This window comes from Marmota monax, unplaced genomic scaffold, assembly GCF_021218885.2.
Source record: "Marmota monax isolate L192 unplaced genomic scaffold, Marmota_monax_Labrador192_F-V1.1 WCK01_AAM20220418_F8-fsc00110, whole genome shotgun sequence".
NCBI lineage: Eukaryota > Metazoa > Chordata > Mammalia > Rodentia > Sciuridae > Marmota > Marmota monax.
The window spans coordinates 688,860-935,111 of NW_026694633.1; the positions used below are offsets into that span (position 1 = coordinate 688,860).

Here is a 246,252-nt window from a genome sequence, read left to right on the forward strand (position 1 = left end):
GAAGGTGAAAGGTTGGGAAAAATCATATCACTCATATGGACTTCGGAAACAAGCAGGAGTATCCATACTCATATCAAATAAAATAGATTTCAAGCCAAAGTTAATCAAAAGGGATAAAGACGGACACTACATACTGCTCAAGGGAACCATACACCAACAAGACATAACAATCATAAATATATATGCCCCAAACAGTGGTGCAGCTATGTTCATCAAACAAACTCTTCTCAAGTTCAAGAGTCTAACAGACCACCATACAATAATCATGGGAGACTTCAACACACCTCTATCACCACTGGACAGATCTTCCAAACAAAAGTTGAATAAGGAAACTATAGAACTCAATAACACAATTAATAACCTACACTTAATTGACGTATATAGAATATACCACCCAACATCAAGCAGTTACACCTTTTTCTCAGCAGCACATGGATCCTTTTCAAAAATAGATCATATATTATGTCACAGGGCAACTCTTAGACAATATAAAGGAGTAGAGATAATACCATGCATCCTATCTGATCATAATGAAATGGAACTGAAGATCAACGATAAAAGAAGGAAGGAAAAAGAATACATCACTTGGAGAATGAACAATAGGTTACTGAATGATCAATGGGTTATAGAAGACATCAAGGAGGAAATTAAAAAATTCTTAGAGATTAATGAAAACACAGACACAACATATCGGAATCTATGGGACACATTGAAAGCAGTTCTAAGAGGAAAATTCATTGCTTGGAGTTCATTCCTTAAAAAAAGAAAAAACCAACAAATAAATGATCTCATACTTCATTTCAAAATCCTAGAAAAAGAAGAGCAAAACAACAGCAAAAGAAGTAGAAGGCAAGAAATAATTAAAATCAGAGCTGAAATTAATGAAATCGAAACAAAAGAAACAATTGAAAAAATTGACAAAACTAAAAGTTGGTTCTTTGAAAAAATAAACAAAATCGACAGACCCTTAGCCATGCTAGCGAAGAGAAGAAGAGAGAGAACTCAAATTACTAACATACGGGATGAAAGAGGCAATATCACAACAGACACTTCAGAAATACAGAAGATAATCAAAAATTATTTTGAATCCTTATACTCCAATAAATTAGAAGATAGTGAAGGCATCGATAAATTTCTTAAGTCATATGATCTGCCCAGATTGAGTCAGGAGGATATAGACAACCTAAACCGACCAATATCAATTGAGGAAATAGAAGAAACCATCAAAAGACTACCAACTAAGAAAAGCCCAGGACCGGATGGGTATACAGCAGAGTTTTACAAAACCTTTAAAGAGGAACTAATACCAATACTTTTCAAGCTACTTCGGGAAATAGAAAAAGAGTGAGAATTTCCAAATTCATTCTACGAGGCCAACATCACCCTGATACCTAAACCAAAGACACTTCAAAGAAAGAAAACTACAGACCAATATCTCTAATGAACCTAGATGCAAAAATCCTCAATAAAATTCTGGCGAATCGGATACAAAAACATATCAAAAAAATTGTGCACCATGATCAAGTAGGATTCATCCCTGGGATGCAAGGCTGGTTCAATATACGGAAAGCAATAAATGTTATTCACCACATCAATAGCCTTAAAAATAAGAACCATATGATCATCTCGATAGATGCGGAAAAAGCATTCGACAAAGTACAGCATCCCTTTATGTTCAAAACTCTAGAAAAACTAGGGATAACAGGAACACACCTCAATATTGTAAAAGCAATCTATGCTAAGCCTCAGGCTAGCATCATTCTGAATGGAGAAAAATTGAAGGCATTCCCTCTAAAATCTGGAACAAGACAGGGATGCCCTCTCTCACCACTTCTGTTCAACATAGTTCTCGAAACACTGGCCAGAGCAATTAGACAGACGAAAGAAATTAAAGGCATCAAAATAGGAAAAGAAGAACTTAAATTATCACTATTTGCAGATGACATGATTCTATACCTAGCAGACCCAAAAGGGTCTACAAAGAAACTATTAGAGCTAATAAATGAATTCAGCAAAGTGGCAGGATATAAAATCAACATGCATAAATCAAAGGCATTCCTGTATATCAGCGACAAATGAAAGATCACTTCAACATTTGGTTTGTTTGTTTTTTATAACCTCTATCTCCCTGTATAGTTGATCTTTTGCTTCCTGGATTTGTTTATGTAATTCATTGTTGAAGTGATCTTTCATTGTCTGAGTTTGCTGTCTGATGTCTTCCTTGAGACTCCAGATCAGTATATCCTGAATTCTTTATCTGACATTCCATCTGCTGCAGCTATTACCTCTTCTAACGTTGAGTTGACCTGCATTGCTTGTGGTCCTTTCTTTCCTTGTCTCTTCATACTGTTCGAGTTCCTTTCTACTTGGTGAAACTGTTGTGCTATTGCATTTTCCCCCTATATATTTATATTGGTCTTGTATAGTTGCAAAGTCTCCCTCACAGGCGCGGGCGGCAGCTCTGCCCCTCCTCCAATTGGGGCAATGTGCCTACCATGCCGGCAGGCCACTGGGCCTGCTCTGCTGGTTGGTAGCAGGTCCGCCTACCTTGCAGGCGCGGGCAGCGGCTCTGTCCCTCTGCGGGCCGCTAGGTTTGTTCTGTCGGTGGTCGCAGTTCTGCCTACTTTGCAGGCGCAGGCAGCGGCACTGCCCCTCTGCAGGCCTCTGGGGCTGTTCTGCCTGTGGTTCTCGGGTCCGCCTACCTTGCAGGCGCGGGGGGGGGGGGCGGCTCTACCCTTCCTCAGGCCACTGGGCCTGTTCTGTCTGTCAGTTGCAGGTCTGGCCTGTTCTGATGGTGGTCACAGTTCCGTCTACCTTGCAGGCGCAGGGGGAGGGGGCGGCTCTGCCTCTCAGCCGGCCGCTGCTCCTCTTCTGCCGGTGGGTCGCAGGCCCGCCTACCTTGCAGGAGTGATTGGAAGCTGTGTCCCGCCGCGGGCCACTGGGCCTTTTCTGTCGGTGGTCACAGTTCCCCTACCTGGCAGGCGCGGGGGGTGTGGGGCGGCTCTGCCCCTCAGCAGGCCGCTGGGCCTGCTCTGTGCGTGGTCACAGTTCCCTCTACCTTGCCGGTGCAGGGGGAGGGGGCAGCTCTGCCTCTCAGCAGGCCGCTGCTCCTCTTCTGCCGGTGGGTCGCAGGCCCGCCTACCTTGCAGGAGTGATTGGAAGCTCTGTCCCGCCGCGGGCCACTGGGCCTTTTCTGTCGGTGGTCACAGTTCCCCCTACCTGGCAGGCGCGGGGGTTGGGGGGCGGCTCTGCCAATCAATCAACAAGTACATGAAAAAATGCTCACCATCTCTAGCAGTCAGAGAAATGCAAATCAAAACCACCCTAAGATACCATCTCACTCCAGTTAGATTGGCAGCCATCATGAAGTCAAACAACAACAAGTGCTGGCGAGGATGTGGGAAAAAGGGTACACTTGTACATTGCTGGTGGGACTGCAAATTGGTGCAGCCAATTTGGAAAGCAGTATGGAGATTTCTTGGAAAGCTGGGAATGGAGCCACCATTTGACCCAGCTATTCCCCTTCTGGGTCTATTCCCTAAAGACCTAAAAAGAGCATGCTACAGGGACACTGCTACATCGATGTTCATAGCAGCACAATTCACAATAGCAAGACTGTGGAACCAACCTAGATGCCCTTCAATGGATGAATGGATAAAAAAAATGTGGCATTTATACACAATGGAGTATTACTCTGCATTAAAAAATGACAAAATCATAGAATTTACAGGGAAATGGATGGCATTAGAGCAGATTATGCTAAGTGAAGCTAGCCAATCCCTAAAAAACAAATGCCAAATGTCTTCTTTGATATAAGGAGAGTAACTAAGAACAGAATAGGGTCGAAGAGCATGAGAAGAAGATTAACATTAAACAGGGATGAGAGGTGGGAGGGAAAGGGAGAGAGAAGGGAAATTGCATGGAAATGGAAGGAGACCCTCAGAGTTATACAAAAGTACATACAAGAGGAAGTGAGGGGAAAGGGAAAAATAATACAAGGGGGACAAATGAATGTCAGTAGAGGGGGCAGAGAGAGAAGAGGGGAGGGGAGGGGTGATAGTAGAGGATAGGAAAGGCAGCAGAACACAACAGACACTAGTATGGCAATATGTAAATCAATGGATGTGTAACTGATGTGATTCTGCAATCTGTATATGGGGTAAAAATGGGAGCTCATAACCCACTTGAATCAAAGTGTGAAATATGATATATCAAGAACTATGTAATGTTTTGAACAGCCAACAATAAAAAATTAAAAAAATAATAATGATTTCACAGAGTGAAAGCCATGTGTTTATCCCAAGTGTGGTCCTTCAGCTTGCAACATTCTTCTACTGAGTTTATAGAGCTTATACCTGGCATAAGAAATAAGGGTCAGGGAATGATCCAGACTGAAACCTAGTTCTGTCTTCAGTATCAAAGCAATGGACCCATGTGGTTACAGCTACGCAAAGGAACACCTATTTAAAATTCACATTTTAAAATCTTACAGCTCAGTAAAAGGTCCTGATTCTCTCCTTGCTCACCTGGCAATCACCTACTTACCATTAAAAATTACTTGGTTTTCCTGCCCAATCACCAACCTGGCCTTGTCCTCAGGCTCCTCACCCTGTACCCATCCTGGCTTTCTGTTTGAGTTAACTATCATTATGCCTTACCCAAGCCTCTTTTATGTAAGCCCTTGAAGTCAAGGAACCACTTGCTCTTTTTTTTCTCCCAAAGGCTTTTTTATTATTTTGTTTTTTATGCTTTTATCAGTGCATTGCAGTTTTTATATAATTATATATATAATTATGATTATGTCTTCTTGACATAATCATATATGCATGGAATTCATTTCAGCCCTCCTATTCCCTCCTATACTTCCTCCCCCTATTCTCCTTCCTATACTCTATGGGTCTTCTTTCCATTCATTTATTTTCTTTACTTGGTGCTTTATAGAAAAACGTAAATTTAGGTATATTCGTGCCTGTGGCCCACACAGGTGATGGAAGCTGGGTTCCCCTGTGTGGAGTGGGCTGGCTGAGAAAGACAGCAAAATATCACCCGACACAGAAAACAGTTTTAAAGAGTGGGTCAGGACAGCTCTTTGACCTAAAGGGTGGAGCTTTCATGCTGGAAAGAGAGAGCAGAGCCCACCTGAACTTCAAAGGCTTTCTACAGACTGTTCTTAGCCAATTAAGGTAGGAGGGGGGCTGTCCAGTTCCCAATGGGTCATGCCTACCTCCAGAGCTAGGAGATCAGTCTTCCTAGCCCAGCAGAGACAGAGGTCATGTGCACTGTACAATCTATTAAGTGGGAGGAGCCACAAAATAGCTTGCAATGCCAAACCAAAATCTCCTTGGCTCCAAGGCCCAGTGAAGATGCTCACATAGCTCAGGGGTGGCTCCCCACAGTATATTTATGCATGCACACAGTATAATTTTGTTAAATTCATATGGTATTTAGTCTTCTTTTCTGTCCGTCCCTCCTCCCTGCCCCTGAATTTCTTTCTTCTACTCTCTTAAAACTACTCCATTGATCTTCCCACTATCTTTATGTTATCTGACTGCCCACCTTTTCCCCCTTACTTTGCTCTTGCTTCCACATATGAGAGAAAACATTTGACCATTGAATTTCTATGTCTGGCTTATTTCACCTAGCTTGATGTTCTCCATTTCCTTCCATTTACTAGCAAATGCCATAATTTCACTCTTCTATATGACTGAGTAAAGCTCCATTGTGTTGATGTACTATGTTTTCTTAATCTATTCACTATTGATGGACAATTGGCTGGTTTCATAACTTCATTATGAGATGTGCTGCTTTAAATATTGGTGTGGTCATATCACTATAGCATGTTGATTTTAGTTCTTTGGATAAATACCAAAAAATGGGAAAGTTCATATGTTAGGTTCATTCCTAGAATTTAAGGAATCTTCATACTTCCAGAGTGATTGTGCTAATTTGCAATCACATCAACAATGTCGAAGTTTTCCATTTCACCTGCACTTATTATTATTTGTTTTCTTGAAAATTGCCATTCTGACTGGAGTGAGATGAAATCATAATGTAATTTTGATTTACATTTCTATGATTAATGAAGATGTTGAAGATTTTTTCATATATTTGTAGATCCTTTGCATTTTTTCTTCTGAGAAATGTCTGTTAAGTTCTTTTGCCCATTTATTGATTGTATTGTTTTTATGGTGTTAAGCTTTTTGGGTTCTTTATATATTCTGAATATTAATCCCCTGTTAGAGGAGTATCTGACAAAGATTTTCTCCCATTCTGTATACTCTCTTTTTATGTCCTTATCATTTCCTTTGCTATGCAAAAGGTTTCTGATTAGATGTCATCCCACTTACAGAGTCTTGGTTTTATTTCTTGAGTTTTAGGGGGCACATTAAGGAAGTCAGTTCCTGCACCAATATATGGAAGTGTTGACCCTATGTTTTCTTATAGCAGTTAAAAACTTCTTTTCTAATTCTTTTTTTTTAAAGCATAGTGGAACTTTTATCAAACACAACAAATGAGACATTTTAAAGGGGTTCAGGAATTAACTTCAAAGAGCTTCCAATAGCCAAAGCTGGGAAACATAAAGCTATAAATTTAAAGAATACAATTTGGGATTATATTCCAGATCAAAAAAAAAATAGTACAAGTCTATAATAAATAATGGTTGACTAAATAAATAAATGGGCAAGAAGAGACATGTTTTGTCTAGAAGTTCCCCAAATCTAAGACAAGTCCTTCCAGTACTTCTTTTTCTAGTTTTATCCCTTTAATTTCCTTCACCAGTCTGATTGCTCTAGCTAGAGTTTTCAATTATATTATTGAATAGTAATGGTGAGAGTAGACATCTTTGCCTTGTCCTGATTTTTGAGGAAATGATTTCAGGGCTTTTTCTGTTTAGTATGATGTTGCCTTTGGGTTTGTCACATAGAGCCTTCCATAAAACTATATTGTGCAGGAGTGGTAATTGAAAGTCATTGTCTTGTTCCTGATTTTAGAGGAAATGCTTTCCATTCCCCCCCCCCCCTCAGTAAAATGTTGGCTTTGGGTTTGTGGTAAATAGGCTTTATAATGTTCCAGTAAGTTTCTGCTATCCCAACTTCTTTCAATGTTTTTATCATAAATAGATGCTGGATTCTGTCAAAAGCTTTTTCTGCACCTATTGACATCATCATGTGATTCTTGTCCTTAAATGTATTTACATGGTGAATTACATTTATTGATTTGCACATGTTGAAACAAGTTTGCATCCCTGAAATGAAACCCACTTGGTCATGGTATACAATCTTTTTTATGTGTTTTCTAAAAAAAATTTTAATTTTTTCTAATTAGTTATATATGATAATAGAATGCATTTTGACACATTATACATAAATGGAGTACACTTCTCATTTTCTGGTTGTATGTGATGTAGGATTACAACAGCCATGTAATCATATATGCACATAGAGTAATAATGTCCAATTCATTCTACTATCATTCCTACATCCACACCCAGTCCCCTCCATTCACTTCCCTTTGTCTAATCCAAAGTTCCTCTATTCTTCCCTAGACTTCCCCTTATTGTGAATTAGCATCCAAATATCAGAGAAAACATTCAGCCTTTGGTTTTTTGGATTTGACTTATTTCACTTAGAATAATATTCTCTAGTTCCATCATTTACTGGCAAGTGCCATAATTTCATTCTTCTTTAAGGCTGAGTAATATTGCAATATATATATAACATTTTCATTATCCATTTATGTGTCGAAGGATACCTAGTTTGGTTCCATAGTACCAATGTGGCTGTGTCACTCTTATATGCTGATTTTAAGTCCTTTATGAATAAATGAAGGAGTGGGATAGCTGGGTCAAATGTTGTTCCATTCCAAGTTTTCTGAGGAATCCTCATATTGCTTTCCAGAGTGGTTGCTCCAATTAGTAGCCCCGCCAACAAAATATATGTGTACCTTTCCCCCACATCCTCACCAACACTTATTGTTGCTTGTATTCTTGATGATTGCCATTCTCACCAGAGTGAGATGGAATCTCAGTAGAGTTTTGATTTGTATTTTTCTAATTGCTAGAGATGTTGAACATTTTTTTTTATGTATTTGTTGATCAATTGTATTTTTCCATGAAGTATTTTTTGAGTTTCTTAGCCCATTTATTGACTGGATCATTTGTTTTTTGGGGTTTTTTTGATGTTAAAATTTTGAGTTCTTTATATATCTGGAGATTAATGCTCCTTCTTTTCTAATTCTTAAGTCTTTGGTTCACTTTGATTTGACTTAAGTGCAGAGTGAATAATAGGGCTCTAGTTTCATCCTTCTACATATGAATATACAGTTTTCCCAGCACTGTATATTCATATGTAGAAGGATGAATCTCTATTGTCATTTTAATAAAATAAATGACAGAAGAATGCATTACAATTCTTATTTCACATATACAGCACAATTTTTCATATCTCTGGTTGTATATAAAGTATGTTCACACCAATTCGTGTCTTCATACATGTACTTTGGATAATGATGTCCATCACATTCCACCATCCTTGCTAACCCCCTGCCCCCTCTCTTCCCCTCCCACCCCTCTGCCATATCTAGAGTTCATCTGTTCTTCCCATGCTTGCTCTCCATACCCCACTATGAATCAGCTTCCTTATATCAGAGAAAACATTTGGAATTTGTTTTTATGGGATTGGCTAACTTCGCTTAGCATTATCTTCTCCAATGTCATCCATTTACCTGCAAATGCCATGATTTTTTTCTACTTTATTGCTAAGTAAAATTCCATATATATTACACTTTTTTTTTTATCCATTCAGCTACTGAAGGGCATCTAGGTTGGTTCCACAGTTTAGCTATTTTGAATTGTACTGCTATAAACATTGATGTGGCTGTGTCCCTGTAATATGCTGTTTTTAAGTCCTTTGAGGATAGACCAAGCAGAGGGATAGCTGGGTCAAATGGTGGTTCCATTCCCGGTTTTCCAAAGAGTCTCCATACTGCTTTTCATATTGGCTGCACCAATTTGCAGTCCCACCAGCAATGTATGAGTGTACCTTTTTCCCCACATCCTCGTCAACACTTGTTGTTTGTCTTCATAATAGCTGTCATTCTGACTGGAGTGAGATGATATCTTAGAGTAGTTTTGATTTGCTTTTCTCTAACTGCTAGAGATTATTAACATTTTTTCATACATTTGTTGAGTGATTGTATATCCTCTTTTGAGAAGTGTCTGTTCAATTCCTTGGCCAATTTATTGATTAGGTTATTTGGGTTTTTGGAGCTTATCTTTTTGAGTTCTTTATGTACCCTAGAGATTAGTGTTCTATCTGATGTGTGAGGGGTAAAAATTTGCTTCAAGATGTAGGCTCTCTATTCACCTCACAGATTTTTTTTTCTGAGAAAAAACTTTTTAGTTTGAATCCATCCCATTTATTGATTCCTGGTTTTAATTCTTGTGCTATAGAATTCTTTATTAAGGAAGTTGGGACCTAATCCCATATGATGAAGATTAGCGCCTACTTTTTCTTCTTTTAGATGCAGAGTCTCTGGTTTAATTCCTAGGTCCTTGATCCACTTTGAGTTGAGTTTTGTGCAGTGGTGAGAGATAGGGGTTTAATTTCATTTTGTTGCATATGGATTTCCAGTTTCCTCAGCACCATTTGTTGAAAAGGCTATCTTTTCTCCAGTATATGTTTTTGGCACCTTTGTCTAATATAAAATAATTGTAATTTGGGGGGTTAGTCTCTGTGTTCTCTATTCTGTTCCATTGGTCTACCAGTCTGTTTTGGTGCCAATTCCATTCCCAGCACCATTTGTTTAAAAAGTGATCTTTTCTCCAACATACATTTTTGCCTCCTTTGTCAGGTATCAGTTAACTGTTAGCATGTGGGTTTGTTTCTGTATCTTCTATTCTATTTCAGTGTTATCCTGTTTATTTTGATGCCAGTACCATGCTGTTTTTGTTACTGTAGTTATGCAGTATAATTTGAGAACAGATATTGTGACACATCCAGCATCACTCTTCATGTCCAAGATTGCTTTGGCTATTCTGGATCTTTTATTCTTCCAGATGAATTTTGAGATAGTTTCTTCTAGTTCTGGGAAGAATGCCCTTAGTATTTTAATGGGGATTGATTTGAATTTATAGCACACTTTTGGTAATATGGCTAACTTAGTGATATTAACTCTGCCTATCCAAGAATTTGGGACGTCTTTCTACATTCAAAGTCTTCTTCAATTTCCTTCTTCAGTGTTCTTTAACTTGAATTGCACAGCTCTTTCACCTCTTTAATTATATTAATTCCCAAGTATTTTTTTTAACATTGTTGTAGAAGGGGTAGTTTTTCTAATTTCTTTCTCAGCAGACTCTCTATTGAAGTACAGAAAAGTTATTGATTTATAAATGTTGACCATATCTTGCTGCTTTGCTGAATTTATTTATCAGCTATAGAAGTCTTCTGGTGGAGTTCTTCATGTCTTCTAGATATAGAATCATGTCATCAGCAAATAGAAATAATTTGACTTTTTCTTTGCCTATTTCTATACCTTCAATTTCATTCTCTTGCCTGATTGCTCTGACTAGAATTTCAAGGACTATATTGAAAATGAGTAGGGAGAATGGGCATCCTTGTCTTTTTCCTGATTTTATAGGAAATGCTTTCAGTTTTTCTCCATACATTTGTTTTTTTGATATTTGCTTTGTGTTTGCCATATACAGCCTTTATAATGTTGAGGTAAATTCCTTCTATCCCATGAATGGGTCCTGAATTTTATCAAAGACCTTCCTAAATCTATTGAGATAATCATCTGATTCTTGTCCTTAATTCTATTTATGTAGTCAATTACATTTATTGATTTGCTTATGTTAAAACAAACTTGTATCCTTAGAAGGAAATCTACTTGATCATGTTGTGCTATCTTCTTGTATTTTTTAATGCAGTTTGTTAAGATTTTATTAAGGATTTTTGCAGCAGTGTTCATTAGGTATATCAGTCTCTATTTTCCTTTCTTTAATATTTTTGTATAGTTTGGGTATCAGAGTTATGCTAGTTTCATATGATGTATTGGGATGTGTTCTCTTTCTCTTAATTTCATGTAGTAATTTGAAGAAAACTAGGGGTAGGTCTTCTTGAAAGGTCTGGAAGAAGTCAGCTGAGAATCCATTCAGCCCTGGGCTTATTTTTGTTACAAGGCTTTTAATTGCTGTTTCAATTTCATTGTTTGATATTGATCAGTTTGGATTCTTTATATCTTCATGGTTCCATTTGGGTAAGTCGTATGTATCTAGAAATTTGTCAGTGTCTTTTGCTTTTCCATTTTACTGGAGCATGAATTTTCAAAATGTTTCCAATGATCCTCTGAATTTGAGTAGTGTCTGGTGATATCATCTTTTTCATCACTAATTGCATTAATTTGGGTCTTCTCTCTTCTTGTTTTGGTTAGTTTATCCAAGGATTCATTAATGTTATTTATCTTTTCAAAGGACTGTCTTTAATTGCTGTCTTTTAATTTTTTATTCTAAGTTTTATTAATTTCAGCTCTAATCTTAATTATTTCTTATCTTCTACTTATTTTGGTATTAGTTTGTTCTTCATTTTTTAAGGCCTTGATATGTAGCATTAGATTATATATTTGAGATCTTTCTAATTTTATTTTAATATACACACAAGGCTACAGACTTCTCTTTGAATTGTCTTTATGCTGTCCCAGAGATTTTGATATGTTGTTTCTCTTTTCTTATTTGTTTCTAAGAATTTCTTCTCTAAACTCTTTTATAATCCACTCTGCATTTAAAAGGATATTATTTATTCTCCACGTGCTTATGTGGTTTCTATAATTTATAGTTTCCTTCCATTATAATCTGATAGGATGCATAGAATTATATCTTTTTTTTTTTTTGTATTTGCTATGACTTCCTTTGTCAACTATAATTTGGTCTCTTTTGGAAAAGGTTCCAAGAACCTTTGAGAAGAAAGTGGATTCAGCTATTTTGGGTGGAATGTTCTGTAGATGTCTGTTAGGTCCATTTGATTAGTAGTATTATAGATGTCAGAAATATTTTTATTAATTTTATGTTTGGATCAATTGTCTATCGGTGAAAGGGATGTGTTGAAATTGCTCCATATTACTGTGTTGTGTTTTATCTGTGATTCAACGTCAAGAAGTATTTTTATTGGTTCTTTCTATTTACATATAAAACTAGAATTCTTTGGACTTAATTATAAGATTGTGGAATATAATTTAATCTAATTTCTTATCATCTATCCTTCTCTTCCTCCCTCCACCTTTCCCTTCCCTCTATTCTACTGATCTCTCTGCTTTTTACTCACAGTATTTTAAATTAGTGTCTTGTGAATATACATGATGGTAAGATTTGCTATGGTATACGCACATAAGAAAGTTAGATGAGACTCATGCCACTGTTCTTCCCTTTTCCTCTCCCCCCTCCCTCCTTTTCATTCCCTGTCATCTATTCCACTGATCTATTTTTGATGGAATCTCCTCTCCCATCTCCCCCCACACACCCCTTTATTCTGGATAGCTTGTGAATATCAAAGAAAACATTTAATCTTTTATTTGGGGGGCCTGAATTTTTTTAATTAGCATGATAGTCTCTATTTTCATTCATTTTCCAGGAGTATTTTTAAAATATAGTTACATGCACTGACATTTGGGTCATAGATATTATTGTTATATCTTCTTAGTAGACTGTTCCCTTTACCAGTATTTAATTATCTTGTTTTCTTTGATTAATTTTTTATTGAAATCTGCTTTTTCAGATAGAAAATATTAATTCCTGCTTGTTTTCAAATCCCATTTGTATAAAACAATTTTTCCATTCTTCTACTTTTTTTCTTTGAGTATGTTTGCCTATGAGATGAATCTCTTGAAAACAGCATATATGGTTGTATCTTGTTTTTTAGTCTATTCTGCCAACTGTGTCTTCAACTGAGGAACTGAGACAATTTTCACTCAGTATTATTATGGGTAGATGTGTATTGGTTCATGTCATTTTCATTTGTTTGCTATATTTAATTCTGTCTTGATTTTAATTTAGTTAGTTACTTTTCTAATGATCTTCATCTATTTGAAATCTTTGGGGTTTGTTTTATGAATTCTTCTCTGTATGGTATATCTTTAAGTTTTCTTGAAGTGCTAACTTAGTAGTCATGAATTCTTTTAGTTTATTATTATCACAGAATATTTTTTATTTCTGCATCAATTCTGAAAGATAGCTTTTCTGGATATAGCAATCTTGGCTGACAATTATTTTCTTTTAGGGCTTGAAATATCTCATTGCAGGCCCTCTTTAATGTTAGGGTCTGAGTTGACATGACAAAAGTGAGCTTTACTGATTTGCCTCTAAATGAGACCTGATATTAAATCTTGCAGATCTCAATATTCTTTTCTTAATTTCTAGGGTAGGCATCTTGATTATGATGTGTATAGGAGAAACTCTGTTTTGATCTTGTCTATTTGGGGTCCAATATGTATGCTGTATGTTGATGTCTATCTCATTTCCAAGGAGGAGAATTTTATATATAATATATGTGAGATATATTTATTTATTTACTTATTTATTTCTCCTCCTTGGGGGGGGATATATATAGTTGTAAGTGGACACAATACGTTTATTTTATTTTTATGTGGTTCTGAGGATCAAACCCAGTACCCCACACATGCTAGGCAAGCACTCAACCACTGAGCCACAACCCAGCCCTGTATTTGCTTTCTTAATAAAGTCCTTAGATTTTCTTTTAGTCCACTGAACATTTTAATAATCAGTCTTTTATTCTTTAGCTAGAATTTCATCTAATTCCATATTTGTGGGTTCATTGGGGAATTGTGAACACAAGGTGTGCCTATTTATTTATGTACCTAATTATTTATGTTTCATAAATAAATATGCATATATGGTTGTATCTTGTTTTTTAGTCTATTCAAAAAGGGACTACCTTTTTGCTCTCTGTAGATGACCAGGCATGGGACCTGAGCTCCTCCTGTAATTGTTACTACTTTGGGCCTGGTCATTGGTTTGGAAGTTTTATCTCCCCTATTCTATGTGTTGAAGTATTATTGGGGGCTTGAGTGTGGCTAGTTCATAGGTGGAGTGAGGTTTGCTGTTGCTTTGCCAAATTGTGAGTATTGTTAGACAGCAGGATTTCCACTCTGTAAACTTGAAGTGTACTGATCACTTCCCAGCTCCTTTTAGAGAAATGGGAAGCAATAATAGCAATAAGAATATCAACTGATGTACAGCCTTAAAATAAATGTCTGGTGTCTACTTTGATATCTGTAACATTAATGACCACCTGTAACTGAATGGCCAGATCAACATTTAAATAACTCTGAATTAGATCAGACATTAAACAACAGATGTCTACTATTTCATACACTGCGTTGATAATCAAAACAGGAAATGATATAGGTATTTCATAAACCATAAATTCTACCAGATAGTGAAATTACCATTTCTTAAGTGAAGATAAAAATAGGATAGGAAGGCAAAAGAAATTTTGAAACATTTTAAAAGTAAACAGAAGAGAAGGAAGAGATAGATAGCAGATGATGACTATAAAGAAGGAGGAGTAAAAAACAGCTAAAAGGAATAAAATAAAGAGAGAAAGAGGGAACAGAAAAAAAAAATGGTTATTAGTTGGGAAAGAGACTGAAAAAGGGTAATATAAGGAGCACACACCAAAAAACAACTCAATCCTGTGTAAAACTTTACAACACCAAACTTGAACCAAGGCTAAATAATAAATGAAGAAGATAGAAATTAAAATAAAAGAACAATTATTTGAATCTATCTGCACAATGAGAACACACACACAAAAAAATCATAAAGAATGGGAAAAAAAACAAAAAAAAGAGCAAAATTTAAAAGTTAAATTAAAATGTTTTAAATAGAAAAAAAGGCAGGGGAGCAATAGTTAAAAAATACTTAAAGAGAAATAAATAAAGGGATCTTTTCACTGAGTGTTCAAAACTGTTGGCACATATGGATTTTCATTAATTATCCTGTTGTGCCATTCTTCATATTTATTTTTGGACTCTGTGACACGTGGTTCAAGAGTTCAAAGTTGTTAAGGCCCACTTCTTTGTGTTTCCCACCAAGCTGCCAGCTGTTGTGGCCAGAAGCCAAAGCTGATTGTAGTAGCTTTTACTTCCCAATATGGGATGGAATAGACTTAGAAGTGCTAACAGACGATATTCTCCTCTGTGGGGATGGTGCAGAGTTCTAAATTGGAAGTTCCAGCAGTTGGAATTTAGTCTTGGGTGAACTTTGGAACTCTGTTGGTGACTATCTGAGATTTGATCCAAACCTCCTATTTCTGAGTAATGCCAACCTTTGGGAATATCTGGGTATAAAGGCCCTCCCCCAAATTCTACTTTTAGGGTGTGAAATCTAGTCCCCCACAGGCTTCACATACTCCACCACCATGGATGTGAATTATCTAGGATCAGACCTGAAGGGCAGACACTCCTGTCTGACAAGTTACTGATGTCTTCATAGTTGCTTGCATAAAACTCCATAGGGAGTCAAAAGGGACTCTCTTTCCCTGGTTTTCTAAGCCTGGATGACCCTAGCCATAGTACTTTCTGTTCCTATTTCAATTAGTATAGATCAGACACCCTCTGAACCCTGGGATAAACAATGGCTAGGTCAGGCTGACAACTTCTTTATGAGTTCTCAGTTTCATGTCTCTGCTCACTGCCATGTGGCCATTTAAGAATGGACCCTACCATGCCATCTCTGATTCCCATGGGACTCTCTGCCCCTCAGTTGAGTGATTTTGGATCTCTTTTCACTCAACAACTTCCCCCTCTGATCTCTGATCTCTGGATCAGCTAAGATCCATCTCCCTCTCTATTCCATAGGTTTCCCCCAAGCTAATTTATACACTGTGCTTTCCTTTGTCCTTGCCTGTGTTCTTCCAACCCTCAACCGTTGGCTGGCAGTACTGAAATCACCTCCAGTCAAGCTGGCACATCTCTAATTTATTATTTCTTACATTGTGTTCAACATTTCTGACTTCCTGTGTCCCTATGATTTTTTTACTGTCCATTGTTGAATTTCAGTGAATTTCCTTAGTCCTCTACCTGACTGAGAAGCAGTCTTCCCACTTTCTAAATCTTGAACTGGAGAGCTATTGGGGAGTGTGTCCTTCCTCTAATCCACCATATTCCCTCCTCATTTGCTCTTAAGTATAAAATCATTAGGACATGGTTAGAAACACAGTAGTTCCACTTGAAAAAAAAATCAGTAAAGGAATAAAGAGGTAAATATATTTTTCTTCAAAGAGACATTCTAGAAAACCATAAACCAAACATCCCCAGGAAAGATTTTGTGTGAAAATTCCACGAGTTGAAAATTAGTTTTAGCTCTGACTCCAGATCCATGACTTGGGCCAGTCACTTAATCTCCCTGGCCCTGTAGTTTCCTTTATAAAAATCATTAAGTTGGGTTAAATTGATCTTTCAAGAAAACTCTACCTCTTAACTTTCTATTAACTGTGTTTTCTCCTCTGTCAGAAGTATGATTAATGAACAAACAGCCCTTATGACCCATTAGTTAGCTTGAAAATTCAAGCAAAATTTCTGGCTTAAAACCATTATTTTGTTTTTTCTTGGTCCAAGTTCAAATATTTGCAGTCCTTGGGAATTCATAATTTCTTAGCTGTGTTCTTGCTACTTGTGTTCTTACCCAGCCCCCAAATCCAACTTGTATGTCCTTATTGCTTCAAATATAACCTGTGTGGTATCAAAAAAGAATGATTTCTCCATCATAGCTAGCTATTCCAACTTTTCCTTTTTGAAATATTTTTTTTAAAAATTAGCAATATATGAGAATGGAATGACTGGAGACTTCACTGCCTCAAGCACTTTAACCTTATCCAATAGCTCAGGTTGATCTGCTTGGCAGACATGCCAAGAGGAGAGAACATAGCAGGTGGGAAACAAGATATTAGTAGGCTCAAATGAATGGCAATTAGCAGTCCATTATCCCCACATCAGGGCTAGATTGGTTTCTGAATAAGCTTCTGAATTAACCAGCCATCACATTCCAATGCATATCAATTAAAGACATTTTACTGTTTGATTTTCAGAGCTCTTACAAGTAAATTGATTTATATTTGCTTAATTCCATGTATTTTTGATAAATTGACATGCTAAAGACTTTGTTGTTCTCCAGACATGATAGAAAGCCTTTCTGGATCATACCAAGCCACAAAAGAAAGCAGTATGAATTTCATATTAATCTAATTTCATAGTTAATAATAACAAGTTAAAATCATCATTCAAATGACGAGAGTAGGCAGATTTAACTCTGGCAAAAATATATTTTGGAAATATCTTGGCATAAATTAAAACATGGAATCATATGAAATATTTCTTTTCATGTTTGTCCCTTATCCCAGTCCTTAAATGGCTGCATCATCTCCCAGTTTGACATAAACCTTGAGTATCATCTTCCATATCCAAGTTGTTGTCAGCCCAATCTAATATCTTTTTTCTACCCACTGTCAGAGATATGATGTCCTCCACAAACTTGCCTCCCATTACTACACACTCCCCAAACAATCGTCATCCAAATGACAGCCTTCATGATGTGTCTGGTTTCAAGAAGACTCCTTGTGGAAAACAGCATGGTTCTTCCATAATTGCAAATGAGCAAGAAAAATAGAAGGAGTATATATTGATATGAAATAGACACAAAGAAACACAAGAGGCAGTAAACCCCAGGAAATTAGGGAAACTCTGGAATCTCATAAAAATAAGCCAAGTTTAACCAAGTATCAGAAGAAAAGGGGGTCCCAGTTTAAAGATAAGTTTTATGTTGGGATGTGATTACTGCTGCTCCCATTATTTCTTGCTTTCCTCTCTACTGCTTCTACCATAACTTCTTGATTTTTTTTTAATGCCTGATGCATTTTAAGTGATTTGCAAAGTGATATGGAAATAGTTTATCTTGTTTGCATCATCCTCACAAATGTTAGCAATAAATATTCCTATTTTGACATTAAAGAATATGAGACAAGAAAATGGCTCTAAAACATCCCTATGTCCAGCTCATACCCAGACCTTGAAGGCACTTGCTGATAGGCTCTTATTTGTTTTGTAGTCGATGAAATGCACAGACTAAGCCCTTCATAAATGGTGCACAGAACAGATATTAATCTGATTAGGACCAAAATCATTCTACTGGCCAGCAAGACTGTTTTACTAATGTAAGGAGGTACAGAATATCTGCCATGCATTTTCCTACTCAAACTACTGCCTCAGTTGAAAACCAGAGTCATCAAGGCCACTGATACCCTGAAAAGACTTAAAACCTATGCACATTTAGTCATTCTTTTATGCTACCATGGCATTCCTTCAGCTGGGATCTTTCTTAGGTGATTGAGGATGTAAAAAGCTATCGGAGATTGCATGAGTACAAGTTTTTTTTAGTTTTTTTATTACCAGTACTAGGTATTCTTCTTGTAGCCTGAATTCAGTGAACAAGTTCTCAGTTGTCTGTGGGACATTATTAAATTATAAGAAGATACCCAGGCAGATATAGAGCCTTCAAGAGGACATGTCAGTATACATGATGGATTTTCTCTCATATTTTTTTCCTCAGTCCAGGACAAACCACCCAACCAAAAATTGAGGATGTACTGGTAAACATAATGAAAAAGCAGCTGGAGGGGCTCAGCCCTATTAGATGTCAATAATGGTAATGGTAAAAGTCACAATGATATCATGGCTTTTTCATTCAGTCTCTCATTTACCTTTTAGGTTCCAAATGCCTAGGATGTCCCAGGTACCATGCTAGACACAGATAATCAATAATTAAGAAAATACTTTCCTGTTCTCAGAGATTTTGTAGTCCAGTGTGTGTGAGAGAGGGAAAGAGTGACAATAAAACTGAAATGATAAATATTTCAAATTTAGTTTTATTGTCCTCGGCAGATTTTTCTAATAATTTGTAGAGGGATTACAGTGGTACATGCTAGATCTGCCAAATTGTCTTTACTGGTAAACTATAAGAGCATTCCTCTCCAGCTCTCCTTGGATCTTATGGGTCTCAGAAGATGATCTTTAGCACAACTCTCCAGATTAACTACTCCTTACCTAATAATGAGGAAATGAGCATGATGTTATCATTTGATTATTCCCAAGAATCCATGATAATTCCATTATCATCTGTAAGTTTATATGTATGCTATATGTCCAGAACTAGGTTAGTTCCATTTGCTACTGCCATGTAAACCAGTCCATCCCAATACAATCTCAGAATCCTGCTTATTTCTTTTATATTTCTAACTACAATTACTATATTTTCCATAGTCAGACTACCCAACTAGAATGTAAGTTTCATGAGACGGACCCTGTATATGCCTGCACAGGGTCCAGTGATATTTTATATGATAAATAACATTTGATCAATGTAGGAATAAATCCAAGTCCTATACTAATATTGATTCTATTCCGTGGGAAGGAAGCCTGCAAATCCCCACTGATGAGGCTGGTTATGAAATATTTGTTAATTTCTCTACCTCTGGCTAGAGAGGGACCCCCCACCCCGAGAAAGGACAGAGAGCTACTTTTTTGCCTGATGTTCTCTACCTTTCCCAAAGCAGAGACCACTCTAACCCTATGGGTAGGCTGACTTATATACATATTCTGGGTCTCTCTTTGTCCCTCTTTGAGAAGACATTTACAATTCAGATATTCCTGAATCAAGTTCATCTTGGCCTTAATTCAATATCATCTTAGGTCTCATACAACAATTTTGAGATTTTATCATGTGTGGATTCCTTTAAAAGTCCGAACAAAGCCATGGCCTCTTTGCACAATACGAACTCACGTAAGTTTGGATTATCATGGGATTTATGAACTTCTTGATATTTATTCAGGGACTCATTTCTCCATATGTCAAATTCCTGGAGTTGAGAAATAGACATCAACCTAATTCTCTGTCAAAGCCTCCAGGTATCTCCTTGTTTCTGAGCCCTGTTTTGATACTCTGTACAGTACCTGATCTTATCTTAATGTGGCCTTACCTTGATCTTACCCTATTTACTGTCCTGATTAACTGGTGCATAGTAGGGGCTCTGGTAAGTCATCCTTACCATCTCTACTACAATATGTCACCTGTGGCCGCAGCACTTTCCTAGCCCATGACTGAATAACAACTCTGTCCCTGAGCCTTAGTGACTGATCCACTCAAGGGAATATGTTTTAGGTCTAGGTCCTAGGTACACTCACTCTGTACAGTTCCACCCCAAAAATATCTTCAAACACATACTCTAAAAATAGAAAAATTCTCTAGTATTTATAATTCTTAAAATAAAGACTTTGAAATCTCACTTGTTCAGCTTCTTATAGCTATGAGGGAATGAAAATAGATCGCAGAATCACTTCAAACCTCTATGTGCTTCCTCTTGAATTTCTTTTCATCAGAAATCGAAGAGTTAAGTGCTTTTTAAATTGGTAAAAATACAGCATCAGAACAATGACTCAGCTCTGAGTCAAGCAGAGTGTTCCCAGCACAAAGTGCTGTGCAGTCTGTATTAGGTGTTTGTCATGCTGCTACTCTGAGCATGTGCAGAGTTCTATTCCACTCAATTAAAACAGCAATCACAAGAAGGGCCTATCTCACATTATAGTGGACTGGGGTCAGTGCTGTTCAAAAAATTTAAATGACAAATCTTTACTGGAGAAAAATATGACACCAAGAGTAGCAGGCAAGAGATGAAAATGACATTTCTGACTGCAACTGGGGTAGAAGTTGAGAACCCTGCTCCTTGACTCCTTCCACCCTAAAGGACCTTCTTGAAACCAGAGCCCTGTGGAGCATATAGTTTGAAAAGCTTTGACAAAACGTTTTTCTCTGTATTGAATTCTAAACAGCATATGACAATGCAGTAGATAAATGTCTCAGATACTGTTCAGATAATGCTTCCTATCTTCTATAACATCAGAAAGGAGGACAGCACATGACCCCATCATTCATTTTGCTAGAGGTTCCTGGTGATGTTTTGTTCCCCAGGAATTGCAGAAAGCAAATAAGCTCATTGCTGTTGTTTTGAATGACGTCCCCCTGCCATGTGTAGCTGAATTCAGCTTGTCCCTGTATATCAATGGAAGTCCCCTTTGCTCTTTTTACATCCTGTCATCACTACCTAAAATATAACTTGAAAAATGGACCTTTTTTTCTTTCCTGCCCCATTTAAGACAGAATATCAAACCTCTAGAGTTTAGAAGGATATACTGATCCCTGATGGCAAATCTTAAGATAACCTTAGCACATGGAAATTCAGAATCTTTTCTCTTTGGGCTAAAAACCACCTGAATAACAACCAAATAATCATTAGTGAACTTGCAGATGAGAAAGAGCCAAAAGACAAGTGTCCCTGAACATTTGAGCTATTTCTGCCATGTAAGTTTTGACAGGAATGCTTTTCATCCCCACCCTACTATCTCAGTGGAGAAGACAAAATCCCATTCATTTTTAAGACCCACTTTGAACACTACTTCTCTGGTAAAGCTTTTCTTAACGCAAGTATCACAGAGATGAGGTCAATCTATATTCATTAGTGCATTTATCTATGTGACTACCCTCCCTATCAGACCACAAAGTCCTTGAGTCAGGATTCATATTTTATTCATTTATGCCCCAAAGCCTTCTTCAGGGCCTAGCACATAATGGATTGTCAAAAATGTTTATTAGGCAGCTAACAATGACTATTAGTATAAATGAAGTGTCTCATAAAATTATTGTGTGGGTAAGCATACTTAGGAAATCTGATAATCAAGTATTACCTGAGCCAACTGGAAGGACCCAAAGGCTGCAAGCTAGATTTAACCTTCTTAACAGCCACCTCTCAGCTGTCAACAAAACGATTCTTTCTTTTTTGGGGGGATAAAATGACCACCACAATGCTAACAGTGTAAAAATTATCACAAATCTAGATTCTGCTTTTGATAATTTAGGGAAACAAAATTTATTGGATACATACAAGGCTCAAGTCAATGTAAAAATTATTTTTATTTTTAATGAAATACATTTTAAAGAATAAGACTATGAATAACATTTAATAAAGCTCTATTCAGATATTTTATTAAGAAAACCCTAAGTTCATTCCTAGCACCTAAATTGAGTTCTACTCTTTAAATCAGTAGTAAATTTTGTTTTGAAAGCTCATTGCAGTGGGAAATAAACATCACACATGGACAAGTATAGAATCTGGAACCAGACTTCCTATATTTATAATCTACCATCTCTGCTTACTGACTTGGTAACATTGGAACATTATTTAACAATTTTCAGCCTCAATTTCTTCATATGTAATATGGGAACTAATAGTTGTATCTTTCTTTTTTTTTTTTTTTAATTTTTTATTGTGGGTTGTTCAAAACATTACAAATTTCTTGACATATCATATTCCACACTTTGATTCTAGTGGGTTATGAACTCCCACCTTCACCCCATACACAGATTGCAGATTCACATCAGTTACACATCCATTGATTTACAAATTGCCATACTAGTGTCTGTTGTGCTCCGCTGCCTTTCCCATCATCCACCCTCCCCCCTCCCCACCTCTCCCCTCCCCTCCCCTCCTCTCTCTCTACCCCCTCCACTGTATAACCCTAGTTGTATCTTTCTTATGGAGTTGTTGTGAGGTTCATGAGAAATGTTAACATGTTGTAGCTGCTTAGTATAGGTTATGAAGTTACTGAGGAAAGCTTGTCTGTAAACTTTTCTCTCTACAGATCTTTGCAAAGAAAAAAAATTTTCTTTATTAAGAGAATAGTTACTAAACATCTTCTCTGTGCCAGACACACACTGGTACATACTCATGAACAAGAAAGCCTGACCCATCAAGAACTTAATATTCACTGAGAATGTAGCTCAGGGGTCATGGACTTGCCTTGCATGCATGAGGTCTGGGATTCCATCCCCAGTACCGTAAAAGAAAAAGATTATATTCTAGTGGAGGACACTCATCCTACAGGAAATGTTTTCTGAAGTAATATGGTTAAAAAAATAACACAATACAGAGAAAAATGATTCCTTAATACATGGTGGCATGTGAAGAACTCTGAAAAATATTTAAGATCTGAACAATGTAAAGGAGAATCCATGCAAGGATCTAGGGGGACAATATTAAAGAAAGAAGAGTGAATATGAAGTTCCTGAAAATTAGAAACATCATAAATTTAAGCAACATAAACTAGACCATTGAGTTCAGAGAAGGGTGAGTTTAGATTAGAGAGGATGAGACCCCAGAGTTTGTAGGGACTTGATCATGTAGGACCTTGGTGGCCACTGGGAAAAAGTTAGCTTCAATTCTAAGAATAATGCAACGTTATTTCCCACTGCAATGAGCTTTCAAAAAAATTTACTACTGATTTAAGGAGTAGATCTAAATTTTGGTGCTAGGAATGAACTTAGGGTTTTCTTAATAAAATATCTGAATAGAGCTTTATTAGATGTTATTCATAGTCTTATTTTTAAAAATGTATTTCATTAAAAAATAAATAATTTTTACATTGCCTTGAGCCTTGTTAGCAGTAGGGAGGAATGTGAGCTAATGTTTAGTTGATAATTCGGGGTGTTTTATAAAGATGTTGGGTCAGGAATGAAATGATTTACATGGGAGTGATGGAGGCATATTTTAAGACTGAGTTAAAGACTCACTAATGCATGTGAGAAAATGAGATAATTCCTAGATTTCTTGGCCTGAACAATTATATGAATAACATTGTTATTTAACAAATGGGAACTCAAAGAGAAGCCAATTCGAGAATGAAAATCTCAATTGTTTTGAAAATCCAAAGTTCAGTAGTGATGTTTAAGGTAAAATTATGCATTTGGGGTTGGGTAGGAGCATCTAGAGAGAACTTAGATATATATAAAGGGCAAAGACTCTGCTGTAAGCATACCAAAATTCCAGGGCTGGTGAAATAAGAACTTTCAGACAACACTGTAAGGGAGCAATAAAGTGAGTGAAAAGGAAATCATGAGAACATAGTGCCCTAATGAAATATGAAGCACAGTTTCAAAGATAACAGGTCAATGAGATCAAATGATGCTGAGAGCCTTTGATGATGTCATAGAAATTTGGAGGTCATTGTTGACAGGAACATTATAATCAAGTGGTTGGAACAAGAGCCTAATTTGAATGGATCCAAGAGAACTCAGAAGATGAGAGAACAAAAACATGCAGAGTAATTTACTGAGGAATTTTACTAGTAAAGGAGAAGAAAAAAAAAAAGATTGTGAGAAGAACATAAAGAGGATGCGGATTCAGAAAAGCTATTTTGTGCGAGTTATGGCTGCATGCTGTCCCTTCTCTAAGAAGGATATTTTAGACTGAACATTAGTAGGAATTATGTTTGCTTTATAAATGAATCACCCCAAATCTGTGAGGCATATTCTAAAGTGTAGTCCTTCCAAGAAAGGATGTTTAACTTGAATTTAAACTTTGTACAGTTGAGATTCTTTAACAAAAAATTGTAAAACACTTTTCTTCTTCTGAGATAACACTTGTGACTGGTGTTGTAGAATAAAGTAAAATAACATCTCCTGATTTAATTTTAATAATAAAGGCATTTTCTACATTACAGATAAATACCATATAATGAAAAATTTGCCATGAGGTATAATTATAGTCTCTCGTTCTTCTTCATACAAGAAAATAAAATTTCATTCATTCAAAGTTGTTTCGGTGAATCAAATACTTTAAAGCATGAAATGATAGAATATATTTTTAGAAATATTGACAATTAAGTTGAAGACTGCCTTTTTACTAGTTTTATGTCAAAACTGTCTTTTATATAACAGTGCAATGAACTGTGTTTTACTAATACCAACTAAATGTGTTTTTAATGATGTTATAATAAACCTAAAATCTTGAAAGCAGTGATGCTGTCAAAGCATAATTGCTTCAAACTTGGAAAATAAAGCATTTATCCCCAGCACAATGTTTATTTGCAGATAAATGGCTTGTTTTCACCTTGGCATTTATCTGATAGCAGGAGGAGACACATCCTTGGTAAAAGTTCTACTATCATTATCTCTGACTTTAATCACAAGCATCTGCTTGGGGTTTAGTTCTTCCTCTATAAAGAAGAAAATGGGGCTATTTCAAGAATCAATAAAAGGGAACCTGTGTGAGACAGGCTTGAGCTCCCCCCAGAATCATCTGGCCCTGCATACCAGACTAGCTGAGGGAAGGCACCTGCTACATTTGTAATGTCACCTGGGAAAGTCTGCTGGGACCTCCACAGAGTACTGCCCAGAGGGCAATTCAGTGTGAAATTTCACTTCATAGCTTGTCAAGTAGATCAGTCCTGGAAATGAAGAAATGTCTATGATGAGGACATAGAGAACAAAATTAAAATGAAGCTTCAGGTTACTGATTTGCAGCTATGGCTCTTTGAGAATGGAGTGAAATTGACACCTGAATCCTGTGTGAGAAGTTGGCCTTGACCAGATCTATTAACACTGCCATCGTCTTAGGCTGATGAGATTACATTGAGACAAGAGGTACTATCTATACAATTATGACACAGACAGAATAAGACTGACTCGTTGCCATCATTTAATACCTGTTTCCCCATGACCCTCCTCCTTACATCCTCATGTTACTCAGAAATCTCTCCTGAAAACCTCCACCTTTGATATTGAATGACTTCCCAGAAAATCCTTTAAGAGACACTTATGGCTTATCAAAACCACTTCACTTTTTCAAGACTGTCTTAACTCATAATTCTCGGCTTTTTATGTTGTAGAGGCCATGTTTCTCCCCTCCCTCTGCCATGGTCTGGCAACAATTTGGATTTAACCAACTTTGGGTTCTTAGACTACCATATTGTCTTAGTTTGAAAACACCCAAGCCTCACCAATACAACTTCTCCCTTTGGATTACGAATTGAAAAACTGATTCAGCAGATTAAGTAGCTATCTTAGAGGAGCTATAGAGTGAGAGAACTGAATGTACCCAGATAAGTTAAATCCTTGAGCATGAGCAGAAAGCAAGAGTAAGTATAAGAAGCCTGTCAGTTGAGAAAAATACAGCTACCTGACCAAGAAAAGTGCTGGTGAGCATCTATGATCACCCCAAGGGAGAACTGACTCAGGTTCCAGCTTGAAACCAACTTTTTAATAGTTCTTATTCTTAGATTTTCAGAGACTTTTATTTATTGCTAAAATAAATTGATTTTACTCTCAATATCTTGAGTAATACACACACACACACACACACACATATTTGAAGAAAAAAATCTAACTTGAAGTCAGTGAAGTGATATAGGCACTTAGTGATATTTGAATGGATTTCAGTGAAGAACTATCTTCTACCCATGGTCCTCTAGAGTCTGGTTTTATAGCAGAAGGATATAAATTCAGCCGCATATCTTAAAACTTGTGACAACATAAATCCCAGATGATCACCATGAGATTGGGGCTCAGAGATCTTCAAAAAACTCTAACCATGGATCTCAAAATTTGGGATTCATAGTCTTTCTTCAATCTTACTTATAATTCTTTATATAAAATATATCCCAGCAAACACATATTTGTTGAACAATTTGGTTGTTCTTAATTATCCTCTCCAAATCAAGATAGCCTATCCCCCCCAGAACTCAGTTTGAACACAATCTTATTGTACATATATATTGAATGTAAAGGATTTAAATCTTGCTCCATGGGAACAAAGTAGTGAGACTTTTATCTGTGGGACCACCTCAAATCTTTGGCTCTAGTGTACTAAATTCCAACATAGGATTTTCTTTTACATATTATTTTAAATTGTGAAATTTATGATATCATAGTTTTCTGAACTCCTAATATTAGAACATTCATTTGAAACAATATTTCAGATCATAGCATTTTAGCACAGTGCATTGCAAATCTTTGCCAAAGCAGATTGGATTTGGGCATTAGCCCAAAGTCTGAACTTTAAAGAGATGTGGAATGTGTTTCAAGAAGTCCTAAGGTGAAAACTTGAAGCTGAATAATGATGAGCTCTCTGTTTGTGTATAGTATGCCTTTGTGGAGGCATAAAAACATGAACTATAGGTATGGATTACGTAAGAAATTGAATTATTTAAGTATTGTAGTGCCTCCAAATGTGACTTATTTAAATCTCCAAATATTGGTTTCTACCACTTATTACAAACATTAGCTACAAAATCCATATATGAAGAAAACAATCAACTGTAGGTCAGTAATGAGGATAATATTAGAGAATTTTTAAAAATTAAAAAAAAACACAGTTGCCTTCTGTGTTCTCTCTTCTCATCTTCCCTCTGAACACAACCCTAATTTTATCAGGGCAGCAATGTACCCACATATTCAACCACATTTCTGATTCTCTTGCATCTAAATATGGCTATGTTCTGGCTGAAATATGCAAGCAGAAATGTTAAGTAAGACTTGCAGGAAGAGAAGCCTCAGTGAGGAAGATGCCTAATTGGTTCTTTCATTTCTCCCTTCTAAAAGCTGGATCTCAGATTATGATGGCCAGACACCTCTAACCAACTGGGATGGTGAGGTGACCTTGAGGGTGGAACAGAATAGTTCCAGGTAGTTGCCTTAGTAGCCCCTGACTGCCTACCAGACTCCATTTCCATAAAAGGGAAATAAACTTATTTTATTACACTTTTACTGGGTGTTTTTAAATAAAATTAAACCAAATCCTACCTGATTCAATAGCCTAACCTAAGAGATATTCTTCTAGGCCTATGACATAGGTAGTCAGAGTAGAAAATAAATGCCCTGAATACTTCTAAAAAATAAAACCTGTATCTTCATCTCCTGCCTGTGTTTCCAGGTCTTCTTTTTAAAGTACAGATCTATTTGGGAACACCATTATCATTTGAGTGAACAACAAAATAGCATCTTATAAAAACAGACAAGTAAGTGAAAAAGGTGAAATTATATAAAAATTTACCGCAAAACATTTCTTTCACATTTATGTTGACTATATAAGGTTTAATTAATTGTAAAATAGGGATGAAGACTAATTCCTCCTTTGGAAATTGTTATAAACATTTGTATCTGGAATAAGTGTATTTTTTTCTGGATAGAAAGTAATACACATATTGCTTCCTTGTAGCAGAAGAGCAAAAAGACTCCTTTCAAAACTATGTCTCTATTACTGTTACTGTGTTCTATATGCATTTGAAGAAGAAACATTATCAATCAATTAATTCTTCACATTTTAAACATAACTGTCACCTTCTTATGGAGAATGCTGAGAATATCTTCTCCTTTGCCTTAAATATGGAAGGCACTTGTGTTAAAAGAGGAGGATCTTTATTTCCTGAGAGTTCATCTATGCCTGCTGGTTATTCCCCAGCTCAAATCATAATCTTGTTTGCAACATCATAATCATTTACCCAGTGAACAATCAGGGTGTCACTAACAAAGAATTATGACTTTAGGTAGGGGATAAACTACAGGCACAGATGAACTCAAAGGAAATAAACATTGTTTTCATGCAAATGTGGCTAGTAATAAATAACTAGGGATAAAAATTATGATGAAACAGAATATCCTATAAAAACAGATTTGGGAATGTATAAATAGTATGTTTTGACTTTTCTCTGGAAGTATGATGTAAAGAATGTTTATAAAGTGTTAGAAAAATTTTAGTATTTAAAAGCTTATAATATATACAGTAGAAGAAAGTTATGGGTGTATGTATCAATGTTTCAGAAATAATTTCAATAGAACAATTTTAAATATCTAGCTTTTAATGTAAACACTGGCATTATGCATCATTCAGTCTAATTATTCAGTTCACTGAGAGAGCACTTCCCATTTTTGATGTTCAGTGGGCTTTGTCCATTATTTATGTCTATGTGACCCTAAATTCACATACCAATCCACCCTTAATTCATCCATATACTCAAAAATTATGGCATAAACTCATGAAAAGTGATAATAATTAGCATGGCACAGCCTTTTCTGGCTCCAACGTGTTTTTGCATTCCTAACTTCATCTTATTCTCACAAAATCAATAGCAACCTGAGATAGATCCCACATTTCTCTCACTATATATATGATATTGTCTCCCTTGGCAAAGTTGGGGACTGAAAAGCCTTATCACTTGAATCCTGCAAATTCATTCACCTTCTAATCTGAGTTAGGCATTGGGTGGGGCTATGCACAGTGGTGAACTAAATGGACACAGTAGTGCTATATTGAAATTTTTAATGTAGTCATAATATCTTGAAAAGCACACAACTGTATTGATAAGTGATAAAGAAAGAATAAAAGGACAAGGGAAATCAGTTTGCATAGAGATTAGAGAAAGTTCTTTTACAAGGTATATTTTGAAACCTAAAAGATCAGAAATAGCAAGTGTCAAAACCTGGATGACATGAGCATTGTTTAAAATCTTTCCAAAAACTGAATCAGAGACAGAAGGAACTGCTTTTTCTGAATCAGTGCAGCGTTTAAAATATCTGAGTGTCTTATTACAGAGGTTAAGTCATTTTTAAACACTTATTCATTGAAGAATGCTGTCTGTGAACCTCACATATCTGGTACATTGTGAAACAATCTTAAGGGCATCAGGAAAAAACTGACCTGTGTTGCGTCCCCTAGAGTGCAGTAGACGTGAATGGCTTCAATGGATATCAAACACTATACTCAAACCACCAAATACAACATAATAACATTTGTCTCCATTGTATGGATATACATAGCTGTAAAATTATGGAATTTAATATGGCTAATAGAAAATTAGGAGAATCTGGGTTCAAACTTCCAAATATCAACATATTTATAAATTCATGTAGTTATATAATAGTTTTTACAGGTCCACTGTATTAACTACAGTATTAGAAATATGGTTAGCGTTCTTCTGGAATATCAATCTCTCTTTCAGTTCCATAGTCAGAGTTAGGTGTAGGCCTTTAACAGCAATTTTAAGCTCAAACTCCAAAATGAGAGAACACATCAAAGCTGCTTCAGGCAAAGGCTCTAATCTTATTTAGTTTTTAATTCCTCATTAGACTAATAGCAATGGAATTAAGGAACTTTCCTAAATGTGTGGTTATGGGAATCAAACAAAAGGAGAGGAAGTCTGCTCTCTTCTCTGCCATAGAGGACCCTCATGTATAATTTCAATATTGTATTGGAAGTTAAATTAGAAAGTCTGTATGGCACTTTTCTTACCTCAGATTTTGGCCAGAGATGCATTAATGCTGATTAATCATCAGCTTAATATTCATTTCAACATTCTTATATTGTAAAAGATAGTGACATCATATAAAATCTTCTGAGCCAGTTCATAAAAGATAGAAGCTGTGGCTGAATACATAGAAGGAATCATAGTGGTCCAGTTGTTCTCTAACAAAAATAAGACAACACTTCCTTCACATTGAGAAAAGCACTTGAGTTTTACAAATGGCATTTCAAGGAACAATTTGCTCCTTCTTGAGAAAAGAAACAAAGGTTGTCTCAGAGCAACCGAGAAGTCAAGAAATTTAAAACCTGAGCAGATACAGTAAAAGGAAAAAAAAAACACTTTTCCTATATTAAAAGATGAACATTCAACCCCCTTTAACCACAGATACTGAAACTCAGAGAGCCAGCAGCCTCGGGATGAGATGCCAGGAGGGCTTTTCATACAGGTGGTGAAGATTCAAGAGTGACTCACTGTTGTGTCTAGGGGATTGTGATAGAGGAAGTGTCATGAGGAAAGTAAAAGTTACTTTAGGAGTCACAGTCTTTCTGAAGACACTTGTTTTTTGCAACATTTTATTCTAACAATATGACTAGCTTGCTTTTGCTTATTATCCACTTATATCATGTTCAATAAAGGGGACTGTTATAGTAAAAGACATAGAAACAGCTGTAAGTCTCATCATTGTCTAACCTGTCAGTAAGTGATAGGTTCAGGTTCCAGTGCAATTTATTGATGCCACGAGAAAAGTATCAAAGATAAATTTTCATGAACGGTCATCTGTCTTGTATAATGGGTTACTGCTCAGAAACACATAGATGACAAAAAGAGTTTGAACCCTGAGACATGGCTGTTTTGGTGAAAGTACACAGCCAGCCTTCAGAATATTTTTTCTGATGTCAACAAATTTCACAAGGGAAAACTATCTTAAAATGGCCCAAGGTTACAACCACAAAATTATCCCACATGAATTCTCTTGTGCTTTTTTGTTCTTCCTTAAGTGAAACCTGAACCCCACCCTCTGCTACTCAGCATGACCAATAAAACGCTTCCGATGGGTTAATTTCCTTTGACTATGTTATGCTTTGCATAGGCGGTATACCCCCAAACTCCTACATTAATGCAGTTATATTCAGAAGTGAAATGATTGGATTGGGAGTGCTGTAATCTAATCAGGTTGCTCCAGTATGAACTGACTGACTGGTAGGTAACTGTAGGCAGATGAGGTCTGGCTGGAGGAGGTGGGTCACTAAGGACATGCCCTAGAAGACTGCATCTGCCCTGTACCCACTTCTCCCTCCCCTCTCTGCTTCTTGAACCTGCCATGAACTGAGCTGCTTTCCTCTGCTGGACCCTTCTGTAGTGATGTGCTGCCTCAGCTTGGACCCAGAGCAATGAAGCTGGCCATGTATGAACTGAGACTTCTGAAACCATGAGTCCTGAATAAGCTTTTCCTCCTCTAAATTTTTATGGTTGGATATTTTGCTTACAGTTATATAAAACCTGACTTCTGGAGGTCCTTCAAGCTGCCTAGATTAGCATTCTCCACACAAAGAACCTGCAGTGAATTTGTGTGGGTAAGGGGTATTATGGAGAAAGAGAGATCCATTCTAAGAAATTGGCTCACACAGTTAAGGCACTAGCAAGTCCAAAATTTGTAAGGCAGGATGTCAGGCTAAAGATCCAGAGGAGAAATGTTGTTGCATCTCTTTGCCCAAAGGCAAAGTGAAGGCAGAATTCCCTAAACTTCAGAGTATCTCAGGTGTTTCACATATTCATACAATGTTTGAATAAAGCTCATCCACATTGTGGAGAATAATCAGTTTTAATCAATGTCTACTTATATGTTAATCTCATCCAAAAAAAATCTTTACAGAAACATCTACGATAATGTTTGAACAAAAAAAAATAAAAAAATAATATATCCCATATATTAACTGGGCTAGTTTAGTACCATAAACTAGCCCAGTTAATATATGAAACTAACCATAACATTGGCCTTACCCAAATAAGATGCTTTAGGGTGTTTTCAGTGATTTACTAGGAAAAAAAAAAGTATGACAAATATGTCAGCTTTATTTTGTGTCTTTTTTTATCTCTATTTTTTTAAACTTTTTTCCCTCCTAGCATCAATTTTTGAAGCTACCAGACTTCTATAAATGTCAAAAATACTCAAGGGGGAAAAAAGGCACTGCAATTACAGGCTCAATTGATGATCTGGACTACTATGACATGATTATCAAATGTACTCTATTTTTAATGACAATTACTTAAAATTTAACTGAATATTTAAATATTACTTTAAATATAATAAAAATATTTAAATATTACCTTAAATATAAACCTATCTGTCATATGGTAAATTTTATAGACATAATTATCACTATTATTTCTTAAAATTTACCAAATTTTACTAATATAATCTGCAATAGAGATTGGTATTTGACATATATCATTTGGGAGTAAAAGATTTTAAAGTTAAAACTTCACTAAATTTTATTAGTTTACAATCCTTGAAACATCAAAGACATTAATAATCAAAATCTTCAGCACCAGGACAGGTAATCAGGTAATCACTTAGTTGCTTTTTTTTTTTTTTTTTTTAGTTGTGTGCTTTATTCTGGGTAACAAATGGAAAAGTAATGAACAAATGACCATTAAATACTCTTTGACCACGGTAGTGTGATGACATGTTGCTTGTCAAGGAAATCTTCCTCCTCATCTGTACTGCTCTCAGAAAGTGGCAGCAAAGATTGCATTTCAGTATCTTTTCCATAAGAGCTGGAAATACATTAAAAATCAATACACAATATACAGAACCTAGTTTCAACTTTCATTTATCTTCTGATCAATACTACATGTGTTGAAGTCATTGAAAGCAAGCAGATATGAGGGGATTGCATCAGATTGGGGCCATAATTTTCAATGTGCCCAATTTAGCAAGCCTTGCTTTAATGAGAAATTCTCATCAGTCTCCCTCTCCCAAGAAATAAAACCACAATGGAACCAAGGAGAGATAATTTTATGGTCTCTGGTTGTCTTTCATTGATGATTCAGAAAGCACCTCAGAAACTTGCAGAGCCTCAGGGCCATCATTAAGAACATTCATCATTACATTGGCTGCTTAATAGAATTCCAATGAATAGACTGCCAGATAAATCACCTCTTTTGTGTACAGTAAATTAGGACTATGTGGATAGCCAGTCAAGACATGCCGAAACCAAAATTAATGAAAGCAATTATATGTTAGTTTATTTGGTTGCATTTTATTGTGGGAGGGGCAGAGACTGACAGAAGCTTTAGCACATAGATGTATTAGGATTAGGATCAGCATATTGCATATATTTTGTTCCAAAGTTATCTAGATTTTCTCCTTATATATGCCTCCAAATAGGAAATACTTCCCCCTGTGATGGATACAACGGTTTTTATTATCATTATTATTATTTTCACGTCCAACACAGGCTAAACAGATCATAAACTCTGGCCAGTGAACCAGTACAGGAGCAACTGTGACAAAATGTTCACTTATCAAAGAAGAGAGAATATAAAGAAAAGGTAAAGACTTTTTCATAACATTCTTGATTCAAAGAACTGTGTTTTTATGGTCCCCTTGTATTGTTAGTATTAAATGCCGTTTCTTTTATGAAATGATGATGGGTGTACACATAGGTTTACTTTGCTTTAACGATCTTTTTAATGAAAAATAGTAACCTCAAATTGATCCTTTTATTTTAATGCAAGAGTGTAAAAAAATGCAAAAATCCAAGAACCAAGGTTCTTGATTTCCTCCTTGAGAAAGAGTAAACAACTTCGATAACCCTTTACTACAATTTTGAACTTCAAACCAATCAAAGGAGTTTTCAATTCAAAGGGACTTTTATTTTGTACTTATCTTAGTCTTTCTAAATGGAACAATGCTCCATTTCCAAAAATTCCAATATATCAATTATAGATTGATAAGGTAAACTTCTTTTATGAAGAATTTGTTAGTGTAAACTATAGTCCTTATAAACTTATCACCATCACTTTTATTTCCTTATATGAGGAAATAAAGAAAGGATACAAATAAAAACATCGTATCATTAATAATTTAGAATACATTTCAAGAAAGAAACTTAACAATGTTCTATTCTAAAAACTTTACTTCCATTAGGTAAGATTCTACTGATGCAAAATATTGAAATTTATGGAGTTAATTAACTTGGGTAGAACAATTTTTTTTTCAATATAAGAAATTGAAATGCTGAAGGATTACTAAATTCCAGATGTCTCTCCAATTTTATGATACACATTGTTCAGCAGAGAACTATCTTTTGACATGAAAGTAACAACTTTATAAGCCTTTTACTAAATCCTGATAAGAGCTCAGCAAAGGAAGCAAATATTTTACTAAGAATGGTCATATAAATTACACACATGAAGGCACTTTTTATTTATGAAGATAACAAGTTGGGGCTTGTCCAAATTTTACTACTTACTATATTTATATACAAATTGCAGTATTAACTTACCTTAATTCTTCAACTCCACAGGGATCCCACATCTGTGAGCTCTTTCCAAGGGATTCTGTGGAAGTCTGACTTATACTCAGAGAATGGTTGTTGAAGGCTGGTAACTCTTCTGAGGTTAGGCTGTAAAGCTTTTCTGAAGGATCTGAAATATTTTATTTCATGCATTGTCAACACATAAATTCAAGAAACAAATGCTCAGCATATGGTGCTGGAAGTTTACCCAGAATAAACTACAAGCAGAACAAAGAGGATCAGCACAGATTTTTAATCATCCCTCAGTTTTCTAATGTTTTTTAGCTGATGGAGTGTGAGGTAAGTTTAATCTGAGATTCCAAATCAGGGGATGTGGTTTTTGGGGGTGTGGCTCAGTGGCAGACCTTATTCTTAGAATGTGCCAGGCCTGGGTTCAATCCCTAGCACAAGTAACAAAGATAAAAAAGAAAAGAAAACCAAATAAATTAGGGCAGGAGTATCAAGTCATCTTAATCCTATTGATTTTTTAAATGTATATTATGCTTATGAAATGTGTCAAATGTCCTATGAATTCACAAAATTTCATAAGAAATGATCTATAAAGTTGGAATACCGTGCAGCTCCTTGACTTGCCTGCGTGTTAGACACTTCATTATGAATTCTTTTCTTCTAAGAAATAAAAGCTTCACTCCACCTTCTAAATAAAAGGTGAGCCTTGGCAAAGTTGCTCTTTTTTTTTTTTTTTTTTTTGCTTTTGTGCTTTGTTCGGATAAATAACTATTTATATTTGAAGGAGACAAAGCCTTTTTATCAAGCTGGCTTATGATTCAGCTGAAGTATGGACAAATAGTACAAATTAAATAAATAAAATGTTTAAGCAAATATACCTTATATAAATTATCATAAATTCAAACATAGACATAAATACCACTGCAATAAAAAGGCTTTAATACCTTTTCAACATTGATTAAGTTGTACAAGCCATCTAACTTGTACATAAAGTTTTACTAAGTTGGCTTTTGAAAGCTATCAAAATTGCTAGGTGTTATTATTTTTCCTTCACTCTTACCAAAGAGCCAAGTGTTCACCCCTGATCAGAAGCCCTAACACCAAGCTACACACTTTATACACTGGACTCAGCAGATTTTCTTCCTTCCTTCCTTCTTCTCTATCTTTTCTTCATTCTTTTTTTTTCTTTCTTTGTGGTAGGTAGTAACTCACAATTTTGAGCAAGCAGAGATTCTCCAAACTGAATGTAAATAAATTACATTGCTCTTGTTAAAAGACACATCTCCATACATTTACAGATGGAAGGGTCCTTAAAATTATTCACCCCTGTGACTTTCAAATTGTGATACATGTTTAAATTCAGTAGGTTTAGGATGATGAAGTTCCTATCTCCACCATTATAGAAACAATCAGGACCGCTTTATTTGATCTAGTTAAAATTCTATATAATAATAATATTTGGGAAAAAATCCAAAAGATTCTTGTACTAAACATTTTGAAACAACCTAACTACTCACATCCTTACTTAGAGATTAGGAAAGTGGGGGCCCACAGAAAAGTGATAACCTATTGAAAGTCACACATGCATAGAGGAAGAGTTGGAACTAGATCTGTATTCTTTTAGGTCACCAACATTGTAAATCACTGTGTTCTAGAATCTAAGCTTTCAGTTTCAAGGTATTGTTTTTCTCTCCTGTTTCCCACAAGGTGAAACAAGATAGTGCCCCAATGCATGTTTTTATTCTCCAATGAAGGGACTGCTCCCAAAAAAGAGCAATCGGTTTAGGTTTGGGAATAGGTAAAATTCTAAATCCCACAGTGAGGCTTGGTTCTAAGGAATTCCAGCACGACAGGTATTCAAACTCTATTAGATGTCTGAGTTCTAATTCAATGAGTATAGAGCTAATTCATATTGTGCAAATAGAAAGAGCCTGCCTTGTTGAATTATTAATTTTCAAAATTATGTTTTAGAATACCTTGTGAAGTTAGCAGGAACAAATTTGACATCACTTGATTTTAAGAAATGGAAAAATCAAGACAGAGAAAATTAAAACTGTTTACAAAAACCCTATTACAAGTTGGTGTTAAACATATAAGTCGACTATACAAAAATCTCAGTATCTTGATTGTTCTAATAGAGGGCCAACTAAGGCTGGATTGACATCTATACTGAAAAATTTACTTTAAGAATTCAGTTGATGGGGAATGGATTGACAGTAAACTTTTCCTATCTCTGATTCTTAGAAATCGCTTAATCACAATAATAAGCAACTAAACAAAAGAGGGAAATCTCAGTAAAGAGAATTCCAGGGTGCATTTCTGAAACTCATTTAAAACACATAAAACTATGTTCCATAGGTAAGCACACATTCATCTGAATTTTAAAAAAGGAACATATAAGGACAAAAGGATCGAAAACAACTAAAAATTTTGAAGAATGGAAAACAATCAGGCTATTTATTATCAAGGAACAAGAAAAAGAAGAAAAAATAACTCTCTTAAAATACTACACATCCCCATACCAATATTTACTAGGAGACAAGAACATGTGCCCTATTACCTGTGAGTCCCATTCCTAGTGTGTCAGCCCCCATCTCTCGCCTTCCCTGACTATGTCTTGCCTTTATCTCTCCTTTTCTTATGCTTTCCGTATTTTCACCCCTTCACTTTCACTCTGTCCACACCATTTCCCTCTAATGTGGTTACAACCTTAATTTGAAGAGAGGATTTCACATTATTTTGGATCACTGTCCTGTGACACAGGGACAGATTGGCTGGGTTTGTACCTTGCCTCTGCTGCAAATGCACGGGAGACAATGTAAAGCTACCACATTGCCCTGAGCCTCAGGTACTGAACCTGAAAGAGACAAATTAAGCACTTGCCTCAACTGCTTCATGGAGCAGCTATTAAAGAACAGGTGACACGTGTAACATATAAAATTCACTAGTGGTTATTATTACTCATCCATATTCCCTTTACCAATTTTTTAATATGCCGATTTTCACTTGTGTGTGCACTCAATTTCTTTTCTGTAATTTAAAAATCACCCTAAAGCAATAAGACTGCCATTGTAGCTCAGTATAATCTAGCTGTCTTCACAAGGGTTATCTGGCTTATTTGCTAACTAAAAATCTATTGGGTTTTACAGCTTAATATATTACTTGATGATCGACCTATGAATAGAGACCCCAGTGACTCAAAAAGCCATTGCTACCTTGCTTTATTTCATGGACAGAATGGCTACATCTGCTGATATCAGGTAGATTCTTTTTATGTCTTCTTTAGGAATAAGTACTTTCCTCTCTTTAATTACTTGGTTCAGTTAACTACCTGCAACTTAGACAAACATAAAATTGTTGTGGGAATATAAGGTCCACAAATACTTAAACCATAACTCAGAATGAGTTTGAAACAAATGAATCATTTTTAACTATTAAAGAAGTAAATGTTATGAAGTATATCATTACTGATCCTTTTTCATAATGCACATTTTCTTATATTTTCCAATTTTTTTCAGTCCATCAGGTCCAAAAATTAACAAGGTGCCTTAGTAAATAAATTATACTGATAAGTTGAGCTCATTAAGGAAGTGACCATAGTGTTATTTATACACTTGTGGAAGGGATAATAAATGGCATGAACTATACATTAACCATAATCCTCAAAGTAGCCCATAAGAAATCATAGTTTTTAAATGGAAACAGCTTTAAGAGTTGATTAAAATTTGTTGTATGGAGCAAGTACCACCTACTGGTTTCACCAGCTTTTTGAGAACTTACTGTGAATTAGGCACTGTGGAGATGGAGATACATTTTCCTAAACGTAATATTTCATATGTAATGTTGTTTGATCACCAATTTTTATTAAACACGACTTTTACACATATTTCATCCACTGAATCTGAGGTAAAGAGATAGTAAGAAAGCAATTTGCCCAATATCATGAAGCTAGCAAGTAATGGGATCAAGTCTGAAAACCAGATTTCCTGATCCTGAGCTGGGCTTTCAATCAACCTGGTTTACTGTCTCCAGTGTCTCGATTCATCAGGAAGTTGATCGGCAATGTGTAAGTATACACACACACACACACACACACACACACACACACACACCTATGCTTACCCTAGCTACTTCTGAAATGGCTCTCTGAGAGCCATAACAATCTGAATTAAAAGAAATAGAAATAGATTATTAAATGTAGTTATTTTCTGTCTTTTATTCTCCCAGCTCCTTGGCACAATTGTTATTTCATAGAGTTTAGAAAAAGGAAGCGGATGTGTCCTAGAGCTGACAGAAAACAAGTTAGAAGGGCTGCTGTTCACAACAATGCAGCATTCACAGGGATGGAAACACATTCACATTTGCAGAAGGGTCAAAATGCGTAGCTGGGTATGTGTGAAGCCAGATGTCCTAAGGAGTTCTCCTAGACTGCTTCCTGGGTAGCGAAATGAAGATGGAATTTTTCTGCACATTGATGCTAAACAGAGTACAAAGACCTTGTACAGAATCAGTGAATTTTCTAGAGTGAGGTTTCATCACACAGTAGCATCTGTCACCTCACTGAATGTTGGGTTGACTCAGCTAATGTGTCATCATTTCTTCCTCAGAGCTTCAGGTGAACCTCTTCAAAAACTGTGTGCTCATCCAAAGTCAACTCCCCAATGGAAAGAAAGCCAGCCCTGGGTTTAGGGTGTGAGTGTGCTTGTGTAATACTGCTGGATATTAAGAAAATCTCTGGTGGGGGGCCCAGGCTGCTCTGGGTGTGCTTGCTTTCATATATAAAAAGTTATGGGTTTTCAGTGAAAATATTACTGTTATTAGTATAAATGAGGGCCACAGGGAAAATAGTGTCGCACATCTGAACCAAAATAATAAGGAAAAAGGAAAATCTGGAATGGTAAAAAAAGAAGAATGCTGTTTGTCAACTAATGTATTTTATAAAGGAATTTATAAACTTATGAAACCAAAAAGCCCTTTAATTTCTGATTGAAACTATATGGTTATCCTTTTCAGTCCAGATTTGACATGCTTCAATTAAAAACTGGCATTTAATGTGAGATTTACCTCCCAGAATATTTATATTTATTTTTTAGTAACTTAGAGAAAGGCAAATAAATGAAGGTAAAGAAGGATCACGAATCTTTCTTCCATAAACCACTAGTTAAATCAATACAAAAAGCAAAAAATTCAAAATAAATTCATAAAATCAATCAAACAACAGCAGAAACATGGATACAAGTTCACATAATAAAGTATGAAAAGCGATAGTCAAGCAAATAAACAAGATTTACTGAGGTGTGGCTTAGTACTATTCCTATCCACTCTGTCTTTGCACCCAGTACAGAGACACCAAATTAAATAGGAAAGCACAAGTCATCAGAAAACTGAAAAGTCTCACCAATAACAGCCAATTCAGAGAAAAGTGAAGAGAAGTGAGGAGAAAATGTTTTAAATAGTTTTAAAGTCTCTGTAACACCCACCACAGGATCTTAGGAAAAGCAAGAAGAATTATAAACCTGCAAACATCCCCTTAGGGACAGAATATACTTGAAGCCAGGTCAAATGATATTTGACATTTAATAAAATTGAAGAAAAGCAAAGCCCAGATGCTCCAACAAAGGAGACTGAGCTTCCTGATCCTATCTTCTCCCCATGCTTTGAGCTGGCTGGATACAGAGAATAAAGCAAGACTCAACCCTAAACAGTAGCTCCAAGAAAGACTGATATCAGTACCAGGGCAGAGGATTTCAAGGGGGGATTTGTCTCATTGTTAACAGAAAAGATACAAGATGTGAGCAAAGCCATTGACGATAAGCATGGACAAGTAAGATACAAAGAAATGGCACAGCAACTACCTATGCCAATAAACTGAATCAAGAATCCAAAGCATGCAAAAGATGACTAAATAAAGACTAAGCTGGTAGAAAATGGAGATTAGGACCATAAGAAAACCCCTCCCAAGTCTTTTTGCTACAAAACAAGGACTGAAAATCAACCATCAACCTTTGAAAAAGAACAAAACTAATCCCAAATATCAAGCAATGAATGGTATACATCAAGCATCAAAAAGGAAATAATTAAATGGCTTTTATTCCTGGATTAAATCCTGTGCCAGAAAAAAAATTAAGCTGTAATAAACATCATCATTTAAAAAACTACACATACCACTAATAAAAAATCATGTTTTGTTAACTTTCCTTATTTTGATCATTGTACTATATAGTAAGTGGTTTTCTTGTTTAGGGTAAATACACACTGAAATCTTTTCTGATAGAGTCACACTGTTTAGTTCCTCTCAAATGGTTCCGAAGAATAAGTGTGTGTGCGTGTGTGTGTGTGTGTGTGTGTGTGTTTTGAAGAGGGTAAAGTAATATACATATATAAGAATTTCTTGTGTTATTCTTGTATTTTTGCAAATTTCCTATAAGCTTGAAATTATATCAAAATTAAAAGTTACCAAAAATGTCAAAAGAAAAAGTTAAAGCAACACTTTTAGAGAATAATTTTTTAAAAAAATCAAATGGTAAAGAATGAACTACAGTCAGGTGAAAAGTAAAGCCATAACATAGAACACAAGCTTAAGACAAATCACAGTAAATAAAAAAGGAAAATACAAACTAGCTGAAACAACTATACAATATATATAACAATATAATATATTGTTTAAAGAGGATCCAATATTAAAAAAACAAAACAGGTTTCTCAGCAGGAAAAAGCCAAATGGGACAGAAAAGCAATTCAAAGATACAAAAGCAGAAAATTTATCTGAAAAAAAATTATTCTGAAGATAGAAAGAGAAGGCTGCCATTTTAAGAAATGCTGAATTATTGACATTGAATCAGTCCTACTCCAGTTACTGAAGAAAATTCTGTGAACACTGAGGCAGGAAAGACATCTGTCACATTCAGGACAGAGGGTAGGTTAAAAAAGGGGGGAAAAAAAGTAAGTTGTCTGTAGATTACTTCACAGAAGAATTCAGAGTCAGAAAATGGTAAATGAGTATGCACAAGGTTTAAAATGGCCCAAGGCCACTACCCTTATCTGGTTCGCAATTCAAATATAAAGGTAGCAGGCATTTTCAAACAGGAAAATTTTAGGTAATAGAGCTACCAGCAACCCTACCTACAGAGAAAAAACTGATAGTTATATTTGCCCAAACAAACTTTAAAGGGGAAATACCTTGATTGAGAACGAATTAGGGCTGGGTGGGGTGGTACACATCTATAGTCCTAGATTCTCAGGCAGTTGAGGCAGGAGGATTGTGAGTTCAAAGCCAGCCTCAGCAACTGTAAGGCACTAAACAACTCAGTGAGACCCTGTCTCTAAATAAAAATTCAGCTGGGGATGTGGCTCAGTGGTTAAGTGCCCCTGAGCTCAATCCCCAGTACCAAAAAAAAAAAAAAAAAAACCTAATTAGCACCACACCCAGGGTCAGAAGATAGGGACTGTCTATCAAGTTCAAAGGAAAAGAAATTATGAGTCACTAAATAAATCTAGCTAACATGCCAATCAGCCATAAAGATAAAAGACAGACCTTATCAAGGATGCCAAATCAAGCCTTCCCAAGATGAATCAAAATAAAAGGCTCAAGATAGGGATGTCATGGAGAAAAAACTGCTGGTACTAAGCATTTAATCCATATGAAGTTTCCCTAAAAAAAAAAAAAAAAGTGAAAAGAAACCTTGATAACATAATAAACTATCACAGAGGTACATTCAATACCATCTAGATTAGAATGTGGTTTTAAATAAAGGAACAAACTAATGATTCTTCATCTTTTATTTTAGAGACTTAATAGTTACTATCAAAACTAAAACATAGTTAGGAAGTGGCTTGGGTGCTCACTGCTTCTTTTCACATATTTTCCTTAATGTTAAAGAAATATTGGCAAAAATTAAACTGAACTATAGAAAACTGTCAATATCCCAATCTTTTTTGTCTACAAAAGGGTAATTTTTGTACAGCTCAAATAATTTTCTTGTGATGAAAAAATACTTGTCTGAAGTTGAGGTAGGAGTTTAAGGACATCAAGATGGCAAAGACTAGGTGCAAGAAAAATGCCAGCCAGAGAACAAGACAGGGAGATGAGTCATCATGATTCTGTTTATGGTAAGTTTCATTACCATGTCAACTCCCACAATAGAGAGCTTATCACCATGCCACCTCCTGCCAAAGGTCTGTATAGTTCCATTGACATGCCAACTCCTTCCAAAAGTTCTATATTCCAATTAGATGAAAATAACCATTGGAAACAAATAGGGAAATGTCTTCAATCAGTTCTGCAAGGAGGAGACAGAGGCACAGCTCAGACTATAAAACAAGCCTGCCCAAACATGGGCCCTGATATTCTCTCTCACTGGGTCCCCTCTGCTCTATTTTACTATTACTTTCACGTTCAATAAATCAATGCTCTGTCTGTTACTTTTTTGTGTCTTGTTCAATTCTTTGTTTGGGATGCCTAGAACCTGGACTCCAACTGGGCACTCCACCCATATCAAAATGTTCAATTCCCTTTCCATTTTTTTTTCTATTCAATGACACATTTCATGGATTTAAAACATCATGTAGAGAAGCGTCTGTTTTTATAAAATTATCTTTTTTCCTTCAATCTATATTCATCCTTCTAAACATTTAATCTTTTTGTAGTTATAATGTACACATATTTAAAAGTTAATATTGGTTGCTTTAACAGTAGTAAGATGGAGAGAAGCACAAAATGGCAGAATAGAGGCACCTGGGTCCTCTACAGCTATTGCAGTCTTACTTTCCAAACTACATGCTGCTGATTAGATTGGAGGAGAGTATCACATAACAGGGGTTGTGATTTTGGCCCTACTTCTTGAGAAGCACTTAGAGCTATACCAGTGCATAATTAGAAAACAAGAGCTTCATGCCCATCACTACAAGTAGGGCATCTATTATCAGAATTGCCTTCAAGTGGGTTGAGGATAAGAATCAGAGATAGAGCACTTGCTTTAGCATGTGTAATGCTCTGTGTTTAATCATTAGTACTGCAAAACAAAAAAAATACAATGATTTTTAAAAATTAACTTTCAAGTAACAAAATCTGTATCAATAGTTGCCTGGGGAAACCTCCAACATATGATAGTGGCTACCTCTCCCATTTTTGGAGCGACTATTGAGAATGCAACCCATAATTACTTTTGCATACATAATACTTCCCTGAATTACCAGTTTCCTTACTCTTGCAAGACATGTAAAGAAAGTATGTCTCTCCAACTCTGACAAGAAAAATACTTTGTCAAAACCCATGAGTTGCAATTGAAGAAGTTACAGGGAGATTAACTAAGGTGTTTAGTTGAAAATAAATTCAATGAGTCAAACCCTAAGACATATCATCAATAGAAATCTGCATACCAAGAAGCTATTGCATAAAAATTAAAGAGAAATATATCCAAACAGTTGAACAAAACTCAACATAGAAACACATGAAGTATAAAAAGCAAGGTAATATGAAACTCATAATTCTCTGGAAAAGATTCCAAAGATATCAATAAGTGGATAAAGTGTCAGATAACAAATTCAAAAGATGATTTTAAAACACTTGGTAAAATCCAAGAGAATGCAAATACAGAATTGGATGATACAAGAAAGAGAATGTGGGGAATGAATGGGAACTTCAGTGAAGAGAAGGAGATTTTGTAAAGAACTAAAAAGAAATCTTGGAATGAAAATTTCAATAAGTCAGATAGAAATCTCAATTGAAATCCTCAAAAACATAATAGATCAAGGGAAGTTTGAAGAAAAGTCTTTTAAAATATTTTAATTAGACAGTAATAAATAAAAAATAACAAAGAATGAAAAGAGCCTGTGAGATCTCAGGACATCATTAAAAGATCAAAATTCTAGCTCATGGGCATATCTGTAGAAGAAGAATAACAGAGGCATAGAAAGTTAATCCAATAAAGAGAAAATTTCCCACAATTTGGGAAAGAAAAGAACATATAAGTTGGAATCCTAAATAGAAATGACTAGAAAAAGAACCTCTCCAAAACATATCATAATTAAATTGCCAATTGTACAGGACAAAGAAAAGCTAAAAGATAGAAACATCAAGTCATATGTAAAAATAAGCCCATTAAATTAACAGAAGTTTTCTTAGTAGGAACCTTAAAGGCTAGTAAAACAAGGAATAATGTATTTCATGTCCTGAAAGAAAATAACTGCAAACCAAAATGACTATTATACCCAGCAAGGCTATCCTTCAGAATTGAAGATGAAATAAAGACTTTCTGTGATAAACATAAACAAGTAGAATTCAAGACCACTAGACAAGAATTGCAAAAGATGCTTAAGGAAATCCTAAACCTAAAGAGACAAGAGAGATATTCACCAAGATAAGAACATGTTAAAAAATCAATCCCACTAAAGGGAATATATAGGAGGATGAGGATTGGGAAAAGGGAAGTACTAGGGACTAAACTAGAGCAAACTATATATCATGTTTTTCTTATTATGTCCAAATGACTATATATAATATATATGTATGTATGTATATATATATATACATATATATATACATATATAATATATAATATATATAACTATATAAACCATATATAACTAAAATAAATTAATAAAAAATAATTAATAAATTAATAAAAATGAATAATAAAAATGAATTTTAAAATGATATTTCTGGTAAACATAAATGCAATTGATCAAGGGATTAATTAATCAAGAAGATATAATAATTATAAATTTATTTATGCCAAAGTTTGGAGCACCACATTTTGTAAATTATAAATGCTATCAAGACATTAAAAGAAAAAATAGGTCTCAATACAATAATAACGGGTGAATTCAATAACTTTCTATGAGCAATGGATAGATCATCCAAACAAAAATCAACAAAGTAACAAGAATTAATTATACTATAAATAAAATGGACTTAACAGACATTTACAGAATATATCACTCAATGGCTAGAGAATACATATTCTTTTCATAGGAACACAGAAATTTTTCTAGAATAGGCCATATATTAAGGGACAAAGCAAGTTTTAACAACCTCCAAAAATATTGAAAAATATCCTGTGTTTTCTCTGATCACAATGAAATTAAAGTAGAAATCAAGAGCAACAGTAACTGTAGAAATTATACAAAAACATATTAAAATTGTACAACACACTTTTGAACAATGGGTCACTGAGGAAGTCAGAAGGGAAATTTAAAAATTCTTTGAATGAACTGACAATGGAAACACAACATACAAATATCTGTGGGATACAATATAAGCAGCTGCACCATATAAGCAGCTGCACCAAGTGGAAAGTTTATGACAATGAGTGTTTACATAAAAAAAAATATTTTGAGTACATAACCAAATGATGACTCTCAAAGTTTTTTGAAAAATAAGAAAAACAAAACCCCCATATCAGTAGAAGAAAAAAATTATAAAAATCAGAGCACAAATAAATGAAATGGAGACTAAGAGAACAATAAAAATGAAACTGAGTTAAATCTTTGAAAAGATAAAATTTATAAACTTTTAGCTAAACAAACAAAAAGAAAGAAAAAAATAGCCAAATAAATAAAATTAGAGGTGAAAAAATGAGACATTACTATGGATATCACTGAAATTCAAAGGATCAACAAGGAATATTTTGAAAAACTATATAGTAATAAATTGTAAAATAAAAAATATAGACAAATTTCTGGACATACATAACCCACTAAAATTGAGTGAAAAGAATATTTTAAAAGGCTAAATAAATAGACCACTAACAAGTAATGAGATAGAATCAGTAATAAAAAGTCCCCCAAACAAGATTGAATTTCTTCTTTGCTGAATATTACCAAACTTTTAAATAAAGAACAAATATCAATGCCCCTCAAACTACTACATTAAATAGGAAGGTAAGAAACCAAATTCAATGTTATAAAAGTATGACTCAAACCTGACAAGGCCAACAAAAGAAAGGAAGAAAGGAAGGGAAAGGAATTTTTTTTTTAAAAGGAATTAATTGTAAAATGATATTTCTAATAAACATAAATACAAAAATCATCAACAAAATATTTGTAAGTTGAATTCATAGCACATTAAAAAGACCATACACCATGATCAATTGTTTTCTATTCCAGGGCTACAAGGATGGTTTAATGCAAATCAATAAACTTAATGCAGCACATGAATTGAATTAATGATATATATCACCTCATTTTCCCAATAGATACAGAAAAAGCATTTGATAAAATTCAACATTTCTTCATGATAAAAGTCCTGAATGAATTAGCTATAGAAGGAAAATACCTCTGCATAATAAATGCTATGCATGATCATACTCAACAGGAAAAAACTGAAACCATTTCCACTAAAACCAGGAATGAGATAATGGTGTCCATTTTCAGCACTCTTATTCAATAGAGTACTAGAAATTTTAGCCAAAATAATCACTTAAAAGAAAGAAAAGAAGGCATACATACAGAGGAAGTTAAATTATCCCTGTTTGAGATAATGTGACTTTATATTAGGTTTTAGGAAAACCTAAATACTCTACACCAATACTCTCAGAAATGAGAAACAAATTGGTAAACTATCAGGATACAATAGCAACATACACAACCAATATCTTGCCTATATACCAATAATGAACTCACTGAGAAAGAAATCAGGAAAGCAATCATATTCAAAATAACCACAAATAAATAAATAAGCCAGGCATAGTGGTGCACACCTATAATCCTAGTGATTCATAAGGCTAACATTATCTATTATTAACATTATCTAACTGGAGGCTAGTCTCAGCAACGTAGTAAGACCTGGTCTCAAAATAAAAAATAAAAAGTGCTAATGGTGTAGCTCAATACTAGAGTACTCCTGGGGGTTCAATCTCTGCAAAATACACACACATATACACACACACACACTTCAGAATAAACCTGAGGATGTGAAAGACCTCTACAATGAAAATTTTTAAAATACTGAAGAAATGGAAGAAGATATTAAAAGACTGAAAACCTCCCATGTTCATGGGTTGAGAGAATTAATACTGTTAAAACATCCACACTACCCAAAGTGCTCTACAGATTCAATGCAATCCCTATCAAAATTCCAAAGGCATTTTTTGCAGAACTAGAAAAACACAATCATAAGTTCATACAGAAGTAGAAATAAATGAATAGCCAAAGTAATCTTTAGCAAAAATTGCAATGCTGGAAGTATCACAACACCTGATTTCACAATCCACAGTAACAAAAACAACATGATACTGGCACAAAAAGCAGATACATGGACCAATGGAACTCAGTAGAGAACTCAGAAATAAACTCACATATCAACAACCAACTAACTTAATCTTGACAAAGCTACTAAAAACATATAATAGAAAAAAGATCTCCAACCAATGGTATGGGGAAAACTGATACCCACATATAGAAGATTGAAAATTGACCTATGGGGTCAATCTCTCACCCTGTACAAAGATCAGTCAAAATGGATCAAAGGTAGTTCTGTAAGATCTGAGTTCTGAAACTTCTAGAGGAACATACTAGGGAATAAATTTCTAGATACTGGTTCAGGCTATTGTTTCCTGGCTAGAACTCCAAAAGCACAGTAAACAAAGGCAAAGGATGACAAATGGTATTACATCAAATTTTAAAACTACTGTATAGCAAAGGAAATAATCCACAGATTGAAGAGACAACCTACAGAATATGAGTAAATATTTGCCAGCTCTTTGTCTGGCAGAAGATTAATATCTATAATATATTAAGAACTGAAAATACTTAATATCAAAATCAAAAAAACAAGACAATCTCAAATGATATAGACACATCTCAAAAGAAGAGATACCAATGACAAATACATGAAAGGATGACTCAATATCTTTAGCCATCAGGGAAATGCAAATGGAACTACAATGAGATTCTATCTTACCCCAGTTAAAATGATTATTATATAAAAAAGTAACAAATAACAAATACTGGCCAGGATGTGAGGAAAAAGAATGCTTATACACACTGTTGGGATTGTAATTCATTACAGCCATTGCTAAAAACATATGAAGGTTTCTCAAAAAACTAAAAACAGAGCTACCATATATGATCCAGCTATTCCATTTCTGGATAGATATCCAAAGAAAAATGAAATCAGCACAAACAAAAATTCCCGAACAACCATGTTTATTATAGCACCATTCACAACAGCACCTAGGAATTACTCCATCATATGAAGAATGATATCTGGACATTTAAGTGGAAGAGGAAAAATAGCATGTTAAGCAAAAGAAGCCAGACACTGAAAGACAATTATTGCATGTTTTCTTTCATACACAGAAACAAATAAACAAAAAGTCCTAAAAGCAGAAGAGGTACTACAAGGTACTGGGAAGAGGGCTAAGGAAGTTGGGAAAGATGGTAAAATAGGAGTATAGGGAGGATAGAGGAACCTCGATGGGGTTCAATCAATGGGTACAATCGATGGGTGATATATGCATGTAAGGAAATATTATGACAGTAAATCCTATCAATTTGCACAACTAGTATGTATTAATTATAATAAAGAGTAGTGAGTTTTTTGGGTGTTTTAGCTTTCTTTTTGTATTTTTTATTGCTTACAGTTTTCAAATGCTGATATATCTTTTTCAGAAAAACAGCAAGGTTGTTTTTCAAAGGTAAGTAAGGAAAGAGATCATTAAATAGGATAAAACAAAAACAGAAACAAAGAGAAGAGCAAATGTAGAACACACAGGACCACAGAATATTTTAGCCTACCTTTTGGACCTGCGGTTGACTTCCTTCAAATTGTGTGAATGACCTTCTGATGAAAATAAGAGGATATTTTGATATTTTGTTATTCAACCAGACCTTTGCACATTCAAGAATGTGGTCACCATTGGCAAGACTATCCCCATTGAGGTTGCAAACAGAGAGCACAAGTAAAATTTCTCCTCAAATTGTGGTTTGCTAAAGAGCAAAATTGGCATCATCTGGGTACTTGTTAGATGTGAAAAATCTCAGGTCCCATCCCAGAAATGAGGACTCAATCAGAATCTGCATTTTAACAAGATCCCCTGGGGCATCTATGAATACTTTAAAGCTACAGAAGCACTGCTTTAAAAGTTCTAACAGGCTCAATTTTCAACAAGGGTATTGGACAACAGTTTTACTTAAAGCTAGAGTGATTAAAACTTCACTGGGTTTGTAGAAAGAGAAATATGTCTAGTATTGGTTTTGATTTTTCTGAATACACAGAGATCCTTATGCCACAATTTGGCTGTGCACTTGGTTTGCTAGGGGACCATCTCTGTTGTGACTGGGCAGCAATGCATTTTAGAACTTTTTCAGGGTGTTAGCAAGATGTATCCAAAGTTGATAGCTGAAGAAAGAAAGGAAAGACCTGTTTTGCTTGCTTCTTTTTAAGAATAAGGTGAAGAATGTAACAGAGGACAAAGTTAACATTATCTAGAGTGAAGAAAAAAAAAAAAAGCATTACCTGCATGATTTCTCAGCACATCTAATTCTTTTTCCAAACTCTCTAAAGTTTGTTGATCAGCTGTGTTATCTAAGAAAGGTTCATTCTGGCCAGTAATATCAATATATTCAATTTCTAAAATTTCCGAAGCAGCTCTAGATAATGATCGAACAGCTGCACTTCTTGGTCGAGGCTGAGAGGATGAAAGGCAGTTGGAGCTGTTTTTAACAGAGTTGGAAAGTGGTAAATTTGCTGTTGAAGGTCTCTGTGACTTCTGGCCTAAAACAAAAAGAAAAAGAATCCAATCAACTGTTTTTAAAATTTTGAGTATTTTGCAATATAAAATACCAGCTTCCTGAAGACAGAGCAGTGAATATAATGCAACAAATTTTATGAGAAAATCAGGCTCAGGATATAGCTCAATGGTAGAACACATACCTGGCATGAGGCAAGACCCTGGGCTCAAACCCAAGACCAAAACAAAATGAACAAACAAAAAATGGATTTCAAATATTATGCGAAAACTGACTGTTGATTTTCATCCCCTGTCACAAAGACCAAAAAAAAAAAAAAAAAAACCTTCTGAGTATTTTCCCTATTTTTTAATATTTAGAAGCAAATTGATTTCACTATCACTAAAGCAAAATATCTATAAAACAAGTCAACTTCAGACCAGCACAACACACAATCTTTTAGTCCATCCCAAATTCAAGTATGTATCTCACAAGAGAAAACAACCTCTACGATGAACATGAGGCCACTTCCTAGTGAATCAATTGTATTGACAGTGTGTAATCTATTCTTTTATTTAAAAATATGGAGATTAAACAGTCTAATATACAAAATCTGTGTGAAATTTTAGAAAAACACAGTTTTTAAACTAAGTGAGATCACATCTATAATTTTCCTATAAGAAGTCTGATCTGTTTGCTGTGTACTAAGTCTGACCTGTATCTCCGATGTGCTTTTTTCTCTGTATTCTGACAGTTCACTTTCCATTGCCTTATAGGGTACTTTAGTTTACAAATTCCAGAAGCACAGACCTAAGTCAGGTTACTACTTTATTCAACTAAGATGACCACTCTTTTATCTGTTCAAAAGTTTGGTTTAGTTGGTTACTTCAACACTAAGCATTTTTTGTTGATGTCATTTTGCTTTTGTTTTTAATAGTAGGGAAAAGAATCCTTTCAAATCCTATGCAACATAACTAATTTGTAATTTTGTATTTCTCACAAAATACTCTTTAATAAAGGCCAAGGGAATTTTCAAGAACAGATTTAAAAAATTCACAGCATCGGTAAATTTTTAAATGTACTAAATTATTTTTCTGATTTAGAAATATATTCATAGTAAACATAAATACATTTATTTATTAACATATTTATGGTAATCATTTTGCATTCTCTTAACACAAACTGGCTTTGTGTAAAATATTAGATTTTTTAAAGAAGTGCAATTGTCATTCTCATGAAAAACATGATTTGACTGAACATATGCTATGTAACATTACGCCCACTCTTGTTGATTCAAAGAAAAATGCAAAATTCAAAAAAGTGGCTACATTCAGTCATCCTATATAAAACATTTAATGACTATTGAGTTCATCTTCTTTTTCCTTAGCTGGAAAAACTTACTTTGAATGTAGATAACCTTAAGAAGCATTTGGTTGCAGTATGTAATTGTTTAAGCAATTAAAGCTGAGTGAGGTTAAGTTCCAAAGGGCACCAATTTTAATGAACATTGAAGAAATTAATTTTTAAAATATTTTTTGTGGGAATAAAATTAGGAATAAATTAAAATAAGCTTCTGGCCCTTTTGTGTGTGTTTGTGCTCAGAAACAATTCTGAAGAAAAATAACTAATAAAAAATATGTTTAAAATATATGTATGTATATAAATATTCTAAAGAATTATTTTAATGACTTGAATTTAGAAGTGGTTTCCTCTTTTATGTGCTATATTGCAAAGAATGGATATTTCGTTCACAGCCATCATGCAAGCTTGTCGCTCTTATATGGAAGCCAGTGGGTACCAGAGGAAATTTATACAGAACTCAGAGGACCTGGGAGTATGGGTAAACCACACTCTTCTCCTGTATTATAATATTTCTCAGTCAAGGTAAAACTTGAAGAAATTTAGTACTCTTATTAAAATAAAACAAACAAAAAGATGATACTATTAGTAAGAACTGGACTTCTTCCATCTCAGAAAAATATGAAGTTAGAATAATTTAAAATAATGTAGATGCCCTTCAGAAAACTCAGGAGAGCACAACACTTGCTGAATTCTTACAACAACATCTGGTTGCCACAGTATTTGAAGCTAATTGTTCCCAAAAGAGAGAAAAGGTACACAGGGGATGGGTCAGACTTATGCTTAACACACAGCAAATAGACAGACCATATTTCTTACTGGAAATATGTTCAAGGGTAATTTAAAGTAACCAAATCACAGGATGAGATAGAAGGAGTCCCAATTTGGTTGTTGATTTTGTTTACTTATTGTTCATTTAGGAAAACATGTCATTCTTTCTAGTATTTAATTTGCAAGCTTATTAATATTATTGCTATGGTTAAGGATTGACACATTGACTGGCATTAATGAAAAATGCCACTGTTGAGGCAATCATTCCATAATAAAAAATAGCCTACTTTGTAGATTACAAACATAAGAAATTACTTTTAGAGAAACTTGTGCCATCATGGGCAATATAATCTAAAAAATGATTCATGCCAATCTCAGCTAACCACAAATAAAACAAAATTAATTTTTCTCGGTGTTAGCTAAAGAATATATGTCCCATGATTACCAATTAAACTATGCTGAATATTGATGAGATGAAATACAGTGGTATTAGTTAATGGGCATAAAAATACAGATAGATATAAAATAGGAATCACTCCTTGAATAGTATTTAATACGGCACTTTATTATTGCAATTCTAAATATAACATTAGAACTTGATAAAACACATATCAACAGGCTTTTGGGGTAGCATTTTAGTAACAAATAATTATATGTTACTAAATATGCTACCAAAATATGTTACTAAATATGTCAAAGGACACATTATTTTAAGCCTGAATAAAGTTGGCAAAACATTGTCCATTGACATTCTTGTTCCATTATGTAAACTGCTGAGCGTTCATACATTAAAAAACAAACAAACAAACAAACAGAAATTCAATTTCTAAGAGTTCTAGAAAATATAAGGAAATTTTATTGAGTAGTATTGGCTTAGTTGAAAAAAAATGCTAAGCTAAGGAGCTAAGAACATCATTGTCACATCTCACTGAATTAGAAATCAGCTTATGACCTAGACACAGATAGTAATCCATATCACACCTATAAAATTAAGGAATAAAACAGTATAATGTCTTAAATCTCCTTAAACTCTGAGAACTTGTGAATTAATGCTCAGCCTGAGTCAATTATAAAATCGTTAATTAATTCTTTGAGTTAATTAATTCAGGGTATTCAAAGTGAATGAGACATTACCCCTACCCTCAAATTTCATTCCAAATGAATACTCATGCTTTCTATCCTATTTCCCTCTTTCAGAAATACACACTGAAGACTTACAAGGTTCTAGCCCCCATTCTACATTGAAGGCACACTAACAAGAAGACTAGCTAGTCCTTGCTTTTTTTCTAAGCAAGGTGGGGATAGCAGAAAACCCTACAAATAAGATAATGTCTGTGATATGTTCTATGAGAAAGAATAGAAGGACTCAAGAGACTAGAGTTAAATAGCGTACTGAAAGCCCTATCTAAGGAGGTAAAATCGGGACTAAGACTGGTGAAAGAACCAGTCATATGAAGAAAGGTCCAAGGATGGAGTGAAAGGTTGCAGCAGAGCATCCTGGACAAGCATATTTTAGAATATACTAAGAAAGGCATGACCTACCTAAGAACAGAGAGGATCCACTTGGCTACAGGGTAGAAAATATGCAGTTAGGAGAGAAGGGTAACCAACTCATATATTGCTGTGTGATGCGTAGAATGAATATAATTTTTTTCTACCTTTCTTGGGAAGTTTTGGAATACTTTTAGGCAGGAAAATCATGTGATGCTATTTAAGTTTTAAATTTATTGAAAGTATGTTTCACTTCCTACAAACTATAAATATAAATAATTTTATGACTGTAAGGATAAACAATTTACTCACTGACTACAAACAGTAGAATTTGATGAGAAGAAATCATAGTAAGATGGTTTGGGAAGGGGTAAAAATGAAATTGGGAGACAAGTGAGAGATGACAGGCAACTGGCTTGGGCTTATCTTGAGCAGTGAAGATGGAAGTGTTTAGGTTTGTGCTGGCTTTTGGAGCTGAAATCAGCAGGATTTGCCTATGAATAAGCTGCAGCCACTCAAGGTGACTCCTAGGTTTCAGGCCTGATCAAGGTTTGGGTGCCCTTGCTATATACAGAGACAGGAAGATGGGGTGGAAGAGGAGTAACTTTTAGCAGGGGGTGCAGAGTATCAATGTACTTGTTGCTAATCACGTAAGTATTACAATGTATATATAGTCACAAATTTTAAAATCTTAGAAAAATTGGAATCCCTTTCTATGCTGGCATCAGTTCAGAATATAAGATTTCTATAACTTGCAATATTTCCGGAACATTTTATTTTATTTCAGGCTACTACCTCTGTCCAGAAAGGCATTTTGCAACTCCCCTCACTGATAAATGTTATTACTTTTTAAAGACTTAACTAAAATGTCACATACTCTCTAACATCTTGCATATCTATATTTTCAGTGACAGTCATTATTCATCATCTCTATTCCTAAATAAAATGCAAATATATATTATTACTGACAGTATGTGCTATCATTAATTACCTATCAATTTCAAAAAATTACATTATTCATACTTTTTATAAATTTATCACTTATGCATTTACATATTTATACAACTGTTTCTCAAAATATAAATTTTGAAGTATCTATATCAGCATTACAATTAATTGTTGATAAATTCAAATTTGAGGGCCTTACCTCAGCCTAAATGAATCAGAATCACTAAGAGTGAGATACAGAAATCAGCATTACATCTGTTTCCCAGTTGATTATGCTCACTTTGAGGTTGGAGAATCTCAGGCCATAGAGACAAGGGTATCACCAGGATTTTCATAGCAAATTATTGACACACACTGATCTGCCCAAATTGATACTTAAATACTTATAAATACTTAAAAGTATTTGGCTATTTATTAAAAATTTGTCTTAGTAACAAATTTTTCATAGCATGCATTATGAATTTATTTTTATCAATATAGTGACTTAAAACAGTTCCTTCTGATTGCCTCAGATAGAAGTTACCAGAATTTTTGAAGCTTCTCTGGAATTTGATGTGAGAATAGGTACCTAATTATAGAGCCAAAATTTTTTTTATCATAACTGGATGGTTTTTCTTCTAAAAAACATTTATAACTGACAGATTCTCAACATAAATGCATATTGAAGGAATCTCAGCTAGCCAAGAGATTTAATCATAGGGTTTCGGGCAAGAGAGCCATATAAATCTTACATAAGTGAACAAATCATATGTAATTAAATATCAGGTTTTAAGAGAGTCTTTAAACCAAGGCAATTAGCTCACTGTGTCAAGGATTCCTCCTCAATTGTAAGCTCCCTAAGGTCTATCAGGAGGACTTAGGTATCCCTTAATTCCCAGGACCTAGCATAGTGTTCACATACTCAACACCAGTGCATTGAATTGCCTTAATTCATGAGTTATCTACTGCAACTTTATGCCAAGTACAGAGTAAAGCAAACATACTTTAAGCATGTGTAAATGAATAACAGAAATGACATAATAATGCTAGTGATGCACACATTAGGAAAATATTACAATGATCATTCGATATGTCAAAATTATCTTATGTAAAAACCATGAAATCATTTTGAAATCAAAATCCCATGGATAACACATACAGCAATTATTAGAACCAAACAACTTGCAAAACCAGTTCTAAGGAATAATCTTAATCTAGGACATTTGTTTTACATATGGCTAAATCCAATCAAGAGTACAAGAAATCTGGTATGAATATACTGCTTCCTGAGTGCATTATGAAATTCAGTGTGTATTTTATAAGGATCACTCAGGATAGACTATCTTAAGCTGCAAGTTGCAAATAGTGTTATCTAACACATTGTTGCAGAAAACAGCTAAGACTAGAATTCATGATTTTGAGAGAAATAATATGTATACTTACTTACTCAATGTTTTAGTTTGGTTTGGTTTGGTCTGGTTTGGTTTTTTTGGAAGAAAAATTCTAGGACATTTAGTTAAAATAATTATAATTGCAAAATCTAATATTCAGGTGCCTAGTAAACTGCTGAGAAAAAAAAATACTAAATAAAATGACCCACAGGGCTGGGGATGTGGCTCAAGTGGTAGCGCAATCGCCTGGCATGCGCACTGCCCGGGTTCGATCCTTAGCACCACATACAAACAAAGATGTTGTGTCCGCCGAGAACTGAAAAATAAATATTAAAAAACTAACTCTCTCTCTCTCTCTCTTTAAAAAAAATAAAAATAAAAAAAATAAAATAAAATGACCCACAAAGATGGCATCGCTACCTTGTATCCAGCCTTACCCTTTTTTTGCTTGTATACACTTGATGAAAGAGACTGGAAACTCTGCACAAGACCACAGGCAACTGCATTATTAGCATGTACACTTAAGCTACTTTCTGGGATCCATTCTCTATCTCCTGAAATGGAAAAATGGTTGAAATAATATAAAGTATAGAATTAGGCAAATCAATGTGATTGGTTTATTATATTATCTTACTGAACGATATTCATCTGAATTAAGGAATACATATTTAAAAAGATGTATTATGAAATAAAGAATCTCATAAAAACCATTAAATTCATAAATCTTGATTAAAAAGAAAAAGTAAACTAAAATTGCAAATATAATCATGCATATTGAAGAGAAATAAATATTTTTTGAAAGATAAAAAATACAACATAAGGTATAATACTTTACACATGAATACACATGTTTAAACACATAGAAAACGAAATAATATAAAAAACACCAAGATCCAGCTTTATAAACAAAATTACAAAATCAAGAAGTAAGGCCTGATGATAGACATCTGTAATTCCAGAAACTTAGGAAGCTGAGGCAGGAGAATTGCACAACTTGAGACAAGCCTGGGCAATTTAGCAAGACCATATCTCAAAATAAAAAATTAAAAAAGGCTGGGTGTGTGGGCTGAGGCTGTAGCTCAGTGGTAAAGTGCTTGCCTTGCATGTGTGAGACACTGGATTCAATCCTTAGCACAACATAAAAATAAATAAAGATACTGTGTACTGTGTGTTCATTTACAACCAAATAAATATATTTTTTAAAAATGGCTGGAAAAAACATAAAAAATAAAAAAATGGCTGAGTGTGTAGCTTAGTGGCAGAGCACTCATGTGTGAGGCCCTGAGTTCAATCCCTAGTACCAAAAAAAAGAAAGAAATGAGAAATTTGAATATATACATGCATATTGAGTCAGTAATTAAAAAAAAAAAAGTTTCTCACACACGAAAAAATCCCAGACCTAATGGCTTTATGGTGAGGTCAGACAAACATTTAAAGAAGAACAAATAACAATCCTTCTTAAATGTTTTCAAAGATCTATAATGCCAGCATTACCCTGACACCAAAGCCACACAAAGACACTACAAGAAAAGAAAGATTTAGACCAATATCTCTTACAAGCAGTGATGAAAGAAATCGTCCACAAAATACTAGCAAACAAAACTCAGCAGCACACTAAAAGGAATATACTACATGACCAGGATTTGTTCCTAGAATATAAGGAATGTTTAACATATGAACATCGATCACATTGATCAGTGTAATACACCAAACCTTAACTGAATAATTGATGTGTAAAATATACTTCACAAAATGCAATACCATCTTTCAATGAAAGCTCTCAGCAAAATAGCAAGAGTTAGAGATTACCACCACATAATCCATTCCATATGAAAACCCAAAGAAAGCATGATGTGTAATAGTGAAATACTGAAAGCTTTTATTTTTTTTTTCAAGCTCTGGAACAAGTAAAGGACAGCTGGCTTTCAACACTTCTATTCAATATAGTAAAATATATCCTGTGAAATTAGGCAAAAAAAAAAAAAAAGAAAAAGGCGGGGGGGGGGGGGTTGCACCCACATCAGAAACGAAGACATAAAATCATCTCTGTTCAAAAATACGATCTTATTTGTTAGAAAACCCTAGAATTTCCACACACACACACACACACACACACACACACACACACACACACAAATTTAAATAGAGATAATAAAGGAACTCAGCAAAATAGGCTAAAAAGTCAACTACATTTCTTTATACTAGCAATGAACACCCTAAAATAGAAATTAAGAAAATAATTTTGTTTATACTACCATAACAAGTAATAAAATATCTAGGACTCAACCAAGGAGATAAAACCTTTACACAATGAAAAATGAAAACATTGATGAAAAAAATAAAAGAAAACATAAATACATAGTCATGGGCATGACCTAGTAGTGCTAAGATGTCAAAAGTACCAAAAGCAATTTATAGACTAAATGCAATCCCTACCAAAAGCTCAATGATATTTTTTGCAGAAGTAGAAAAACCCATCCTACAATTCATATAGAATCACAAATGACCCTGAATAGTCAAAACAATCTTGAAACACAAGAACAAAGCTGAAAGATACCTCCTGATCTTATAATGTACTATAATGACACAGTAATCAAAACAGTGTTGTACTGACCAATGGAAGAGAATATAGAACCCAGAAGTAAACCCTCATGGCAAAATTATTGTTGTTAGTTGACAAAAATTGAATACATTTAGGGTACACAATATGATTCTTTGAAGTTGAATAAATTGTGAAATAGATAAAATTAAGCTAATTAACATATGCCTTACTTCACAATACATACCTTTTTTTTCCTAAACTGGGAATTGAAACCAGGGTCTCAAACATGCCAGGCAAGCACTTCATCATTAAGCAGCTAACATCCCTAACACAACCTGTACTTTTATGTCTGGTAAAAACACTTAAAATCTATTCTTTTAGTCAAATAATTTTTGACACCAATGTTTAGATCATTAAATGGAGAAAAAAACAGTCTATTCAACAAAAGGTGCTAAAAAACCTTAAATCCATATGCAAATGAGTGAATGTGGACTTTTATCTAATATCAACTATGAAAATTAACTAAAAATGGATGAAGATATAAATCTAAGAAATAAAACTATAGAACTCTTAGGAGAAAACAAGGACCAAAGTTTCAAAATATTGGATCTGGAAATGATTTCTTGGACTTGGTATAAAAGGCACATGAAACAAAAGAAAAAAAATAGACAAAAATAACATTAAGAAAAAAAAATTCTTCATCAAAAAATACTACCAGCTGGGCATGATGAAGCATATCCATAGTCCTAGGAACTCAGGAGACTGAGGTAGGAGTGGACAAGTTTGAAGCTACCCTCAGCAACTTAGCAAGGCCCTAAGGAACTTGGTGAGACCCTGTCTCAAAATAAAAACTAAAAAGGTTGGGGATGTAGCTCAGTGGATTAGCACCCTGAATTCAATCCCCAGTACTCCCCACCTCCTCAAAAAAAAAGCAAGTCACAGAATGACAGAGAAAATAACTTGCAAATAATATTACTATCCAGAATTCAAAAAAGAATTACTCAAAAAAACAAAACAAAAAACACCCAACCTGACCAAAAATATGAGCAAGGGATTTGAATAGATATCACCTCATAGATGCCATCCAAATGACTAATATGCATGTGGAAAGATGCTTAGTATCATGAATCATTTGGGAAATGTAAATCTAAACTACAAGTAACTACAAAGACACACCACCTAAGACTCAGGAAGATTACTATCATCCATAAAACCAAAAATAATACTAGTTGTCAAGGATATGGAACAATTAGAATTCTTGAACACTGTTGATGGAAATGTAAATAACTAAGAATCAATAAAATCAACAACATTAAGCTTATTTTCTACATAATTAAAATAGTACAGCCACTGTGGCAAATAGTATAGTAACTCCTCAAAAATCTAAAAATCAAATTACCATATGATCCAGCCATTCTACTTTTGGGTATATCCCCAAAAGAAATGAGAGCAGTATCTTAAGGAGATACCTGTACACATACATGTTCACAGCATCATTACTTACCACAGTGGAAGGCAGGAGCAGCACAAAGTACACTGATGGATGAATGGGTAAAAAAAGTGGTAAACTATACAATGGGATATTATCCAGCCATAAAACAGAATTTTTAAAAGTCTTTTTCTCTAAAAAGTGGCTTTCAAACTATGTCCCATAGAGTCTTGGAAGTTTGGAGGAATTAATAAAAAAGCTGGAATGAGAGAGCTTAATTCAGACCTTCTATCCTCACTTTTGTATATTTTATTTTATTTTTTTAAAGAAAGAAAACTCAGATACATGAAACAACATGCATGAAACTAGAGGATGTTATGCAAGGTGAAATAAGCCAATCACACACACATAAAAAAAAATACTGCATGATTCCACTTATGTGAATGAAGGATAATAATCAAAACAATAAAAGAATAATCAAAACAATAAAAACAGTAGAAGGATGATTGTCAAGGATTGAGGGAAGGAGAAGATGGGGAGTTATTGTTTAATGAGTGTAGAGTTTCAGCTTTACAAGAAGAAAAGGGTTCTGGAGATGGATGCTGATGAAGGTTGTAAAACATTATGAATGCATTTAGAACCAATGATCTGTAAGCTAAAAGATGATTAAGATGCTAAATTTTAAGTGATGTGTATTTTACCGAGATACAGAAGATTAAAGAAAAAAGGAAATTATAGCTATGTCTCAGTAATTTCACAGATCCTAAGATTTTAAGACTTGTTTTTAAGATTAAATTTAAGGATCTTCCTATAATACTTAGCTGATGAAGTAATTCAGAGGGTTTACATTATTTTATAATATAGTGAAGGCCACACTCTAAACTCTGAAAAGAATCTTTCCCCAATTTCATGATAGTCATGTTTTTTTTCCCCCAAATTTTGATAGCAGCATTAGGTGTAAACATACAGTAACTCACACTGAGCTAATTATTTTAGGGAGACAAAAAGGAAGTTATTTTATTCATTGCATAGAATTGTCCAGTATTTCCATCAATGACAACAGACTGTTTTTAAAAAGTGTGTTAGAGATTTGTTAGGTTGGTCCATACGTCATCTGATTTCATGTCCAAATTTACCTGCAAGTGTAATCCTAGTACTGGAATGGTTGCATTCTAAACTATAAGAAGGAATTAAGTTCAGTTTTTCATTTTTATCAAAAGTAAAGAATCTCTCAAGTCCTTGATATGGTTCAGTTATAGGTTTACTTCTGAGGGCTATTTCTTGTAATAACTAGGAAACAAAATATTCAACAAAATTAAGTTTATTTTCTTCTTTATTATAACAAAGAACTGCATTCATTCATCAAACATCTTACCATGTACTCTGTGGCATAAATTATTCTCTCATTAAGTTCTAACAGTGGAGACATAAATAACACAATATTAATAGATAATAAGTTCTGAAGAGTGTATAAACCACAATCATAGTAATTATCTGAATGCTGTCATCAATGCAAGGAGAATGAATATCATAAAATAAAATTAAAATTTCCTTTCTCCCTTCTTTACTTTCTTCTCTCCATGTCTTCATACCTAAATTGTCTGGAATACAGAGTTCCTTTCATATGTGGTGCGATTGACCTAGTATATTGACCTAGTATATTATACATACAATAATTTCAAAGATGCAAGTAAAATACCAGGGAAAATACGTCTGATCTGACAATGGTCAGGGATAAAATCCAAGTTAACAAAACACTCATCTTGAGGCAAATATACAAGCAAGAAAATGAGAAGTAATTAACAAAGTTTATGTAGCTATAAACTAGCAGAATTGGGCTTTGAACATGGGCCTTGCTAATTTGAAACCAAGGCTTATTCCATCACCATATTATTCTGTTTTTGTATATGTTCTTATTCTTGGATAGGATACAACTGTGATTGAATATAACACATGAATATAGTAGGAAGCATATTAGCAAATCAAAAGTGAGAGCTATAGATGGCTTAAGATATAATCACAGTGACTTTCCATATTTAAAAATTCCCTGATGAATCTAATTAATGCCCAAATATAGCCTATTTCAAGGGATTAAAGAATACAAAGCAAATGCTATAACTCTTTGCAAATTTACAAATCATATAAATGAGAAAATATAAAACGAAGCTAGTGACCAATAAAACATGCCATTCAAAGACAAATCTAAATCCATTCTTTTCAGAACATCTTTGTGACTCTCAGATATTGATCAGAACAGAATTCCTTCAGATCTATACGATTGCAAATCTGGAAGTTTTAAAAAGTCTTGCTTTACATATAGGGAAAGTTATACAAGGTTATGTTTTGTTTTGTCCAAACTCACAAAGCTAACTATTAATAGCCATGAATCCAGAACCAAGGACCTCTGACGGGTCCATGTTTTTCCCAAAGCTACCAGTAAGTCCTTCATTCCTCAGGAAAATTCTACCTCATGAAAATTGAAGAGGGAAATTAAGATCCTTACAACTCAATTTGGGTGTCAGGAAATGCTAATCAAGAACATGAATTTTCTTCTGGACACAATAGATACCTAAGTAATTTCTGCTTAGGGAATGGCCTCTCCTAGGATAAAAGGAGATTTTAAAAAAACACTCCAGGTCTCATCATTAAGGTTGAAAAGAAAGTGAATATATTCAAGGGCAAGAATTGGGTCTGCAAACTATGAAGTACCAATTTTTCTGATGTCAACTTTAGAAAGCTCTGCTTACTTTACAGCTCCCCTCTTGGTTGCTTTCTGTTTTGTATGTCTACAGCTTTGAGCTCTCTCTTGCTTTAACCCATTGTAGAAATCAGCCATCTCCTGGAAGATGCTCAACAGAATCTGGGCCACTCAGTCTGAATCCTATTAAGTGGAAGATAATTTCTATGAAACTATTTACACTTTTTTATTCCTCACTTAAAATTATGTTGGAGTGCGTTAAAATATTTTATTTATAGAAAAGCAATTATCAAGTTGCAGACCCTTAAATCTATTGAAGACTCCTTTACAATTCTTTGACAGATTCTTCCAACAAAGTATAAGTTTTTCAATCCAATATCCCCCATGAGAAAAAGTCAGGCTTTACATACAACTACTTTGCTACAGTCCAGAACTACATTCAGACTGACCTAATTGAAATAAACAAGCACCACGTAAGCCATTTTACCACAGTCGCTGTGCTTGATAATTTCAGCAGGTTCAAGCTGGTAAGAACTTTATGTATCCCAGATGTTTACATGCTTTTCTAGATTGTTAAGTGATCTAGGTTTTGTCAGAATATATTATGTTCTGAACAATTTAAAATGTTAAATGGAATAAAACTAGAATGTACCCAAACAATATATACCTTTTACTAAATATCTAAACTTAGTGATAAACCTTATAAACTGATGTTGTGGTTTAGATATGCGGTATCCCCAAAAAGCTCATGTGTGAGACAATTCAAGAACACTGAGAGATGAAATAATTAGATGGTTAGAGTTGTGACCTAATTGGTGGATTAATCCACTGATATGAATTAACTGGATGGTAACTGTAAGCAGGTAGGGTGTGGATGGAGGAGGTATCTTACAGGGAAGCAGCTTTCAGGGTATATATTTTATCACTGGTAAATGGAGTTCTTTCTCTCTCTGCTTTCTAGTTGCCAGGTCCTGAGCTGCTGTCCTTCAACATGCCCTTCCACCATGATGTTCTGACTCACCTTGGGCCCAGAACAATGGATTGGTTGACCATGGACTGAGACCTCTGAAACCATGAGCCCCAAATAAACTTTTCCTCCTCTACATTGATCTTCTCAGGTCTTTTGATCACAGAAATAAAAAAAAAAAAAACTAACTAAATCAATCAAATAGGATGGTATGCTCATATAAAAGAAGTAAAAGAACACTGCTGGGAATTGGGGATGCAATATAAGTCATAGCTTTTCTTGACAGACCATGATTAATTGCAGGAAGCGAAGATGAGATACAAGTTACTGGATTAACTACCTACTGGATTAGTAACCCACTTCCCTTGGAAACTGGATTGGAAAATGGGCAGGGCCTAATAGGCATGCATGTTTCCTTATTCCTGTTCTATTGAACAGAAAGGAATTAAAGGGAAAGCTTTTTACAGTGAATTTATCCAGGAAGACATGGATAACAGAAGCAGGGAAGGATAAGACACCATTGAGAACTTACTGGTAAAGAAGAGGTCAAAATAAAGGAGATTGCCATCTGAAACAGATGCAAATACCTACACAAAAGGAGACTGATATACATGTACAGAGAGAAGGAAATACCTTAGCAGAATAATGAGTTAAATTATTTTAAGGCAATATCCCTGTCCTGATGATATCAAACTCTAGTATCCCTAACCACTAAAGTTATTCTTTTTTCCATGGAGAGAACTGACTACAAGATTGGAGAAACTCACTGGCATGGTTCATTGGAAAACTGCAGTCTCCTTCAGGTGAAGCTTATTCTCTCCCCTTGGAAATATGAGGGCAAAGGAATATGTAGTCCTCTCCAAAACATCACCTGACTATTGATGACATGGACTTGGGACTGTCCTCACCTAAAATTGTGGGTAACTACTGTCTTCCTGAAAAATAGCTAAGGAACAAACATGTTGTACTAAGCCAAAATCAAGACAGTTAGGCTACACTGAATCATTTTAACAACCAGATGGATAATATTAAAAAATTCTCTTTAGGCTCTCAAATAAATCTGTTGAGGATGTTTTCATAAATTTCAATAATGACTTCCTGAATACTTACTATGTGTAAATCACTGTACTCAATTATGTAATCACTCACCACCTTAACAAAAAGCACATTTTTATAATAGTAATTTCAGGAATCAAACGACAGTTAGTAACACTGTAAAATTTTTGTTTTAATTGTGAAGTACTTTTAAAATGTAAATATATGACACATAATTTTGTCAAATTAATATGCTCCAGATATTTGTACCACAAAACCTTTTAGACTTTGTAGATATTTATGTTGACATTAACATATCCTATTCCAGTGCATGTTTCTGATTACTATCATTTCTGAGTGTATTCATAAAAGTTACAATTATCTTAAATGTTTGCAAAAACTGAGCTAGGTTCTCTGGCACTCCTATAATCCTAGCTACTCAGGAGGCTGAGACAAGAGGATCAGGATCGTTACTTCAAGGCCAGGTCAGCAATTTATTTAGACCCAGTCTAAACATAAAAAATTTTAAAAAGGGTTGAGGATGTAACTTAGTGTTAGTGTCCCTAGGTTCAACCCCAAGTATAGAAAGAAAAAATGTCACACTTACACTCTATGTATTTTTTTCACAGTTATATGTTTACATTATATTTTTGATCTGTATCCATGTGTATGATAGAAGTTCCCTTTCATACATTTTAACTGGTACATTGGTTTGCATTTTATATAGACTACCAATGATTATATTACCTGTGGTATTTGTAAAATGTCTTTTATTAGCATTATGGGACATGTACTTTACTAATTATTTGAATTTTTTTTAATTTATCAAAAGCTTTATCACATCCATTGAGCTACTGAATTTTTGAGAAAACGCTAATTGAGTTCCTTTTTCACATAAGTTACTGGATTTGGTTTGCTATTATTTTATGACATCTAAATTTGTATTTTGGAAAATAATCTTTTCCTAGTTTCTCTATTAATGTTATACTAGCCTCAGAAAATAATTGGGGAATTTTCTCTTCTTTTCTATTCTTCATAAGAGGTTGAATAATTTAAATTATCAATTCTTTAATGGCTTATTAAAATTTACCTCCAAAACTTAACCTATGTCTTACTTTTTTTTTAATTGTATTTTTTTTTTTATGAAAGGAAAGGAGTTAAGAAGACAATAGATGAATGTCTGCTAGTTGAAATGCTTTTATGGTGTCTAGTCCATTTTGTGTTACAACAATAGAATATCATAAAACATGAAAGTTTTAAAGAAAATAATTTTATTTCTTAAAATTGTGGAGGCTAGAAAGTCATCTAGTGAGAAATTTCACGTTGTATGATGACCTAACCACTTCAAATGTCCTACCTCCCCACTCCAGTCCTCTGAATATTGAGCTCCAAACTTGAGCACTTAAGTCATATTTATAAAACATCTAGCTTTTTTTCAAAATTTTTGAAAGTACTGTTTTAATGCTATAAGTAACTAACAATTTGAACATTATATCATTCACTGTTCTGACTTAACATATACTGTTTATTTGTAATTTCTTCAGTTTTTTTTTTTTGGGTCAACATGTCCAAACATAATATGTAGTCTTAATATGGTAGACTTTAGCCTTTTACAAAACAGCTTCTAATTGCACTGATACTATTTATCACTTTTTGTCTTAGTAATTTCTGTACTTAACATCATTATTTTTTTCTATATCTTTGAGTTTGGTTAATTATCATTGTTTTATTATTTATGAGTCAGGTTCATAACTCATTAATTTTCACTCTATATTTTCTTGCATTTATGGTTACATGTGCTTCATAAACTATAATAGTTACATCCCAAGAAACCCACCATTAAAATGAAAATATTATAAAGTTGAAAATGCATTTAATACATGTAACCTGACAAACATCATAGCTTAGCAACACATCACAATGTAAAGTAACTAACTTTGAGCTACAGCTCAAGGTCACTACCTAGTATTGTGAACAAATATCATATCAAATATCCAGAAAAAGGACAACATGCAAAAATTGAAGTATGGTTTCTGCTAATTATGTATCGTTTGGGGTCACATTTAATGTCAAATATTTAAAATTTATTTCTTAATCCAAACTTATTTGAATTGTGTTTAATTTTCTTACCATTTTGTTATCAATTTATAATTTATTTTACTGTGGTTGAAAAACACAGTGTCTGATATAATTTCTTTAGGATTTATTGAGACTTTCCTTGTAGCTTTGTTTTGGCAATGAGTTATAAAACTGTATTTTGTAAATGTTCTATGTTTCTGCAAAGAATACACATTCTCTAATTATTACAGGGTTAATACTTTGTCCTGTAAGCTGATTTACATTGTTCAAATTTTCTCTATTTTCACAAGTTAAAAAAAATCCTATTGGTTTGATGGGTCTGTCAGTGATATTATGTAGTTTTGTCCATTTTTGCTACAATATATCTGAGGTTATATTAATAGATACCTACAAGTTCAGATTTCATTTAATTTTCCTGACAAATAATTCATTTTACATACATTGTAATCCCCTTTGCTTTTATTTAAGATAATGCTTTTATTATCTTAAAGTTCTCATTATTTTTTTTAAGTTAGTGCTTTTCTTTACTCTCAAACTTTTCCTCATGTTTAATTTTAAATAAGTTTATGGTTTAAAACAACCATCTAGATTGTTTGTATATCCAAACTTAGAATCTGTATCTAACTTCAGATTATACAATTTAATCTGTTCACACTTTAATCTGTTCACAGCTATTCTAATTACTTATATGCTTAAATTTATTTCTGTCAACTTACTCTTTCTATTTGTCTTCAAGAACCGTGAAAGGTCTGAAATTTATCCTCTTTGCAAATCTTTACCCTATCTTCTGGCAAACGATACAAGACTTCTTGGTCAGAGACAAAGGAGATTATTATTCAGAGCTAAAGCAGTTGTCTAAGTATCACTAATTTGAAATTGGTATTCCAAGGACCCAATTTCCAGAACATTGTGACAACTTGGTAGGTTAGGCAGACTTACTATTCAGAACTAAAGAGTAGGCTCTGTATGCTAGGATGCTTTTCCTATAACCCAGCCCACCCCCACCCGTATGAGCAGGTTTTACCAAGTCACCTTCATAATACCCTGTGTGGTAATTGGAAAATTGGTTTTCTTCTGTTTTATTCGCTGAAATTCATGCAGTGATCATTTGTTTTCATTTGGAAATTGGGGATATAAGCTCTTCTAAGGTGGAACTTTATTTGGGGAATTCTATTGTTGGATAAACTATAGGAAGGTCTTTCTAGAAGACATTGGGATTTACTTCTATCAGATACATAAGTCTATTATTAATAGGAATGATTTGACAATGGCATTAATCTCTTAACTTGGAGATTTCAAATATATTGAATAGGTATATAAAGACCTACACTTTGTGATTCTGCAACCGGAACACTCAGAAAATGAGAAATTATACCCCATCTGATTCAAATGTTAAAAAAAAAAAGAATGGGATCCTAATTAGAAAAAAATTATACTCCATGTTTGTATAATATGTGAGAATACAATCTACTGTTATGTATATCTAAAAAGAACAAATAAAATTTTAAAATTATATAAACAAAGACCTATACTAAATGAATGCCTGAGATTTTCATTTTTCATGATAGAAGTTGTACTGATTGAACTACCCCAAATCTTATATATCAGTTTCCTTTCATCTTGTTATACATATGATTATTTCTTCTGATGCATTCCTTTAGGGATCTAAGCATTTTTTTATTAGAGCATTATAGTTATACATAAGTAGTTGGGTCCATTTTGACAAAATCATACACATGTGGAATTTTATTTCAATGGGATCTAAGTTTTTTCAGAGGTCTCAATTTTTCATTTTACAAAGAAACAACATAAGTTACAAAGTAGGCAGAGAAAGCCAATTGCCCAAGAAAAGTAACAGCAACCCAAATAGTCATTCTTCTGTACTTAGGGTTATTATTTCAGTTTAGGTTTCTGGAGATATATCTTAAATAATTATTAAAGATTATGAAAATGTTTGATAACCCAACTTCCAAAGAATTTACTATTAATAATCACAATTACTGAAAACGTCTACTATATATCATTAAGGAATAAATTTTAGTCTTAAAATCTGGCAACAATAAAATAATGAGCTACATTATGTTTATCTACTCTGAGAAGAAACAGACCAAAAAAAAAAAAATCCACCACCATTTCCTTATTAGTCCTAATTCTTAAAGAATTAATTTCTTTCCCTTATATTATACCACAGAAATTAGTTCTATCTATGTATCTACATTATTTCATTTTGACCAAGATATAACAAAACCTGTAGGATTTATTATATTATTTGTAAGAATGAATTTCATTTGTAAAAGCAATAGCACTCTTATATGAGGTGGGCCTTAAAATTCTGACCTGTAAGTCATTGAGTTTTATTCTTCACATGAGTTACTCTTCAGCCACCACATGATAATAAAAGGAAGTACATTTTAACTTCAATAGAAAATAGCATTTGAAAACATGTTATGTCAAAGTGACATTTTCCTATGAAAATTCCTTATACTAATGTTAATATAATAAACATAATAGAAATTTACCAGTGGTGATTCTGTAGTTTTAGAAGAGTTTGGTCTTTCATGAAGATTGCTAGATTCCAAGGATTCTTTGATGTGTTGAGATAATTTCTCCTCAACAGAAGGTTTATCTAAATCTATATTTGTCAAGGAATCCTTCCTCTCAAGAGATGTACAGGAATCATCAGACTTTTGGTTACTTTCTGTATCTATCTGTTTGTCTTTGAAATTTCCTTTAAAAGAGCTGTTTTCCCCTATTTTTCCGATGTTGAGATAATAAACATCAGGATCCATAACTTTGTCAAAATCTACATATGAAGTTCCTGCTGTTGAAAACACATATTTATAAAAAGTAAAGAGATTCAAATAAATTAATTAATTTAAATGTTAATAAAATAGAAATTTTGTGATAAAAATTTTACCAATAAAGCCTTCTTTTATCCAAATTTCTTTCCTGATTGGTTCAGCATGAAAATACTTTTACTATACTTATGTTCATAAATGGCAATCATAATTTATTTATACAGGCAAACATTAGTAATGGGACTAATAGAAGGAGGTAAGATGTTATTTTTGCAATGAAATCTTGAAATTAATGCAAAGTTTTATTTTGGTCTGCAGTTCAGTTCCCATTTCCCCATCTCTTCTCAGATTTTCCAACTGCAATTCATAAGAATTAATTCAAATGAAACCATTGTCCACTGTCGCTTTGTCCCGTCGACCTAAACACTCAGACCTTTCACCCACCCAGGGATGCCATTTGCAGGGCTGCGCGAAATAACCACACTAGAGACAGAAATACCTTTTTGTATGAGTGGGGGTGTGTGTGACTGCTCCTCTGACCTTAAGGGTCTGCAGAAAGAGACAGAGAGCACATGCTGACCCCTTTTATTGAGGAGAAGCTATTCAAATGAGGCAAGGGGTCAGGTTTCAAGGGGCTGAGTCTAGCTTCATGATGTCTGCTGTCAACAGGTTGATTGACATCTGGGTAGGCCACACCCAAGGGCACAGTAAGAGAAGGGAATACACAAAGGATGTTTCCATGGAACATTCTATCCCAAACCCGGCAAGAGGTAATATTACAAAGGAATAGGTGAGCATAGCTCCACCCAGCACCCTAAAAGATTGGGGCAATTTTCTGGGTTACCTAGGCAACCAGATCACAGAGTGACTTATGACGATGATGCCACACCAATTAGAAGGGGAGACAGACGCAGTCACGTGCTAGTCAGCCTCCCACAGTCCACGATTTACCTCCTTTTCCCTAGCATGCTTAGTGATAAGGAGAGGGCAAAGGGAAATCTACCCAGTGAAAGAACAGCAGCAGTTGGAGGCACAGAAAATGTGTAGCTGGGACACCTTCCTCTAGAAAGTTACAAAATGAGCGAGATCATATTAGTCACCCACCTCATTAAGTCTGTTTTAAATAAATCACTTGGTGTAGATAATTGGTTTTCAATCTACTGCACAATGGAATCATGTGAAGGTGCTCTTTAAAACTGACTGTGTATAGGCCTGACCCCAAACCAATTAAATCAGACACTGGAGGTGAAACTCAAGCGCTGGCCTTTTTTCCCCCCTTCCCCTACCAAATTCTTCTGGTGATTATAAAGCACAGCCAGAGTGGTGAAATACTGGTTAAGACTTTCTGAAGAATGACAATTCTTTAATGATTTTTGCATTCCTTTGTTTTTATTATAAATAAAAGTACATATGCTACTTTGGTATTGAATAGAGCTTTATCTGATTATCCCTTACTCTCTTTACAAAACAAATATCTCTATAAATAGACTACCTAAAATAGTAGAGGCTTTGACTAGACTTATCTCTCCAATAATGTGAATTCTGCTTTACATTCCAAAAGATTTCGTTGTTATGTTCAAATGTTTACATTCATGGTAATTACACATGGTATGTAGAACTTTCACTTCTGACTACAGCAGTTCTTAAATATCACAAAAATATTATGAGAAATAAATAATGTGTATATCAGAAAAATACTTTTATAAGAACATTATTAAGGCTTCTACAGTAGTACTATACTTCTCTGTTAAAATTATCTGATTTTTATAGAAATTATCTGATTTTTCATTAGAAAAAGAAGCCATTTCTTATGTTGAATTTTCTACAACTACCTTCAATAATATTTTAAGGTTGTAAAATTCTACTACAGTCATTGTCATTGAAAAAGTGAAAAAAATAGTCTTTTAATAATGTTTAAAATGCAATGTAAGAAGCCTTTTAAATATTTAACTTAGTCTATTCATGGAAAGCCTGGTGCAGTGGTGCATGCCTGCAATTCCAGCAGCTCTGGAATCTGAGGCAGCAGGATCGTGAGTTCTAAGCCAGCCTCAGCAACAGTAAGGTGCTAAGCAACTCAGTGAGACCCTGTCTCTAAATAAAGTATAAAAAAATAGGAATGGGATGTGACTCAGTGATCAAGTGCCCCGAGTTCAATTCTTGGTATCCCCCCACAAAAAAAGCCCTATTGTGTTATAAATATTATGTGTCTTAATTCAATACTCAACAACCAATTATTCTTATGAATCACTTGGGTTGAAGAAGAAAAATCATATGATCATAGTGAAGCATTCTGTTAAAAGCATTTGACAAAATCTAACCCCTATTCATGATAAAAACTCTCAGCCATCTGAAAAGAGAAGAGAATTTCCTTAATTTGATAAAGAACATCTCCAAATGTCTTAACCACTAACCTTATGCTTAATAGTAAGAAACAAGAGCTTTTCTGCTAAGATCAGGAATAAGAAAATAATATCCCTTCCTTCCATTCCTTTTCAACATTGTACCAGAATTCCTACTTAATCCAATAAGATGGGGAAAGGAAATGAAGGTACTAAATGATAAGGATGTCTGTCTTTATTCCCTGATGACTTGATTTTCTATGTAGAAAATTCTGAAAATATCACCATCACCCAAAATCAGGCTTGAACTTATAACCAATTATAGCAAGGATGTAGAATATGAGATTAAAGTATAAAAGTCTATCTCTTTCCTATAAACTAGTAATGAATAACTGGATTTAAAACTGAAAACTCAAGACCATTTATATTAGCAACCCCCTCCCCACACAAATAAAATACCTAGATATAAATCTAATAAAATATGTATAAGGTCTGTATGAAGAAAACTATAAGGTTCTGATGAAAGATATCAAATAACTAATTAGACAAATATTTCATGTTTCTGGATAAGAAGATTCAATATTTAAAGATGTCAATTCTTCCCAATTTGATATGTAGATTTCATGTCATCTCAATAAAATTCCTAGTTTAATTTGGTGACTATTGACAAACTCATTCTAAAGTTTTTATGAAGAGGAAAACAAACCCAAAGAGGCAACACAATATTAAGGAAAGAGCAGTTAGAGGACTGACACCATCCAACTTCAATAATTACTATAAATATATAATAATTATATGGCTTGGTATTAGTAAAAATAGATAAAAAGATCATTGGAAGACGACACAAGACCCAGAATATATAAATAAATAAAACTAAGTAATCTTTGAAAAAGGAGCAAAGACTGTCTATTGAAGAGAAGATTGTCTTTTCAACAAATGATGGTGGTGCACAAGAAAAACCACACAAGAAAAAAAATGAACACAGACACAGACTTTGCAACTTTCACAAAAGTGAACTCAAAATGGAGAATAGACCTATATATAAAATGCAAAACACAGAATAAGACATAGATGATCTTGCATATGGCAATAAATTTTGAGACACAATGCCAAAGAAATAATAAGATGAACTTCATTAAAATTAAAGACTTTCGCTCATGAAAAAATACTTTTAGGAGAATGGGATGATAATCCACAGACTGACAGAAGATATTTGTAAAAGACATGTTTGATAAAGGATTGTTATCCAAAATATACAAAGAACTCTTAAAATTGAAGAATAACAAAGCAACCAATTTAAAAATAGACAAAATTATAAACAGATACCTCAATGAAGAAGATATACAGAAGGCAAATAAGCACACCAAGAAAGTTCAACCTCACATGCCATTAATAAATTGAAAACAAAACAATGAGTTATTACTACACAATAATTACAATAGCAAAACTCTAAAACATTGAAAACCTCAAATATAGATTAGGATATAGGTCAATGGAAATTCTTGTTAAATACTCATGGAAATGTAAAACAGTATAGCCACTCTGGTAGACACAGTGGCAATTTCATACAGAACTAAACATACTCTTGCATGAGATCCAATAAACATCCTTCTTGGTATTTTCCCATGAGGTGAAAACTTATGTATAATGGGTTTTTACCCACATATGCATGTTAATGGAAGCTTTGTTAATAATACTCAAAGTTTGGAAGCAATCAAGACATCCTTCAATAGGTCAATGGATAAATAAGCATATACATGTACAACAGAATATTTTACAGTGCTACAAAGAAATGAGCTTTTTAGTGTGGAAGGTTGACAGTGAGGAAAGCTGTGCATATTTGGGGACAAAAGACATATAGCAACTCTCCCTAATTTCTGCTCGGGTTTGATGCAAACCAAAAATGGATCTCCATAATAAATTTTTAAAAATATCTTTAAAGAGATCTAAGATGAAAAAAAAAAAAAAAGAGAGAGAGATCTAAGATGACCAGCTAGAGGCAGGCTGCATTCTGTGTCACTCTATGACCTGAGATTTAAGTAGGAGAATGCTGCTTGTCTGTGAGTTATTAAAGGACACCCAACAGCTGCTCCCGCACAGGAATAACAGCCACTGTGCCTGCACAGGTCTTCAGGGCTCAGCATCAGTGCAGGACTCTCAGCTATTCACCCACACAGGACCTCCAGCAGCTGTGCCAGAGCAGGACCACTGGCATCAGCACCCACACAGGACTCCTGGCTGCCACCCTAGCAGGAATACTGGACGCCGCTCCCACACAGGACCTCCAGCCTCCACTCTGTGTGGACCCCCATCTACCAACATGGGGCTTCTCTGGTCGCCTCCATCTTGGAACACTGCAACCTCTGCCATAGTCCCCTACATGCGGTAGCCTGCACCTGGGGACACCATACAGGGTCTGGAGATAGCTGCCAGCCACAACACTGCACACCACAGACTGCATCTCTGAACACACCACCCAACACCACCACCGGCCCCAAGAGGTTGGTTCAATATATGGAAATCAATAAATGTAATTCATCACATCATAAACTTAAAGTTAAGAATCATATGATCATCTCATAGATGCAGCAAAAGCATTCGACAAAACACAGCACCCCTTCATGTTCAAAACACTAGAAAAATAGGGATAATACGAACATATCTCATCATCATAAAAGCCATCTATATGCTAAGCCCCAGGCCAACAACATTCTAAATGGAGAAAAATTGAAAGCATTCCCTCAAAAAACTGGAACAAGACAGTGATGTCCTCCTCTTTCACCACCTCTATTTAACATAGTCCTTGAAACACTGGCCAGAGCAATTAGACAGAAGAAAGAAATTAAAGGCATATGAATAGGAAAAGAATAACTCAAATTGGCACTATACCTCGAAGACCCAAGACATTCCACCAGAAAACTTCTAGAACTAGTAAATGCATTCAACAAAGTAGCAGGATACAAAATCAACACCCATAAATCAGAGGCAGTTCTGTATATCATGACAAATCCTTGGAAAGGGAACAAGGAAAACTACCCCATTTACAATAGCATAAAATAAAATAAAATACTTGGGAATCAACTTAATGAAAGAGGTGAAAGTCTTCTACAATGAAACTACAGAATGCTAAAGAAAGAAATTAGAGAACACCTTAGAAGATGAAAAGATTTACATTGTTCTTTGATAGACAGAATTAATATTGTCAAAATGACCACACTACCAAAAGCACTATACAGATTTAATGCAATTCCGATCAAAATCCCAATGATATTCCTCATAGAAAAAGAAAAAGCACTCATGAAATTCATATGGAAAAATAAGAGACTCAGAATAGCTAAAACAATCCTTAGCAGGAAGAGTGAAGCAGGTGGCATCACTATACCAGAACTTAAACTATACTACAGAGCAATAGTAACAAAAGCAGCATGGTATTGGCACCAAAACAGACTGGTAGACCAATGGTACAGAATAGAGGATACAAAGACTAACCCACATAATTACAGTTATCTTATATTTGACAAAGGCGCCAAAAATTCACATTGGAGAAAAGATAGCCTCTTCAATAAATGGTGCTGTGAAAATTGGAAATCCCAATGGAACAAAATGAAATTAAACCCCTATCTCTCACCATGCACAAAACTCAACTCAAAGTAGATCAAGGACCTAAAAATTAAACCAGAGACCCTGTGTCTAATAGAAGAAAAAGTAGGCCCAAATTCCCATTATGTCATATTAGGCCCCAACTTTCTTAATAAGATTCCTATATCCAAAGTACATCTATGAAGACACAAATTAGTATGAAACTACTTTGTATACAACCAGAGATATGAAAAATTGTGCTCTATATGTGTAATATGAATTGTAATGCATTCCTCTGTCACATATAATTTTTAAAAAATTAATTTAAAAAAACATATATCCATCAAAAGATTGTAAAACAACCTAAGTGTACATTAGTAGCAAGCTAGTTAAGCCAGTGAGGTACTTCCATAATGGAATACTACAGGCTATTGAAAAGAATGAATAGCTCTACATATATTAATATGGAAATATCTACAAAATACATTGCCAAGTGACAAGATGTAGAACTTTATGCACAGTATGCAGGGGTGGGGAGGAATATACAGTAATTGCATACATGTTTATTTATGTGAAGAGTATTTCCAGAAAGATACTTTTGAAATTAGAAACAATGACTGCCTCTGGAGAAGAAAACTTACTTTCACTATATTTCAATGATTTAACTGATGAATTTTGTACCATGTGCATGGACTGTCTATGAAAAACAAACTACTTTAAAAATTAAAAGAAAAAGACTGTTATAGCACAAGAATTAATATTAAGAATCAATAAATGGGATGGATTCAAACTAAAAAGCTTCTTCTCAGCAAAAGAAACAATCAGTGAGGTGAATAGAGAGCCTACTAATTGGAAACAAATCCTTACCACATGCACATCAGATATAGCACTAGTCTCTAGAATATATAAAGAACTCAAAAATCTTAACATCAAAAAGTCGAATAACCCAATCAATAAATGAGCCAAGGAACTGAATAGATAACTTCTCAGAAGAAGATATACAATCAATCAACAAATATATGAAAAAATGTTCAACATCTCTAGCAATTACAGAAATGTAAATCAAAACTACTCTAAGATTTCATCTCACTACAGTCAGAATGGTAGTTATTAAGAATACAAGCAACAATAAATGTTGGCAAGGATGTGGGTGAAAAAGCACACTCATACATTGCTGGTGGGACTGCAAATTGGTGCAGCCAATATGAAAAGCAGTATGGAGAATCTTGGAAAGCTGGGAATGGAACCACCATTTGACCCAGATATCCTACTCCTCAGTCTATACTCAAAGGACTTAAAAACAGCATATTACAGGGACACAGCCACATCAATGTTTATAGCAGCACAATTCACAATAACTAAACTGTGGAACCAACCTAGATGTACTTCAGTAGATGAATGGATAAAGAAAATGTGGTATATATACGCAATGGAATATTATTCAGCATTAAAAGAGAATAAAATTATGGCATTTGCAGGTAAATGGATGGAGTTGGAGAATATTATGTTAAATGAAATAAGCCAATCCAAAAACCCAAAGGCCAAATGTTTTCTCTGATATGTAGATGCTGACCCATAATAACAGGGAAGATGGGAGGACTGGAGGAACTTTAGATAGGTCAAGGGGTGGGAGGAGAAAGGAGTGAGGGCATGGGGGTAGGAAAGATGGTGTAATGAGATCGATATCATACCCTATGTTCATGTATGAAGACACAAATAGTGTGACTCTACACTTTGTGTACAACCAGAGACATGAAAAATTGTGCTCTATATATGTACTATGAATTGAAATGCATTCTGCTGTCATGTATAACAAATTAGAATAAATAAATACATAATTTAAAAAAAATCTTTAAAGTAACACTTATTCCAATTTTTATCTTCACTTTTTTCACAAAGGCAATTGAAACATCGTGCTATCTCAGTCAAATAACATTTATTTTCTGGACCAAATTTGGAGCCCTATAAATTTTAAGTTCCAAAGTAGATACAGTTTATACTCAGCCATAACTTTTCAGAGGCTTGGTAGTTGAAATAGTAAGACCAGTGAGATTGACATAAGTCTACTTCTGTTCTGTACACTTTCCTGCCAATTGGAAAGTAATCATTAGTTTTACAATAGTTACTTTAAATAATATCCTTCAGGATCTCTCAAAGATTTCATGTAAAATATATTCATTGTTTTTTTATGAAAATTCTATTTTTGGTAGATAAAATATAATGTTGAAAAGGAAACCTCAAAATTATCTGATTCTTACATTTTAGCTTAGAAAAGTGAAATCTAAGAAAGTGAATGATGGTTTCAAGGTGAAACCCTTATTTCCTATCTGGAAAGAAGATAGGAAAGCAAATTCTGACTCACAGGCTAGGATACTTTCCTATGATCCTCTAAATGATGATCTCACAATCAAAAAAGTGAATCCAGACACTTGCACACAGCATACTAGAATCCAAAGGAACTACTAGTAATAATAACACTGAAATATAAATAAGACGATTTGTTTAGGTTTATCTCTTACATAAAGTTTTACAGTAAATGAAAATATTGTGAGGATATATTTAATATGAGAACCACAGGGTGTCAATCAAGCTGTTGTCACTAAAGCATTTTTCATGTAATTTCTGAAATGTTAGTTCAGTCCAGAATAACTTTTAGAGAATCCTAAATTGGCTTATTTTTCTTATGAACACAAACACTGTTGTCCATTGTCTAAGAAGGCTTATATTTGCTAGAAAATTATATGTTTTCAACCAATTATCTTCTAAGTGCTAAATTTTCTGGTTTTAAAATAAACAGAATAATCAGCAAAACTTTTATATACTACAGTATCTTTGGTTTTATTAACATTCATTGTTAATAATATTAAGCAACAATAAAAAAATTACCTTTTAGGTTATCTTCACAATACATGGAGTTGTTTTTCAGACCAAGATTTAAGAGGTCTGTTTTCTCCTCGTTGAAAACATGATTTTGATGGATATCATTTTCATGTGGAAACCTATTCTGCTGATAATCATGAAACGTACAACTTTCATGTTTAGGGAGAAACACAAAAATAGAGGAAAAGAAAAGATATTTAAGAGCCCCAGTTTAGTAAAAATAAATATAGTAAAGCCTTAATGATACAGGATATTTATGTAAATTTAATATTGTTTTAGCCTTTATTTGGATATATTCTAAACTACCAGTTAACTACTGTTAAGTAGTTAACTGGATCAAATTCAATTTAATTAAAAATTTTTAATTGACATTTCCTGTTTCAAAACATTTTGAAATAATTTGATTTCTTACATTCTGTCTTCTAAAGATAAAGAGTTATCTTTCAAACTCATTGAAATCTGATGAAATCCAGGTTTTATTACTAGCTAACCATATTTTGGTATTTATAAGAGTTAAAAAGTAGTAAATGGTATTTAGGTTTTTAATTTTTGATAATGGTTACTATCTATAAACCTAATTATAATTTAAATAGCATTAACTATGACTTGAATAATACACTTAATAATACCTGATGTTTATGTAAGCTCTACATGTACCATCATAAAATTTGCAGATTACAAAAGATCCCCCCCCCCTTTTTGATCCCATTTTATCACTTAGGATCCCTAGGAGGGAGATAAAGTTAAGGTAATTTTATGAGCACCTTCAAACCAAAGCTGTAAAACTACCAAACCATGACCAGGAATCTTCTCCCCGCCTCTAATACTACACACAGGGTCAAAACAAAGACATGTGATAACATATATAAAATAATCAAATTAGAAAGCAGAAATACCATTCATTTCCTTAGCAACAAAGTAATGGACAGAAACCTCTTATCTAGTGACCAGAAAAGTTTTCTCCTACTAAAAGCATATTTATTCCTAGACATCTGGGTCTATATAGCTGAATAAGGAGCTTTCTGGGGGCAATGGGGGAAGGGGGGAATTCCTTAGCTATCTAGCAATTGTGAAACACTCTCAGGAGTCTTTAAGTTGATCTGAACAAAGAATAGCTATAGGAACTACTAAATAATAACATCATACTAAAGATAATACTTCATAGTAAAAATATGTGAAATCCTAAAGTTTCAACAGCAAAGGGGTAATTCTTTTGAATCTTTTTTTTTTAGTTATACATGACAGTGGAATGTATTTTAACATATCATATGTAAATAGAGTATAACTTCCAATTCTTGTAGTTATACATGATGTGGAATTACACTGGTCATATATTCACATATGAACATAGGAAAGTTATGTCTGATTCATTCTACTATCAACAGCAAAGGGAATTAAGGGTAATTTTTAACATTATTAATGAACAAAAGAAGATATTACTTTTCATTTGGAAGTGATAAAATTCTACAAAACAATTACTAAACCATTATACTTTATTAATTTATCATATTTTAAAGGCTTGTAGGAAATAGTTTACAGTATGGGAATTCTTTTAGACTCAATATAATACTTTACCTAACTTTTATTTAGTATTCATAGCACAATAAAATAAAGAAATCCAAAGAGTATCTTTGGAGAAAAGACTGTCTTACTTGAATTATATCAGGCTTGGTCTGATTTTGAATGATAACAATTCCTGAATTCAGAAAATTCTATTAAATAGTCCACATGTTAGGCAAGAGTGCAAACTCAACCCTTCAGACACTTTTCTACTGCTGAATGTTGATAAATATTAGCATTATTGTATAAAAATTTAAACATGGCTTCAGGAAAATTAACATTTATGTCATGTTTTATCACCACGCATTTCTCATCTAAAAAGATAGATTATTGTGTGTGTTTGGCTTTTAACAAGCACCCAAAGCAAATTATAGAGATCTTACCTTGGTTGACTGTCTGAATTAGCTAACTCAACTTTGTAAGGCACAATGTCTCCTGGTTCTTCAAGTTCCTCTTCATAAGTCTTAATAAATAATAATATTAATACAATATTAGTATGTTCAGTAATTTTATTTACACATTAGTCAGCTAAGTACAGGTTATATTTGGAGTATTGTTACTCTACAAATTATATACTTAACCCTCTAATTATATCCTGTATCTTGTGAATTTTAGGACTAAGCAAATTTAAATGTTTTTGTTTTGTTGTTGTTATTTGGGGTACCAAGGATTGAACTCGGGAGCACTCGACCACTGAGCCACATCTCCAGCCCTTTTTTATATTTTATTTAGAAACAGGGTCTTACTGAGTTGCTTAGCATCTTGCTTTTTGCTGAGGCTGACTTTGAACTCATGATCCTCCTGCCTCAGCCTCCCAAGCCTCTGAGATTATAGTCATGCACCAACAAGCCGCCTCAACTGTTTTTTATTAAGCTCATTTGAAGTGTCATTCACTTCAACCAACAATAACAACTATTTTTTTTATTATGCAACTAGCAACTTCTAAGTAGATTAGTGGCTAAGAGGTTTTTAGTTTTCTGACTGGCATGTCATAAGCTTATTGTGTACACCAACAATTTAGTAAATAGTATGTGTGTGTGTGTGTGTGTGTGTTTACAATATCTTAAACTTAGTCTGAGGAGAAATTAAAATAGTGTTAGGCAGGAAAGAAAATAATTTAAAAAATAAAACACAAAACTCTCATCCCACTGCCTAAAGAAGAAAGCAGTATTTAAAGAGGTAATGTTTCTTCATTCTATTCATTCATTTTCTGTGCCAACCATAGCAAGAAAATATGAAGAACAAGTGGTATACTCAGCTTCTGGATAACCAGAGATGCCATCATGTTCTAAACCTTCAGTCAGGAGCTATAGCTTTGACTAGCACTGGCTGTATTTGATTCTACTGGTGCATTCCTGAGGTTGTATGCAAGTTGTTATTATGATAAGCCCCTTAAAATTGAAAATAACTTTAAATGACTCTTTAGAAACTACATTTGAACTTAAATTTGGTTAAATACATGCCATGTAACAAAACTGATCTTTGTTTAAATGTCTAATAAACATAAAGAATTAAGCTAACCAAACACCAAACTCCATTATGTAAATTAACATAGTGAAATATTTTCTCACTCCCCATTCTGCAGGCTTAAAAAAAAAAGAAAGAAATGGCATTGCCAATTTAGCTCACAAACTAACTTTCTACATTGAAAACTATACTGTTTCATTTTTATCAGCAAGATTAAATTCAAACACATGTAAACGTCTTTATAAACTCTGCTATAAAAGAAATTTTTTAAAATAATAATGTCAATGTAACTTTATGCTGTGGATTTTGTTTGTTAAGGAATGTGAATGATCATTATGCACTTACATCATCCAACTCTATTATCTTTAGAGAGGATTCAGCTCTCTCTAGGTTTTCTTCTTCCACTGGCAAAAAAAAAGTTGAGTGTTGTACTTCATTCTCTTCAACTAGAAAATAAGATTCGTAAATAATATTATCAAAGAATATATCTCATATGGTAATCTCTTTTTTGAAATAATATTATCAACAATAAAAATACTAGACACACAAAGGCATAAATACTTTCAATTTTCCTAGCTTATGTGAAACAATATTTTCTCAGCATTCAATTTTTAAACATACTATTTAAATGACACCAAAGTGTATCCAGAGAATGGGAAGAAGACAGTGTGTGATTTTGATCTGGAGAGCAAAGGTTACATATAAATGACACCTCAAAGAGAACCAAAAGCAGATACTATAATTAATGTTCACTGTATATCTCATTGAGGCTGAACTGACCATCATCGCTATCTTCATCATTTTCATTCCGAGAGCACTCTGCTTCACTAGAGGTTCCACATGGATGTAGGATTGTATCCGGAAGTGTGTTTTGCTGGTCTTGTGGAGTTCTACAAACAAAAAAGATGTCACTGAAAGATTAAAATGCATCAGTGAAAACATCCCCAGACAAGATGATGACTTTTTTGTCACATGAGTATACAACCATAATGACAAAACCAGAATGGTAATAACCTTTAGTTCATAACCTTTAATTCACAGAAGAAAATTAAGACTGTGTAGCAAAATCTTTTTTTTTCCCCAAGGTTTATATTTCCTTTTATTGGTTTGTAATTTTATTGCGTACATTAGTGGCACAAATACTGCATTCACATTAGCTATTTATATAAACTATTCCTAGTTTTGAGATGAGTAATGTAATATGCTTATTTTTTTACTGTGATGAGAAGCTCTATATCATGAGCATTTTAATAGATTTTAAATGATTATAATCCACTTAATTTTACTACATTTTTTTTGCAATTTTCATTTTCAGGATAGGTCATTGTATTTGTCTATGTACTTTAATGATTTCGTGTTTCCTATCTGACTGTGCTTTAGTGAATGAACACATTTGGTTTCTAGTCAACAATTAGTATAGCTTTAAGAAAACAACTTTAGTTCCAAATGTTGTGAATTCAAATAAGTAATTTTGAAAGGTCTAATTTTTTGTTCTAATTAGTTATACATGACAGTAGAATGCATTTTGACACATCATACATAAATGGAGTACAGATTCTCATTCTTTTAGTTGTACATGATATAGAATCACACCAGTCATGTACACATATATACATATAGGATAACAATGTCCAAATCATTCTACTATCCTTCCTAACCCAATACCCCCTCCCCTCCTTTGGCTCCCCTCTAACCCATAGTACCTCTATTCTTCCCTAGCCCTCACCCCCTTATTATGAATTAGCATCCACATATCAGAGAAAACATTCGGGATTGGCTTATTCTGCTTAGTATATTATTTTCGTGTAGCAAAATCTTAACTTTGTAAGTTGAAAGGACACCACACAGGATTTTTAAATTGCATATCCCACTGTTGTTGTTTTTTTTTGTTCATGATGAAAATTAAAGTTATGATGGAAGTCAGTATTTTCTCAAGAGCCACATGGAGTCCATGAAACATTTCATCCTCTTTACAAAGTTAGTTTACAAGTGTATGTTTTATCTCACAACCTTGGCATTATGTTGATGAGTTCTGAGCAAACAAGAGGGCATTTGTCTAAATTCCCACCACACCTGTAGGCTCCTGTTATACAAATGTGAGGTGCTCTAGCTGTGGCATCTATTACCTAATTAACAACAAGGATTGATGCAGCCCATACCAAATGAATGGAAACGAGGCACAGAAGTCTCAGAGGTCAGGAGTATGGATTCTTTTCTGGAGGATATTCCTAGGTTACTGAGTGAGAGGTCATTTTTTAGCCAAGAATATGAATAGCCAAATAGCACTTTCAGATGATGCAAGTTCATGGGGACCCCATGGAAAAGGCAGGACCAAACCAATGATAATTAGTACCAATACCAAACTTAAAATATACCAGTCTCTGTTCTGATTTTGACACATTAAATTTTAGTAGGTATTATATTAAATAAACACTTGTATTATCTTTATTTCACAGATGATGAAATCAAGACAAATATGGTGATCCCACTGTTGCCAGGGAGTACATATACAGGAGGAATTTGAATGCAAGCAACCTGCTTCCTCATGCCCAAGTTCCTAGCCATATTCATAGCTTTATTGCCTCTTTTTTCAACTTGCAGAGGCACTAAAATTTTTATAATCTTTTGGTAGTCTATGTTCACATGTATTTTCTAATATATGTAATATACCTATAAGATAAATACAAAATATTTATGTTAACTCAGCTTTGTGTTTTAACAGATTCTGTGAGGGTGACGTCTCTTACATTCGTACTAAAGAGTATATAGTAAAGTTAAAGTGGCATCTGATCCCCAGAAACTGCTCTCTAGTTTGATATTAGTCTCCTGAACTAATAACTCATCATACATACACAAAAATATACTGTTATCCTGATACTTTCTCATGAAGTGAAAACTTCTCTAATTCTGAATAACGACCTAAATCAAGGATTTATAGAAACTTTTGATGGATTAGAGCTGAATGGGTCATATAAATTTATTCTGAACTCAATATTTTACAAATGAGAAAACTTGGATCATGGAAATTTAAGTGATTTGTTGCTGAACAAACAACTAGACAGCCAGAGAAGTAAGTCTGAATTCTCAATATTCAGACCATACCGATGATGCATTTTTAAGAAAGTCAGGCCACATAAAGTATGAAATATCCTTCAGAATAGAACTCACCTCACCATATTTTCCAATTTTAAAATTTAGTAAATATTTACTGAGCATTGACCAATTCAGTTAGGTAAACATTTGTGGATCCATTAAGACTGTTTATATCAGAATGACTGGCCAGGGACCTTTTTTTGGTAATGCTGAGTCTCATACCCTCTCTTAAAGACACTGCTTTTTTAGATTCTAGGGCTGGGTCCTAGAATCAGTAGTAAAAACCAAAAATTCTGCATTCTTTCATGAAGGTTTTACAGATTTGAAAATCTATAAGAAACACAAATGGTTATCCTGTTATCACAAATGGTTGTGTTTCTTTCTGTTTTAAGTCTGTGTAATATTCCTGTGTGTGTGTGTGTGCTATTTTCCTTATTCATTCACCATGATGGACACTTGAGTTTTATCCATATCTTGGAGGATAGTAGGATAAGTAATACTATACCTCACTTATATTTTGTTAAAAGAAAAACTGGGATCAATTAAATTTAACAAAGTTAACTTAAGCAAGAAAAAATGTTTATATAACCAGGAAGCATTCTAGATCAAAGATGGTTCAGAATGTACCTTCTATCACATTCTGGTAGAAGTATAACCCTGTTATACTTACAGCCAGAGAAGAAAAAGTGACCTTCAGAAACACCCTGATTAGCTATAGTTAGCATTTACCTGATATGGTAATATTTGGGCAGCTTTCATTCTCTGATTGACTGAGACAGTCACTTTTGTATAAGAGTACATTTTTAGGGTACTGTTAGTTTACTCATCAAGCTAGTGTACAGTTCACTATGTACAATAGCTGGTTTAAGATAAATTTATTTCAGTTCAGCAATGTGGAATCTCAAAAAGTGTAATCATAAAAGCAGAGAGTGGAATGGTGGTTACCAGGGGTGGAGATTTGGGAGACCTGGGGAGACCTGGATCAAAGCATACAAAGTTTCCATTACACAGGATAAGAAAGTTCTGAAGATCTAATACAAACCATAATGAGTATAGTTAATAGTAGATTTTAGGTATTCTCAGCACCCACACAAAAATGATAACTATGTTGAGTGACAAGTATGCTAATTAGCTTGATTGTACAGTGTGTACATATGCCAAAATATCATGGTGTACACTTTAAATATTAACTTTTACTTGCTAATTATACTTCACTAAAACTGAGAAGGGGGATATCTATCATCATGCATGTATTATTTGGATATAAAATTCAAAACTATGCTATTATCCAGGTCAGAAAAGAAATATGAAAACAAAATGCAACAGAACATGTATTTACAAGCCTATTATAAAACATGACAATAGGTAAAAGTAAAGTTGAAACCATGGTTATTGCTATAAAAATGGGAAACTTCTGAAACACATCATCAAAAATGCCCTGTAAACTTGTGAATTCCACATGGACCGCTTACACTGACATCCATAACTAATACCTAAGGCATTTGCTCAAGAATCAATTGGTGTGGTGACATGCACTTATAATCAGACCCAGCTACTCAGAAGGTTGAGGCTAGAGATGCTCTTGAGCTCAGGCATTTGAGACCAGTCTGAACACCATGGTAACAACCCAGATCAAAACAACAACAACAACAACAAGTGAATAACTAAGACCCCAATGGATAGGCTGAATAGGTTCACTAAATGTGCTTTTTTGCTAAGGAAAATGGCCAACATTCAATACTCAGTATATGATATGCCTATGATTAAGGATTCCCATATGTGTCTAAGAAAAAAATAATTGGTCATTTAATAATAAAATTTTGCTTTATTTATTTCATAAAAAAATTCAATATGACCTGATATTACAAGGTAACTACAAAAAAAATAGGTCACTTTGAAATTACTTCTTAGTATTATACTAATTGCTAATCCGGACTATTGAGTATCACATCTGAATAGCTGCTATGAATATCACACTTGAAAATGGTAAAGACAGCCTGAACATTATACATTATACATTATAACATAACTAGGAATAACTAGAATAGTAAATGAATAGATTTAAAAATCTAGCATACAAACCATAACAAGATCAACTATATATCTTAAAATGGTAACCAAAAGAAAACTGAAAATACCAGATGCTGGAAAAAATTGGGGGCAACTGCAACTCTTATACATTTCTATATGAAATGTGAATTACCATTCACATTAGAAAAGTTTACTAGTTTCTCACAAAGATAAACAGGTACTTAACATAGAATCCAGTCATCCCAGTCTCAGGTGTTTATCCAGGGAATTAAAAATATATACCCACAAAAATGTGTATACATATTTATTGAAAAATCTAGTCATAATTACCCCAAACTGGAAGCCAGCAAGTGTTCTTCAACACATGAATAGATAAATTCTGCTAAATCACAATGATGTACAACTACTCCACAATGGAAAGGAACGAACATTGATTTACACAAGAACATAAATGAATTTTAAATGCATTTTACTAAATGAGGTTCACAAAGGTGACATAGTATATGATTTCATTTATATGACCTTTGGAAAAATATAAATTTGTAAGAATGGAAAACAGACCAATGATTGGCAAAGATTGAAGATGAAGGAACTTTGACTCAAAGGAAGAGCATATTGTAATTTGGGAGACGATGGTCTTGCTCAGTTCGTTGTTTTAGTAGGCACCTGACTCTATGCATTGATTTAAAAAAAAATAGTACTATACACTCTAAATTTAATCTATCCAAATTTTAAAAGTCAATCAGAATATTGGCAGACCCAAGGAAAGGCATAAACACCCAAAAGGTGGTAAGAAAGAAATGAGTTTAAGTACTGCTAGGAAACAGCATCCTAATGGACAATGCAGGCTAAAGATGAAAAGCATTCTTCACAAGACTGCATTCAGTAAATTTGTTTCTCACAGTGATATCAACAATTTTGAGTAATAAACTAATTTACATTATACATAATTAAAGCCAGGTTTCTCATTATAGGTAAAAGGAATTTCAAGTAAGTGAAGGAAAAATGATAAATGAACTATGCAATGCTGATTTGAAGTCAGTGGTAGAAGGGTGTGAAGTCAGTCTAGTTTAATAGATATCCAAATAGACAGGTACAGAGATTAATTTAGATGTGTGTGTGTACTTTATTAGTGTGTCCTAGCTTGGAAAGGCCTTTCTCAGAGAAGGTCTAGAATTTGTGACACCTGAGCAGTAATGAGCCCAGAGTCCAGGTCTTGGTTTCTGAACCCATTCTCCAATAAAAGGAATGACAGTTCTTTGGATAAGTGGCTCCTGGGCTATGACAGGAAAATCAAGTGCCAGAAAAAGAAAGAGATACTCAAATCAAATTAACCAAGAACAAACAAGAAAGAATGAGGTCATGTCTAAAGGATAGAGGAATAGACTTGAGAGAACCCTTAATGTCCAAAGTAGAAATAATTGGAGTCACAAAATAAATAAAAACTGTATTAGATATAAATCTACAAAACAAGTACCATGACTAGAACTCCTATGGAGAACATTCTGTGAAACAAATGGCAAGTACTCTTCAAATGAATCAAGGTCACAAAAGACAGGGAACACTGGGAAAGACGGGGAAGCATGGAGTTGATCAGCACACCTCTGCTGCATTCTAGAGAGGATATGCATAAGAGGATATGACAGAAAGTAAAATGTAAGCACTGTGATTTGATACGAGAGCAGGATCAGTGAAGATAAGAATAAAAAACAAATAAAATCTATACTGTACTCAATTATATTGCACCAATGTTTATTTATTCGTTTTGATAAATTCACATGGTTATGTAAGATGTGTTACCATTAAGGAAGTTAAATGAAAGATAGCTAAGATGTACTATATACTTCATCTGTATGTCTTAATTCAAAATTAAAAGAGGAGACATCTGCAACATTAGAAAGAATTAAAGGGTAAGTGTGTTACAAATATCACTCTATTAATGGAAGACTAATTTAAGTCTGCAAAAATACAAAATAGGGCTGACGTATGTGACTCAGTGGTTGAGTGTCCCTAAATTCAGTTCCCAGTATAGAAAGAAAGAGAGAGAGAGAGAGAGAGAAGAGAAGAGAAGAGAGGAGAGAGAGAGAGAAAGAAAGAAAGAAAGAAAGAAAGAAAGAAAGAAAGAAAGAAAGAAAGAAAGAAAGAAAGAAAGAAAGAAAGGTAACAAAACTAGCTGGAGACAGATTATGACTCACTAGGAAATATAACAGGCAGAATATTCCAAATACAGGCAACTGTGTTTGAAGGTGAAGCATGGAGTTGATCAGCACACCTCTGCTGCATTCTAGAGAGCTCCTCCATCACCTTGCTCCTCAAAATGTGGCCTAGATACCCACGTCATCCAAATCAGCATCATTTGGGAGCAAGCAGAAATTCAGAAGTGCAGAATCTCAGGCCCCACCTTCAGACCTACTAAAGAAGAATTTCTATTTTCTCACCGTGTCTGGGAAATTGGTACGAACAATGAAGTGTGAATAGCTCTGTTCTAGGGAAAATGACCTTGCAACCTTTAAATGAACCTCCAAAATCTGACGATCTTTATATGATGGCAAAATTACAAGTGACTATAACATGCACTCATTCATCATTTTGGTTTAACATTTTAATAGTTTAATTTTTAAACAATTTATGAAATGGTGTATTTGAAAATAGTCTTTGAATTAAATGCCTTTGGTTAATATTAATAAAATTATAGAATTAAAGTCCAAATAACTTTATAGCGTACTCTGAAAAGAGCTTCAGATATTTATGCTAATGTTAAAAAAAAAACCTAACAGCAACATCTTTTCAAAGTAATCTTGTACTTACTGCACTACTTATTATTATTGCTATTATTCTTAAACTCTATGCTGTATTTGTGCCTTTTTCACAAATATGCATTTCCATTTCTCAAGGCAAATTCTAAATAAAAAATTCATTATATACATACATATAAAAGAATTTTTATTGGAACAGTAGAAACTTCATTGTGATCTAATATTATTTTAAAATTATTTATGCAAATATAAAACATACATATAAAATTTCTACAGAAAGACATGTAACAAGCAAAAAACATAAATAACCTTTGTATATCTTAATAGCAATATTAAAAATTTAGAAAATACCTCCTGTGCTTTTTGAGCCATAATTTTTCCATATAGGATAGACTATCTTCTTTAAATTCAATATTAAGTGGTTCTCTCCAAATTTTTAGAGTAGTTTGTACTTCACATTCTTCCAATGAATCTACAAAAATAAAAGCAATGTGCATAATTAATGCAACCAAATTTATAAATCACTATATCTTTCCCTCTCTTAGGATGCAAATTCATCATTTTTAGTCTAATCTGCTTTGATATTTATCTACATAGTCAATAGTTTAAGGCATATGGTGTGAAAGTGTTAAACATTGTTGATTTAAAAAATGACTGTACAGGGGCTGGGGATGTGGCTCAAGCAGTAGCGCTCTCGCCTGGCATGCGTGCAGCCTGGGTTCGATCCTCAGCACCACATACAAATGAAGATGTTGTGTCTACCGAAAAAACTAGAAATAAATATTGAAAGATTCTCTCTCTCTCTCTCTCTCTCTCTCTCTCTCTCTCTCTCTCTCTCTCTTTAAAAAAAAAAAAAAAATGACTGTACAGACCATTTTCTTCAATAATCCCTTAAAATGAAAGAATCTTGATCACAAGACTTTTAAAAGAAACTAACTCTTTAAAATGAGGCAGATAAACACAGATACATTGTACATTCTACACACACTAAATGTATTATACTCACTGTCAATAATATTTACACATTATGAGAAATAGGAAATAAATAATTCACAACGACACCTGGAGGAGACAACCGTCCTCGTGAATTTATTCTACACAGTAATTTACTTTCAGATGCTTAACTTATTTCTGAAGTTGTACTAAACCAAAAATTACTATTCAGAGCTTTTGAAAACTGAAGAAGTTTTCTGGGGATGAAAATGGTGTAGAAGTCCAAGATTACTGGTCTCTCCATCCTCCTAGAGATTGCCTCTCTCCAGGCTTGAATGTTATATGGGGTAAAACGTAGGAAGAGAAGAAAGGAAAATAGTAAGATGGAAGAAAATATATTTCTAAATATATTTCTTCTAAAACTAGAAGGTAGTCCCAATCTCATACTATTGATTATAATGATTAGTTTCCAGAAATAGCCAAATGCCAGCAATAGAAATAGACCAAAAGAATGTAAGCTACCCAAATTCTACTTTTTTTTCCCAAGGAGTACAGCAGTGTTAAAGAAACCCATGAAGGAAGTTCTGAAAAACACCAATCAGAATCCATCAAACTTAAAGAGCAAGAGTTAAGAAGAATATGAGCCAGTCAGGGGAAAGGAGATGCCTCGCTGTGAGGCCCCGTTTCCATGGTAAAGCAAAAGGATTTTTGGCCTGAGAGCCGAAAGAAAAAGAAAGCAAGACAGAGAGGTGGGGAGTGAAAGAAGAAAGAAAGGGAGGGAATAAGCTTTTGAAATGAAATCGAGCTAGAAATCAATAACACAAAAACTTGGATATTTAAAGCTCACTACTAAGTTGAATAGCGAAGGAACACATAAAAAGATGCACAGTGTCATCTATAGTGAGAGCTACACAAATGAAGCATACAATATTGTCTCTATCAGATTGGCAAAAATGTTTTAACCCAGCAACTTCCCATGTTGTTGATAATGGAAAGTGATCAAAACATTTCAGGTGGGAGCACAATACTTTGCAAAATAATTCAGCTTTAGCTGTAGCAAAGTGGCGGGCATGCACAGTGATGGCCCCATTATTTTCCTCCCAGGGATGGACATCCCTAGATGTCTGTGAAGAGAAGAACTGTGCAAGAAAATTCATAACAGAACCATTTGTCCTGGAAAAAAACAGGAAAAGTCCCAAATAATCATCAACATTCAAACAGGAAACAGCACTGTATATTCATGTCATGGTACACACTAAAGCAGTGAAAATGAAAGAAATACAACTATGCACATCGTCATGGTAGATAATCTCAGTAGCACAAGATTGAGTGAAATAAGAAAATCAAAAGAACACTTACACCATAATTCCTTTTACCTAATGTTCAAAGATAGGCAAGATTAACATATTTGTAATTAACTTCTGGGGAGTGAAAGCAATCAGAAATCACAAAACTCATGTTAGTGATGACATTAGAAAAGAAGGAAGAGGAGGGGAAAGAAAAGGGTAGTCCAGGGGAATGATCATGGTTTTTTAAGCTAGTGGAAGATTCACAGGCAGTTACAATTTTTTGTTCATCAACTATAAATTTTATGTAGGCTCTTTTTTATCTATTTGATATATAAAACCTATCATGAGAAGAAAAACATCTACATATGCACACAACACATACACTCTTATCATCAATCACATATACATAATAATCTGGGGCCAAAAAATATATATATTAACCAATATGATTCTACAACCTGTACTCTCAGAAAAATGAGAAATTATATCCCATCTGATTCAGATATGTCAAGGTCATTGTACTGTCATGTGTAACTAATTAAAACAAAAAATAATACAAAAAATATTGTGTCAAAACAAGCCCTCATCTTGATTTCTCCACAGAAATCATACTGCTGATCTCATTTCCTTAGAGAAGGCATTATCCTTCACTGGTTTTTCTAAGACATACCAGTCTTCCTCCTACATGTGCACCATGCTTCTTCTTCTTTGAGGGTTTGTCTTTCTCTCCCAGGCCCCTGTTGCAATTCCTGAGTCTTATGCTACTATACTCTCCCTTCCTCTCTAAGGTCAGCTGTGCACACTTTCCTTCAGCTCCATGAGCACCACATACTCCATCACATTCCCTTGTCCAACCTATTTTCTATCCCCATTTTTTCAGCCCATTTTCTAGGTCATAACTCAATTTTTTGGTCTCTTAGAAAGTATTTTTATATCCATTTGTACCAGGACTGGAGCATGGCTAGAAAAAGAATACTTAAAAGGGTCATTTAGAGGATCAAATGAAGGTACCAACTTACAATTAAGTGGTAAAGTTAAGGGAATAAGTGATATTGAAACTCATTTGCTAAAAATAGTGGAGAGCTGGTATCGACTCTAGGTTTGAAGAGAAAGAAAAAGAGAACCATTAGGAAACAAACAAACACTGAAAGCAATGACTGTGTAAAAGACCATCTGAGAAGTGTTTTTAAGGACAGGATGTAACCACTATAAAGCCACAGCACACCCACAAGAGGGTGAACCAATACTTCCCCTTCTCTGTTCCCACCCTCCAATATCCTCTTAATGTCTCCAATTGGCCAAACCCAACTGGCAGCCAGAGAGCAAGGTCACCTTCTGGAGCACAGAGTAAAGCAGGAAAGGCCAAGAATGGATTTTGAGGGAATTTTTCAGAATGGCCACATAGTCTATATCTTTTCCATTTAAGCATACATTTGTCTCTCCACAATTTTTTTAAAAGAAAAATATCCATTGAAACCTAGAGAAAACAAGTTCTATAACTATTGGGCATCATAAGGAGATCTCAATTTAGTTAATGCTCCTAACCAAATCCTACATTATGTTTGGCACCACTAATATACTTTATATAAGTAGCAAGAAAAGGGGTGATGAAAAAGACAATTATTCAACACAATACTGAGCTGCTATGGTCTCCATTTTTGTAGGTGATTTTGAAGACCAAATTGATTTAATTATAATAGCTTTCTTCCTCCATCACCTTTTCCAAGTTCATCTTACTATTTTAAAGCTTGGTATAATAACCCAAGTATTTATTCTCAAAGGACACAAGGCCATATAAGCCCTCTCTTCACTGGGTTTCCAGTTTCCCGTTGAACCTTCTTATTGTACATAGAACCCTAATCCATGCCACAGCGAACTCCTGGGTTCCAGGTACAGTCCATTTTCTCTTGGTTGTGTAGCAGCAGCACAGTGGTTTCTTTGGTAATTGTGCTCAACAGACAAGCCCTATATAGTGACCCTGTTAGTGACCAGTATAGTGATTTTTAATTCAGTGATGATTAGGCCCAAAGACCAGGAGTAGTCTCAGCTTCTGATTTAATAGAAGCATGATGAGATTTATGGAATATACACCCCCTATAGGAAAACCTACCCGACCTCATGAGATATGGTCTCCCAGCCAGAACTATAATGAAACTTCAATAGGCCATTCCATGAAACTATCAAGCCAGCTGATTCTGAATAATGTGACACTGGCAAGTTCATGGGTATTAACTAGAACTCTTATAATAGAATGAGTCCCATGGTCTGAGGCAATGTTGTATGGGGATACCATGGTGATAAAGAAGCCTCCTGTTGATAGACACATTGTAATCAGAGAAAGCAAATCCATATCTAAAATATGCAGTTTTCACATGAGGACAAATCACTGACCTGTCATGACTGATCATCCTATAACAGACACTTCCTACTCAATAGCTCCTCTTAGCACCATGCCACCAATCCAACATGCAAGCATCATCTGTGTGCACTATCAAGGACTTTTCAGACTACATAATGCTAGAAAGCAGGAGAGTTATATGGGTGGGAGTGAGATTCAAAGGACGTACTGTTACCTCTGCCACATGGGAAAAAAATTTTATTTCTGATTATCTATTTAGTTATAAATAGAAAACAATACATTTACTAGGTCAGGAATCAGCAAACGAGACCCTACTGTTTTCTTGTAGCAAAATGTCTGTGTTCATAAATAGAGTTTGACTGGAACACAGCCACACTTGTTCATTCATGCATTACTTAGCTACTCAATGGCAAGGTTGAGTAGCTAAGTAACTGACTGCCCTGCTCACAGGAAGAGTTTATGCTCTGAGGAAGTTCAGTGGCTGTTCCCCTGTCAGAGAATATGCTGTTTTTCTCCAGTAAAGGCACAGAATCCAAAAAGCAATTGTGATTGGTATTCTCATCATCTGACCAAGTTGGCATTTACCCAAACCATTGGCTTTTGCACCAAGTAAGTAAATTACATGTGAAAAATTGCTATAAAGCAGAATTTATGCATCTTCCAAATATTTGATGATGACATTAAACTCTGCAATTCCCAGAAACCTAGTATTGCTTCAGGAATGTAGTATGGAATATTGGGGTGGGGAAGAGATTCTAGGATTTTCTACTTATATACTACTATAACAATCTTCAAGCCACAGGTCAATGTAGGGATTCTTTCCATTACTATCCACCCACAATATATATTTAGTTCTAGAAAAATAGCTATATAATAGGTTCATACTCCTAACATATCCTCTATGAGACAGAATCAGGATAAAACTCCTCTACCACCTCATCTTCTTAAGCCTTCAACACCAACAGGTGGACTATGGTAGCACTTAGGTCCTCAGGAGAAACTGTCAATTCAAAATGATCCCTTTGATTTTCTGTGCATTACCTTTCTTTACTGCACACTAATCCTGGGTAAGTAGCCATAAGTTCAACTAGTGGGATCTTAGAGTAAGATACAGAGCATACATTATGGCTACATTTCAGGCTACCTTAGGGACCCAGCTTCTTCCTCAGTTAAGGGGTTCCAGATCTGTGGACTGGTTTAGGTCTGGTGGCATCATAAAATTGAACTAATATGGTGACCCAAGTTAGATCTCTGCATATCAGAAAGAAATTTTCTTCTTTACAGGTAAAACTGTAGGCTATATGACTTTTCCATTTTAACATGCCCCAATTGGCAACTGAAATCTCTTTGAATTGAAATATTCTAATAATTACTGTTTGCTGCCCAATGTTTTGATAATTTTCCAGCAGAATTTTCATAACTATATGACAACACATGGTCTCTACCATTTTCCATGTTTCCATTATGTCTTTGCAACCAGGCAACACAATTCCATAGAAGCATACCCCCCCCCACTCATCTTCAGCCTGCGGAGGCAAGCCACAGCAAACTTTCCTAGGGGATCATGGTGCTTACTGACCTCTTAATTGAAAGATGGTCCCATCATTTTCATTAGGTTTAGTTAAGGGACACCTGAGTAGGTTGCACATTATCAACTGCAACATTCCATCTCCCAGAGCCAATTCCATCTCCCTTCCCCTACCCAAATCTCTATTGTAAAATCAAGTCCAGACTTCAACTGACCAAACTGGTAGATTATCAATGCTACTCCTTAAGTGCCAATATATTAAACCCAAATCCTGTTTAAGCACATCTATATTTGATAAATCCAACCTGATAAAATCATACTTTTTATCATTTACAGAAGTTGTGCTTCTTTCACTCAGTGAAGGCAATGGCAGAGCACTTCTCCTTCCAAGTTATGCTGATCATTTGATGGATTCTTTGACTTCCCTGTATGCCATACGTTCCAGAATAGGAAATGACTGAGTGTGGATACTACTTTTCCCCAAGTACATGGTATGTACTCAATATTTGCTCTAAAATTTAAAACATTACTGTACTCAAAATAATAAAAACAAAGAATACTCAAAGGCAATAAAAAACACAAAGAATACTCAAAAGTAATTTAAAAAACAAAGAATAAAAAAATAGTTATTGACAAAAAATGACTAATAATTATTTCACAAATGATGATGGGAGCCAGGGAAATGATCACCTATTGTCTATCAAACTGAATAAAGTTAAAGAATTCAAAAATACAGAGAAAGAGATACCCATATACTCTCAGTGAGACTATAACTTAACAGTAATCTTTTAGAGGATAATATGACAAGAATTGTCAAAATTTAATAAAACAGGTGGCCACTGAAATGACATTTCTACATTTACAAATTTATTTTAAGTAATTTTGTAAGTGCACAAATAGCTAAGATGGCCATCATAACTTCTTTTATAATACTGAGAGAAAAAATATTTATCAGCAAAGACTGGATAAATCATGACATATAAAGTATTATGCAATAGTTATGAATGATGATGAGTATCTCTATGAAGTTACCTATGACATAATCACTAATTGTGATATAACTTCATGGCAAGCTAACTAATAATATATATAGTTAACCCATATTTTTTCTCCTGAGTGTGTGCATGTGTATGTGTGCACAACTGTGTCTATTAAAAAATTATGTGCCCACAGTTATTTTTGATTCTCTGTGGGTAGAGGAGGATTGAGCTAATTTCATTTAGTTTTGGTAAATTTTTGTTATAATCAAATTTTTGAAATTAATTATTGTATTATTTTAATCATGCAGTTATTTCCATTATGAAAATAAACATTTGTACATGGTTTTGCTTCTGATCTGGGAATTTTTCAACTCCATCCTGGTGTTATTTTAAACACTATATCTTTCAATAAATAAAAAGGTATTTCTATTTACACAAATAAAGCACAAAATTAACATGCTCAAGAGAATCAAGGTACATACTACTAAGAAGAAAGCATACAAATGATGTCTTAAAATAGTAATTAAATTGAGGAAATGTAGAAAAAAAATGTTTGAAGGGGAGAGCATTAGTGAAAACTCCAATCATGAGTGAGAAAATGGTGTGTGATGCTTGGGAATTAGGAATTTACATTACAGAATAAAGGGGAATAATCAGGAAAAGAATGAAATACAAATAGTAAACTGAATGTCTCTATCAAGAAAGATATAGGAGTGAAATTTATTGCCTAACATTTTACATTCAATGAAAAATTCAGCTATCAGATACTGCAAAATTCTGAGTAATAAATTAATCAATTGAATATTTAAGCATATGATTTTTATTAAGTGGCATTGAAAAACTCAAAGCAGAGCTACTATATGCTTCATTCATATAAATCTCTAATGTCTAGGATGTGGAATTGGAGACCATTAAGAAAACATAAAAACAATATAGTTCTTCAAAAAGAAAAAAAAATCAAACTTTTCCCCCTAAGTTTACAATCGATCTAGTACTCATATTTTTTGATATACATATAAAAATTCTTCTCTATTTTACAGATTCTTCCATTTTACATGTAGCAACTGTAGTTGAAAAATGGAATAGTTGTCCTAAAAACAATATCCTGCTAGGAGATAAAAAGCTGAAAGAATCCAATACTCCATTCATTTGACAGTCTGAGTTTACACAGAAAACACATGCAAATCACCTCCAGTGCCCAATTCAGAGTCTATAAATAGCTAAGCACTCACCAATGATCGTACAATGCATATTCCCTTGAAGAATTATAGCAAACTCCTTTGTTTATAGATTTTAAACATTGCTTTTTTATTCACAAAGAATGGAGATGAAGTCATCTTTATTTTTGAATATGCATGTCATAATAATAGCCGTACCTGGTTTTGCTGCATTTAAATTCTGTCTTGTCTTATCATCAGGATCTCCAGTTCTCCATTGACTTAACACTTCCTGAAAGGACTGGGCAGAAGCTTCTTCATCGAATGACCCTTCACACAAGAGCCTATCTCTCGGATTTGTGCACTCAGCTCTTTTTGTTGTAATTTCTACCTAAACCAATTAAAAATGAATCCAAGGTTGCTTTATTAAATTTCCTTAATCTTAAAAGACAGGTAATACTAATTATTACTCAATAAGACGTTTTAACTGGGGACAAAATGGTTTTAAGTCATGCTTATTTATTAGTCTTATTGCTATTCTTAAGCTCTGTTAGCAATTATAAAAGTTCTCTTCTGAAATTATTGAAACAAAAACCTGCAGACTCTATGACTTGTCATTATTATGCCCCATTTGCCATTGCCCTCCCTCCCAATCTGCAACAGCCTTGTGTGACTTCTCCAATCTCCTGCTCCCTGCAACCTTCCCACATCAAAAAGAGCAGGCTTGTTTGCAAATTTGTTTGCTTGGGTGTAAATTCGATCACATCACTCCTGGGCTCAAACCCTTCTGTTGACTTTCTATGCATAAGGCCCTACATGACCTTGGACTTCCCTGCTTTGCATTTCACCTCCTCGTGTTCTTCTTTCATACTGCTCCAGCTAACCTCTTCTTGCAGTCCTGGGAAAGTAGGAATGAGACTCCTCCACATCTCCACACAGGCTTTCCCCTCACTTCCTTTCAGTTTGCTCAAATATCACCCTCAGAGAGTTCTTCCCTGATGATTCCCAAATAATGACTATCTTCCCCCCTCACTTCATAATGCTTAACTGTTTTAATTTTCTCCTCACAACTTATCTGTGTGTGAATTCATTCTACATGTTTAGTGCTTATCTCTCTTCATTAGAATATAATCAGACTGAGGATTTTGTCTTCTCGGTGTCAAGGGTATGGTACCTGGAAATAAATAGGTGCTCATTAAAAGTTAATGAAATGAATAAATAAGTTCATCACCGTATATGAAACACTGTGTGCTTCTCAGCTTAATGATGGTAGGGAGATTAATTCAGTATAAAACACAGATCTACTCTGAACACAGAAGAAATGAAAGTATAATTTCGCAGTTATCTAGTGAGCTGAAAAAAAAATAGCCAAATTAGGAAATTTAAGCAAAATAAAATCCACAAAACAGCTGAATTACCAAATACAGATTGCCCACGCTAATCAAATTGTTAAATCTCCATTGTTCATCTTTTATACACAAAAGTGGAAATCTCTATTTTCAACCCTTAATTGAAAAACAAGCACGCAAACTATTGGAGTACAACTGAAAGTATATTATTAAAGATGTTCACAAAAACTTTTAAATATAAGCAAAAATCATCTGAGAATCCATCAGACACTAGACACTATACCACAAAAACACAAGTTAATAAGTCCACAATAGAAATAGGTGCAAGGGTAAAGAATAAATTAGAGGAAGTGACGTCTGAACTGGGTTTCCAAAAATAAAATAAGAATTACGTTATCAAAGACTCAAGGGCAGTATTTCAGAAAGAGGAAAAGGTATATATGCAAAGAAATGGATTCAAACAGCATTGTGGCATAGAACTGGAAGTAGTTTGTGTTGATATGGCAAAAATGGAGGATGAGAAAAAATATCAAGGGTAGAAATATGAGCAGGAGCAGATCATGAAAATCCTTCCTACAGTACAAACTTGGACTTAAATGTGTTACACATGTAAAATCATAGAAAAGCTCCACACAGTAGTGTAGGAAAGAGAACTGGGGAATAGTGAGTTTGGATGCAGGGAAACCATTTAAAATGTTACAGCCATGTGGTCATATCAATGAACATTATAACTGCAGAAACCTCTTTACCAAGGAATATAAGGACTTTATCATATTGACATATGCATACAAGCAAAAAAAAATTTTCGAAATTGTATTTTATATTTTAGGTTGTACTGGGAAAAAATGAAATACAATAAATGTTGATCAGTGGAAGATGGATTTTAGAATGTCATTTCACATCCAATAAATGAAGCATTTTATGGCTACTATATAAAATAAGAAAGCAATAGAAATATTTATATGCATACAAAGCTATACTGTTAAATGAATAAAAACACGTTTGTAAAACTTTTGTTCTTTTAGAAAAAGCTAATTTCAGTATCTGTAATGGCAACAAATAGTTTTTAGAGGGCAGACATCTGCAAGCCAGGAAGAAAGTCCTTACCAGGACTACCAGAACTGTAAGAAAACAAATTTGTTGCATAAGTCATTCAGCCTGCGATATTTTTATATCATCCTGAATAGACTACAATAGTAACTGATTGGATATATAAGGAAAAAGAGAAAGGACTGCTGAATATCATTTCTTTTTTACCTTAGAAATCTAGATATGGTACCATGAATTAGTAACATCTATAGATTTGCCAATAAAGGGTATGAGTTTAGTCTGGAGATACTGAGTTTCAGGAATCTGTGGGAAGGTGCTTATAGGTACCCAATAAACAATCTATTAGTCTGCTGCTCTAATAAAGAGTCCCTGAAGACCCAGTGGCTTGATATGAAATGGTTTGAGTATGTAGTGATTCTTGTGGCTCTCCAGAGCAGCTCCCTCCCAAGCAATGAATAAGATATTTAAGATATCAGAAATGTAAGACAATGAATCAATAAATTAATTGCATCTCTGAGCTATGTCACTAGAATACCTGTCTTCCACATAGCAGGAGCTTTGTACATGGGCTCTTCAATGCTTCAGCTTAGAACTGTCCTACATCACTTCCACTGAGACCCTGCCCAATTCTAAAAGGCTAGGAAATTTGAAGGAACAAATGGATATCCAATGCTATACATTCATTTCAGCAAGGTATTTCTGTAATATATTTTAATATTCCCACATTTCAGAAGAGAAAACAAAGGATCAAAATAAGCTAAATAAATTGCCCAATATTTAAAATCTAAAAGAAAACTAGCATCAGTATCTTGAACTCAGATTTCAGCCTCTAAAATGTATTTCATGAGGTCATCCCTTTCCAAATATACACCATTGACTTGAATCCATTTAGAAAGCTATGAAACAGCAGACCTTGGCAACAGTTTGATTCTTCCAGCCATTAGAATTGCTTAGGAGTGCTAATTAAAAATCAGATTACTGATCCCTAACCCATAAGTAATAAATTAATAAAAACTGGGGCAGCAGATCAAAAAAAAATGCACATTTTTTTTTAACAAACTCATGCAATGTTCCTGATGCTTACTACAATTTGAGAACACTGCTCTTCAGCAAAAAAGAAATGTTAAGCCTCAGAGAGGGTTATCTTTCAGTGTAAGTGTTGTACACAGGTGCACACCTGAATGTCTTTAGCAGCAGCTTCCAATGAATCATGCTCACCAGATAACTGAGGAGCTACTAGGACAACACATAGGACTCTACCCACAAAATGCTGAACTCAGCCATGTGTATTTCTTTAATGTTTTTCCAGTTGATTTTATTATACACCCCTGGGGGTGTGTGGGAAAACACTGAATTGATGGTCAATAAGCTAAGACAAGAGGCAGTGAGTCTGTATGGCATATATAATTACCTATGGAAACATGAAGCAACATTTACCATAATGATTATGAACACAAAGGAGTCCACTCCCCAGCTTTCTTATAGACCTAGTTACTTAACCTGTCTCTAAAATTTATCCTCTGATGAACAGAGGTAATATTATCACAGAAGAGATACGGCGATTCTGATGATTACAGAAGATAAGGCAGGTAAAGCATTAAGTAACCTGCCTAACACAAAGTGATCAAAAAATGTTAGCTGCTGACTTAACTGTCACTATTGTTCTTGATAGGAAAAATTAAATAAAATGGCAAGAACAAAGGAGAAACTCTTTAAACTATAGCCTCTATGGAGTGATTGAAAACAGGTAATTCGGAGTCAGAAGCTCTGAGCTGAAACCTGAGTTCCCCTTATCAGTGATACCTGGGGCAAGTTATAAAACTTCTTCTTTGCCACTATCTTTCTATTTGAAAAAGGGAATAATTACAAAAAGGCAAAAATATATGATATATATAAGGTATTTAGGGCAGCATCTAGTCTACAATACAATATTATTATTAGATTGTAACTCATTCAGTGATTCTCTAACAAATATCCTTGGCAGTTCTATCAGAAAGCAAAATCTATGGAAACACCCAATTTTCTCGGAAAATTCAAGAATAGTTCCCCTGATAGAAATGGTCCTACCAGCACAGAGTGCATTTCCTCTTATATTCTATGAACATGCATTTGAAATTTCACAGACTTAAGTTCAACACAGACCTGGTTATCAAATCACAAACTGTGCGACTGGCCAAGTTAGTTTCTGCACTATAGGAAAGGAGTGAGTGACATCTAAAAGAAGGAGTCTTATATAACACAGATCAAAATTTGAAGTGTGTTTCTTGCTAAAGAGTCAATAAAATCTATTATAAAAATGTAGACAGGAGTTGATAAAAACTTGCCTAGTATATCATAGGATCCATAGTCCTTCTGAGTAACTGTGAGAATTGGCATAAATCTAGTTTTCGATAACTAAAATTGCCTGACACCTAAAGTGCTTGGCAAGGTTTTATGTTGTTAGCCTCTCTGAAATCCTGACTAATATAAAATTGTTATACTGCATTGTGGTTTTTGTTTTCTCCAAATACACATTCAATTCCTAATATGGTAGAAATGTTTGGATCAATTTCCAAAATGAATCCAAGAAATATCCTTGAGAATGTTTTTATAGTCAAGATACATTTAATTAATTAAAAGCAAAACCATATTAAATAACAATGTGATATAATCTCCAAAACTCCACAACTCTAGTTAATATATGAGTGGCAGTCTCCATGGTTATGTGGGACAAAAATGTCCCATTATCTTTTCTTTGGCTTACCTCAGAGTTGCTCCCCTGCAGGACTAGAGACTTGGATTTCTGATGACTTTTACTCGTGTCTTTTATAGAATTATTTCCCACTTTGGGTTCATCTGGATTAACTTCCTTTATAAATCGATGAGCAACATCCAATACACTGGATAATATCTGAGATTTTGCCTATTTAAAAAGGAACAAAATATGACTTAAAGAGACTAATATGTCAGCATAAGTAACTTTTTAACACTAAATCAAAATTTCTGCATTATGATTCATAATACCCAGTAAGTTTTAATTAATATTTTAAAAGACAAACTGACATTTTTAGCAATCATTATAATAGTGACAGCTGCCATATACTGAGGGTGCGGATGTGGACTTATCCTATTCTAAGCATTTTTAAAACTATATTATTTAATCCTTGAGGCAACTCTACACCATAACTATTTTTATCTATTTTAGGGACAAAGAAACTAGAGCTCAGAGAGTTTTAATAACCAGCCCTTGGTCACATGGTGAGTGGGTGGCAGAGCTGGGAAATGACCCCAGGTGTGTATAATTCTAATGACTCATAGCCTTTCCACTTTGCCAATCCCAAATAGATAAGGTGTGTTATTTTGTGCATATCGCAGCTAGAGAACTAAATATATCTTATCTAGTAGGAGCCTGAATAAGCAGTAATGAGTCTTCCTTGGTGATAAAATATCTTTAGAAATTATACACTATTCAAAAGTGCACATCAAGAAGTGCCTCTATCTGCAGTTTCCTAGTTAACTCCAAATTGATCCTCATTTCGTGCCTCTGCTCATGAGGTTCACTTACAGGAAAGCTTTCTCTCCTCTATCCTCATCTTTGCCTGGAAGACTCCTACTTCTCCTTCTGGAATCATTTCAAGTTACTCCCACAGGTCTAGGAACACTTCCCTGAATGTTCCTCCTCCCCAGTTATAGGTTTCCACCCTCATTATAGCTTTAAATCCCTGAACAGCTCTGTACCAACCCTCATGATGTGCCTTTCCATCATCTTTTGGTATGTCACACCATATAAGTTCATATGTTTTTAAAACTTTATATGGGTATCACAAAATAGTAAAAAGTATAGTGTGGACAGAGGGAGAAGAGCTATAGAATTAAAAACAAATAATTGAGAAAATAAATTTAAAAAAAAAAAAAAAAACTTTGGGCATGCTTCCAGAGAGGCTGACCAGGAAAAGGAAATTCTTGGGAAGGTCTTTTTCTCTGAAAGGTCTCCTCTCGGCAATTATGCTAGTCTGCTAGAGGACTCTGTAGACCTCCAGACCCCTTCTGATCTCAAACTAAATTCCCAAGGGAAGATTGAGGCTGTTCCGAGTCTCTAAGAGAACCTGGCATTAGGAAGACAAGAAATACATCTTACTTCTTAGCAAATGTCTGCAAGGCAGGGGAAAAATTCATCAGGGATCAGAAATAATTATTTTGTACTCTCCCATAGAAATACTCTTAAAATTTTCATCTAATTATCAATTTAAATAGCTACAATTATACTGAAACTATCCAGTTATAACCTTCTGTAACTCTATTAGGATTCATGCCATCTAATTCTGGAATAAATTTGGTGAACATCAAATTAACTAGTGTTATTTCACACTGAATTAATGAATTATCTATGAAAATCTGACAAATTTGACCTATTCACATATACTGGTCTCAGTAATGTGGTATTTGCTCAAAAATGTTCCAGTGATTATCAAAAAAAAAATATATAGATCTATATAGTTCTCATTTTTAACAGAATTTCAATCCAGTGCTAATGCTCCAGGCTTCCAGAAATATCTACATATTAACCAATATTTTAAAACACAGTAATCCATATAAGCCTAATTTTAAATTGCCTAAAATAAAGATCTGTCTATTTCAAAAATATTTAAGATGTCTAATTTTCATTATTTATAAAACAAAAAGCAATAGTATTAATGTTACATAAAATTACTAAGATAAAATTATCAAATATATATTTTTAAATAACACAAACCAAAAGATTGGTCCTGTCTTAGAATCCTGCTCTCAATACTCTAATAATTTTTAGGTAACATGTTAAAAAACTCAGAAATAGCAAAAGCTTTTAAGTCAGTTCTCTTGCTGAAAAGAGGATAAACATATGGGTAATCGGTAAAATTTAATTTTATATCTGAATATCTGAAAGTCTTATAATTTAGCAAATAACTAAAAAAAATAAAATCCAGTTAATGGGAATATTCTTTCCTAGAACATCATATACATTTAAATGTAATTTTCTCCTTTGAAGACTGTGTATGCATACTTTTTTCTCTTAATTTAAAAATATTCATACAAGGAGAGGGGGCTGACATTTATGATCCCTATTAAATACACAAGGACTGGGAAGTTCAGAAGACCTAGGTCAATGTCAAATGGCTGCAGAATCTTGGGGCTTAAATTAGAATAAATCTTCTTCTAACCTAACTTTTTCTTTAGCATTCTCATTAACCTTCATGACACAGAAAAATGTAGTTTACCTTTGGTTTCCTGAAACCAGACATGTTACATTTTTTGTCTAACAGATTTAAACATTGTTCAGTACTTTAAAAAATAAAACTTCATAAAGCTGTTATTCTGTATGTGATAGCCTATGCAAAAATTAGACAGTTTGGGTTCTTCTTTTTAATTTATTTTCACCTGTCCATTTTTATATTTGACCAGATACAAAAAAATAAATTATAGTCCCCCATATTAAAATGTAGGAAATAGATGTTGCTCCCAATTTATAAAAGGTAATTCCCATGGAGAATTACTGTCAGCCATTGGGGACACTGTCCCAAAAGTTTTTGTCTCTATTTAAAAGGACACATACAAATTTACAACACAAAACACAATACCTTTCACTCAATAATATAACTATCATTTTAAGTAATAAGTAACCAATGAACAAGAATGTAAAGATGTTATTGCAATATTTAAAATAGATAAAAGACTATATTAAGTATAACACAATGCCATTTATTAACAAAATGCTTTTGAATTTTAAAACTCAACTCAAAAACATTTTTCTTCTCATCTTCTAAATGTGAAAATTTAAATATAGCAATACTACTAGGCAGCAATAGGAGGAGACTGAAAGTGTATAAAATTAACTGTGCAACTGCTCTACATATTAAAAAAAATGTTTTAAAATCAAACCAAAACAGGTTTCAGGGCATATAGTAAATCATGTATTTCACTGTAGGATAGAAACTTAAACTAGAGCCAAAGAATATGATTTACTGCAAGTATTTCCAGATTTCCCCACATCCTTCACTACACTGTGTGATGGTAGGATTTCATCTGGTAACTGTTCTCAAATTCTTACCTGAACTTTTTTTTTCCCTAGAATGATATTATCTTTCAAATTACACTCTAGAAGAATTCATCACTCTGACAATGTATCATTAATCAAAGTAAAGAGTATAGCATTTTGGAATGGATGGCACCTTGTAAAAGTTAAGGTCCAAGAGCAAAAGTTTCAGTTTGGTTAGAAAAATGATGTACTTTATGGTAGTGTCAGTGTTTCAGAACTGTAACTACCATCATCATCCAAATTGCTAGCTATTCAGCAATAAATATTAATGATCCTGTTGACATAGCCATACCTTCTTATGTGATCCAGAAGTTTCAGCTCAAAGAAGTTCACACATAGTTTACACCTATGTTACTTTGCAAGTTTGAAGAAAAGTGGGAATCTCTCCTATTATATTGCTAACTTTCACCTACTTTCTAGTTGTAAAATTTTAGGAAAGATTTACTGCAAACACAGTCTTGCATTAAAAACTGAAGATTCTAGAGTCTGCAGAAGAACTGTTATGTCATTTGACTTTTCTTGGCAAATAACTATAAAGATACATTCATACACACACACACACACACACACACACAGAGAGAGAGAGAGAGAGAGAGAGAGAAATTGTCACAGAATAACTTGAAAAACATTATAAACCTATTGGTGGCAGTGACTGTTGAATATGGTTGGGACTTTAATAGATGAAATCATTTGAAGAAGATCAAGTTACATATTAAATTTACCTATTAATAAGTAAAACTTAAAAAATAAGTACAACTTTAATATGTTATGTATAGGTGAAAATAAATTTAAAATTTAAAACTTGACTTTAAAAAATTAACTTGATTTAATTTTTTTTGTTTTTTTAAATAAATGTCAGCAGGATGCATTACAATTCTTGTTACACATATACAGCACAATTTTTCATATCTCTGGTTATCTATAAAATATGTTCACACCAATTCATGTCTTCATACATGTACTTTGGATAATGATGTCCATCACATTCCACCATCCTTGCTAACCCTCTGTCCCCTCCCTTGTCCTCCCACCCCTCTGCCCTATCTAGAGCTCGTCTATTCCTCCCATGCTCCCCGCCTCCCTACCCCACTATGAGTCAGTCATCTTATATCAGAGAAAACATTCGGCATTTGTTTTTTTTGGGGATTGGCTAACTTCACTTAGCATTATCTTCTCCAATGCCATCCATTTACCTGCAAGTGCCATGATTTTATTCTCTTTTATTGCTGAGTAATATTCCATTGTGTATATATGCCACATTTTTTATCCATTCTTGACTTAAATTTTTAAAAATTATGTACACATAATTCTTAAACAACAACAACAAAAAATAAAACATGACTTTTGAGAAAATCTTCCTTCTTGATGGGAATATTTTCCCAACCACAGTTTGTTCTGGTTTCTTTGATGGGCATTACTTCACACGCAAGTGGGGAATAGGGGGATGATGTCTACGAAACTCTGGAATACTTATTGGTTCTTAAGTTTTTCCTTTCCAGCAATTCATTAATTTGAGATAATCAGGAACAAGCTTTCTTACAATTAAACCAAAACCTTAGCAACATATGGAGACAGTTTTAAAAATATTAAAATGGAAAAGTCTACTCTTAATACAAGTTCTGATTGTTTTAATGGCTTCCATGAAGTTGAGATATCTAGCAAAGATAAGTGCAGATAAGAAATTGCAGACACCTCACCCCATTCAAAATAATGGATTAATAAAGGAGACTAAATCTTGATACATGTTTTCTTTTAAAATTTAGGTTGTTATAATCTGTTAGAAGGAAAATCCTACAGTATCTACCATCACAGAGAAGGAAGTCCTGAGGGTGTTTGCTAGTGTTTTAACTAGTATTGCCAACCTATTTTATTGGGGTTCCAGGAACAAAGTACCACAAGATTTGAGTGACCTTCCCTGAACCCTAATTTTCTTTCAAATCTTTTTAATCAGGTGGGGAATGAAAAGATGTTTCCAGAATGAAAAGATGTTTAGGAATCAGTGTTGTGTTAATCAACTACACACATGTAATGAAGAATTATGTTTTAGTAAAATAAACTTTTTAAAAAATTAAAACTCACCAAAACAGTGTTCAAGATTTATTTATCTTAAAAAAAATCTACAGATAATCTTAGCATAAATTTATTCTCTAAAAATAGATTTCCCATAATCAACTCTGAATATTCTATGAAGCTTAAAAAGAGAGATATCCATAAAAGGTTTCATCTACTATTAAGAACAGAAGGAAAGAAAAGAAAAAGTTAACTTTGGTCCAAGAAGAGAAGTAAAAAGTTGAAAAGCAAAAAGAGGGGATTTCCATAAAGCAGAAAGCTGAAAAAGAAAGACAGAAGTTGAGGAAATTTTTCTATATAAATTCATAAAGAAACAAGAGAAAACTAAATATTTATATGGTGAAAGAAAATTGTGATGGGGGGACTCACAGCAGAATCATGTTTTTAAATCTAGTTCTGCTCATCATATTTCTAAAAACAGATACGGTATTTGCATGAATAGTACAACAAATCAATGGTATAGAAATAACTACTTATTGCACTTATGGCAAGCTAGACAGGAATCATATCCTGGAAGTGTAAAATTCATGTGGCTGAAGTTTATTGCTTATTCCAGCAACATAGTTATGTTGAAGCAGAACTTAAGATCCTTAGATTTACCTTTCCTGTAAAGGTCTGATTTTTATCAGGTTTTATTAATCAATGATTTACATATTATTATGCATCCTTGACACAAAAAGAGATAATGAAAATGAGCAAGGATCTGGAGGTATACATTTTACTACAAATGTAATTTATTATTCAATAAATGATGCCAAATATAACTAATCTGAAATATTAAGTATAATCATAATTACAATTTAGTACAATCATAAAATAATATCTTAAAATAATGAAATAAAACACATACAATCCAGTTAAAACATTTTAAAATAAGACAAGATAACAATATGTAATAGCTTGAAAAGTAATGTATTGTCAAAAATTTTAATTACCTCATATCAAGGAAAATAGCATGATTTAGAGATAAATAATTGTGCCTTTTAAATTTGATTATAATAATAAAAATTTCTACTTAACAATCTTAAAAGCCAGTCAGTATAGCAAAAAAAAAAAAAAAAAAAAAAAAGCCACACAGGAAATTCACACCTGCAATCTTGCTTTTATTTGCAGTTTTGATGCCATGTAATTATGTACTATATTAATTATCTTACCAAAGTACTTACTGTTGTTTTCAACTAATATTACATGTATAATTCATCCAGATGAGTTAGCTGTTCTCAGCAATTACTCATATTTGAGCTACATGAGGAACAAATGATTTTGTATGCAATGATTTGAATAACAGATTTTTCAACATAGATGGGAAAACTCACTAACAAATAGCAATCAAAAATTTGCCATATTTGGTTTTTAAATATAGTATTGCTCATGCATCAGAATTGGACAATTTTTACTCCATAAAGATAAATGAACATAAAATATAGCAAACAAAACTACTGTAAAACCTCCCAAACTCCATGGAAAAATATCAAGCGCTGAAATAGGTAGCACCTGCAAATTATAAAGGATCCTCAAATATCCAGCATCAATATGATTGAGTAAAGTTCAGACATTTGGTTAGACTAATGACCTTTACAGTCTCCTCCAAATTTGATATTCTACTATCCTCTATTTGGATTAGGAGGAAGTCAGTATTTCCAAACATGCTCTGATAAATTGAGCTCAAAACTTTAATTCACTGTTTTATATCAAAAGTCTTCCAATGTGTATATTACTATACCATTATTGAAAATAGCCCTAAGTTGTTTTCAACAATGCTGTATTGTTAATTACATGCACTATGTTGACCCCCAGATCCCTAGGACTTATTCATCTTGTTAACTTTAATTTCATCCCTATTGAACAACATCTTCCCATTTCTTCTCCCTCCTATCCATTAGTAACGCTATTTTATTCTGCTTCTGTAAGGTTTTATTTAGATATCTCACCTAAGGTATCTATTTTAGATACCTCACATAAGTGGAATTACACAACATTTGTTCCTTACTTATTCCACCACTTAGCACACACACCTTCTAGGTTCACATTAAGTTTTCTTACCACATGCACACATGTGCACACACACAACAAGGGAACACAGAGAACATGTAGAGGTAATAGATGTTTAATTTCATAATTGTGATGATGATATCATGGGTGTATGCATATGTCAAAATATTATTTTTATATATTAAATGAAAGTTTTTTATTTCAATTATACCCAATAAGACTGTGTGTGGGGGGGAAATCCTTGAACTAGTGATTCTTTGGATTCATGGTCACTAATGTAATTTAATTTTCTAGGCATTTAATGTAAATGGTGTAGGTGTAGGGTTGAATTTCTACTATTACTTCATCCTGATTAATAAAGCTGGATATAAGTAGCACCTGCTATGAGCAGAATCCTTGTATGTCTGTTGCTGTTTAATCTGTTCCTTATAGTAGCCCTTCAGAGCTCTGAGATACATATATGAGTTCTATCTACTAAGATTCCCCTTAACACAAACATCACAGGGACACCCTCCTTTCCTTTTGAGATTGAGTTAGGTCTTCTCTGACTGATTCAGGCAGGCCTTACACTTTAGCTACACTCTGTTTTATCAGTTAGTCTGTCTGTCACTTGCTTCTATAATATATTCCCTAAACCACTTAAGTTCTCCCAACTCTTTACCAATGTTGTAGTCACTTTGGAAAATAGTCTGACAGTTCCCCAGTCAAAAAAGGAACAACCATATAATTCAGTATTTCTACTACCGGTGATATAGTCAAGAAAAATTTGAAATACAAGCACATGCAAAAAGTTGTATACACATATTCATAACAGCATATTCCTAGTAGTTCAAAGGTAGAAACAACCTAAATATCTATTATATGATGAATCCATGAATTATGGTTATATCCATACAATGGAATGTCATTTGACACAAAAATAAATGTAAAACTGAAATGTGCTACAACATGAATAAACCTAGAAAATATTATGCAAGTAAAAGAAAACAATCATAAAAGACTACATATATATTATTCCTTTCTTATAAAATGTTCAATATATATAGCCAGGGGTGGTGGCATATGCCTGTAATCCCAGCAGTATGGGAGCTTGAGACAGGAGGATCTTGAGTTCAAAGCCAGCCTCAGCAAAGGCGAGATGCTAAGCAACTCGGTGAGACCCTGTCTCTAAATAAAATACAATAGGGCTAGGGATGTAGCTCAGTGGTTGAGTGCCCCTGAGTTCAATCCTCAGTACTCACCCCCCACCCCCCAAAGAAATGTTCAATATAGGTTAATCTATAGAGATGGAAACTAGATAAGTGGATGTCAGAAGGATGGGGGAGGGTCAGATAATGGGAGGATGAGGATAGTAGCAAAAGGATATGAAGTGTTTTTTTTTTTTTTATTTGAGGTGACAATGTTCAAAAATGATTTGTGCTGATAGTTCACATATCTGTGAATATGCTAAAACCTACTTTACTTTGAATAAATTTATGGCATATAAATTATATCTTACTAAAGCATTTTTTAAAAGAAATCTTGTAGTGAATACTGGACAATTGTTTTTCATTGATCTTTTGAGAGTCCCAATCTATCTTTTGAAGTTCTTTTTTTTTTTAATTGGTTGTTCAAAACATTACAAAGCTCATGACATATCATCTTTCATACATTTGATTCAAGTGAGTTATGAACTCCCATTTTTACCCCAAATACAAATTGCATAATCACATCAGTTACACATTCACAATTTTTACATAATGCCATATTAGTGACTGTTGTATTCTGCTGCCTTTCCTATCCCCTACTATACCCCCCTCCCCTCCCATCTTCCCTCTCTACCTCATCTGTTGTTGTTCAGTTCTCTCCCTTGTTTTTTTTCCCTCCCTTTCCCCTCACAACCACTTATATGTGATTTCATATAACATTGAGGGTTTCCTTCCATTTCCATGCAATTTCCCTTCTCTCTCCCTTTCCCTCCCACCACTCATCTCTGTTTAATGTTAATCTTTTCCTCATGCTCTTCCTCCCTGCTCAGTTCTTAGTTGCTCTCCTTAAATCAAAGAAGACATTTGGCATTTGTTTTTTAAGGATTGGCTAGCTTCACTTAGCATAATCTGCTCTAATGCCATCCATTTCCCTGCAAATTCCATGATTTTGTCATTTTTTAGTGCTGCATAATACTCCATTGTGTATAAATGCCACATTTTTTAATCCATTCATCTATTGAAGGGCATCTAGGTTGGTTCCACAGTCTAGCTATTGTGAATTGTGCTGCTATGATCATTGATGTGGCAGTATCCCTACAGTACTCTCTTTTAAGGTCCTCAGGGAATAGTCCGAGAAGGGCGATAGCTGGGTCAAATGGTGGTTCCATTCCCAGCTTTCCCAGGAATCTCCATACTGCTTTTCATATTGGCCGCACCAATTTGCAGTCCTACCAGCAATGTACCAGTGTACCCTTTTCCCCACATCCTTGCCAACACTTATTGTTGTTTGACTTCATAATGGCTGCCAATCTTACTGGAGTGAGATGGTATCTTAGGGTGGTTTTGATTTGCATTTCTCTGACTGCTAGAGATGGTGAGCATTTTTTCATGTACTTATTGATTGTATGTCCTCCTCTGAGAAGTGTCTGTTCAGGTCTTTGGCCCATTTGTTGATTGGGTTATTTGTTATCTTACTGTTTAATTTTTTGAGTTCTTTGTATATTCTGGAAATTAGGGCTCTATCTGAAGTGTGAGGAGTAAAGATTTGTTCCCAGGATGTAGGCTCCCTATTTACTTCTCTTATTGTTTCTCTTGCTGAGAAAAAACTTTTTAGTTTAAGTAAGTCCCATTTGTTTATTCTTGTTATTAACTCTTGGGCTATGGGCGTCCTATTAAGGAATTTGGAGCCCGACCCCACAGTATGTAGATCGGAGCCAACTTTTTCTTCTATCAGGCGCAGGGTCTCTGATTTGATATCAAGCTCCTTGATCCATTTTGAGTTAACTTTTGTGCATGGTGAGAGAAAGGGGTTCAGCTTCATTTTGTTGCATATGGATTTCCAGTTTTCCCAGCACCATTTGTTGAAGATGCTATCCTTCCTCCATTTCATGCTTTTAGCCCCTTTATAAATATAAGAAAGTTGTAATTTTATGGATTGGTTTCTGTGTCCTCTATTCTGAACATTGGTCCACCTGCCTGTTTTGGTACCAGTACCATGCTGTTTTTGTTACTATTGCTCTGTAGTACAGTTTGAAATCTGGTATCGCTATACCTCCAGATTCACACTTCCTGCTTAGAATTGCTTTTGCTATTCTGGGTCTTTTGTTTTTCCATATGAATTTCATGATTGCTTTATCAATTTCTACAAGAAATGCCGTTGGGATTTTGATTGGCATCGCATTAAACCTGTAGAGAACTTTGGGTAATATTGCCATTTTGATGATGTTAGTTCTGCCTATCCATGAACAGGGTACATTTTTCCATCTTCTAAGATCTTCTTCTATCTCTCTCTTTAGGGTTCTGAAGTTTTCATTGTATAAATCTTTCACCTCTCCTCTTTTGTTAGGTTGATTCCCAAGTATTTTATTTTTTTTGAGGATATTGTGAATGGAGTGGTTTTCCTCATTTCCATTTCAGAAGTTTTGTTGCTGATATACAGGAATGCCTTTGATTTATGCGTGTTGATTTTATATCCTGCCACTTTGCTGAATTCATTTATTAACTCTAGCAGTTTCTTTGTAGACCCTTTTGGGTCTGTTAGATATATTATCATATCATCCACAAATAGTCATAATTTAAGTTTTTCTTTTCCTATTTTTATGCCTTTAATTTCTTTTGTCTGTCTAATTGCTCTGGCTAGTATTTCAAGAACTAAATTGAATAGAAGTGGTGAGAGAGGGCATCCCTGTCTAGTTCCAGATTTTAGAGGGAATGCCTTCAGTTTTTCTCCATTTAGAATGATGCTAGCCTGAGGCTTAGCATAGATAGCTTTTACAATGTTGAGGTAAGTTCCTGTTATCCCTAGTTTTTCTAGTGTTTTGAACATAAAGGAATGCTGTACTTTGTCGAATGCTTTTTCTGCATCTATCGAGATGATCATATGGTTCTTATCTTTAAGTCTATTGATGTGGTGAATAACATTTATTGATTTCCGTATATTGAACCAGCCTTGCATCCCAGGGATGAATCCTACTTGATCATGGTGCACAATTTTTTTGATATGCTTTTGTATTTGATTCACCAGGATTTTATTGAGAATTTTTGCATCTAAATTCATTAGAGATATTGGTCTGTAGTTTTCTTTCTTTGAAGTGTCTTTGTCTGGTTTCGGGATCAGGGTGATGTTGGCCTCATAGAATGAATTTGGAAGAGCTCCTTCTTTTTCTATTTCTTGAAATAGCTGGAAAAGTATTGGTATTAATTCTTCTTTGAAGGTTTTGTAAAACTCTGCTGTACACCCATCCGGTCCAGGGCTTTTCTTGGTTGGTAGTCTTTTGATGGCCTCTTCAATTTCTTCCTTTGTTATTGGTCTGTTTAAATTGTGTGTGTCTTCCTGACTCAATCTGGGCAGATCATATGACTTAAGAAATTTATCGATATCTTCACTATCTTCTATTTTATTGGAATATAGGGTTTCAAAGTACTTTCTAATTATCTTCTGTATTTCTGTAGTGTCTGTTGTGATATTGCCTTTTTCATCCCGTATATTAGTAATTTGAGTTCTCTCTCTTTTTCTCTTCATTAGCATGGCTAAGGGTCTGTCAATCTTATTTATTTTTTCAAAGAACCAACTTTTAGTTTTATCAATTTTTTCAATGTTTTTTTTTTGTTTCAATTTCATTGATTTCCGCTCTGATTTTAATTATCAAAAACTTAAAGGCACTGCTTCCCCAGTTAACTAAATTTTCAAATTCTCAAAGCTACATAAAACCTCTATTGGCATCTATCTACTCTGAAGCATACGGGCAGGAATATCAGCTGGCCAGCAGAAAAGTAGCCCTTGTTCATTTCTAGTGGGAGTCTTGCAGGAGATAAAGAAGAGGAAACGCTCCTACAGTGAGAGGTATATATGAGGTATATATGAGGCTTATGATTCTCATTTCCAACTAGAGTTCATCTTAATCTCATGGCTTCCAGAATCCCACAGTGGATGTGCCAGCTACAAAGCTAATCACACTCAAGGAGCTCTCATTTCACTGGATGTATGCATAGTTTTTCTGTTCAGACAAAATTTTCCAATCGGAAGTTTTATTCCCATTAAGTATATTACCTAGGAACCTTTTTTCTGCTTCCCAGAAAGTCAACTAAAGATCAAATTCTGAAGCTTAAGAGAATGAATTTTGTTTTAAACCCTTCATCAACATGGCACATTAGCATAAATTATTTTAATTAATATTTGGTCAATGAATTCTAAAGATTTCAAAATTCAAAGAAAACCAAACTTTGCAACCTAAAATATAATTTTAAGTTTTTTCAGGAGGTTGATCATATCATTAGAGATTCATTCATATTTTAATTCACTTAAAAATTGATTTATGTAGATCAGGTACAGACACTGAGAATACAGTGGTGAACAAGACAGAAATAATCCTTCTAACATGATTTGAAATTTATCAGAAGTACAAAAGAATGAAATCGGTAGCAATATACTTTTAAAATATCCTTGGATAGAGGAAGTACAAAGTGATAGCAATCATACTGAAGGACAGTGCACACAGACTAAAGTGAAATGAATAAGCCTCATTCATATTTAAGAAACCAGTTTGAAAATGAGAAGCCTCAGTAGTTCATATACATTTTAACTAGTATTACCTAGTATTTATAAATAGCAGCTTTACATTTTTTCAGAATTTTTTTATAATCTGGACTCTCAAATCATGTGAATTATAACAATTCAATTGGAGAGGAATATTTGCATATTTCTATTTTATTGATGACTTTAGGAGAAGAAATGAGCATTCTCAGCTCTGCCCCTTCTGGTTCTCTTAAGTGCTGCATGCCAAGGATATTATCATCTGGATAGCCATGACATTTGGGGTAGGCTCTTTCTATAGAAAATGTCTACAGCTTGGACAAAACACATTCAATACAAGAAAGGATCAGGAAGTTAAATTTGTTTTAATATTCATGTCTCAACTACCAATTCTGATTGTGTCAATAATAATAAAGTAAATATTTTCATTTCTACCTTCTGACTCCGATATTTATTTCTCAATTGGTTCATGATTTGGAAAGCAAAGGAAAATACACTATGTACTAACCTTCAAAAATCCCAGTGAACTCTAAAATTATGCTAACAATTACCTGTAATTTCACCCTGAACTCCGTATTATCATGTGTCTAGTTTTCACAGAAAATAACTGCTGAGATTTGCCTCCCTGAGTTTTACTAGAGAGTGCTCTGAGAACAACACCTGTAAGCAAGTAAAGGAAGGGGTATTGGACAAAGAGAAAGATGAACTCCAAAGCCAATCACAAAAGAGGAATTGTAAAGGCCCATCCTAGTTGTGCCAAATGGAGGCAAGGGAGCTGTTGGGATTCTACTGAGCTGAACTATGATTTGGGTGTTCCTACTGAAACTCAAGTTGCAACTTAATCCCCATTGCGAAATATTAATAGGTGGGACCCTGTGAGATCTTTAAGAGGTGATTGGGTCCTGAGGACAGAGACTCTATGGGTGAAATAATCTATTCATTGATTAAAAGATTAATGCACTAACAGGTGTATCTTGTGTCTGGATTTAGTATAAAAATAGGTGAGGTTCTCTTCCATGCACCACTCTTACTACATGATGCCCTGTATGACCTCAGGACTCTAGAGAGAGTTCATGTCAGCAAGAAAGCCCCCACCAGATGCAGCCCTTTCAAGTATCCAGCCTCCAAAACCATGAGCTGAGTAAATTTTTATTCTTTACAAATTATCCAGTCTATGGAATTAAGTTATAGTAAAAGAAAATAAAGACAAGACTGCCTCTAGGAGGGATATAATGTAAGAAGCAGCAGGCAGTTCCCTCTGGGAAAGGGAGACTCCTGGGAAGGTCTTCAATGGTAGCCCATCAGCAGACAATGCTCTAGCAGCAGAGGAGTGAGGACTCATGTACTTGAGGCCCTGGGGTCTGCTGTCAAATCTACAGATGCATATACATAGCATTTAAAACTGGCCCTGGTAAGATCATCCAGGTAATTATGATATTATCCCAAATGACTAGTGATGATCTGAAAATGCTGGGTTGTTCTTAATATTAACAAGATACTAATAATGTGATACCTAAAAGCCAACATTGGTCATTGTCAATTTAAAAAAAAATCTATAAAGTTACCATGTGTAAACTGTATTCTGACATGAACTGAGGCTGAGTCCAGTAATTACATTCCTACAAGTTTGCTCAATATACATTCCCAATTATAATCATATTTATACAGCCATTCCTTTGAGAAAAAAAGGGCTCATACCCGAAAACATGGGAATTTGACCTTGATTTTCTCTCTCATTACTAATCATCCCCCTTTTCAAGGTTTCTTTATCCAGTTAAGAACATCTTCATTTCAATTAAGAAAAGATACCACAATCTACTAATGATTTACCAAGCTAACCTCCCTTGTGCATACCACACTTTTCACAATAGAATGCCTTTTGTTTGTTTTCCCCAATCTTCTTTTCCCTCTGATTAACTTTGTCTCTTCTGTATGATTATATGTTGTTAGAAGGAAACAGGATTGCCTCATACTAAGAACTTATTTATCATCTGGGAAAAAAAATCTTCATCTCAACCCTCAGTGTTGATGATTTTCTAAATACAGAAGTTAATTTTTTTACTAAGTAATTCCTCTCATGCATCTATGCTTTGTTCTGCAGATATTTAACTATTTAACAGAGGTTGGAGAAGGCAAATAAACTTGAAATGCTCTGAATCACTGCCAAGTACAAATCAATCATAAGTCAAAAGAAACACCCTTTGAAATTATAGTGTGAGTCAACATGGATATAGTAACTGTTTGCTTTCAATTTTTCAGGGATTTATCTCTTAAGTAAAACAAGATATGCCGGTACAAAAAATGGTCCGTAGTGGCTGAATCACAAGACTAACTGGGCCATAGAATAGCAGCTGAAATGGTTTGCAGGTCTGCAACTCTCAAATTTAGCTACATTTTATAATAACTAGAAGTGGAATCATAGGTTAAAGAATATAGAGTATAACAGCCGTTAGCCTAGAAAACTTGCTTTTTATACAGTAATACTTACTATCCACCCAATAAGATGTCTGCCCTGACTTCTCAAATTATGTAAGATTTTAGAAGTCAACAAAGCCTCGTGACTTTAATAGTTACCAAAATGGTGAAAACCATGAATACAGTATCACTGGCCAAAGAGAGCTAGGCTAAAATAGATTGCCCCTTGTTGACTAGCCAAGTGGCTGTCAAAGCCAAGGCAGGTAGGGGGTGGGGAGATAACAGAAACAAGGGGAGAATAAAGGCAAGGTGACTGAAAAAACTACAAGGCTAAATGACGAACAGTAACAGGAAGAGAAGGACAGAAAGCCAAAGGGACAACTGAAACCAAGATGTGATGGCAGGGAACAAGCAAGGCCATGACATTAAACAACAGGGAAGCACTAACCAGAACAGTGACCTTTTTAGGGGGGATGTTGGGTTATACAACTGACATCAGCTAGTCGAGACCTCTTTCTTATTAACTGTTATAATCACAGGAAATCAAAATCATGGACATGGCTAACTAATAAAGAGTGGAACTATATTCACGGCACTTTGTCTACTAAGACAGTATGTAAAACATACTGTATGTAAAACATTTTGAAATAATTCTTTCAAAAAGCGAATTTCATTCATTCATCATTACCTGTATTTAAGGAATGCAACATGATTTAATATATAAACGTGTACATATAATAGATATATTCATAGTGCAATGAATACTGGTGCCAATCATGTCAACATGCTCATTATCTCATATAGTTAACTCTTACATTTTCTTGTAGTAACAGCAACAATATACATATAGTGGAATATCATTCAGCAAAAACAGGAGATAATGTAATTCTCAACAACAGGGATAAACCTAGAGGACATTATGCAAGTGAAATAAGCCAGGCACAGACAGAAAAATACTGCCTGATTTCACTAACATGTGGAATCTTAAAAAAATAACTTATTGATTTATAACTTTGTTTCTTGAATAGAGAAACTTACTTAAATTATCTGGAAAATATTGTCTCCTTCAAAGTCCTTCATTCCCTAGCTATCTTAGTGGGTGAAAAGAACCAGTCAATTTTATGGTTATGTAAAAACAGAATAAGAGCAACATAGGTTTAGTTTCTGGTACAGGTGGTCTGTGCATGTTTTGCCAAGTACCAATAACACCATTCCACTTTCCTAGTAGAAAATGTACTTCCCATGACTTGCCCAAAGAGAGTATTGTCCACTAAGAGGAGGGCAATATAAAAAAGCAATACAAACATCAAAGAGACACTTTTAAAAAAATTCTTACTTCATGTTATATATATATTGCATTATGTATATATGTATATATGTATATATGTATGTATGATTTATATAATGTCATGTACATATATATAACATTAAGTAAGAGAAGAACCCCTATATTTGGAGAAACTTGTCCAGAATCCACATAGGCTATATGCTCATTGAGTTGTATACTTATGTAATTCATTCATACTAACTTTTAGAGATGAATGTTTGTTCTATAATCTGAGATTCACTGGGAACTTAAAGATCATCTTACTATTTGTGGCTTGCCAACCTTTCCTCTTCTGCAATCAAAACTAGGAAATGTGATGCTGACAGAATCACAAGTGTTCTTACCACAAAACTTTAAAAAAAGAAAGAAAAAGAAATTGGTGGTGTGAAGTGACTGATATGCTCATTCGCTTGCCTTTGAAGATTGTTTCACAAAGTATATGTATATCAAAACATGATACTGCATACCTGCACACCAATTGTATATAATTGGTATCTGTCAATTATTGCTCAATAAAGAGAGCAAAAATAGTCTTCAGGTTGCTACAAACATTCTGCAAAGACACTACCTAACCCAAAGAAACTTTATGGAAGAAAGAATATTTTTAATCACATATTTTTAATTACATAGCATATGACACTTAATACACATTTAGGAAACATTTTCTCACTTTCCCAGTCAATTTTATGTTTAGAATTGTATAAGATTGTAATATACAACATCCCATTTTAGTGATGCTAATATAAAAGAGAAAAATGTTCAAAAATGTTTAGAAAGCATCCTCTATGCCATGTTGCTTTTAGTAAGCGTGATATGACTCATACTATATCTACATCTGGGTCACAGTAAGCAATATCACAGCAAAGTCCAGTTGTATGTGTGTGACGAGGGGAGCAAAGGGAGAGGGATGAAAGGAAAAAGACAAGGGAAAGGAGAATCGGACTCAGATATATTCTGAAGCTCAAATTCTGAAGTTAAGGGAAGGAGTCAGTTCTCATTATTCTTAATCTTCCCTACAAGCAAGCACAATACTTCAATTTACTAGTGGTCACTCAGAAAATGTCGGAATAAATATTTTGATAAATGAAAAATTCCCAGTAAAATCATACAGTGGAGTACTCATACTATTTACCTTCAAAGCTGAGGGCATTTAGTTAAATTCTATATTATTTATATATTAGACTCGCTTTTTTAATTAGTAAGTTGCATTTGTGTTTTAATTTTAAGGTTTTAATTTTTCTCCACTGAACTTTTCTGAAATTAACACATGTAAATTGTTCAAATTAACAGGTTTCATTGTGAAGTTTCCATATATGTATATATCATGCATCAGTCATGTTCACCATCACTTCTACCCTCTCATGTCTTTCCATCTCCCCCATATTCTCCCAGTCCTCTTCCTGTTTACTAATAGTCCCTCTTCTACTTTTAGGTCTCATTTTTAATTTTTATGGGTTTAGTTTTCACATATGAGAGAAAACATATGTGATATTTGTTTGTTTTCCCAGGTCTGGTTTATTTTGCTTAGTTCTCTCCATCCTGCAAATGACATGATTTGGTTCTTTAATTCTTATATGTATTAAAATTTCTAATAAATATAAGTGATGAGAGTAGGCACCCTGGCTTTCAGTATTAGATATGGGTTTGTCACATATAGTCTTTTTTTTGTTGTTGAGGTATGATCCTTCTGTAACTAATTTTATCACAATTTTTATCATGAAGGGATGTGGAATATCACCCAAAGCTTATTCTGTATCCACTGCAGTGTTCACAAGTTTTTTTTTTTATTATTGATATTATTTATGTGCTATATTTATTGATTTTTTGTAGGTTGAACCATCTTTACTTGCCTGGAGTGAAACCAATTTGATCATGGCATATGCTCCTTAATGTGCTGTTGAATTTGATTTCCAAGTATTTTATTGAGGTTGGTTTGTTTTTCAGTACTGATAACTGAATGCAGAAATTCATGCATGGAAAGCAAGCACTATATCATAGAGTGATGTAGCCCTTTTCATTAATTTTTAACTTTGAGACACAGTCTGATTAAATTGCCCAGGCTGGCCTCAAATTTGTAATCCTTCTACTTCAGCTTCCCAAGTATTTTAGATTATAGGTATGTACCAATAGCCAAGCTATTCAGGAATTTTGCATCTAAGTTTACCAGGGATATTGATCTGTAGTTCTGGTTTTGGTGGCAGGCTAATATTAGTTTCATAGGATGGCTTTAAAAGGCTTTCTATTTCATAGGATAGACTGGTGAGCTTGCTGTTAGTTCTTTGGAAGTCCAGGGAAATCCTGGCATTTTCTTTGTTGAGAGATTTTTGTTATTAATTCTGTCTCATTTCTGGCTATTGGTGGATATGTTTTTTTTTAATTCTCTTGGTTCAATTTTGATAGGTCATACATGTCCAGAAATTTGTCCATTTCTTTTAGATTTTTCAATTTACTTGAATACAGTTTTCCAAAATATTCTCTAATGGTTTTTTGAATTTCAGTGACATCTATTGCAATATCTCCTTCTTCATCTTTGATTTAAATTTTTATTTTCCCTCTTTCTTTTGGTTATGTAAGCTAATAGTTTGTCAATTTTGTTTATCTTTTCAAAGAACCAACTCTTTCATTGATCCCTTGCATTGTTCTTTTAGTCCCCATTTTATTTTATGCTCTGATCTTTGCTATCTCTTTCCATCTACTACTTTGGGTTTAATTTGTTCTTCTTTTGCTGAGATACATTATTAAGCTATTTATTTAAAATCATTCTGCCTTGTAATGCAAAAAACAACAACAACAACAACAACAACAAAGTACATGTATAAAGACATGAATTGGCTTGAACATACTTTATATACAAAGATATGAAAAATCATCCTCTATATGTGTAATATGAATTGTAATGCATTCTGCTGTCATGTATTTAAAAAAATAAAATCAATCAAATGAAGGAGAAGGAGGAGGAGGAGGAGGAGGAGGAAGAAACCATGCCTGTCCACCATCCTCCCGAGTGCCTGGCACAGAATGCCATACCTGAGGCACAGGTTGAACTCAGTGTGTATTTTCTGATGAATAAATGATATATCTGGCAGATGATCCTAAAAAAATAAAATAAAATCATCTGCCTTTATTTACTTATTGTTTGGTTTTGGGGTTTTTGTTTTTGTTTTAATGTGAGCATTCATTTCAATAGACCTCCCTCTCATTACTGCTTTTGCTCTAAACCACAGGTTTCATTCAGTATGTTGAGATTCCATTTTCATTTGATTTTAGAAATTTCTGAATTTCCTCTCTGGTTTCTTCAATGACACACTATTTGCTCAAAATGCATGTTGTTCAATCTCTATATGATTGCAGAATTTCTGTACTTTTCTCTTGCTGTTGATTCTTGCTTCATTCTCTTTTGATATGATGAAATATAAGACATTATTTATATTTTTTGAATTTGTTAAAAACTTGTTATGCAGCCTAATATATAATATCATTTGGAAGAAGTTCCATATGTTGATTTAAAAAAAAGGATTATTCTGGATCATTTGAATTGGATAATCTGTAGATTTCTATTAAGTCCATTTGATCTATAGTACAAATTAATTCTGATGTTTGTTTGTTGACTTTTTTTTTTTTTGGTCTGGATGAGCTATCTATTGACAAAAGTGGCATACTGAGGGCTGGGGCTGGGGCTCAGCAGTAGCACACTTGCCTGGCATGTGTAAGGCACTAGGTTTGATTCTCAGCACCATATATAAAAAAATAAAATAAAGGTCTATCAACAACTAAAAAATATATTTTAAAAAGTGATGTATTGAAGTCATTCACAATTATTATATACAGTTCTATCTCTCTTTATGTCAAGTAGTTCTTGTTACAGAAAATTGGGTGCTTTGACATTCATTGTATATAGATAGTCATTATCTTCTTGACCAATTGTTCTCATTTTTGGTATGTAGTCACCTTTGCCTCCTGATTTTTTCATAAAGTCTATTTTGTCAGTGCATTTGTTTTATTTTCTTGAAATATCATTTGCATCATTTCACTTTCAATCTGCATTTGTCTTTGCAGTTGAGGTGAACTTGCACGCTGCATGTTATGCTTAGGATATGAGATGTCCACCAAAAACTTATGTGTGAGACAATGCAAGAATGTTCAGAGATGAAATGATTAGATCATGAACATTTTAACCTAATTAGTGGATCAACCAATGTATATCAACTAATATAATAAATATGGACTATACTGGGTGGTAAACACAGGGAGGTAGAATGTGGCTGGGGGGAATAGGTCACTGGGGGATGCCTTTGGGGTTCATATTTTGTCCCTGCTGAGTGGAGCTCTCTGTTTCACAGTTGCCATGTTCTGAGCTGATTTATTTCTTTTTTTTCCACCTTGTTCTTTATTTATTTTTACTTCTTACATACATGTCAATAGTGCAATGCATCACAATCATAATTATCCATTCACATCACAATTTTTCGTAACTCTGTATATAAAGTATGTCCACGCCAAATTATGCCATTATACATGAGCTCTCTTTTTTGCATTACAATTCTTAATATACCTTTATACTACAATTTATCATATATCTGTTTGTATATAAGGTATGTTGACACCAAATTCACATCTTCATACTTGTATTTTGTATAATGATGAGGGTCTCCTTCCACCATCCATGCTATTCCCCTTCTCCCTACCTTTCTCTCCCACCCCTATTCCCTATCTAGAGGTAATCTTCCAATACTCCCTTCTACCATGAGGTTCTGCCTCATCTCAGACCCAGTGGGGTCGGTTAATCATGGACTCAACCTCTAAAACCTTGAGCCAAAATAAACTTTGCCTTCTCTGAGTTGCTCTTGTTGGGTATTTTAATCACAATGATGAAAAAGGTAACTAAGACACAGCATATTGTTGGTTCTTGTTTTTTTAAACCATTGTGGTTGATTTATCCAATCAACCTCTTTTAATTGGTAAATTGAGATGATTTACATTCAGGAGTATTATGGAAAGGTGTGGACTTCTGGGCACTTGACTGATATTTTTTCTGGTTGTTTTGAATATTCTATATATGTTTCTCTCTTATTCATCTTTTACATTTGATGATTGACTATATTAGTAATGTTTGCTTCTCTCCTATATTCCATTTGCATGTCCATTGTTTTAATGAGATTTATTCATTCTCATGCTGTCATGATCATGTACATTATTTTTTCCCCCTTATCAGCATGTAGAGTTCACTATGGTATCTTCGGAAATACTGAGTTAGTGGTCATGAATTCCCTTAATTTATGCTTACCTTGGAAGGTCCTTATTTCTGAAGGGTAATATTGCTGGCTATATTACTCTTGATTTGCAACTATTTTCTTTTAAGACATGAAATATATTTTCTGTGTCCTTCCTGTCTTTAGGGTTTCTTCTAAGAAATCTGTTTTTAATCTAATGGGCTTGCTTTTAAATGTGATTTGGTCCTCTTGTACCTTTTAATATTTTTTCTTTGTCCTATACTTTTAGCAATTTAGCTATAATATGTCATGGGCAGGTTATTTTCTGGTCATCTCTTTCAGAGTTCTTGATGCCAGATCTTTCTTAAAATTTGGGAAGTATTCTACTATTATTTCACTGCAGGTTATCTCTGCCTCAGCCTGTGGCTCTTCTCCCTCCAGTATGCCAATAGAGCAGATCTTTGGCTTTAATGGTGCTCAGATATCTTGAGTGCTCTCTTCATTCTTGTTTTTATTCTTTATTGCTATCTGAATGCAAATTTAGTGTCCAGTAGTTTTCAAGCTCCACTATTCCTTTGATTGATTTAGTCTATTGTTGGGGCTTTCAACTGAGTTTGTTTGTTTTTTAAATCTGACTTGAGTTTTTCATTTCCAAGACTTCAAATTTTTTTTTTCAAAATCTCTATTGAAATGCTCATTCACATTCTATACTATCTTTCTTAGTTCATTCAGCTGTTGGTTTTTCTTCTCTTGGATTTCATTGAGCTTTTCCAAAATCATTATTTGAATTCTTTATCCAGCATTTCATCCACTTTAGTACCTCTGAAATCTGTTACTATGGTGTTACTAACTTTAGGACATTACATTTTAATGCTGTTTTTTCATATTTTTTAGATCCTATGTTGAAATTTGTGCATCTATTGGTATGGCTATCTCTTCTACCTTTATGCGAGGATCCTCTTGGTAAGCAATGTTCTCTTGATGACGTGTCTTTGGGTATCAGTTTTCTGTGTAGTTTTGAGTTTTATTCTAATTGGACTTCATAGTACAGTCTCCCAATGGCTTCTGTGGCTGTATTTAGAATCTTTTGGCATAATGTATACAATGTCAGGGTATGAGGAGCCTCGTTTTTCTGTCAGTCTCACAAGAGAGAGTCCTTCTGGTAATTCAGGCAGGTGTGGTATAGGCAGTGGAATAAGTGGGGTGAATCTGTTTTTGATACTCTGGTCGATGGGAGTGGAAGCACCTAGCAGGTGATAGGGGTTTCTCAGATACAGTTGATACTGATTGAGTTACTTGAAAACAGTTCTGTTACTGGATTTTCCAGTCATTATGAAGGTCCTGAATCTTTTATTCTCTGTTCAGATACTAGTACCCTGGTGTTTCATGGGGAGATGCAGAGTCCAGGGTCACAGCTCCCCTCTGTGGCACTTACCTCTAGTCTTTTAAAAAATGTGCAATCTAATAGGGTGAAACAGTTACGAGTGCTGATGATCTTCATAAGTTCAGTGTCCAGACAGTTTTTGTGTTACATTTCTGTTATTGCTATGGGGGTGAGTGTCCAGGAGCAAGCCATAAGATTCCACTTGTTATGCCTGGTTGGGGATAGGTCATTGGCTGGGAACGTCCCCCCCCCACACCCACACACACCTTTTCTTTAAGTTGAAGTATCACCAAGTTTTGAGCAGGACTAGGTTGTGCCTGCAACAAAGTGCACTTCCTCTCAGTTGAGCCAGGATTGTAGTTCAGTGGCTGAGGACCCACCCAATGGGTCCAAAGTCCCGGACTCAATTCCTAGCACCACAAAGAAAAAACAAATAAATAAAAAGCAACAGAAAAACAACAGAAGACAGGAGAAAATGTGATGTAGAATAAAATAAATTTAAAATGATAACAGTAACAATTTGTTAAAGGGAAGAAAGAAAAAAATAATAATTAAAAATTTCCAAGAAAAAAAAAAGAGAGAAATGGAAAGCAGATGTGAAACTGAAATAGGAACAAAGAATAAAAGGGGAAGAACAATAATGAAGGAGTAAAATTTTTTTAAAAAAAGCTAGAGAGATAGAAAAAGAGACACAACAAGCAAACAAACAAACAAAAACAGCTTCAACAACAAGAATAAAAATATTAATAGAAAACAAAAACTTCCTCTCCATCCAGGTACTTGAAAGGAACCTTGCCACCTATGCAGATCAAAGCTTCTCTCTGAGTCTTCTTGGGCTGTGAATTCCATAGACAGAGCAAAATTTAGGAGTTATTCATCCCCTTTTCTTTCTTGCCTGTTGACTAGCAGAAGTGATTTGTAGCTGAACCAGTTGCAATTCCTCTCAGCTGCTCTGCTTCCTGGAATGAGCTAACTTAGAGAGTGAAACTCCCCCAATAAAGATTCCTTCTGGAACTTTTTGAGCTGCACACTCCTGGGGTGGGAAAAATGCCAATATCACAGTATGTCAGTGGTCCAGCGGAAGGCTGAACTCACCTGGCAAAAACTCTGAGGGTTTTAGAGCTGCAGTCTTCAAGGGCAAGGTTAACATCAGTGCTGCAGCTTTTGTCAACTGTCTTGGAATGAGGAATCCCCCTAGGATTCTCTCCAGAACTTTGTGGGCTGCTTTCTCTGAAAGTGGGGCCAGCACTGGCTCAGCAGCAAATCTCTCACCAACCCCACCAGCCAAGGGAATGGCAAAAGAACTGCACTGGGAGAAGGAAAGGTGGGACCTGCAAGATTCACTTTGCATGACTGGTGCTACCAGACTTGGTTCCCTCAGAAAATCACACAAGACTGTTCACACCCCCAGGCTCTTGACAGCAGGACGCCCAAACTGCTGATTTTAAAAGAAAGTGCCTTCCATTCCCCCTCATTTTTCATCACATAGGATTCTCAGTTGGTCTAAGTTACAGTCCCTCCTCCAGGGCAAACTGACTCTTAGAGTGGCCACCTGCTGAGCCACATATTGCCAGGGAGAGGAGGGGGCAGGTGGCGGAGATAGGAAAATGCAGGGACTCTTGAACCTCAGGGCTATAACTCACACAATAAGACCTTTCTCCAGATGACTGCCAGTTATAGCACTGTGAGAATATATCAGGAAGTACTGAAACTCTCTCCAGAGCCAGCTCACCATGCAAACTCTGTTTATTCTTCTGTAGGATGGCAAATTCTGTGCTAGAGGGAGAACCTCACTTACACACCCTACCCCCACAGATGACGGGTGCCTTCCCTCCAGCTGGATGCTCGGTTTCTCCCACACTTCCACTATCCAAAAACTCTGGTTGTCTCTAAGTCTCTGTCTCTTGACTATTACATTCCAGCACTCTCCCATGGACATCCACCCTATCATGCAGCTATACTTCTGTTGCTTTGATTTTAACTTGTGAAGACTTATTGCCTCTAATCCTCCACCTTGAATCTTAATGACTCACTTTTATAGAGAATAATATGATATAATATACCAAAGGAGAGAAGGACCAGGTTAGTTTTTGTTCTCCCACGATTACTTTTGTTTGAAAACTCTAAACATTGGTAATTCAAAAATAACTGACTTTGATAAATGTAAGTTAGGTCTACTTGATAATTTGTGATAATCGTAACTGGGGTCACAGCATTTTTGAGAGTTACCAATATTTATATTGATGTAACATGTAAAAATTGAAACCTTAACAGTAATGTTTTAAAATATAGATCTGATCACCTCCTTCCCTTTGTCTACAAGATGTTAAAATTCTTAACCCATTACATGAGGTCCTTGGTTCTCATTTTTATGTCCAGGTCCTTTGGAACAAAATGCTATCAATATTAACCATCTAATGTACCTGCCTAGCACATATCTTATTTTCTAGAGGGCATTTATTAATATGCATTAAATAAATTACTGTAAATTGAATTAAATCAATAACGAATTCACGCATAATTATATGTAACTAGTATGATGTCATGTATGTATCTGACCATATTTATTGTTTAAGTAATCTGAATTTTAAAGCCATTTTACAGGGCTTCTGTTGAGGCATTTTAAACAGTAAAGATTAAAAATAAGGGACAATGATTATACACATATACATTCATTTAGTTTTCATATATTCATATAAATAAACATGAATATCATATTAATAAATATACTAATGTACTAATAAAAATTATTTTATATAAATATTTATATAAATAAAAATTTCCAATATGTGGAAGGAAATGTAGAGCTGAGCTTATCTAAATAATTATGAGTGAGAACAAATAAAATTTTTTTAAAATGAATATGAAAAGAAAACATAAGAGATTTCTACTCATACACTAGCTACAATTAGTACTTAAAATAAGCCATATGTTCATTTAAAACCACAATAGGTAAAAATATTGCCTAATTTAAAATGTCAAGTTCATGGACTGAATGCATAATCTAAAGATTCCAATCAAGTTAAGTGTTTCAGGGACTATATTAAAACACAGTTTAAATAGCAAAATAGAATCTAGATTAGTGTTCAGTAAAATAATTTTAAGATATATGTCAAGACTCTCTGTACATAATACAATTTTAGAAATTAAGGTAAATCATTCTGAGTTCTAATTTAAACATGTTTTAAATGTCTTTACATTGAAACATTTTATAAATACATTGCAAGTAAAGCATTATAAAAAGTCATACCTGCAAAAGTGTTGTTCTGTGGAGCTTCAGTGCCCCCTTCTGGTGGATTTTAGCAAAGCATCCTGAACAATAATCTTCACCACATTCAAGGCATACCTTAAAATATATACATGTATTAAAAACCATACAATCTTATTGTAGTAGGATTTGAGAAAATGCTTAAATAAAGAAATCACTGTTTTCACACTATTCCTCAAATTACGTACTTACATGTCATCTGAATTGAGAAACCTGCTCCCCCACCAAAAAAAAAAAATCTTAATATTTAACCATTTGAAGAAAACTAGCTGTAAATGCTAATAATTTTCATGTCAAAATAAATTTTAACAGTTGTAATTTAAGTGTTAAGTTTATATGTTAAGATGTATGTGTGTAGGCTTTTTTCTGAATAAATCACAAAAGAGCTAGTAGTCTAAGATAAAACTTCTTGATATGATTAAAAAAAATCTCCACATCAAACCTTTTTCATTTTTTGACTTTTTCTTCCATGTATGGATATGCATGGCATAATTAGTTTCAAACAATTCGTATGCTCTTCTCCTCAAAAATCCCCATATTTTCCATGAAAGGTAGTAGTGATTCTCAAAATAAATATTTGAAAATGTTCTTAGAAGATTCCCCAAAGCAAAGAATAATAAGGGGAAAATAACATTAATGAAACAGCACCATAATGTTAAAATTTTTTTGATATTTAAAATGTAATGTGTAGTATGTATACATACATCCAATGATGTAATATACCTATTGCTATGGTGGCCCCAAACAAGACTGAAAATAATGAGAAAAGCAAACGGATTTTTTTTCCATAAATGCAATTACTATGGTGCAGTTGTAGTGTTGCTTGGACACAACTGACAATATGATAAACAGAAGTGCACATGGCTAAGGTCCCTCATTTTCGTCAGTAGGCCCAGGTAGGGAAGAAGCACTAATAGCACAAAAGATAGCATGAAAACTTGGGGGAGGGGGTCAGGAAGTCTATGTGAAGGAGCTAGTCCTTCTTTGAGCCCTCAGAATGTCCAGTGTCCTCCATCCTACTTCTCTCTCAAGGAACAGTAAGTATTAAAGCATCTGGATAAGGCTAGCAAGTCAGTATATTTCCCTGGCAGACTGAAGGGGGCAATTATACATCTCCAACTGTAATGTGCACAAAAAACACATGGGATTTTGTGACAGTACAGGCTCTGGTTCCCTAGGTTTAGAGCAAGACCTGAGATTCTGTGTTCTAGCAAGTTCCAGATGCTCCTGCTGCTGCTAGGAGCCCACACATTGAGTAACAAAGCACTAAGAGATGCATATGACAAAGAAAAGTAGGCTAAACCCTATGATAATCCCAACAGGAGATTTCTAAGTCCCCATATGATGACATGCTTATATGTAATAATATAGCCAGGTTTATTTAATATAAAATTATTAGGACAACCCCTCTCCAAACAAAAGGTTAAAGGTATAAATAATTCTATATAACTAAAATGAAACTTTCAAGGGTTGAAAGGGGAAGCTACAGTTAAATAACAATAATTATCCAAAACTTTTAATGGGCACTTACTGTTCTAGGAGCTTCAGATGTTCAAGAACAATTCTCACAACAACCCTAATGAATCTCCATTATGAAGAAAAGGTGACAGAGGAACAGTGATTAGAACTTTCCCTCAGTCATGTAAACTAACATAGGTAGAGCCAGAATTTCACCCTCAATATCCAGCTTAAAGCTCAAGTTCTTAAATATGATACTCATTAATAATAATTTAGCCAATCACTGACCATTAATTGCAGTACTATCGTACTGAAAAAACTTGATAAAATCTGCAATCAAATAAATCTGTATTTCAAATGACTGTATGATCTGGTATTTATCAAAGTCCTTAATGCATTTTTTCTAATGTGATTAGCTGTACAGAATGGATTATTATTATGCATTTTCATTGTTTTTTATTAGTGCATCAGAACTGGAGTTTTTACTTAATGAAGGAGAAACATAAACACTGTCTCTAGCACGGGGACCAGTCCTACCTTTCTACTCTTTCTTCAAGAACTACAGTCTCTTAGGAAAATGAGGATAAAAAACATGATTATGGGCTGGGGTTGTGGCTCAGCGGTAGAGCGCTTGCCTCGCATGTGCAACACCCTGGGTTTGATCCTCAACACCACATAAAAATAATAAGTGAAATAAAGGTATTGTGTCCAAATACAACTAAAAAATAAATATTTTTAAAAAAACATTATCATAATTCTATCTTTTTAAATACAAAATAAAGTTAAAAATTATAATTTCTTATAAATATATGGTAGTATTATGATGTTTCTAAATGTATCCTGCATAATTTTTATTTAATATACCTGTTAATATTTTAATACATGTATTACAAGTAGTTGTAAGTTTCTACAACATAATAATATAGGAATTAAAAATCAGTTTCAGCACATAATTGATTCTAAACTAAGTATTTGTTAACAGACTTTTAATGAAAGTAACCAAACAGATATTTGTAGACTAGAAATCAAATCTAGAATTGCAGAGCAAGCTTATATATTTTGTTATACAAGCATATTTGGATTTAAATTGGATTAAAATGACCGCCAACTGGAAAATCTTTTCAGGCAGTTTGTGTAACTGGCAGTAACATACTAAAAATATAGATAAGAACTCCATTCCACCACAGATGCTTCTTCCGTGATGGAATACCCAAGTGTGATTTTAACAAATCTCTTGTTGATTCGATGAATAACAGATCTGTTGGGCAAAGCCTTCAGAATCCATTTGAGTTTAATTAAGTGACTCACATTTGCCAAACAAATATATAATTGTAAAACTGTCCACTTTACTCTTGGTGTATAGAAATAGCCTAAAACCATTGGAATTTCTTGTACAACAAGAAATTTGGAAGTTTTGGATTTTTTTTTCATTGTCAGTATTTGTGAATAAATCAAATCATAAGAAAATGGGCCAATAATAAAAACACACAATTCATTGTCTCTTCCCTGTGTTTCAGACACAACACTAAACGCTGAACATGCTAACTCATAATCATCAGTAACTATGTAAAGTGCTGTTATCCCTATCTGGGGGCTTTTACAAACGAGAATACGGAGCTAGAGAGATGAAGTCATTTGCTAAAGAGCCCATAGCTAATGACAGGATTGAGATTTGAACTTCCAAAATGCAAGACCTTATTTAACTCCTATCTCTCATACTCGATTTTGCCTGTGTGTATGTATGTAGGCATATGTGTGTGTATTCAGTCATAATTATATGCATAATTATATCTGATGATAGAAGCTAATAACACAAGACAACCTCAGAATTTAACACTACTATTCATTATACCAGCCTCATATGAATGTGTAGATGGGTTTTTAGCATGGGATATTGTTTTCATTTCAAATAAGAGGAAATTCTTCTTAAAATCTTAATGAACTCAAAAACAAACAAACAAACAAACAAAAAAAAAACTTAATGAACTCCTTCAAGAATGTTTAGGTCCTAGATCCTGTCTACTGTATAAAGCAGTTTTCAGGCCAATCCACTCTTGAATCAGGGCACACACTGTCACTCCCATCTACTCTCTAGTCCAGGCCCCACGCCATGTATCCTGTGTGAGATTTCCTTCTTATTACTTTTTTCTTCTCTCTAAAAAATATAGATCCTTTATTTTCATGTCAAGTCTTATCTACTTATGCCATCGCATTCAAGTTCATAGCCTTTAAGACGTTCTCAGCTAGACTAAGAAAAATAGAGAAAAGACTAAAATAAATGAAACCAGAGATGAAAAGGGAGATGTTACAAATAATAACAGAGCCACACAAAGGATCATTGGAGGTTATTGTCAAAAACCATACATGAAAAGATTGGATAAAAAGAAGAAATAGACAAATTCATGGGTGCATACACCTTACCAAGATTGAATCATGAAGGCATATAAAACATAAAGAGACCCATAAAAAGGAATGATATTCAATCAGTAGTAAAGAAAAGCCTAGGACCAAGCAGCTGAACTCCTGAGTTTTACCAAACATTTAAAGAACCAATTCTTTTTAAATGAAAAAACAAAAAATGAAGAGAAGGAAATTCTTCCAAACTCATTCTATGGGCGCAGCATTACCCTGATACCAAAACTAGACAAGGACACAACAAAAAAAGGAAACTATAGGCCAGTCCTTGATGAATACAGATGTAAACAACGTCAACAAAATACTAGCAAGCCAATTATAACAACACATTTTAAAAGTTTGCTCTCCATGGTCAAATGGAATTTATCTTAGTGATGCAAATATGGTTCAACATACGTAAATAAAAAACATAATACAACACACATCAGAAGGATGACAATCTTCTCAATAGAGGCAGAAGATATACTTGATAAAATTCAACATCCCTCTGTGACAAAAAATTCTGAGCAAATTATATATAGAAGGAATGTACCTGAATATAATAAAAGCCACATATAATAAGCCAACAGCTAACATCATATCAAATGGGGGGAAGTTGAAAGCTTTCTCTTTAAAATCTGAAACAAGACAAAGATATCCAATTGCACCACTTTTATTCAACATACTCCTGGAAGTGCAATCAGGACAGAGAGAAATGAAGAGCAATCAAACTGGAAAAGAGAAAGCTGAGGTGTCACTGTTTGCAAATGATATGATCTCATATAGAGAATACCCCAAAGGCTCCCACAAATTTAAAAAAAAATATGGGCTAATAAATAAATCAAAATAGAAACCCGGAGAACAATTCCATTTACAAAAGATACAAAACAATACCTAGGAATAAATTTAACTAAAAACATGAATGATCTCTACAATAAAAAATATAATTTATCAATGAAAAATATTGAAAAGGACACAAAAATTGGAAAGACATCCTATGCTAATAGATTATAAGAACCAATGATTTTTAAATATCCATACTACCCAAGGCAAATTACAGAGTCAATGCAATCCCTTTTTCAAAATACCAATGACCTTCTTCACCGAATTAGCAAAAATAAGGTTTTGGGGAACGTTAAGATTTGTATGGAACCACAAAAAGAAATCAAAAGTTACAGCCTTCTTAAAAACATCAACCAGGCAGGAGGCATTATACTACCTGACTCAAAATATACTAAACAGCTGTAGTAATCAAAACAGCATGTTGTTGGCATAAATCCAGACACAAACCACTGGAACAGAAAAGAGAGCCTAGCAGTACAGCCACACATGTATAGCCATAAGACTCTTTATGAAGATACTAGAACATGCATTGGAAAAAAAAAAGTCTTCTCAATAGTGTTGGGAATACCACATATCCATATGCAGGAACAAAACTATGCTCCAATCTCTGACCAGGTATAAGAAGACATTCAAAATGAATTAAAAATTTCAATGTAAGATATAAAACTATAAAACCATGACCTAATGATCTATGAACTAATTAATAAACTAACTATGAAGAAAACATAAAAGAAATACTTCAGGACCCTGGAAACAGGCAAGATTCCCAAAGCTTCCCCCCCCCCCCTTGGGCAAGATACCCAAAGCTCAGAAAATGAAAGCAAAAGTAGACAAATGTGATTATATCAAACTAAAACTCTTCTCTATAGCAAAAGGAAAATAATCGAGTGCAGAGACTACCTACAGAATGAGAGAAAATGTTTGCAAAGCCATTCGTCTGACCAGGAGTTAATATCCAGAATATTTAAGGAAATGAAAATATTTAATAGCAAAAACAAACAAAAAATGAAACCAAATAATCTGATTTAAAAATGGCCACTCCACCCAAGTAGACATTTCTCAAAAGACATGCAAATAACCAACAGATATATGAAAAAATTTCAACATCGTTAATCTTCAAGGAAAATGCAAATCATTTTACTGTAGTTAGAATGGCTATTGTCAAATAAACTAAGCAGAACAAATGTTGGTGAGCATGTAGAAAAAAAGGGAACCCTTTCACACTAATAGAGGGGGTGCAAATTAATACACCTTTATGGAAAACAGCATGGAGACTCCTCAAAAAATTAAAAATAGAACTATTGTATGATTTAGCAATTCCACTACTGGAGATGTATTTAAAGAAATTAAATTAGTGTGTAAGAGACATCTGCGCTCCCATATTTACTGAAGCACTATTAACAATAGGTAAGTGGAAACAATGTGTCCATCAAATGAAGAATGCATTTAAAAAATGTCATACATATACATAACAGAATACTAGTCAGTCATAAAAAAAGAAATCCTGTCCTTTGAAATATCATAGATGGAACTAAGGATCATTATTCTAAGTGAAATAAGCCAGGCACAGAAGGACAAGCACCACACTATCACGTTCATATGTGGAACCTAAAAAACTTGATCTTATCAAAGAAGAGAATGTTTGAGAATAGCATAGAGACTAGGAAGAATAGGGGAGAGGTAGACATGTGGAGAAGTTCACCAATGAGTACTAAAACATAGTTAGGTAGACTAAATTTTGGTGTGACATTGCACAGTAACAGGACTACAGCTAATGACAATGTACTGGATATTTCAAAAAGCTAAAAGAAAGTACTTGGTATGTTTTTGTTTAAAAAATGATAAATGCTTGTAAAGATATATATATTTCTACCCTAATTTAAACACTGTAAATATTTACATGTGTCAAAATATCACATCATATCCCATAAATATCTATGATTTTCTGTTTTGTATTTTAAATGTTTTGATGTATTTTAATCTATCTTAAAATAAATTTAAGTTTTTAAAAAAGTGCTGGCCATGCACAGTGGTGCATGCCTATGATCCCAGTGACTTGGGAGGCTGAGGCAGGAGGATCACAAGTTCCAGACCAGCCTCTGCAACTTAGCAAAATCCTCTCAAGATACAAAAGGATGTAATTCCAGGGCACAGCACCCATGGGTTCAATCCCCAGTAAAGAAAGAATAGGGGAGGAGGGGGAAAGGAAGGAGAAGGAGGAAGAAGAGAAGGAGGAGGAAAAAAAGAAATGCTCAACAGTGTATCATATTCTCATAAGATACTGACTCACAGCTCCTACATAAATCTTTTTTTAAAATCAACAGCAGACCCCAGCATCAACAAGTAAGTCTCTTTTAGCTCTCATGTTTCCAATTGAGAAATACTAGCATTTGTTTATATTTTTACACATTTCTACATAGTTCTCTAATTCCTTAAATTATTGCCTAACATCATATCAAATGAGAAAACACAATGTAATAGTAAGAACATTGTAACAAGAGCCAGGACTTTCAGCTTAAGGTTGTTATTAGCATTTTTCATTAGATGTAAAGCATTCTAACACTTTAAACGCAGTTAAAACTGCCATTAAATAAACCTAAGAGTAAAACTTTAAGTCAGAAATGATTATGTGTAAGTTCTCTGAAACCAAAACATAGTGTAAAAATACATTATAATACAGCTATAGTCATTGAATTGGTGAAGGGGGAGAGTGCTTCTAATATTGTATAATATTATAAATTGCAAAGGATCCTATAGTATCCTCAATGTTAACCAAAAGGAAAATACATCCAAATGAAGGGCAAGTCTATATGAGGGGATAGTTGTAAAGAACTGGTCATTCCACAAGTATTTGTTGAGTTCCTATCACACTGCAAGTGTAATTCCAGGTGGCTGATATCCAGCAGTGAACATAACTAAACCCTACCATAATGAAATTCACACAGTGGGTAAAAAATAAACAAATGTGTATGAAGTGGTGATAAATGCTATGTAGATGAATTAAGTAGACTTGCAAAACTAGAGACTGAAACTCAGCTTTTGCTCTTATAAAAGGCTGCAGAGTAGATAACATGAATTGATATTTATGGATTTGAGGAGACTGAGAGAAAAATATTTGTTGGAGAGAAGTCAGAGGTTCAATTTTGAGCCTATTAGAAATTCAAGCATAAATGTTCAGAAAGTAGTTTGAGTCACACATTCAGGAGCAAGGTATGGAATAAATGTATAAATTTGGGATTCATCAATGTAGAAGTTGTCTTTAAAGCCAAGGGTTTGGAACAAATTACCTAAAGAATATGAATAGATAAAGGAGAAGTTTGAGAACTGAATCCTATGTCATGCCAACACTAAGACGTCAAGAAGAATACAAAACCCCAGAAAAGATGGAGAATATGAACACCTAGAAAATGAACTGAAACCAAGAAAGCCTGGAGTCTCAGGAAGCCATGCGAAGAAAGTCACAGATGTGGAGAATAATACAGTGTCAAATATTCCTAGTAAAGTAAGAGCTGAGAATTGAACACTGTATTTAAGAATGTGGGAGTCACTGGAGCACTTGATAGGTACAGTTGGTGGATACTAGCAGAGAGTCAAGACTGAATGAAGAGAGTTCCAGAGACAATGGGAATCCAGCAATTATACTTCTGGGTACAGATCCCAAAGAAATAAAAGCATTGTTTTGAAGAGATATTTGTACACCCATGTTCTTAGTGGCATTACTCATTATTTCCAAAAGCTAGATGCATCCCAAGTTTCCATCAGTGAATTTAATAAATCAAATATGGTACACACAGAGAGTGAAATGGAATTCAACCTTAAAAAGAAAGGAAATTCTGAGCCATGCTGCAAAATGGTTGAATCTTCAGGACATTATGCTAAGTTAACAAAAGACAGATAGTATTTGATTCGGTTACATGAGGAACCCAGAATAGTCAAATTCATACAGACAGAAAGCAAAATGGTATTTATTAGGGCTTGGGGGATACGAAAGTGGTGAGCTATTATTGACTAGAAATGGAATTTCAATTTTGCAAGATGGATGTGAACTCTGGGGATAGATGGTGGTGACGACAGCACAACAGGCATGTACTTAACACCACCGAACCTGACACTTATCGCAGAGGGGAAATTTTATGATTTATTATCATATATTTTAAATGTTCAAGAAATTGGCATTAATGAAGAGCTATAGAACTATCAAAAAGCACTATTATCTGTACTTTTTTCATTTCATGTCACAAATTTTAAGAGAAATTGTTATTTGAAAGAGAAATAAAAAGACTAGCACACAAATATCCATAGCAGCCTTAAACATAAAAGAAAAAAAAAAACCCTAAAACCCAAAGGTTATTCAAGATGACAATGGATGAACAAATACAATGCAAGACTACTTAGTAATATAAATTGAACAAACTACTAATTGGTTTAACAGCATGCATTTATCTCCATGTGGAGCTAAAGAAACCAAGAAATATATATATATATATACATATATATACACATTATATCATTTTATTTACCTAAATTCAGGAACTAACTCTATGGGATTAAAAAGCAGAATAGTGGTTGCCTAGGAATGTATTAGAAAAGGAATGTGGGCACTTTCAAAGGGTTAAGGAAATATTCTGTAATAAGCTTGTCAACAGGTATACATTGTATATTTAAGGTCTGTCTACATGGTAAAAATAAATTATGCCTCATAAAAATAATGAAGAATATAAGGGGAGATATGAGAGCAAGAATGGAAAACTTTTTTTTGCCAGGGCGGGTGGGCACCATGGATTGAACCCAGGGGCACTAAACTCTTAGCTGCATCCCAGCCCTTTTCTTTATTTTACTTAAAGACGGGGTCTTGCTGAGTTGCTTAGGACCTCACTAAGCTGCTGAGGCTGGCTTTGAACTTCGAATCCTCCTGCCTCCATCTCTCAAACTGCGGGTATTAAAGGCATGCACCACCATGCCTGGAAAGAATGGATAACTTTTTAGAAGAGTTTTATTCTAATAGGACACAAAGAAAAATTTAGAAGTCAAAAAGAATTTTTGTTATAGGTTTGATGTCAGTTTTGGTTTTAGATGGGAACTACTATAGCATGATTATGTGTTGATAGGCAAGATTTACAAAGGTGTCCTTAAATAAGAATGAGAGTATACAATTCAGGGAAAAGGAGAGCTGTTGACCTTATCTGCCAGTATGCACACTAATGGGAAGAAGGTACATGGCTATTGCAGCAGATGAAGTTGGGAGGTGTAGAAGGACTCGAGAAAATTCTATTCTGACTGTTTATGATAATGTACATACTAGTAGAGCAGATTTGTTCTCACACTGTCCACAGATCTTCCCTTTTATCTTGGGTTTTTCACTTCCAGAGGAATCTTCCATTATATACTTAGCTGGTTGTTTCACTGGTTCTTGAAAAAAGAAATATCAGGCCAATCACTTTAAAATATGTTGTTTAGTTTTCTGATTATTAATAAAGTAATGTAACTGTGCACATTTCTAAATTCTCAGAAAGTACTTAGATATTATTGATAAGAATGACATGTAGTCAAATCTAATGTTAGTTGACTATAGAGTCCATAGGAGCCCCTGCCTACACCTGTGAGCACAGGGCTTTATATATCCACCCATGTCCACTCTGCTTAAAACTCATTGAACGAAACACTCAGAATCACAGAATGCTAAAAAAAACGTGTCCTTAACAGAATTCCTATGACATTTCCCTATTCCTGTGGGTCAAACCAAAGCCCACATGAACAAGTTTCTAAACATGCATAATATTGTACATTTATAATAAACATTATATTTATATAAACATATTTAATAAACAATGTAATATGTATACATATATGTATATAAATTTAGAATTTATTCTACCAAATTATGTTAACTACTAAAAATTAAATTAGTTTATCCTCTAGAAAATATCTTATTTCCTTTGGAATTATTATAAATGCATTTTGGTTTTTACTATTTTTACAGAAGTTATTAAAATATAAAGCAATTTTAAAATGTTCTTGTAATGTCTTAGAGTGATATTTCAATTTATAATTTTATACTGCTAAATTATCTTTCCTGTTAAAAGATCACCTCATTAAAGTTTAAGGAACAGAGCTATGAAAGTCCTCACTTTTGAAAAGTATTATTATTATAATCATATTCAAACTTGACATTTTTTGACATAAAATAAAGCCCCATGAAAAAATCTGAATAAAATTTGTTTTGAAATCAACTGTCATCATTTTGGGGATGTGAAATTTTATACTGAATGAACAATTTTAGCACTTTATATGTAATTCAAATGTGAAGGAAAATGGGAACTGTATCTTTAGCATCTAATAATACAGTGGTAAACTGTTTACCTTGAATCTGCTGCTTCAGTAATTTTAATTTCACTTTTCCTGTAGAAAGCTGTAATAATAAGATAAATACTATTTGTCAGGTATATGTTCTCTTTAAATTTTCAAAGAAAATTTAAATAACTAACAAATATTTGAAAGCTGTACCATTTTGGTACATTTGTACAAAAATTAATAGTGAAAGAATAACAAAAACAACAGAAGATCATCATCAAAGCATATATTGATCTTTTAACTAATTTCAGAGAAAAATGCACAAACAAGCAAAGAAATTTTACAAATACTGTACATAAAAATCAGTTTTTAGAAAACAAACCAGAACTTATTTTTAAACAAAAACCATTATATTTCATCACGAAATGATTTTAAGAAAGTGCTAGTATTCAAATATCATAAAGGTGCAGTAAGTCTTTTCTATTTCTGTGCTTTCTGAAGCACACACAGTCTAATATTTGTATAGTCTGAATCTAAACTGAATTCTGACTGAGTTATTCTGCTTACAAAACTGCAGAAGCCGATACTACTATCTTATTTGCCCAACATTAAGGAACCACATGTTTTAGTAAAATAATCTTAACCTTAAAATATATTATCTATCATCTATCTATCACATTTTAGCTCAAAAAATGGAGTAAATAAGATTCACTATTGATTATTTCAAGTAAGTAATCACTTGAAATCCTTGGTTTTTAACATTTTATGAAACAACACAGAGTTGCCAATGGAGTGTATTTGCCTTGGTCTTACTAAAACCAACATTTAAAGTACACAAATGAGCATGGAGGATGTTTTGCATTTATACAGACACTGTCAATTCATGCCCAGTTTTCAATTTGTAATTTTCATGCTCAATTGCCCAATTTGTACATGAGAATATGAGAACAATGGCTGCATCCATATCTATGGCTGTACAAACTGCAGTCATTTTTGAAAATTTAAGCCTAATTATTCTCCGTGGTTTTGCTCCAAAGAGGCATTTATTGTTCATATTCTTTGAAGTAGCTACTCAGATGTTTTCTGTACCAAACACAGCAGAAAAGAAAATAGGATTGAAATAATCAATTTTTATATGAATCACACTTTTATTTTTAAGTTGGTAATGTTATACAAGTTACAGATAATTTAATCTCATTTTCATAACTAAATTATCCAATATGATTGCCTTAATGATACATCTGAATTACAATATGAACAGCATGGTCGTAGGCAACTTGGACAGAATGAAGAGATGTGTCAAAGCAAAATGAAACAATTATTAAAAGAAAATTTTATAATTTCTTTTTATTACTATGCTTAATTTTTTCTGTTCTATGAATGTAGCCATATATACTTTAAATTATTAAAGTTGCAAAAAAATATTTCAGTAAACTAGCTGCTAGCTGCTATTTTTAGGTAAATACAATCCCTTCAAGTTGGATTTTTTATTTGTTTGGGAACCAGTTGGGTGGTGGAGTAGGATTAGACTAAGGATACATATGTACATGCTCATATGCATACTTATACACACACATATATATACACTTACAATTATGTGCATACATATATGTACATACTCAGCATCAAGAATTTAATGATCTAGTCCTATGTCTTGTTAACCCACTTGTGCCTCTACTATTGGGTGCTGAAGGAGTGCTTTTGGGGGCCAGGGCAGCACAACTGGACATTTTGTTTGAGCCAATAGAGTCAAGCCATGCTGTTGACCTCATTCTCCTAGTGTCACAAATGTCCCCAACTAGACCCAAACTCCAAGCCACAGTTTCAGATAGTCTCACTGTAAGGTCCTTGCATAGCATCTGGACAGCCATCTTAAGTGTCAGCTGCCATTTTAAAAAAAAATTTTGCTTTCCCACCCAAGGGCCTTTCTGAGAAAGGCTCCCCCACTCCCTCATACCAACCCTACCATTCACCACCCACATGAGGACCTCCTGGCTCTAATCCCTGAGCCTGCCCAATAAAAGTCCAGAACCCCAAGCCTGTTTTGCCTCTCTCTATCTATGGAGAGATGTGCTTTTATTTATCTACTCTGACAAATAACTCCTATGTGTATCTCTGCCTGGTCTCCATCTTTAATTTCTTCCTTGCCCGTCTCCCGGTTCCTCACCTTCTTTTCACTTATTCCCATCCCAATTTGCTACTGAAGGTTTATCACTGTCTACTGATAATTTTTCCATCCAGGCTCCCCTACTGTTATGGTTTGGATGTGAGGTGTCCCCCAAAAGCTCATGTGTGAGACAATGCAAGAAGGTTCAGAGGAGAAATGATTGGGTTGTGAGAGTGTTAAACCAATTGGTGATTTAATCCCCTAGTAGGGATTAACTGAGTGGTAATTTAAGTGGTAGGGTGTGGCTGGAAGAAGTGGGAATTGGGGCACGGCATTGGGTATATATTTCTATCTGCTCAGTGGATTTTCTCTCTGCTCTCTGATCAACATGTGAGCTGTGTCCCCATGCCACACTCTTCTGCCAAGATATTCTGCCTCACCTAGAGCCCCAAGGAATGGAGCTGGTCTTCTATGGACTAAGACCTGTGAAACTGTGAGCCCTCTAATAAACTTTTCCTCTCCTACAATTGTGATATCAGGTCCTTGAATCACAGCAGCAAGAAAGCTGACTAAAACACTTACTAATCCACCGAACCCCTATTAATAGTCATTTAACTATCTTGTGCTTTAATCCTTCCTGAAAAATATTTCCCTCCAAGTGTCACATTGACTGAAACCCACCTTTTGTTCAATACCAGTTTCTCCAAAGCACTTCCACAGGAACTAGCTCCTTTTTCACTTTATTTCGCTCACCAGACAAGGAGAAAAATTTCTCCGGAGTGCTATTTCCAGAATATTGTTCCATCATCATTCAGCAAAGTCACCTCTACTGAAGGTCCCATCGTCCACTTGTTGACTTTACCAATACCTAGCATTACTTTCCACCTAAACTTCAGCAACCTGCTCAGTGTTTCTATTCATCATATTTCTGGATGATAATGTTGGGCACTTTGGTGTCCATGTTTACTTGACATCTTGGTACTGAAGACCCCCCACCAGCATGCTGACTACTGTGAACAGCTGAATGCCTTTTCAGCTGCCCCACCATTGTGACCAAATCCTGCACCAAGCAGCATTCTGAATGGCCACGCCTTCAAAATCTCAAACTCAAGAGTTTCTCAGTGCTCACTTTAACTCCCCATCACCTCTGCTAGACTTCCTGTGTCTACCAACCATTGTTGAAACACTATCATGGGGTTTCCTACAAATCCATGCTGAATAACTCCAGTGGACCCTTATGGTTTGTCAGCAACCATTTATTCATTTGCTGCTAAACTCTCATCACAATTCCCACAGTGGCTGCTCCAAACTTTCTCCAATCCTAAAACCTCAAAGTTATCCTATTTCCTTTCCTTCATCTGAGAAAACAATACTGCCTTCAACATTCAAGAATGGTAGCTTCCAATTGTAATCCTCCACAGTATTCTTTCTTATCACCTGCCAAACCCAAACTCTAAATTTTATTTCTATTTCCATTATTTTTTTTCTTCTTTCTTTCTTCAGAGAAAATGTGTTCTCTTTCCTTAGTGAAGGCTTCTTAAATGAATCCCCTTTTCAAAGACTATACCCCCAGGAACAGACACTTCTCATCTGCATCTTCAATCTTTCCTCCAGCGGCACATAACTCAGCCTCTAAACTGGACCACATCATTTCCCCAATCCTAAAAAGCAATATATTAAAGCATTTCCTTGAACTTGTTGAACCCTTAAAATTTGTTCTCTACTCTCATGTTCAGCATAACAAGTTTTTATTCACTGCCTCCCACACTTTTTCAACTACTTGAAGTCTACTTTCACATCCAGTAATGACTTAATCATTAAATTCACATTTTGAAAATTTTCATTTTCCATAAATAGACATTTAGTTTGATTTCTAAGTAATATTACAAAATGATTTCACATACATCACCTCACAAACTGCTCTAAGCTCTGTGAAGTAGTTACAAATGTGGCATGTTTATGAATGTGGTAACAGAGGTATATAAGATTAAATGACCTGCCTGAGATCACAGAGCCAATGATCCGAATCAGAATTTTAATCTATAGAGTTTAATACAAGATTTCTCAACCCCAGCACCACTGACATTTTAGGACAAATGATTTTTTTTTGTTCTGGGGACTGGGTAGTTCATCAGTTCATTGTAGGATGTTCTGAAACACCCCTGGCTTGTACTAACTACCTACATTAGCAAAAAATGTAACATGGTAACATCTGAAAATGTCTTCAGTCATTGCCAAGTCTCTCCAGGAAGGCAAAATTGCCCCCTTGAGAAACATTGGTCAAAGTCAGTACTCTGCAGTGTTTTTTTGGTTTTCAATACTAAGTAGACAATATTGATATCTACATATTTTCTAAAAATGCGCTCATTCACTTTAGTCTTCTGTGAAATTGTATTACTAAGATTCTGCTCCTGCCTTTCTTTTTCTTCTCTGGCCTTCTTCACCAGGATGCTGGTAAATTGTTTTAGAACAAGCCTAAGAACTGGCAATGCAAATCTTAACACTGACGCTTGACATTGAGCAAGTTATTTCACTTCTTTGAAGTTAAGTTACTTCCTCTGTGGCATGAGAATAATAAACTGCTATTATATAAGTACTTAATGAGACTCTAAAAAGGAAAAGCAGCTTAACTATTGACTTATAAACATATTTAGTACAACATTAAGGTTTTTGCCACCATACGCTGCATACCTGTTTTCTTTGATCTTTATTCATCCCACCTCTTTGGTTTATACAAATTCTTTGGGACACAATCACTCCCCCAGCTTCAACTATCACATGAAAATTCAAACAAGCTTCTAAAATTTTAGTCCAGACTTTTTCTTCCCCTCTTTATGCTATCTCCTACTAAATCCTGATTGTGACATTAATTATGTTTGACTTCTTACTGATTTTTGGTTCAATATTTCCCTTTATAGTTCTTCTGCTTCCATTCTAATTCATACACCTTTCATCTGATTTCATCTTGAATAACTTCCAGATAGTGTTTAGTCAGCTTTTTCACTGCTGTGATTAAAAGACCTGACAGCAACAATTTTAGGAGGAAAGTTTATTTGGAGGCTCATAGTTTCAGAGGTCACAGTCCATAGACAGCTGGCTCCATTCCTTACAGCTTAAGGTGAGGCAGAACATCACGGTGGAAGAACGTGGTGGAGGAAAGCAGTGCAAGTCATTACACTAGGAAGAACAAGTGGTGGCGGGGAAGGGAGCACTCTCCTTCCCAGGACAAAACATAAACCCCATAGCCCCACTCCCAGGGACCCAGTTTTTCCAGCCACAAACTACCTGCATATAGTTACCACTCAATTAATCCCTGTCAGGGGATGAATTCACTGATTATGTTAATAATCTCATAACCCAATAATTTCATCTGTAAACCTTCTTGCATTGTTTTATACATGAGCTTTTGGGGGATACCTCACATTTAAATTTTTTAATTTTGTTAATTTTTATTTGTTCTTTTTAATTATATATAAGAGTAGAATCTATTTGAATATATTTATAGAAGTATGGAATATATCTTATTCTAATTAGGATCACATTTTTGTATATGTACATGATGTTGAGATTCATTGTGGTATATTCATATATATATACACAGTAAAGTTGAAACAAATTTATTCCACTGTCTTTCCCATTCCTGCCTCCCTTCCCTTTATTCTTCTTGGTCTAATCCAATGAACTTCTGTTCTTCTCCTCCCTCTTGTTGGGGGTTTAGCATCCACATGTCAGAGAAAACATTCAACCTTTAATTTTTTTGAAATTGGCTTATTTACCTTAGCATGATAGTTTCCAGATCCATCCATTGACCTGCAAATGTCATAAAGTCATTCTTCTTTATGGCTGAGTAATATTCCATTGTGTAGATATAGCACATTTTTTTTTATCCATTCATCTGTTGATGGGCTTCTAGGTTGGCTCCATAGCTTAACTATTGCAAATTGCACTGCCACAAACATTGATGTGGCTGCATCACTGTAATTTGCTGACTTTAACTCCTTTAGACATATGCCAGTGAATGGTATAACTGGGTCAAATGATGGTTTTGTTCCTAGTTTTTGAGGAATCTGCATATTGTATTACAGAGTAAATGCACCAATTTGTAGCTCTACCAGCAATGTATAAGTGTATATTTTCCCCACATACTCACCAACATTTATTGTTACTTATATTCTTGATTAATTACAATTCTGATTAAAGCAAAGTAAAATTTCAGTGTGATTTTAATTTGAATTTCTCTAATTACTAGAGTTTTTTTTTTCATATATCTGTTGACCATTGATATTTCTTCTTTTTAGAAGTGTCTGGTTCCTTTGCCCATTTATTGATTGGCTTACTTGGTTTTTTTAGTGTTAAGCTTTTTTAGTTCTTTCTGTCCTGGAAATTAATACCTTATTGAAGGTGTGAATGACAGAGATTTTCCCCCATTCTGTAGGCTCTCTCTTTACGTGTTTGATTGTTTCCTTTGCTGTGAAGAATCTTTTTAGTTTGATACCATCCCATTTATTGATTTTTCATTATACTCTTACATGTTAGGAGTCTTACTAAGGAAGTCGGCTCCTAAGCCAACATGTTGGAGAGTTAGGCCTACATTTTCCTCTAACAGGGATTCTGGTCTAATACTTAGGTCCTTAATCTACTTTGAGTTGAGTTTTTTGCAGGGTGAGAGGGGTTAAATTTCATTCTACTACATGTGGATTTCCAGTTTTCCCAGCAACATTTGTCGAAGAGCCTATCTTTTTTTCTCCAACGTATGTTTGTGATGCCTTTGTCTATATAAGATAACAGTATTTATGTGGGTTTGTCTCTGTGTCTTCTATGTTATTCCATTGGTCTTCATGTCTATTTTGGTGCCAATACCATCCTGTTTTTGTTACTATAGCTCTGTAGTAAAATTAAAGGTCTGGTAGGTGATTCCCCTGATTCATTTTTTTCTCATTAAGGATTTCTTTGGCTATTCTGGGCCTCTTATTTTTCCAAATGAATTTCATGACTGCTTTTTCTACCGCTCTGTAATAGGAATATGTAATAGGAATTTTAGTAGGAATTGCATTAAATCTGAATAGCACTTTTGGTAATACGGCCATTTTGACAATATTAATTCTATCTATTAAAAACATGGGAGACTTTCTCATCTTTTAAAGTTTTATTCAGTTACTTTCTTTAGTGTTCTGTAGTTTTCAGTGTAGAAAATTAACACCTCTTTTGTTCGATTGGTTCCCAAGTGTTTTTTGTTTGTTGTTTGTTTTAGTGTATTGTGAATAAAATAATATCCCTAATTTCTGAACACAATTGATTTACAGGTGTAATTTTCATATCCTGATACTTTGCTGAATTCATTTATAAGTTCTAGAAGTTTTTTGGTGGAGTATTTTGGGTTTTTTTTTTTGAGTCATATATATATATATAAGCATATCCTTGGCAAACAGAGATAGTTTGAGCTCCTCCTTTCCTACTTGTATCCCTTTAATTTCTTCTGTCTAATTGCTCTGGATAGAATTTCAAGGACTATGTTGAATAGAAACAGTAACAGAAGGTTTGTTACTTGTTCCCGTTTTTAAAGGAAATTCTTTCAGTTTTCTCCATTTAGAATGTTGGCCTTGAGTTTAACGTATATAGCTTTTACAATATTGAGGTATATTCCCACTATCCCTAGTTTTTCTAGTGTTTTGAACATGAATGGGTGCTGTATTTTGTAAAGTAATTTTCTGCTTCTATTGAGATAATCATGTGATTATTGTCTTCAAGTCTATTTATGTGATGAATTACATTTATCAATTTCCATATGTTGAATCCACCTTGCATCCCTGGGATGAACTCCACTTGATTATGGTGCAGTATCTTTTTAATGTGTTTTGTATGCAATTTGTCAGTATTTTATTGAGAATTTTTTGCATCTATATTCACCAGGGTTATTAATATGAAGTTTTCTTGATGTGTCTTTGTCTGGTTTGTTATCAGAGTAATATTAGCTTCATAGAATAAGTTTGAAAGGGTTCCCTCCTTTTCTATTTCATGGAATAGTTTGAGGATGATTAGTAGCAGAGCCAAGTGATCTTGCATGACCAAGAGATCTCAGAAAAAATAGGAAGTATAAAAGACACATCTATTTATATTTATCTTACCCTTGACTAATTTCCATATTTTGTTTTATAATTAATATGATGTTGGTAAGTGTTTATGTATGTGAATCAATAGAAGTACATGTGTAAGATATATTCTTATCTCATGTGCTACATGCTAAAACACTTAAGAGACTAGTTGCTGTATGCACTATTAACTCCAAACACACTGGATACTTGAACATGATCAACCATCATAAATCATTGCCTTAATCTTGTTATCCTCCTATTCAAAAACTGTCAGAAAATAGGAAATTCCATCCGCCAAGTAAAACACCAACAATTCTCAACAATTCTCAAGGCTTCCTATCTCCTGCCCAGTCTTGTTTTAAGCTCTCCTTCCGCAAAACCCCAGCCCTCTATGCTCTCACTCTCCTTAATTATAATGTTTTTGAGAACAGAAATTATAAATTATTCATAATTTTCCTTACAAATATAGTAAACCTTCAAATATTTCTAGCACTAAGCTATTATTTTTCATGCATACAGTGTCCATATACTAAATGATTATACAAAAGTTACATATTGATTTTTACTATAAATATTTTTAACACACTTCATCTTTTATATTACATAAGGACATCCTTGAGAACAAAGATGAACTATAAGACCAAAAAGCATTTCATAAATGCTAATAAATAACTAAGCCAATAATCACATTCAGTTATCATAGTCAGCATTTTTAAATATTATATTTACAATATCATCTGAAATAAAAACACGTCAGAAAGATAATGAAACATTACAAGTATATTATACACCTTTGACTGTCCCCCCGAAAATAAAGAAGCATATCTCACTAAGATAGTGACATTATAGAATCAAACGCTTTTTTGAAGTCGAAATGTTTAGAGGTACTGAGTAAGATGTTTGTAGATGCCAAGTGACCCAATGAAAGTTTAATGATTGGTACATAAAAAATAAAAAGTTGTACAAGTTAAAACTTACAAAGTCATGAGCCTTGTACTAAAGAATCCACAAACAAAGCTATTTTTTTATATAAGCACACTTGCCTGGTTTTAATCTGCAACATAGTGCAATGATATATTTTACAACACACAGTAAAGATAAAGCAAATCTGTAGCTATGACACTGAAACACATTTTTTTCTTGGGTATCTTCATGCATGGCATTAATTATATAAGAATAATTATTATTGAAGTATAAATCAGTAAACTAATATGAAATGATCTAATGGCAAGAATAAAGTTTATCATTCGTTATATCAAATAACATTAACTTTCACCTTGATATAGAACTACATGACTGTATTCCACATACTTTAAGCTGAACCTGAACAGAATGAAAAAATTTTGTTTGGAATTTAGAGAAATTTGGAATGGAAATATACACTTTAAGGTAAATTTTTGAAAATCAATGTCTACATTAAAAACAAAATATATCTAAATGCTGAAAGTTGCATACTTTCCATGAATCAAAATCTAATATTAGAAAAATTGATAAAACAACAATACTGGATGCCTGAGTAAAGAATAGAATGCAAACTCTTAGAATAAAATAGAATATAAACCCTCATATTCTTAAACTAAAATAATAAGTTATTTCTTCTTGCCTAGCAAATTGCCTGAGAATCCAATAGTATCGTCTTACCTTAATGGCATTTCCCTTATTTTGTGACATCACAGGTGATTGATAACCCAATTTGCTCACTTTTCCAGATTTCCAATGATATCCACTTGACCTTCAATATATATAAACAAGACAAAATGTAATTACTAAAAACATTTCTCCTTTTAATGAAAACAAATATATATTTACTGTTTCAGGAAATAGAAATTCATCTGTTAACATGTAACAAACCACTACAAAATGAAAATGAAATATCAATAATGGCCCAATATCCTCACTAATTTTAAAATATAGCTCTATTATACTGTGACTTTTGTGGAGATGTGAAATGTCTAAACAGAGCTGAAGAATTTCATTTTTTGACATTTACAATGACAAAAGATAATTTTACTGGTTTATAGGAAGCTTTACAGATTGTCATGCAGTTTTAAAAACTAAGCATCCTCAAATATAAATACGAAAAGGAAGCAAAACAAGACTCACATATACTCAGCAGATCTAATAAATTGTGAATTTCTCATTAAGACTTAAAATGAGCTCCCACATTGTAAGGTGACAGAGATTGCTAAGACAAATTTTAGTTTTACAATTTTTCCAAGTATTATTAGTTGTGCCTCATGAAAATTTATCAAAATTACCAGGACAGGGAGTCTAATTATTATTTAAAATATAATGATATAACACTTTGCCTAACTTCACACAGGTAACAAATAATAAAGAGAAACAGAAGAACAGTAGTTTGAATCTTCCTGACCAGAGGGTGATATGTTCTCACTCTAGCCATGATATTTATTATCTGTATAACCTTAGAAAAGAGTGTAAACAGGCTGGGGTTGTGGCTCAGCACTCGCTTAGCATGGGCAGGACCAGGGTTCGATTCTCAGAACCACATAAAAAATAAAGGCATTATGTTGTGTCCATCTACAAAAAAAAAAAAAAAAAAAGATTCATTCTCATTCTCTCTCTCTCTCTCTCTCTCTCTTTAAAAAAGAAAAAGAGTGTACGCATTCTAAAACCTGAGTCAAGCTTTAGAACCTTTTTAAAAAATCATCCAAAAAAGTTTCCACAGCTAAGAAAAACTCATTCTTGGAGACTGATTCCAGGGATTCCAATTCCCAGATGAATACCATGATCCATTAAGAAGTCCAAATTAAGTAGAAATTTATGGAGGTTAAAAATGATCATAAAGAGGAAATAGTGAAACACATAATAAACACTGTCATCTGGATGACAGACAGTATGTGATGCCTGGATTTGACCAATGCTTTGGTTTTTACAGCATGTATGTGTGTCATGAGTGCAGCTCAGAGGTGGACTCTAAAAACAATACTTTCAGAAGGTACATTGTACGCATTCAATGGTCATCAGTTTGATGACCAAGCAAAAGTAAATTTAATGTATAAAATGTTTGATAATATTTCATAACAGCAAAGACACAGGAAATATAAACCCTCATATTCTTTAGAAGATGGTTATAAATTGTTGAAGAGTATTTTGAAAACAATCTCTCAGCACCTGTCTACACTGAGCTCAAATGACAGGGATAGGAATTTATCCCATAGATGCCCTTGCATGTAAGAAAAATATATATTGAAATATATCTACAGCAGCACTTATGATCACATAATACTGGAAAGTCAATCCACTTGTGTAAGTACAAAGAAAATAATTTTGGGGAAAATTTTTTAATCATTAAATTGGTATGAGAAAAATGCACAGGGATTCAGCCTCAAGCTAAGAAAATTGTTTCCATCACACAGCTATCAGCTCTGACCCTTATCATCTTTATTTATTATTTTTACAATGAAATAATAGTCTCAGTTAAAGTAATACATACATATAAACACTATATTAGAGAGTTCTTATTAATAAACTATCAGCTTACTAGAATTGGCTGAAGACATTTAAGACATACCTGTGGGTTTAAATGATTCTAACAGATGCTCATGCAAACTCCTGCCCCCCCATTTTTTTCATAAATAAACATGGCCTTAAAAATAAACTGATCTTCATGGATTGTTAATACCAATCTTCTGAGAGCAAAGGTCAAAGTTTCCATTGCTGCCCTAACCATTTCAGACCAAAAGTTACTGAGGAGTGTGATATCCAAAGGGAAATATGAAAGGATAAGACCAAATGAAGTTCAGAAGAAACAAAATCATGGTAATTCAAAAAGCGATGTTCCTCATATAAATTGCACAGAAACAAAAAGTAGAGGGAATTTAATATTCCTTATGAGGAAAAATCAGAAAATATCCATCCACTAAACATTTTTATTAGAGCATAACACTGTAAAATAGTTCTTTACATAACTGAGTTTAATCCTCTAAAATTCTCTAAAATTTTCACCCACTTTGTCTCTTCTTTTTTCCTTGTTGATTGGAATTCTTGTAATTTCTTTTCCATTTCTTGGTTCTCCAATTCTAACTGTACTTTCTCCATTCGAAGTTCTTGAACATTTCTGAAAATATGAGATTTATATATAGAATATTCAATTGAAGTAAATAAGTAAAACTCCAGACAAAATAATTTCATATGATCTTTTGCTCTTAAGTTAAGAGGTTTAATAGTTAAAAAGGATGAAATAATTCAACTAATTCCTTTAGACTTCTTGAAACATGATCTTTATAAAGTTAGCATTTGACATTCATTAATATTCTCCTTAAACAAGGTATCTCTTTAACACTTTGCTTTTTCTATTACATTGCTAGAAATTTAAAATCATGATTCACTTTATGTATGAATCATGGCTTTATATATTCAAATATCTATTGCACATTAACAGAAAAGTATTTTCTAATTTCCATGCTCACTTTCTTCTAGTTGAATTCAAGTAGGTTAAAACTGTTATTTATTCCACCTAGGGAAAATATACACTTGTGCTGAACTGACAGATTGGAAACTTAGATAAATTTCTACCTTTACATCATGTTTAGGAGAATAACAGCAGAGTAGATTTGGGACTTCTTAAGAAGAAGCCTCTATTAAGGTTTTGAACAGGATATTGTCATGCAAGAAATTTTAATAATACTACTTGAAGCTCATCAAGCTTTCAATATAAGTCATTTTCCTCACTTCCCAATTTTAGATCCCTATCAGCAGTAGTCATTGACTCTCTTTTACAGATAAGAAGCCAACCTAATTCTCTAGCTTTTATTATCTATCATGAATTTAAATCCCTTCATAATTACATTTGTGTTCTCAATTCAAGTGGTGAGGGCAAACATGCACATTATAGCATGGAACCAAAGCAAAAAATAATGGAAATCAGAGAAAGGAACTCATTTATAAAGGTGGTAAGCCATCACCAAAGAACAAGTGTGTCAACTGCATTTCCCCAAGTTGACACAATCCAGGGAGATATCTGAAAAATGATGGGAGGAATAGTCTGTCCAGAGAGTTAAGAGAAACTGGCCAATATAGAGGTAAAGTCTTTGTTTTCATTATATCTATTTCAGAAGGAGATATTCAGCTTCTACTAAACACAAGCACTGAGATAGGTGAAAGGAGATAAGACATGATGAAGTTTCCTGAATGGAAGAGAATCCAGCCAAGTATGAGTTATTGTGATATAGTGTGATGGTGCTCTCATCAGGAAAGAACAGTGGGTTGCCTAAGCACACAGAAAGGTCATGTGCCCAGCCCTGGACAGCAGAAACACTTCCTGGTGTAAGCTGAGACATAAAGGAAGAAAGAACTGAGCCAGTTAAAGGAAGGGAGTAAGAGCAGTGGTCCAGGAAGAAGGTAGAGTACAAATATAGGTAATATGTAAGTCAAGGAACTAAAAGTTCCTTCTGACCAGGAATTAAGTATAGGCTTAGAAAAGTGGCAAGAAATGGACCTGCTGAAATGAAAAGTGTTCAGATAATAAAGTACCTTGTAAGCAAAGAGGAATTGGGATTTGTATTATAGATACAATGAGGATCATTAAGGGATCTTAATAGAGCTGATCAGACTTGCATTTATTTAGAAAGATCACTCTGACTATATCATGGACTATCAGTTAGAAGGTGCCAAATTGGTGTGAATATACTATGTATACAACCAGAGATATGAAAAATTGTGTCTATATATGTAACAATAATTGTAATGCATTCTGTTGTCTTATGTAAATTTTAAAAATTTACATTAAAAAAATAAATATAAGAATTTCAAATTAAATTTAAAAAAAAAAGAAGGAGCAAGGCCAGAAGCAAAATAGCCAGTTAAGAGGCTATTTCAGTAATCCAGATAGTAGAAAGGTTATGCTAATCTGATGGAGTAGGGTAGTGGAGAGAAAAATCTCCTCATTTTGGCTTACAAGTTAGTCATTATCTAGATCTTGACCTTCACTCCGACTTGGATTGTCTATAAACCTCAGCCAATCTAATATGTCTGAAAAGTCCCAAAACTATATAGTATATGTACCTCTACAAATTTCATCAAATAGCTACCCAACAAGCCACATCTCTCAGACAAAAGTCTGATATCTCCTTGCCCCAGAATCTAGGCCCATGTTCTCTCAGTGTTTATTTAGCATACTATGCTTCATACTATATTGTCAATGTAATTTTACTTCTTTGTATCCTCTGCACTCTATTTGAGGGCAAAGACTGACTTCTTTTTATATTAACTATGCAGTACAGTGTGTATAACATGTACTTAATAAATATCAGTTTTATGAATATTTACAGATATGGACACATAGAATTGAAACATATCACTAAAATATTTTTTTTTAAAAAAAGGAGAACTAGTAATTAGATGGCCCCCGTCACCAACAAAGAAGGTAATATATAATAATGATAATGCCATATATTTGTGTATCACTTTCCACAATGCTTTTACAACCAGTATCTTAAATATGAAGAGAACATTATGAAAACTCTAAAGACATGGAATAACCACAGAACAATTAATCTGAATCAGAGGACTCAGAAATCAAGATTAAAAATTGGCATTCTGTCTCCAGGTCAGGCTAATTGGCTCTAAGTGATATTTGAGAGGAAGTCCCTGAAGATTTCCAGTAACTCTAGGGACCTCAAAGGGAACTAATGTGTTGATCCTTCCTATACCCCTAAAATGTCCTGAAATTCCCAAGATACCTAGAATTGTGTGGCTCTTGCTATAGGCATATGCATGTCAATCTTGGACAGACAGTACTCTTTCTGGGAAGATGCAGTCAACCAAAAATCATTTAGAGAGCTAAGACAAGTGCTTTCTGTTCTCTGTTTAAAGTCTCCAATATTAATAGTCTCCTATTTGAAGTTTCTCCTTCTATTTCATAATGATTGTTTTTAACTTTTAAATAAGGGTTACAATTTTTTTAAATTTTCTGTTAAATGCTTCAATGGCTAATGAGCCCAAACTTTATTTATACCTTTCACTTTGATTCTTGTGGAATACACAGTCTGCGTTTTTAAAACTATTATAGATTTATAATAGTTAAAACCTATTCTCTGTAGATAAAAACAAAATTTGAGTTTAAATTAAAATACACAAAAAACTAACAACTATTTCTATCTAAGAAATAAATATATATGTACTTACTTGTATTTTAGCTTTACAGAATTTCCAGGCTTTCCCCATGGAATAACTACAAAATCTTTGGTGTTCATGATTATTATTTTAAATTATTCTAGTTGTGAAAACTTCTGAAAAATAAAAAAAGACAAAAGAATTATGCCAGAGGAAAAGCAGTATAAACTACAAATTCAAAACTACATATAATTAAGGAAAACTTTAAAAACAGAAATAATTGTGAGGAAAAAGGCTAAAAAGGGTTAACAGAAAAAATTATCATAGGTTAAATATATTACACATTATATAAGTATATTGCACATCTAATGAAACTGATATTTCATCAATATTTATATATAACAAAAGATGGGAAATATTCAACTAAAAATTAAGCTAAAGCACATATCCTGGATCCTTCTATGAATAAAGGGTGAAAGTATCTACTGTCATGTGCCTCATAACATTTCAGTCAATGATAGACCACATATATAAGATAGTCCCTTAATTTTATATTACCTATTTGCATCATAGTCATCTTACTCTAAGTACACTCTATTATGTTTCCACATGACAAAATCACCTAATGTGCTATTACCGAAGACATATCCCCACTGTTACACAACACATGAATGTATAGGAGATATTTGTTCCCATTCAAAAATAATACGCAAAGAGCTTCTGTATAATGTAAAGTGAAAAGAACTTTTAAGATACAATCCAAAGCAAAAAAAAAACCTGTTTTTTTTACTTATATAGCAATGTAAAATGAAAAATTAAGGTATGTAATAATTACCCAAAGGCATTCTAGTATCCTCATTTATCAAAGAAAATTTTAATGATGCTCTTTGGCTAAGATCTGAAATTAGCATATTTCAAAAAGAATTTTTCAAGAAGAAATGAAATAAAAAGGATTTTCTGCTTAACTCTGAGCTAACCAGAAAATTAAATTATTCAGAACACCCTGAGTTCCCAATTATTCATGCTTCTATAGTAATTTACTCTGTATTGCAAATTACAGTATCACATGCACAACTATTACATTTTATATAAATACATTTCTACATTCCAAAAGCTTTTAAAGAAATATCACAGTGGTCATAATCTTAAGTGCCCAAATCCTGTGATGTTGTCAGTTTAAATATAAGTTCCTATGTGTTCAGAACCCTAAAAAAATGTTTATTAAGGCTGTTATAATGTAAGGCTCCATTCTAAAAGGCACGGAGAAGTCAAGAACCAAGGAGATTTGTTTTCTGGGCTTAAACGGCTTAGAGTCAAATAGGACGTATGATACTTGTGTAAAAAAGCCATAAAACAGGATAGAAATTATAAAGGCCTTAAAATTTATAGATGTAATGATATAATAAGTAAGAGGAAGAGAATTCAAGCTGGTTAGCATCTCTACAAAACTTGAAAGAAAAGGTTCTTATAGGTGATAATATGGATTAGATAAATATTCCATATTGAGGGGAAAATAGCTACTAAGAGGAGACTAATGACTAGTTTAATTTAGTTGATGTACAAGGTACATGGAGGGTAAAAGTAAATATAGGCTTACGAAGAGGCTGAGGCTCAGTAATTGGTGACTTTAAAAATGTCAAGTTCAATCTTTTGGAATTTATGTTGAAATTAATAAGAATCAGTGACTATTTTTAGAGGAAAAACCAGAAGATATGTCTAGAAACTGCTGCAAGAAATATGAAAGACAAGACCAAAATTTGAACAACCAATGGAAGTCTATACAATAAAATGATTAGTTTTTCAATTTTTTTTCTTTTCTTTTGGAAGCATACCTCACAATTTCAATGGTACAACAACTGATCAAAACACTTTTGGAATGCCTCCTAAAACTCTCTGCAGAATCTATTATACACAGAGCAAACATGAAATCCATTCTGTTGTCTTCATTGAAACCAAAAAATTTGATAAAATACTTGTGAAATTTGCCTCCAAGAAGGGACTAATATTCATAATATATAAGGAAATTAACAACTCAACCACAAAAAAATAAACAATCTGATTTTAAAAATGGGCAAATGATTTTAACATGCATTTTTCACAGGAAGCCATACAAATTGCCAACATGTATATGAAAAAATACTCATTTTGGAGTCAAGTGGTTATCAGTGGCTGGGAAGGCAGACAGAGGAATGAAGAAAGGTTAATCAATGAGTACCAAGGAGAAATAAGTTCCATTGCTCTATTGAAATATCCAATGATTCTAGATAATAGTATATTTTGAAAAAATCTAGAGAACTTTGAATGTTTACAACACAAAGAAATTGTAAGTGGCCAGGAGCCATGGCACACACCTGTATTCCAGTGGCTCAGGAGGCTGAGGAGGAGGATCAAGAATTCAAAGCCAGCCTCAGCAAAAGCAAGGCTCTAAGCAACTCAGTGAGACCCTGACTCTAGGTAAAATACAAAATAGGGCTGGGGATATGGCTCTGTGGTTGAGTACCTCTCAGTTCAATCCCCAGTACCACCCCCATAGAAAAAAGAAATTGTAAATGTTGAGTAGATAGATATGTTTTCCCTGATTAGAACATTATATAATATATAAATGTATCAAAATATTACATAATATTCCATAGAAATATAGAATTATACATGTTAACATAAATAATATTAAATATAACTAATCATCAGGGAAATACAAATCAAAGCCACAATGTGATATCCTCTCACCCCATTTAGAATGGCTGTAATCAACAATCCAAAATATACCTAATGCTGGCAAAGATGCAGAGAAAGAGGAACTTCTCTATATGGTTGGTATGATAACAGTACAAAGGTTCCTCAAAAGCCTAATAATAGAACTATCATAGGATCCAAAAAGTCCACTACTGGGTATATAATCAAAAGATATAAAATTATCACATTATTTATCACATTAAAAAGATACCTGCACTCCCATATTTTTGGCAATGCAATTCACAATAGCCAAGACAAGTAATCAACCAGGTTATCCATTGACTGATGAATGTATAATTAAAAATTATGTATATATGGAATGTACAATAGAATATTAGTCATAGAAGAATAAATTGTAGCATTTGTGGGAATGTGGATAGAACTGAACAATACTATGGTAAGTGAAACAAGCCAGGCACAGAAAGGCAAATCCCACATGTTCTCACCCATTGGTAATAGCTAAAAAATTTTGATCTCGTAGAAGAAATGAGTAGAATAGTGGCCACTAGAGACTAGGAAGGGGAAAAGGAAGAAGAAAGGAGAAAGATAGCAAAACAGATAGATAGGAGGAATTAGATTTAGTATTCTCTAGCACAGTAGGATAACCATAGTCTAAAACAATTAAATTTCAAAATAACTAGAAGAGTCTGAAGGTTTGCAACACATAGAAATGGTAAGCATTTGAGGAGGCAGAAATGCTAATTACCCTGCATTGTATACATGTGTCAAGTGATCATATTGTACCCTCTAAATATGTACAAATATTACATATCAATTTAAATATAATGCTGACAAGGAAAATTAAGTAAGAATAAAAATAAAAATGATTGTGTAGCAGAAGCAACTACTTTTTTTCATTTAAATACAGCTACAAATTATTTGGACTACAAAAATCAAATCTAAACAGGTAGATTTTTGCCTCCTTGGAGAAATTTCTGAAAAAAAAATATTCTATAAAGATAATTCCACAACTAAATTACACAAAATGATTTTATATTTTAAACAATAGTGTTTGTATTACAGTTTGAATCATATTTGATTATTTGATCACCAATTATTTATTTAGCTCTTCCTTCATGACTCCCTTAAGGTAGTGAAGCTAAATTGGCAAATAAAACATGGTGTCTTCCCTCAAGGAACTCACAATCAAGGGGAAAGCCACACACACAATTTTAACATTGTGGTACATCTAGGAAACTCGCCTGAATCAGACTCAACTTTTCAGCCACCATGTCTTGTCTCTCAAAGCTAAAATAAATGGCAAAAAGAACCAAAGACACTACAGGAAAATTATGATTTATATGGCTTTTGGTAGCAGGGTGACAATATTTTCAAATGGAACTTTCTTCTACTCTCTCACCTTTAGGAATCATGTTTGTAGGAAATATCTTTGTATATTTTCACTGAACAAAGGCTACAAAAGGTATCATTTATTTTTGTAAAGAGAGAGTGTGTGTGAGAGAGAGACAGAAAGAATTTTTTAATATTTATTTTTTTTAGTTTTTTCGGCAAACACATCTTTGTTTTTGTATGTGGTGCTGAGGATCAAACCCAAGCCGCACGCATGCCAGGCGAGCACGCTACCGCTTGAGCCACATCCCCAGCCCAAAAGGTATCATTTAAAAAAAAAAAAAAGTCTACAGGAATGATCCTGCTCAATAACATGAATCTCTATACCTTTCTGATCCTAATCAGGAAATCCAGCACTGGACTCTTGTCTAAAGTTGACAATTTCACACACACACACACACACACACACACAAATCTCATATTATCATTAGCATAAAAAAGATGAAACAAAAGAATCCTCACAGTTAACCTGTCATATTAAAGTAACTTAAATTGCCCTAACTTTATTTACACATTGAACACACAATTCAATTTTATATGTTATATGTGTATATCTAAGCATCAAGCCAAACTGATACCCAATGATTGAGTTTACCCAGAGAATGAAAGAATGTCTGTAAATCTCATTAGAATGAGATGATTCAGACTCAAAACTCTGCTGATATGTTGGGCCTATGAGCTAGAAAGTAGCCTATATTGCATTTGTGAGGGGCTCACCAGGTCTGGACATTTGTGGTTTGGCACACTGACTATGCCCAGCCCCATCACCATGGTAACCTGGCCACCTTCAGGTACACAGCATGTTCCCTTCCTTCTGCTTTTTGCTGCTGACCTTTTCAACCATTGGTTGCCAGTTTTAAGGGTGTTGCTAGCTCATTGGATTATTACAGTCCTCAGCTAATTGGCCCAGTAATAGACTATGCATAAAAGGCTTGCCTATGCAGTAATCAAGTGGATCAAGTTCTCTGAAACTGGTCTCCAGAGGTCTCTTTTCGACTCTGTCGCCACAATTTCCTCAGCTGTTCTATGGGCTTCGGCTGGACTGAGTAAGCCCACACTGATAATGTAATTTAACCAATAAATGATCTTCTTCAGGGGGCATTTTCATTTCACTGAATGCAATTAGTAAGGCTTCTTCTCAATTAAATGTTTTATCAAGTCACTTGAATAAGCCAATTTTCTTGTATGAAGAAAAGAAGGACAGTTATAATTGTGAGTCATGCTGTTCTGCCTGTTTCCTTTGGTAAAAACCAACAGAGAATCAATCCCCTTTCTTGGGACAGCAAGGCTATAACAATGTCAGCAGCATGAAGAGCAAACCACAAAACTTTGGTCATCCATTGAAGCCAGGGAAATAGGTGGATTCTGCTATGCAAACCTCACCACGTCTCACTCCCTCTCCCCACCCCTCTCTCCTTTTCTAACAATTGAATAGCAAAGGTTAGTAGGATTTGGAGATTTTTCTGGTTAACTAATTTATTAGATGGCATCATTTTTCTGTCCCCAATTCCATTTCTGCCCACATATATAGATCCAATATGACCCAAAATTGTCCATTATGGTTTGATGATCCTTCTACACATGTTCCCATTTGGGGAGCAACCCAAGCATCAAGGCCTGCTCCACAGAAAAAGGCATTTCTGGTGATCTGTACAGCTCAAAGCTCAGAGCATTCAGCAAGAGGTGCTGCAGGTCCCAGAGGACTTACCATCACACCACTGGAAGAATAGAAAGTTTAGAGCCACTTTTTACAACCAAAAACTTACCTTATATTGGTAGATTTTTCTAACTCGGATCATTTTAGGCCACAAAACTTAAACCATAAGTATTTCAGGGCATATTTTTAAAGTATCTAATCAACAAACACCTTTGGATGGATTAACATGTTTAGGCCACTTACTACCACAGTATTTGGAAATCAGAGATATAAGCAAGAAATATCAAATGAAAATTAATTTAATTTAAAAAGCTTAATTTAAACTATTAAGAGAATGTTACTCTCTAACACTCCATCCAATAGTAACTTCTTTCTAACTATACATGTATATATTTCTAAACCCTTTTAATAATTTAAGGAACATATTGATAATACATGATCTCTAGCATAACATCTTGTGCTTCCGTGACATGCTAAATAAATATACGCCATGTTCTCCAAGCACAGGCACTGAAGTAAGTAAGGTAATATTGACTTAAAACTTCTTTCAATCTTTCAGCCAACCAAGATACCTGATAATGAAACACTATTTCAGGGCACTAATCATGCACCCTCTATATGATGGTTTCTTCTAGAACAACTGAGAAAGAATTAGATTTCAAGAGGTGAGATGCTATTTTAAAATACTTTCAAATTAAAAATGATGTGATAATTCAAAGATTGGGTGTTTAAGGTCAGAAGACCTTAAATGATGCCCAAAGTCCACCAGATTTAAGAACACCTTTGTATAAGAATGATCTCTGCTCACACATATTCACGCAGTATTCTCCATTTCATAGTTAGACTAGCAAGACTTGTCAATAGTTATCTTAAAAACGTGTGAGTGGCAAAATAGTTTTTAAAAAGTACAATTTTACTAATTCCACACCAACTAAAAATTTCATATTATTATACACAACAATGAAAGTAATGTATTTAAATTCACACCTCTCAGAAACCTGTTTAGGTTAATATGTTATCTATACTACTCATTCTCTTACAATCCACTATTACCCTGGGTATCTCTTCACGAAATTTTAGGCATCTGAAAATGAAAGCATCTAAGACTGGGGAAAAAACAAAATTTGCTATATTCTTCCCAATCCTCTTGGCTCCTCTAAAGGCTTAAAATCTAAATATGGTTTTTTACACACTCAAAATGATTAATCCATATCATTTAGGAGATTTGTTGGCAAACATCCTTCCCTCTTTTACACTTTCCACCTGTCATACATAAATAGGAAATTTAGAAAAAGAAACCATTTTATATTAAGTATTTTCCAAATTTTATAGCAATATCTCTAAACACCATTTAAAACCTTTTGGGTATCAAATTGCTCCCAAGTAATATGAAGTGGCTAATTTTTTTGTCTCTAAATCATTGCCTATACACATAGAAAAAATAATTGCCAGCTACTCTGCTTAGCACTTAAGCTATTTCATAGGCATCCCAATATTCCAAAGTCTTCTGATTTATGTTCCACTTTTTTGCTCACCAAATTTTATTCTATACAACACACAGTTCAAAGGTCACCTTTCTAAGGAAGATTTCCTCCAAAAAAGAGCTTCCCTTTCTGTAATGACATCATATGTATTAAGTTACTTTGCTATTATATGCTGCCTGGGTTTATTTTTCTGCATCATTGGTCATATAAATGTTGTTTCCCTAAGTAGCCCAAATATTTGAGAGCAGTCCTTCATTGATCTTTGAATCCCCAGCAATTAGTACAGTGTCTCCACACAGTGCAATGTTGACAATGTGCTAAGTTTTATGTATTTTTCTTTTTGAAAAATTACAGTCTACCTAATGAGAAAAAATTTAAACAAACATACCTTTCTTCCCAAAATAATGGGTTTATTTTCCCCATGTCTCCTACCAGACCTCAATGAGCAATTGATAAATATAAATTTAAAACTGTGTCTTGTATCAAGTTAAGTACCAATGAACATGGTGAACCAGTTCTCACTGAATTTATACTCTGGTGAGAGAAATGGGAAAAAATGAAAAAGCAAGTAAATTAATTGCATGAAGTATTAAGTGTCCTGAAGCAAGTAAACAAAGCAGTTACTTTCAGATAATTTATTTGCAATACAGCTGGCAATGTAATGGGAGGTCAGTACAAGCCTCTAAGTATCCTATAAGATTAAATATTCAAAGAGGTGGAGGGAGTTGTTAGATTACCCTAGGCATATATCTTGTACAGTATTTTCAGCTTTAAGAATTTTTAAAATGAGATTTACTAAATTTAATAGGCAAGCCACATGTATACACACACATATATTCTACATATTTCTATATATGTTGAAGGCAAGCCATACATATATACACACACTTACATATATGTATGTGCATATTGAGAATATGCCATACACATACACACAACCTATATACCTCAGTGCTTTTAATGCTTATGGGGGGGGGGACTTCCAGAGTGTCCAATTCCTCAGGGTCATTTACACCCTACCATAACCTTTACTTGAGAGGAGTGGACTTCAAGGGTGAAGTAGGTGCATGTAGCCAGGAAGGCAGAAAAAAAGCTACAAAAGATAAAGTGATGTTTTCTCCCGAAACCAAAATTTTCACAGTGCACAAATTACTTCAAAGGAGGGCTAGCACTTAAAAAAAAAAAAAGTAGTAGATAGTACAATTGATAAAGGCCCTGATTCCTCCATCTAGGGTTCCCCTTCATACATTAGCATTATGGGCTAAGTCTTTTGTTTACTAAAGCACAAGATGTTGAACTTCTGGGCCAGCGCTCTGTCTTGCTGCTCCCAGGCTTGATACTGTGTGGGCACACGAGAGGGCTTAACAAACACCTGCTAGGACGACGCCCCCCAGCTCCACCCCTCAAAGAATCTCCTTTTCAGTCTTGCCTCCCGACTCCCAGCACCACCCAGATCCGCTCACAACCCCGCCAAGTCGACCCCAAGACTCCAGTCTCCCACCTCCATCCGCAGCCTGCCAACTCCCTGGGAGACCCCAGCCGCTTCCTCCGCAGCGAGCCAAAGCTGTCCAGAGTTTCCGCCTTGGTCTCCTTGGTTACCGCGTACCTCGGTACCCATAGCAACCAGAACGTTTGGTCCTGCCGCTGTCCGCCGGCAGAGGGAGCAAAAGAGCCCCGTGGATTTTGAGACAAAAGGGCGGTCACTGTAAAAAGAGGGTAAGGAAATGTAACAGATCGAGGAGGCTTTCCAGCAGAAGAGGTCTTGGAAATGAGGGATGTAACATTCAGCCCTCATCATTGCAAGCGCTAGTCTAAGAGCTTTAGATGTAATATTTGCTTCATCACCACAACAACCTAATGGATATTTAAGAAAACTGAGGCACTGCGTGAGGTGTGGTGCCACACTCCTGTAATCCCAGAGGCTCTGGAGGCTGAGGTAAGAGAATCGCGAGTTCAAAGCCAGCCTCAGCAACTTAGCGATGTTCTAAAGCAACTCAGTGAGACTCTGTCTCTAAATAAAATATTAAAATGGGATGGAGGTGTGGCTAAGTGGTTAAGCCCCCCTGGGTTCAATCCCTGGTGCCAAAAAACAGAAAACTGCGGCACCGAAAATGTTACTAAACCCCCAATTGCAAAAGCTAGCAAATAGCAAACCCAAGAATCTACCCAAGTAGTTCTGCCTCAGATCTTACACATATATCCTTTGTTTTCTTGCTCATCAAAACGTACAAAAGACAAACTTAGGATAAGAATCTAGGACTTTGGGCAAGTCCAGAACTTTCTTTTTCTTTATATATGACCCATGAAGATGTGTGAATATAAAATGTATGTGTGCATGAAACAAAATAACAACCACCAAAAACAAATACTTATGAGCTGCACACACATATTCAACCCATGAACAGAGCCTCTATAGGGAATTTAATTTCATTTTTCAGCTTCTTAAATATGCTGTTGGGTTTTTTATATTTCTGTTTTTATATACCGTAGGCATCTGTGGTTGGTTCTGCAGTCACTCCCTAAATTATAATAACCATATTGCATTCATATCAGTACTGAACTAGTAATCTTAACTATTATAGTTAACACACTAAGCTTTGCACCCTTACTTCCCACATTAGTGTGCCTGCAGATGTCCATTTAAGAAAACATTCAATGTTTTCTTTTGGTAGACTCAAATGTGTAAAAGTATAACCACCATGAATAAGAGAAGACAATGGGTTTGGGGGGGATATTCAGGTTTTGATGTCAGGCAGATTTGAATAAGAGTCCTGGTCATGCTACACTTGCCTCCTGCATGGCCTAAGTGAACCCTAAAGGCCAGTCTCATGGTTGAAAGTTTACTCCACACACAGTAATGGACAAAATGGTGAATAACACAAGGACACTGTCTTTAGGTATAAGCCATGCCCTTAAACTGTAAGAAATGGTGGTGGTGGTGTACTATAAGGGTTACTCTCATGTGCTTATGGTATGACTTCACCAAATCCTTCCCTTAATGCTACTACAGTGAAAAATTTCAAGGGGATGTTTAATACTGTTACTTTTCTTGTTCTGGCTATGTTTCTTAGACAGGTATAATCATCAAATTACCAGGAATGATGTGTTCAGGATTCATTTATTTATCCAACAAGTATTGAAAGTCCATTCATCTAGGTCTGAAAAATGATGCAATAAAGAAAATAAAGTCCTTTAAGGCAATAAACAAATACAAGTATGTATCGAGTATTATAAAGAAAAAGCATAATAAAGAAATAGAAAATAATTAAGAGTTCTATGTTAGATTAGATGGTCAGAGAAGTCTCTGAAAGAAGAAGACAAGGGCAATCATGACAAAGAACATTCCAGAGAAAGGGAACAATAAACTAACTTCAATTCTGGCCCAATGTAAAGCAGTATTCTGCATCAAGCTTCTTATCACATCTATATAGGACTCAGTTTTACTTCAACAACAACAACAAAAAAAAAACATCCTTACAATGCATTTACTGGCATAATAGTATTAAATTCCTAAAAATTAATATGTGAGATATTCTGATATTTTTGAAAGCATCAAAATAACATTATCTTGCTTATGTTTAGAAAAATAGCTTATGTACAAGTAGGAAAGACAAAAGCAAAGCCAAGATATAATCCATGCCAAGTCACACAGTAAAATACAAAATATAAAGTACTTGTCTTTCAGAACTATGATTAGTGACAAAATGAAATGAAACATGTAAAAACAATGACACCTCTAGAGAGATGATACTCTCTCCACTGAAGCAGAATGCATTTAACTGACACACCAGCAATTCTGCAAATAGTTTACCACATCTATATCAGGAGCACAGTATTCCTGAGGGTTTTTGCAAAAAAGCACGCTTCACTGTGCCACTGTGAAGACAAGATTTGAACACAAGTTTTCTGAGCTAGGAATATTCAATTTAAAGAGAAAAAATTACCCATAATGCAGAAATTAAAGCACAGACTTATTGAGTTTGAAAGACAGCTGCAAGGTCATGCTTAAAAACATCCTCTCTCTAGCTCACACACACACACACACACACACACACACACACACTTCCATTGAATAAGCCCAATTCATTAAGTAATTTTTTTTTGTACTTGGTAGAAGTACAGCCTGGAGGAAAATTATGGCAGACCCTAGGATTTTTCTGGTCAGTCACAGGTAATAAAAGCTTTTATGTGAATAATAAAAATCGTCCTCCCACATAATTGTCAAAACTCTGTATGATTTAGCATTAGATTTTTGCCTTTTACAGTGGTGGGACTACAGAGTTCAAGGAAGCCTCAAATCAGGAAACTGTTAAGAAAGGTTTGTGTTTCTGTTTTTCATTATCCATTGGTGCTTCAGTTTTATTAATTGCTACATTATAATCACAGAACAGGACAAGGAATAAGTCATAAAAGTCCTATTCTGGCTGGCAGGTGCTCAAAGCAGTTCATTCTCCAGACACCAGCCCTCCCCTACCGACTGGAACCTTCTCCCCTGCCTTCCTTTAGATGCAGATAATACTTTCTTCTCTGACCTTTACCTACTGAGGTCCCAGGTATCACCTGATTTTTTTCTCGCTCCTCTGAATGAAGTTTCAGTGGTTCCCCTAGGCAGAATTTATAATTGCCCACTTTCTCACATTCTTACATGTTCTATGTCTGACCTTCAAAAATCCTCTTGCATGCTTTGCCTTTCTATGCTGTGGGATTGTAGGACAGCCAACATGGTCATCTCTATTTGGCTCATACCCTATCAGCCAGCCAGCCAGCCTGACACACACTTCTGACCACTCACACTTCTGACCACTCAAACAACAGCTCCCTTTGGCCCGAGCTACAGGGACCCATTGATGCACATATTTGAAAAGAGGGTCAAGAATTGCCAACAAACATTATCAAAAGCTTGCAAATAAGATTAATGAACAACTGTTTGTCTTTTCAATACCATACTGGATCACTGTAAGGTAACTGTTAGTCTCTAACAAAATGTTTCTTTGTTTTATTATCATTTAAAGCTTTGATTTTATAAAGTTATATGTTTATTTTAGATTTTAAGTTGCCTTTCATATACTTTGTACCTAGGCATAAAAATATGTCTTTTAAATAAAACAATTAAAAAGTGATAGGTAATAAAACTTCAACATTAACCAATTTTGCATTTCATCTAGATATCTTATGCCAATATTTTTTTCTCAAAGCCTAAATATAGTCAACTAACCAAATTTTCCTTGAACTAGCTTTCCACTCAGACAACAAATCATTCCTTAATGAATGAAATAAATTGTAGCACATTTATATTCTATATTTATAGAACATCACTTTTTTTTACTACTGATATAATTTTAATAGCACCAACCCTTCCTTCTTTGGAGGGAAAGGGGACTCATAGCATACCAGTGGCTTCAAAAGTATCCTTTCAATTTTCTTCTACTCCCTAGCCTCTAGAACTCTGCAAAAGTCAGAAATTGTCAGTCAGTTCAGAATTAAAAAACCAGTATTCTACAAGCTACTTTTTTTTTTATAAGTCCTGCAATGTGGTCTAACTTGTACATGGAGCATCTATATTCTCTGTTGTTTAGAAGTATTACATCCTATTTCATATATATGGGTTTTTAAACTTGTCAAGCATAGCTGAGCTTTAGGGACAACATAAAATTATAAATAATAGTTCTCAAAAACCTAAATTAGTATGATACAAACATCTAAACACATATCAGTGGCTAAACTTGAGAAGAAAAAAGAAGGAACTTACTATAAGGAAGTGACATTGCCCTTTTGTAATTTTTCTCAGCATTATAATTTCTAGCTGTCATCCATGACACAGAATTCTTCAGCAAATACATTTCCATAACACAAGGCAATTATTACTGATGCTTCACAAGTGAAGGAGAATCATCAGGGCATATGATAAATTTTCAATTCTTGTGATGTGCTTGCTATGTCTTCCAATGAAAAATAGATGCATAGGCTTCTTGAATGGTCATAGCTTTATTCAGTCAACATTTAGTCTACATCTGTTCTGTTCCCAGGCACTGATCTGAGATGTACATAAAGATATACTGCCGCAGTCTGGCTGGGCACAATCAGGAGCCACTTGTCAAAAGAAACTAACTCTATTTTTAGAACCACACACGCCAAACAAAACAGCCTCTCAGGAAAAACCCTCAGAGCCTCAACTGCCACCACCAGCTTTCCACAAGCCTCTCTCTCCCACACAAGCTTCTCTCCACCTCCCACAATCCTCCTGCTCTTGAGGCCGATTGGCTGGGTCACGTGGGCGGAGCCAAAAAAGTCCCCCAATGAGCAGCTCCGTGGTCTGAAAGGGCAGGGAAACAGCCCAATGAGCATCACCGCAGAGGAGCCAATCAGCTAGATGTTGCTGGGGCCGAGGAGCCAATCAGCTAGATGTTGCTGGGGCCGCTGTGAGCCAATCATCAGCCGGCAGCTGGAAGTTTGCTGGGGCCCATTCGGCTGTGGCTCTCAACAATATACAAAAATGCCATCTCTGTCCTTGAGGAACTCAAACAAAAGCCTACAAGCAATTAATATGTAATGTACTATGTTCAAAATACTTGGGAGTATCATTTGTTTGTGGCCTGGCCAAAATTGGCAGGTGGTTCAAAGATAGTATATAGTACATGTAGCAGAGAAATTAAGGATAAAAAGCTGTGTTGAAGTCAGATTTAGAAACAAGTCAGATGTTATCCTGATCGTCTGTGGGTGGACCCCCAAATTATTTTTAAAGAGGAATCAGTATATTTATAATAGCATATTCCAAATGGCATTCTGTTGACAAGATAGATGCAAAGGCAGAAGATGAAGACAAGTTCAAAATATGCTTATATTGATGAGTCTGCAACAAATCAATCTAGAGGACACAGGCCAAGCATAATAGATTCAATGTGATTTTGTAAACTCCCATCAGTACTTGGAGATCGGAGAAAAGTGATTGGCCAGGAGCAGAGAGTAAATCTGCTGATCTCTGGATTGCATAGCTTGGTTGACTAAGGAGATGGTACTGACGCCCAACTCTGGAACAGCAGGAAAAGAAACAAGTTCACAGAGAGGGGGCCAAGGAAGTTGACAGAATGAGTTCAGTTTTGTAATTTGTACTTTTGTGGTAGCAGAAGGGAGTAAGAAAAATAAAATATAGCTCTGGTTATTAGGAGAATGATGGGGGCTGACCCTGTGTGTGTGTGTATGTGTGTGTAATATGTATCATCAGCATATAGATTGGAACCAGAGCTAAAAAGACAACTGGAAATCGTCATGGAGCCTTCACAAAATCATGAAGGAAATGATTTTGGGAAAGACAGTCATCCAACTTTCCTAAAACAGACCAGTTTAAAACCCATACTCAGCCTTGTTTATCCAGCAGTGTTTACTGCAGGGTCCTCACAGAGGAGGTAAGGACACAAATGAATTCATGGCAGTAATCCAATCCTCATTTGTCCTCAGTGTCATTTATACTTTTACTGTTAATAAACAAGCACACACAACACCAAGTGGAGGAAAAAAAAACTGGCACCAGTCTCTGAAGTTCGTGTCTCATATTTGTATTTGTATTTGACAATATAAATACTCCTATTAAAAACACCATTTCTTTCGTTCATGGAAATGGGTCTAGAAAGTGCAGAAAAAAATTCAAGGACAAGATTTTAGAAAGTCAATTTTAAATAAGAGGACAGTTTATTTGAACATAAACAGCATTATTTTATTTTTCACAGTAGCCTCTAATTTAATGTAAGGTTAGTATCTGGGGTTCCATTCAAGGACTGATAAACTATTGTAGTGGGCACCAATAGTCTCACATCCTGCTGCTATCCGACAAGAAGCTGTGCATCTTGGCAGCCATGCTGTACTGCATGATCCAGTCCACGCTATAATGACCAGTCCGATTCTGTCTTCTAAAAATGTGGAATTGAGGTGGAGAGAGAGATTCTCAGGATACCAGTATTCTGCCATATGAACCACAGAAAGAAAAACAAAAGGAAACTAGGAAGAAAAAAGGAGGAAGAAATGGGGGAGTAAAGCAAAGATGAGAGATGGCTTTTCTGAGGACTAACAACATTCTATATAATACATATTTTTAAAAATCCACTTTATTAATTAAACTAGCTTGGGCTGGCTTGGGCTGTGCAGTACAAAGAACCTTGAGTAAAATACCTCCAAGAAAAATTGTAAAGTAAAAATAGAGTAACTTTCTTTATACAGCAAGTCCAAACAGATTCCCAGAATTTTTCCCTAACAACAAAAAAGCATTAATCTATGACTCCCATAATATTAATATTCTTACACAGACATGGAAAACTCATTTTGGCATGCTATCGAAGTCATCGACTTAAAAAAAAAACTAAAATCTCTTGTTTATTTTTTAATCAGTTTAATTTCTTAGTTTATTTGCTTTAACTGTGCCAGTTTTGCTAGCAGACAATTATTTATAATTGATGTAGCTTTAGGGAAAACCTAATCTTAAAAAGAAAAAAACTGGCATTTCAAAGAAAAAAAAGTCATTCAATTTTGATCCTTGCCAAGTTTTAATAAGTGTATCCTACTGTCTTCTTGAAATTTATGCACTGCTAGCTGTACTTCATTTGGAAAATTTGCATTTTTCTCTTGCGCACTCAAGCTGGGAGGCACAAAACAAGAGTTACAAGGTTTATTTGACATAAGATGTCTAACAGCAATTTCCTTTCATCAACTTTATTCTCCTACAGTTCTGATCCCCAGGGGCAGATTTTTCATTAGATTTTATGAAACGTTGTATAATAATAGCCTTACCTTTGCAGAAGTTACTCCCAAAACATTCCAAAGAGGCTGCCATAACTCTTAACACTAGAGAACACACCAGAGTTACCCTTCTCAGGTCCACTGCAAGTTAATGTTATCATGTACCTATCTTCACATTAATTCCAAATATTATAAAGCAGCTAATACAACTAGCTTTGGTGAAGATGGTGCTCATGCAGACATTCAATTCATGCTTATTGAGGACGTACTGTGTTCCAAGTGTTCTGACCAATAATATCTATAAGCATGAAGAAGACAGATTTATATTCCATTTCTGGGGGAAAATATGGTCTAGATAGGGGATATAGGACAGAATTCAGAATAACAACTGCTAAAATTTTGAGAACATGATCAGAGGAAAGACGGTATCTCGAAGTTGGGGCTCTAGAAAGGCTTCTTGGCCTAAGTGGTGTATGTCTAACTATGGCACAGGTGGTTGAGTAGGAACACCAGACTAGTTTTTTAGGGAGAAATGAAAGCAGTGAGTACTCTAGGTTCAGAAAAAGCATATAGAAATTTCCCTGGCCTGAGTTAGAAAGTGATTGGTTTAGGTTGGGGGTGAAGCTCTGCCACAGAGCACAGCTAAACACCTGCAAGACACTGAGTTCCATCCATGGCACCACAAGAAAAAAAAATTCAAACTGTGGTAAAGGTTAAAAATGTAAAAATTTACAGCACTACTGAAACTTTCAAGGGAGAAGGAAAGAAAAGGTAGAAGGAAATCATACAATGCTGGCAAAGGGGAGGGAAATTAAGAGGCCATTGTGACATTGTAAGGTTATTCATGGCCTAGGCCAAGGTAGAGAGACAAGGCTGAAAGGAAGTGAAAGGAACCAGTCCTTACACATAAAAATTCATCGAGGTGCTTAGAATTAATTTGATGAGAGGCTGAGGAATGAAGGGTGACCCCAGTATTTTCGGCACAGTTAACTAAATGAACAATGATATAAACTACATAGAATTAGGGAGCATTCTTTTTCCTTCAATGCACAATAAGGAATACCCAATGCATACCAAGTGTGGTTTTAGGAGGCTGAATATTAAACAAAACCAACCAACATTTTGTTTTCATTGAGTTTACATTTTATTGGAAATAAAAATGTGATATACTTACACACTAATTCTGGTTCATTTCAAGAAGAGAATGAGATAGGTCCACATGAGATAGACACTCTCCTGGAATGGGATCCTATTTTGGGTAATGTAGTCAGAGAAAAACCTTCCTGTGGAAGTGATGTTTACAGTGAGCCCACATTAGATATAGAGCCTACCCTGGGTTGGGAAGAATGAGGATGTGGTTTCAGTGTGGTGAATAAAAAAGAGAGGTGATAGGCAAGAAGATAGAAACAAGGCCAAAAGAAGGGATTGGGATCCTTTTCTAATTAATATTGGAAGTCATGAGCAAGTTTTAGGCAGAGGAGGTATAAAAGATTGATATGATCTTTGCAATTACGTTAATGACCAGGGTAGATTAGATACAGGGGGCCTGGCTGGGGATACAGCTCAGTTGGTAGAATGCTTGCCTCGAATGCATAAGGCCATGGGTTCAATCCCCAGCAGACCCCCCCCAAATAAATAAAAATAAAAAAGATATAGGAGGCCAATGGGCAAACAAAAGTCAAGAGAGAAGGGTAATGCCATGGCTAGATCAGATACTCACAAATTTACTGTGTTAAGGATTGAATCACTGAATTAAGATACAGGACAGCTACTAGGAGAAGACCCCGCTCAACAGTAGAACAAACACGGGAAACACTGAGTTTTTCAACTTAAGCTATCCAGAATGAAACCGCCTTTTGAGTACTTGACACTCATTCGAGGTCTAAGATTCACCTAGCTCTTATCATCAAGCTGACAGTCAAGCCCATGAGACTTCAAGGAAAAAGAAGGGAAAGAAAAATGAAGGCACTCCCTCGGTTCTTTGTTTTTTAAACAATTGATACGTGAAAAATATATCTTAAACTTTCTTTAGAGATAATTAGCTTACACAGTTCTAATGTCCATTTATATTTCTGTTTTTAAGAAATATCTGTTTTCAAAATGATTGATTTCTTATTTAATACTCTGTGGTCTGTGCTGGTAAGTTTTAATGAATCTTTTAAAGTACCACTAATATTAAGGTATGTCTGTGGGGTGTATGTGTGTGTGTGTGTCATCCCCAAAAAATTCTCTGCTTACCCCTTTGAGGTCACTACTCCTACCCTTTGGAAACTCCAGGTAATCACTAATCTGCTTTCTGCCACTGTGGAATAACGTTGCCTGTTGTAGCATTTATCCTAAGTGGAATGATATGGTCTGCACATTTCTATGTACTCCTTTCTTCATTCGGCACAATTGTTTAGGGATTGTCTTAGTCATTGTGTGAGCAGTTTGTTCCCTTTTGTTACTGAAGACTATTCCGTTGGACAGATATACCACATCTTTATACGTTCACTTTTCAATGGGCAATTAATCGTTTCCAGTTTTTACCTATTATGAATATAGCAGCTGTAAATATTTTTATGCCAGTCTTTGTGTGAAGAAATATTTCTATTTTCTTTGGGTAAATATTTTCATTGCTTTTGATAAACATCTAAAATTAGAATTGCTGATCCTATGGTAAATTCATATTTAACTTTATAAGAAATTGCCAGACTCTTTTTCATGCCATTCCCACCAGCAATGTATACGAGTGGCAATTACTGACTCATTCCTTTCATGTACAAGACTTAGAATCATGCTTGCCTGATTTGGTCTACGTCCCATAAGGCAAATCTTAGTCATTGGACAACACCTAATCACAAGGGAAGCTGAAAATATAGTCTGCAGCTGGGATGGCAGGTCCCACCTAACACTCAAGGTTTCTATTATACAAGGAAGAAAGACTAAAAGGAATTATTCAGGGACTGTCTTCGTTTGAGTGGAGTAATTAAATCTGGCTTCCAGATTTGGGGTGAATACTGGGGCCATTAACTAATTTGACATTCTAAACTTGAGATATTTGACATTCATTGGATGGGTAAGTAATTCCTCACTATACCAATCTAGACAGAGTTTAAGGTAGGGATCAAAGCTGTTAATAAAAATTTGGGAACCATCAGCTTATGGATGGAATTTAAAACCATGGGATAAGATAAGAGCAAAGAGGGAGAAAAATTGGATACACTTTCCATAGCATATTGATGCAATGATTTCACAGACTGATTTCTGAGAACAAGTTATCCATATAACTAAAAGAATGCTAGCTTGCCTACATCAAAACACAGCCACCTTTACTAATTTTTTTTCTGTTGATACAGTGAACCACTTAGGGTTTATATTTCCCAACTTCCCTTAAGCAAAGTACAGTAATTTTACAATGTTAAATTCTTAACATTGCCCTGAGACATTGCCTCTCTGCCTTGTATGAATGCCCTCTCCAAACAGACCCTTATATAAAAGAAAAAAAATTAACTTCATCTTATTTAAGCCAGATATTTGCAATCTATTTATCATAGCTTACAGCTTAAATGATTACAAAGCATATATAATTATTTCTTATACTCAACTAAACAAATCTCCAGTTCCACTTATTTTACTCATTTTTATTGACTTTATCATAATCTTGTTTATTTTTTATCATTGCTTATTTGGGTTTATTTTTCAAAAGAGTTAGATCGCTAATATTTCTAAACTGCTTCAAGAAATAAAGTACTGATATTATCTTGCAGAATATTAATGAATAGATTCTTCCAGTATTTGCCATTCTTCCCAGCTAGTCATTCCCTCAATTAATTTTTGATGCTAGAGTTAAAAAAAAAAAAAGCTAATGTGGCTGTCTGCATTTCACTAAAGAGGAAACTGAAGTAGATATATTAAATTACTTACCCATAATAGCAAACCAAGTTAATGGAAAAGGTGGAAGTAAAATGCAATTATCTCACTTCTGGTCCTATTGAACTATTGGATTACAAGTCACAACCAATTATAAACATGATACAAGAACTAAAGCAGCATAACCTTTTTAACATGTACATAGCCCCCAAACTGTCCTTCAGCACTTCATGAATGCTTTCTGTAAAATAAAGTTTATTGACCATTTCCACTAATTTTACATAGATGTAAATAGAAAGATATGTGATAGATGATGAAAAGTTAGATACGGAAAATATGTTCAAAATAGAAAATATATTCACTCCACATTTTCCACACACATCAAAATCTGTTTATATCTGAATATATTTTCTTCCATTCCTTTCTCTGTCTACAGCACTAATTATTTACTCTTCCCATAACTGTGATCAGTTAAATATAAGTTCAGATTGCATTTAGTATATACAGAATAGTGTTTCTTAACAAAAGTGAAATTCAACAGAAATCCATTGGGTGGAGTTGTCCTATAACTTAACATTTTAAAATGTTTCTCAACTTTTTTTTTTGTACTTTTTGTCCAATCTTTACATAGCTAATGGCTAAGAACCATTTCTACTTCAAGACTTTGAAAAAAAATATTATTCCCAGTGGACATTGTTTAGAGATTTGAGACTTAGTTGTTATTTCTGATTGCATCAAGTGCAAGACTCCTGCACATACATAATAATCCTGTCAAACATTTAGTTGCCTGTTTTCCTCAAAAATGTGCAAATTAAAGAGATTAAGTAGAAAAATAACAATTAGATTGATAAAAATCGCTGTTCTGTCCTTTCATCTCTCAACTCATGTTTGCCTGTTTGTTTGTTTCTGCCATCAGGAAGCAAGGTAAGTATCTGATCACATTCCAGCTCCATAAATCAAAATACTATATGCCTAAAGAAAGCAAGTCTTCATTATCATTGATCCATGCTAATAGGTGCTATAGAAACCTGTCAAAGTTTGACATATACTTAGCCCCTCACAGAAAGTTTTTTCCTGCATACACAATCAGGTTAATCTCTCTCTGGGAGTATTTCTGACTACCAGAAATATTAAGGACCCAATCCTGAAAATTCTAACTTAGTGGATCAGAGGTGGATCTCAAGAAACTATACATTTTGCAAGCATATGTTATGGGCCAAGGATCATGCAGAAGCACCACCCTGATGAAAGGACAAAGAAGAGGGGAATCTTGCCATGAATAATTTCCCAATATCAAACCATAGAAGGATAAAGAGGCTTATTAAAATTATCCCTCTAATTCTAATACATTCATTCCTTCAGAGAATCCTAAAATTATTTCTTCCTCTCTACTTCTCATTCCCAAGTCCCCATAGTAATGGACAAGTTATTATGCTTTGTATAAACTGAAGATCAAAAATCATGGTGAGAAAATAATGAGATACAGAGTCTATACAGTAGACTAAATGGGTATTTTCTTTCATTTTGTCAACTTCACATTTGATCTACTTGGGATATTTTGTAGTAAATTTTTTTCATACTGGGTTTATTTATTTATCCATTTGTTGTTAGAACATTATAATCAAACATAATAGTGGGATTCATTATACCCGATTCATATGTGCGCATAGCATAATTTGATCAATCTCATTCCCCAGCACCTTCCCTTTCCTTTCCTCTCTCTCCCAGGTCCATATGCTCTATTTTACTAATCTTCCTTCCATTATTATTATTATGTCAGTGCATTATAATCATATATGCAAATGGGATTCATTGTCTATACATGAACATAGCATAATTTGGTAAATTTTGTTCCCCTTGACAAGGTACTTCACCGCACCTTCTCTTCTTCTCTCTCTCTCAATCCCCTTTCTCTACTCTATTGGTCTCCCTTCTATTTTCCTAAGATCCCCCTTTCTCTCTCTCTCTCTCTCTCTCTCTCTCTCTCTCTCTCTCTCTCTCTCATTCTGGTTTCCACATATTAGAAGAAATAGTCAACCTTTGACTTTCTGAGTCTGGCTTATTTCACTTTACACGATGTCCTCCAAATCCATCTACTTACCAGCAAATGACAAAAATTAATTCATTCTTTATAGCTGAGTAGAACTCCATTGTAGATTCACACCACCTTTTGTTTATCTATTTGTGTCTTGAAAGACACTTTGGCTATTGTGAATTGTACTACTATAAACACTGGTGATATACATATCAAATATGTATCACTATAGTATGCTGATTTTGGTTCTTTTGGATAATTACTGATGAGGGAGATAGCTAGGTAGTCTGGTAGCTCCATTCCTAATATTTTGAGGAATTTCCATATCACTTCCCAAGTAGTTGTACTAATTTGCAGTCCTACCAACAAAGTACAAATGTAACTTTTTGATTGCCAGCAGTTATTTTATATGTATTTTTAATTATTGTCATTCTATCTGGAATGAGATGAAATTTAAGTGTAGTTTTGATTTGCATTTCCCCAACAGATAAGGTTGTTGAACAGTTTTTCATATATTTGTTGTCCATTTGAATTTCTTCTTTTGAGAAATGTCTCTTCAGTACACTAGCTCATTTATTGATTGGGTTATTTGTTAACTCTGGTGTCAAGTTTTTTTGAATTCTTTATGTAATTCTGGATATTAGTCACCTGTTAGAGGAGTAGCTGGCAAAGATTTTCTCCCATTCTGTACATTTCTCTATGTTCTTAATCATTTCCTTTGCTGTGCAGAAGCTTTTTCATTTGATTCCATCCCACTTATTGATTCTTGGTTTTATTTCTTGAGCTTTAGGAGTTTTATTAAGAAAGTCAATGCCTATGTCAGTGTATTAGAGTGCTGATCCTGTTTTCTTCTAGAGGTTTCAGTGTTTCTGGTCCAAATCCTAGGTCTTTGATTCACTTTAAGTTGATTTTTGTTCAGGGTAAGATAGGGATTTAGTTCCATTCTTCTATGAATGGATATCCTATTTTTCTGGCACCATTTGTTTAAAAGGTTATCTTTTCTCCAATGTGTGTTTTTGGAACCATTGTCAAGGATCAGATGACTGTGTTTTTGTGAGGTTGTCTCTGTGTCTTCTATTCCATTGGTCTTCAACCTTGTTTTTAAGCCAATACTATGGGGTTTTTTTTGTTATTAGAGCTTTGTAACATAATTTGAGATCAGGTGTTATGATAACACCATAATTGCTCTTATTTCTCAGTATAGTTTTGGCTATTCTGGGTCTTTTATTCTTTCATATGCATTTTAGGTCTTTCTTCTAATTTACAGATTTAATGTAGTCCTCATCAAAATACCCAAACTTGGTATTTTGATGAGGACTACATTAAATATGTAAATTGTTTTTGATAATACACCCATTTTAACAATATTAATTCTTCCTACTTAATAATAAGGAAGAATTTTCCAACTTCTAAGTTCCTTATTTTCTTTCTTTACTTTTTAAAAATTTTTATTGTAGAGGTTTTTAATTTTCTTGGTTAAATTTAATTCCAATTACTTTTTTAGGGTATTGTGAATGAAATTGTTTTCATAATTTTTTCTTGACAGATTTATTAGTGCAGTATAGGAAAACTATTGATCTTTGTATGGTGATCTTTTATCCTGCTACTTCACTGAATTTGTTTATTATCTCTAGAAATCTTCCGATATAGTTTTCTGAGACTTAGCACAGGATCATGTTATCAGCAGAGACTATTTGAACTCTTCTTTTTCTATTTGCATTCTTTTAGTTTATTTCTCTTGCCTGATTGCTTTGGCTAGAATTTCAAAGAATATATTGAATAGAAGTGGTGAGATTGAATGTCATATTTTGTTCCTGGTTTTGGAGGAAAGGTTCTCAGTTTTCCTTTATTTGTTATAATGTCTATTTGGGGTTTGTCATATATAACCATTATGATGTTGCAAGTTCCTTCTGTCCCTAGTTTCTTCAATGTATTTAACATGAATGGATACCAAATTTCGTTGAAGGCTTTTTCTCCATTTACTGAGATGATAATGTAATATTTGTTCTTAATTCCACTTTTTGTGAAGAATTACATTTATTGGTTTGTGTATGTTGAGCCTACCTTGCATTTCTAGGATAAAACCCATTTTGTCATGGTATAAAATCTTCTCATGTTATCAAGTGTAAATTGGTAATATGTAATAAAGGATTTTTGCATCTATATTCATCAGGGATGTTGATCTGTAGTTTTCTTTGCTTGATATGTCTTTGTCCAGTGTTGGTATCAGGGTGATACTGGCTTCATTGAATGAATTTAGAAGTGTTTTCTTTCTTACTATTTCATGGAATAATTTGAGAAGAATTAACATTAGTCTTTCCTTAAAAATCTGGTACAACTGAGCTGAGAATCCATCTTGTCTTGGGTTTTTCTTTGTTGGAAGGTTTCTTATTACTGCTTCAATCTTGTTGCTTGATATGGTCCTGTTAAAGTATTCTGTATCCTCTTGTTTTATTTTGGGTAAGTCATATGAGTCTAGAAATTTGTCAATATCTTACAGAGTTTCCTATTTATTAAAATATGTTTTCAAAATAGTCCCTAATGATCCTCTAAATTTCAGAAATATCTGTGGTGATATCTCATTTTTACCCCTAATTTGTTGATTTGGGTTCTTTCTCTTTTTCTTTTGTTTAGTTACACTAAGGGCTTATCAATTTTGTTAATGTCTTCACAAAACCAACTTTTTTGTTACATCAGTGCTTTATTTCTTTAGTCTTCGTTTCATTAATTTCAGCTCTATCTTAATTTTTCCACCCTTTCGCTGGTTTGGGAATTAGTTTGTTTCTACTTTTTTAGGGTCTTCAGTTGTAACATTATATTGCTTATTTGGAATCTCTCTCTTTCTCTCTCTCTCTCTCTCTCTCTCTCTCTTTGTTTAATATAAGCACTTAAAACTATAAACTTTTCTTCTAAGACTATGTTAATCGTATCCCAGATATTTTGTTCAATGTTTCACTATTCATGTTTGATTAGAGTAATATTTAATTTCTCCTGTCAATTGTTCTATGATTCATTCCTCATTTAACAGAAAATTTCACATGTATTTATGTGGATTCTATTATTTTTTTTGTCCTTGACTTCTAATTTCATTGTATCATGATCTGATGAGATGCAAGTGATTGCATAAATTTTTTTTTAATTTGCCAAGACTTGTTTTGTGACTTAAAATATACTCTATTTTGTAGAAGGATCCATGAGCTGCTGAGAAGAGAGTGAATTCATGTGTGGTTAGATGAAATATTCTACAGATGTCTATTTCATCCATTGGTTTTAGTAGTTTAGATCAGAAATACCAATATTGTATTATCTGAAAACCCCATCTACTAGTGAGAAGAATATTTGAAATTGCCCAGTATTATTGTATTGGGGTTTATCTGACAAAGTCAAGAAGCATTTGGGGCATAAATATTTATTATCATCATATCTTCTTGTTGAATTATTCCCTCTACCAGTATGGAGGGACCTTCCTTGTCTTTCAGATAAGTTTGTGCTGAAAATCTTCATTCTTGACAATGAAAATACATACTTCTGCTTGTTTTTATACTTTATTTCCATGGAATATCTTTTTACATCCTTTTACTTCCTGCCTGTGATGTCTTTGCTTAAAAATGAGTCTCTGGTGAACATCACAGTCTATCTTGTTTTGTAATCCACTCTGCTAGTCTTTTATTTGGAGCCTAATCCTTATGAGTTTATTATTGGTTCCAATTGTGGATATGTTCCAATATGTGGATATGTTTCCCACCTAAGCTTGGTGGGAAAGTGTCTTTCTTCTTGATAGAAACATGTTCCCCCTCACCCCTGCACTGAATCACAGCATTTCTGACACTGCCATCATCTGTTGCCTTTCAAAATTATTTTTCTATTCTACAAACAAATATTTTTGGTTTTCTCCTGGATACTAACTTGCTTAGTCCCCTTTCTCCTTTTTCCTGATTTCCCTACCTCAGTTTGCTGCTGTGAAACTAATTATTTTATTTACTCTTCTCCAAGAGAAGAGTAAAAAAATACTGCTGTAACATTGTGGATTCACCTGACCACCATCTTAGAACCTCTACTCTAAATGGGTATTTTATTTGACTCTTTAAGAATTACTAAAATTCTTTCTTAGAAAGACATAGTCGTCCTTAATATTCTATATTTTAGTCTCAAATTTTCTAAATAACAGTAATCAGTTTTAGTACCAGTTGTTTTCACCCATAATACAGGCCTTTTTAAAATGTAGAAATGAGGTAATAAATTTTCTTCTGCTGGGTGTAAAATAAAAATAAGGAGAAGGCCCAATGTTAGAAAAGCAGCTTGATACTAGAATTATATAATATTAGAGATTAAGGATTCTTTACAGGTGTTTTCTGATCACCAGATTCACTTGAGGTAATTTTTAACAAATCTAATTTCTTGGCCTCCGAGCATATTTTCTGAGTTAGAATCTCTGAGAGCTTTGAGAATCACCATTTTAAAATATATTCCCAGGGCTTTGTTATGAACAAGAAAAAAAACCTAAAAGACTGTTTCTCCATGACTTTATTCTAAATTTCTGCACTGTGTATTAAAGTATTAATCAAAAAATATCTTTTTATAGTAGTAATGATCATGTGTTCAGGGGCAATATAGTTTAGTATTGGTATAACAGTCAACAAATAGGAAAATAGATTACTCACATGAAATAGTAGCAAGCATTATAATTGATGATTTTTAATATAATACACACTAATGTTATGTATGGACTCCTTTATTCAAAGAAATATTTACAAAAAAATACTTAAAAATAAGTTTCAGTTAGCTTTTTTGCCATAATGACCAAAACACCAGTCAAGAACAATAAAGAGGAGAAAAAGTTTTCCAGTAGGCTCAGTTTCAGAGGTCTTAGTCCACAGAGGACCATTTCCATTCCTAGGAGCCTCAGGTGGAAGTATACATCATGGTGGACACATGTGGCAATGGAAAGCAGCTCAGAATTTAGCACCAAGAAGCAGAAAGAGAGCTGTGCTCACCAGGAACAAAATAAATACCCCAAAGGCATGTCCCCCAATGACTTACCTCCTTCAGTCACATACCCTACCTGCCTATAGTTATCACCCAGCTAATTCCTATAAGGGATTAATGCACTAATTAGGTTAAAGCTCTCATAACCCAATCATTTCACGTCTAAGCTTTCTTGCATTGTCACACATGAGCTTTGGGGGATACCTCATATCTAAACCATAATAATATCCATTTCCAGGTTAATGATGACACTGGATCACATAATATATCAATATGCTTCCATAATCACAAACATCAAGAAGTAGACAACTTCTTAATTAAATGCCTTTATGACAATTAACCCACCCATGGCATTTTTAAAGTACCAACCACATCCATGTCAGACACTCCATCAGTAGGAAGGAACAGCAAACATCAAGTTGGCTTCCTCCTTTCACATATGAGGCTGACCAAGGAGGTTGCTCAAGCCAGGCTTACCATACTAGAGCAAACAGTAGCTCTCTCTTTCTCTGTGTGCTCTACTTTATCTCTCTCTCCTTCTGAGATTTTGGCCCATTTAGCCTTTATTGTCATACATATCATAATCTACAAATTTGAAAGAGATAATACAAGAGTATGGAATTGAGAGAGAGAGCCACATGGCCTGGTTTGGTTTGAGGGTTTGGCTTACCAGGTAAATAAGAAAACTTCTGTGTGGTTTACCCTAGTTTAATTGATGCCAACCTTGGCTATTATAAAATATTATTTTCTGTTGTTTCACCTTCTTTGTCTCTTACGTAGGGATCACCTGAGGAAGAAGATAGTTGTCATGTCATGATTTCAGAATTCACTGTTCTCCTGACAAATTTTCCTTTTAATAGGGCCAATCTGATTCATGTAGAAACACAGTTCCTGCATGGATTGAAGTTACGTGGAGGGTTTGTCTGCACTCAGATCCACCCTTATTTTTCATCTACTCTATACTCTTTGACAATGGGGCTGACTGCTGTGGGAGGCATTTTCCTGGTTTCATATCAGCAGTCATCAGCCCCCACCCAGATTCTGTTGCTGAATGTGTAAATGAATGATGATGGAATCAAAGTTTGTGTCTTTGTAAGCCCAGAATCAGGATCTGATTCTGCTGGGGTGCACAACTTTGGGGAACAACATTAGCACTAAAGTATGCCTGGTGGCGCAGAGCGTATTTTGTACAGAATGTGACTTGTGGGGCCACTTTCAATGCATGAACCAGAAGGCGATCTGCACTGATGTAGACAGAAATGAGAGGAAGAAAGTGTTTTAAGGATAGTAGTCTTTTAGGAAGAGCAGTGGGATAAATGCTGGATTAGAACTGGAAAATCTGGGGCTGGGGATGTGGCTCAAGCGGTAGTGCGCTCGCCTGGCATTCGTGCGGCCCGGGTTCAATCCTCAGCACCACATACAAACAAAGATGTTGTGCCTGCTGAAAACTAAAAAATAAATATTAAAAAAAAATTCTCTCTCACTATCTCTCTCTCTCTCTTTAAAAAAAAAAAAGAACTGGAAAATCTGGAGTTTTTATTATAGAGGTGCTAGAGGAAGGCCATCACAATGGATAAAGTCACCGAGGGAGAAAGTCTGAATCAAAATACAGAACAGAGATGAGTTGGAATTTAGAGCAAGACTAATGGCAGGAAAAAATATATACAAGTAAAATAAATGCAGATGGATCACCCTGTGCATTGCTTAGAAAGTTAAGGAGAAAAAATAAATGATCAAATGCATCTAATGTGTAAAGAGAATAGGGAACTTTGGTGATGCAACATGAAAACAATAGCTAAAAGTGACTAATAGAGAGGAAAAGAGATGGGGGCGGTGTGGAGGGGACACAATATACTTGGCTGTGGAGCATATGCTTATATACATCACTTTGTTTTACGAAGTATTGTAATTGCTCTTGTGTTCAATGAGTTTGTGATTGCTAACATTAGCAATATTTAGATTTATCTGGAGGCAATGGTTCTTATACTGTAGGGTTTATAAATACCACCTCAAGGACTTGTTAAAAATGCCACTCCTAAACCATCTTACAAAATTCTGATTGAAGGCTTTCACAAGCCTCCTGATTCAGTAGTACTCCAGTGTGAGCTTATGAACTATTTCTTATCATTCCTGGAAAAAAGAAGTGCAGATATTAAGAGTACAGGACAGAAATTTTTTTTAGCAATCTGAAATGACTGCAACATCCAGTGAACAGAGTGTAGAACATAAATTTTGGTACTCCACAGATAAGAAAAAAAAATCTTCATCACACCAAGTTTAGGAAGCCCAATCTAGATAATTCTGAAGCAGATGGTTCATGAACTAAATTTATTGTACTGGGGATTGAACTCCGGGGCACTGAACCACTGAGCCACATCCCCAGCCCTATTTTGTATTTTTATTTAGAGAAAAGGCCTCTGAGAAGTGTCTGTTCAGGTCTTTGGCCCATTTGTTGATCAACAAATACACGAAAAAATGCTCACTATCTCTAGCAATCAGAGAAATGCAAATTAAAATTACTCTAAGATACCATCTCACTCCAGTAAGAATGGCAGCCATTATGAAGTCAAACAACAACAAGTGCTGGTGAGGATGCAGGGAAAAAGGCACACTCATACATTGCTGGTAGTACTGCAAATTGGTGCAGCCAATTTGGAAAGCAGTATGGAGATTCCTTGGAAAGCTGGGAATGGAACCACCATTTGACCCAGCTATTCCCCTTTTCGGACTATACCCAAAAGACCTAAAAAGAGCATACTAGAGGGACACAGCCACATCAATGTTTATAGTAGCACAATTCTCAATAGCTAGACTATGGAACCAACCTAGATGCCCTTCAATAGATGAATGGATAAAAAATGTGGCATTTATACACAATGGAATATTACACAGCATAAAAAAAAACAAGATCATGGCATTTGCAGGGAAATGGATGACATTAGAGCAGATTATGCTAAGTGAAGTTAGCCATTCCCTAAAAAACAAATGCCAAATGTCTTCTCTGATATAAGGGGGGTGACTCAAAATGGGGTAGGGAGGAAGAGCATGAGAAGAAGATTACCATTAAATAGGGAAGAGAGGTGGGAGGGAATGGGAGGGAGAAGGGGAATTGCACGGAAGATGGAAGGAGACCTTCTTCGTTATACAAAATACATATATGATGATGTGAGGGAATAAAAAGAAGTGTGTCACATTAGATTGGGTAGAGAGAAGTGATGGGAGGGGAGGCGAGGGGAAGGGGGGATAGGAAGGGCAGCAGAATAAAATAGACACTAGTATTGCTGTATGTATATATGTGTCTATATAACTAATGTGATTCTGCAACCTGTACACTAAGAAAAATGAGAAATTATACCCCATTTGATTCAAATGCATGATATGTCAAAATCATTGTATTGTCATGTGCAACTAATGAAAAATTAAAAATAAATAAATAAGAGAAAGGGCCTCACTGAGTTGCTTAGCACCTCACTTTTGCTGAGGCTCGCTTTGAACTTGCCATCCTCCTGAGCCTCAGCCTCCTGAGCCACTGGTTGGATTATAAACTTGCGGTTTGAGCCCAGCCATGAACCGCATTTTTAAAAGTCATGCTATTAAGGTTCATGAAAATCTTACTTTGGTCATATTGGAAACACCCTATATTAACATAGCAATAAATATGTATAATATAATATCTAAATGGGCTCTTGTATACTTTAAAATCAATGGACAAAACTGGAGTTTACAAAGATAGAATTTTTGATAATTGATATGCCCAGATTTGGCCTATTTCTTAAAAGGAGCACCTCATTTTGTTTTGTTTTGTTAAAACCAAGCATGAAAGTTTGAGCATGTAATAGTTATAGTTCATGAAAGTAAGTGTACAAATGACAAAGCCCTTTCACATTAAACATAATGAAGTTGATGCAGTTTAAAGTTTTGGCTAAGACCATTTCAATGGGAAAAAAATTCCATTAGCAATTTTTCTTGCCCTTTTCTTTCAAAAAGCAAAGGGTGATGAAGACAGACTGGGATATTGCAAAATTATTTCAGGGACATTTTATTTAATTTAAGTCCTGCAAAAGCAAAGGCCATTTGTGATACCTTTTTCAAAAAGAAAATGCTTACCCTTTTTCTGCTTTTCATAGTACTTAAATAAAACATCACCACAATGTGAGACCCTGTTATTGCTATGAGAGAATAAAGACCAGGGAGAAAGTCCCTGTGCTTTTGTCTGACATGGCAAGCATGACACTGCTTACCTTTCCTAATCATCAAGTTCCTGAGTGTTTCATTCATACATATTAAGAATTTGATTACCCAACTGAGGAATTGATGAGATATTAATTACCAATTATTGATTCTTATGGGTAGACAGATATTGGGCAGCTTTTTACAAATGCCTTCTCTCACATCTCACTTGTCTTCCAAGGCTACAGATTCTTTGCATTTGGGCCACGGGGTTAATCTGTAGTCCCCAAATGAATTGCTAAATTTCATTTGAATGAGGTAGCACCACTTTGGATCAGCAAAGGTACACACATGTCTCCATGCACATAGAGTATGGTTGGCCCACAACGCTATTTTAATAATAAATAAATCACTCCCATTTCACCCTACGTACATGCCCATACACACACTTTTTCTTTTTCAATATTATGAGAAAATTCTCAGATGTTATTTCCTTACTTTATCTTTCTTGAAACATTGCCTGGTCTCGCGTATTAATATTTCATTCCCCAATGTAATATGTCAGAGTAGAGAGTTGTGTTGACCAGCAAGAAGTCAGAGGGTAAGAAATTTCTCTGCTTCCAGGAAAACTATTGTTAGTACAAAAGCCAATAAATAAAAGGGAAAGGAAGGAGGGAGCCTTTTAGGGTGAGAGAAATGCAGAGGGTGACAAAACTTATAAGACTAAGAAAAAACAAATCATCTTTAGAAGAACTTTCATTTGAAATAGCTTTGCCTTTCAAAAGGAAAAATGTCCTGCTGAATCAGCAGCATTCAGAGAGGGAAAAAAAAAAGCTTAAGTGATTTTTGAAATACTAAACAAACTCACAAGCAAAAAAAAAATAGATTACATGTGTTTGCTTGTAAAATGAGTTTAAGCTTAGCAAATTGCAGAAGAGAAAATCAGGCAGAGGAGATGGGGACAGCAACAAAGAACATTTGGGCTGACAACATCCTGACACCAAAGAGAAAAATGGTCAGAGTGGGAGGGTGCCCATTTCTCCCTGGCACTAGTTTCATGAATGTGCTACAAGGAAAAAGAAAAAAAAATGAATGAGCTCTAATTCTTGTTCAGTCATAGAACTATTCAGTCAAGCAAGATAACAGATAATGAATCTCTACAATGGAGAATTGATTTGTGGGCTCTCAAATTCTTCGCTTTGTTTATGTTTCAGAAATATGTAGATGTGTCAGGATATCCTACTGAGTTTTCTTTTTCTCACTTTCAATATTTTATCACAGAAAAAAGAGAGCATGATTATAACTGAAATGCAAATTTTTATCTTGAAGTGTCAAATATATTATTGTCAGCCTGCAAAAAAAAAAAACACAAAAAAGAATAAGATTTTCTAAAAGACTAGATAACACCGTCAATAATATGTTTTTACTAGGGAAAATAAAAAATTCTCAATCCTTCAGAAAAATATCCAGTCTGAATTTTTATGAACTTTAGAATCACAGCCCATAAATGGTGATATGCATGTACTATTAGCTAGAAAATATTTTCTGTACCTAGTGAATTTTATTATGTAATATAATCTGCTACAAATTATGTATTATGTATAAATCTACTACAAAAATATTTAATATGTATTATTATCAGTTTTATCAGTATTTATTATTATCAGTATATCGGTATTTATTAATTTTGTTTACGGAATTATGATGGCAAATGAAAGAAAATCTTAGAGTCCTGAAATTCTCAAACTCTTATCAAAACTTGAATGCATATAGGACACTAGAAATAAATTGTTCTTATAGAGGCAGGGTGTTATCACAGATCAACATACCTCATTTAAACTTTGTACAGGAGCAATTAATTAAGAGCAGTTATTAAACTGATGATAATGAAAAAAAAATCTCAGATACAAGAAAAGTAGTTTACAGAGTTTATACAGGTAAAACTATAGCTTCCAGGAGTTTATTTGGCTCACTACAGCTATTGAAAAATAGAGAAGCTGGCTAAAGATTTTAGACCTATGAAGTACAAACCCACTCCATTTAAAACTGACACATATGGGCTGGGAGCAGTGGTACATGCCTGTAATCCCAGTGGCTTGGGAGGCTGAGGCAGGAGAATCACAGGTTCAAAGCCTACCTCAGCGATTTAGCAACGTCCTAAGCAAGTTATTGAGACCCTGGCACCAAAACAAACAAACAAAAAAATGAAATTAAACACATCATCTTTCAAATCACTCTAAGCTGCTTTCCTTCATCAGTCTCCCATACCTTGTACTCTGGTCATGCTTAAAATTATTACATAAGTTGGTAAGGTTATGTAAACTTTTAGAATTATGTAGTTTTGCCAAGGTTATATAATTTTGAAAGAGGATTATGAAAGTGTGATTAAAAAGAGATTGAACTAGATGCTGAAGTATGAGTTGCAGTTTCCCAGGTAAAGGAATAAAAGAGAATTTCATGCAGTAGGTGTGGAGGGCGGTAGGGGGCCGATTCTAGCATGTGTGAGGTCTTAGAGGCACAAGAATAAACTGTATGCTCAATAATGTTCACTATATATCTCTTGTGAGGGGGAATCTACACTTCATTGGAACTAATTGGGCAAATAAAATGCAGCCCCTGCACTCAAATATCTTATTACCTTGCAAAAAGATAAATCCTATTCAACTATGTACTCCAAAGTGGCATAGCTGATATTTTAAGATTGTGTAAGATTGTACACAAGGACCACAACAGAATTAGTTTCAAAGGGAAAATTCTATGAAGAATTTTATGATTCTCCCAACATTGTTTATAAGTTCACTAGGAACATTCTGTTTCCAATTAGGACATAGAATACCTGAGCTCCCATAGAAACACCAATCAAAAAAAAAAAAAAAAAAAAGCCCAAAGAAACTGAACAGACACTTTACAGCAGAAGAAATACAGTCGATCAACAAATATATGAAAAAATGTTCAACATCACTAGCAATTAGAGAAATGCAAATCAAATCAAAACTACCTTGAGATTCCATCTCATTCCAGTCAGAATAGCAATTACCAAGAATACAAGCAACAATAAATGTTGGCAAGGATGTGGGAGGAAAGCAATATTCACACATTGCTGGTGGGACTGCAAATTAGTGTAACCACTATGGAAAGCACTATGGATATTCCTCAGAAAATTTGGGATGGAACCATCATTTGACCCAGCTATCCCACTACTTGGTTTATACCCAAAGGACTTAAAAATCAGCTTACTACAGTGACATAACCACATTAATGTTTATAGCAGCACAATTCAGATAGCTAAACTATGGAACCAACCTAAATGCCCTTCAACAGATGAATGGATAAAGAAATTGTGATATATGTATATAAATGTGGTCCCTTCACCTTCTGAATGTAATCCTCTTTGCTCTAAGGCTTATTTTTTTTTCAAAAATTTTTTCTCTCTTCTCCCCTCTTCCCCTCCATAACAAGTAAGGGAGACAGTGTTATCTTTTCTTCCCCTTGTTAACTGCCCTTGAACACACCCACTACAGGAAGGAGATGCCTGCTGAGGATCTGGAAAGTGAATATCTCCCAAATTAACAAGAGAATCCTTAACACGCAGGCCACCAGAGTGCCCTGCCACCCTCTACCAGAGTACACTTGGAATGCAGCCCTTGAAGGGTTCCTTAATAACCCCCCAGTCCCTCCTGATCAGGAGAGTCACAGCCTTTAAGACAGGAGTCCCCTGTGTTTCTCCTTTGCTAGCAAAGCAATAAACCTTTTTTTTTTTCCTTCGCCTCAAAATCATGCCCTCGTTATTAAATTGGCATTGATTGGCACTGGGGACAGGGATCTTTCAGTTACATGTACACAATGGAATATTACTCAGCCTTAAAAAAGAATGGAATTATGGCATTTGCTGGTAAATGAACGGAGCTGGAGAATATCATGTAAGTGAAATAAGCCAATCTCAAAGAACCAAAAACCAAATATTTTCTCTTATATGAAGATATTAATTCACAATGTGTGTGTGTGAGGGGGGGACTTTGTATTACAGAGGGGAGTGAAGGGAGGGGAGAGGGTATGAGGGCAGGAATGATAGTAGAATGAACCAGACATTATTACCATATGTATATATATATGATTATACCACCAGTGTAATTCTACACTATGTACAACCAGAAGAATGAGAAGTTATACTCCATCTATGTATAATGTCTCAAAATGCATTCTACTGTCATGTATAACTAGAACAAGTAAATATATGTATATTTAAAATATTTTCAAAGTAGGTATACAAAATCATTCTTGTATGGGATAATTAAAGAACAATGAACACAAGAAAGTCCTGACGGACTGGTTTCCAGGCAGAGGAGACCTTTATAGGTGAACAGTGAGACTGGCAGGTATGGATGCAGGGAAGGCAGAGGCTGCTCAAGCCCCAAACTTTCCTGAGTAGAGATGACACCAGCTGAGCTATCAGCAAGGGTGGAGATGAGTGAGATGCACTGGAGTCTGAAAGCACAATAATAATAAGCTCAGCACAGCAATCTACTCTATTCCACCTAAATTTGCTGAGAATAATGAAAGTGAAAGCTGACTGATAAGAAGAAATACATCATTCAGTCTGCCCCATCTCCCATCTTCTCCTTGTGCCTGAAATTGAGGAACCCAAAGGACTGAGGAACACATGAAATTCTCAGTCCTGATAAGAGCAATGAGACAAACCCTTCTTCAGCAAACTAGATATTGGGAAGTCTAGGCTAATCAGATAGGAGCATCAGCTGATCTCAGATCAGGTAAACCCTTAGCGAACTCTGATCAATCACCTCCTTACTGAAGGAATTGGAAATTTCTTGAGGGAGGGGAGTATTATTCCTTAATCCCCATTTTTCTTCCGTATGTAATTTCCAAGATGCAATAAAAAAATCTACAAGACCTAAAAAGAGTCAGGAATCAGAGTTACAAGGAAGGAAAAACACCTGAAACAAACCACAAATGATCCAGGTACTAAAATTATCAGAAAAGAATTTAAAAAGGGGCTGGGGTTGTGGCTCAGCAGAAGCCCGTTCACTTAGCACGTGTGAGGTGCTGGGTTCGATCCTCAGCACCACACAAAAATAAATAAAATAAAGGTATGGTATCCAATTACAACTAAGAAATATTTTTTTTAAATCAAAAAAGCATTATCTCAAATAGAAAAAAATGGGAAGAATAGATAAGAAGATGAGTCATTTCAGAAAAGAAATGATAAATATTAGAAAAAATATACAGATATTATGTATCTGAAAAATACAGTATATAAAAAATTCAATGGGATGTGCAGGAAAGTTAACAAAACAATTAAATTATTGGTGACCTTGAAGACAAGTTAAGGGAATTTATCCAAAAAAGGCATGAAGCAAAAAGAATAGACACCCTCTTCAAAAAAAAAAAAAAAATCAAACAGAGCATTAGCTGACCTAAGCACTCAAATATTCAAGTAAGTCCCCAGAACAATAAGAGAGAACTAGGCACTGGGAGGAAAACTGAACTTGGGGAAACAGTAAATGCAAATATTCTCCTTATAAAGCCTAGTAAAACTCAAGTGGAATACATTCATAGAAAATGCACTTGGCATATCATTGTCAAAACAACTGATATCCAAAGGAAAAATGAAAAGCACTATAAGTAGCCAGAATAAAAAGTACTTTACACATGAAGAAGTACCAGTCTTATCAAAAGGAATGGAAGCCAACCAGATGTGATGCATAAGCCTAGATAGTCCCAGCTACTCCAGAGGCTGAAGCCAGAGAATCACTTGGCTCCTAAGTTCAAGACCAGTCAGAGCAACACAGTGAGACTCCATCTCAAATAAATAGATGATAGATAGATAGATAGATAGATAGATAGATAGATAGATAGATAGATAAGAAATGCAAACCAGAACACAATGGATCGACATTTTAAAGTAATAAAAGAAAACCATAAAAAATAATGCCATCGAAGATATATCCAGCAAATTGGCTTCCCAATTGAAGCCAAAGACAAAATATTATATTTTTAGATAAGTGAATGAATAATAAATGAAAGCTGAGAGAATTTCTCACCCTCAGATCTGCACCTTAACAAATACTTAAAAGAAGTTTTTTAGTCTGAAGAGAAATGATAGCACTTGGAAATGTAAATCTACAAGGAGAACCAAACAATGGGGAAAAAAGGTAAATAAGGAGGTAAATATAAAAGACTTCCTCCCAGTTTCTTGGAAACCATTTTTCTGCTAAAGTAAAAACATCTGTATTATAGAGTTAACATATGTAATTAAATCAATGATCAAAATTAGAAAATTACAATGTGATGGGTTAATGTGCATGCTTTAGCCCCTAGTGCAATTAGAGTTGACCTTTAAACAATATGGAATTTCGGGGAACTGACAACTACTCCATTATAAATCTATTTTTGACTTTTGACTCTGTGAAAACTTAACTACTAATAGCCTGCTTTTGACCAGAAGCCTTACCAACAACAGTCTATTAATGCATATTTTGTATCTTATATGTATTATGTATCATAAAAATATAGAAAATTATAACTTTGCACTCTAATATGTAATTTACTGGGAAATTTAACTACTTACTCAAAGTATTATATAGTGATGTAAGTGGGTACATTACTTGATCTCACCACAATAACAAAAGGTGGCTATAAAATTATTAACATTATTATATCTATAGTACAGCTAATTTTATACACTTATGCTTGTATACTGCCTGATTATGTTAATTTATATTTCTCCTGACTAAAAAAGGCACTATGTACATCCTATGTGTGTGCCTTATTTAATATTATATTTAACTTTTAAAATAGATTTCTGAATATTTTATGATAGTAAATGACAAGATAGACTATTATGAAAGTAATGTTTCTTGCATTCATGCTATACCTTTTTTTAGTTTTTTAATATTTCTAGACTACATGGTTCATTTGTGAGATTTTTTCAATTTTCTGAAAATCTTAAGTAGAAGGAGGAGGGGAAGAAGAAGAAGGAGAAGGAGAAGGAGGAAAAGGAGGAGAAGGGAAAAGAGGAGGAGAAAAAGAAGAGGAGGAGGAGAAAATAATAATAAATAAATTCATGCATAAATGGTACTACACAATTCAAAGTCATGTAATTCAATGTTCAACTCCACTTTAAAAATAAAATAAAAATGTAAAATATATATTCAAATAGTTATGTAAAATAGAATATAAAAAATTCTAGATTAATTTAAATGAAAGCAGTAAAATAAGATCAAAGGAACACACAGAGGAAACAATTAAAAGATAAAAATAAGATGTCAAACATCAAGCAAACCATATCAATAATCAAATGCAAATTAACCAAGTATTCCACAGAAAAAGGAATATTATCAGAGAGAATTAAAAACAAATTGAATCTAATAATCTCTTTACCACATAAATTTTATTTTAAATGTACTGTCAATAAGTTAAAAATAAATGGATGAAGGGTTGAGGTTGTGGCTCAGTGATAGAGCGCTTGTCTCACATGTGTGAGACACTGGGTTTGATCCTCAGCATCACATAAAAAGAAAAAAATTAAAATAAAGGTGTTATATCCATCTATAACTAAAAAAAATACATTTTAAACAATTAAAAAAATAAAAGTTATACCATGCAAACCCCACCACAGGAGACCTAGTATGGCTATTTAATATATAACAAAGTGTCCTTCAAAAAAAGCAATGTTACCAGAAGTAAAGATGGATATTTTATAATGATAAGTAGGTTATTTCATCACAAATTCATAATATTTTCAAAAACACATGCTCCTAATAGAGTTTAAATGTAAGTACAGCAAAATTTTATTCAAAAAAAAAATATATATATATGCACATAGTCAAATTCCTAGGAGACTTTAAACATTCCTTGAAGTAGAAATCAACAAATTTATAATTGTAGTAGATAATTTCAATACCCTTCAGTCAATAATTAATTGAATAATCTCTTATTATGGAAATAATGTGATCAGGCTTCCATTTTTTCATTCTGCTGGAATTGTCAAGAAGTCTTGAAAGAAAGAGGGATGGAATAAAGGTGTGGGTATAGGGAGAAAGAGACTGCCAAACAGCAGTCATTATGGAAAGATGAGGGGATTAATTAATTAATGCAGAAACCCTGGGGACAGAGAGATGGCAAGGAGATATATTTAGTATCTAAAACTGACAGTAACTGGTCACTTATTAGATGTATGAGGCAGATGAGAAGATGCAATAAGAAGCAACCCCAAATCTGCAAGTTTTCTAGCTAGAGTCTGGATGGATGATTTTCATCAAAACAATGTGAAGGAAGAAAATCATCTCTGAGAAGAAAGGTAATGAGTTTCCTTTGCAGTACTTCTGCAGGGCATTGTTGGGCAATTGAGTATGTGAACGTAGAGTCAGGAAAAGATCCAACTAAATATAGTTGAAATGGTTGAAGTCATTTGAAATACACCAGTGAGAACAGATATAAAGTCAAAAACAGAACCAACCCGTCAGCTCTGACATAAACAGTGCAGAGGAAGAGGAAACTACCATGGAGACTAAGAGGCTAAATGAGAAAAGGACAGTGTAAGCAGAAAAGGTGTATAATAAAAATCAAAGAGAAACAGGAACTCAAGAACAGGATCAATGATCAAACATGCAAGTGCTGCAAAGAAAGCCAAGTCTGAAAGAATTTCATTGCATTTGGTAAGTGAAAGGTTGTTCCCAACTCCAACAGTTTTTAAGAAGTGGGATGGAAACCTGATTTCATTGAACTGAAAACTGAATGAGAGATAAAGGTAAAGAAAAAGTTAATATAGGTTATTCCTAGGGAACATGGCTTTTAAATTAAATAGGAACTCCTGACCTGGATATACTAATTGAAGAACGTTTTCCTAGTGAATTGGTGTCATTTATTTGAGTTGTAAGGAAGATGAAGTAGGTACTTGTTTCAATTTAAGCAACTAATAAATTCTTTCCAACTAGAGAGAAATCACTAGATTTGATTTTCCTACTTCTTTTGTATTTTGTTGAATTTCAACCCAAATGACATCTTCAGAGATAACTAGGTAAATAAATAAAAGCATATTTTTATTAGAAGTGCTGTCTGTGCAAATGGTCTAGGAAAGGGGCCTATCTATAAAGAAAATTGTGAAAAACATAAAGCAATCTAGACAAAAGCCTACTTATAATTTTCACAACAAACAGTAGGAAGGTTTGACCCACCTTTCTTATCAATGAGTATGACTGGAGATATTCTCCAGGGAACTCGAGACATTGAAAGATATGTGGAACAGATGCAAATGATAGGGAAATATAATTTATTTACTGTCTTGTAAATAAGCTATTCCCCCTTGTGATGATCCCTGCTTGGAGAAGCATAAACACATCTAGGAGAGGGCTACACAACTCAAATTCCATTGCAAATTGGAAAGTCTCCTCACTTCTCTACTGTAACCTCTAGAAATATAGCGGAATGGACCACGAGGAGGCAAACGAAGAAACTAACCCTAACTCCGGTCTTGAAAATAAGGAAAAAATAAATAAAAATTATGGACAGTGGAAATTTTTAAATTTTGTGGGCAGGATTTTTCATTTGTAAAACAGCCATTTAAAACAGTCAGTTTTCTCCTAGTAGCTCTGAATAGCCTGACTGCCGACGAGAACCAGGAGGACAGGCTGCATTTTGAGATCTCTTCCACCCCTGCAAATACTCTCCTGTCTCTTTTCTCCATTCTTAGCTGGTTTTACAAGTGGCCCCAAAAACAAATGTTCATTTGTTCTGCTGGGTGGCGCCAGATCATAACATAACTATAGATCCCAGAAGCATCAAGCTTTTCACAAAACCTCAAATAAATAAATATATGCTCAAGACCTTCACTATGTATTTTAAATTTCTCTTTAAAAAATCCAGAAAAAAAAGATACCAGGAATTTAAAATAGTATGAGATAATTTGACTGTAAATACAATTTAACATAACTTTTTCTGATATGAATTCTAAAATATTTTATATGTCCTAAACAAGTCTCCCTACCTATATGACTTTTCCAGATAGAAAAGCAGATAGCAAAGATAATAATATTTGCTAAAAACAGAATATATGACATTATCATTAATGATGTCCTTGTAGACAACTGTGAGATGATCTTTCCCTTGTCAGTATGAGAGCTCCACGGTGCCCCTAGGTGATCCCTATAGAGCTTTCAAGTTGGCTTTTGGCTTTCACATTCTCCTTCAAGCTTATTTTAGGGAACCATTGTCTCATCTTCACATTTACTCACAATTAGGCACAGCTACCCTGCAGAGTGCCTATCTACCATTGCCCCATTGAAAATATTCCTGTTCGATGTCCCAAAACTTAAAAGCTTTTACTCAAGAAACAGCTACCTTGATGAATGGACTCTGTGGGAAACCCTGAAGTTTTGAATGATTCTTTGGTAGAGATGGTTAGTTGTCTATCCAAATCCACCCTGCTCTACTCTTCTATAATAAAAGAGTTCAAACTGGATAGGCAATCATCCAGCTAGAGACTACATTTTCCTGACTCCTTTGCAGTTCTCTCTGGGTGTGACTTCGTTTTTACCAAGGGAACACGAGCGGGAGTGATAAGTGAAATTTCTGCCTCGTTGGTTTTAAAAGAAAATTGCTGGCCGTGGACTTTGTTCTATTCTTTTGCTCAGCTTCAATCATGTAGGTGAAGACATTTCCTAGGAAATTACAAATCTTATGAAGCTATTGTATTGAGGACCTACTTTCCAAAATAGCAGCTTAGCCTTTATCTAGCTACTACTGATGTTAATAGACCAGTGAGTTCCTTCTTCCACGTTTGCATTTTTAACACTATCAGCATGGAGACCTAGTTACTTAATGACAAGGCACACCTTTACTGCAAGAATTCTCCACACCTTGGCAAGCCAGCTATGTCTGCAACTCTCACAGCTCTAATAACTTGGAAGTCAAGCACTGTCTTTCTAGTTCTAGCATAACACAGGTTTAGGAATAATCTTAGGTGCACCGTAGATATTTAAAAACGGATATAAAAAATACAGCTTCTAAAATCAGCCGACATAGGTAGCTACCTAACCTGTTTCCACAGAGGATGAGCCCTGAAAATGTTAATCTTTATAAGCAGTCACATTGCTGATACCTGTATATAATATCGACCTTGAAAACAGAGTGTATAGCTAATGTTTAACTGGCTTCCACATTCTGACCTGCCAGAAAATGTGGCAGTTCATTAAAAGATCAGCAGTGAATAATATTGACATTACTAACTTTATTGACATCTGAACAGTGCTTTAATATTAGGTGTCATAAAATTTCATGAACAGTGAGATGCCCAAGCTTACTAAAAACAAACCAGAAGAACATTCTGGGATTAATTTTTCAGATGAAGGATAATAAGGAACTCAGATCGTTAATATTCTTGGTACTACCTGGACACTGTGTAATGGCAACCCTGGATGTCCCTGATGCCTCATCTAAGGCTCTGTTTGTGCAAGTTAGGGCACACCAGGGAAGATACTGACATTACTGAAGCATCGCTCTGGAAGGGGCACTGCTAAAGAGCATCACTCAGACTGCTCTATGCACAGTAATTTTAGCTACAGTTTTATGTTTGGTCTGCCACGTCTGAGTGCCCATCCATAACAATACTTGCAAAGGATTTTTGTTCTCAACATAGTCATAACAGCAAAATAACTCATGGAAGAAAGAAATCTATAGCTTTTTAACCTAATATATTTCTGCCAAATGCAAATACTGCCTCAATGATAACATCCAATGCCTCTTCTCTAAGAAATCATACCCAAGTGCATAGAGAGCAATGCCTATCAGGAACTCAGAACTAGGTCTCAGAGAAAAACATTCTAGAATAGATGGATTGTGTCGGCTATTCTGTAAGTCTTAAAGTGAACCATTTCTTTTCCACTCCCCGTTAGCAGGCATTCCTTTAGATTTACTTTCTCTTGCTTTTGAAGATTGAATAAAACCATATGAAAAATCGGTCTGGACTTAGAAGAGACATAAACAAGCTCCCCAACCTGGTTTCATTCTAGTTTAAGTGGTCCTATCATAAGCTGAAGAATTTTGTTTTTGTCTCTTCCTGTCCAACTTAGCCTATGAAACAAATATTTTCGGGTTAGGGCAAACAGTTGTGTATTAATAAAAGACTTAAAGTTTTCTGGAAATTCTTTAGAATCTGGACAAAGACTGCAACATTTGTCGGTCCCTAGACAAGAGTGCAAATAAAGGCTCAAATGCTATGAATATTTAAAAGTTGTAAATCATGACACAAATTTAAAGGAAATAATTTCTCTTCCTTTTCCTCCTCCTCCTCTTCCTGCTTCTCCTTCTCCTCTTCTTCCTCTTCCACCTCCTCCTTCTTCAGTAAATAAGTCTTTGTAATAAGCCAATTAGAATTCTTGCATTCCAGCCAGTACAGTAGCACATGCCTGAAATCCCAATGAATCAGGAGGCTGAGATGGGAGGATCTTGAGTTCAAAGCCAACCTAAGCGAAAGTGAGGCACTAAGAAACTCAGTGAGACCCTATCTCTAAATAAAATACAAAATAAGGCTGGGGATGTGGCTCAGAGGTTAAGAACCCCTGAGTTCCATCCGTGGTGCCCCCCACCAAAAAAAAAAAGAACTCTTGCATTCACTGAGTTCCTACAATAAAACATGGCAGCATGAGAAGAACACTTCTTAGACCCCAGAAATGAGTAACTTGCTTCTTTCTCTTTCACCTTAACCTCTATCCCACACTGCCAGTGGCCTGACTGCATGCCCATCTCAACCTGTAAGTCCCAACTCCATCAGTCCCTGTATACACAGTTCTTTGGTCTCTTTCTGGGTCTTGGGATAGGCCCTCTATGAGTGTAATATGTTCTAAAGAGGTTACAGTCCAGGAAGTGCCCTTATGCACACCCTGGAAGAATGCTTGAGGGCTATTTGGGAAATGAATTCTAAGGCTTTATATATCTAAAACATGGTATAAAAAGAGAGGCCCAAGGTCCATACGGATAGAATTCCCCCAACTTTGCAGCCTTTTAGCTCTCTAGAGAGAAGAAGTGGCTAGAGGAAGGTGAGAGGAGGCTTATAATATGGGATCAAACCCATTTACGTAGGTCTAAGGATGGCTCTGGATCCAGGACAGCAGTAGGCAGCCAGGAGATTTGGAGTAGGGATTTGATCCTGTTTCCTGTGATTGCCACCCAATTTCAACATTCAAAAAGTATCTTTGAATATACCAACTGTTTGCAGTGCTGTATGATGACATGGAGATTCATCACATCACACTGAGTCACTAGGATATGGAAAAAATGATTTCTAGGCACAGCTTTAATAAGCATAGTTTATCTTAGGGGGTTTGTAGGAGATCAACAGGGATTTCAAATTAATTGTTTATAAAAAGAACCATCACAGCAGCCTATACCACATTGACCTAGTTAAATAAGTCTGATTAATATCTAACTCTCTCATTCAATTGTAGGACTATACAAATGATTTTTCCCTCTAAATAAAATGAATATTTACATAGCAGTACAGGTTCATAGACCTGGCTAAAGCACAAGCAAGCTTCCAATCTCTCCCATTAACTAGGGGAATAAAAGACAAGGTGCATCACCAAAAATGAGAAGAAAAATGTTATATTTTTCTCAGCATTCCCTAAACAGGGTTCAAGGGAAGCAAATCCCACTCCCAAGAAAACAAGCCCATCTTTTGGCTGTTCTAGAAATGGTCTAGTTGCATCCCACAGGGGTAACTGGGTAGGTCTAATACACAAAGAGTGATCAGGCCTTTGGACAAAGAGCCTTCTGAACCCAGTATTTTTAAATTGTTCCCAATGCTAATTGTTCCCAATGCAACTACATACTTCCATCACATACCTACATACATCCACAGTTATTTTCTCAAATTGTAAAAGTCCCCATTTATATATAGGTTTGGATTAATTTAGGTAAGCGTCTGATCCCCAAAGAAAGAAATTTCATTTCAGTGCAGCAATTGCTTGGGAAACCCCAGACTTCATAAAAATAAGTGTTCAGGGAAATACTACCAAGACAGTTATCTACAATAATATGAAAGAGGATGTTGAAACCATATATTAAAGCTGGGGTGACTCTGTGCTGAAATCCAATTTGGCTAAAACCTGGGTTGGGAAGTAAGTTACCTGGAAATAAATGAAAATTTGGGGGTTGTATTTACACGTCATATTTCTTCTCCAATAGATAAGCCACTTTTCCGAAAATTAACATATTTTTGTGATTTACCCCAAACCTCAAGGCAATAACTGTCTTGGTCAGGACTGGACATGTACCCCAAATTATGCCAGATTATTCTGAGCATTTGAAGTTGGAATTTAATGATACTAGTCAATCTCTGTTGATAGGTTGGCTTGTAAATAAGAGAATTTACATAGGTCATATTAAGTCCTATATATGGATGTTATGGTTAAGATATGAGATGACCCCAAAAAACTCATGTATAAGACGATGCAAGAAAGTATAGCAGTGAAATAATTGAGCTATGAGAACTTTAACCTAATCGTTGTATTAACCCACTGATAGGGGTTAACTGTGTGGTAACTGTGAAGAGGTTGGTAATTGGAAGAGCGTCTTTGGGATCTATATTTTGTCTTTGATGAGGGAAGCGCTCTCTCTCTCTCTCTCTCTCTCTCTCTCTCTCTCTCTCTCTCTTTCTCCTAGTGGCCATGTTCTGAGCTGCTTTCCTCCACCACACTCTTCCTCCATGATGTTCTGCCTCACCTTAGGCCCTGAGGAATACAGTCAGCCATCTATGGACTGAGACCACTGAAAGTGTGAGTGCCAAATAAATTTTCCTCCTCTAAAATTGTTCTTGTTAGGTCTTTTGGTCATAGCAGTAAAAAAGTTGACTAAAAAAAAAAAATGAAGAAGCAAAAAAGTTCATGTATAGAGACAAATTAACTTGTCAGTACCCCATAGAGAAGAAAGAATGAAAACCAAATCTTCCAAAATTACAATCTTATAGCCTTCTGAGGACTTAATGTGGGTCCCTCCAGATTCTGGTCCTCCAGAATCTCAGTTGCACTTTCTTCCTTAGTAATCAAATATTCCTGTGTGTTCAGATAAATCATTCTTTCTTCTATAAGCATGAGTTTGTCTCTGTGGTCAGAAAGCCTTGACTAAATATTGCTAGAATTTCTAATTTACCCTGTAAAGATCTCTGTGAATACTGAAAAAATGAAAGGAGATTCACTGTTCTCCTAATGAATGTTCTCTAAAAATAATTTCTATGATTTTTATATGATAGAAATGATTTTTTTCTTCCATTGAAAAAGATTTTTTTTTTAAATCAACATTGATACACGGTGACCTTCCCTATGGCTGTATTCTGCTCTCTCCCATCAATCCTGTAAAAGACTTTGTAGCTATTCTGATTTCTTTTCTGGTTTGAGAGAAAGTCATTGGCACTGTGCTACTGGAAACTGTGCAGATGCCTTTAAGTCTTCGATGTGCTAATGTCATAGCATCACACGCTCCTGGTTGCGCAGTCTCACTTCCACTTCTCTTTTCCTTTATTAGGCATTTTTGTAATTTTTATCTCTCTTATGTCAATGTGCTCTATATAAACAAACATTGTGGTTTTGCAGATTTCTGATCTCAAGATACATTTGTACTTTTAAAATCATTGAGCATGCCAAAGATATATTTGTCATATTAGAAAATAGAACTGACTTTAAATATATTTATACTAATTTATTTTAAAGTCATAATAATAAACCTTTTGCATGTTAACATAAATAACATTTTTTAGAACCCTGTTTCTTTAACATCCTGGTTAGTAGAAGGAAGCTATAGTCTCATTTCTATATCTGCATTTAATCTGTCGCAATATCATACATCTTATGTCTTATCATTCATAAGAGACTGAGGGTTAAATGGGTAAAAACTTAATATTGTTTAGTAGATAGTTTGACATCATAGAGTTTCAGGCATCCACAGGAATTCCAAGCCCAAACTGACACAAGTGCTCCTGTGATATATCTAATCAGATCAGCCTAATGATCAATAAGTAAAAAGTTAAATATTTTAAAACAAATTTTTGTTGTGGCCTTTAACTGAGCTCACCAAATGTATGTATTGGGGGCATCTTTTATCAAAACTTCTGAAAGAAGAATCACATTCCTCCTTTAAAATTGCCGGACTATATTTTGGTGATTTTTAAATTGAATCTGAAATTGCCTCCATATTGATCTGGATAGCATACCAGTTTAAGTTTTCATCACCAAGTAGATAAAATGAAAACAAATCAGTAACTGACTTTGCATAAATGTCTGATTATTCACATTGCTTTTCCCTTTGAACACTCACATATATAATTGAATGAAACTAGTATTTTTCAGGCTTGGTATATTTTTTATCCTGAACTCCATGTATAATAAAATTTAGTCAAAATCAAATTGCCAAAGTCTACAAACCAGAAAAAAAAAAAAAAAGAAAGAATGCATGCAAGGATTTGGAATAGTTGAGAAAGTTCAAATACCTCGAGTTCCACATTATCTTTCTTTAATAATCTCTAGATAATTTAATCAAGAAAAAATTTCCTCTTAAAATCTTCTGAAATGCATCAGGGCAGCGCTCACTTAATCATAGTCTACTTTCTCTTAGATGATTAGTCCCAGGTCAGATCCAATATTTACCGTATCTAAAGCTATCTGCTTGCTCTTTTCTCCATTGTGGACACACTCAAGCCCCAAGGTGACATTAAGGGCAAGGAAAGGCACTAAAGCAAAGCTGCATAGACTTCAAGGAAACAGGGCAAAGGGCACTGGGGTCACGTGTATCTCCTTTTTCCCTGCTGAGTTCTAGTGTTCTGCTGTCTTCTTCCAAGGAGTTGTGACAGTTTAAAGACAAAGTAAGAAAATGTGGATACAAAACTAAATAAATCATTCTTTATATTGAGTGTAACAACCAACAGAAAAAGCAGTTTTGGTGAGGGGTTTCCAAGTTCTCTCAGACAAAAATTTTACTTCCAAATTACACCTTTCTTTCTCATGTTACCATTTTTTTTCTGTACATAGGTGAATTTTATGTCTTTAGTCTTAAAATGATCAAGCTCATCTGAAAATAATTTCACTAGATACTAAAACAAATTCAATTTGCTTTAAAGGAAAACAACAAAACCAAGAATCACAAAATAATATTAACAATAATGTCCAGCACCCTAAAAAATTACTACTTATAAGAAGCAGAAATTGTTATACATAAATAAAAGAAAATCAATCAATAGAAAAACAGACTTCAAAATTATAACGATAGGACTGGGGATGTGGCTCAAAGAGTAACGTGCTCGCCTGGCATGCACAGGGCACTGGGTTCGATCCTCAACACCACAGAAAAATAAAATAAAGATGTTGTGGCCACCAAAAACTAAAAAATAAATATTAAAATATCCCCCCTCTCTCTCTCTCTCTCTCTCTCTCTCTCTCTTTAAAAAAAGTATAATGATAATGGATTTAGACAACAAGGATTAAAATAGTTATAACTATATATTTAAAGACTTAAAGGAAAACCTGAATAAAAGTTAGAAATAAAGGACATTTTAAAATAACATTTCCAAAAAATATAATATTTAAAATGAAAAGTTAGATACAACAGAAAAAAAAATAATAAACCTGAAGATATTACAATAGAAACTATACAAATTCATGCACAGAGAAAAACATTAACAAAGCTACAGTGTCCTGTGGAGGGATGTAATACAATCTACCATAATTGTATCTGAAAACCAGAAGATATAAAGAAATTTTGTGAAATTGTGGCCAAAATATTACAAATTTTATTTTATTTTGAACAGAATATTGGAAAACTTCTATTTTTTAGTTTGGTGAGGTATGGATTTGAATATTGTGGCAGAGACTTGGTGTGTTGCCAAGCTATTACCTATTCTTGCACTTTCTCTTCCAGTTAATTAACCCCAGATTATTTTCAGCCTGGGTCTTGTTTAGCCCCCAAAGCTAGGAATGATAATGTGATTAAGCCCTGCCAAAGTGTCCTTTGGGGGTTTCTGCAACCTGCTGAAGGGAAATATCTTTCTCTTTTCTGCTTCCTTCTTGCTCTGTAGAGCGTGGATTTGATGGCTGTTTCTCCAAAACTACCCAAGACCACAAGGATAAAAATAAGGCCACATGGATAGAGTTGTTGTAAGAGACTGAGTCTACGTTTATTATGGAACCACAAAATCAGTCCTATACTGACAACCTGCAGACTTATTTTACTTATTAAAATGTATCATTTTTTGAGTCATTTTTTGGAGTAATTTGAAACACACCATACTTTATATAGTTATTACTTTGAGGTTCTCATAACAGACAAAAAATACAAATATGTTCCTGCAATTGTCAACTCACATAAAGTTCTGTATTTGCTTTGTTAAAGAAAAAAAAATGGAGGCTACAGATTAGACATACCTCTAGGAAGTTGCTCATATAATTATAACTGAAGTCATTCTGATTTCCTGAAATGGTATCCCTCATCCTAAACAGAAATCATAAGCTTTATGTTCTTATCAGCATGATTCAGGGAAATTAAACCAATCAGCTACAGACAAATCAACATACATGACTCCTTTTTGCCTTGAAAAGAATGTTATTGTATAACAGCAAGGGAAAAGGTCAAAACACTTCCTCCTTTTTGCTTTGTAAACTGAGCTGTAACCACTGTAAGGTGAGCTTTTTGTAACATGGTTTGAAATCCCCAGGATCATGATCTATAATTTTTGTCTCACAATAAGCTTTTAAATTTTTCCTAATTTGACAACTTCAATACAGTGACCCTTCACTGAGCAATTGCCAGGAAGCAGCAAAGTCCTAGGTCCTGTGGGAAAACAAAAGATGAATAAGGACCATATGGTACAGTTTTTAAAAAACACAAATTCATCCTGCACTCCTTCTATTATGAGTACCTCAAACAAAGACCTATCATTAAATGGTTGAAGAGCGTTGATGAGAAGGAGAAACTGAGAGCACCTTAAATGGCCGTTTCAGGAGATGATATATCTGAACTTGGCCTTTAAGCAAAGACCATATACTGTCTATAGAGCTTCTGGGGGAGGAAGAGTAGAAATTCAGTGGGGTAGACGATCGGGATTGAGGGAAAGGGAGGATAGGAAAAGGAAAGACAGTGGAATGAACCTGAGAAATCTTTCCTATGTACATACATGAATATAACACCGTGAATCTCACCATTATGTACATCCACAAGAAATTAATTTTAAAAAATAACTGGGTAAATGGCAGAAAGATCAATAGAGGGAAGAGAGCAAGGGATGGGGAAAGGAGAGGTATAGGGATCTGAACTAGAACATGATATATTCCATGCTTTTGTGATTATGTTAAAACAGATTCTACTGTCATTATAACTAAAAGTAACCAATAAAAAGTGTCAAAAAAAAGGTAAATGTCACTGGGCAAAGAAACACATTCAGCAGAAGCAGAAGGAGCAGCTTAAGCAGTCATCTAACAGATGAGACTGGGACTGTACTTGAAGATCAAGCACAGTGAGAATTGGAAATGGAGGATGAAACTACGGAAGGCTTTGAATATTGACTAAAGGGTCTTGTCTTGCTTTTTTTTCTGTGCAGTAAGGAATCACCATCTTTATTATCATTTTTTAATATTTATTTTTTAGATGTAGACGGACACAACACAATGCCTTTTTTTTTAATGTGGTGCTGAGTCTCGAACCTGGGTCCCTCCCTTGCTAGGTGAGGCTCTACCACTGAGCCACAATCCCAGATAATTAATAAATAATCTTTATTATTTATGTAGCTTTTTCATTTGGATTTTTAAGATTATCTTTTCTTATTGTCCTCTTTCTTCATTGGATTCAGTGGCTTCTTTTCTACTTTATTGATTATTAGATCTTTCTGAGTATACCAGAGAGAGAGAAAAAAAAAATTGAAAAGATCTTAGAAGAAAAAAACGCACTGCTCAAGGTGTGTTTTTCAGACCAATAGCATCAGCATCACCTGTCAACCTGTCAGAAATGCAAGTGCTCAAGTCCAACCCAGACTCACCAGATCTGGGGCTGGGGCATGCCATTTGTGCTGTAACAAGCCCTACAGGTGATTCTGATTCCATCAAATGCAAGAACTACTGGCTCTGTGATGGATAGGTGAGGTTTAAAATCAAAGCTTTAGAGTTTAAATACAATTCTACCATTTGCTAGATATGACCCTTGAACAAATCCCCTTAACCTTTTGGAAAATCAATTTCCTCTTTTTATAATGGATGTGAAAGACATGTGAGGATTATATAAGACACTACATATCACTCAAAATTGTTAAGATCTTTCTAAACATAAGCTATAGTTATTTACGAAAGAGGAAACCTGTGAGAAGTTTTGCTCTGAATACCTTGATGGATATAAGAATATGAATAGTGTGACACAAATCATGACAACTAAATAATTTAAAACCAATGAGTGTGTATAATCCAGAGGAAAATCCGTTTTGGTCTCTGCAGATGCCTGTTGAGAACTTGCTCAGATCAGCTTTTCTTCTGTAATTTTCTGTGAAGCATTGAAGCATATGCTTTTAAATATTATTAGCAATGCCATGTCCTCATGCCTTGCAAGGGGCAATAATTTTTTTATTAATCAAAAATCTGTTTGAGTTAAGTGCCGTGACGCATACATGTAATTCCAGCAACCGGGAGGCTGAAACAGGAGGATTACATGAGCAGAGATCTATTTTTGTGGTATTTGAGAGATTATTTGTGACGAGTTAGTGTTAACTTGGTACCTCTAACAGGTGTATAACACAAAGTATGTGGTATAATTTGAAGCTGGACAGCAAAAACAATACTACCAACCTAACACAAACTATAGCAGGTTGAAAGAAAGGAAAGCTTATTAAACTGGAAATATTAAAAAAAAATGGTTGCCAATAATAACTTGGAAAGCAGACTACGTAAATACTGGCCCAGTATCTACCCAAAGACTACCCAATGCAGGAATTCCTGGCTGATTTGAGGTCAGGCTGCAGAGGATCTCTGTGGCACACATTCATAGAAGAACTGGGGCTAACAGAAGATCTGTCATCTTCTAGACGTGAATTAGAGAGTCACGTTGGCATCAGAATGGCTGGATAAGAGAGCAAGTGGAGAGCTATGGTTGTTTCTTCACCATTTGAGCTCACAAGGGATGAACTGGCCTGCCTTCACATTCTGCTGATGAGAACCAGTTACTAAGCTCCACTTGGAAAAATGCAAGCATGGATGAAGCGAAGTCCCTGGCTAGGCTGACACTGCCCAGCACAGGCCTACATTGTGAATCCATGGTCAAAAACCTTTACGAGACAGAGGTCTCTACCACAATAGTGAAAATGTTCCTACAAGCATTGGTTTTAAAAATTAAATCTCAAACCCATAGACAACTATAGATAATGCATTGGACCAAGATCCTAGTGAGAGGCACATTCTAGAATTTATATTGTTTTGTGGGAAAATTCTGCTTATGTACAGTAGTGGCTCAAAAGACATCATTTCAAAGATGCCTCTTTACTGTGAAGTCAAAAGATTTACAACGATGGGCATCTGGAATAAAGACTTTACATAGTATTTGTCTAACCTTTCATTGTATAGGTGAGAACACTGAAGCACCCAGAGAACTGCGGTAACAAGCCCAGAAGTATAATGTTAGACAGTAAAAAGTATCTCCTCTTTCAATTCCTTTATATTACGCCATCAGGGTGGTCACCTCAGGCATCAAAAGAAGAAAGAAACTAGATATTTTACCTCTTCAATATCCGGCTTCAGATTCACACATTATCACATAAGAAACCAGGGAAGAAAAGAGGGAGAGAGATGTGATGGAAAAATTGCTCCTAGCAAGCAAACAGATTAAAGAACACCCACCTCTCCACCATCTGTATGGAGCCCATCTCAGGGTCCCTCAGAGAATGAATTCAAGTGGTTGGAGGCCATATTGTGAGGAAATGTCTGATTTTCAAGGGTCCAAAGCACTGAATTCTAGTGAAACCTGCCTAAAGTTTTCTCTGTATCTTTCAAGGTTTCTAGCTCTTTATTATTCAATTCAGGAGAATTTCATATACCTCTCCCAAAAGAAGAAATTGTTTCTTATCTCAGGCCTTAGAGCTCCTGATTCTCACTGCCTCTAAAATATGTCATACAGCAGACTCCTCTAAAAATGTCATGAATTATAAATATATGATGTCAAATATATTCAATTCCAAAGTTTCCATTGGAATTCTACTCCCCGAATGATCATTTTGCCTCAGGAAGAAAGATATATATGAGATATATGTATATGAATTTTTCAACATTTTATCCCATATAGATAATATATCCTAAAAATTGTGCAAAGATTTTTTTTGCCAAGAAAATTATTTCATACTTATTTTCTTTCATTGAATGATATATGTTTTTTTTTTTTTTTTTTTTTGTGTGTGTGTGTGTGTTTGGTACCAGGGATTTAAACCCAGAGCACTTGACCACTGAACCACATCCCAGCCCTTCTTAATTTGTGTTTTGAGATAGTGTCTCACTAAATTGCTTAGAGTCTTGCTAAATTGTTGAGGCTGGCCTCTAATTTGCATCTTCCTGCCTCAGTCTTCTGAGTTGCTGGGATTATGGGCATGTACCACTATGCCCAGCATTAGCTATATGCTTTATAAATATATTCCAGGCATTTTAACCTCATGATATGGAAATATAATGTTAGTTGCAACTGGAGGTGAAAATTAATGGTGTTAATTTGGGAAGTGCTTGGGCAACTGTTTCTAGAGATTTTTACCTTGATCCTACACCAGAAAACTACTCTTTCTTCCATAAAAACTTAAACTCTCATTTTTTTTTCAGCTAAATAACAGACCACATGAAGACTGTGAAATCATAGAATAAAATAATCAAAAGTTTCATATAATTCAGTCAGAATCAATAGTTGGAAATTTGAATCAGACATTTAGCAAACCTTACTAAATAAAAGCAAATATGTTAGGAATACATTGTAAGAACATGCTCTTAAATGGAAACATAGGCATCACCTAATTGTGTCATCTCAATTATTAAAACTGCTTTTATTTTCCTATCTTGCTTTATTAATGTCATCATTTATCAGGATTTTGAATTAACTTGTTTTTGTGTTTCTTCACTGGCTTATCACCAACATGATGTTAGCTCCGTGAGAGCACAGATCTTGTAAGTTATATTCACTAGCATATCTCCAGTATCTAGAACACTGCCTTGGAACCTCCTGTAAGCTCAATTAATGTCCTCACTACTATGTTAATAATATTTGTGAATGAATGAAGCCTCAGAGCAGACCAATGATACATGGAAGAGGAACTCAGGCAATCCAAGGAAACAGGAACCTGTACCACACTGAATAAAATCACTCTCGTCTTAACTCATTCTCTTCTTCTGAATCAACAAAGTGTATTTTTAAACCAGTTCCTTCATAAGGAAGAGCTAGATATTTATGCCACAAATGTCTAGTGTAGCATTATCATACAGATTAGTCTTTACTATGTTGTATGTCAGTTATCTTGAGTTGACAGTAGAGGAATGGACATTATTTTTAATTGTGTTATGGATTTAAGCAATCACAATCTTAAAGTTGTCTTCATACTATCTTACAGTATTATTCTAGGCTTTGATGTATGTGATACCTAGACTTTGAAGACTACACTTAAATAGAAGGAGAAATGTAGCAGAGTGTGCCACCCCAAAATATGCCACTCTGGCATGAGTATTATTTTGAACTAAAGGCAATTGAGAATAAGTAGGTAAAATACAACCTGTCTGCCCTCCCTAAATTTGCCTAAAAGCAGGACACAAATTTACAAAAGTGTTCCCATTCTCCTATCAGGAATGACAAAAGTTGATCATTGAAGACAACTGCAGATACTTATCAGACTGGGGATATTACCACAGACATCTATTTAAAAAAAACTGTACTAACTAGGCTTTATCTATGATATATTTGCCTTCCCACAATTTTCCACCCCTACAAAGCAAAGGTCCTTTTCTTTTGTCTTGTCAATTCCAAAAGATGGTATTGTTCTTTATGGAAGATGCTGTGTAAGCCTCATCTTTGAGGTTTTTCAATTTTTTCTCCTGGGTGTCTTTCACATAAGTATGAAATATAAATGTTAAAAACTTCTGTTTTTCTATTGTTAATCTCTCATTGGCTACAGAAGGTCCCAACTAAGAACTATGAAGAGTAAAGGAAAAATTATTTTCTTCCTTCCCTACAGTGGGTCTTCTAGATCAAATGGACTCGAGTTCAAATCTACCCACCGTATTTCTGTAATTTATTTTGTGTCCTTGACTGATTTATATAATTTATTTGAGTCTCAGTTTCTTTATCTGAAAGAAAGGTAAATTGTTTCATAGAATTTAGGGCATATTTAGCATAATGTCCATAAAGTACCAGATACATAATGAGGGCTCAATAAGAGGTAGAAATTATCAGTAAGGTCCCTGCCCAAAATTGCCATTACAAACAAAATACATTTTACACTGTTAGCAAGAAAATGGGGGAAAAAAAACACTATGAAGCAAGTCACATGAAGTCATATGGTAATGTAGTATTATTTTTGATGTGCAGATAAGATATTTCAAGGTATTCAGAGGAAAGGTTCTGCTTTTAATCTTTATATAGTACATGCTTGGCTCTAACACTTCCTTAGCTTGGTATTATAGGATGGTGGAAGGTTACCCTCCTGAATCACGCTAATTTGGCTGCCACTTTTGCCTAAGCAACTAGAAAAGCTCTATAAAAGTTCTTAGCATTTCCACTTTCTGTACATGTTTAAAGCATAAATCAGCAGGAAAAAAATGATATGTTCCAAGCAGTATCGAAGCAAGGCTGACATTAAATGCCACACCTGGAAGAACAAGTGAAGATTAAAAGTACCCAAAGTTTGTCGACTCTCATAGATACTGAGCCTTAGTGTCCTAAGCTGCATCTCAGGCATACACCATGCCCAGGCTTCCTTGATTTTTACCTCCCCTTGGGCTGGATAATGTTTGGGGATGTGATAGACCAGTCTTCTAGGAATGTGGGGAATTTGGTATCCAACACAGGACTTTGATATTTAAGTGATTTTAGGATTGTTCTAGCATTAACAGTTATCTTTTATGTAAGCTCTCTGCTTTTGATTCATATAGGTTTTATAAAACCTTCGGAAAAAAAAGAAACAAACACGTATCTGAGTTCACTTATTCATTAATACAGGGCTATACTAATATAGGTTAATACAGGCATAGCTTTAAACAGAAAAATGATACCAAGAAGATATTTTCAAATTGATGATATTTTGCAAATCAACTCTTTTCCAGGAACACTCTTGTATTCTGAGGCTGTGCTTCTCATTTACAATGAATCTAAGTCTCTTCTCTTCACGTTTTGGGTGTCAGGATTTGTCACCCTTCCCATAAACAAAATTGATTCTAGGAAAAGAAAAAAAAATACATACACACACACACACTTTAGGTATTTCTGAAGAAAAATATTTTTTAATATTTTAAGAATCATTTAGTCTTTTTCTCTATAGGCAATGTCTAATAACGGAACCCTCTTCTTTGTCTAAAATACATAACTAGATCATTATTAATCATTTTCTGGTAATTTATGAAGAAAATTAACTTCCACCACATCTCATCATGGAAATGGCATTAGCACTGGTTTTCATGTAGGAAAGCAAAAATAAAGTGAGAGAGAAGTGCTCTTCTAAATATAGAGATCCAGTCAGGCAAACATAGCATAATAAAATGGTGATGAGCACAGTGGAGTTTCAAATCGCAGGCATCAGCAGTCATCTCTCATGCACGTAATGTAAGCCTCAGGGTTAAAAGTGCATCTCACCAGTTCTCCCCCTTCAGCTCTGAATCAAAGCTTATTTTCCTGCTAAAGACAATATTTTCATATCGCAACTACTTTCAAACCCTCACAAAGATGATATAGTATAGAGCATAAATGCAAACACCTGTTTCCAGACATTCTGTGTTTGCAAGTGAAAAGGAACAAAAAAGTAGAGGGCAAAGTAGAAATAAATGATGTATCAAATCTATTCACCTTTTTTTAAAAAAAATGGGGAAAGGAAAGTGGCTAGAGGTCAATGTCAAATAAATTCCTTAAAGTCGGATGTAATAAAGATTAATTTCAAGAAAGATAAAATAGATTTTGTATCCTTTGAAAGCTAATTAAAATGATATATTCAAATGTATTTGACATTATAGTGGGAGAGCCCTATTTAATTAACTCTTCCCTGTTCGGTCAAAAGACACACTTGTAGAAGGGCCAATAATGTGGAAATAGACATAAAATATCCAAGGTATTATTTTTCTTTTTATAAATAATTATACTCAATCATGCCTTGACTCAAAATCTTAAAATTATTCTGGGAAAAAGAAAGTAAATACCCCTATTTTTCAGAGAGATAAAGATACACATACCCTTTTCCCAGGGTGAATGATACATTTAGTCACACTAGGAACCAGCAGTAACTCTGGTATCTTCATTATGCTTTGGCATGAAGTGCTTTTCAGAATTGTTTGGGAATTCTTTAAAGTCACTTTCACAGACACTGATCGTATAATTGAAGCCATAGTTTAAAAATTTAGACATTCAGAAGTGCAGGGCATTGCACACAGCCATTTGTCCCAGCCTTCTCAATCCATTTCTTTCACCAATGAGACCACATTTTGAATCAAATCTTCACACAGTCACCAATCCAGTCATCACTAAATTGGAGAGATTACTGAAATGTCTCCTGACATAATAGCAATGGACTTGGGAGGTAGGGCAAAGCAGAAACCACTATCTTTTTCTTCTTTTCCTCTCCATGCCTCCTTTTAAAATAGGAAGCATTTAAAACATTTTAATCAACATATTTATGCCGCAGCTGTGTCAAATATGGGCACTTTTTATCTCATAATATTAAAATCCATAGCATAACCAAAGTTAATGAACAGAATAAAAAATTACATATCCTACAGTCCATTCTCCCTTTGACCAAAGGCCTGAAAGAGTTCTCAATGCAATAATTTTTATTATGTATGAAGTTCTATTTCAAAATCACAATTCACTGCTTTCTCAGAAATGGCACATTTCATGTAACATCTTTCACAATTTTCTCAAAGTCTATAAAGCAAACCTACTTCCATAGCCTAGAAAAAGAAAAAAAAAAAAGTTCTTCATTTTCCTGGAAGTTTAACTTAGAGCTTTACATAAATATACTGCAATGTATAACATGCCTGATAGGAAACTCCAAATAATATATAGAGTTTGCACAAGAGGGCTGTTCGGCCAAAAGAAAAATTTAAATCTAGATAAAAATTGGTTGCACTAAGCCTCCTAAAGTCATTTATCCTCGCGCTTCAGAAAGAGTCAACTGAATGCATTTTATGTAAAGCCTGAAGCCCTTTAATAGTCCATTGTAGTGATGCTAAATCACCATCTTCGTTAATCTCACTGGTTTCTTGAGTTCATTTGTGAGAAAAAATAGATAAGTCACTAAGTGTATATTATTTTAAGATAATAGCCTATTCTACATTTTGTATAACAATTTATAACTCTTAATACATGCATGGCCATTCGTTTTAAATAATACTTTAAAGGAGTAACTCTAGAAACTCTCATTACAATAAAGATCATAAAACAGTGGAAAATGTCATTAAGGTTTGATAGTTAAACATTATCACAAATAAATAAATTAGTGGATTATTTTGGGTTTTGGGCTTTCAGTGCTGTTTTACTAAAAGCTATTACATAGCCTTAGAATATAATAAGTCATCAACTTGGAAAATAGAGTCAAACATAATTATTCTAAATGTCACTATTTACGTGCTTTAATGCAGCTTCATTTCTTTCTCTTCTTTATACTCAATAATTACATAGTAAGTGTAAGAAATTAGACTTATCCAAAGGTTAAAGATAGATAGATCAAATGACATACTCAGAATGTATTTGAACACTGACATCCACCGCTGGAATCGGAGTTGTATTAATACAATCTCAGCAATTCTCTGGCTGTTCCATTATCTCTGAGATAAAACTTTCAAAAGGATCAGTCAGCACTAGTTTCATTGAGTTAGAAAGAGATATTAATATATCCCTGAGTGGACCAGTATCACTGACTCTATTTAGTCTAATAGATTCAGATTCTGAGATTAACTATGTCTCTTTTGCTTGTAAACCAGTTTATAGAGAGAAACTTTTTCAATTTTCCTTCCTTCATTCATTCAGTCATTCACTTATTTAAATTTATTGATTCATTTGTTATGAAAATTTAGTATGTGTCAGGCATAGTATGACAGTCTTCACATATTTTTTTCTGTTTGTTGTTTGTTTGTTTTTCTGGTGTTGGAGAGCAAACGCACAGGCTTTTGCATGACAGACAAGCCCTCTACCCCTGAGCTACATTCCCAGCCCCTCAAGTGTCTCTATATTTAATCCCATGAGTGCTGATATTATGTTCAGATTGATAATAAAGAAAATGTAGCTTAGAAAGTATAAACAACATATCTAACCACTGCTAGTTAATTGAGGTGGAATTTTTGACATCCAAGTAAGTCCATGTTCTCAACTTCTAGGGACACTGATGTTTTTCTGCAAGGCATTTTGCCAAACACTGAGCTGATTAAAATATAATTTCTGCTCTCCTGGGGTTTATGACTCTCACATGGCTATCATGACTGCTGTGGAGTCCTATATACATGCCTAGAGACCATTTTCCCACTGCACTCACATTCTTGGCCTTTCTCTTTCATAAAAGCAAGGGCCAAAACCTCTTTAGGTAATCTGGATTTCCATATGTCAACAGTATGCCAAATGCCAATCTACTCCACTACAGAATCTTTTGTGTTCTTTGTATGTAACCAACTCATCTTTCACCAATTGCCCAGATTGATCGAATATAAAATTATATTCAACCCCTCACTTATTCTCTCAACTCCACAACTATCTATTTCCATTCCATTGTGATATCATAGAAAGAGAGCTAACCTCAGTTCCTACTCTGCCATTTTCTAGTTACATGATCTTAGGCAAAACATACCTTTCTCTGAGCCTGTATGTCATTATTAGTCAATTATCTTACCTGCTGGCATGGCGTCAACTTTGGAGATAGGAATATAAACTGGCTACATTCCATTTTAGCCATAAAATTACTAGGGTGGAAGCCATGATTACCATTACCCTATTTTAGGCCCTCATCCTCCCTAAAAACACAATGCCTGGTACCTAATATATACCTAACAGCATCTATTGAAAGAACAAATAATTTCAGATATGTAGACACCAATTGGCAGCTTAACTTAGGCAGTACCGCAAAGAATTTTCCAGAAACATACCTGTTGGGTTATTCTTCATAATGAACAGAAATGGGTGATTTGCTATAAATTGATTTGGAGTCAGACTCATGATCACGGGGGTATGTATGCCTACAAAATAGAGACAGCAGTTATTTAGATATTCACTTTTAAAAGCTCAGGAAAGAAAATAAATCCAAAACACTTTTCATAGACAAGAAAGGTCATTTTGGTTAAGGAGTTAACATGTGGAAAAAATAACCATTTTCTAAATGCTGGGAAATCTGCAATAAATTTAAAAACTGAAGTGCAGAAGAATAAATATTAGATCATTCATCAAATAATCCTAGCTTCACATTTATGTTCAGTGAAGAAGAAAGTCAGATACTAGATTCAATTTGGTGGAAGCAGTTAGAAAATGTCATCTTTTAAACAGTAATTTTCTGCTCACTTTTTATTTACATTATATGATTTATTCTTACAATGTTTTCAATTTTTAATTTTGATCCAGATATGTTTGCACTTCGTTTTTATACTACAAGCTTGTGGTAATCACATCTGAGTTCAAATTTGTTTTGTGCTTACTCTTTCAAAATTATTCCATGAGCTCAGAGCTTTTAGGATTCATGTAGTGAATGTACATGAGATTTTTGTTACAATATTAGAAACAGAGATTTGCTACCTTAAAAATTATTTACAATGATAATTGTATCATGTTGATCCATTATGGCATTTGTCAATATTTTGGATGGGAAAAATTAAATGGTTGGATGGCTTTTCTTGCAGATTAAATATGTCGACACTTAATCAGTTACTTTCTTTACCAATAATGCAAGGGTTTTGTATAATTTTTTTTCAGACCCAAAGGAAAACAAAATTAGCATGTATAACCAGAATCAGAAAACAAATCAAATATAACATTACTAATATAACAACAAGGGCATTCTTCTATCTGGAACATCAGGGCTGTACTGCCTAAATTACCAGTGAATATAGGCTTTTGTTTGAATTAGTGAGAAGAATCAGAAAAGTCAAGTCAGTTTGACTCCCATTCTCATTTACAATGAATGTCTGGACTTTGCTTCCTGAGCAGCCTGTAAGCAAGACTTCTTCCAAAGTCAGGAAACTCAGGCCAACTATGCTGAGGTGTAATTCAACAGGATCACTGTGGGCTCTTATTGTCTTCCCTTAATGCTGGCTGCATCCTCCTAAAGAGAAGCAGTGGAAACTAGGAGAAATAGCTCTGAATTTGAAGCCAAAAATCATGATTTTAGTTCAAACTCTGTTGTTCATCAACGGCATGACCCAAGGCAAATCACTTCACATTGCTGGACCTTTGTCTTCACCAATATAATGAGAGGATCCAACAATGACCTAGAAGAACTTTTCCAGATCTATGTAAAAGCAGTTGGAGAATTTTTTTACATGAGCCAGCAACCTCATCCAAATGCATTCTTCTGATCTCTCGAAGGATTGATATAGCTCATCCCCTACAATCTCAGTTTCTTGAGCACAGCAATGCAAAGCCTTTAGGAGATGACAAAATGATAGCAAGAGTGCAGTGTGTCCCACCCAGATGTCAAAATCCATTGGCCCTAAGCAGCATTACAATTTAATCAAGAAATTACTAAGTGGATATAATTTTTTTTCAGTACTGGGAGTTGAATGAGCCCAGGGGTACTCTGCTACTGAGCTACATCCCCCAGCCCTTTTAATTTTTATTTTGAGACAGGTCTGACTAAATTGCCAAGGCTGGCCTTGAATTTGCTATCCTCCTCTCTCAGTGTCCATAGTGGCTAAGATTAAAGTGTGCACCAAAATGCCCAGTTCCTTTCCCATTTTTAATTGACTTTAAGAGTTTTTCCCATTTTTTTCAAGTATTATATTCAGTATAAATATTATTCAAAATATCATTTGTTCAAGGAAGTGAAATATAGAGGAATAATTCTTAACCTGGAATGTACACAGAACTACCTGGTGAGTTTGGAAAACTCAGATTCTGATTCAGTAGGTCTGGAGTTAAACCTAAGACTCTGCCTTTCTAACAATGGCTCCTGTGTGATGCCATTGCTCTTATTCTATGCACTGCATCTGTAGCAGTAAAGGCAGACACAAGCCACAAGGAGAAAGAACTAGTTCTCAACCTTGATGCACAATGGAATCACTTAGGGAAACAAGAAAATATTAGAGGCTGGATCTTACCTACAGACATACTGATTCAATTATTTTGAAGTGTAGTCTGGGCATAGGATTTATTTTTTTACAGTTCCCAGATGATTCTAATATTCAGCTAAGTTTGAGAGTCCCTGCCATGAATATAATAACAACAATCAAATTAGAAAAAAAAATGAAGACAAACTTTGTGTAATAAAAGAATGAAATTAAACACAAGCACTTAAAACTGAGCACTCTTAAATAATAATGACTTTGTATATGAGCCCTAAGGTTTTCTCCATCAGTCGTATCTGCTAATTGGCAGGTAATATAATTTGCAAATGAACAAATATCAGTAGATGAGCCTCAAGTCCTAATCAGATCCCTTCCCTTTTGCATAATGCTGTTACTGAACAGATGTATGAACAACTTATGAAAGAATTGTCCTTTTTTGTTCCCTGCAGTATGATACAAAGAAAAGAGACATCAGAGCACCACCAAATGACCAGCATCCTTCATCCCAGTTTGCTGAGAGACCATTTGTCCTACCAGTTGATGTTGCAGCCTCACTGCCATCTTCATTTATCTCAAAGAAAACTTTCTGCATGACATGAGAAACATACAGCTCAGATGAATCTGATGAAAAACATTAAATATTTAAAGATTAAAATCAAGAGTCATTACCTATTAAGTCCCAGATTAATTTTATTTCAAATGAACAAAGAACAGAAATCAAACATAATGAATTCCTCTTTATTCAGTCAATTTTCTAGAGATAAAAATGGTTTGAGTTTAGCTCTTATAGGCATGACACAGATGGAGTTTAGGTTTCTCCCTGATATATGAGGTAAAGATTGAAGAATGTAAACATCAAACCAGGTATCCCACCAAGTGGAATATTTGAATGGACAAAGGGTTTTGCCCTCTTAACCAGGATCTATAGACAGAGTGAAAGAGGTTTTCCAGATTTTAATTGAAGCCCACCTTATGTATTCAACTTCAAAGCCACCTTGCCTTTTAAATTCCATATTCAGTTTTGATCTGAGTTTAAAACAAAATTTACTTTCCTTCAAGACAGTGAGGCTATGAAACTCTGAAGAGCTTTTGTGTCATCTGCTACAAAATCACTTCAGAGCTGTGCTTTAAAGCCTGTTAAAATTTTCAGTGCAAGAGAGGGTCTTACATTATTTTATTCTGGTATGGATTTGAACCGAGAGGTAATGTCCCTCTTCTCCCCTTGGTGGAACTCATTCATGTATGTGTGATGCATATCTGGCATAAGAATCTGAAATAATAGTCTCTTTGAGACATGGGAAGAGGGGAAGCCATGAGATTATAAGGCATGTCAAGTCTGCTTTGAAAACTAGGTAGATCCCACAGTGTTCCTCAGAGGGTCAAGGGACACATGCTCTAGAAAACCCTCTGGCACATGAGTAGCTTGCAATAAATACCACTCAAATAAGTTAATCAAAGGATGTGAATATGCCTAGTGTTAGAGACCTGTAACATGGAGGAAAGAGGGCATCCACAACGTCAGGGTGGATCAACTGAAACATAGGAGAATGGATTCCCAAGGTCAAAAAACTAAACAGCTTCTTCCAGTATCACCTGGAATAAGACAGGAATCATAAATAAAGCACAGAGAAAATGACCTCAGAGCCACAACAAGAGCTAAAGAGCAGGTGGTAGAAGAATAAAGAATTTCACACACTTCAGCTCTGGTGTCAGCCTCACTAGCTCCCGCTTAGACTGAGCCGCTTTGTATTCCACCTCACTGTGGAAATGACAGATTAGGACAAGAATACGAACTCCACAAACTCACTGATTTCTAAGCCTTTGTGCCAACTATTTCTCTTAAATTTCTATGAAAATTCCAAGTATATCACTGTTAAATTAAGAGGACCAGAGAAAACTGAGAGAGCTTTGATAGAAAATGTGAAAGTGAAGATTAATATGACACTTTTTCACTTGATTTTTTCAACACTTATTGAGCATTTACTATGCATTAAGTGAAGTAGGTGATTTACTTACATGCTCTTATTTATTGCTCCAAAAGTCACTAAGATATATTATTTCACTTACATCAGAAAATGGAGATTCAATAAGGTTAAGTACTTTACTAGAACTTGCAGGAGAAGTAACAGTAGAGTGAGAAGTTAAAATTTTTGTGCAAGAGAATAACCCTGAGCAGAGAAGGTTATTGAATCTCAATGAATGAATTGAGATTCAATTGAAGGGTTATATGAATCTCAACGTTTCCAAACTAACTTTATAAAAGTATTTATTCAAAACTTGTGCACTGCATGCATATAAGGTAGCATCTCCTTCCTCTTTCATGTATATGTCCCGTTATCATAGTGTTGGACCAGATCAGTTTCATTTAGAGAATGTTCATGACACAAATGATCAGTAGGGATAACAGGGTAGTATGCTCCTAACTACCAGCTGCAGTGTCAACACTGGCTGGAGCTATTCTATTTCAGGTAATAAGACAAAGTCAGAGTAGTTAAAGCAACTCAAATAGGTAAATCAGGAGGAAGAGAGCAGAAAATCCTGAACATTTATTCTTCTCTTCTCAGGGTTATTCTCTTGCACAAAAATTTTTATGAAGAATTTTGGAAGTATTTTCTTGAATAATCCTGTAAAAAGAGATGTTATAAAAGTCACAAATTGCCAGGAATTTGCAGAATGAATAGCTATTTGAAAGTCTAAGATATATTGAGTGAGCTTCCTAAGGCTGAAAAGAAGTTTAAGAGGAAAAAGTGCTTGATTTATTATAAAAAGTGTTTGGTTTATTATAGGTTGTTGAGGTGGCTGTGTGCCAGGGCACATTTAGACAGCACCCTATGTAGTATTTAATGTTGACTGTCTCATTTCTGGTGCTGATGAAACTGTCAAAGAAGTCAGATGTATCTGGCACTGTGAGAACAAGTTGGCTATATCGTGTGTGAGGGTGATAATGAACATCTATGTCACCTGTGAACCCCATTCACCTCTCCACCAGGAAAGCTCATTCCTTCCATTCCACCACCCACATAATTGATGAGTGACTAGATTAAGGAATACCTCTCCAAAGTCCAGATGTTTATATAGGAAAACACAAAACATTTCCACAATATTTCCACATGCTATGATACAAAACCCAGACTTACAAGCTTATATCATTAAGGTCATTTTATAACACATAAGACAGAATTTTTAAAAGAGTAACTTGTGACAAATTGGCCCTCTTCATCAATTTTTTTTCTCTTTAGAGAAAAAAAAATTGTTTGTTTGTTTGTTTTTGTTTAGTCTTTTGAAATACTGAGTGCAACCAAACCCAGAAGAATTAAAACACTGTCCTGACATTGTTGTGCAAGCAAGCTCCTTAACCACACACAATTCCCCAGGTGCAATTTAGCATGAAAGCTCCCTCTGCAATTCTTGTCAATCCAAAGGAGTCTGTTGCTAAATCTGCCAGCTGCAGCATTACAATTTCTTGATCCAGCAGCTTGAGGATGTCTACTCCATGGGCTCTAATATTACTGAATTAACATTAGGAAATTAGTTTATTTGAGTTTTATTAGCTCTGCTTAGATGAAAGACTCAAAGTTGTAATTCCCATTATTCTGATTAAGAAATACAAACAGCAGAAATAACAGCCCACATAATACACTTACCTATATCGTTTTATTGAAAGTATGGTTAGAATGCTTATCTAATATTGTGAAATGTTTTTTTGAATTTCATTAAGGAAAACATCCGAGATGCAAAATAGAGTGCTTGTTTACAGACAGATCAACATGCCTATAACATTTATTCACTGTTTATATGTATGCTGGGAATGAAGGCCCTTTCAATTTTATGATAAGTCAGTTAATACCAAGATCAGTTAGTTAATACTAAGAAAACAAACTAACATGACAACAGAAAAATTATCCATCATACTACCTGTTATTCCAGAAAGGTCACAGCCACCACTAAATATCTCAGTTATGTTCAAAGAATACAAAGCTTCTTTGAAGTCTAGTGTTTGTTCCACTTTAAATCTGTTTAAAAAAATGAAAAATCTTGAAACACTGTACATCTTTGCTAGCAAACTGCTTTTTTAATAAAACAGATGACTTGGAAGAGGTTATACTGTGAAAGCTTTTGTTTTCATTCTCCCAATTATGTTTTTTTTCACATTTCACATCCCTTCTCCCCAGTTCCACCATTCATTCAGTACTGGATTGCTAATAACTTGCATCCTACATAAATGGCTGGTAAGAATGATGAATAGAATACTCCATTTTTTGAAGTGACAATTACCCAGCACAACAATTCTATCTAAATGTTCAGTGCTAGCTTCTTTCTAAGAAGTGTAGATTTTCCCTCCAGCCATCAAAGATGGCTCCTGGCAGACATCCAGGATACCATTTGCAGAAAACTGGAGTCCACAGTTTATGGGGAAGATTGTTGGCTACTGAAGTACAGACAGCGTTTGTAACCAGTCAACCATCCCACCACTGTCACAGTTGATGTAGCTTTTTCAGTTGATGGACACACCTAATATCTTCCCAATGGACCCTTTAAATGGGTCAGAGAAGGAACAGAGTTCTTTCAAAGGAAAGGAAAGAAAACTTACAGAAAGTTTGGGTTGGGGTGGTACTTCCATAGCAGGGAAATAGGACTCCAGTATTTGGCTCACCCTCTGTTCCTCACCTATGACCAGAGAATCTCAAAGATTCTCTCAGGCACTGAACTTCACCACCCATGTCAACATAATGGAATTCAGCAATCACTGAATCTTATGTAAATAAAAAGGGAAGGAGGCTAGTACTTTTTGTTTCATAAATGCTTAAAGCATTTCAAAATTAGATTAGAAACGTTGTTCATAAATGAAAAGACTAATGTAACATTACTAAACAGGAAACTATCTATGATTCTACATCTGTGAAATTTCCAGCAACTCCTGATAAGCATCTTTGCTTATGCCTGACAGGCATTTGCCCCTAAACACCAGTGTACGGATGCAGACGCTATTACTCAAGGATCCTTGCTTATCACACAGGTAAGCTCACTTCTGGGGCTAGAAATTAGCTTGGGCAATCAGTCTAATCACTGTTTTCATTGGCAAATACTGAACAAGCTTCTTAATTATAATTCTTCAAAACAATGAACATGCTGTGATAGAACTTTACTGGGTCTAAATTATTTCCTGGTAAAATAATGCATACTTTTGGGAGACATTAACTCATTCAGAACCCCAGCTTACAGGGAACAGGTGCAACATGCATATTAAAATCTACTTATAATGAAAATAGCTTCTTGTACGCCAACTATTTTCAACTTCTTCCTTGTAACTTTTTACTAGGAATGATAAAATGCAACATGATGGTTTTGAGATTTTTTTCTATTTTTATTATCATATTCTTTAAATTAAATGGAGTATGGGCTTCTAAAAGGTGAAAAATATATTTTCTAATACACCTACAAATTGACTATTTTTAGGGTAATAGTCCAACAATTTTAGGATAATGACAAGAATACCACAAGACTTATTATGACTTCTAATAATGTCTAATTACGAGAAAGTCATTTAAATAATAGCCCTGCTCATAATATAGTCCAAAGAAACCTACAGCAATGGAAATCCATTCAGTCATTTAATAAAAGTATAATTTGCAGTCTATTTCAAATTATCCATAATTATTGAAGTCACAAATAGCCAGGTATAAAGGAGCACTTCTCTGAGTGAGGCACTTAATATAGGTTATATCTTCAGTCTTCTCAAACCTTGTGGGATGTAAGCATTATCATCACCATCAAATAGAAGACAGCAGTAGCTGGAGAAAGTTGTTTTCTAGGCTCAAGGTCAAGATGGGTGCTAGAGGTGTGATTTATATCCAAACCAGGTCTTAGGGTCACCCACAAGAATAAAAATATAACCAGGTATAGTGGCGCACTCCTGTAATCCCAGCAACTCAGGAGGCTGAGGCAGGAGGATTCAGAGTTCAAAGCCAGCCTCAGCAGATTAGTGAGGCACTTAGCAACTCGGTGATACCCTGTCTCTAAATAAAATATATAAAAGAGCTGGGGATGTGGCTCACTGGTTAAGCACCCCTGGGTTCAATCCCCAGCACCAAAACTAACTGAATAAATAAATAAATAATAAAACAAATAGAAATACAACACAATTCTTGACAGTTCTGGGCCTGCTCTGTTATATGGGTGCATACTAGCTTCTGGTCCCCTGCCAACCAACTTCCTTAGGGTATGTGCATATGTGTAGGTTGTAGGGGTGAAATACCCTTTGAGCCTCCTGGGCTGAATTAAAAATACTTTCTATCACATATGAAACATATCTTAACAACATTTAATATATACTTCTTATTATTCCCATTTTTATCAGTGTTCAGTAGGTCATTGAGCATTGTGCAATCATTATACATCATGATATATTCATATTTGTATTCCAACTCATTTTTCTCATGTTCCCTACCTCTCACCCATGCATAACTGTCACTCACCCACTTACAGATAGAAGGCTGGCCACCCCCTGGGACTTGATTCTAATCCAGCAAGAATGTGACACTTTAGTTCCTAGGGCAAATGTTCTGTCCTTTGAAAAGTCCTGTACAGCTGCTCCAAATATTTGATCTTGCTCTATCACTGACCACTTGCTTTGTCTGGGCACCCCTCATGCTTGCCTCACATTACATCTCTTTTCTGACTTTTAGCTGTCCTCTTGCAACTTTTGCTCCACCATTTATTACCTATGTAAATCTAGGCCAGGCATTCACCTGTGTGCACTTCACCTGTAACCTGAGTATAAAACTCAATGTCTATCAAATTTATTGAAAGGATTAAAGATAGGCGGGCAGCTCTATGCTCACCAAATGCCAGAATTCAATGAGATTAATAATACAAATAATAGAAAGAGTTAATATTGACCACTAAAATTGTATACACATGATCTCATTGAATTCTTACCACAATCCTACAAGGCATGTATTATTATTCTTCCACCTAAACAGTAAAACAAGAATCTTAGATCAATAAAGAGACTAGATTAAAGTTATAGTTAAAGGGTGGCAAAGCTCTTGGGTCTTCAATATATTCTATTTTCCATTATTTGGTTTTAATGGTTTATAAAATATACTATGAAATGCCAGCCACATCATTCAATATGTACCTATCAGAAAAAGAATCATACCCATTAGGATAAAACTATGCCTGTTATTTTTGTTTTTTAAAGAGACAGAGAGAAGCAAGAGAGAGAGAGAGAGAGAGAGAGAGATTTTTTAAAAATATGATTTTCAGTTTTCAGTAGACACAACATCTTTATTTTATTTTTATGTGGTACTGAGGATCGAACCCAGCACCCCACATATGTGTTACCACTTGAGCCACATCCACAGCCCCATGCCTGTTATTTTTATATTTACTCTTGACTAGAACTGCAGTGCTTAATAAGTGTAAAGACCCAGACCTCTGAAAATTTGATGACATCTATTAAGCCTCTCCCAAGGAAAATGCAAATTTGACCTTACGTGCATAAATCAGTAATAATTTTATTGATTTCAAGGACTCTCCAGAAATCCATGGTGTCCAGTTAAAGACCGCTACAAAGGAATGAGAAATCATAGCTCTTTCATTTTCATAGCAAATCAAGCTTAGACCCTCAAACCAAGCTATTCTTTCATGGCCTGTATCTAGTCACACATTCCATTAATGTTTTTCTGTTTCACCAGTTACTCCCCCAGGTAAAGCTGTTCCCTTTAAGCACTCATTACTTAATGCCTGAATCTCTGCAGTGTTTTCTTAAATGATCTTTGGGATTTCAGTCTGTCCCTTTTTTCCACATTCAGAACATCACTACTTCTAGTTTGAAGCAACAAACATTGATTGAACAACTACCATTTTTCAAACTCTTGCTTTGTGCTGGGATCATAGAGAAGAAACATGCATAAATCCTCAAGAGGTTTACAGGCCAATGGGAAAACAAGAAAACAGCGTTAGCACAACGACCTTGAAGAAATAAACACAAAATCTTAAAAGAACTTTTCCCAGCAGGGAGAAAGGAAGATGTTTATGGATCTGGCATAGAGAGATCATAAATGCTGTCTAAAAGCCAAAGTTGGTCATAAAGAAAAATAGAAGCTATCCAGAAAAAAATGGGTACAGTGGGGATGGGATGGCGGGGGAGTGTGAATTTCCGACAAGTTATCAGTATGTAAAAGACATTGCGATTACCAATATTTCTTTCTAAAAGACCATCTTAATCATTCGACTGACCTGGATAATTGCAAGAATTCCCCGTGGTATATGAGACTTATCCCTTTTGGTTCTTTTACAGTGAAGCTCTGAAATCTTTCTTCTAGGGAACTTTGTTTATAGTCAGCATCTCTGGTGCTCCCACCTCCTCCTATGACTAACACAGGGCTCACTGTGTATACTATTGTTTTAGTACTTATTGTACACTGCTTTAGTCTTCATAAGTTCCTTGTGGAAATCTTACCCTGCTCCACTTATGTAGTAATGGTCCTATAATGCAGGAGCATATCTATCACGTTACATCTGTCCCACATTTTGCCCACAGTAAGGTCCCAATCAATCTGTGTTAACAGGAAATAAATTTTCTAAAAAATAATCAACTCAGGCTATAAGGCTGTGTGCCAAAGACATGGGAGTCAATCCTGTCTCTCCCAACAGTGGTTGAATGCAACCAACTTACTACTTTCAAGTGTCTCCATTTTCTTATCTGTTTCACAGATGAGACATAACCAAGTCAGACAATAGAACCATAGCATTTGTTATTAAACTACAAAAGCTAAATCTTTTATAAAGTTATAAGTGCTCTGTAGATGAAAGTTACTTGTTTTTTTAACCTGATTTTCATGTATTAAATGATCACCTTTGCCCATACACATAATCATAAAAGCATATTATCAGAATGTTTTTCATACAGAGGAATCTAACATACTGCAAGTGTATGTTAGACTCTCCAAATCAAGAAATTTTAACCTCTAAGATATGTATAAGCCTTCATATTACAGCTAGACAAAGTAATAGAATTATTTTAGCTAACATCCAACTGGGGGACAATTTTAAAATTAGATTTCTAGACTGCTAGAGACAATAAAAACCAGTTAGCACCCTAGTATTTTTAGACTATAGTCTGTCTTATTGGCCTGAATTCTATCTAGTTATATATCAAAGAGGGGAAGGGGGAGTGTTTCTCAGTGACTATCATCTAAAGAGTCACATGTTCCTTCCTGCTGTAGCTTTGATATAGGTGCACAATTAATATTTCCGTCTTTGGTGTTTATGAAATTTTTTCTTGAAAAAGGCATTTTGTTTTACAACATAAAATTTAGTATAGCTGGTGTAATGGGTTGAATTGTGTCCCCTGCCCCCCGACACACACATTTTCCCCAAATCCATGCACTGAAGTTCTAAACCCCAGCTGTAATTATGACTTTATTTGGAAATAGATTCCTTATTGAAATAATTAATTAGGTTGAAGTCATACTGGCGTAGGTTGGGTCCTTAATCCTTTATGACAGGTGTCCTTAAAAAATTTGAGATGGGAACAGTGGCAAACGCCTATAATCCCAGTGGCTCAGAAGGCTGAGGCAGGAGGATCACAAGTTCAAAGACAGCCTCAGCAACTTAGCTAGGCCCTAAGTAACTTAGCAAAGGCCTGTCTCAAAATTTTAAAAATGAAGTTAAAAGGGCTGAAGATGTAGCACTGTGTCTAAGTGCCCCTGGGCTCAATCCCCGGTACCAAAGAGAGAGACAGAAATCTGAGAATGTCATGTGAGAATAGATGGCTACCTCACAACAGAGGCAAAGACTGGGGTGGTACATCTGTGAACAGAGGAACGCCAAGGGATTGCTGGCTGCTACCAGAAGCTAGAAAGGGGCAGGGAAGTGTTCAATGCAGTATCAGAGAGACAGTGAGCTTGTGACACCTTGGCTTTGGACTTTTAAACCAGAACTGAGAGAGAATGAATTACTATTGGATTAAGTCACCTAGACTCTTTTGTCATTTTGTTATAGTAGTTCTAGGAAACTAAAACAGTCACTTAAACTGTTCCCACATTACCAAAATCTTCACTCATCTATTTGATAACCAGTATGTATTCATTCAGGTATAAAAGAACCACAGCACTGAGTGATAAAATATAAATTTGTCAGTCCACACAAAATATTTATTGAGCCCTTCTAATTTTTTTCTGTGCTGAATACGTGTTTTAAAATGGGAATTTTTCAATTTGTGAAGAAATTGTTCATTTTGGGAAAATATATATTTTTTACTTTTCAATCCCTGATTTTTATGTTCAGGAAACAATCCAACAAATATGTTCTGATGGACTAAAATTGTTAATGAATTTAACATGTGAGAAAATCATTCTTTTAAGAAATTAGAAAACATTCTTTTAATGTAAAATTAATAATTTTAAATGTATTAATGCAATTAAATCATTGACAAATTTTTAATCCTTTGAATTTAAAAAAAAAATCTAATTTTTTTTCTTCTCTAGAAGATGTTTCCAAATAAATGGCTGATTTCCTTTTCTTCATTATGCTGAACATATGGGAAGGAGGGTCAACTTCACCAGGATCCTCATACGAAATTTATTAAAAAAAGATTGAAAAGTTGAATTCTGCTTGAGATATTTAAGATTAGATAAAGAGACATAATACAGAATCTTTTTCTGTGAAAATATTTATATAATTTAACTCAATAGCACTAATTTAACAAATACTATATAGTGTGAAATGTGCTAGGAGCTACAGAAACCAACATATATATAGCCCTCTGTTCAAGAACTTACATCTTAACAGGGTAGACAAGAATGTAAGCAAGAAATTAAAATGTAATATGATAGGTGTTTTGATGTAAGTTTGCATGAAGTGTTCTGAAAATGAAGATAAGTAATGGTTTGGAGAAATCTTAATGGAAGAGGTAATTCAAGAGGGGGACCTTGAAGGATAATTGGAAATTCGCTGGTCAGACACCATGCAGAAGAACCATAGTGACAGAGAAAAGGAAGTTGAAAAAGACTGAGAAATCAGAGAAGATGATGTTTCTCATTTGATACTGGCTGGGCAGTCATCTTAACAGAAAAAAAAATCATTTATTTAGTATCTTCCATTTGCCAAACTTTATGCTATGAATAGATGTGATGAGATAGTGTAAGTGAAATCATCACCATGTTTTTAAAATCTTTGATGGCTGGAATTTATATGGAAAAGTGGTATACTACTGCCAACTACTGTTTCTGTTTCTACATAAATGAGGATTTCAATTCACCTTTTAATGTAAATTGTTTATTTGTGTGGGAAATCAATACATTGGCTTTTCATTATGCAAACAATATCAGTGAGATAGAGATATCTGAGATTATGAGGGTGTAATCTATTCTGTATAATATGAAGATTTCATTTTCAGTGAGTGTTGAAATCTATTGCTATAGATTCCTTCCACACATGGGAAGTTGACCCTAGACCGGTGGAAGGAAATCTGGGTTTTTTCTTCCTGTGCTGGGAAGAGTTGGAGGACTCTGGATGTAGAGTCCTAGAGGAAGATTCTGGAGGAAGATTTTGGAGGAAGATGATGAAGAGCACTCTTGGGTGAGGGAAGGCCCTGGTGCCATGACAATGGCATGCTGTGGATATCAAAAGACGGGGAACTTGGTACAAGAAGTGTCTACACCAGGAGAATAGTCATGGTGCGTACCCAGCTTTATCACTACACTTCCAATAAACTTTGGTTAAATGCTGATGTTTTCTTACTTGTATTAGTTTGCTAATGAATTACCACAAATTGGCTGCTTATATGTTTTATCTCATAGGTATGGAGGACTGAAGTCCAAAAACAAGGTCAGTAGTTTTGGTTTCTTTGGAAGGATGTGAGGGAATGTTTTATTTTCTGCCTTTATTCCTGGTTTATAGATGGTCATAAACTCCCTTTCTCTACACATCACCTTTCTTCTATGTGGATCTGTGTTCAAATCCTATTTCCTATAGTCAATTAAGTTTGGGGTTCTTGCATAATTAAAGAATTTGTTACTTAGAATCAAGAAATAGGGGATACCTTGGTTATAAGAATAATTATATACATTTTATATTGATAAAAACTGCAACTCAGAATAATCCAGTGACTCTCCTAAGATCACACTAGTACTATATAGTATAGAGAGTTTTAAAATTCAGTATTTTTTGACTCCAAGACAATGATCTTTCCAATGAAGGGGGGAAAAAAGACGAAGGGAAAAGAAAAAGTAACTTTGGAGTTAAACAATTTAATTTCAAAAATTATTATTTCAATTATTAGAAGGGAAACTATCTGTTAAATAAGCCATTGTATCCTCAGTTTGGCATACAGTTAACTAAATAGGAGCTAAAATATAAATAATATATATTCTTTGAGCTAAAATATAAATAATATATATTATTTAAAAGATTGGATAACATTCAGGTAGAGATTACAGATGGTAGGAAATTGGAAGAGAGGCTGGAGTTCGTGATTCAGACTTCCAGAGACATGAATTATAGGGGAAAATAATATTTCTCAGAGGAATAAGAAGAGGAAAATTCTGAAAATAAGTCTCTGGTAAACATTTTTTACTTGAGAACAGTACAGGAAAAAAATAAGTCAGGGAGCAGAAGAGAGAGAAAGTGATTAGTAGTATAAGGAATAAAGGAAGCAAGATTTTTTTTAAAAGGTGATTAATAAGGTTGTGGGTGTAGCTCAGCGATAGAGGGCTTGCCTAGCATGAGTAAGGCAAGACACTGATTTCAGTTCCCAGCACCACAACAAATAAAAATAAAAGAATCATTAATAAAAGGATGATCAAGAGCCCACAGGGAGAGTAAAGCATCAGATACTTCTTTCTCCAGAGTACCAAGGAAGGTAGGTAAAAAGAAGATTAATAAAGATTCACATAAATTGTTTGGTGATAGATTTTCTTTAAAAAGTATGAGGTTGAGACATATGCTGAGAGTCAGAGAAACTGACCAAGAGTAGCAGATGAAGAGAGAATGTGCTGGTGTGGGGTGGGATTAGTGAAGTCTCCAGAGATAAACAAGGAGTCCAGCGTTCCAGCCGTTTTGAGGCTGGGAATGACTGACACAGATGCAGAAACTATCTAAGAGTTGCGGAGCTTACAGAGAAATTTAGAAATCAAACAAGAGCATATAATCTGTTAAACATCTCTCCTCTTACAAGTTCAGATGGAGTGTGGATTGGGGTTATTTGGGCACATCTTTGACTCTGTAGTCAGTTCTGTCCCTTAGAAGTATGATACCAATGTTTATAATCATTGCTTCCTAGGACCATCCTTTGCAATTTCCATGTTGTATTAACTATGCAAAATTGACTGTAAGATTCTATTTATAATTCAGTAACTATTGGAGCACTCTTTTGCCAAAGGTGATTTAGCACATTTTTAATGGTGAATACACTATCATAAATTACTACAGAATTTGTTTTCCCTGAACAAAAAGTATTTTAAATTCTAATGAAAAGATATTAGAGAAGGATAAATTTGTAAAATAAAAAGACAATAATTCTTTTTAATCACTGAATTCTAAATTTACAATGTAATTCTTCATCTTTTTTTGTGGGGTATGGGGGTTTGAACTCAAGAGCACTTGACCACTGAGTCATATCCCCAGCCCTATTTTGTATTTTTATTTAGAGACAGGGTCTTACTGAGTTTCTTAGCACCTTGCTAAGTTGCTGAGGCTGGCTTTGAACTCATGATCCTCCTGCCTCCACCTCCTGAGCCACTGGAATTACAGGTAATGCTTCATCTTTTTCAGAGAGAATTAAAACACTGAAATTCAGTTCTCACATAAAAACCACATTGGCAGGGGAAAGACTGGCCTTTGCATCCATTCTGTGGAGTAACATTCTTAAATACGTTTTCCTTTTTATTTATGGCAATAGCCTTCTAAGGCATTTGCTATCTTTCAGCTGGCTCTTCAAATATCTCCATAAGCAGAAACATAGGAACTAGGATAATAAAAGGACATGACCAACCTAGGGAGGCTTATTTCCACTTCTTCTTCCTGCATCTCAGAGAACCATTTCAGGATCTGAGGAGCGGTAATTAATTTTTCTACCTTTGCTATGTTCACCTCTTCTGCAGGAAGTATGATGATTAAACTAAAGTGGTCATCCTTATAAGGCAATTCCAAAACCTGGTATTTCATGGAGGATTCAGAAAAATAACCTGGAACCAAGGAAATAAATTATTAAATGTACTTGGCAATTACCAAAGCCATAGCTTTAAGAAGTAGGGTTTCTCCTATTACCATATTTTGTTTTCAGAAGAGCCTTCATCATTGGAATTTTGACGGCTGAACCATCTTTCTTAGTAAAATTCATCAGCTGCATGTCTTCTTTTCTAAATTGCTGCTTCCAATCCCCTTTGAAATAGATAGCATTCACCAAGACAAGCCGAGTCAGAGGGCCAAATTCTTCCCCTGAAAACATGTTTTTAATTTTTCCTATGAAGGGGTAGAGAAAGAAGCAGGAAGAAATATTCAATAATGATTAAGTGGAACTGCTTTAAAGAGGATTAAAGCAAAAATGTCTCATTCAGAGATATGTTGGACACTTGTCTTACAATCTAACCTTAGTAATTTTGAGAATAATGAGAGATACTATCAATTATTTCATTAAGAAACAGATGCAAATGGATTCCACTAGAAAATAGGAACTATGTGCTGGTATTAGGCAAACTTAGACATAAATGGATTCTTTTCAGTGAGATTATTTTTATCATTTGTCTTTCAGACAAAAAGAACAAAAACAAAATATTTCTTCCTTAATATTCATTGGTTATTATTCAGATTTTATTTTAAGGTTCTCCAGCAGGTTGATCATATTTAATAGGTTAATGGTACACTCAAACTTGCCACACTTGTGTGTACCATTGGAACAAGACAAGAGTGGAGAATGCTAATATAATTTTTCTAAACAACCTGTCTTTTATTTCTGTATATAGTAAGTATTTCTAAGTTATAATAAATAACCACTGTTGGGTGTCATGAAGCCATCTAGAGACTTCCTGATCTGTATCCGTGTGGGACACTGTTCACCACACGCAACTCAGATTTTTAAACTATGATTCCCCCCATGAGGCTACCTATAAAGATTACAGAGCATCTAATACTATCACAAGTTTTGTAGTTTAATGAATAATTAAAGAAACAAACTACTTTTAACTGAGGGCCTGGTGTGTGCTTGTTTCTTCACAAACATTATTATCAAAACTTCCAATAATCCTGAAATGTTTTATAGTATCTTCATTTTAAAGTGGGCATAGTTTATAACTTCCTAAAATATTCCTGTGTTCCTTTGAACACATATCTATCTGACTTTAAGCTTACTACATGCTATTTAGGCTTTGCTAGTCATGGACATGGTAGTCTAATCTTTAATTTAAATACATGTTTTTAGTAGAACTATTAACATTTATTATTAAACATTAACAGGATCAACTAAACTGTGTTAATTATTTACAGTACATGTGGGAAAAAATCCATTTGGGATTGACAGCTTTAACTTCTATCTGGCCAAAGATCTTCCTGCTTCAATACTTGAAAAATCAATGCTTAGACATTATTTTTAAAATTAATTATTTTTAAAATTCTTCAATTAAGAATTGTGTAAATAGGTATCTTTCAAAAAATAATAAAACAATTAGCATCTTTTTTCAAAGCAGCTTATAATTTCTCTTGGCTTTAAAATTTAATATTAATTTAAATAATAGTGAAATAGGAGATCTGATCCTTCTGATCCAAAAAAGTGGAAGAGTTAAATATACATTCATTATCTTTTACTCTAAGATATTAAAAACTATGAATACAATGGCAAAATAATGGCTTTATGAAAATGGAAAACTTTACCATCTGTTTTGCTTTCTACCCAGGTACTTATTGTCTCTGCACAAGCCTTTGCATTCTGAAAATCCACCAGTTTTATAGCACTCTGAAAAAACTCCTTGTTGCCATGGAGATACTGTTCCTTCACAGTGAATCCTTCTTGAAGGTAGAGGGCATTGGCAAGATTAAATGTAAATTCTTGTTTTTTCTCTGAGATGGCAGAGAAAAATGACTTCAACACAGAAAATTCTTCTCCTAAAAAATAATTATAACGTATACTGACATATCGAGCAACATAAAACAACGGCATTCCAGTTTTGTTATCTAAGCGTTTTGATTCATATCACCATTTTTGCACCCTTAGGTATAACTAATGATCTGAAGTTAGTATAAATATTTCAAGCATTTATCTCAAGCATTATTTTTAGTGAAATCAACTTTTATATAGGAAAAAGAATACCCATGTCTATTCAAAATCTGACAAACATGAAACTATGCATTTGTACAGGCTGAAGGAAAATCCCTCTTTATAAAGATATTTAGCTCATTTTTAGTTGTTGGAAATTCATATGTAGAATCTTGATCATTCCTTAAGATGAATACCCAATACTTATGGAAGGGGAATGCTAATGGATGTTGATGGGGTATGGCAGTATGAGCAATCCTTTTCAATATTACTTTCATTTCAGTGAAAGAAACACTCTCTTTTGAGTAACTGTGCCTGTCCAGGATTTGAAATGTGCAAGGTGAACACTATGATCATCTCTAGAGATGGGTGAGAATCAGAATTGCCTATTTCTTCAGGTTCATGAATCTATATATTTTGTCTGTCTACATGAACAATAAACATCTTTAACTATTCTAACAATGGCCACTAGATAAATGAGTCAATTAAAGGAATCTTCATGGCTCTACTATTTATTGATGCATTCTCTGACCACAGTGATGTCAAAATTTTGATTAACACAATATATACAGTAAGCTGTAGATTTCTATGAAAAGCATCTCTTCTGATACTTTCTTCAATAGCTTTTTTTTCATTACCAAGTGGTACAAATACGTTTTATTTCCTTCTGGCTTAATCCTAGAGCTCATGAACTCTTTCAAACAATAGGTTCTTTGAGGGTCTTCATCTGATTTCCAATTAAATATTGAAAATAATACTTGCATAACTTAAAGTTGATTGTATTTGATTCATTTCTATGGAGAAAATAAGTATTCATCATTAAAAGATGCCAAATAAATAGTTTAAAAAGTTTTACTGCAAGAAACATGCTAATAAGTATATAATGAAAATAAGAGATGTGTATATGTGTGTGTTTGTGTAAACACACACTTTATCAGAAGGCTAGCAGATTTTTGCAAATAATAATATCCCTGTCACTGGGGAGCTGCAGCTCTGTGGCCTTACACCTGGACCAGCTGTGTTGGTTACATTCCAGTTCCTATTTGCCTCCTTGGCTTGGTGTTCTGACACAAGTACAACACCCTTACCGGAGCCTCTGCCAGGTATATTGCATTATATTTCAAACTAGAATCCTCCACTCACTAGGACATAAAGACATAAAAGATTCTAAACAAAATAATTAGCTTCTGTATGACTAGATCTGAGTTTCAGTAACTCTTTACAACCCTGGAATTCTTTACATAAGGAAAGGAAGACAGTTAATCTATTTCACTTGTGTATACAATGATTCCAGATGCAATCATTCATTGCTCTTTGAAGCTTGAAAAAATATCTCAACAGCTGGGAAGCTTCAGAGATTTCTTAAGATACCAGAGTTTCTCCAAAATAATTAATTAAGGTCAGTAGAGAAGCAACAGAATTTGAAACCAATTTTCAGGTCAGAAATGAAGTGACAGAATTTGAAACTAATTTTCAGGAATTTGGAATTTATGAGCATCTTTAAGGAATCGCAAAAAAGGAAAGAGAAGAAAAAATAGTTCTAACTCATTTGTCAGAGCAAACAGATTTATGTCATGTACTTAAGGTCTAAGACTGTGTGACAAACAGCTGCCCTTTGATAAATCACTGGACTCAGAAATCAATGAAAAAATGTCACCAAGTAGCACAAATTTGGAAGAGAATATAAAGTTATCTGCTTTATAAGTTTGATTTAATTTATAGATTAATGATCTCATTTAGCACAGATCGAAAAGAATGCATATGCATGACTCCTAATAAGCAATGAGAATAAGTTGATTTCATTTCCTAAAATAGAGCTATAGAGAATCCACAGACCATGGGGTGAATGTGACTCGGGGGGTGATTGTACCAAACCTCCAGAAAATGCTCTAAAATTTTAGTACCTGTTCTCTTCTGCTAGCAAGAGTTCAATAACCAATTCTCCAAAAATGAAAATGCAGTAGTCATAGAAGTATAGATTATCTCAGCAGAAAGGTCCATATAAATCACTTAATCTGACCCTCCTTTCTACAGTGAGAAACCAGCTCCAGAAAGAGGAAGAAACTTGAGAGGTGACATGGCTTATGCCAAATCACAAGGTCACTTAATTGCAGAACTAGGAATGCAATTCATGCTTAGTCAGTCTCTCTCTCTCTCTCTCTCTCTCTCTCTCTCTCTCTCTCTCCTCTCTCCTCTCTCCTCTCTCCTCTCTCTCTTTTTCTCCCTTAGTGCTGGGGATTGAACCCAGGACCTCACTGTCTACCATTGAGCTACATACCTAGCCCAAGCTCTCTTTTCATAACCCTCTTAGAATAAAGAACCACTTTCAATTCAGCCTCTGATCAGTCAGCAGAAACAAAGCAAAATGGAGTATTATTAAATGTTCAGCAAAATGGACAAAATAAATTCTAACCAGGTGTTTTGACAGGGGGAGAAAGGAGAACTGAGCACATGAAGAGCCCCAATAGACCCCTGAGTTGTATGCCCTGTTGAACAAGCAAGTTTCAACATGGAAGGGTAGGGCAGGCCCCACAGATTGTCAGGAAAAGCAAGATCAAGACTGATTCAAGAGAGAGTAACTTTTTAAACGAGAGGAGGACTAAAGGTAAGGCCAGGACTAATGTGAGTCAAGGAAATGCTCGTCTCAGGCATAAAATTTAAGGAGATGCCAAAAACTCAATAATCAAGATATATGCCTCAATGCAAAATTAATGCCAAAATTAAAATTACTGCAAAAATTTTGATGAACAAAATATAAAATCTTTCAATAAAAAAAGGATTGGCATTTCTGATTTTTATTTTCACCCTTGGTTTCAGTATGGCTGTGTCAGGCACTGTCTTTGGATCTGTTTGCCCTTTGTTCCATCCTAAAGCCTTTCTGCTCTTTTTTGGATTGCTTGGGCCTTTTCTCTAACTCTGTGTCAGTCCCTCACTCTATTCCATTTCCTTTCCCTCTTTCTCTTATTTCTTCATTTTCCTCTTTTTTATTTTCTGAATTTTATTTTTCACATTTTCTCCACTTTTGACTGGGTTTCTTTACCTCTGGTGCTTTTCCCTTGCTCTGTGTCACTGCCCATCATTTAACAAGGCACAATGAACCGTTCTGGTAGATGTTGTCAAAAGTATTAAAGTGTTAGTGTTTAATTGTCCATATGTATTCTTGTACAGAAAATGTTTAAAATGTCATAATTATACTTACTATCTCTAAGCCTCACTGAATCATTTTTGGAATTAGTCCTGGCCAAATTAGTTAACTTTTTTTTTTTTTGGCCTCAGTTTTGTCATCTGTATGGCAAAGTTGCATTTACCATATAGAGTAATTATAAATATCAAATGAGATACTATATACCAAGCACACAAAACAGTGGCTGATACACTATATGTGTGTTTGATGGTGCGTGATTATTATGATGATTATTATGTTCGGAGCCATAGCTCTTAAGACTTCTGTTACTAAGATGCCTGCAATTAAATGAATTTAGATTTTGGAGGCTCTAATCTTACTACCTTATCGTGGAGTCAACTTTACATATCTTCATAAACATTTTATTACTTTTCAAAGCAGTATCATGTGATTTAAATGTTTCTGGGAATGGTGTAATGGGATTTGCTGAAATTAATCAAGACTAAGTCTGGAATACAGTGGCTTCATTACACATTATTCACAAAGGAAAACTCTTGCAATTAGCTTATCACCAACTTCTTTTCTGTATAAAATTGGCTTTATTTGAAATGAAGCAATTAAAACCTTGTAAATAGTATTTTCAGAAAAAATAAATTCCTAAATATAGCTACTCTGTGATAAGGCTGAAATTAGTCATAGTGACTAAATTTCCAAATTAAAAATCCAGATGTCTCCTCTAATGTTGGGGCCACATTATCTAATAGTGATGTCAATGTTTAAAATGCAAACCACTATGGAAATTGTGAGCATGGCCAGGGAGATGTTTCAAACAGGATGTCAAAAGAAAATAGTCTCCGGCATAAGCCTTGTGGGACTCCAAGCAACCACCACTTGAAGTAAAAAAAACCTCTGACTGATTATTTAAATGCTTTTTCAAATTTTCTTCTAAAATTATTGAATAAGCTCTTAAATACATAAATTAATGATTTTCTTGGTTTCCCCATGGGTGAAAGTATATTTTTTAGAAGAAAGTATGGGAAACAACCTACTGAAGAAGGCTTGAGTAAATGGAATGTCCATAAGAGGAAATAAAGTACAACAATTTAAAATTGTATTTTGATTTAGTAGCATGATATGGAAAAATTATTTTAGCAGTTTTGAAGGAAAAAAGGGTTAGGGATATAGCTCAGTAGTAGAACACTGGCTTAAAATGTGTAAGGTCCTGGGTTCAATCCCCAGGACAGCAACAACAACAAAAAGAGATGAAGTAATGTGATTATTATATCTATTATTACACGTGCATATACACACATAGCATAAGCTCAACTTAAACTGACCAAAACAAACACATCAGAAAAAAACACAAACACGTACAAAAATTGATATCTCTATAAATGTTAATTTCTTAATAAATTATTTTAAACATTTTCATTGGGAAACAGTTATAGGTGAATGCAAATTACATTTACAATTCTCTATTTTATTAAAATTTTGTATTTTCTGATATTTTTGACTTGTTCAAGTTCTATGACCTGATCTTCTAATACTTAAAAAATAAACTTGACCATATCTTGCCAACTATAAATAATCAAGTGTATGATTCTCACCAGTTGGGGTTTCCTGCAGCTTTAAAGTTCGTTTTATTTGCTGAAGTGCTTTGCCTTTTGCTCCCAGTTGTACCATTCCAAGAACCAAAGTTGTTCCAAGCGGGGAAAATACAATGTTGCTCTTGTGAGATAAGCAAATAGCTTGATAAAGATCCACTGAAAATTCAGCATTTTTTTGAGCCAAGGTTCTTGAGGCTTGACTTCCAGAAAAAATCAACAGGAGACTCCACAACAAGATTTTATCCATTTTGACTTCTGTTTATTGTAATTTAAAATATTATTTGCTTTCAAAATAAGATTTTACCATAGTATACTACATCCAGCAAAAGACTTTCTACCTGCTACTAGAACTTTCTATCTCATTACAACATACTACCGCAAGAAGACTCTGAGCAAACATCATCAAATAGGAGAAACAATTTATATGGTACTGGTATTTTTTATGTTCCTTCAAGAACGAGTATAAAATATATTTGCAGTTTCTTAAAATCAAAGGAGAAATGATAATTATGGAGCATTATCAATGGCAATACTATCTTTAAATAACTGTATGGTGTATCTTTCTTGTCTTTTCTCTTGGTTTTATGTTGCAACTGTGACTCTGATATGAAGAGAAACTTCTTACAGCCTACTCTAAAGTTGTAATAGATCAAGCATGAAAATGAAATAAAAACAAGCACACTCCAGTCTGTTTTTCACCTATAATATTAGGAAGTTAATGTATTCTAAATCACTTGAGTAATCTGGATAACTTTCCAATAGCTTTTTCACAGTCTCACTTTAGAGAGTAAAATAGTCTAAGACCTACCAAAACCACCTTATAGTCTTATACTTTTCCAAAGGAGGGAAAAAGAAATGGAAAAAAAAAAACTGTAAAGAGAAAAAAATGACAATTTCTGATCACAGTGGTACATACCTGTAATCCCAGCAATTCAGAAGCCCGATGCAGAAGGATCACAAGTTCAAGGACAGCCTGGGCAACTTGGTGAGACCCTGCCTCAAAATTAAAATAAGGAAGACTGGCATGTAGCTCAGGAACAGAGTACCCTGGGTTCAGTCCTCAGTATTGAGAGAATAAAAGAAATAAAATAATGAAGGAAGTAGTGATTTTAAAAGATGGAGGAATCATTTTATTAGAATTATTAACATCTGTTAACTGCACCGAATAATGGGCTTCAATTTTAGCATTTTCATACCTGCATACAATATGCTTTGATCCCCTTGCCTCTACCTCAGTCCCTTTCTACTTCCCCAATAGTACCCCTTCTACTTCCATGTCATCTTTTTCCCTGTAAAGTTAACATATGAGAGAATATATGTGATACTTGTCTTTTGAAAAAATGCTTACCAGAAAAGAGAGTAGCAACAAATGAAAATCATAACCAAGTCACAAGACAAACACCATATTAATGAGCCCTCTAGTCAAATTATAGGAAATTCAACTATCTGATCATACCTTGAACAGAATTACTTTTGCAATATCGCTATGTGGTTGGTAGAACACTGACTCTGAGGCCTCATAAATTTTAGTAACTCTAACTTTACTTTATAAATAATACATGTTAGTAACACTTAGTAGGTTACCAGGAAGTAATCCTTCACTGGATTACTTCATAACAGTGTGAGGTACAGCTAAAGTAATGCAGAAATGCATTTCAGGAGTGTTTTGCAGATCATTAGGTGGGCCATTATGACCCATAAGTAGGTTAAAAATTATTAATAATGGAATATTCCTCAAGACTAAACTATGAACTCATTATTTAGATATTTCAAGCTTTTAAAAATATATTTAGTTAAACTTTGTTTTTAAACATACATTTTACAAAGGGAAAAGAAAAGCTCAAAATGTAATCCAAAATGATTTTTAGGCAATATGTGTTGGTAAATTATAAATATAGAAATTTTAATGTAGATAATATATAATAAAATATTGATAATATATATTAACAAGCAAATATTAAGGACTGAATAGATCAGAAAAACATTAGTATGTGAGAATATAATAATAAAAACCTGTACTTTTATGAGAAAAATAAATGTATATATATCATTTTGTTCTGAGATATTCAATTGTTCAGAATTGTTTAAAATTTTTTTTAGTTGTAGATGGACACAATACCTTTATTTTATTTATTTATTTTTATGTGGTGCTAAGGATCGAAACCAGTGCCTCACACGTGCTAGGCAAGTGCTCTACCACTTAGCCACAACCCCAGGCCCTTTTCAGAATATTTCTGATAAAAATATTTTTGTAGTTTCATAACTAGTCAAAATATTATTAGTATGTTTAAGTTATTAAATGGAAATTCACTACTACGTTAATGCTAAATAATAAAAAATATTTTGAAGAATGTAATTTTCCCCTTGTAGTAGAATCTTGACTTTAGAGTTATCCTCAATATTAACAATTTTCATAATTAAAATTTATATTTTTTACATCCATTTCTCCTAGAAATTTTCTAGGCACTTAATTAAAGTCTGACAAATAATTGGTTTGAAAATTTCACTTATCTCATTGGCTTTTGGCTAAAATTTCATCAAAAGCACAACATACTGAAAACTAAACTCCCTGTTGAATTCTGCCATAAGAGTTGATCTTCCAATTTATAGCAAAATCTTTTAAGTAGAATAAAAGCAATACATTAATTTAATAAATTCAAATGATTTCTGCACCAAAGCAAATTGAAATGCCATTCTTCTACTTTACTAAACATTCAGAATCAAATCCATTTCATGTAATATATACATACTTCATTCAAAAGCTATTTAATTTTAAAGTACTTACCCCAAATTGGCTTCTGGTTACTTACTGGAATGTTAAAGCTGAATGTGCTTACTGGGAAACACTTGTTCATGGAACACCTGATCAGTCAAGGCCAAATCTATTTGTCTTGAATATTGCTTTATTAATTCCTCTGGAACCAGAGCAGGTGCTCACTACATTTGTATGAAAGAACTAACAGGCCAAAGTAATGACCAGTTATAAACTTTGCAAGAATTGACAAAGAAAACAATTTTTAAAAAATATTAAATTTATATTATTATTGCACCCATTATTTGCTTGTTTTAAAAGTAAAAACAGAATTATGAAGTATGTGCCAGTGGTTGTAAATTTGCTGGTAATTAGTTCTTTTTGTTTCTCACAGGGCTCCCACATCAGATTACCAATGTGTCCCATCATAAATATTTCAGAATGCCTGTGAGAAACAGAATAAAGCTAAATCAAGTCCACAATGCAGAGACAAATTACTGCTGCATTTATAGAGTTCTCAACAATTCATCAAATTATGAAACAGTCATAGGAGACTCCTGTGGATATGAGACCCATTTAAATTTTTAGGAAAAGCAATGGATGTTGAAAAAGTGTATTCTTTATAAATAGCAAAAAAAAAAAAAAAAAAACCCAATTAGGATTACTGATTTACCAAGTTTTCCCTATTTACCTATGGTTAGTAGATAATAGTCTATTAACCATAGGTAACTTGATAATGAACACTGATATTACTTTTGTATGCTTCTAAAATTCTACATGATTTTCTCTACAAACAGGCCATTAATTTAAAAAGTACACATAATTGAATGGGTTTTTAATCTCATTTTTGTGGTTCAAATCAATCACCTCACTAGCAATTAGATATTGAACACATTACATTATTCATCAGTGGCCTCTGAGAAAAGAAATGAAAAATCTGGTCCACTGTCAATTCAACAAATATGTCAATACTGATGACCAAGAAATATTATTTTGGAAAAAACATGTATGAGAAAGAAATAAAATGAGCATATATAGACATATGTATATACATATGTATAGTATATGTATTCAATTTTATAAGGACTTCATCTTTAAATTTCTTCTTCAAGGACCTTGTTGATACTTTTCAGTTTCTAATAGAGCTATGACTTAATTCTAGACTGAGAAGCCTGTTATAAACCATAATTTCCTAATTAATATTCTTAATAACTATATAAGCATATGCAAATGTTGTCTAAATCTTATGTTTCATTCTGATATGACTTTCACTAAACTACACATATTTTTTTTCTAGCTTCAACTTAACATCATTGGAGATAATTGTCCAAAAACAGGGAGGTGCAACACAAGAACACAATCCTTATTTATTCCACACTGTGATACATAAATAATATGTCTGAATGTCTGAGACTATCAGTCAATCAATGCTTTTCTACCCATGTAGTGACATCAGAAAACATTCATCACCAGCAACCTTGGCTACCAAATTATGATGTCTGTACATTACTCATATCATAATGTGATTTATTCAGGAACAGGCCATTACTTTGCCTTCCAATGGCATAGACAGCCACTCTGTCTTATTAAGATCATTTAATGAAGCTGTTCTGTGAGGACCTATATTAGTGCAGTTCAAGCAAAATGTGCATTTTCCTGGCTTTTGGGGAGCAAAAAGCAATAACCATGAATTTCTCCTCCCTGGCTTAAGCTCTTTTAATAGACAATAAAGATACCAAAATTGTCCATAAAATATTACTGCAAAGCTTTTAAATGTTTTCACAAATCTGTTCCTTGCACCACTCTTGCTACTAAAAAAATCAGAAAAAAAATTATTCATAATGAGGGCCAAAGTGTCTTGGTATAAATTTCAACACCATTGCCTCTACCACTGAAAAGAAATGAACTTAGGAACATACATAAAATCATTTCAAGAGATCACAGTTACAATCCCATAGCCTTTCTTAGAATTTGATAGTATTTTTTTAGTAAAAATGTCCTTAATTCCAAACTTTAAAAACCTAAAAGCAGGTGTTGTCATCAATAAAAAAGCTTCAAAAAGCTTTTTTTTCCCAACTAAGCATGGATTAATCTCAATTTTTCTCTGTCATTTTGCTACATATATTTTGATAAGAGGAAAATGTTCTAAAAAGAGAAAAGGTTAAATTATATTTAGTGTAAATCTGCATGCTACAAACAAGAATTGAAGATTATGACACATCCTGTTTTAGTGTGACAAGTTCCTTTCACTGTAGAAAAATGGATCTCAAATAATTGAATCTAAATGTTAATTTCAGAAGCAGTTTATAATGTCTCCAGTTCTATCCGCAGTTGACAAGCAAGACCCTGATAGTTGCCTAGCACAATTAGATGCTATTAAGTATGAAAGAAGAGCAAGACAATAACTAAATGTCTGTCTCCTTTTTGTGGATGCTTTTGTTCCAAATTATTTGAAATATTAAGATTAAAAAAACTTTTATAATGTTAAAGGCTCTATTCTCATTAAAGGTACTTGTGAGACAGCTCCTTTTAATTCATTTCACAGAAGAGGTCCTGAAGTTAATTAAGGATGGAATTAAAGTTACATACAGGATAGAGATTTGCACACATGGTAGGCTATAGAGAGAAGTTCTGTCTACACGAACCAGACTAATTCAGACTAATCACTTCAAACAAAGTCATCATGAGGGACAAAAAGTAAAGCATGTCTAGCAAAAGACTTTCCAAATTATACCAGAAAAAACTAGTGGTATCTTTCAATTTTTACTTAATAAACCAACACGTTTAATGTGACTCCACTCTAGAAAGCTGAAGACAGAGTAAGTATATCTTATTTAAATATGAATACCCAGTGTCTAAAACAGTTCCCTGAATGTGCTTTCCATAACTAAATGATGGATGGATGGATGGAAAAAAAATCCTTCACAAAACAATGGATACTCTTGTTACATCTCTTTAACATCTTAATATTCCTTTAAATTTCTACGAATGTGACTCATATTTCACTTCACTGCACTATCACCAGCCTATGATTCATAAGTCATATGCTCTGAGTTTGAAATGATAGATTATACAATCAAACTTCCCATTCAGTGTAAGAATTCTCTGAAATAGCCCTGTGAGAGAGTTATTTTTGCTCAAACATCACAAGGAATCCTTTGTCCCAAGACTAGTTTTTGCAATTTTAAAAAATAATTTACTTAGAGATATTTTCAAATTTACATGAAAGTTGCAGGTCTAGTGCAAAGACCTACTTACCTTCATGTTTCCCCCTCTTTTGTTTTCCCCAATTACTATCACTTACCATATTTTTGTAATTATATATATGATTATATATATCCTTGATGATAGATAAATGTTTGTATATATTTTATACATGTAATAATATTTTCTGAATCATTTAAGAGCAAGTTGAAAACATAGTTGACCATCACATCTGACCATTCCTGTGTGTATTTTCCTGAAACAAGAACATCCTCCTACACAGTCACCTCACAGCATCTATGCCACACAAACATATGTCTCTCCTACATCTTTTCCATATGTGCTTATTATTCCATGAGGAGAAAAAGCAATGTACATACATGTCAAAATGCTTGACTCAGAATGCACTTAAATGTACATGGAGGTGACGACTGCCTTCTGAAAACCTTTCTATTACCACCTTCTCCCAAGCTAAGCATCCCAGCATCGCTCTACTGATGCTGGAAGTTCTATCATTAGAGTTGATTTACTTGAATTTACCCTATTAAGTAAGTGAACAGAAGGACGAAGGGTAAATACTGTGGTCTTAGGAGTTAAAGAGACCTAGTTTCCAATGCCAATCTGCCATAGATAATCAGGCAATCCCCTAAACAGACAAAAATGCCAAATTTTAACATTAAAATAGGCCTATCTTATATGATTATTGTGAACTCCAGACATGTGGAACTTACACAGCTGCCATACCAAGCAAGCCCCTATGTTGCTAATTATTACCAGTATGGGTTGTCACACGATTTTTCTTAAAATGCAAACATATTTTGAAACAACTCTTTAAAATATAAATACATACTAAGCAACTAACGATGTGTAAATGAATTTGCTAATTCTTTCTACAGGACACAATAAAAAAGCAACATAAGAATACTGGTAGCCTGGAGGATGATGTAATGTACAAAAGAAAAAT

The 246,252-nt window shown here is 34.5% G+C and overlaps 2 protein-coding genes across 4 annotated transcripts; both read right to left on the bottom strand.

Moving 5' to 3' along the window:
• Nucleotides 1-26,254: 26,254 nt before the first annotated feature.
• Zbbx (zinc finger B-box domain containing) lies at nucleotides 26,255-164,708 on the bottom strand. Of its 2 annotated transcripts, XM_058572245.1 has the most exons (20): nucleotides 164,618-164,708; nucleotides 155,965-156,068; nucleotides 152,789-152,896; nucleotides 150,457-150,547; nucleotides 140,686-140,734; nucleotides 139,625-139,734; nucleotides 129,613-129,708; nucleotides 102,935-103,093; nucleotides 98,012-98,183; nucleotides 89,898-90,018; nucleotides 82,447-82,556; nucleotides 82,012-82,112; nucleotides 80,583-80,662; nucleotides 78,646-78,788; nucleotides 69,563-69,864; nucleotides 61,401-61,554; nucleotides 56,731-56,847; nucleotides 50,143-50,400; nucleotides 34,704-34,845; nucleotides 26,255-32,970 (listed from the first exon to the last, which is right to left on the bottom strand). In XM_058572245.1, the coding sequence occupies exons 2-20, from the start codon at nucleotides 156,030-156,032 to the stop codon at nucleotides 32,847-32,849; spliced, it is 2,505 nt and encodes an 834-aa protein (XP_058428228.1). In that variant the 5' UTR covers nucleotides 156,033-156,068; nucleotides 164,618-164,708; the 3' UTR covers nucleotides 26,255-32,846. The 2 variants fall into 2 exon arrangements, with proteins under 2 accessions (XP_058428228.1, XP_046278839.1); XM_046422883.2 differs by lacking the exons at nucleotides 61,401-61,554; nucleotides 69,563-69,864.
• Nucleotides 164,709-212,073: 47,365 nt separating this feature from the next.
• On the bottom strand, nucleotides 212,074-242,249 carry Serpini2 (serpin family I member 2). Of its 2 annotated transcripts, none has more exons than XM_046422974.2 (10): nucleotides 242,118-242,249; nucleotides 240,249-240,391; nucleotides 239,333-239,587; nucleotides 234,220-234,450; nucleotides 232,621-232,815; nucleotides 232,346-232,538; nucleotides 222,259-222,356; nucleotides 218,878-218,964; nucleotides 216,217-216,306; nucleotides 212,074-212,313 (listed from the first exon to the last, which is right to left on the bottom strand). In XM_046422974.2, the coding sequence occupies exons 3-10, from the start codon at nucleotides 239,577-239,579 to the stop codon at nucleotides 212,237-212,239; spliced, it is 1,218 nt and encodes a 405-aa protein (XP_046278930.1). In that variant the 5' UTR covers nucleotides 239,580-239,587; nucleotides 240,249-240,391; nucleotides 242,118-242,249; the 3' UTR covers nucleotides 212,074-212,236. The 2 variants fall into 2 exon arrangements, with proteins under 2 accessions (XP_046278930.1, XP_058428229.1); XM_058572246.1 differs by having other exon boundaries at nucleotides 240,249-240,325; nucleotides 242,118-242,213.
• Nucleotides 242,250-246,252: the final 4,003 nt, after the last annotated feature.

What these genes read in the sequence shown, in the direction of transcription:
- Zbbx (XM_058572245.1), bottom strand. Translation starts at nt 156,032, where the DNA reads ATGAACACCAAAGATTTTGTAGTTATTCCATGGGGAAAGCCTGGAAAT. An exon ending in AGATAATAGAGTTGGATGAT is followed by an intron (nt 80,663 to 82,011) that starts GTAAGTGCATAA and finishes TTATTTATTAAG; the next exon opens with ACTTATGAAGAGGAACTTGA. An exon ending in TTGTGAAGATAACCTAAAAG is followed by an intron (nt 69,865 to 78,645) that starts GTAATTTTTTTA and finishes TGTTTTCAACAG; the next exon opens with CAGGAACTTCATATGTAGAT.
- Serpini2 (XM_046422974.2), bottom strand. Translation starts at nt 239,579, where the DNA reads ATGGATAAAATCTTGTTGTGGAGTCTCCTGTTGATTTTTTCTGGAAGT. An exon ending in GGTAGAAAGCAAAACAGATG is followed by an intron (nt 232,816 to 234,219) that starts GTAAAGTTTTCC and finishes ACCCCTTCATAG; the next exon opens with GAAAAATTAAAAACATGTTT. An exon ending in TCTTCTGAAAACAAAATATG is followed by an intron (nt 232,539 to 232,620) that starts GTAATAGGAGAA and finishes CCTTGGTTCCAG; the next exon opens with GTTATTTTTCTGAATCCTCC.